The sequence below is a fragment of the Pseudonaja textilis genome, chromosome Z, assembly GCF_049901715.1.
Source record: "Pseudonaja textilis isolate UNSWEBS1 chromosome Z, rPseTex1.2, whole genome shotgun sequence".
Lineage (NCBI taxonomy): Eukaryota > Metazoa > Chordata > Lepidosauria > Squamata > Elapidae > Pseudonaja > Pseudonaja textilis.
The window spans coordinates 60,776,658-61,065,015 of NC_142008.1; the positions used below are offsets into that span (position 1 = coordinate 60,776,658).

Here is a 288,358-nt window from a genome sequence, read left to right on the forward strand (position 1 = left end):
ATAACATCACCATTAGATGGACTTGTATCTGGCTGTCAAACCATACTAAATGAGTAGTCCTTAATCCCTACATCCATGTGGAGTAGGCCCTAGGTTCCTAAGGCCCAGTACTCTTCAATATCTTCATAAACAACATACATGAGGGAATAGAAGGAGAATTTACCAAATTTGTGGATGATACTAAGCTGGCAAGAATAGCCAACATCCTAGATGATGGACTTAAGATCCAGATGGATCTTGATAGACTTGAACATTGGGTCCTATCTAACAAAATGAAATTCAATGTAGAGAAAAGTAAAGTCTTACACTTAGGCAAGAAAAACAAAAGTACACATATAGACTGGGTGAAACTAGGCTTAATCCCTGTGAGGGGGATTTGGAATCTTATTGGACTCCAGCAAAATATGAGCCAGCCATGTGCTGTGGCAGCCAAAAAAGCCAATGCAATCCTAATAAATTGCATTAACAGAGGGAATCAGTATTTAGTATTTTTTAATATTTATTTGATTTGTCAATCGCTTACAAGATACAAGTATAAGAATAAATATAGTTTTGAATACATGAGATAGATACTTATGAGAAAAATAAAAAACAATAAGACAGGGACGGTAGGCATGAGGGTGCGCTTATGCACACCCCCTACATGCCTCTTAGAAAGTGAGTGAGGTCAATAGTAGACAGTCTAAGGTTAAAGTTTTTGGGGTTTGGGGAAGAAACTACAGAGTCAGGTAGAGTATTCCAAACATTGACCACTCTGTTGCTGAAATTGTATTTTCTCAAGTCAAGTTTGGTGTGTTTAACCTGGAGTTTGAATCTATTGTGTGCTCTTGTATTGTTATGATTAAAGCTGAAGTATTCATTTGCAGGTAGGACATTGCAATGTATGATTTTATATACTATATTTAGGTCAGCATAGTTCTAGGTTTTCTAGGTCTAGAGTTTCAAGTCTGGTGGCATAAGATATTCTGCAATGAGTAGAGGAGCGGAGAACTCTTCTTGTGAAATATTTCTGGACTTTTTCAATTGTGTTAATATCAGATACATGATATGGGTTCCAGACTGATGAGCTATATTCAAGTATAGGTCTAGCAAATGTTTTATATGCTCTAGTTAGTGGTGTGATATTACCAGAGAAGAAGCTACGCAGGATTAGATTAATAACTCTTAATGTCTTTTTGGCTATGAAGTAACAGTGGTCTCTAACACTCAGATCATTAGAGATGAGTATTCCAAAGTCCTTGACAAAGTTTGGATTCTCAACAAGGTCTTGACTATTTAGCTTGTATTTTATTTTCTGATTTTTTCTGTCAATATGTAAGACAGAGCATTTATTTGTTGAGATTTGAAGTTGCCATTTGATTGACCATTCTGATACATAGTCAAGGTCTTTTTGGAGGGTAGTAGAATTGTCTGTGGTGTTGAATAGCTTTACATTGTCAGCGAAGAAAACGCAGTTGCTCTTAATATGATCACAGAGGTCATTTATGTACAGTATGAAGAGAATTGGTCCTAGAACACTGCCTTGGGGGACACCACTGTTGACAGGTACAGCATTTGATAGGATGCTCCCAATTTTGACCATTTGTTGTCTGTTTGACAGGAATGCTTCTATCCAGTTATGCAGGTGTCCAGAGATACCATAAGATTTTAGTTTTAGGAGTAGTTTGTTATGTACCACTGAATCAAAGGCTTTACAGAAGTCTATGTAGATTGCGTCTATGCTTTGCCCTGATCAAGTTGTGTAGTCCATATGTTTTTGCAGTGTAAGAGTTGCAGATTACGGGATAGTTTTTTTCTGAAACCAAATTGTTTATTAGAGAGTAGGTTGTTTGTCTCTAAGTGGAGGATAATTGATTGGTTAACAATTGATTCCATGACTTTACAGGTGACGCAGCATAAGGAGATTGGTCTGTAATTTTCAAGTAGGCTGGGGTCTCCCTTTTTGAATATGGGGATGACCATGGCTTGTGACCATAGTTTTGGCAAGGAGCTGGTCCTGAAAGATTTTTCAAAGATTATGCTTAGAGGTTCTGCTATAGCAATGCATAGCTTTTTTAAGAAATAGACACATATTCCATCCGGTCCAATAGATAGAGATGGTTTTAGATTCCGCAGTGCTTTTTCAACAATGTTTTCTGTAAAATCAATATGTATTAGATCATTATAGTTGTCTGTCAATCAATCAATCAATCAAGATCAAATGTAATACTAATACTAATAAAGCCTTAGTAAGACCACACCTCGAATACTGCATCCCGTTTTGGTCATCACATTATAAAAAGATATTGAGACTCTAGTTGCATAGAAGAGCAACAAAGATGATAAGGCGATTGGAAGCTAAAACATATGAAGAACAATTATAGGAACTGGGTATGACTAGTCTAGTGAAGAGAAGGACCAGGGTATACATAATAGCAGTGTTTCAATATTTGAGGGGCTGTCACAGAGAGAAGGAGGTCAACCTGTTTTCCAAAGCACCTGAAAGCAAGAAAAGGAATAATGGATGGAACTGATCAAGGAGAGATTCAACCTAGAAATAAGGAGAAATTTTCTGACAATGCGAACAATCAACCAATGGATCAATCTGCTTTCAGAAGTTGTAGGAGCTCCATCACTGGAGGATTTCAAGAAGAGACTGGACTGCCATCTGTCAGAAATGATGTAGGGTCTCCTGCTTGGGCAGCGGGGTGTGAGTGTGTTGGACTAGATGACCTACAAGATCCTTTCCAATTCTGTTATCTATTTTTTTTATCTGATTTCTGAACAATCTCTCCTCCAATATTTTCAGCTTTCAGGATTTTCCATCAATTATTTAAATCCCAAGGGAAGACCTGCAAATCCTTCCTTGGAGTTTTTTCAGTCATGATGCTACTGTCACTACTAAAGGTTTCTTATCCTGAAGGGGAGGGTTAGTATGTATGCATGCATGCATCTGTGTATATAGCTGATAAAGCCTATCCTTTCTTCATTGAGAAAATGTAGTGATTTTATTGGCCTAACAACACTTTTCCATTATTAATTAAGCCATAGCTGCTTATACCATCCAATTATCTGAGTTCATACCTACTATACACAAATAAACCCTTAATTTGAATTGTTAGAATATAACATTTAAATGTGGCTCATGGTGTCACACAAACACAACCATAGCAGTGACCTCAGTTTTACTAATACAACATGATAAGGAGACAGCTATTAAGAGTCTTTCCACAATTTATTACATCACTGCCTCCATGGCAAAAAAATGTCTGCGGACCTTGCTCCTATTTTGCCACAGCAACAGCCAGATGATGCTATAAACGGCTACTTTAAAAATTCTCAATGACTGACCAGGATATGAAATCAACTCTGATTTGTAAACTACAGCTAACCATAGCAGTAATCTGGCATAAAGGGATGTTCAGGGTTACATCTTATTCTTCCTGGAAAAATGAGAGAACAGCTATCCACTACCTCACTGGAAGTGTGATCCAGAAACAGAAATATTTGGATTTTAGACTTTGAGGCTTTGCTACAGTTCTTCGTCAGATTAAACTCCTTTCCACTACTAAAAACACGTGCTTCGTTCCAAGGCGCCGAAGAGCTTTGCCTCCCGCCCTTAGCCTCTCTGTGTGTTATGTCCACGCTTTCTACTCAGCTCGCTCCCTTTCAGGGCTGGGGCGGGGGCGGGGGGAGCGGTGTGTCGGCTTCTCCGCGTAACATCTACCGGGCTGGGAAGGAAAAGGGAGGGACGAAAGGAGCAAACAGTAGCAGTGTCCGCGTCGACCGTCCTTGATTAATTTGATGCCGGCGAACAATCCATAACTTGTAAGCAGGAGCTTTGAGAACCGGAGGAGGAGGAGGAGGCATAAAACACGAAGGCGATAGAAAAAGGCTGTAGGATTTATTAGTTGTTAAGTAGAAAATCCACGCCTGCATCTTGGAGTCCGAGGAAACACGCTGGCTCCGGAGGGATGGTGAAGCGAAAACACGCGAACTAAAGGGAGAGCTTTTTGATAGCTAGTCATAGCCGCTGTCTTTCCTGTCAGAGGCGAAATGATTCCTCCGGGTAACGCGACTGAAGTCAGCCTTGAGAGGGTGGAGAACGAAAATGACATTCAGCCCCCCTCTCCTGCCTCTACCACCAGCCAGGAATCAAAGGTATTTCCAGCGTCGGGTGTGTGCATCATATATCCATACAGATACACATTCACGCAAACGTTCATATATAGACGGGCTTTTGGTCAATAGCCCAACTATCAACCCGAGCCACTTATATTCAAACACATTTCAACTCACATACAGATGTTTATCTCCAGCGGAGTACCCAATTTTTCATCTTTTCCTATTGGAATCTTCGAGATGGCTCTAGAGGGGTTGCGTGATTGGTTTGGGTTTTTGAATTGTTACTGAAAGTGAATGTGTTTCAAAGGATTCTTTAGTGGGAAAGTTTTCAAGTATTTATTCCTGGAGGAATGGGGGGCATTTGTTTTTGGTTTTTTTTTAAAAAAACATTACTATATTTGGGGCTTTAGTAACTTAAATTAATAAATTATTCACTACTGTATTGAATAGACTGTGATTTATTTATTATAGACAAGTTCGCTACTCTCTTAAATGCTTTGCAAGAATTTTGTAGTTTAACCAGTAAGCAGATCAGCTGTTAAAGGTAAGCCATAGATCTTAGTTTGTGCCAGGATAGCTATCCTGTAACCAATAGGATTCCGTCCCTGTTTCCCCACCATTTTCTAAAACAATTGTTATTGGCCTGGTTAGCCCAACCTGCATGATACCAGCCAAGGTTTTGTTTCCAACATTTCAAAACTTAAAGTGATTTCCTATCTGCCACTGTGCAATTGGCAAACCATACAGAGGTGCAGTATGTTAAATTGCTCTCTATGGTGCAGTGGTCACCAGCAGTTTTTCATTCAGTTGTTGTTTTCTGAAAAGTCTCAGGTAGTCTCAAGTTTCTTTGGAAAGGATCAGTGGTTGTCAATCTGTGGTCCCCTGGGGGCCTTGATGTCATCACAGGGGATCACAAAGGCTTGAAGAAAAGTTTTAAATCTTAAGTTAGTTCTTGGGGGTCCATGGCCATGGTTCATGGCCAAAAAGGTATTTAAAGAAAACATTGAGAACCACTGGATTAGATTAAATCTGGAGCAGAATTCTGTAAAGGGACTGAAGCGGATTAAAGAAGTAATGAAACATTTCTTTTAATCTGGGCCTATTGTGAAAGGCTAGGGCACTCAGCCATTTGTTCACCAAATACATCAACTAAAGAGACTTTTTTTCAGACTACAATTCAACTCAAATCTGGCATATATTTCAATAGCTTAAAATATATGACACTGATTTAAATTGTGTTAGCACTGTTTGTCAGTGAGAATAATACTACATAAAGTATATACATAGACTCAATTTAGAGTCCAGGTAAGGTATTCTAAAAAGGCATTCTAAAAAGGGTCAGGGTTAAACTAACCTCAGGACAGGATGGGACATTCAAAGGTTGAAAACAGTACCAGGAAGACAACCAGAATGTTCTTACACAAAATGCTTTTCAAGGGACTTGCATTCCTTCAATTGCAAATACAGCTCCCATAGCTTCCAGTTAGATGTCAACTCCAGGAATTCAATCCATCAAAAGAGGCATTGAGACTTCAGTAAAATATCATTACTTGGTGAGAAAGAGGACAGACACTGCTGTAATTTTCCTTTCCATTGATCAATATAATTCCAGCAAATGTGTCAAATATAGAAACCAACCAACAAGCTAGTGCTCTGAATTGTATCATATAATCAATGAAACTGTTCCATGCTGTAATGAGAAGTTAAATGAAAGAACAACTGTGTGGCCTTGTATCTATGAGTGCTGTGGGATACAGGGAAGACTACAGTAACTGATACATATATTACTTTGGCCTGTGGGAGAAATAATTGGGGCATCTTGAATTTATAACAGGATTGCAGTCTAATCACAGGAAATATCAATTGTTTCAGCAGTTCTGAGTGAGTTTGATGCTATTTGAAGTATTTCTTTTTGATAAAGGTGGATATAAATTCTTCTTGGGAAACACCTTTGGCAGTTTGGAAATATTCTGTTAAATTTTCACATAAAAATGGCCGTATTTCAAACTATAAAGTATGAAATGATAACATTTTAAATCTAAATTACTCTTCAATTTTGAAATTCCAATTCTCATATTTTGGAGCACTCTTCAATGTTTTGTGTTGATCATTATATTTAGTTAACTAAATTCAAATGTTGGTATAAATAGTCAAATTATGCTAGTTTAAAAATGATACAGAATATTTAGTGTATTTTTCAAATGAGGAATAAAAGAGTATAGCTTTCCCTTTTTCCCCAGACATTATATCCTACCTAATTGGTTTAGTGGGAAGTCACTCTTCTTCTGAAAAATTAACAGTCTAAATTTTATTTTGGTTTTTCTTGGTTTTTAAGAAACAATTTATAAGTTCAAAGTTTAGTGCACATACATTAGCAAAGTTTATGCATTTTCTAAAAAATAAAAATCATGGTTGCCCCCAAATTGGAAGCTTTTAGGAACCTGTAAGACAAAAGGATTAAAGGAATTAGAAAAGGTAATGAGGAAAGTATCCTTTTTCTATCTTGAAGTTTGATTTCTGCTTCAGTGAGCGCCATGCTATGTTATGAGACTTGTAGTTTGGCCAGAAACTTGAGTAAAAGTACACATATTAAAAGACATTATAAAATGTTTCTTATAACCTTGCTTTTTGGATAAATAATTGGAGGAAGAATGGGGCTTTTTAATCTAACCATTGCTTTCTTGTCTTCTCCTTACTTATCAGTGCAACAGGTGCCTTAATTAAAGTGCTGCATTTCTTTTGGGCAACTCTAAATTATCTTGGGGACTGTCTTAAAGTCAAAAAGCAATGTGTAGCAAATTTCCCAGTGCTGTACTGTGTAAACATAATTCAAGGGTGACTATTTCTGAAGTTTACTCTTAAGACCTCAGTAACTACTTCTGTAGCTGCTTTTCTATCCTTGCCTTAACCAAAGGCAGATGTGTAGTCATCAAAGCACTGTTTTACTGATGCAAGCTAAAGCTGCTATTTTTATAACCCTTTCTATCCTATGGTCTTTAAAAAAGAAAACACAGATAGTGTTTTCTAAACAAACTGGATATTTTGCCCTTTTCAAAACCATATTCTACAAAATCAGTGAAGGCTTATTATAAAATAAATAAGTCTTATAATTTAAGTAGGGTTTGAAGTGCAGAAATTTGACCCTTGTTTCTATTTTGTTTGAAATTGGTTTCAAATTATGGTTTAATGGGTAGTTGCAGTCGGACATGCTGCTGTCCCATTTAGGCCATATTTCTTCTGCATAATTTGGCAAATATATGTTGCTGAATCCAATGTTCTATGATGTCCTTAGACATTTAGAATTGGAAAGAAAAGAAAACCAGGACAAATGTAAATTCCTTAGTTCAAACGGAACATTTGACAAGTTTATAAGCTAAGTTAGAAAAGCCATCATACAGCTCCTTTGGCAGTGACTGAAATCCTAAACATTAATTTGAAAAGTTCATTGGAATCAAGGCATGCTCTTTCAAATATGAAATATTACAAGAAAGTCAAGTTTATTAGAAGGTTCTCCTTTCTCATGAAAAAGCAAATCAACTGATTTCAGTACTTAATTGGCCCATCTTTTACAGCAGACAATTCTTCCTAGTAAATAATCATTTGTTTAAAGTTTCCCTTGCTTTTATATCTTGTTAAATTTCACAAATGTTCTTTCTATTTCCATTTGATCTTCACTAAATTCTTTGAGGTGTGTTGGGCTGACAGGAGTGATGGTTCAATAATTTCATGACCAAGTAGGGACAAGTTCCTCAAGATCCATGCTTTCTAAAAGATGAGAGCTTTGGAGGCACCACATGTGTCCCTCCAGCAAAAAAAAATTCTGCCCATGTCTCCTCAGATTGTTCCGCTGAAATTCAGTTGCAAAACAATGGTAGCTGGGTGGTTTTCTTATTTATATTGGGAGGCAATTGGAGTACATGGATTACACCTTTACTAAGTGTTAAATGGGCGCAGATGAAGAAAGAGCAGGACTCAGGAGTGTGAGAAACTCTTTATTTACAAACCGGAATCAAAAAGCAAACAAACACCGCCAGCGCTGACTTTTTATAGCCAGTGCTGTCCGATACTTCAGCCACTGATGGGGACTCAATCTTCCTGCCAGCAGCTGAAACCAGTAAGTGGAGTCTGATATCAGACTCCACTTTGCATCAGACTCCACTTTGCATATGATGTAACCCATGTAAATGTAGTGTCATGCATATTTAACACCCCGCCCCTCTTAGTTCAGGCTGACCAATCACCACATACGCGACAGACGTAGTCCTTCAGGTAGGAGGGGCTTCTGTGGGTACAATTAGGCCTGCGCAGTTCAGTTGTTCCTGAGGTGGCAGCCTGATTGGCAGGTCTGCTGGTGCTCCAGACTCTGCCTTTGGAAGTACCCCAAAAGTTTCTGGAAGTGTGTCAGTTTCTGTTGAGCTAGATGCCTCAGAAGTACTATGCTGGGCTCCTCCTCCCACAGCTAAGTCCTCGCTGTCCTATTCGGGGACAGCATATATATGATAATATATGTCTTTGTGGGGTTTCTAATTCCCGGGGTTTTGTTGTTGTTGGAAGTGTGCTGTGTTGTTCGGCTTCATGTGGGGGTTGAACTATGCGGCCCCGCAGTTGGTCTATGTGCCTGTTCCATGTTTTTCCCACTTCTACCTCCAGTCTGTATGATCTGGCTCTGGTACTTTAGATTATTTTTGCCGGGACCCAGGTTTCCCCTCCTATGTAGTTGCATGCATACCCTGTGTCTCCCGGTATGAATGTTCTGCCACTTCCCTGTGGAGTCTAGAGGGGTGTTGTTTGTATAATTTGGATGGATTCTGTCCAGGGTGGACCTTAATTTTCTGTTCATAAGCATTTCTGCTGGGCTTCTGTTTGTTGCTGTACTTGGTGTTGGGTTAGCAACAATTTGTTGATTTTTTCTTGCCAATCACCGGGGCCTAATTTTTTAAGAATTTCTTTGATTGTTCTGACCATTCTCTCCTCTTGCCTGTTCAACCACTGGATGAGCCAGTGCCAATAGGGCATGTCAGATCCCCAGATGGGCAAGGAAGCTTTCAAATTGCTGTGCTGTGAATTGTGGGCCATTGTCAGAAACCAGCACATTGGGTAGCCTGTGAGTGGTGAATATTTACCACAAAGCTCTGATCGTTGCCTTGGTTGTTGTGGATTTCATGATAACCACCTCGAACCATTTAGAGTATGCGTTGGCCATGATTAGGAAAGTTTGTCCCTGGCAGGGTCCTGAAAAGTCTATGTGTATGCAACCCCATGGTGCTGAGGGCTTTTCCCACTTGAGGGGGGGAGCTGAGGGAGGTGCTGGTCAGGATTCCTGACATGATGAGCATGTCTCAGGTCTCAATGTCTCTGTCTATCCCTGGCCACCAGATGTAACTCCTCACAAGGCCCTTCATTTTTACTACCCCGGGGTGCCCTTCATATAGCAATCCCAAAATTCTTTCCCTTAATGGTTGTGGTACCACCACCCTGTCTCCCCATAATAAACACCCCCTTAATGCTGATAGCTCTAGCTGTCTGTCATTGAAAGGCTTGAATTCCTCCCCTTCCATCTTGTTCGGCCAACCTCGCCATACCCAGTTCAAAACTCGTGCCAATGTTTTATCCTTCGCAGTGAGTCTCACGATGTCCGCTGCCATCAATAAACCTGGCTTGAAACATTCTACAAGATATATGGAAGATTCAGGAGCTGGGTCTTCCACTAGGTCTGGCAGGGGGCATCTGCTGAGTGTGTTAGCATGTGGAATGTTCTTTCCTGGTCTGTGTAGAAGGCTGTAGTTATATGCTGCCAGGAAAACTGTCCATCCTAGGTGATAAGATGTTGGGTGTGGGTTTGTTTCTGGAGAGAATGCCAAGTAGTGGCTTGTGGTCAGTGACCAACTCGAAGTGTCTGTTGTAGAGGTATTCATGAAAACGTTTTACTCCAGCTACGGCGGCGAGGGCTTCTTTGTCTTTTTGGCCATAGGTCCTCTCAGCTTTTGACAATGTCTTAGAATAATAGGCTATGGGGGCTTCCTTTCCATTCGGTTTTCTATGGCTCAGTACTGCCCCAATACCATAAGGTGATGCATCGCAGGTCAGCCGTAGTGGCAGGGTCTTGCTATATTGCATCAGTACTGTGTCAGATGTTAAAATGTCTTTTATTTTGGAGAATGCGGCGTCCTCGGGGGGGGCACTTCCAGGTATTATTTTTATCCAACAGTCTATGGATTGGCTCCGCTATGGTCGCCTTTTCTGGTAAGAATATGTTATAGAAGTTTAATCAGCCCAAGAAAGCTTGGAGTTTTATTTTATGGGGTGGGGGCTTTAATTGCTTTCAGCTTGCTGTTCGTGGGTTGGATGCCTGACCCATCAATTTGGAAACCCAAGAACTCTATGCTCGGTACGGCAATGTAGCATTTGTCCCTTTTTAACTTAAGCTGTGCTTCTTGGAATCTTTCTAATACTGTTCGGACCCTTTCCATTAGTTGGGGCTTTTTCTTTGGCCAAGATTATTACATTGTCGAACTAAGGAACAACTCCTGACAGACCTTGTAGCAGCCTTTCCATTACACTTTGGAAAAGGCCAGGGACTATGCTAACTCCAAATTGCAACCAGTTGCACTTGAATGCGCCCTTGTGGGTTATGATCGTTTGCGCTTCAGCGGTGGCTGCATCCACAGGCAATTATCGATATGCCTGTGCTAGGTCCAACTTAGCAAAAATCTTGCCCTGGCCCAATGAATGTAGTAGGTGCTGGACTACTGGTACTGGATATGTGCTCTGTTGTAGAGTAAGGTTTAGGGTATTCTTGTAGTCCCCACAGATTCTGACTAACCCATTGGGCTTTATAGGGGTCATTATAGCGGGTCTCCCACCTCGCATGGTCTACCGGCTCAAGGATCCCTTGAACCACCAGCTTTTTAAATTGCTCTTAAACCTTGGGCCGCAGAGCAAAAGGGACCTTCTGGGACTTCAGACAGACAGGGGCTATGTTGGGGTTGAGGTTAAAACTGATTGGGGTCTCCTTATATTTGCCCAGTTCGCTGTTGAAAACGTCCCAGAATTCCCTCGCCAACACATCTAGGCTAGGTCATTTCCCCTGCTTACTCTGGTCATTGCTGTCATGTGGATTCTGGTGAGGCTAATTTGCAGCGGCATGAACCATTCTCTCCCTAGGAGGCTGGGAAGGTCTCGGTCCACAATAGTTAGCGGTAGGGATCCCTGGAAATCTCTGTATTCCACGAGGCAGATTTTCTTTCCCAACACTGGTATTTTGTAGCCTTGGTAGTCTTTTAGTATTATCCGTTGTGGCTGGAGCTGGTTTCAGCAGATATGGGGGTTGATCTTCTGGAGAGCTGTCCAGGAGATCATTGATATATAAGACCCAGAGTCCATTCCATCGACCATAGGGTCCCATCAATCCTCACTTCGGTGAGGAATTTGTTGGATTCCCATACAGGCATGTGTGTAGCCCCCAATTGTATGGTGGGTTTCTTCTTCCCGTCCGCCATCTTGTTTTTTGAATTTCACGCCAAATGTCTTTTGATCCTTGTGTTGTCTGGTTGGGGAGTATGCTCTGTGGCTTGTTTGTCCATTGGTTGGCTGGCTCTGCAAGCTTCTGCGATGTGGCCTTTCCTCTCGCATCGTCTGCAGATCACTTCTCTAAAATGGCAGATGGACTGGGGATGGTTCCCTCTGCAGCTTCTGCAAGGCTTGGTTCCTTTGGCAGTTCCTGGTTTGCTGGGTTTTACCCGGTGGACATCTTCCTTCTCACTGTTGCTGCTTTCAGAGCAGGATGGACTTCGCGGTGCCCCCCTCTCAGCATGGGTGGTGTGGACCTTGCTGCTGCCCTTGACTCAGGCTGCCAAGCAGTCAGAGGCTTTCGTGGCTTTTGCTTTTTCCAAATCCTCCTTGAACGGGATGTCCTCCCTTGTGAACAGTTTCTTCTGCAGGGTTAAATCCTTTAGGCCGAGGACTAGCCGATCCCAGATCATTTCTTCGGTGTTTGAGAACTTGCAATTCTTTGATAGTTTCCTAAGTGCCACCATGAAACTACTTATGCTTTCTCCTTCCTTTTGGCTCTAGATGTAGAAGTCACTCCAGTTTTCCAGGTACAATGGGGTACAGTCGAAATGCCCTTTCAGTGCTTGTTGCAGTTCATCCCAGGAGACGTTCACCAGCTCATCTGCAACAAGGGCTTCAGTTAGTTCATAGAGTTCCGAATTGCAATAGGTTAAAAAGTAAGCCTTCTTCTTTACATTGGATGCTGTCTGCATCCCATTCACCTCCAGATTTAGGTTGAATCTTCCCATGTACAAGGACCACTTCTCTTTGGTTGGCTCGAATGGGAATGATAGGGGTCGGTGGGCCATGTTGATTCGCTGTCGGTCTGAATGGTCGAGTTCACAATTCAACTGGAAAATGGCCCGGTGCCCCACGAGGCCTTTTGTCTTCCTCAGAATCACACCTTCATCACCAGTGTTAAATGGGCGCAGATGAGGAAGGAGCAGGACTCAGGAGTGTGAGAAACTCTTTATTTACAAACCGGAATCAAAAAGCAAATGAACGCAGCCAGTGCCAGCTTTTTATAGCCAGCACTGTCCGACACTTCAGCCACTGACAGGGACTCAATCTTTCCGCCAGTGGCTGAAACCAGTAAGTGGAATCTGACATCAGACTCCACTTTGCATATGATGTAACTCATGTAAATGTAGTGTCATGCGTATTTAACACTAAGTTTAACAAAATCTTTATTTATTTTATTTGTTTAAGAGGCAAAAAACATGGTTCAGAAAATATCTGCCTATCCAGCTAAAGAGCCAGTTGGGACATCAGTATACTAAAACTTTTCATGCTTGAATCACTTCTGGCTCTTGATGGATGGTTTAAATTTCTAGCATGCCAAAACCTAGTTTGTCAGTGAGAAACCTAGATTCATCTGTTCCTCTCTGACTTTACAATTTGGTCCCCATAGATATATTCAGACATGCAGCCATTAATCAGGCTGAACTGGTGTAGAAAGTTAGCACCCACCCCTCTTAGAAGAATGAAGTATTTTGAGAAATATTTGAAAAGGCAGAATATTATATTTTCCTAAAGAAGAGAAACATATTTCTAAAGACAGAAACTCAGAGCGTGAGCTCCCTGACCCCAAGCAGATACAAAGTTAGGCCAGCCTTTAGAAATGCAAGTTTGGTAATCCATTACTCCCAGCAGCAAGGTCTGAACAAAGGTAGAATTAACCCTCAGCTCCTTCATTACATTAGCACACTTCAACCAAATTTGACTTCAAGATAAACATGAACCCACGTGGCCCATGGGAGTCTGACTATAGTGAATAGAATATACTTCTTGAATAGGAAGCTCTAGGGCAGGGGTCGCCAACCTTTTGGACCTCAGTGACCACCAAACTCATAATTTTAAATCCCAGGAACCATTAACTGGTTCTGTGGGCATGGCCTAATTTGTGGGTGTGGCTTGGTAGTTATGTAACTGGCTGGGCATGGCTTGTATGTAAATATTATAAATATTTATATAAATATTGAATTTTTATATAAAAAAGAGCAACTTTTACCCCAAATCAGACAGGCAGGCAGATTGAGTTGCCCCAAATCAGACAGGCAGGCAGGCAGATTGAGTTGCTCACAGAGTCACAGATTCATTCAGAGATCTATCTATCTGCCATCAACTAGCTCAGTCTGTCACATAAAATTTGCTTGCAAACAAACTCACAAGACATCCACTAACTGACTGCTTTGAAAATACCTTTCAAATGTGTTTTCAATTGTAGGATTGAAAATATTTGCTTGACTGTATGCTTTAATGTTCAAAAAGAATAATCTTTATCAGTATAAGCAGAGATGTATTCTTTAAACTTTAATGCATTTTGAAAAAATCATTATAGTAAACTGAATACCACTGTAAAACAATTTAATGGAGAGTAAAGTAAGATTTTAAACAGGCAAGAAAAAATGTATAGAATAAATGGTGCCTGGCTCAACTGGAAATAACTATGAGATGGAAACTTATCAAACAGATCCAACCTAGAAATAAAAAGAAATTTCCTGACAGTGAGAACAATTAATCAGATAAATGGGATGTCTTCAGAAATTGTGGGTATACCATCACTGGAGGTTTTTAAGAAGAAATTTGTTTTCTTGTTAAAAGAGGACTGGCTGGGAGGGGAGGGGTGAGGGGAAGGCAGGCCCTTCATGTGAGTGACATCAAGTTGGCCATGCCCACCCAGTCACATGACCACCAAGCCACACCCAGCCAGTCACGTGACCACCAAGCCATGCCGTCCAGTCACATGACCACCAAGCCACACCACCCAGTCACGTGACTGACAAGCCATGCCCACCCAGTCATGTGACCGACAAGCCATGCCCACCCAGTCACATGACCACCAAGCCACCTTGCCCAACCTTCCTCCCACAGCTGGCAGCAGAGGGGAAGGCCAGCCCCCTCATCTCCAGCAATGCCCTGTATGCTGAGTTCCGATTTGGGGCTCGCCATACCTGGAGTGTGGCAGTGGTGATGGTGGCATGCTCTAGTTGTTTTCATTGGCGAGAGAGACTGCAGGAAGGCTCTTGCCGAGAAGGCAAGTGGTGGTGGCGCATCCTGGAACTTCCCAGCAGTGAGGAGTTTTCTGGGGCGGCTTTGGTGGCAGCAGCTGTAGTGGCAAAAAGCAAAAGGTAAATAGGGAGAGGCGAGCAGTGGGGGTAGTAGTGCATCTTGGAACTGTGCCGGTGGTGGGGAATTTCCTTTGGCAGCTTTGGCAACAGCCTTTGCTGCAAAAGGCAAGAGGAGGGGGGCAGAAGGTGAGCAGTGGTGGTGGTGGTGGCGGCGACTTTTCTTGGGCAGCTTTGGCAGCAGCAGCAGCAGCACAGCATACCAGGGTGGCAATGGTGGGGTGTTCCCTCAGGGGGGTGGTCCCCCAGCCGGATGGTGGTCCCCTGGCCATGCCCCCGTGGTTTCTTCCCTTTATTCATTCCCTTCTCTCCCAGCCATCATAGCCATGGCCCTGCGGCTTCTTCATGGCCATCTATGGCCTTGCGGTGGGAGGCCAGCTAGCTAGCTAGTCACAGCAAAGCAAGCCAGGCAAGCCCAGGGATGAGGGGGACAGCGCTGCAGCCTAGGCTAGCCTGGGAGTCGACTGGACTGGGGCTTGCTTGTAGGCTCAATCACCCAGGGAGATCAGGGCCGCGGTGGAAAGCAGACAGCAATGGCAGGCGAAGGCAGGTTAGCAATGGTGGGCAAGATGAGGAATGACTGGGCGGGATGGGGCAAGTGGATGAGCAGGAAGGGGCGGGGCCAGCCAGGGGGCGTGATTTACCAGTTGTCTGAACTATGCAGAATCATAACAACCAGTTCTACTGAACCAGTCCAAATTGGTAGAATTCCACCCCTGCTTCTAGTGATGTATTTTGAATGACTTTCAGGTGATTGCACATCATAACACTTTGTATAGTGACTTTTTTTTTTTTAAAAAAGAACTCCCTCTTTCATTGAAGTCACTGGAAATGGAAATTATTAACACCAGTTCCAAGATTGGTATGAAATTGGGCATGCTATAGGGATATAACCAGGCAGGGAAGAAATATGGAATATATCAAAGGTATGTGCCACAATTACTTCCCTGTAGTTGGTTTTTCTTCCTAGGCTGGCAGCACTTAACCCAGCCTCTCATAATTGGTAACAAGTCACTCAGTTCCATTCAGCAGAAAGATCCTCCATATAAGTTTATTGAAAATAGTATTCTGAGGAAAGACAAATGGTTAAACATTTCAAAATTTTCAAAATTATACAATAATACATTCTATATTTGAAGTGTGCAGTTTTTATCCAAATTGATGCCCCCAGATATATTAAGATTTCCCATATAATAAGGCTAAATCTGAAATTATGATCTGAAAGCATCAAGGCAGAGAAAACCTGTAGGAAGTCTTTCATTAGAAATTTATATTCTGTTTCTAGTAAACCCCATTTTTTAAAATAAAGTTGTATGATACAGTTTCTTCATTTTGTATTAATGCTTCAATTTTATAACCACAATATACCGGTTGTATCAACATTATGTTCAACCATTTAACTTTTCTTTATACAATACCATATTTATTTTTCTTATTCCTATAGTTATAACCGGAGTTTCTATATGTATATATTTTTAACTATTGTTATACTCATATTGTTTTTAATACTTTGATTGTCTTTCATTGTAGTTTTCTAATCTTTGCATCTCTTATCTAAACAATTGTACCGTATGTCCCAAACAGAATAATAATCTGATTTTCCTTTATCTTTAATTTCCATCGTCAACCTGTACATTTCAGCACAATCAAGTATTTTCCTTATTACCATTTCTAACTTAATGCCTTTGGAAATAACTGTGTTTTGCTTTTCCCATCCCAAATGAATGCATGCCTCCCCAGTTGTTAGTCATGTCCTTCTATTGCTAAAATCCTTTTGTCCTTTAAATATATCCACTCCTTAATCTATGTAAGGACTGAGGCTTGATAATATAGCTCCTAGGCTGGTAGTCCAAATCCACTGTTACTTTTACTGTTCTGTAACATTTTCAATTTGATCTGTGGCTTTTCCCATAACCAGATAAATTTCGCTATTAATCTATTTAAATCTTTAAATAATTTTCTACTTAATTTTATTGGGACCACTTGAAAAAAAAAAAAAATTTTCAGTAGGATGTTCATTTTAGCTATTCTTCCAATTAGTAAGAGTTGTAACTTTTTCCACTTGTCCAAATCTATCTTTATTTGCTGCATTAATTTGATCGGTGCATCTTGGGGATAGCCAAATTCCCAAATATTTAATCTTTTTAGTCACCTGCATATCCATCTTCTCCATTAATTCATTTTTCTGTTTATCGGGTTTTTGTCATTATCTTAGTCTTATCTTTATTTATTTCAAGTCCTGCCACCACACCAAAGTCTTCTATCTTTTTAACTAATTAGGGTTCTGTTTCTAATGGTTCTTCCAAAATAAATACCAAATCATCAGCAAATGCTTGGACTTTATATTGCTCCTTTTTAATTTTCTTTTATTTCCTGGTCTTGTCTAAGTTGAACTTTTAGCGTTAATATAAATAATAGAGGGGATAGGGGGCATCCTTGTCTCTCACCTTTATTTATATTGAAGTTTCCTGTTGTTTCCCCATTTATTATCACCTTCGCCATCTGGTTGCAATATATTGCTTAGATCATCTTTATAAATGTTTTCACCAAAATCCCTATTTTTTAATCATTGTATCATGAATTGCCAGCTCATATGAACGCTTTTTGTGCGTCTAAGAAAACCAGTGCTAATTGTTTTTTGGGGTGTGCTTCATAGCATTCCAGGACGTTCATAATGATTCTCATATTGTTTTTCAGTTGCCTTTTAGGAAGGAAACCATTTTGATCAGGGTGTATAAATTCATTTAGAAATCTTTTAAATCTTTCTGCGGTTATAGAGGCAAGGATTTTGTCATCAACAGTTAGTAATGAAATTGGACTATTTCCTTTTTCTCTTCATTTCGATGGTACAGAGCTCTTTCTCATCCTGTAATTGTTGTATGATTTTCTTTTCTTTTTCCTTTTTTAAACTGATATTTATTTATTTATTTAATTATATTGCCGCCTATTTGCCATTGGCGACTTGAGGAGGCTTACACAATTTAAAACCATATTTCAAACAACAACAAAAAACAACTAACAAACAGAATCAAATAAATGAGTAAAGTACAATAGAACAAAATTTGGGAAAACAAAAAATAAAACAAAAAACAAAAAATCAAAAGCCAACTCCCACCCACCCCCGCCCTGACGACAGCAGATCACACTAGCTCTGTTGAGGTAATACCCCTTTTGGATAGGACAATATATACAACCTTACATTCTAAGTCCATACTCCTCACAGAAGCCTTATGCTTTATAGAGCCTTGGGCCTTTGTAAAATGATCTGCTGTATTGTTTTCTGACATACAGTATTCTAGCTTAATCATTTTACTTTGCATACATTGTCACATTTAAATATCTTAAATCTGTGTGTTTCATTCTTGTCTTAACAGCAATATTTGAAGCCATCTGTATTGCTGATTGGTTATCTTCATAAACTACAATAGAATCTGTTACATTAATTCCCATTTCAATTAGTAATTGTTTATACAAAACTAAATCTGTACATAATAAAGACAAACATGAGAATTCAGCCTCCATTGTTGACAAACGTAGATGTTTCTGTCTAATAGACCTCCATCCAATCAATGCTTTTCCCAATAATACTACAGTACCTGATATAGATTTTCGTGTATTTATGTCTGTAGCAAAACTTGCATCAGCATATACAGTTAAACTCAGTTCATCTTTAGGCTCCAAATAAAATGCATAATGCATTGTTTGTTTTAGATATCTTGACACACATTTAGCAGCTTGCCAGTGCCTGTCAGTTGGCTCAGTGTTAAATCTTACTAATCGATAAACACGGTATGTGATATCTGGCCTTGACCAATTACTGAGATAAGATAAACTACCAATCAAGGACCGATAAATGTTCTTATCAAAAATAGGACCTTGAACATCACTGTGGCTAAACTCCTGGCTCATCGGTCTTTTAGCTGGTTTACAAAGTTCCATTTTAAAACTTTTTAGCAATTGGTTAATTTTATCTACCTGTGAGATTTTGTATTCTCCCCTAGTTCTATCTATCTTTAAACCAAGATATTGTTTAATTTCTACTGACTGTTTTATTTTAAATTTCTTCTCTAACAGTGAGATTATTCTAGTAGCTTCTTGTTTGGTTTTGGTGATTAATGCTATGTCATCAGTAAACAATAACAATAATGACACTATGCCATCACCTTCTCTTTTAAACAAACATGGATCAGCCATGCCAGCTACAAAGCCTATCTTAGTTAATTCTTTAACTATACACAGGTTCCACTCATATCCAGATTGCTTCAAACCATAAAGACTCTTTTTCAATTTCCAGCAATCATTATTATCAGTATTATCATTTTTTATACCTAAAGGTTCCTTTAAATATATAGTGTGTTGCAACGGTCAATGCAGATATGCCGTCTCTACATCCAAATGATTTACAATGTATTTCTCCTTAGCTGCCCACACTAATGCTGCCCTTGATGAGGTAGCCTTCAGACTAGGTGCAAACATCTCATTGTAGTCGTTTGCTGTCTGATTGAACCCTTGTGCTACTAATCTGGCTTTATGGGTAACAGTCCCATCCACACCTGTCTTGAGTTTATAAATCCATTTACATCCTATGGCATGTTTACCTGGTGGTAACTTAACATTTTCATATACTTCCCCTTTTTTTAATGATTCCAGTTCCTTATCCATAGCTTCCTGCAAATCAGCCTGATCCTTAGCAGGATACAGTTTTAGTTCACTAGAATTACTTGGAACTGTATTCACCTGGCATACAACACTAGCCTGATATCTATCAGGTGGCCGTGTTACTCAGGTTGAACATCTTGGTAATACAGGGCTGGTGGACTTTCCTGTGCCACCTGCTCCTGTTCTTCTACCTCTTCCCGTGCCTGTTCCACTACTTCCTCCTGTGCTTCCTCTTTAATGGCTATTTGTGGTTTACTTATTTTATCTTTAGAGACTATTTGGGTGTCAATAATAATATCATTGCTGGATTCCTGTTCCAGTTTATCCCACCCAATGTGCTTGAAAATTTTTGCACTAGCACTACAATAAACATGAGCTGTGTCTTGATCCCAGAATCTAAACAATCTATGGTTAGCTTCGTAACCCACAAAAAATAATTTCTTAGCTCTATGTTGCCCTTTCAGTCTTACTTGTGAGGGAATATGCACCCATGCTGGAGCTCCAAATGTATGTAGGTAACTTAAATTTGGCTTTCTGCCATGCCAACGAGTGAATGGCAATTCTCCAGTTGTTGTGTTAACTACATTGTTTAACACATGGTTGCTACACATTATGGCCTCACCCCACAGTGTTTCAGGTAAACCTGAGTCAGATAACATAGTACAAGCCATGGCTTGTAATGTTTGCCCTCTCCGTTCTACAAGCAAGTTATGTTGTGGTCTGTAAGGTGCAGAACGTTTATGCTCAACACCAGCCAATTTCAACATAGTTTGGAATCTTTTGTTAACAAACTCAGTCCCATTATCAGTAACTAAAGTAATTACTTTACTTTTCATTTTTCTCTCTGCAAACCTTAGTCAGTTAAAGAAATGTTGGAATGTTTCTGTTTTGTTTTTCAAAAGATAGCAGAAGCCGTACTGTGAGTAATGGTCCATAATACTCAAAATATAGCAGGCACCTCCTAAACTTGATTTCTTAGGACTTGTCAGCAAACACAACCTCTAAAGGTTGTTTGGTCTTAAACCCATTAAGTCTGTTTGCAGGAATAACCTTGCTCTTCTCCTGGCTACAAGCATTACAGTTTAAATACTTGCTACAGGGTTTCAATTTTACTCCCTCTGACAATTCAACAGTTTGTTTAAGCATTTTGAAATTAATGTGCCCTAGACGTCTATGCAGTAAATGTATACATTCATCATGTGGCTTAACATTGTTATAAACTAAGTTAGCCATCTTCAACTTGCCATCAAGTATCACATACAAATCATTATCTAAAGCAGCAATAACCCTTTTACCCTCTTTCTCTATTATACAGTTATCTCCCCTCAAGGTTACTACATAACCAAGATTAACTAAAGCCCTTACTGATAACAAATCAAATTTCAGTTTAGGTACATATAACAGTTAAATGTTTGTTTATACAAGAACAATATACAGTACCTTGACCTGATGCTTTAATGTTCCATCCATTTGCCAATGATACATGTTGTTTACTCGTGGACATCTTTATAAACCTTTTTCTATCTTTAGTAATGCACTGCGATGCTCCACTATTAACAACCCGCAAATCATGGTTTGCAGTTGAATTGCTAGACATAGATAAACTAACATTCTTCTTGGCCTTCTGGTGATAACCAGTATTCTGTTGTTTTCCTTTTTTACAGAATCTAGCTATATGTCCCTTAGCACCACAAGAAAAACATTTCCTAATAGTATAGGCAGTTGAAGATAAATCCTCTTCTTGTGGTTGTTTCTTCCTCAGTTGATCTCTATCCAGCCATCTTCTTGCTTCTTCTAACAACCTTCCAGTTATGTCAGTCAATGTCAGTTTATCTCTGGGCAGTACTTCCACTGAAGATACATAGTCATCATAACTTTCATCCAATGAGGAAAGAATGATGTAAACTTGATGCAGCTCTGAAAATATCAGTTCCTTTTCATGTAGCTCTTGAAAACTTCTTTCCATGAAATTCAAATGAGCTAACATATCTCCACCTTTCAGAAGACGTGCTCTAAAAAGTTTACGTGTAAGATGTATGTGTGCACCTACACTGTCACGAACATAAATCCTCTTCAAATTCTCCCAACACCTAGCAGCAGACTCTTCTCCACGAATATGGACTAGCTGCTGGTCACTCAGTGTTAATCCAATTATACAAAGAGCTCATACATTGTTCTGTTTAAAGTAAGCAAGCTTCTTGGCATCGTCCTCATTTTCTGGATCCCAAGCATTTACATCTGGTGGGTCTTGAACTACATTCCATAAACCTTTTTACGCAGAAGTATACTGCACTTCATAGACCAGGAAACATACTTTGTTCCATCCAACCGGGTTATCAGTGATAGACTTGTTGAAGTGTCTTGTGCCATCTTTACCAGGATATTAATCCAAAATTAAACAGTAAACAGCTATCTGTATACAGTACTGTGTATTCACACCAACTCTCAGTTATCTGAGCCTGGTATGGCCTGGGCCCATAACCAGTGTTGAGGTAATTCCCCATTAGGAGAATGAGCGCATACAGGGAGACGTAGTGAGAGAAGTGTTTGAAGAATACACACACAGCGCACAGATATACTATACAGTAAATGTTGGTTTTTACTTCCCAAAACTTTTAAGCAAAGTTCAAACACAGTCCAAAGTCATTCACTGGTAAGATCAGGAATAATCCAATAACAAAGTCCAGTGTCAAAAACAGTTCAGTATCAGACTTACATCAAATCCATGAATAACAGTGAAGTAGAAGGAACGGCAATACTCTCCAACAGAAGGAAACAGAGACTCACTGAGACTAAGACTAAGCAACCCAGGTTTCTTACTCCATCTTTTGGCCGTTTGAGAAACCACACCCAATTACAGTTTTGCATTTTCTTAAAGATACAGTATTAAAGTGTCTATCCTGGTTTATATATTTCCAACCCAAATAGCTGTTAGTTGACTTATATTCCTAACAGGCTCCATCCCTCTCTGGGTTCCCCAGGCCCTCTGGCAAAACCAGATCTTCAGTGCCTTTTGGAATAGTATTAGTGAGGGGGCCATTCTAATCTCTGTGGGAATGATGTTCCAAAGAGATGGAGCACCATGGAGAAGGCCCTTCTTCTGAGTCCCACCAGGTGTATTTTCCTCAGGTGTAGGACCCACAACATTCCCTGCCTCCTCGCTCTAATGTGTTGGGTGGATGTGAATGGCAAGAGATGTTTCCTTAGATAACCATATTATATGCTAGCCATCTACCTGGTTTGTTTACCTATTCAAAAAAGTTTTGTTTTGCCATTTTGATTTTTTGTGCCATTTTGTCTTGTATTATTAAGTTCAATCTGTGTTTTATTAGATCCCTTTTCTCCTTTATTTTGTGACTTTTAGGGTCTTTTTGCAAATCTAATTCTAATTTGTGGAGCTCGTTCTGTAATATGTTTGGCTGTTGTTTCTTTTTCTTATTTCTCTTTGCCATGTATGTTACTGTTAGTTCTTGGATGTATGCTTTTACCATGTCCCACACATTTTGCAGTGATGTTTCTTCTTTTTTGTTTTCTTTGAAAAATAATTTCATTTCTTTTTCCACCATTTGTATATATTCCTTATCTTTTAAAATGTTTTGATTCATTGTCCATGTCTGGTTCTTCTTTTGTCCCCCTCCATACCAGTTTTATAGGATTATGATCAGTCCATGTATTTGTTATTATGTTGATCTCTTGAATATCTACTCTCATTTCCGCAGTCATCCAGACCATTTTGATTCTTGACCATGAGTGGTGGGAGTTGGAGTAGAATGTATGTTGGTTTGCTTTTAAATTTAATTTTCTCCACTTATCTCATAGCTCCAATTCCTGTGCCATCTCAAAAATGTATTTGGTAGTGTTCTCCATTTCCCCCCTTCTTTTACTGCTTCTGTAGTCTTTTTTTAACATCAACAATTGCATTGAAGTCCCCTACTAAACACAATTTTTCATATAATCTTCCATAAAAATCTTCTTGTTCGTTGGTAGGGTGTATATTGCAATTTGGAGCACTTGCTTCTGATTTATTGATATTTCTACCATTAATATCCTTTCTTCTTCATCTGTATATATTTGTTTTGCTTTTTTGATATACAATGCTATTCCTCTTTTCTTTTGGCATGCCAGAGGTATGTATAGCTTCCCCATTTTAGGGTATTCTAGTAGATTACCATATTGTTTCTTGATATGGACTTCTTGGAAACAGGTTATATCTGAATTCAGTCTTTGTAATCTTATCAGCATTTGTTTTCTTTTTATAGGAGAGTTCAATTCATTAATATTAATTGATATTAATTGATTTCCTCTTTCATTTTTCTAGTTATATGTAGGTCTCGCTGTTCTAGTTGTTCTTGTCTCTCTGGATTTTTATTCGTGCCCCTTCTCGCTCCACCTGGTTGTTTCTACCCTCATTCTTTCTTCTTGTTCTGTCTCTTTTTCTTCTACTTGGTGTTCATCTTGGCTTTCACTTTCCATTTCCTACCTACTCCCCATCTCTTCATCTGTTGTAAAGTGGTGTTCAAAGAATTCATGCATTTCTCTTACATATCAATCCTAAATTTCTTGTCTTGCCATGATATCAAGATTCCTTCCAGTATCAGCCATCTTAACATCACACTGTGCATTGTCAAAGATCGATATTTTCTCCTCTGTTCTCTAACCTCCTGGGTACTTGTTTTAGGATTTGAATTTCTCTCCCTTTGTACTTCATGGGTTCATATCTCGACCTTCTATATACTTCATCTCTCAGTGTCTTTTTGGTGAACCTCACAGGTACTTCTCTTGGCAGTTTGTGCCTTCTTGCATAATTTGTGTGAATTCTGAACACTTCATCAAGATCTTGTATAGTGTGTTTGCTTTTCTATACTATTGGGCTCAGTAGGTCATTCATTACTGTAACCAAGTCTTCCTCTTTATTTTCCACTATGTTCTGAAATCTCAGGTAGAAAGATGCTTTTTCCATTTCCAGAAAGAGCATTATGTCTCCTAAGTCCTTGTTGGCCAAGGTTAATTTTTGTTCCATTTCTTCCATCTTCTTTTGTTTGTTTCATTCTTATCTCTATAGTTTGTATTCTCTGTTCATTCTTAATTATTGTTTGTTGAACATTCCCTATTTTCTCATCCATCCTTCAAATTTTATTTTTTATTTATTTATTTTGATTTGTCAATCGCTTACAAGATAATAGGTATAAGTATATACATAGTTATGAATACATGAAATGGCTACATATAAGAAAAATAACAGAAACATTAGGACAGGGACGGTAGGCACATTGGTGCGCTTATGCATGCTCCCTACAGACCTCTTAGGAAAGGGGTGAGGTCAATAGTAGAGAGTCTAAGGTTAATGTTTTGGGGGTTTGGGGAAGAAACCACAGAGTCAGTTAGAGTATTCCAGACATTGACCACTCTGTTGCTGAAGTAGTATTTCCTGCAATCAAGTTTGGTGAGGTTAACCTTGAGTTTGTATCTAATGTGTGCTCTTGTATTGTTATGGTTGAAGCTGAAATATTCATTGACAGGTAAGTCATTGCAATGTATGATTTTATATACCATACTTAGATCAGACTGAAGACAGCATAATTCAAGGTTTTCTAGGTCTAGAATTTCAAGTCTGGTGACATAAGGTATTCTACAACGAGTAGTGCAGTGGAGAATTCTTCTTGTGAAATATTTCTGGACTTTCTCAACTGTGCTAATACATAATGTGGGTTCCAGACTGATGAGCTGTATTGGAGAATTGGTCTAGCAAATGTTTTGTATGCTCTAATTAGTAGTGTGATATTACCAGTGAAAAAGCTACATAGGATTAGATTAACAACTCTTAATGCCTTTTTGGCTATGTAGTTACAGCGGGCTCTAGCACTTAGATCATTAGAGATGAGTATTCCAAGGTCCTTTACGGAGCTTGGATCATCAACAAGGTCTTGACTATTTAGCTTGTATTTTATTTTCTGATTTTATTTTTCTGATTTTATTTTATGATTCTGTAAAGTCGATGTCTCCTTTCATATCCCCCATCTTGTTCTTCATCTCCTCATGGTTTCTGCATATATTTTCTTGGGTCTTTGTCATAGTTTCTTGTATCATAAGCAGCATCACCTGCATGTTCTGCATAGAAACTGCCTTCTCCACCCCCAATATGCTTTCTATCAATCTCTGGCTAGTCAGGGGTGATGTTTTAGGTGTTGGTGTCGATGATGCTTTCTTTCCAATTTTTGTGATAGCTGATGTGCTTGTCATCTTCCAAAATCAAAGGGTATTTTTCCAAAATATTTTAAAATACTTAATTATTCCCTTCTTAATTTCCATATTTCCCCTACAGTCTCTCTTCAACCCCTTGTCCATCCCCCCATGTCACATAAGCAATATATAATGTCTGTCCCATATATCTATACAGTTAACAATAACAATAATATATGGATGATTTGAAGCTGTTTGGTAAAACAAAAAGTGAACTGAATTCACTAATTGAAAGCACAAAAGAATTTAGCCAGGATATTGGCATGCATTTTGGAATTGACAAATGTGCAACAATGGCAATCAAAGCAGGCAAGGTCATAGAAGATGATAGAATAGAACTTGAAAATGAAGAAATGATAAAGGCAATGAAACCAGAAAAAGGCTATAAGTACTTAGGGATTTTAGAAGCCTCTGATTTAATGCATAATAAAGTCAAGGAATCAACTTCAGTGTCAAGCCTGAAATTGTCATAAGTGTGGCCATTTTAGTTTGTCTCAATATATATATATTTTCCTATTTTCCCTGTGGTAGTCATGCGGGGGGGAGGGGGGGAGTTGCAGGCTTGACACATTCCTAAGGTGGAAGGAGTGGAAATAAAGAGAGCGTTATGGCTAGGTGATCTTCTTTTCCATGGGAAATGAATGGTCCAGGCTTGGGGCCCTGGAGGTGGAGATTTATGACATCAAGCAACATTGTATTACTTCTGTTGGAGAATGTGACTTTTCAGGGCTGTTTCTAACTTCTAATATTGTGGGGTAATTCTGGGTTGGGTCAGATCCAGAATTACCATGGACTTTGCCAATTTGATGTTTTCCTAAATAAAAGAAATCTTTTTGAACATGGACTTTGTTATTTTTCTTTTAACCTGGATTTCATTACTTGGAAACCTGATATTATGCCGGATCTCACAAAAACCATAATCCCAGAGAGGGGTTGTTATTCAGGGTCTTGAGCCCTGGCTGCTTATTTGGCATTTTGGGTAACAGTAAAGACTCAGGGAAGATGGAAGAAGGACGGAACCTGGGGGCACTGGAACGTGAGTGCAAACTCTGCGGGGGCCTTGTGTTAAGTTGTCGGCTGAGCAGCAAGCCTCCCAAAGAGTTCCCCAGGAAACCATCAGAGCAATGGCGGTCGTGGAGGACATTGCCTGCCATCTGAGGGCCCGCCTGAAATTTCTGACTGAGTGGTCTGGAAGCACAAGTGTTGTGACTGAGAAGGCTTGAGCCTGCTGTGAGCTTTGAGTCTGATGTGTCAGAAGACACAAGTTTGAGTGATGAGGAGGGTTTGGCATTGGAATTTGAGCCTGCTTTAATGGGAGATGCAGACATGAGCCAGGAGGATGAGGAAGTGTCCGAATCATCATCCTCTCCAGAACCTTCCACGTCAATTATGCCTCAGGTGTCAGCAGCTGATTCACAAAACGTGCCAGAGTCTTTGAGTGATGATCAAACTGACGAATGTTGAGTTGATGCAAGAACTAGACGTAGGCTGAGACGTCAAGCACAAATTGAAAGGAAATGTCAAATCAGAGACTAATTAGAAAGACTGACATATCCCTTCAAGGAATATAAGGAGGCCTGTTAGCTAACGATCTTTGTTCGGATCAAACTTCGTTAATTATGTTCGCAGTTTGGAAGAAACCTTCTATTTGCTTTTTGGCTCTGATTTATCGTGTGGCTTATTATCTGGGTTTGTAGACAGCTTCTGGGAAAGCTGCCAACGACGACTACAAAGGAAAGTTAACTCTGTTGTTCCTGATATTGTCTGTTCATGTTTATTCCTTTGGGACATTTTGGACTCTCACCTTGTGGCTACAGGTGAGACAGAACACACAAGTATCCAGCAGATGTAAAGAGACCTGCTTGGCCAAGCAACCCTTCCTGACCCACTAATCGATCAGCCATTAATGGCAGCCAGGGAGTCTCGAGCCATGATCTTAGAGTGGAGAGCTGCAACGGGACCCATAGGATCAAGGGGAGACCACAATGAACTGGCTGAATGGCAATACCAAATGGTGGTGTGCAGCCAAACTTTCAAGGATCTACCCTACCAGCTGGAACAGCTTGTGATTGGATGTGAGGGAAGGGGCTGGCAAAGGAGGCAAAATCACCCCCACCCATCCCCCGTAGAGATCATGAAACCAGAGCTTCCAGCCCGTAACTTTCGGCTTAACCCAGCTATTGGGAGAATATTCTCCTCTCAGAAGAGGGCGATCTACTGCTGCAGGAGACCTTCCATCAATGTATCATTTGCCTCTGAAAATGGAACGTGGAGGGATGAGTAGGGGGGAGCCCACAAAGAATCCATTGAGGAACGAGCCCTCCCCCCACCTCATTTACCTCCAGCTGACCAAATCGTCCCGAGATGGGCATTTTATCCAGGCAGAGGATGGGTTTGGAAAGAAACTCAATGGAGGCCAGCTCAGGCTGCAGCCCCCCAAGTACATTTGCAAGAATTTGCAAGATTTTAAAGTCCAAATTGAGTGGTGGAAATATCATAAAAGCAATAAATACGTGGGCTATATCTGTGATTCGATACTCTGCAGGAATAATTGACTGGACCCAGATGGAGCCGGACAATTTGGACAGAAAAACAAGGAAGCTTATGACTATGAATCATGCCTTGTGCCCTAAAAGTGATGTTGATCGATTATATTTACCAAGAGCAGAGTGTGGTTGAGGTCTCCTACAAGTAAAGCAGACTGTAGAAGAAGAAAGATACAGAAAAGTGAAGAGCCAATGATTAAGGAAGGAGGCCTTTTGAAGACAACCAAGTCAAAAGCTGAATACAATACCTGAAAAGTATTGAAAGCAAAGCTTACTTGGAACTGGCTAAAATCAGGAATACTGAAAAAAGAAACTGAAGGCTTTTCTCAGCTGTTCGGCTGACATTAGGGCTGTTAAGAGACCACTCACATTCAAAAGTTAGTGAATTGTTTATTTGCCTCTTGTGCCAAAAGAGCGGGTAACAATGAGCAAAATATATTAAAGTTAGCTCTGGCTTATGTTGCAATCTAGAGCTGTATTTATACATGTCATTCATGTCATAATTACCTAATAATTATAGCTATCTTCCTGCCGCTGCTGCCTAATATCTACTAATAACTACTCCCAATCCCTTATTGTTGTTCCCATACACCCTAGTCACAAATCCACCTCAACCCGTTCCAGCCCCACCACCTAACTATATCACCCCACACATGCCCCCTGAATTCTTCTAGCCATTCTGATCTTTAGCCATGAATCTCCGATCTGGCACAGCTCCCTCCCAGTGCGCTGACGTCATCTCTCCACATGTTAGGAAGTCATCAGAACAATCATAGGATCTGGGTATTGGGAACAGTCAAGTCTGCTCCTCGAAGTAAGGGAGATGCAATTACAGCCACCTCGAACTTCAGTTGTCATGATTTCATACCGTTCATCGTTGGAGTTGTGACGGCTTTATTCTGGCTGCTCAAGAACAGGCCTTAGCCACAAATTGCATGAAGGCAAAGATTCAGCACATCACCACCAACAGCAAATGCCACCTCTGTAATGGGAAAGATGAAACAGTTCACCATTAAATCAATGGGTGCAACAAAATTTCACAAACTGACTGTCTAGAATGCCATAACCAAGTTGCTAAAATCATTCACTGGAAATTGTGACAAAAGTTTGGATTTGAGTATAGTAACAACTACTGGGAACTTCAGGTTGAAAAGGTTCTGGAGAATGAAAAAGTCAAAATCTTGTGGGACTTAAGAATTCAGACTAACAGGCACTTTGCCTACAACACACCTGACATAACAATAGTTGAAAAGAAAGGGGTTTGGTTCATTGACATTGCAATATCTGGTGATGCACAAATTGAAGACAGGCAGGAAGAAAAAAAATACTGGAACTGAAAGTACTGGAACTTACAAATTGAAATTGAGTGACTTTGGAAAAAGAAATCATGTGTTATCCCAATTGTAATTGGAGCCCTTGGAGCAATACCTAAAGGGCTACCTTGCTATTTGGAAATTCTGAATTTATCAGACTTGAATACCCTGATTCTACAAAAAAACCACCCTACTTGGAACAGTTTATATCCTCTGGCACTATCTTAACAGTTCCTAGGTCCTTGGTGAGGACTCGAACTGTTGAGCTACCAACCAGCCCCAAAGACTGTGAATCTCACCAAAGTTTAACCACCATCATAATAATAATAAACAATTGCTACTAAATATTTGATAATCAATAATGGTTACAATTTCAACCAGTCCTTAGATTATTCAAAATGCCTTTCATATAAATATTTTCACAATTCTTCTCTTTCAATGGTCTAGCTTATGATCCACAATGGGTTTATCCCTTTGTTTAAATTCTTTGAGTCTTAAGGTTATGCAGTTTGTAGTTCATAAAGTCTCCATATCTCCACAAATTTCCACATGATATCCCAAGTGATACTCAATTAACTATAAAAGTCTCAGATCTATCCAGGTGTTTCCTCTTCTCTAACATCTACTATATGTCCCAAATGTCCTTCCTTAATTTCTTATGTCTTATTGCATCCCTGATTCCAACAAAACCTTCTTGTCCCTAGTGCCCTTGCACTTTTCAACACTAATCAAAAGCTTTCCCCACATTCTAATTTCAGTCACTATCGGCATGAGTAGAAAAATAGGTTGAAATGTTTCTTAAGAGTTCTTATCAATTGCTTTGTCTGGATTTCCTCTTATCAATTTTCTTTTTCTCTTTTTCTAAATCTCTTGTGTTCTTCTCTGGAACTGTCAGAGGCTCCAGCCACTTAGTTGCCACTGTTCTCCTAGGGCATAAATCCTGCCCCAATCTTTCTGAGTCCCACTTTTCCACTTCTATGTTAAATCACAGTAAATCCTAAATAAAGCCTTAGAAATACAGTGTCCTCACCCAGTATACTTGTGTTGCTTCTTAATTCTATCTTTCTGGTTTGTGCCTGGCTTTCACAGTTTCAGATCTGCCATGTTGGCTGACTTCTCTCTCGCTGGTGTTGAGGAGTTCCCCTTTATCAGACAGGGGATCACACTTCCCCTTGCTGTCTTCAGGGCATCCCCTCTGTCCTGCAATCCTCTCCGGATTCGTGCTGCACATTTAGGATCACCAGGTGAGAAAAATCTAACCGGGCTAACAGCTCCCCTTTCTCCTGCTCTGTTTGTTGTGATGTCACCAGAAGGAAGTCTAAAGAGCATTTATTGATGAAAGGAAGATGAATGTACATTGAGACATGGGATTAAAGAGTAGAAGGAGATTCTGTAAAATATTTTGTTGTTATTGAACATGTTACATTTAGGTGCTTATAGCAATAGCACTTAGCTATATATTATAGACAGTAAACATATTTTGATTACATTTCCTGATATAAAAGCCTGATTTTCATCTAGAGTCTTGTTAAAGCTAATTATTTTTAAATCATTGTTTGTTTGTTAAATAAAGTCACACCATTATATTTCCTGATTAATGAAATTCATGCACTCTGAGTCTCCATTGGTATAAGTTACCAGCTCCTGAATATTTTAAAAGGCAGAGAATGGCATATGGGCAGTTTATTCAGTCTAATGAATAAACAACATACAATGTGCAGTTGGGAGGGAACATGAGAACAACTCTTTTAAATCCCCAGAGAGGATTTGACACTCATCTGCAGCTCTAAAACTATTCCCATATTTCAGCATAAAATGGTAAGTAATGTGAATAAACAAGATTTGTTATATTGAAGAAGATAATTAGCAAGTCTTATACAAATGGTGTGAGCATTTTGAATAACAATCTTCATAGATCATAGTTGTGATTAGCCTGCTTTTAAACTTTCAGATTTAGATATATTATTGTCTTTCTTTTTCCCATCCTTGCTTTTTCCTTGATAGCTTTTCAGTTCTATTTTATGAATAGAGGGTTAGTAAATTGGAACTGGTATGAGTAACTTGAAGTAATTTATTCTGATTCAAATCACTAATATTATACCATCCAAATTAGGATAAGGTATTAACTGCTTGTCTGAGTATAAATACTACTACTATGTAGTAATTATCATGTAAAACAAAAAAATTGCTTTGGAGTATGGGGTGCGCCAACATAACAATTGATGACAACTTCTTAAAACAGTTGTTCTTTTTCTAGGCTTGCACAATTGCCCTCCACAGCTGCTGTGTGATCTCAAAATAGGATGCATTTGATTTAAGAAGTTACTATTGAGTATCTTATAGCAGCAAGGCAATTCTAAAATCTCTACTAATGACCATTTCCTTATTTTCCTTCATACAGTGAAAGCTTATTGCAATTGTTTTTAGATTAATTATTACAATAATGGCAAGTAAAGCATGGCATATTGTCAGATTTGCAAGTTCGGCAATAACTATCAATAAGTTGCAGTTGACTACTGTTGTGTTATATTATTGTGGTCCAATGTCCGCGTTCTTTTTAATTTATTAAACTTAATTTCTTCAATTGCCATTGGGTTTCAATATATAGATAGTCTGCTTTTTTCTTATTCTACATTAAAAAAACGATCAAAATCCTCCAATAATAGTACTCTTTTAAAATAAAAAGATACGTTTTGGAACGCATTACAGTTATCTACCTGTTTGAGCTTAAAGTTGGCAGAAAACATAACTAGGTAATTTTAAGTGGTGAACTTTAATTTGGAAATAGTACAGTCAATGTGTCAAACATTAAACATTGCTGTTCACTCACATTAACAAAAGGTTTGTTGTGCTGGTTGCAGACAACTTAGGGAGAGCAGACAAGGATTCGTACCTATTCGTACCTATTTCCTGTATTCTTACACATGTTTATACTTATACATATTATCTTGTAAATAAATAAAATAAAAATAAATAAAGGAGAACAGTTGTAGTACTCTACTTCTTCCTTTGCAATGGATCAGTGATTTGGAGAAATTAATGAACAAAGAAATGGGCCCATATCTTGGAACTACGTAAGGTGTGATAGGAAAGCCCACCAGAAACTTTATCTCCAGTATGTTTTTAATACTTTTCATGATTTATATATTAATTAATTAGCTAAGTTTTAAAGTCTGTTGATTTCATGCCACCATGTGCTACTTTGCAGGCAATATTTTAGGGGAGAACTTTTTGTAATGCTAACAACCCTGTATATATATTATCAGATCAAGAATAATTTTATTAAAATCATTTGGATAGTAATTTACCTGCACTTACAAGTTAATTCAAAAATACTTCTAATCTGAGGCTTCCGGTTTGAGCTTCTTCAGCAACAGACCGAAACCTCGTCTCTGCGAGGCTTCGATCCATGCTCGCCGCTGGAGCGCCCTGAGCTGGCTGGCTTCAGGGCTAAGCCACCCCGTAGAGGTGGTGAAGAAGGGGGAGACTGCCTGCAGGGTTGAGGAGAGCCGCATCTCTCCTCCCCAGCTGGCCATTACTCCCTTTCCCGAAGGCGGATGCAGCGGTGGTCAGAAATGGCCACCACAAAGAAGAACTCAACCAGAAAAAAATGTGCAGGAGGAAGATAAGAGGAGAAAGTTTTGGTTGACCGGGTCAAACAGCAAAATCAACAAATAAGGTACCCTGGAATTGAAACTATTAAAAAACAATAACATTGTTCCCTAAGAAGATTTTTAAGCTGCGAAGGAGAGAGAAAAGGGAAAAGATTTAGTTTTTTTTCTCCTTTTCCTATACTGACAGCTAAGAGACCTAAGTAAGAAATTGGAAAAAAATCCACTTTGACATCAATAGGCATTTAATGCTGAAAATAAAAAGTCAAAGGGATTATAAAAATTTCTGTATAATTAAAAGCTTTTGAAAACAGGAAAGAAGAAGAAGAATAAAAGGAAGAATAAAAGAGGAAGAATAAAAGGGCAGGATCTGGAAGGGAGGAGACAGCCTGGAATTAAAAAAGAACTTATAGCAAAATCTCAACAAGACTTCCAAAAGATACATTCTAACTGAAATATCACAACAAAAGCCCCAGGAAGAGAAAGTGGAAAAAGAAATAAGAAGATACAACTCGGGACTATCTGGATTATTTGATGATTTCTGGATTCTTGGTTATTGTTTTGAATGACTAAAATCAATTGGGTGGTTGTTTAAAACTGTTTAAAATGGCTCCACTTTTAGAAGAACTGAAAATGGAACTTAAAAAGTACAAAGAAGATGCACAAGAAGGGAGAGGTTCTTTTGGCTTCGTATTTCAGTCTTTAGAAATGGAGATTTGGAATTATGAGAAACAACAAGAAATGCCTGCAGAACAAGAAGATTGCGACAAAGAAGAAGCCATCTTTAATGAACAAGTAATCTTAGATGGGGTGGGGGAAAGGGGGAAAGAGAATGGAAAGTTTAAGATTGGGAAAAACAAAAAAAAACAAGAGTGAAAAATAAGATTGGGAAAAACAAAAAAAACAAGAGTGAAAAATAAGTATAAAATCAGAAAGCAACAGAAGAGGAAAATGCAGAAGAGAGAATTAGAACTAGAGAGACAAGGGGGTAAAAAGGGGAGGGAGAAGATGAGAGGGAAGAAAGAAAGGAAAAGAAATCATAAAGGACAGAAACAAAATACAGAGAAACAGGGCCTATTTAGAAATAATGGGTGAAAATTTAATGGAAAAAGGGATTCTGCAAAGGTACATAGGATAGTATGGTTATATTAGAAATGAAATAATTTTAGAAAATATGAAACAATGTATGATTAAAATGTCTGATAAAATAGATATCATAATTCAGTGGAATGCTTGTCAATAAATAAATGTAATAAAAGGTATATTTAATGATTTACAAAACATATGTGAAGAGAAATAAGGGAAAAATTAATTATGGAGATTATATGTGTCTTTAAGGAAGTATGATTTTTAATTGAAAAGAAGTGTTAAAGATGTTAAGATTTTAATGATTATTAATAATAGAACTGAATTGGAATGGAATTAAGGTTTATAATTACATATATTTATAATCTTTTTTTAAAAAAGAATATAGTGTGTATTATAAGAATGTACCAAGCAGAATTCGATTAGAAGTTATGTATTATGTATTATATTGAAGGTCATAACCTTAAGGTATATATTGAAGTTTAAATAAGAGTTGAATGGATGTAATTAAAGATGTAAAGGTGTCATACTCCAATTAGTAACTACAGGAGAAAATTTATTTAATGAGAAAAAATAATATGAAATTGAAACAGAACAGACAAAAGTATAAATATAATGATTTGAATTGAGATGAGATAATCAAAATAAAATTGAGAAAATTAAAAGAGGGGAAAAACTATATAGAAAATGTAGAATAGTATAAGATATGGAATTGAACACAAAAAGGAGCATGAAATTGAGTTTTGTGTCTGTATAAAGAACTTCAACCCGGGACCATGCTATTTTCAAAAAAGATGTTTTACTTGTATTTTGTATGTGTGAAAACCCAAATAAAACTTCATTAAAAAAAAGAAAAGAAATGAACTTCACAAGAAAAGATTCTTACTACACCAAACCAACAGAGACCTCCTCACACTCTATCTCAAACTCAGCAACAAAATCCACCCAGCACTCTGGGACAAATCCAAACAACTAGCCTTCTGGAGAGCCTAGAGAAATGCCAGAAACCCAACCCTCCCCCACAACAATAGATGAAACAAACAGTACACAACATATCAGACAGAACCCTCACCATAGCAGAAACCAATGTCCTTTCCAAAGGATTCAACTTTGCAGTCGCCCCCAAACACATCCCCACTGAAAACATTATATGCGGAGTTGAAGCTAGCCTAACCAAAATCAACCCAGATGCAGCCAACAAAATCAGATTTGAAGTCACCAATGTCCTCTACTCCAGCAACCCACCCAGAAGCAACCTACACAGAGAAGAACAAAAAGCACTCACCAACCTGAGGAAAGACAGCAACATAGTCATTCTCCCAGTAGACAAAGGCAACACCACAGTCATAATGAACACATTGGACTACCACTCCAAACTATCCAACCTACTCCAAGACCCTGCTTACAAACCTCTGAATACTGATTCCACCACCTACCTAGAAAAAAACCACCAAATCCAAAATAAAAGCGTCTCCCATCAGTGAAGAGATCCAGCAGAGAATCTTCCCCAGAGAAAAATCATCCAGATGTCCTAAGCTCTATGGCCTCCCCAAGATACACAAAGAAGGAATACCACTCAGACCCATAGTCAGCTCCATAGGCCCACCTCTACAGAATCTTGCCAAATTTCTTGCCAAACAACTCCAGCCCTACACAGAATCCATCCCCTCACATGTACAAAACTCCTTCCACTTCATAGGAACAATAAAGAAACAAAACCTACAACCTAGCGACCTACTTGTGAGCTTTGATGTCATATCCCTCTTCACCCAAGTACCCATCAAAGAAGCCTTGACAGCCATCCAAAACAAATACAAGCCCCCCAAACACATCCTAGATCTGACCAACCACTGCCTAACCAACACATACTTCATCCACAATGGACAAAGATACAAACAAATAGAAGAAGCACCCATGGAATCACCTCTCTCACCCGTCATCTCTAACCTATACATGGAACACTTTGAAACCAACACTCTAGACAAATCCGAACACAAACCCAAACTCTGGCTCAGATAAGGACACTTTCATAATTTGGCCACACGGGAAAGAAAAACTGGACAACTTCCTCACACATCTTAACAACCTACACCCCAAAATACAATTCCCCATGGAAACAGAAACCAACAACCAACTTCTCTTCCTGGACATCCTAATTTACAAAAAACCCAATGGCTCCCTAGGACACACCATCTACCGGAAAAAAACACACACCAACCGCTACCTAAATGCACAATCCCATCACCACCCTGCACAGGTCAACTCTGTAGCCACGACCATCATCTCCAGAACCAAATGCCTAGCTGACAAAGACCACCTGAGAACAGAACTACACACCCACACTAACGTATTAATTTCCAATGGATTCCAAAGAAACACAATTACCAACCTAATCCAAAGAGAGATACCCAAAAAAAACCAACACAGAGAACAAGACAATGGTATTGCATTCCTCCCCCACATCAAAGGCACCATGGACAAATCAGCAAAATTCTGCACAAACACAATATCAGGACAGCCTTTGGCACTGACCAAAAAATAGCCAACATCTCAGAAACCCCAAAGAGAAGATCCAGCTAGAAAACCAAGGAGTTTATGAAATACCATGCAACAATTGCCCAGCCACATACATTGGACAAACCAACAGGAGAATAAATGCATGCATCGCAGAACACAAAAATGCACTCAGAAAAGAAGAAAATACTTCTTCCCTCTTCCAGCACCTTAAGGCCACAGGACATGAAATTAATTTTGAAGGAACCAGATTAATATCCAACACTGAACACTCCAGCAAGAGAATAATCAGGGAAGCCATCGAAATAGAGAAACACCCCCATAACATGAATAAACAGGACAATATCTCCCACCTACCAGACATCTGGAAACTAGTCCTCACCAATAAACAAGTCCCAGCCACGAAAACCAACACCAGACCCAAAACAACACGGGACACCACCGCCAATCCCCCTCATCAGACCCAGGCCCAAACCCATCCTATAAACGAAGGACAACCACTGTCCAGAAACCAGACCATGGCTGCTTCACCAGCTGTCACACCCCCTGACCCCAAAACCAAACAAGCTGACACACACCAACACAGAGCTAGACCCCAAACTCGAAGCCAGACCAAAACCCAGAATGCTATATCACAGCCAACTCAGGATATCACATCAGAAAACTCAGGAAATTATTCCACAGGAACTCAAGAAGTTGCAATGCAGCAAATGACCCAGGAAATCACAGCACAAGACCAAGGATACCACAACAATAAAACTCACAAGGTCATCACAGAACCCATGACCCAAGCCGTTACAACACAGGAAGCTAATGGAAAAGAGATCAACACGCAAACGATCCAGGAGATTACAATGCAGGACCCAGGATACCACAACAAAAGAACTTGCAAGGCCATCACACAACCCATTACCCAAGCCATTAAAACATGGGAGGCTAATGGAAAAAAAGATCACTACAAAACAAACGACCCAGGAGATTACAGCACAAGATCCAGGATATATCCACAACAAAACTCACAAGGCCATCACACAGCCCATTATACCAACATCAACTCCATCAACCAATCAAGAGACAGCAGTGCGCCAAACAGCCCAGCACACCAGCCCCCCCACCAGTATTTTTATAGAGAGACAGCAGCTCCGATCACACACTCCTTGCACTGGCACGAAGCCGAAAGCACCAGCCTGAGGATGACGAATGGGACCTCGCTGAAATGTTGCCAAGATACTCTTAATCTTACATGGAAAAAGACCCGAATACACCTAGACCTACATACCTGTACCCGTGAAAATCTACAAAAACAAAACCCCAGCTACAGAATTATCAGAGAAGCCAGAGATTGAAAAAAGACCTGAAAGCATGAATAGAACAAATGACTCCACCAGACTGTCAATTATCTGGAAGCCTGCACTCTCAAACAAAAAAATCTCCACACCACAAGCCAGGCAAACACCTGGGCACAAAGAGACTCCCCCTGATACCTCCAGCTCAAACACACCCCAGCCAGGCACCCAGATGAAACCTAGCTTCCTAATAAATGATAGCCATCCATATACTCAGAGCCAAGCTGCACTAAAAGCCTCCAATACAGGAACACAATGTTGCCAGCCAACCAAGACAAAAAAAGCCACAAAACAGACAGAAGATATTAGAAACACCAATCAAGCAGAACACAGCAAACTCCAAGACCAAGAAACACAGACCAAGACTCCCAACCAATCAGGATGAAGAAAAAACCATTCTGGCACAGCATAGGCTAGCACCAAATTTAAAATAGAAACAGCTGTGAAAGTCTGACTCACAGACAAACACTATACAGAAGCCTGATGATGGCAGATGAGATTCTGCTGAAATGTTGCTACAACTTTAAAAGCACAACAATAATGACATGGGAAAATACCCGAACAAAGCTGAATACCATACTTATATGATGAATGTTCGTTGGATCTCTTTGTTCATGTGGCTGGTTATAATTTTCTTCTTGATTATTTTTTCCAGATATGTGGTTGTAGTAATGGATAGAAAAGACTAGGAAACAAAATTGACAGACTTACTCCAAGACTCCACATCCAAACCCATAAACACAGACCCAACCACATATCTGGAAAAAATAACAAAGAAGAAAATTATAACCAGCCACATAAGCAAAGAGATCCAACAGACAATCATCCCAAGAGAAAAATCTTCCAGATGCCCCAAACTATACGGCCTCCCCAAAATACGCAAAGAAGGTATACCTCTCAGACCCATAGTCAGCTCCAGAGGAGCACCACTACAAAACCTAGCCAAATACCTAGCAAAGCAGCTACAGCCCCATGCTGAAGCAGCAGCTTCATATGTACAAAACTCATACCACCTCTTGGAAATGATCAAAGATCTACACATGGAACAAGAAGATCTGCTTGTAAGTTTCGACGTGGTTTCACTATTCACTCAAGTCCCAATAAAAGAAACTCTTGAAATAATCAAAAATAAATACCAACCACCCAAACACCTCATGGAACTAACTGAACACTGCTTAACCAACACATATTTCATATACAAAGGACAAAGATACAAGCAATTTGAAGGAGCTGCTATGGGATCACTACTGTCACCCATCATTGCAAACCTGTTCATGGAAGAATTTGAATCTAGAGCCCTGGCCAATGCCACCCACAAACCCAAACTATGGTTAAGATATATCGATGACACATTTCTTATTTGGCCCCATGGAAAAGAAAACCTAAACAATGTCCTAACACACCTAAACAGCACACACCCCAAAATCAAATTCACCATGGAAATGGAAACAACTACCATTCCTAGATGTACTAATCTACAAAAAAACCAGATGGCACACTAGGACACACCATATAGCAGAAGAAAACACACACCAACCCCTACCTCAATGCCCAATCTCACCACCACCCAGCACAGATAAACTCCATGGCCAAAACACTAATTGCCAGAACCAAATGCGTGACAGACAAGACGCACATAAAGACTGAACTATGCACCCTGACTAAAGTACTGACAGCCAGCGGCTTCCACAAAAGCAAAATCATTGGCTTAATCCACAAAAACACACTGCGACATAATGGAGACCTAGAAGATGAACAGACCTATGGAACAGCTGTCCTGAGTTACATAAGAGGTACTACAGAAAAAATCAGTAAAATACTAAACAGTCATCACATCAAGACTGCCTTCAAAACAGACAGAAAAATAGCAGCCATCCTAAGAAACCCCAAAGATAAAATTGACCTGGAAAACCAAGGCATATATGAAGTCCCCTGTGCATCATGCCCTGCCACATACATTGGACAGACCAATAGAAGAATAAGTACCCACCTGGATGAACACAAAAATGCAATAATAAAGCTGGAACACACTTCCTCACTAGTCCAACACATGAAAGCAACAGGTCATAGCATCGACTTCAATGGCACCAAAACCCTAGCCACTATAGAAAACCCCGGCTACAAAATTATCAGAGAAGCCATAGAGATTGAAAAAAGACCTGAAAGCATGAATAGAAGAGATGACTCCACCAGACTGTCAATTATCTGGAAGCCTGCACTCTCAAACAAAAAAAATTTCCACACCACACGCCAGGCAAACACCTGTGCACAAACAGACTCCCCCTGATACCTCCAGCTCAAACACACCCCGACCAGGAACCCAGATGAAACCTAGCTTCCTAATAAATGATAGCCATCCATTTACTTGGAACCAAGCCACACTAAAAGCCTCCAATACAGCAAACACAATGTTGCCAGCCAATCAAGACAAAAAACAGACAGAAGATATTAGAAACACCAGTCAAGCAGAACACAGCAAACTCCAAGACCAAGAAACACAGACCAAGACTCCCAACCAATCAGAATGAAGAAAAAACCATTCTGGCACAGCAGTAGGCTAGCACCAAATTTAAAACAGAAATGGCAGACGAACACAATACAGAAGCCTGATGATGGCAGATGAGATTCTGCTGAAATGTTGCTACAACTTTAAAAGCACAACTATAATGACGTGGGAAAATACCGGAACAAAGCTGAATACCATACATATGTGTGTGTGTGTGTGTTTTCGTAGATTTTCACAGGTACAGGTATGTAGGTCTAGGAGTGTTTGGGTCTTTTCCCGTGTAAGATTAAGAGTATCTTGGTGACATTTCGGAGATTAAGATTAAGATACTCTTTTATATATATATAAAATTTAATATAAAAATTATACACACAAACACAAATGCTTATTTAATTATAACAAAAACATAAATGCTTAATGATAACAAAATAAAATGTTCCGAGCTGGAAGCCTCCCCACACCTGCACCTTCCAAAGAGACAGAAGAGCCTTTCAGATGCCAGGTGGAGGATTGAGAGAGCTTAAATCTGAAACTGAGGAAAAGCTGGAGGGAGGAGGTGGCTCTTCCATCCTCACCTGGAGACAAGCAAGTAAAGATTTCCCTGGGGGCACTTCACTTGCTTTATCACTTCACTGCTAAACTCAGCCACAGCCAGTGATTATTTGGGGGTGGGGGAGAGAGAGAAAGCATCTCTCACATTACCTGGGGAGGAAAGGAGACGAAATAAAGCTCAATATTTCACTGAGACCTACAAAACACCAGTCTACCAGTTCCAGGAGTTCTTCTAAATCATCAAACGCTCCCACTTGCAGTTCCATGCCTCTCGGCTCAGGTCCCTGAGATGCCTGCTCCCACACATGGCAACGGTGGCAACAACAGTCCCCTCCCCCAGCACCCGCTGTCAGCTCTCCCTATTAGTTCTCTAGCTTTGAATTGCTCCCAGCTCTCTCTCTTTCCTCTCCCCTGCCCACGTGCAGGCAGGAAAGGAAATGGAGTTGGAGCCGTGTGCAGCTGTCCGCTTTTCCAGCCCTTGTTGCCTCTCCCAACATCAGGCAAAGCTGCCGCAGTGCTAGCATCCTGAGTTGCTTGCTTCTCCACTACTGCCTCCTTCTCCTCCTCCAACACCTCGTTTTCTGGGTAGGGCAATTCTTAACTAACCATGCATGCTAAGGCAACTCAGCACACTACTGCTGCAGTGGCTTTGCCTGCATTTCGGAGGCTTCGATGTTGGGAGAGACAACAAGGGCTGGAAAAGCGGAGAGTTGTACACAGCTCTGTCTCCCTTTCCTTTCCTGCCTGCACATGGGCATGTGCGGGGGGAAAGAGAAAGAGCCTGGAGCAATTAAAAGCTAGAGAACCAATGGGGAAGAGCTGACAGCGGGTGCTGGACTGTTGTTGCTGCCTCCATGTGTGGGAGCTGGTTGGCGCATGCATCTCAGGGACCTGACTCCCAGGTCCCTCAAAGAGCCGGGAGGTGAAAGAACTGCGCGGCCCAGATTAATTGCTTTTGGGGGCCATTTATTCTGGGGCCTGCCAAAAAATTTCCATGGCCCATCAGTGGGCCGCAGCCCACTGGTTGGCAACCGCTGATCTAAGTCACTTGAGAGGATCTGCTGAGACCTCTCTCAGAAAGGCTTATCTTTCTGTGGATGGATTCAGTGTTGACTGCTCCTAGCACAGCACACCCCTCAAATCTGTCTTTTGAGAACAGGTACTGCAACCTCAAAAATTGATCTCTAGCCCTCTCCTGCCACTCTGGGACCAGCTATGTGTTCTTCTGGTAGAATTGATCTCTTGAAATCTTACCCCCAGTGTTTTCCCCTGTATTGAGCAGTATGACGGGTGGGTGGTCTCATTTTCCCAACAAAATCCAGGCCTTCAACCTCATGGGGAAGTTGGTAATATTCTGAACTTTGACTAGTTAGACCCCAGCCTAGTTGAAAATTACAGACCAATCTCCTTATCCTGCATTACCTGTAAAGTCATGGAATCAATTATTAATCAATCCATCATCCTCCACTTAGAGACAAACAACCTACTCATTAATAAACAATTTGGTTTCAGAAAACTATCCTGTAATCTGCAACTCTTACACTGCAAAAACATATGGACTACACAACTCGATCAGGGCAAAGCAATAGATGCAATCTACATAGACTTCTGTAAAGCCTTTGATTCAGTGGTACACGACAAACTACTCCTAAAACTAAAATCTTACAGTATCTCTAGACACCTGCATAACTGGATAGAAGCATTCCTGTCAAACAGACAACTAATGGTCAAAATTGGGAGCGTCCTATCAAATTCTGTACCTGTCAACAGTGGTGTCCCCCAAGGCAGTGTTCTAGGACCAACTCTCTTCATACTCTACATAAATGACCTCTGTGATCATATCAAGAGCAACTGCGTTCTCTTCGCTGATGATGTAAAGCTATTCAACACCACAGACAATACTGCTACCCTTCAAAAAGACCTTGACTATGTATCAGAATGGTCAATCAAATGGCAACTTCAAATCTCAACAAATAAATGCTTTGTCTTACATATTGGCAAAAAAAATATCAGAAAATAAAATACAAGCTGAATAGTCAAGACCTTGTTGAGGATCCAAACTTGACAATGACCTTGGAATACTCATCTCAAATGATCTGAGTGCTAGAGCCCACTGTAACTACATAGCCAAAAAGGCATTAAGAGTTGTTAACCTAATCCTACGTAGCTTTTTCTCTGGTAATATCATACTACTAACTAGAGCATACAAAACATTTGCTAGACCAATACTTGAATACAGTTTATCAGTCTGGAATCCACATTAAGTATCTGATATTAACATAGTTGAGAAAGTCCAGAAATATTTCACAAGAAGAGTTCTCCACTCCTCTACTCGTTGCAGAATACCTTATGCCACCAGACTTGAAATTCTAGACCTAGAAAACCTAGAACTATGCCGCCTTCGGTCCATACATCATACATTGCAATGTCCTACCTGTCAATGAATACTTCAGCTTCAACCATAACAATACAAGAGCACACAATAGATACAAACAACTTCAGCAACAGAGTGGTCAATGTCTGGAATACTCTACCTGATTCTGTGGTTTCTTCCCCTAACCCCAAAAACTTTAATCTTAGACTGTCTACTATTGACCTCACCCCTTTCCTAAGAGGTCTGTAGGGGGTGTGCATAAGTACACCAACGTGCCTACTGTCCCTGTCCTATTATTTCTTTTATTTTTCTTATATGTACCCATTTCATGTATTCATAACTATGTATATACTTATACCTATTATCTTGTAAGCTATTGACAAATCAAAATAAATAAAATAAATATAATAAAGAAAGCAAATATACTTATTATTCAAAGCCACATCAATCATGATCTAGAATAGATATGATTTGGATGAATAGAGAATTAGAAAATAATATGAAAGCTATAGAAATAATGATTAACATTGGGGCAGACCATAACTCCTTACAGATAATTTGGAAAGTCCAAAAAAAGAAAAACAGAATATCCAGATATTGAAAGAAAAAGATTATACACAATTAATTAAAAAGGAAATGGAATTTGTTCTTGGAGAAAATAAAAACCAAGATACAACCTTACAGAATCTATGGGACACCGCAAAAGCCTATATAAGAGGAACAACAATAGCATACATAGCCAGAAGAAATAAAGAGAAACTTACTAAACTTACTAAATCAAGAGGAATATGCAAAAAAAAAAAAAAATAGGCAAAAAAAAATTGAACAAGCAAATAAGTCAGGAAAATGGCTGACTTATAAATTTAAGAAAGAAAGGAAAAAATTCAATTCAACAACTAGAACCCCCAAAACCAAATGAAAGAAAAAAAATTATAGAAAAATACTATGAAACTCTATATAGTATATAGTCTATATAGTATATAGACCAAATAGAGAGGGAAAGGACACAGCAATACCTTAAAGCAGGGGTGTCCAACCTTTCACCTTCCTGGGCCACATTAGAAGATGAAAATTTGGTTTGGGCGCACATAAAATAAAATAACAGTAACAATACCCGATCATCCCAAAAAACCATAGAAAACATAGTTAACATATTAAATTTATTTGGAAATAAAGTTAGTGAGATGTTTTTATTATTTATTATTAATTATTTATTATTAATTAATTATTTTTTATCACGGTTTTTTTATCACGGTTTTTTTATCACAGTTTTTTTATCACAGTTTATTTTCCGGCCAAATTTTGCGGGGGGGGTGGGGAGAAAGCTCGCCTGCCTCACGCCTACCTCTCCTCCTGCAAATAGCCCAGCTGGATGAGGCAGGACTGGAAGGCAGAAGCAGCAGCAGCAGCAGCGGGGCAGAAGCCTTCCCCCGCCGCTGCTTCTGCCCCCGCCGCCGCCACCGCTTCTGCCCCGCCGCCAATGGTGCTTCTGCCCCCGCCGCCGCTTCTTCCCCCGCCACTGCTGCTGCTTCTGCCGCCGCCGCCGCTGCCCCCGCCACCACTTCTGCCCCGCCACCGCCACCGCTTCTGCCCCTGCTGCCACTGCTGCTTCTGCCCCGCTGCCGCCACCGCTTCTGCCCGCCACGTCGTTTCTTCCCCGCCACCACTGCTGCTTCTGCCCCCACCTCGCTGCCCCCACCGCTTCTGCTGCTGCCGCTTTTCCCCCGCCACCGCTGCTGCTTCTGCCTGCCGCTGCCCCCGCCCTTCTGCCCCACCACCACTGCTGCTTCTGCCCCGCCGCCGCTGCCCCCACCACCGCTTCTGCCCCCGCCACCACCCGCCGCGCTTCTTCCCCACCACCACGCCGCTTCTGCCCCCACCGCGCAGGGCAGCGGCGGGTGCAGAAGCAGCAGCGGTGGCGGAGAAGAAGCGGTGGTGGCGGGGCAGAGGCGGGGGTGGTGGCAGGAGAAGAAGCGGCGGCGGGGGCAGCAACAGCGGTGGGGGCAGAAGCAGCAGCAGTGGCAGGGCAGAAAGTGGCGGGGGTGGCGGCGGGGCAGAAGCAGCAGGGTGGCAGCGGGCAGAAGCGGCGGCGGCGAGGGGCAGCAGCGGCGGCGGGGGCAGAAGCAGCAGCGGTGGCAGGGGCAGAAGCGGCAGCGGTAACAGCAGGAGGTGGCGCTCTGATGGCGCCCGCCTTTTCTCTTGCTCCTTGGCCTGGCGCTCGCCTAGCTCCGCCTCGCGCCTGCCTCTCCTCCTCCTTCTCGCTGGCTGTGGCACGATGGTTGGGGTGGGCACTGGGCCGCATTACGAGGCGACCTGGGCCGCATGTGGCCCGTGGGCCGCGGGTTGGACAAGCCTGCCTTAAAGAGAAAAGTTTGCCACCAATTACAGAAGAGAACAAGGAATTGCTAGATAAGAAAAGAACACAGACAGAATTGGAAAAAGCAATCCACAAACAGAAAATCAATAAAGCCCAGGCCCAGATGGGATTCCAGGGGATTTTTATAAGGCTGTGCGTGAAACCATGGAACCATTATTGTAAGAGGTATACAATGAAGCATTACTAAAAGTAAAATTACCAAAATCATGGGGACAAACCTACATAACACGAATACCGAAAGAAGGTACCGACCACTCTCAAGTTCAGAATTATAGGCCAATCTCACTGCTAGATGCTGATTATAAAATATTGATGATAATAATTGCAGAAAGAATGAAAAAAGTCTTGAATGAAATAATACACTCAGATCAAGCTGAATACACACACACACACACACACACACACACACACATATTTAACATAAAAATTTATATTAAATATATTAGCTTTTTTTAAAATTCATATTAATGGTCCTTGGGTTTTTAAAGTATTTGTTTGGTGGTCTCTGAGGTTCAAAAGGTTGGTGACTCCTGGTCTAAGATAAATGACATGCTGATATATAATTGTATAAATAGCATATTGGTTAGAATAGGCTCTGAAAGTATATAGAGTTTTCTGATTGATGTTAACTTCTTTTACCCAGCTTGTATTACTATTTTATGGCATCTGAAAGCTCATATTTAAATAAATAAACAAGCAAGATTGGCTATATTGCAGGTTTGTGATTGTTATTGAAAATATCTCGGCTGTTTTAAAATTCTAGTTATTTGAAATTGCCAGAACACTAAATATCAATGGAAAAATATGCTATTGTTAATTTTTTTCAGCTCCAGAAATTGAAACAATCACTTTCTTTCAAGACCAACAGTTTGAGGAGTAAAAGTGCAGACAACTTTTTTCAACAAACAAATTGTGGCACGAAGTTGCAAGTAGATTTGCTATCAGAAATCACCTCTAAAATGGGGCAGCTCCCTAATTTGGAAAATCAAAACTCCACTCCAACCAAAACCCATCTCCAGCCAGAAGACAAGACTCACATTTTTGAGGAACACATTTTCAAAAAACCTACTTTCTGTGATGTTTGCAACCATATGATTGTTGGTAAGAAAAATTTTACATTTTATTTTTTGTTTTTAGTATTACAAAGTAACCTTTTAGGGAAGGGAGTTAAGTATTCAAACAATTTTTTTGCATTTGTTTAATATATTCAAATTACATGAAAAAAATCTGTATCTTTTTATATTTTTGTATATAAAAAATATCTTCTGAGAATCACTGTCTATGAGAAACTAATCATAACTACTACATAGGTAGTCCTCAACTTATGACCACAATTGAGCTCAAAATTTATGTTGCTAAGTAAGGCATTTGTTAAGTGAGTTTTGCCCCATTTTACAACCTTCGTTGCCACAGTTGTTAAGTGAATCACTCCAGTTGTTAATATAGTAGTATGGTTGTTAAGTGAATCTGGCTTCCTCATTTACTTTGCTTCTCATAAGGTCTCAAAAAGGAGATCACATGAACTCAGGACACTGCAAAAATCATAATATGAGTCAGTTGCCAAGTGTCTGAATTTTGATCAGAATAACTGTGGGGATGCTGCAATGGTCATAAGTATTAAAAATGGTCATAAGTCACTTTTTTCAGTGATGTTGTAACTTTGAAGGTCACTGAATGAACTGTTGTAAGTTGAGGATTATCTATATTTAGAAATTCTAAGAACCAACTTTCTAGAATCTAGAGTTAACTTTCCAGGTTTTGGTATGTCAGCAGCAAAGGAGATATAGTCATGATGAGGAAAACATGCTTAAATACTTGCCAGCAAGAAGCTAAGAAAGAGATATATGGTCCAGCATACTAATTAAGAACAACATTATCGGTAGAAAGTTTGTGTTCTTCTTTCTCCAATATATTGCATTTTACATTTTGGGTTTAATTTTAAAAAATACAGTTAGTCTTTATTTCTCATACTACAACATGGAAAGCAATGACAGATGTGCAACTAGATATTGTAAGTACTTCATCCGCCTTTATGTGTTCAGAACTCAAATCTTCCTTCAGATCGGGGTGGGATTCTACCAGTTCTGACCGGTTCTACAGAACCCCTTTAGTTTAGTTGTTTAGTTTGGTTTGGTTTGGTTTGGTTTAGTTTCCTGTCACTGCTTTTAGCACCGGCATAGGATACAGGCTCTGCCTATAATAAAGACTGTGAAATCTTGACCAGAAGATGCTTCCCAACAACCGCAGGATTGTTTTGAGAACACAAATTGGGACATCTTTTACCACCCTGACCTAGAGGAGCACACTGCAACTGTTCTGTGCTATATCAAACATTGCACAGATACTATCACTGTGGATAAATGTATCGGGATCTATCCCAGTCAGAAACCCTGGATGACTAAAGAAGTCCAGTGCCTCTTGCATGACAGGACCAAGGCCTTTAGGTCCTGTGATGGGGCAAGATACAGTGTTGCCAGAGCTAATCTGAAGAAAGGTATTTGGAAGGCCAAGACTGATTATAAGAGGAAGCTTGAGGATAATTTTTATAGCAATAACATGAGGCACTGCAACAGAACAGTTGCGGTGTGCTCCTCTGCTGAAGGAGATGCTTCATTGGCAGAGGAACTGAATCATTTCTTTGCTCGCTTTGAAGTGGAGACATCAGATAAAATACAACCACAGCCAATTGTAATCCCCACCTCACTGTGGAGGAACAGGAGGTGAGGAGCATTCTGAGGGCTTGTGGACCCTAGAAAAGCTGCCAGTCCTGACAGTATCTCTGGCCAAGTGCTTAAAGTCTGTGCTGATCAGTTGGCTGGAGTCTTTACCAGGATCTTCAATCAGTCTTTATCCCAGTCCCCTGTTCCATCTTGTTTGAAGGCTTCCACCATTGTTCCACTGCCAAAGAAGTTCCCTATCAATTACCTCAATGATTACAGACCAGTGGCACTCACTCCTATCATCATGAAGTGCTTTGAGAAATTGGTCTGCCAGCACATTATTTCTGGTCTTCTGCATACATTTGATAAACATCAGTTTGCATACAGAAGAAATAAATCTACAGAGGACGCTATAGTCATCACTCTTCACACTCCTCTGTTTCATCTAGAACGGGGGGGAGGGGCGCTATGTGAGGATGCTTTTTGTAGATTTTAGTTCTGTATTTAACACAATTCTTCCACATAGACCTTCTGGACCTTGGACTTTCTTATTCAATCTGCCTTTGGTTTATGGATTTCCTGTCTGGCTGCTCACAGAGGGTCAGATTAGATAATCATAACCTCTTCAGCCCTTATTCTTAACACTGGTACACCACAGGGTTGTGTGTTGAGTCCCTTACTCTATACTCTCTATGTGCATAATTGCATTCCCATTCATGCTAGTAATACTATTACTAAATTTGCAGACGATACAACCCCAGGGGGGATGAGTCTGCCTACCAAGATGAGGTGGACCGGTTGCTTTCGTGGTGTGGAGACAATAATTTGGTCCTCAACACCAATAAGACCAAGGAGCTTATAGTGGCCTATAGAAGGAAGAGATCAGACATCCAGCCCCTGCTTATCAATGGAGCAAGTGGAGCAAGTGGCCAGTTTCTGGGGTGTTACCATAAAAGAGGATCTGACCTGGGTGCTCACGTTGCAGCATTGGTCAAAAGGGCCCAGCAGAGATTATGCTACCTGAGACTTTTCAGAAAACACCAACTGAATGAAAAACTCCTGGTGACCTTCTACTGCTGTACCATAGAGAGTATCTTAACTTACTGCACCTCTGTATGGTTTGCCAATTGCACAGTGGCAGATAGGAAAGCACTCCAGAGGATTGCTCAGAAGATCATTGGTTGCCCTCTCCCCTTTTTGGAAGAACTTTATAGCTCCCTCTGCCTTAAAAAAGTTCAAAACATCCTCAAAGATCCATCTCATTCTGGAAACCCTTCTTTTGAACTATTACCATCTAGCAGACAGTACAGAATAATAAAAACAAGAACAAATAGGCTGAAAAACAGCTTCTATCCCAGGGCAGTAGCTCTTTTGAATTCTACTGAATAGTACAGTGTTGGTGCGATGTCAGGTTTTTTTTGTTCAATATGTGGAGTGTAAAGGATGTGTGTTTGTATTTATTTTCATGGTCATGATCTGCACTGAAGATGATCTTTGATTTCATTGTATGAGGTGCAATGCCAGTAAACTGAACTAGCTAGAAAGATTGACATTCAAACGTGAGTTTACATACCCTTTCTGAGTTTTGATCTAAAACTGGTTTTTGGTGAAGTTTAATTCTGACTTTGGTGATGTTTAATCCTGTGTTTATTGATGGGATAATTTTCCTTATTCAGCTTTGTTTGGAAGGAAAAAGGCTAATCTCTGTTCCTGAAAAGAAACTGGGTTGAGAAATCTGGCTAGTTCCTGTGTCTATTTGTTCTGGCAATTGGTTTAACAAGCAATAGCTACTGTTGTGATTTAATTATTTGTATTGTGTTTGTATTTTTTCCTGCCTCAAGGTTCCTTTTTCTATCTGGGGAGGGGGTCTTCCTTCATTGCTTTAGTTGTATCTGGCACTCTTCTTTTGGGGTGTACTTTCAAGAGGCCGGATGCAAGCTTGACACTTTTTAAACTATTTTAATTCCTCAAGGTGCTTTGGCACCCTGCTGGATTTGTATCTCTGGCTTGCAGGTATTTTTAATCTAATGACTGGTATTTAGGGCAGCTTTTTGCAAGCAAAGAAGCTTTTTGTATTTTTGTATAGGTAATCCTTGACTTACAACAGTTCATTTAGTGACCATTCAAAGTTACAATGGCACTGAAAAAAGTGACATGTTCATTTTTCACACTTATGACCATTGTAGCATCCCCACTGTAAAGAGAAGTCAGGCGAGGAGAAGCAACCCTTGATATGACTGACTTTGAGTTGGCCACAGCCACTAACTAAACCACACCCACAGCACCCGTTGTTAAAAAAATTGAATCCCACCGATGCTTCAGATCTTATTTTACTTTCTGTCTCTTATCAACTATTCACTATTCTGAGTTAGACAGCCTTTGCTCTGCTTTATCATGACTCTTTCCTCCTTGGGAACATATGTTGGAGGCTAAGGAGAGAGCTATACCACATAGTCTTGGTGATTACTACTTTTAAATCCTAAAAGATACCATGGATGCACGGGGCAATTCATGGACTTGAAGATCAAAGCCATGTTACACACATCACATAACAATCAATCAAACAAACAAACCTTTATTCGGTTATAGATAACAAGTAGAATACTGAAAATCAGTTAATTAAAATTTTTAAAAAGAAATGTGTATTTGTATGTATGTATGTACGTAGTTTCTTAGGATTTGGCTCTGTGTGCTGTGCGATGCCAGTTATTGTAGATTGTACATTATACTTTGCACCTTAGCATGCCTTATAAATCCAGCCAGTGGTCTTTTGTTCATTACTAGACAACCAATGTTCCACGGGGTCAGTCATTTAGAGATATTTCTTAACCAGATTTCTGAATGCTTTCAACAATGACAGAACATCTAACGTATTGACTTCACAGGAAAAGTTGGAATACATTCGAAGATGTAAAATAGCCCATGTTGAACTGTATGGCACAGGAAAGATTTTAAGGCATTTTGTATTATATCAATTATGTCATAAACTGTTTTATGATAATTTTATGTCATAAAATGTTTTACATTTGACCAGATTTCAATTCCACAGGAGACAGAGGTCCTAGATTTGGACAAATTCTGTAAAATAGCCCATTTTATGTACTTTGATTCAAAAATTGTTGCCCTATGGCGCTCTATTTCACCCAGTTAAATGTTATGATGAGAAATGTAGTAGTATCTAGAAGTCTTCTAAACCAGTAGTTGTCAACTGATGGTCCACGGCCCATTGGTGAGACACTAGAAAATTTTGATGGGCCACAGAGAAATATAACCCCCGGAGCATCCCCCAAAGCAATTAATCCAGGCTGCGCAGAAACACAAGGCTGCACTGCCTACATGGCCTGCGGGAACCCTCCCTGCCCACTCACTCCTTACCTGGCAAACTTGCTTGCTAAATTGCTATTTTCCTTTTTCCAAACATCAGCTGTTCTGCTGTGCCGGGAGATTTAGATTAGCCAGAAAGCAGGAAATGGTTGGATTTCTTGATTTTTAGCTAGTCTTTAGATCTTCGGCTCTGCTTTTAAGCACTGCCGAACCTCCCTTAGGACTGAAGTTTCTATTATTCAGTGCAGACTCATGGCAAGCAAATTTTATGTGATAGACTCAGGTAGCTGATGTCAGATAGATAGATCACTGAATGATTCTATGAGCAACTCAATCTGCCTGCCTGCTTTACCTGATTTTGGGTAAAAGTTGCTCTTTTTTAATAAAAAATTCAATATTTACATACATGGTGTGTTGTGAGTTAATTTTATGAGTTTGCTTTCAAGCAAATTTTATGTGACAGACTGAGCTAGCCAATGGCAAATAGATAGATCTCTGAATGAATCTGTGATTCTGTAAGCAACTCAATTTGCTTGCCTGCTTTGCCAGATTTTGGGTAAAAGTTGCTCTTTTTTATATAAAAAAATCAATATTTATATAAATCTTTATAATATTTATATACAAGCCATGCCCAGCCAGTCACATGACCACCAAGCCACACCCACAAATTAGGCCATGCCCACAGAACCGGTTAGTGGTTCCTGGGATTTAAAATTATGAGTATAGTGGTCCCTGAGGTCCAAAAGGTTGGCGACCCCTGATCTAAACAAAGTGAAAAGATTCCATCTGCTTCATAAGCTTTCTGCATTTTCTTTATCCAGTCTATATAAGGTAACCTGCATGCTTGCCTCGCAATTTGATTACCTTGCGCTTAAAGACAATCTCTTTTTTCCAATATTCATAGGTCTTTAAGAATATGAACTATAGTACATTAAATCAGCTATCACTGCTGTCTAGTAGCAAGCCAGCTATAACCAACTGATTTTTGTTTTTATTAATAAAGTATTTACTACTTTAGTTTCACAATTAACTATGATACCCAATCATCCTTTCAATGTGTTTTCATTTGTGAGTCTGAGTATGTATGTGCTCTTATATGCACACAAAATTGTGACCTTATGTCTTCTCTCATTTAGTATCTAAACAATAGTATATACATACAAATTAAAGTAGGACTTTTGCAGACTGCTACTTAGCCATGCCAAAGTAGAGTACTTTGCATTGCACTGTGGGAAAGTATTTGCTCTCATTATTAATAGTATTATTATTATTTCTAACAACATAATCATGAATTGTTTCAAAACTATGTCCCCAGGAGCTTAGTTCTAATTTTATTCTTGTTTCAAGTGTGTCTGTATGCAGTAATATATTCAACTATATCCACTAGGGCTGTGACTGTGAACCTATGGCACATGTGCTACAATTGGTATGCAGAGCTATTTCTCCGGGCACACAGGGCCATCGCCCATTGCTCTTCTGGGTTCCTGCACCCCAGCCAGCTGGACTTCACATGCACTTGTGCACCAAAAACCAGAAGAGAAGCCACCTGGTGTGCATGCGCATGCCAGGAAGATGATCTTGTTTCCAATGCACTCATGTGTGTCAGCCACTTGGTCTTCTGGTTTCTGGTGCATATGTGGGCGCAAAGACCAGTAACAGGAAGAATATCAGGCACGCATGCCCAAAGACACAGAGAGGGGCAGAGCTATGGGTCATCACAGGCCAGCTGGGGCTTCCCTCCCTCTCTGCCTGAGTGTAATTCTTGTGTGGTTCCAGCCCACAGTGCATCCGTACTCTGGAGCACCAGGCCAGCTTGGGCACCTCAGCAGAGCAGGCCACCCCATATGCAGCCCCCGCTTCCCACCACTATTGCCAAGGAGGCACGACCACTTCTGTCCCCAGCATTCCTCCCACCCAGCTCAGCTCCTGTGCCTCCCCAGAAGAGCAGCCGTAGCAGCTGCCACCATGGCTGCTGCTGCTGCTGCTGCAAGGGAAAGGCAGGAGTGACTGGCCAGCCACCGCAGCCACTCCCACACCCTCGGTGGTGTCTCCATTCAGGCATCTCGTCTCCCCGCTGGCAGCTCTTTCTCTAGCATCCTGCCTGGAAGCAGCAGTGCAACAGCCACCACCACCGGAGGCGAGGGGACAGTGGGTGAGGAGAGGAAGACCAGGGCTTCCCTCCCTTCTTGTATGGCCCCAGCCATCCAAGGGCAGCTCTGCTCCCTTGCTCTTTTTGGTTCCAGTGCGCTGGCCAGCTCGGGCATAGGGCAACTGTCCACCCAACCAGCAATTGCTGCCCCGTGTGCCCGAGGCAGCCAGGCACTCTGAAACACAGATGTGCATCAGTGCCATGAGCTGGAGGGTTGGGGCTGTGTAAGAAGCCCACTTGCAGGGAAAGAAGACCTGGCCTGCCCATCTGTGCTTCTGCTGCCCTCAGGTGGGATGCTGGAGGAGGAGCTGCCAGCAGGGAGGTGAGCTGCCTGAATGGAGATGCTGCCATGGGCGTGGGAGTGGCTGTAGTGGCTGGCCATTCACTCCTGCCCTTCCCTTTGTGGTGGTGGCAGCAGTGGCAGCTGCTGCAGCTGCTCTTCTGGGGAGGCAGAGGAGCTGAGCTGGGTGGGAGGAATACCGGGACAGAAGTGGTTGCACCTGCATCAGTTTTATATTAATGCATGTTTTTTGGCCCAGACAGACGAATTTGGTTGTTATTTTATTTAATTCAGTAAAAAATAGTTTTCCTAATTTTATCATCTGAAAGAGATACATCAATTTTGGTAGGGTATTCATTTTCAACACTGCAATTCTGCCTAATATTGATAGTTGTAGTTTCCCCCATAGTTCTAAATCCCTCCTAATTTGTTCAATTAATTTGGTATAATTGTCTTCTTTAATTGACGAACACCTAGTAGATAGCCATATTCCCAAATATTTTTTTCCACTCTGTAGTCCCATTTTATTTTGTAATTCTATTTTCTGTTTTGAGTGCAGTTTTTAATTATCATTTTAGTTTTGTTTTTATTTATTTTCAATCCTGCAACTTCCCCGAATGTTTCTATTTCTTGAAGTAGTGTTTGTCTATTTTTCATTGGTTCTTCCACTATGAATACAAGGTCATCTGCAAATGCTTGGACGCTGTATTCTTGGTTCCTAATTTTAATCCCTTTTATTCTTGAGTCTCATCTGACTGTGGCAAGCAACACTTCTAAGGATAAAATAAACAGCAGGGGTAATAATGGGCACCCTTGTCTTACTCCTTTGCCTATTTCAAACTCATCTGTACAATCTCTGTTCAGTAGCACTCTTACTGTTTGCGTAGAATATATGGCTTGTAGTGTTTTACTATGTTAGTACCAAAAATCATTCTTATTATTTGCTGTAGCATAAACTTTCAATTAGGATTGTGGAAGGCCTTTTGTGCGTCCAAAAAAAATAAAGCTGCTTGCTTTTTGGGGTATGCTTCATAATACTCGATTGTATTTAACACTATTCTGATGTTGTTGCTAATTTATCTGTTTGGCAGAAAGCCATTCTGGTCCGAATGTATAATCCCACTTAAAATTGGTTTCATTCTTTCTGCCAAAATCATCATAAATATTTTATAATCTGTGTTTAATAGGGAAATTGGTCTATAATTTGAAATCATTTGTTGATTGGTACCATCTTTTGGAATTATGGTGACATGCCTCAGACCAGGACTTTGACAGTCTAGCTTCCAGTGGCACCTCATTATATACCTCTAATAGTATTGATTCAAATACTTCATACATGTTTTTAATATAATTCACTAGGAAAACCATCTGGGCCTGGTGTTTAGTTATTTTTCTGCTTTTGTACTGCCTTTTTCAACTCTGCTGGGGTTATTTCTCTATTTAATATTACCTTTTGTTCTTCCAAAATTGAACCCGACCATTCTCCTCTAAGTATTTTATTATATTTTCCTCTATAACTTCCTCTTGTTTATACAATCCCCCAAAATAGCTTTGCGCAATCTGTTTTTTCCCCCTTCATCTGACAGCATATATTCTCTTCTTTGTCCTTCAATTGCTGAATTAATCTTTTTTCTTTTTCTACTTTTAACTTATGAGCTAGCCATCTACCTGGCTTGTTTGCTGACTCAAAAAAGTTTTGTCTTATAAATTTTAAATTTCGTGCTCTTTCCTCTAAGAATGTCAAGTTTAATTTATGTCTAGCCATCATTATTTCTTTTTTCATCATATTTTTGGGGTCTTTTTGGAGTCCATTTTCTAATTCTTTTATCTTCTTCTGCAATTCATTTTGTTGTTTCTGTTCTGTAGTATTTTTTCTAATTGTGTAGGCTATTGATATTCCTCTCATGTAAGCTTTTGTGGTGTCCCACAGATTCTGTAAATTTGTATGTTCTTTTAAATTTATCTTTAAAAAACTTTCCAATTCATTTTTTATTCTCTGATTATATTCTTTTTCTTTCAAAATTTGCAAATTTAATATCCATCTCATCTTTCTTTTCCTCTGCCCTTTCCAAATCATTTTAATGGATTGTGGTCTGCCCATATATTGGGCATTATTTCTACTTTATATATGTCTTTTCCAAATGTCCTGTTTGCCCACACCATGTCGATTCTCGACCCAGATTTATGTGGACTTGAGTAAAATATATAGCCTTTATCATCTGGATTTCTTTTTTGCCATATATCTTCCAAATTGGTTTCTTTTATTAAATCAAAAAATGGTTTTGGTAAGCATTTCTTTTTTCCCTCCTAATTTGTTCCTTATTGATATAATCGTTTTCAATATCTACAATGACATTGAAATCCCCAACTAAGCATATATTTTTCTGTTCCATCTCAACTATTTTCTCATATAGCTTTTTATAAAACTCTCTGATTCACATTTGGGCATATATAGTATTTATTTTTGAAATATATTCAATTGTACAATCAAAATTCTTCCCTGTTCTTCTGCATATATTTGTTTTGCATATATCCCTTTCCTAATGTACATAATTACCCCTCTCTTTTTTTGATCTGCTAATGCTACATATAATTCGCCTAATTTGGGATATTCCAGACATTTACTGTGGTTTTTTTGAATGTGTACTTCTTGTAGACATATGACACCAACATTTTGTTTCAATAATTTCACCAATGTTTGCTTTCTCTTAGCCAGGGAGTTCAGTCCATTAATATTTATTGAAATTAATTTAATTTCTTCTTCCATCATATTAATTATAGGTCTGTTTTAGTCTTCTATTAACTCTTGCCTCTCTCTGTGGTCTTGTTCTTAGTCCTTCTCTTCTTGGCTGTTCTCTCTCTTCCTTGTCTCTTTCTTCCTGTTCTTCTTCTAGCGTCTCCTGTCATTGATCTTCTTGCTGGTCTTCTTGGTTCTTGCTCTCCTGTTCTTCTTTACTACTCGCTTCTTCCTCCATTCCTGCCAGTTGTTCGTATAATTCCTGCACCTTATCGAGGGTGTCAATTCTTATTCTCCTCTCCTGCCAGATAACCAACATACCTTCTGGCACCAACCATCTGAACCAGATGTTTTGATGTTAATAATGATGTTAGGAATTTATATTCTTTTCTTAGGTCTCTCACTTGCCTTGGGATCTGCTTTAAGGTCACGATTTCTTTGTCCTTGTAGATCATCTGCTAATCTTTCATCATCTTATATATAATGTCTCTCACGTTTTTTCTTGCAAATCTTATGTGGACCTCCCTTTGTTTCACCTTGCATAATTTGTATGGATCCTGTAGATCTCGTCCAATTCTTTTATGATCTCTTGTTGGTCCTGTTCCAATGCTTCTGCTATCAATTGCACCATTATGGTTCCCAGGTCTTCATCTTTCATTTCTTGTATATTCTGAAATTGCAGGTAAAATGCTGCACGCTCCGTCTCTAAATGGATTAGTGAATCTTTCAGGTCTCTGTTCATAGAGCTATCACTTTCCTGTACATTGCTTCCACTTTCTTTTCTGTTTGCTCCACCTTTGCTTCTATACTTTTTATTTTTTGTTCGTTCTTTTTCATTGTTTGCTGGATCATTTCTATTTTTCCATCTTGTTTTTGAATGTTGCCTTTCATCTCTTCCATTTCCATCTTCAAGTCGATGTGATTTGTCAACATTGTCTCCTGTACCTTAAGCATCATTTCTTGGATGGATAGCAGTGCTTCTTACATTACTTGCATGTTAGCAGGGTTACTTGTCTTGTCTGTAGTCAACATCCCCTCAATTGTTTTTTGTCCCACTGGGGATGCAATAGATGCTGATGAACCTGAAATTTCTTTCTTTCCTTTTAAGGTCGTTGTAATACTCATCATGTTCTTTATCTTATTGTATACATCTTCCCACTTTACCACCCACAATTTACTTCTATCCACTTTATCGCTTCTATTCAATACTTCTATATGATAATACACCTATTCTTTATCTAGAGTTGTTAATAATAGTTATCAGTTTAAATTACTAACATTTTACTATATATTACTGGTTTACAATATATTGTTATATTTTATGAGAGAGAAAGAATTAACCTACTAATACAAAGCTTACAATAAGGAGAAGCAAGCAGAAAAACTATTAAATCAAGAAAAAAGGAAAATAAGAGAAAAAAACATATAAAGGAAAATTAATATCTCATCTCAATACTTTTAGTTTTTAGTTTTTGTTCTTACTTTGCTAATATCCAGTAGTACTGTTTTTATATAAATACAAATTGCAAAATTCCTAAATATCTATCAATTTATCTAAATCACTAATAACTTATTTGTTATAACAAAAAGTTTATAAAACTCTTAAATTCCACCAATATTTTACTTAATTCATTAATCACACTAATTCATCCAGCTAATCAAATTAACAGTTCATTAGTCATCTAAAATCTCAATTATACAATTCATTCATTTTCAGGGCTAATTCCCAATATTAATTAAACTTTTACTTTATGTCTTGCATTGTTTACTTTCAGTTTTCTGCCCAAACTGTTATATATTCCACACTTAAATAGTAAGCAAATAATTAAACTAAATCTTCAATTCATTTACAATCTAGCAGTAACAGTTATTAATCAAACTCTTTCTCTTTCTTCCTCCAATTTTGCAGTTTTTATTCATGCATCGTTTGCCTTGTCATGAGCTGTCTTTACTGTCCTTTGAAGTCGCCTCCTTTCTTAGTCCAGATCTCTTACTGTGTCTCTTTCCTCTGATCTCTCCCACACCTATAACATCCACTGCAAGTCCAATCTTCACAAAAATTCAGTCCTCCAATCCAGTACTCCAATCCTGTTCAAACACTGTTAGGTAATCAAATCCCACCAGCTCTGATGTCTTGTCTTTAAGCCTTATACTCTCTATCAGATTTCCATCCCATCTCTGAGACTCAATTCTGCCAATCAGTTTTTAAGATCTCTCCTTTGTCTGTCTCTCTGCTGTTGTCTGATTGCGTTCAATAATTGCTTTGATGTTGTTGTTGCTGTTGATGTTGCTATTGTATCTTCCTCATTCAGTGTGATTGCTGTGGCTTCTGTCTGCCAATGATATGGCCGATCACTCACACGCTGGAGTTTCCTTATGGTGTAGCCAGCAGTCTCCCTCCACCTGATTACACCTCGGGCTCCCTCACACTTTGACCAATCCCTCCAAGATTTGTGTGCTCCTCGGGAGGCTTTTAGATGTGCAGATTGGGGACGAGAGAATGGAGAGCTCTCTTCTCTCCCCACAATAGCCTAGAAGTCACTAATTCACATCAGCATTCTTTTCCTTATTGACTTGCCTGTCTCTGTTCATAACCTTTTGGGTCCACTTTGAATCTTGAAAACCAGTGTGCAGCAACTGCTGCACAGTGTGCAGTACTTTTATGGATTTTCATGAGTGCCTGAGAAACAGGTTGCTGATTTAATTAGATTTTGATGTGATTTAGCAGGGATCTTTAACTGAGATCCAGTTTAATTAGGAACTGCTCAAAAGTTCATCCAATACTAATATAATTCTAAGGCTTTCCCATAGACAAGAATTGCCCAGGGAAAATGATATGTAGTCCTAGATTTTTTGTAGTGTTCTAATATGGCATCATCATCATTTCACTAGGCCAAGCTATTTAGAAACTTCAGACCAAGCATAAAATGAATTGCACTAACATGGTTATGTGGTTTTTTACAAGTGCCACTAACAAATCAAATTGCAGCCATAAAGAGTAGAAATAGTACCCTGGCACAACAGCTACAAGTAAAAAAAATATTTAAATTCATGGTAGTTTATCCTACACACCACATGTCAATGGTGCAAACCTGGTCAGAGCCTACACATATCATAGTTACTGAAAAGTCCAATTGATAAGCCAGCTCCCCATCTAGGCACTCAGTGTATTTAGGTCACCCAACATAATATACTATTTGATTGGCCCCAAACTCTCTTTAATCAATAAGCCAGGCTTGTTGTCATCCTCATATTGCAGAGGGATCACAAATACTGTCCAGGTTATAATTTATCTGAGGGTACTTCATGGCCTTCTTGCAGAAATGACATTTGAATTGGGGCCTCTCATTCCTGGCCTTTATGTAATACCATACCAGCAACAACTTACAGTCTTAAGATGTATCCATAGGCACTTAGGAAATGTCATTAGTCAGAACACTGGTAAGAAACAAAACTATATATAGCAGGGTTTTGGTGTTCTGCTTTTCCTCAATGAAACTACACTAAAATGTGGCAGTATTTAAAACACTCAAAGTCAATGTGACTAAGATTAACTGAGGTAAATTGCTATTTTTTATGTGCTTTAACACATTTAGTATTTAACTTCTTCTATAAATTGCTATAAATATCTTGAATTAATATTTGAATATTGGTTCAAACATAGAAATAAATAATTTCCTCTGCTCCTCTTGGGAAAATCATGATAGCAATTGAATTTCCTGAATTACCTCCACGTTGTATAATTTTCCTTCTAGATCTAATAATCCTGTTGTGTTGAATTAATATGACTTCTATTCCATTTGATAAGGACACTGCTTGTATCATTCATTGTATTGGACTTTTCAGCTTTACTGCAACTTTCATTTAGAGTTTCATAAAAACAATAATTATAAACTGATGTCCTATTCTTCAAAGTTGAGAAAGGTAGGAAACTAAACAAAAGATACATCAGAGATTTGATTTCATTAAGCACAAGATTACAGAAAAAAAGTAGCTTGCCATCCTGTCTCATTCCAAAAACAGGGAAGAGAAATTTTGGAGCTTCCTACATCACTCCAAAAGCTTTGAGGTGTTGTTGCAGGTTTTCATTAAAGTAATACAATATTCTATGATATAAACTTTCCCTGAGGTATGGACTGCAGAATTCATAGTAGTATTTGAGTCATAATTATATATTGGCTACTTCAGTCAAGTATCTCTGTCAAGTTCTTTTTAAAGAAATTTTTTTCATGTCTGAGTATGAATAGACTGATTTGGTTGCATTATCTTTCAAAACCACCATTAGACTAATTTTTGCAATACCACATGAGTCCAGAGCGGTAGAGCAGCAGTGAGGAGGTTTTATGGCTCCTGGTATTTTCTTGTCTCTGGGAAACAGATATATATAGATATATACAGATGTGGATCTTTGGTTGTTCGGATTTTCTCCCGCGTAAGATTCGAAGTATCTAGGCAACGTTTCGATGAAGTCTCATTCATCATCTTCAGGCTTCTGTCTTCAGCTCTGTGCTTCTCTGAGTGATGTGAGATTTCAGCTGCTTCTTCCTTTTAACTGCTAGTGGGGTGTGACTTGATTGGGTGGGGGCTTGGCTGTGTTCTGATTGGGTGGGGCGTGTTCTCATTGGTAGGGGTTTGGCTGTGTTCTGATTGGTTGGGGGTTGGTCGTGTTCTGATTGGCTGGAGGCGTGTTCTGTTCAGGTGGGGGCTTGGTTGTGCTCAGGTTAGTCTTAGTTGCTGGGGGATTTGAGTTGGTGAGCTGTGATCTTGCTGTTTGGCTTCGAGTTCGTGGTCGTGCTGCATCTTCATAGTGGGTGTCGGTTTGCTTCATGTATGGCTCGGAGGGGTTTGAAGTGGGTAGTGATGCAGCTGCAGTGCGGCTTCTGGTCCGTGGTCGTGTCTCATCTTCTGAGTGGGTGTGAGTCTGTTTTCTACATGGAAGTGCGGTGGTGGCATCTTGTGTGGCTCTCATGGGTGTGGGTCTGGTGTCATTCTTCATGTTAGGTACTCGTCTGTTCATGAGGGCGGGTTTCCAAATGGCTGGAAGGCGGGAGGTGTCATCTCGTTTGTTCATGCTGTGTGGGCGTTTTTCTATCTCTATGGCTTCTCTGATTATTCTGCTGTTGAAGTGTTCGGTTTTGGCGATGGTTCTGGTATTTTTAAAGTCAATCTCATGTCCTGTGGTTTTGAGGTGTTGGACCAGGGAAGAGGTCGTTTCTTCTTTTTTGATTGAGTTCTTATGTTCTTCAATGCGTGCACTTATTCTTCTGTTAGTTTGTCCAATGTATGTGGTGGGGCAGGCAGTGCAGGGGATTTCGTATACTCCTTGGTTTTCTAATTCAATTTTGTCTTTGGGGTTTCTTAGGATGGTGGATATTTTTCTGTTTGTGCAGAATGCTGTTTTAATGTTGTGTTTTTGGGGGACACTCATCTCCAGAACAAAATGCTTAGCCGATGAACAACACCAAAAAACTGAACTACACACTCTCACCAATGTACTAACAGCCAATGGATTCCAAAGAAAGAAGATTACCCACCTAATCCAAAAAGAAACCCCAACCAAAATCCAAGACAGAGAACAAGAAAACGCCAAAGCCCTCCTCTCATATATAAAAGGCACTACAGACAAAATCAGCAAGATCCTCCAAAAACACAACATTAAAACAGCATTCTGCATGTGGCTCTGGAGCCGTGGGTTGCTGACACCTGTACTAGAGGAAAAAATAAGAAATCTAGAGGAAGTTCTAGCCAAACTCCAACCAACGCAAGAAAGCTAGGCTTAAATTAAACAAAATAATGAACAGATAACTTCCAGAGGATTTGACCTTGCTAATAAACCCTTGGAGGAAGACAACTGGAGGCATGTCGCACATAGAAGAAAACACAACAATCAAAGAAAGAACCAGCACACATCTAACAAACTCCTGCTGCCCAATCTAACCCAATCAGAAGCAGCCACATTAAAACTGAGTAACAATTTTTCTCCCTAGTTGAAAATACTCAGACTCACAAACTTCCACTCAACGAAAGCATGACAACACTTAGAAAAGAAACAACATCCAATATCCCTAAAAAGTCACATCAACAAACTCATCTGGAATAAAAAGAAAAGCACCCAAGACTGCACCTCCTAAAAAAGGAAGACAAGTGTTGGTGATAGGAAATTCTATTCTCAAAGAAACAGAACCTGCCATCTGCAGACAGGACATACAGTCTAGGGAGGTATGCTGGAGCAAAAATCAAGGTTGTGGCTGAGAACCTAACCAAAATAATTAGGCCCACAGATTACTACCCCTTTCTATTGCAACATGTAGGGACGAATGACACAAAAAAGGACTTGAAAACAATATTGAATGATTATGAGCAGCTAGGCAGGAAGGTCAAGGATTACAGCTCACAAATAGTTTTTTTCTTTTTTTTTTAATAATGCTTTATTGAGTTTTTTTCCATTTATACATAATACCAATAGTTATTAAACAGCACTGTGACATTATATATATATGTATGTGTCCTATCAAAACTTACAATACACAATACTTTCATTCCCTCTTATCTATTATATACATTATTTACATTTTCTATTCTTATATCTATTATCAATCCAAATAAACCATGTTTCCCATACTGCATTGTATTCTGTGTCTGCTTTCCATTTTAATTCCATAGTTAATTTATCCATTTCCACACACTCTATTTTTTTTTTATTATTAAGCCTTCAAGTGGTATGGAGTTTTTCTTCCAATAGTTTTTTCATCTGTATTGCCAATGAGAGAACAATGAATTCTAGAAGTGAGCCACTGACTAAAGGTTGGTGTCACCAAAAAAACTTTGGATTCCTGGACCATGGTCTGTACTATTTCCATGGTGGGCTTTTGGCAAAGGATGGGCTGCATCTCACAAAGACTGGGAAGAATGTTTTCAGAAAACAACTGGCTCAACTTATCAGGAAGGCTTTAACTAAAATTGAGGGGGGAGGGTGACCAATCTCCAGAACGTAATTCTGAGCCAAAACCCCTAGAAAGAAAGACAAATAATGAAGTAAGGAGGGATGGGAAGGAAGAAAAACTCAAATACCAAATAGGAGACATAGGATGCTGTTACGGAATTCATTTAATAGCTGACCAGCTGTTGTAAGACTTCTCCTTGTGTTCTGTCTCCATTCTGGTTCTCCATGCAGAGTAATGAAGACTGATTGCTTGCCTGATATGTGCCTTTCATGTATATGTATGTATATAGCAATCTTGTATATAAACAATGTTAAAAGACAAAGCCTCTGTGTGCTGTGTTTTGCTCCTGGGTTGTCGCACAATAGTAGTCACGCTGAAAACTCTGACAGGTTATGGGCCCAGTACAGAGAGAAGGCCAGAGTGACTGGCAAGCCTAGAGAGAAGAAAAACCCAGTGGGAGCTTGCACCAGAGCCAGAGGGGTTGTGCAATGTGATTTAATCATGGTTAGTGGCTTGTGAAGGAATACAGGCAACATGGCCTCTGTTGGCATAATGGGAGGAAGTTTCTTGGTGTCTCAGCTGAATGAGACAAACTGCCTCTTCTGGAATGTGAAAATGGAGATGTACCTGCAAAGGGAGGAGTTGTGGACGATCGTTACCAATCCACTGGCAGGCCTGGATGATGGGGACCAGAGAAAAACAAAAAGGCATTAGCCAGTATAATTCTGGCTTTAGAGGACAGTCAGCTGAGGGATCGCCAGTCTGCAAAAGAGTGCTGGGAGGCATTGTGCAGTGTGTGCATGAGAGAAACTGTGGGCAGTAAAGTGTTGCTGACAAGGAGACTGTATAAGGCTCAGCTGAAGCCAGGGGAGAGTATGTCCACATATCTGCAGAATATGAGAAGGACATTCCTTGAGTTAGAAGAAAGAGGAATGACATTTATTGAAGCACACAAGATGTATGTGGTGCTCAGTTCGTGGGACATTTTTGTGATATTTCAGTTTTGTGGGACATTCTTGAGTCCACGCAAGAGTGGGATTTAACCAATGCATATTTTACTAGTCAATTGTTAGATGAGGAACATAAATGGCTGGAGAGGAGACCAGGAAAGGGAAGAGAGAACGCTCAGCGCAGACCAGTACCTACAAAAGTCCAGGATGCTGGCAGAACAGCTGAAAGAGTGAAGAGATGCTACACGTGTGGTTCTACTGAGCATATCTGGAGACACTGCCCTGAGAGGAAAAACAGGAATGGCGAAACAAGGGTGCAGGACTACTCAATACATGTGGAGTGATTCTCCAGCATCATTTTCCCTGGCAGGGTCAACAACTGAAGACACCAGGAATATTTGGTTGTTGGACAGTGGGGCAAGCCAGCATATTTCTAACAATCCACAAGTGTTTCCTGCCTTGAAAACAGCAATGCAAACATGGCTTAGCCTGGCTAATGGTCAAAGAGCTACTGTAAAAGGGGAAGGTAACATTTATGTACTAGAGATAAGAGAAACGTTGTACAATGTCCTATATGTACCTGCATTAGATCATAATCTATTGAGTACATTCAGGTTAGACAGTCAGGGTTATGAAATATTTGTCATACTCCATTAGGAAAAATGGAAAGATATGTGCATGAGCGGTTAAGAAGGGTAGACTGTATGTTGTAGGAAGGCAGGAAAATAGTTGTGCACATGCACTTATGAATGCTCCACACATGACAATTGTGTACATCTGTTATATAGGAGATTGGGGCATGCAAGTTTTTTCTTTTATAAATTTTATTGGTTTTTAAAAACAAACATAAACAAACAAAACAAAAACATCAAGCTATCTTCCATAGGTGTACATACAGTGCGCCGGTTGGTTTACAAATTGTTTTGTGCTTCCATTTCATAGTCTTCAATTACAATTACATTGCATATGATCTCATATTGTCAATCAAAAATTAAATACATTAGTATCATTATTAATCAATCATTTGATTATATTTTTATTCATTCATGTTTTACAGGATAGTCATAGTTTACTTAGTTTATTTTATAACAGTTCATATTATCATCCCAAATCTATCCTAAAATCATTTTGTAGATATAATAAGAAAAAAGTACATCTTTATATATTTATTATTTTCTAAAAGTCTATGTATTTCATTAGTGTATTTTATTGTCTAACCATTGATAGAAAATATCCCAAATTTTATAAAATTGTTCATCCTCTTGTTCTCTAATTTCAAATGTCAATCTACTCATTTCAGCACATTCCAATATTTTCTTAATGATTTCCTCCTGTGATGGTATTTTCTCATTTTTCCAGTTTTTAGCAAATACAATCCTAGCCGCTGTTAATACATTTACAATCAGGTATTTCAAGTCTTTACTATATATTTCAGGTAAAATTCCCAATAAAAATATCTCTGGTTTCAAGTCTATATGTTTTTTGTCATTTTTTCCAACCACATGTGGATTTTAGTCCAGTATTTTTTAGCATCCGCACAAGTCCACCACATATGGTAATATGAGCCAGGTGTCTGATGATATTTCCAACATTTTTCGGATTTATTCTTGAACATTCTTGCTATTCTTGTTGGGGGAAAATGCCACCTGTAAAACATCTTATACAAATTTTCTGTATACGCAGTTGACATTGTCATTTTAGATGAGACCAATTGTGATGAGACCACAATTTTTGCCATTTCTCTAAATCGATCCCATATCCAAAATTCTTCCCCCAAGCAATCATAGTTTCTTTAACTTGTTCTTCTTCCAGTTTAATTTCTAATAAATATCCATATAATTTTTAATCACCTTTTCATCAGTACCTGTTAAAATCTTATCTAAGTCAGTCGGTTTATCATAGAAACCTTCTGTTTTAGAATCTTTATCATACCTTGAATGTATTTGCGCATATGAAAACCAATTCATCTTTATACCTTGTTCCTCTAGATTTTGTATAGATTTGAGTTCACCCTTTTCATTCAATATTTCCCCATATCTAACTGTTTGTTCCTTTTTATATATTATAGAATAAGAAAATGCTTCAATAGTCGATAACCAGACTGGAATTTTCAAATAACATTGTCTTTTAATCTTCTCCCAGTTTAACCACAGAGACTCCGTATATAATGTCTTCTAAAATACCCCTGTGTTTTAGTTCCTTTATATCATAAAAAAGCATGCCACCCCAACAACAAATCATGTTCTTCTAATGTCAACAATCTAGTATTTTTTAGTGTTATCCATTCCTTAACCCACATCAGATTTGTAGCTTGGTAGTACAACTCCCAATTAGGCAAACCAAATCCTCCTCTAATTCTAGCATCTTGCAAAAGTTTTAACTTTATTCCCGCTTTCTTACCTTGCCATATATATTTCAACACAATTTTATTTAAATCTTCAAAGTAGTCTTTTCCAAGCCTAATTGGAATTGTTTGAAACAAATATAAGATTCTGGGTAATATATTCATCTTGATTGTTGAAATTCTCCCTATTAGTGACAGTTGTAAATTTTCCCATTTCGCCAAATCTAACGCTATCTGCTGTTTAAGTTTGATATAATTATTCTCTTTTAATGTACTACATCTTGCTGTCAAATATATCCCCAAGTACTTAATCTTATTCGTGACCTGAATTTTCAATAGGTCTGCCAGTTCTTCCTTTTGTCTTAATAGCATATTCTTTGTCAAGATCTTTGTCTTATCTTTATTTATTTTCAAACCAGCCACCTTTCCATATGTCTCTATCTTTTCTATCAATTTTGATGCTGTTTCTAAAGGGTCTTCTAAGGTGAAAACCAGATCATCTGGAAATGCTTGCAGCTTAAATTCTTCCTTTTTGATTTTCATTCCTTTTATATTCTTTTCATCTCTAATATTTCTGTTTAGCACTTCCAAAGTTAACACACACAATAAAGGTGATAGTGGGCACCCTTGTCTTGTTCCTTTTCTTATATTAATAGAGTCTGTCAGTTCTCCCTCTATCATTACCTTTGCCGTTTGCTTATAGTATATAGCTTTTATTGCTTGAATAAGTTTTCTATCAAAACCCATCTGTTCCAACAGTAATAACATGAATCACCAATTCACATTATCAAATGCCTTCTGTGCATCTAAAAATATCAGAGCCATTTGTTTTTCAGGATGTGCCTCATAGTATTCCAAGGTGTCCAAGATTACTCTCATATTATCTTTAATTTGTCTCTTTGGCAGAAATCCATTTTGATCAGGATGGATAAAATTATTTAAATATTTTTTAAGTCTTTCTGACAATATTTAAGCAAAGATTTTATAATCTGCATTTAGTAGAGAAATGGGTCTATAGTTTTTAATTTGTAATGGATTGGCCTCCTCTTTTGGAATAAGTGTAATATAGGCTTCTGACCATGATTTAGGTATCTTCTTCTTTAACATAACTTCATTCATAACTTCTAGCAATGGAAGATTCAATGATTCTTGTAATGTTTTATAAAATTTTGCCGGAAGTCCATCTGGGCCTGGTGCCTTTCCACTATTTTGCTTCTTGAGTGCTTCAGTTAACTCCAACATTGTTATATTGCTTTCTAAATTGTTTCAGTCTCTTTAGGTATCTGAGGTAAATTAGCATTCTGTCAGTACTGTTTAACTCTTTCCTCATCAATATTCTCTTGCATATATAATTTCCCATAGAAATCTCGAATGATTTCCTTCTTCTCTTTGCTACCATGGCAAACTTGGCCTTGGTCATCTATTAATTGCAATATTTTCCTTAATTCTTTCTCCTTTCTCAATTTGTATGGTAACCATCTACCTGGTTTGTCTGCGTCTTCAAAGTAGCTCTGTTTAGCACCTCTAATTTTCTGTGCTAATTCTTCTTTTTCTATTTGACCCATTTTTTGTTTAATTATATCCATTTTTAACTTGATGTCCTTTTTCTGTGGCATTTTCTGTAGCTCTTTTTCAAGCCTTTTATGTTCATCCTCTAAGGCCTTAGAGGCTAGTCTTTTCATAGTATTCCTTTTCCTTGTATAGTCTATTATCAAGCCTCTAACATATGCCTTCATTGTATACCATACATTCTGAATTGATGTATCTTCTTTTTTGTTTTCTCTAAAGAAAAAAGCCAATTCTTTCTCCATCTACTGTGTGAAGTCTTTTTCCTTTAAAATATTATTATTTAACATCCATCTAGATCTTCTTTTTTGTCCTTTCCATTTAATTGTCATTGGATTGTGATCTGCCCAAGTACTTGTTTCAATATTTATTTCTTGAATGTTAGTTATTAATTCTGTTGACATTCATATCATATCTATTCTGGACCATGATAAGTGTCCATTTGAATAGAAGGTGTATTGTTTAGTTTTAGCATTTCTTTCTCTCCATGTATCTTTTAAGTTTATTTCATCTACCATTTTAAAAAAAGATTTAGGGAGAGTCTGTTTTGCTTTATTATTTTCTGTGCTGTATAGTCCAATTTATTGTCTACAATTCCATTAAAATCTCCCATCATAACTATATTTAGCATAGTCCAGTTCGATTATTTTCATATGTAATTTTTTGTAGAATTCTTCTTGTTTGTCATTCAGAGCATAGATTGCAATCAGGAGTGTTTTCGTATTATTGTCCATTATTTCTACCATTAGTATTCTTCTGTCATCATCAATATAAATCAATTTTGCTGGGGTGGTCTCTTTAATATATAAAACCACTCCTCTTTTCTTACATTGTGTCAAGGAAGTAAATATTTTCCCTAATTTTGGCTGTACCAGCAATTGTTCATATTGTTTTTTAATATGTACTTCTTGTAGACAAATTATATCAAATTTTAATTTCTCTAATTTATGGAAGGTTTTCCTTCTTTTAACGGCTGAGTTAAGTCCATTTATATTGATTGTAATCATTTTTTTCTCTTCTATGGTTATATTTTGTAGTTAGGTTTAGCAGCTCTCGTAGATCTTAGTTCACGTTGTTCTTTGGCTTCCATCTTTCCACCTACTGCGCCTTCTTTTTCAATCGCCATTTGGCAGTCCTCTTGGAATTCAATTAATGAGATCTCTTTTTCTGCCTCTTCCTCTTTCCTTCCAAAAAGTTCTGTATAAAATAATTCCGCTTTCTCAATTGAGTCAATTCTGTGTCTCTGTTCTTGCCATGTGAACATTAAACCTTCTGGAATCAGCCATCTATAATTCACCTCTTTTTTAAGTAGCATTTTAGTCAGGAATTGGTATTCTCTTCTCATCTCTCTCACTCTTCTGGGTATTTCTTTCAAGACCACAATCTCCTTGTCTTTGTATTTCAATGTTTTCTCTTTTGCCACTTGCAATATTTACGTTTTAATGGCTTTCTTTGTAAATCTAATGTGAACTTCTCTTGGTAAGCTATTTCTCATCGCATATCTTGTGAAAACTCGATAAACCTCATCTATTCCATCCATCATCTTCTCTTGAGTTATTTCCAAAGCTTCAGCCAGTATTTCTATCATTATCTCAGCTAAGTTTTGTCCTTTTTTCTTCCTCTACGTTTTGGAATCTAAGATAGAATTCTGATCTATCCATCTCCCATCTCAACATACCACTTTTATCTTGTTCAACTACCGTTAATCTATTATCAATATCTCCAATCTTCTTGTCTCTTTGTTTCATCTTCTTCAATTTTTTGGAATCTCTCATCATACTTCAACATCATTTGTTGGATGTTCTCCACTTTTTCATCGGTTTTCCCTGTTCTTTGTTCAATGTTCTCTGTTCTTTGTTCAGTGTTCCCTGTTCCTTGTTCTTTGTTCAATGTTCTCTATTCTCTTTTCAATATTCTCTGATCTTGCTTGAATATTTTGAATTCCTTGCATAATCATCTGCAGAGACACTTTTTCTTGTTCTTTTTCTTGCTTTAACATTGTCTGTATTGAACGTTGTCCTCCAGATGGTGGAGAGGAAGAAGTAGAAGTTCAAGAACCAGGAGCTGTAAATTTCCTACTCATTTTAAGCAATTCAAAATCTTCAAGTACTTCTAAACCTTAATCCAATTGTGAAGTAACCAATTATAGTTCAAAATAAAAATAGTAGAAAAAAGAAGCCCAATAATGATAATTTTAAAAAAAAGAAAAAAGAAGGGAGGACAAAATTTCTTCAGGTTCTTGTATACCTTAATCCAATCAATAGTTAGATGAAAAAAAGGCTTAAGAAAAAAAGAAAAAAAGGAAAAGGAAAAATTCTTCAGGTTCTTCAACACCTTAGTCCAATTGAAAGGTCTCAAATAGAAAAAAGTACATAAGAATAAACCAGAAAGGTAGATGAAAAAACAAAAATATCAGGAAAGCGGGGGGGAAAGGCTTTTAAGGCTTTCCCTTTAAAATAAAAAGCAAATGTAGAGATTGGACTTCCAAAGAAAAAAAGAAAAACAAAGACAAGCTCCAACAAAGCCAAAAACCCATATAGTTATTACAAAAAAAATGATAAAAAGAAATACAATAAAGCTGGTGAGGAGGGATAGCACAACTTAGAAAAAGTTAAAAAGGGCACACTGCACTTTGCTTAATTATCCAAGGCTCTTATTATAGCTCTCTTCTCCAAAGACTTATCACCTTTTTCCCCCTAAGTTTCAACACCAGACTCCAGCTGTTGATAGAAACCCAGAAGAGCACCTGCAATAATACTCTCCCATGCTCTTCCCTCTATCTTATCAAATAGCAATGTTCTTGAAAGAGTCTCAGTTCTTTCTTTCTCAGCTTTGACTGGTCACAGGGAAATAGAATATTTTCAAGCCTCTAGTTGGCAGTGTTACAAAGTTTCTTTGCTCTCACTTTCCCCCTCCTTTTCTAAGCAGGATATAATAAGAATTAATAAAAAAAAAGAAAAAGAAAATTAAAAAATGAAATAACTAAAGGGAGCCTCTAGCCTAAAATATCACAAAATCAAAAAGGAGAAGAAAAAAATAGATATAAATGAAAAAACCAGTCCAGTTTCAAAATACAAGATCATATATAGAAAATCCAGCAATGAGAAAAAAAAAACATTACTTTGACATTCCTGTTTAAAATCGCCGCTTAATCACTTCTGTCAAAACTTTTACAGATTCTTTCTTTTCCTTAGGGTGTCCTTTCAGATCTTAGAATTAAAAAAAAGTTCTCACCAAACCGGCACACTCTCTCTTTCTGTTCTCTTTCCTTTCGGAGCTGTCCCAACTTCAGCAGCTTTAATGGCTGCCTCTTTGCCGCTGGCAAGAAAAGCTTCTCCTGGATCTACCAGGGACTTTGTGCTATCCCTGAGATCAACAGGATGCACTCTTCACTTTCACCATCTCTTCGGGATGGTTTAGATCCAATAGGACCATCCAGGAGCAAAGATATCGGCAGCGATCTCAGACCTCCAAGATCGCATGCCGTATCATCGCGACGCCAGCTCCACTCTCGGGCATGCAAGTTTTGATATACTGAAGAAGATGCCAGGCCTAGTTGAGGGGCTTAAGTTAAAGAAATGCAATGTATATTTAGATTGCGCTGTTTATAAATATTCAAAATCCAGGGTGTATCCTGTAAGTAAGAAAAAAGCAAGGAATACAAACAGAGTATTGCAGTTAGTTCATGCTGGCTTCATTGGCCCTATGGCACCCTCTTTAGGAGGAGCTAGATAGTAGATGACTACAGTAGGGAATGGGTAACACTTGTAGAGAGAAGGTATGGTCATAAGGTATGTCAACTGCAAACAGACAGGGAAACAGAGTTTATGTCTAATAAGTTCCAAAAATGGTTAAGCAGTTTATGCATAAGGCAGAGGTCTCTAAACTTGGCAACTTTAAGACTTGTGGACATCAACTCCCAGAATTCCTCAGCCAGCTGACTGGGGAATTCTGGGAGTTGAAGTTTACAAGTCTCAAAGTTGCCAAGTTTGGAGAACCCTGGCATAAGGCATAGACGAACAAATCCATATTCGCTGGCTGAAAATGGAGTGACTGAAAGAAGGAATGGTGTAATACAGACCATGAAGGACACATTGCTTACTGATGTAGCATGAGTAAAATATACTGGAGGGAAGCCACGAAGACAGCAAATTACATAATTAATAGTATATGGAATGTGGCAATAAAGGAAATGCCGTATTTCATTTTGAATGGAAGGAAACCCTCCTTGGCTCATCTAAGGACATTTGGCAGTTATGCCTGGGTGCGTATTCCAAAAAACACCAGGAGAAAAGGACAAAAATAAGCCAAGAAGCTTAGGTTTGTTGGGTATGAGCCAGGATCCAAAGAGGTTTACAGATGGAACTAGAAAGGTAGTGATTTCAAGATTGCTAGTTTAGCAGAGCAGAATAATTGGGATAGGGTCCATGCTAATCATGAGGTGCTCATGCTAATGCATAGCACTAGTTTACTGGAAAGCAGCTTGATAAAGGAGAGTCAGGAAAATGGGTCAGAAGTAGATATAGAAGAGGATAGACATGCAATAAAAAATGAAAGCACAGAAACACAGGAGCAGATAATACCAAGGAGATCTGAAAGGAGTAATAAAGGTATACCTCCAGAGCAGTTCACTGCAAGTGAGATTAGAGTATACGGTGTTAGATATGAACCCAAAAATTACGAGGAGATGTTGTCATTGCCTAAGGTAGAACAAGAAAAATGGAAGGATGCCATGGACAGGAACAATGGAACTAGGACTGTGGATAAAGCTATCCAGTGACCTCACATTAAAATGCTATGTAGATAGTGACTGGGCAAATGATATACAGGATGTAAAAATCAAACAAAAGGGTTTGTAATATTGTTTGCTGACCCTGTAATTGGATGGAAATCCAGAAAATAACCTTCAGTAGCACTCTCTACTGCTGAAGCAGAATCCATTCTGAAGTGTGTTCAGAAATAACCTGGTTATGTACAATTATTAAAGGATGTGTATGTGTATGTAAAAGATGCTGTACCAGTATTTGAAGACAATGTTGCATGTATAACAATGGCCACAGGAGATCGCATTGGAAGCAGGGATAAACAAGTAGACATTAAGTACTGTAATGTTAGGGTGGCTGTAAAGGAGAAACTGATAAGATTACAGCATTGTTTTACTGACTATAATATAGCTGACATATTAACAAAGCCTGTATATGTGGACAATTATCAGGAATATGTTAAAGCATTTGGATTATCAGCTGTTCAGCTTTAAATGGGAGGAGTGTTAAGGTATTGCTTTAATAGCTAACTGGATGTTGTAAGGTTGATGCAATGAGGATGAGTCAGCAGAGTCATTGCCTCTTTAAGACTGAGGATGGGTTCCACAGGGTTTTACCACTTTAAGAAGCTCTCTATATAAGTGCAGCCATGAGAGGGCATATCTCTTCTCCTTATATTCTGTCACCATTGTGGTTCTATGTGCAGAGTAAAGAAGATTGCTTGCTTGCCTGCTATGTGCATACCACGTATATGTATGTACATAGCTGTTTTGTATACAAACCGCTGTTAAAAGACAAAGCCTCTGTGTGCTGTGTTTTGCTCATGGCTTGTCTCACAATAGTAGTCACACTGCAAACACTCTGATAGAAGCATACCCAGAGTCAGACATAAATACCCCAAGTGCCTATATACAAATGCACAAAGTTTGGGGGAACAGAGTGAACTTGAACTATTAATACATGATGATAGATATGATATAGTTGGAATAACAGAAACTTGGTGGGATGTAACCCAGACTGGAACATACTGATAGAAGGATACAAATTCTTTAAAAACAACAACAGACCCCATAAAAGAGGAAGTTGAGATGCACTGTATGTAAAGAGCCACTATATTGCTATAGAAATGTATGAAACCAAAGATGAAAAACTCTTGAATGCATATGGGTTTATATAAAAGAAAAACAGAATGACATGGCCATAAATGTACACTATAGGCCACCCTATAGGCCAATTAAGCAGAAAAAGTAGATATCCTTTTTGCTAACCAATTAACAAATATATGCAGGGACCACTTAGGGGTGGGATTCAATTTTTTTAACAACCGGTTTTGTGGACATTGCTTAATTTGTGGGCGTGGCTTGGTGGTCACATGACTGGCTAGGTGTGGCTAGGTGGTCATGTGGCTAGGTCATGTGACTGAGTAGGTGTGGCTAGGTTGTCATGTGACTGGGTGGGCATGGCTAGGTTGTCATCTGACTGGGTAGGCATAGCTATGTCATGTGACCGGGTGGGTGTGGCCAAATTAGCAATCCATTTTGCCAATTTAGCAGTCCATTAAACAATTTAGCAGTCCCCTTTTCTATTATTTTTAATACTGCATGAAATTTTTGTTTTAGTTTTTTTTTTATTAGGGAGGAAGAGGTTGGCAATGCCTGGGGAAGGAAAGGCATGCTTTTCACAGATCTCATGGCTATATATAAAGGGCCAGCTAATGTCATTGGTGTTGGGAGATTCATTGGTGAGGTAATAGTGATTGGATGTGCAATGTTCACTGGTGCAGTAATTGGAGTTGGTAAATTGTCAAGGGTGCTGTTAATGGAGAACTCATTGGGCTAGAGATGTTAACCATGCTCAAAACATTGGCTGGACTTCTCATTTCATTGCAGCAGCCACAATGCAAGGAGTTGCTCTTTTGATACTAAGTGAATTTTGCCCCAGGTTAACAACCTTTCTTGCTACAGTTGTTAAGTAAGTCACTGCAGTTGTTAAGTTAATAACACAGTTGTTAAGTGAATATGTTAGAAGGTTGCAAAAGTTGATCACATGATCCCAAGACACTGTAACTGTCATAAATATGAACCAGTTGACAAGCATCTGAATTTTGACCATGAGGATGCTGCAATGACTGTAAGTTGAAAAGCAGTCATTTCAGTGCCATTGTAACTTTGAATGGTCACTAAATGAACTGTTGTAAATTGAGGACTATTAAGGACTAGTTAATCCTGCTAATTTCAAGGGGTCTACTAGATTTGGCTTGCTTCTGAGCATGTAATTTCCAGAATAAAGTTATTGGCCTCATGAAATGGAAGGTAGGAACAGAGGATAGAAGGAAAGGTTGTTAAATTGAGGACTACCTGTATGGACTTCAACGTCCAGAATTCCCCAGCCTTCTTTTTGCTGGATATCCCATATCCAGTGTCAAGATGAAGAGATGAGACACATTTTATTAATAAAAATTAAATTTTGAATTATTTGCTTTATATGATCACAATCTTAAAACCAGGCCTACAGATGTAGATATAGGTAGATTTCATGTAAGAAAAGCTAGAATATTTGCTAGCTGCTAACAAATCTCCCTGATCCTAACACATATACTGGCTAAATAACAAGTTTCACAAAACACAGTAGGAATAAATTGACATAGACTACAGGTAGTCCTCGACTTGCAACCATTCATTTAGTGACCATTCAAAGTTAGAACAACACTGAAAAAATGATTTATGATCATCTTTCACACTTATGTCCATTGCAACATCCCCATGGTCATGTGATCAAAATTCAGACATTTGGAAACTGGCATGTATTTATGACAGTTGCAATGTTTGGGGGTCATGTAATCAACTTCTGTTATTCTTGTGGCAAGAAAGTCAATGGGGAAGCCAGATTCACCTGTGTTACTGTGTTACTAACTTAACTGCAGTGATTCACTTAATCATTATAGTCATAAAATGGAGCAAAACTCAATTAACAATTGTCTTGCTTAGCAACAGAAGCTTTGGACTCAGTTGTGGTGTAAGTCAAGGACTACCACTACAGTAGGGGTGGGATTCAGTATTTTTAACAACCAGTTTGTGGGCATGGTTTAGTTAGTAGGTGTGGCTTGGTGGTCATGTGACTGGGTGGGCGTGGCCAACTCATCATCACTCATGTCAAGGGGTGCTTCTCCTCGCCTGGCCTCTCATAACAGTGGGGATGCTGCAACAGTCATAAGTGTGAAAAATGGTCATAAGTCACTTTTTTCAGTGCCATTGTAACTTTGAATGGTCACTAAATGAACTGTTGTAAGTCAAGGATTACCCGTACAAAAATACAAAAAGCTTCTTTGCTTGCAAAAAGCTGCCCTAAATACCAATGATTAGATTAAAAATACCTGCAAGCCAGAGTTACAAATCAGGCAGGGTGCCAGAGCACCTTGAAGAATGAAAATAGTTAAAATGCAGTGATAATTATCAAACAGCCATCTTTTGCTCATAAAGTGAAACCCTTTAGCGGAGAGGTCATTTAAGCTCTCCAGAAAAAGCACACCCAGGAAAAGCAATCCTTATATCCATTTTCACCACTTAAAGATACCAGCTGGTCTCACTCATCTCACAAGATATCCCAAGGAAATCATCCAGATTTAAGGAAAGATCACATGCCCCCCAGAAAGGCAGTAAAAAAAATCAGTGCCAAGCTTGTATCCTGCCTCTAGGAAGTATACCCCCAAAGGAGAGGGCCCGATAGTACTGAAGCAGTGAGGAAGACCCCCTTCCCAGATAGAAAAAGAAACCATGAGGCAAGAAAAAATTCAAGCACAATGCAAATAATTAAATCACAACAGTAGCTGTTGCTTGTTGAAGCTGAATAGAGAAAATTATACCATCACAGGATTAAATGTCTCCAAGCGCAGAATTAACCTTCACCCCAAACCAGTTTTAGACCAAATCTCAGAAAGGGAATGTTAACTCACATTTGAATGTCAATCTTTCTGTCTAACCAAGAAGCCTTGCTGAATGTAACTCATCTTGGTTCCCTGTCATTAAAAGCTCTGCTTCATTGTTCAATTATTTCTTCAAAGTGCTGATTGTCCAGGGAAGTATTTCCTCCCAACAGCAGTGTAAAAATCTTAAAACAAACCTTCCCCTTTAAGAAAGCCAAGCCTCAGAAGCTCCGGAGACAGGAAGTCTAGGCGTATTGGCAAGAATGTAACAAGGGTGGAAAAAACAAAAGGAAATTGCTTCTAACTACTGGTTCTCCGAACTGTTTAGAAAGTTAACAAGAGGTTCTATAGAACTGGACAGAACTGGTAGAATCCCACCCCTGCTCTACAGTAGGAATTCTTTACACCCATTTCAGGTTAACAGGTAATATAAAAAGACATTAAACTTTAATCTCATTTCATCTGACTGATGAAGTAGCTAAACTGTTGAGGGATATTGTTAGCTTGAAAGGGAGCTACCAGATTTCTGATTTTTTGGTTACCAGAGACTAACAGGGTCTTTTCCAACAACTACAGAATGAATACACTCTAAGTCAAGGGTCTTCAAACTTGGCAAGTTTAAGACTTGTGGACTTCAACTCCCAGAATTTCTGAGCTAAGATGACTGGAGGAGGAATTCTGGGAGTTAAAGTTCACAAGTCTTAAAGCTGTCAAGTTTGAAGACCCTTGCTCTAAGTTCTTACTCTTACATCAAAACTTTCTAAAATGCACACAGATGAAAAACTCTATAGAGTTTCAAATGCAGTACTTAAGATAAAGGGAACTTCATTAATGAAGTTAAAAACCCACACACCCATCCATCCAAACATCAATGCAAAACCACAGTTCACCCTGTCTGAAAAGGACTCTCCAAAAGAAACAGACTTGTAGGCAGTGAATCAGATGAAAATCCCAGGGAGGATAAGCCAAAGGGCAAAGGGGGAGGAGGAGAAGGAGGCAGGGAGCAGATCAATCCACAAACCTGTAAATCCCAAAGCTAGTGCCCCTTAAAGGAGAAGACCCCTAGAAAGCACATACATACACCAGCCCTTTCACGCCAGCATAGCTAAAGACATGCCAAGCAGCACGGGGGGAGAATGATGTGACCTTTCGTAGATGAGCCAAGCCAAATTGGCTCTACTGAGCCTGGAGAGGACTCCTGCTGAGAAGCTAGGATATGCGGTTTGTGGGCATGCACACTTTAGAAACCCCATCCCACCCTCAGGTGTTTCAAATTGCGATGGGGCTGGGTTTTTTTGCTGCCAATGGAGAGACCCGATCAAAGCTGCTGCTGAGCCCAATGTACATAGCAGAGACGGTGGGGTTACTTTGGCCAGGCAAATTAACCCATTCCATCACATGCTACCAGAGTGGATTCCTGGGTGCTGCGCTACAATGTAGAAATGTGAAATAGGGCAGACAGCAGCCTCCTCTTTACCTCACGCCAGCTGCTCCGTTGCCTGTTTCACCATTGCAGCACTGCATCATGGAGTTTCCCCCACCCACCACCACCCAGATGCCCTCGCTTTTCCCAAGGATTGCTTTGCCTACCTGATTTGAGGCTCCTTCACATTTCTTGCCATCGTGTGCAGGAAAGAAACATTGTATTGGGCTAAAAAAACATGCACTTGGTTCCAACTTTGCACAATCTTTTTCTTTCATGAGAAGTTGTAATTAATTGATTGAACTTTTTTTTTAGACCCACACAAACTTTTCTTTCCCTGCACATGATGGCAAGAAATGTGAAGGAGCCTCAAATCAGGTAGGCAAAGAAATCATTGGGGAATTTGTTCTCCTGGCCAGCTTGCCCATGCAGCTTTCTGGCCAGGGGGAGAAGGCGAACGTTCTCCCAGCCAGTGCGGCCATGGCCATGTGGCTTCTCAGCTGGCATTCAGAGGCAAGCAGTAAGATCCAGTAAATGAGGGAAGCATTGGGAACAGTGGGAAGCTCTGGGAAGGGGCAGGATTTAGGAAGCAGCAGGAAGTGGCACTGGAGGCCAGGAATCATGGGGGGGGGGGAGCAGCAGCTAGCTAGCTAGGTCACAAGCACCACATGCGATGGAGCCATGGCACTGGCAGTGAAGCAAGCCAGGCAAACTCAGGGATGGTGGCGGGAGACATCATAGCAGCCTAGGCCAGCCCAGGAATCAATTTGACTGGAGCGTGCAGCAGCGGCCTAGGCTGGCCCAGGAGTCAACTTGACTGGAGCTTTCTTGCAGGCTCACTCATCCAGGGAGATCAGGGTTATGGCAGAAGTCAGGCAGCAATGGCGGGTGAAGGCAGGTTAGCAATGGCAGATGAGATGTGGAATGACTGGATGGTGTGGGGTGACTGAGTGGGCAGAGCAAGCTGTGCAGGGAAGGCTGGAGCCAGCCAGTGGTGCAATTTGCTGGTTCTCCAAACTATGCAGAATCGTAACAACTGGTTCTATAGAACTGGTCCAAACCAATAGAATCCCACCCTTGGAACCATACTACAATAGTTATGGGGGACTTCAATTACCCTGAAATCAATTGAAAGACTAATTCTGCACCAAATGAAAAATCAGAGAAGTTCCTAACTAAGCTTTTTGTTCGTTAGTACAAAAAACTGGAAAGAGGGACACACAAGTAAGGCTGATTATCAGCAAATAGCCAAAACATGCAAAATCGAAGTCAGGAAAGCAAAGGCTCAGAATGAACGAAGACTTGCAATAAAAGTTAGAGATAATTTTAAAAAAAAGTTTCTTCCAACATAAATAAGAAAAAAAATCAAGAAAGTTAGTCCACTAAAGAGAGAAGATGACAAGGAAGTAACAGGCAACAGAGAGAAAGTAGGGCTTAACTCATTTTATTTTATTTATTTTTATTTATTTATTTGATTTGTCAATTGCTTACAAGATAACAGGTATAAGTAAAAACATAGTTTTGAATACATGAAATAGATACGTATAAGAAAAATAAAAAGAAACAATAGGACAGGGACAGAAGGCACGATTGGTGTGCTTATGCACGCCCCCTACAGACCTCTTAGGAAAGGGGTGAGGTCAATAGTAGACAGTCTAAGGTTAAAGTTTTGGGGGTTAGGGGAAGAAACCACAGAGTCAGGTAGAGTATTCCAGACATTGACCATTCTGTTGCTGAAGTCGTCTTTCCTTTGTTGTGATTAACCTTGATTTTGTATCTATTGTTTGCTCTTGTATTGTTATGGTTGAAGTTGAAGTATTCATTGACAGGTAGGACATTGCAGTGTATGATTTTATATACTATACTTAGATCGGACTGAAGGAGGCGTCATTCTAGGTTTTCTAGGTCTAGAATTTCGAGTCTGGTGGCATAAGGTATTCTGCAATGAGTAGAGGAGCAGAGAACTCTTCCTGTGAAATATTTCTGGACTTTCTCAACTGTGTTAATATCAGATCCAGACTGATGAGCTGTATTCAAGTATAGGTCTAGCAAATGTTTTGTATGCTCTAGTTAGTAGTGTGATATTATTAATTACCAACATTCATTATGTAACTGTCTACCTATCACATTAACTAGCTATTGTAATTGATTACTGCACTATTGCCATTGACCATGCTAGCCAAAAAATCCAAACCAAAAGAAAAGAAAAATATCTCTACCAATGACCTCCCAGACTCCTGCACATGTTTCAGATGTCTTGAAACCATCAATGAAAGTGAAATTTACATCAAATGCCACCTATGTGATAATCTAGCCCACCCTGCCTGCTTAAACGCAAACAAAAGCCTAGCTGATATGGTTAAAAATTCAGATACATTCTTTTATCTATGTCCATCATGTTCTCCTAAGCTAAACAAACTGAGTACCCTACCTGACAGAGTTGAAAGCATAGAATCACTCATTCACTCAATAGAAGAATGCTTCACAACACATTTTGAAACAACTATACAAGCAACCCTAATCTCATTTGGAAAAAAAAAAAATACAGCACAGATAAGTGAGTACCTATCAGCTCAAAATCAAATCCCACAACAACCACAACAACTACCTCAACTACAATCACAACTACAACCAAAAATAACTACCAAACCACAGCCACAAACAATTACTATCCCTTCAAATAATTCCACAAATAATATCTCCTTACTCATCAGAGACACCATGGAACGTGAATAGAAACATCCAAATGCCATATTATTTGGTCTCGAAGACACCAACAAATCAGATGACATCACCAAAGTTCGTGATATCATAAGCAACTCAAATACAACAAACATCTCTCCTGAAGATATCATTGAAATAACCAGAGATGGCCCTGGATGCAAATACAATGATGGTTCTGTGCCCCCGGTGGCAGGACAGGGCGAACGGAGGTGAAGACGACTTTGAACACCTTTTCTGGTGCCAGGAGCAATCCCCCAGGGATACACGAACCCCGGAGAGGTTCGTGTCAACGTGGAGAACCTCGAGCGGCAGAGTGGGGAAGGCAACCCCCGAACAGCGAAGAGGGAAGCTCCCGAGCCCGGCGCAGAAGAGTAAGCTGTCATTCTATGGCGGCTTCAAGTCCGGTCTGCCACTTGGGTGAATAAGCAAAGCAGTGACAGCCTGCGAGGTCGAGAGTAACAGGAACAGAGAAACGGTTTATAACTTGGAACCTTTGAAGACTGAAGATAGCAGAATGACAGAAGAATGACAGCATAAATTCTTCTCTCCTGGTTGTGATTAGCACCTTTCAGAAGTCGGGCGGAAAGCGGCCAGAAAAGCAGCTGGGAAAATGAAAGGACTATAATGGAGAGCGGAAAAGCCTAAGCACAAAAGTGAAAGCGCAGATTTTACCCTGTGAAAGGGAAGCTCTGGGGAAAGAGGGAGATTGTTAAAACCAGGAGATCGGAGGTCTGGAATTGGTGAGGGGCTTCATCTGATTTTTGGACCTTTCTTTTTGACTTTACTTGAGAAAAGGGAGGCGACGGAGGTGAAAAATACTGGCATTGATCGAGTCTGATGAATCCTCAGATCTGAGCACAACACGACTATCACATCTATTTAATATTGTGGAGAAGACAAAATGAGCATTATATTGGACTTTGGAAGATTTGTATGTTGATTTAAAAGTTGGAAAGCAAAGAAAGAAGAAGAAGCAAGAGGAAGAAGGCAGGGACAAACAGAAGGCTGGGAAAGACGGTTTTGGGACTGCAGATTAGTCAGCACATTACACCATTTGCTGATTGGAATGCTGAAAAGAATCCTCTAGCTGGAAGATGGACTTTTAACTCACCCAACTTGCTTCCTTTATTACGTGGTACTACTTAATATTACTAGTTTGGCACTACTTTCTCCTTAAGATGACTTCCTTGCTTTTTGTTTGTTGATTCTCTGAAGCTGTGGTAATCTCTCTCCTACCCTTTCTCTTATTGTTTTGCCCCCTGCCTCCCTATTGTATCTCCTAAATAGTTTACATAATTCTACTTATTTTGGGGGGGGGAGAGAAAGAGGGGGGTATACTATTATTATAGAGTTAAGAGATTACTGTTGTAAGTATTAATAGTAAAGAGGGATAAACTCTGTTGATATAAACTATTTATAAATTATTTAGACTACTTAAGACATTTAAGATTAATTCCTTAAAGTGTTAATCGATGTACTATTGCTGACCAATTTTCTTATTACATAGACTAGAATACTGTAGTAGATATCTATTTATGATATAGGGGAAAAGACTGTGGAGTGAGATATTAAATTGAAATACGAGAATAGACTTTCAAATACAAGACCCAAACACTGAATGGTGATTTGGGATAATATATCTAAAATTGTGCATCAACAAAAACAAATACTTAGAGAGATGACATCCACGACAACTATGGCCTTAAAAACAGGAAGGAAGGCTACCCCGACCCTATCGACTACATTGACACCCACCCCACCAACAACTCAAAAAACTATTGAGGAGTCCTTAACAGGGGGAAAGCAGCCTAATGTCCCCAACATTAATATACAAACTTTCTTATTATCCTTGCAGGAAGCTATATCTAAAATGCAAGAAATGATGATTAAAAATCACAATGAAACTAGAGCAGATATAAGCGAATTTAAAGATGAGATGGGGAAACTGAAGGCTGAAATGAAAGCAGATATATCGAAGGTGGGGGGGTAAGATAGGGTCTCTACAGCAGGCCATGGAGAAAAATGAAGTGAAAATAAAAGATATAGAGAGTAGAACAACACGCATGGAGACTAACTTTGAAAGGATGGATGAGGAATTTAAAAATGTACTTAGAGAAACGGAAGACTCACTGGTTCACCTCGAGATGGACAAAGCAATGGCGTATTTAAGGTTCCAGAATGTGGCTGAAGCAAAAAATGAAGAATTGGAACATTTGATGGCAGAAATATTGGCTGAATGGTTAGGAAAAGAAAAAGATGACCTAATTAAAGAGTTTGATGAGGTATATAGGGTTAGCACAAGCTACACCAGACGCAACAACTGCCCAAGAGAAATCCATATCCGCTTCTCTAGGAGATGGCTGAGAGATTTAATTTTGAAAATGTCTAGGGAGGAAACGATATCATATAAAGGCAGAGAAATTATGATTTTAAAACAAATTCCAAAGAAAGTGAGGACGATAAGACAAGATTATAAATTTCTAGCTAATGATTTAAATAAAAAAGGAATCCAATTTAAATGGTTAATCCCGGAAGGGATGTTAATTACGTGGAAAGAGAGGAAAATCAAAATAGAATCGATAGAACAGGCCCAAGACTTTTATCAACAGCTCACGGATACGGATGGTCAATCCACTAAAGAAGAACTTAAAAGGAGACCACAGGAGGACCGATATCATCACAGAACCCAAAAGGAATGACTTTCTCCAATTTCAGGAAGTGATAAACCACAACCTGGGAGAGAAGAGCAAATCCCACAACAACAACAAGAAGAGAATCAAATCATTACTAGGCAAAAATCTAAGCAGACGTAGATAAATGGTGGAGGGGAAGAAGTTGCTCTCCATCAATATAAATGGATTAAATTCAATATCAAAAAGAAAAAGGATATTTTCAAAACTTATTCGACATAACACAGATATAATATGTCTTCAAGAAACACATATTTCAAAAAATGATGAAAGACATCTAATTTGTCCAAAATTAGGGAAACTTTTTACGGCACCGGCCGATAAACACAAGAAAAAAGGAATTGCAATTTACGTAAAACAAGATGTAAAGGCAGAATTAACCTGGTCAGATCCCGAAGGAAAAACTCTGGTTATACAAGTTTGGATAAACCACATCACATTTTTACTTGTAGCAATCTATGCCCCAAATGAAGACCAAGGGAAAAATTTTAAACACCTCCACCAAAAAATTGTAGGCTTCGAAAAAAGGAACATTTGCTTGATTGGCGATTTTAACTCCATTGCAGACTACCAAAAAGACCATAGTAATATGGGAAAAAACAAGAAGGGGAAAAGGGAACTTTCTGAGGCATGTAAGGAAATGATGAAAGAGTTAAATTTAAAAGATTTATGGAGGGAACAGAACCTGGAAGAGAAACAATTTACATACTATTCCAATCCACATAAGACTTGGACTAGAATAGATATGGCTTGGATGGATTTGGATTTGGCTAATGAAATAAAAGAAATTAAAATCCTACCAAATGAATGGGCTGACCACAACCCAATACAGCTAATTTGGAGAGACAGGAGAGGAATAAAAAAAAGATGGACACTAAATATCCAAATAGTAAACGAAGAAGAGTATATCAATAAGCTGAAAGAGGAGCTAAACTATTTCCTAAAAGATAATAATAATGAAACAACTTCAAAACAGAATATTTGGGATACTATGAAAGCAATTATAAGAGGTACAATTTCCTATAATGCTATGAGAAACAAGAGAACTTATGCCCGACAAAACGTATTACAACAACAAATCAAAGACTTAGAAATACAATTACAAAAAACCCCTAAGATCCAAGGAATACAAAACCAGTTAATATTAGCCAAACATAAGCTGAATTTAATTGAACAAGATAAAATAGAAGTTAGTTTGAGAAGGTCCAAACAAAATTATTTTGAACACGCTAATAAACCAGGAAGATGGCTATCTTATAAACTTAAAAAAGAAAAAGAAAAGAGACTGATACACCAACTAATAGATGAGAAAGGCATACCACAACATGAGATTGAGAAGAAAAAAGATATTATATTAAACTATTTTCAAAGATTATATAAAAAAGAAGAAATCAATGAAGACAAAATAAGAACTTATCTGGAGAATACGAATGATAAAACAATAGGGGAAGGAGAGAAAGAATTATTAAATAAGGATATTACATGGTCTGAGTTGAAATCTGCAACGGAGAACTCTTTTCCAACAGTGACCACAACATCATTGACTTTTGTCTCACCATACGACCACACAAAAATCATCACAATGATGGAATCCCCAATTATAACTTCAAAAAAGGCAACTATGATCTTATAAACAACGATCTCTCATCCCTTGATAGGCAATTTCTATTCTCTGGATGCAATACTGTAGAAGACCATTACAACATATTTTTACTTGAAGTCAAAAGAGTTATCAAACTATAGGTACCATTAACAACTCCCAAAACCAGAAAAAAACAAATTGCCCATAACAATAAGAAAGCTTCAATCCAAAAAGAAGTCACTTTGGCGGAAAAACAAATCTGGTCACATTGCCAACTTCAAAAGCCAATCCAAAATTTATGCCACCGGATTAAAACTGAATGCACCAATTATCAGATTAAACAAGAAGAAAACCTTCTATGCACCAATTCCACCCATGCTTTCTACAATTTTGTAAGCAACAAACTAAAAGACTTAAGGTCCATCCCACCCCTGAAAGGACCTAATGGTAAAGACTGCAACGACAACACTATTAAAGCCAACCTCTTTAACACATTCTTTGGCTCAGTATTTGTAAACAGCAATGGATCATGCCCAGCATTTCCTAGTCAAACCATAGACAGCTACAATGACTAATACATATCGATTTTACAGAAGACAATGTTGAAAAAGCACTACACAATCTAAAACCATCTCTGTCTATTGGATTGGACTGAATATGTGCCTACTTCTTAAACAAGCTATCTACTGCCATAGCTGAACCTCTAAGCATAATCTTTGAAAAATCTTTCAGTTTTCCTTGCCAAAACTATGGTCACAAGCCATGGTCATCCCCATCTTCAAAAAGAGAGACCCCAGCCTAGTTGAAAATTATAGACCAATCTCTTTATGCTGCGTCACCTGCAAAGTCATGGAATCAATTATTAACCATCCTCCACTTAGAAACAAACAACTTACTCTCTAATAAACAATTTGGTTTCAGGAAAAAACTATCATATAATCTGCAACTCTTACACTACAAAAACATATGGACGACACAAATCAACCAGGGCAAAGCAATAGACACAATTTATAGACTTCTGTAAAGCCTTTGATTCAGTGGTACACGACAAATTACTCCTAAAACTAAAATCTTATGGTATCTCTGGACAACTGCATAACTGGATAGAAGCATTCCTGTCAAACAGACAACAAATGGTCAAAATAGGGATCAATCAAATTCTGTAACTGTCAAAAGTGGTGTCCTCCAAGGCAGTGTTCTAGAACCAACCCTCTTCATATAGAAGTGGACTATTAAGAAGTTTCACAAATAAACCCAAATATTGTATCTCTCTCTGTCTCTTTTGTTCTCCAATATTGCTTTTAGTTGCTCAATAAGTCCCAGAGTATGAAGTCCCTGAAACAGCCAAAAATTACCTAGATTGTTCAAGAGAGTTTGAGGCCAGACAGACATACAATAATGAGAAAATTCTTCCTTTGATCCCGATATCTAATCCTCCTAAAATCTCAAAATTAGCCAAAATACAACCCACCAGCATATTTTTAAGCAGCAACTTTTGGCAACTCTGCCACCCCGCAACTAGAGGCCTTTTTGCTACCAGTTTCCCATTTTTAAGTCAGATCTTAGGTGGATTCCTCTTATCCCCTGGGATGTCTCCTGTCCAGTCTTTGCCTTTTTTTCGTGTTTACTTAGGGCTGGATCTCAGGCAGATCACAGGTGGATACGTAAGAACATTACGAGATAAAGAAGATTCTTGATTCCAGTTTGCATAGAGGACAATTACAATATTTAATTCAGTGGAAGGGGTACCCTTTCTCTGAAGCCACTTGGGTAAAAAGTTGGGATGCAAAAGCAGATAGTGTTCCAACCTGGTTTCACAAAATCACAAAACACACTCCTTGTCCCAACAAAACCCCTTTTTATTAGGCTAATGTGAATTCCTATCATTCACATTGTCACTGGAGTTTGGAAGGGAGTGACCAGACTTGGCGGGAGTTCAGAATGAAGGTGGATTGGAGAATGTGACTTGAGGGTCATCAGAAAGGGTGTTGGAAGTGAGTTTAATTTGGCAGGGGGAAATGTGGGATTTCAGATTTGGGTTTTCCCAGATGTGCCAATATGGCTTTCTAATAAATTCTTACTTGGATGGACTTTGTCTTTGAGTGCTGAATTGAGATGGAGAGTTTGGTTGGAATGCTGACATCAAGCCATTCTCTGAAATGAATCCCAACATGACAAACTCTTTATATTTCTGTTATTGAATTACCTTTGTTACCTCTGGGGATATTTGGAGCAGTTTTAGAGAGAGCTTTGCCATTATAGATGCACAGTGGGTTCTAAAAAGAATCTGCAGACTGAAATGAAATGTCTTCTAAACATGGATTTTTTTTCCTAAGTGCACAATATGAAATGCACATTTTGCTAAATATCATATTAGTTTCTCCAAAGGGAAGCAAATTATTCTCTGGTGAATCCTGTAACTCTGATTATGTTATACCATAACTCATCTTTTAAAAAGAAGGGGGGAAATCATGAATTTTAGCAAAAATAAAAAATATTATGTATTCTATTTTGCTGCTTTTTAGCAGTCTGAACTAAAATCATAGGCCAATGCAAAGCTGAAGTTATGTCCCTATTTTTATATTTGGTAACATGATTATTCAGAAGTTGGAGCGTAATTTATATTAGACGAAAGGAAAAGTTAACAATATTTTTTTTCTCCCTCTGAGTAAAAATCTACAAAAATGTCAGTGGTGCAAACCAACATAGATTTACAGAAATTCCTATCTAAAGTCTATTGGGATTAATTTCTACTGAATGAACACAGTGGGTCCATAGAAATATCTGGATATCTGGGTTTATAAAGAGATATGTTAAAAGTTGTGAAGAATTTTGTGGGAAGGGACAAAGAAAAAAATGACAAGAAATCAAATTCCAAGACTTTAGCTGAAAGGATTTAAAGATCAAGGTTATTAAAAGTAAAGGAAGGAATATAAAGTTGGTTTATCTGATCAAAGCTAAAATAAATATGTTGTTATCTCTTGTAACCCTTAATAGATTTTTGCTGGCCAGGACTGAATTATGAGGCTTTAAACATTTGCATATATGAGATGAGATATGGGGAAAAAAGAGATCACAAATTCCAGAGGTTAAGGACACAGAATTATTTATTTTAAGCAAGATGCCACAACTTCTTACACATTATCATGTACATCCCCTGAACCTAACATGATAATGAACTCGAAATAAGGCTTGGATAATTTTTCATTACTTTTCTTAAATTGTTTCAGGAAATAGAAATCATGGTAATCTTGCACATAAGATAATCACATGGTGGGGTGTAGAACTGAAATTGTTGGTTTTTCTTTCATGGGTCAGTGGACACAGATAATCCAAATTTGTATTTTACTTTAGATTATGAGGCATCCTGACTGCTTTGGGAATAGAATGCCAGCATATGGTTGTTGGAGACAATATGCTAATTCTGTAAACCACTTAGAGAAGGCTGTAAAGCACTGTGAAACAGTATATAAGTTTAAGTGCTACTGCTATTTAAATCAATGTCATAATATTAGTAGGGTTAATATTACCATTAATATTAATGGTAATAATTCTGCCCCTCAGAATTGCCTTTTTACTGCTAGATTTTTCAAATTGACATAAGTTATTCAGTCAACCATTTATACATATGGCTCAATGGCAGAATGAATACCCAATCACTGGTATCCCTACTTTAATGTGATCTTGTAGATTAGAAAAGTCTTGTGTCTGAAATCCTGGTGTCCAGCTGCCAGTCAGAATAGGCACTATTAGGACAGAAAGGCAGTAGCCTAATCTGATCAGAATTATATGTGTAGGATGTTTGTTGCATAAAAATCAATAGGAAATGCAGGTGGGGATTACACTAAAATGTATGGCAGGAAGTTGAGAAAGTCTTCATCTTCCTATTAGATTGAGTGAGAAAATAGTAATCCACAAGAGTTACTGTTCTAGAACAGATTTCATTTATTTCAGCCAGTTTGTCTTTTTAAATGATGAGGATTTGGAGCTGATATTCTCCCCTTAACTAACCAGGTCCTATTGCTAGATCCTTACCAATGCTACAAGATATATGGCAAAAATAGTTCAAGCAAGCATTTCTGTAAATATCTTTATTGTGAGAGTGGAGCCTAGATCTGCATTTTTTATTCTATTGTGTTCTATTCATGCAAAGTCTTTGCTTAATATGCATTTGTTTAGTAACCACTCTGTTATGACGGGTTAAACAAAGAGATTGATAACCAATAGTATTGACTGCTGCAGTACCCCATAGTCACATGAACAAACTTGGGCTCACTCACTGCCATTTGGTCCTATCTATCTGATCCTGCTTGCCAATGTGCCCACTACACCATATGCTAGTACTATACCACCTGGAACCTTATTTCTCACTGCATTCTTTTGCATATCAGTAAAGCCATGGGATCTCTCACAGGCCATCTCTAGTCACACTTAAGCATGAAAAGCCAGCTGATTATCTTTGAGTCAATCATTCTGTCTCATTCCAGCTTATCTCAGAGTTTTTGTTGTGGGGAAAAATAGGAGGAGGAAGAAGCATTAAATATGTTTACCATCTCGAATTATTCATAAAAATAATAAAGATTGGGTTAAAATCTTTTTTAAAAAATTAAATAATCATTTACATATATGTAATTCTGTTTTCTCATATGTCTGCGATACAATTATTTGCAGTTAAAATAAGTTTTTCCAGACTCACTTTATCATATGAAAAAATGAAACAGATTCCACTCACTTAGAACAAGCATTAAAGTTTTTTGGGAAGGGAAGTTGAATCTCATTTGAATGTATATCCAATGTCATTTGATGAGCATATGGAAACTATTGATTGTATCTGTGCCTTTGACAGGGACAAATGCTAAACATGGATTACGCTGTAAGGCATGCAAACTGAGCATTCACCACAAATGTGCAGAGAGCACTGGACAGCAACGGTGCATGGGAAAATTGGTAAGCCAATATAATTATTGAATAAACCTGCAAATAAGGCTCAGTAAGAGATGTTGGTCCAACGGATCCCTCCAAACTTCTTGATTTAGCTGAGTTAAAGAAATATACTTGCATTACTACAAGGTTATAGAAATCATTCCCTGTCTCTTTATGTTTGTGTAGCAGGTGCCTATAGGCAAAGATAATACTGTGTGTTTTTATTTTGTACATTCTTCTTTCTACAAGGACTGTATTGCTGATTTCTACAATCTTCTGGTCCTTCTTACTGTGCCTTTGCCTATTTCCATCCTTTCCTTAGTTTACAAGCAATGGCAAGACTGAATAAGTGAAGCAGTATGCTGTTCTTGTCTTATACTCTGATTTTCGATAGTTTGCAGATTTCCAAATCCATAAATTTGTCAAAACACAAGTAAGTGGGTAATAATAGGGCCACCTAAATTCTGGACTGTGCTCTAAGTTCAAGCAGAAAAGCAAATTTGGTTTCCTGGTTTCTTTCTGAATCAGAACAAAAGTCCTATTAGTTCCTGTCCAGGAAGGCTCCATCTCAGACTTACCTTGCAATACTTTAATGTGCAGATGCCATTGGTATTAGTTTAATGGTTCTATTCAAATATTTATTTTGCAATGTAAACCTGTAGTTATGTACATTTTGATAATTAAGAATTTCTGAGTCTTTCTGAATTTCTAAAAAATTCTGAATTACCATATTTTTTGCACTATAAGACACTCTGGATTATAAGACGCATATTAGCTTTAGAGGAGGAAAACAAGCAAAAAAAACCTGCCTCCCAGCATCCATCCAATACACATTATCGCAGCCCCAGCATGTGACTCATCAGGGCTCCACTCCATTGCACCCACCATCAGTCAATTGAGCTGAGCTGCTGCCGCTGCTGGGGAGCACTGGAACTTTCTCTGCCAAGTGGCTGATTGGCAGTTGAATCGACCTCTTGGAATACCATGATCAGCCGTTCTAGGCGGTGGGGATCACCACTGCCACTGCTGGCCATTCTCCGCCACCTGTTCGCTGCCTGCTCATTCGCAGCTGCCCATTCTCTACCTGCCCATTCACTGCGGCCTGCTTGCTGCCGGCCCATTTGCCACAGCCTGTTTGCCGCCAATTGCTATGACCCATTTGCCAATTGCTATGACTCATTCACTGCCGCCTATCAGTGGTGAATGGATGGCAGCAAACAGGCAGCAGTGAATGGGCAGAGACAAAAGGGCGGGCAGCAAACAGGCAGGTGGAAGGTTCCAGTATTCCCCAGAGGTGGTACACCAACTCGCCTTGGCCCGCTGCAATAGTCACACTATAAGTCGCACAGACATTTCCACCCACTTTTGGGGGAGGAAGTGTGTCTTAGAGTGTGAAAAGTATGGTATTTTTTCTCAGAGTTACTTAATAAATCCAAAGAGCATTTTCACGACTGGGGGGAAAGTGCAGCTGCTGTTAGAGCAAGTGCTAAGTGAATGAGCTCTGAAATGCCTTTTTGCCTTCAAATTTAAATGTGTGCATCTATTGCCTCTAGTTCTCCTAGTATCATATCTTCATTTCCTTTCTCTTTCTTTCTAGCCCAAAGGTTTCCATCGTTACTACAGCAGTCCCCTTCTCATTCAGGAGCAGTTTGGCTGCATCAAAGAAGTAATGCCAATTGGTAAACTCTGATTAATTTTCTGATTTTTATAAGTTTCTGTGCTATGAACCTTGATGTTCAGTGGCCGATATAAACCTTTATATGTTTTCATTGATGACATTCATTTTCCTTCCTGGAGTTGTCCAAATCTTGTTGAGGAGGAAAATTTCAACAAAGGAAAAAACACACAAATGTTCCAAAAAGTTCATAAACCTGAAAATTCCCATGCCAAGGCACAAAGTTTGAGGACTGTTAACAGCATAAACATGATATGATTTCAAGGTTTTTTCTTTAAAAGTCACAGGAATGAGATTCTAATGAGGAATGGAGGTTTTACAGTCAGACCATAATTAAATATAATTGCATTTGATTAGTTAGTTTAGACAGCTGAAAGTAAATAAATAAGTAGCAGGAGATGAATTGCCCATATCTAACAAAAATAAAAGCATTTAGGCAACTACAATGTACCCAAGTAGCTACCTGGATGAATTATAATGTAAATTATAATGTAAATGTAAAGCCCAGGCAGCAAAAATCTCAGACAAACCAGCAACTAAAACTGAGAAGTCCGAGTGCATTCACTCAGCATGGGGGACAACCAGCAAATATCAGGGAGAGGGGGAGCTTAGCAAACTCTCTGAAGACAAGGAAGAAATACATAGAGTAAAACCAGATAGAAGATCAGGGCCCCAAGGGACAAGCCAGAGACCCCTGTGTTGTGCAGGCTGCAAAGGAAACCACCCCTGGGAGGTTTGCAAATTCAGGGATGCAATCTGCCACCGATGTGAGAAAAGGGGGCATACTGCTGAAGCATGCAGAGCAAATCTGCCAGCATACCCCAATCAGAGACAAGCAGGTTTCCCTAATCAGCCACATGGTCCACAACAAAGGGGATTCCAGAGACCACCCAATTCAAACTACAGGCGGGAAGATAATAGAATGGAGAGGGACAGAGACTATGAGCACACAATAGTGGGGCATTCTGACCCCCATACATCAAAGAAATTCAACATCACAGTGATAATAGAAGAAAAACCTTGTAATATGAAAATTGACTCTGGATCCTTTATATCTATGGTGTCCTGGACAACTATAAAGGAAGAAATCCCTGGCATAACTTGAGAACAACTAAAACCACAACATTTAATACTAAAAGTCTACCAAGGAAACACAATTCCCATATTAGGAAGAGGAATTTTTCCAGTAAAATTCAGAAACTTCACTGGTGAATTGACTTTAACTATCTTGGACAAAGAAGTACCAAGCCTCCTCGGGATAGAGTGGTTTAGAGCCATAGGAGTGGAGGTGACCACCCAGACCATGCAAGCAGAGGAGTACAATCAAATGAAAGAGGACCTACAGACTGAATTCAAGGATGTTTTCGATGGAAGCCTAGGCAAGTACAGTATATGGGGACCCCTACTTCTTTCAACCTTGATCCAAAAGTTTCCCCTGTCAGAATAAAACCAAGGCCTTTTGCCCTGAGACCCAAGGTGGATGAACAATTAGTTAAATAGCCCAGGGAGTCCTAGAGCCAGTTGATCATGCTAAGTGGAAGACCCCTATAATCACCCCAGTTAAACCAGATGGGTCCATTAGGATCTGTGCTGAGTATAAAATTTCCATAAATACTGCATTGCAACAGAGCGCATACCCAGTGTCAGTAGTACAACATCTGTTGCATTCAATAGGAAAAGGGAAATATTTTTGCCAAATTAGACTTGGCTCAAGCCTATCAGCAGTTACCTGTGGATGAAGAAACAGCAGAAGCTCAGACCATTGTAACCCACAGAGGTGCTCTCAAATGCAAAAACTGCAATTTGGGTCAGCATAGCCCCAGGACTATTTCAAAGCTTAATGGAATGCCTACTACAGGGCATTGTGGGGGTGGTACCTTATTTTGATGATGTCCTCGTGGCAGCAGAGAACAAAGAACAACTTAAACAACTTAAAATCAAAAAAAGAGAAATTCCACATAGCACTATCAAGTGTTGAATTTCTGGGATATCTAATTGATGAGTCAGGTATACACTCCACAGATAGTAAAATAAAAGCAATTAAGGAAGCTCCCACTCTGGGGAGGGGTGGTGAGGCAAGGATGAACAGAGGTGTAGAAGTCTGCTCATGGTTCTCACCTCTTCTTGCTGTTGGTGCGATCCCTCGGGGTGCACAAATCCCAGAGAGAAGTGTGCTGGTGTGGGGAAACTCGAGCTGCAGTGAGGGGAAGACAACTCCCATTGCAGCGAAGCGAAACCCTCCAGAGCACAACGAGCAAGAGACCACTGTTTTGTTAATGGCGGCCCTGAAGTCCGGTCTGCCACCGATGAAAGGAAGCAAGTGAGTGACAGATTATGGTGGTCAATGGTGAAAGGTGCGGGCGAGGAAGTTTGCGATAGTGATAGAGTTCTGAGTGCTGTGGATCCACAGAAAGTTGCTGAAAGAATCTGATCGGAGCCCTAAAAGAAGGCGACTAAGGAACGGAGGTGAGGTGGGTGAAAATGAAAGAGCTTGACAGATAGAAAATAAGGACAGTAACAAATAAAGCAAAGAAGACTGGGAGGTTGGCAAGGTTTGCTACATTGTTATTAATGGAAGGAAATTTAGCCGTTGGAAGGTCTAGGGGACTTGGATTACTTTCTTTTTGAAAGACTGCATTAAATTCGAGACGAGAAGATCGGAGCAAGTGAAATAAGCGGAGATAATGCAGTGCAAAAGGAGATACCTAGAAACTTTTCAGAAACTTTGAAAAATCCTTTGGCCGCTGATCCAATGGTGCATCAGTCCAACTGAATAGTCTGCCTCAATTGAAGAAATATAGAAAAACTGAATTTAAGAACCCCTAGACGAAAAGAGAACTGGATATAACTGAGTGAGCTGAGATTTTGAAAGGACATTGTTATTACTCAGCAATTTTCTATTTCTGGCTATTTGGATTACAAGCATGTAACTTCAGAGATTGAAAGTTGAACAGTTACTTTAAGATTCTTTCCCCTTTCTCTATTTTTCCAATCATTTTCTGGTGTTTTGATTAGTTAACGCTTCTCTCTCAATTTTTTTTACAGTGTTATTTAAGTATATACGTGTGTGTGTGTGTGTGTGTGTGTTTTCTTAAGTTTTCGCAGGTACTTACATGTATGGTATTCAGCTTTGTTCGGGTATTTTCCCACATCATTATAGTTATGCTTTTAAAGTTGTAGCAACGTTTCGGCAGAATCTCATCTGCCATCATCAGGCTTCTGTATTGTGTTCGTCTGTGAGTCAGACTTTCACAGCCGTTTCTGTTTTAAATTTGGGGCTAGCCTACTGCTGTGTCAGAATGGTCTTTTCTTCATCCTGATTGGTTGGGAGTCTTGGTCTGTGTTTATTGGTCTTGGAGTTTACTGTGTTCTGCTTGATTGGTGTTTCTAATATCTTCTGTCTGTTTTGTGGCTTTTTTTGTCTTGATTGGCTGGAAACATTGTGTTTCCTGTACTGGAGGCTTTTAGTGCGGCTTGGCTCTGAATAAATGGACAGCTATCATTTATTAGGAAGCTAGGTTTCATCTGGGTGCCTGGTTGGGGTGTGTTTGAGCTGGAGGTATCAGGGGGAGTCTGTTTGTGCACAGGTGTTTACCTGGCTTGTGGTGTGGAGATTTTTTTGTTTTAGAGTGCAGTCTTCCAAATAATTGACAGTCTGGTGGAATCATCTCTTCTATTCAAGCTTTCAGGTCTTTTTTCAATCTCTATGGCTTCTCAGATAATTCTGTGGCTGGGGTTTTCTATAGTGGCTAGGGTTTTGGTGCCATGAAGTCGGTGCTATGACCTGTTGCTTTCATGTGTTGGACTAGTGAGGAAGTGTGTTCCAGCTTTTTTACTGCATTTTTGTGTTCATCCAGGTGGGTACTTATTCTTCTATTGGTCTGTCCAATGTATATGGCAGGGCATGATGCACAGGGGACTTCATATATGCCTTGGTTTTCCAGGTCAATTTTATCTTTGGGGTTTCTTAGGATGGCTGCTATTTTTCTGTCTGTTTTGAAGGCAGACTTGATGTGATGCCTGTGTAGTATCTTACTGATTTTGTCTGTAGTACCTCTTATGTAGGGCAGGACAGCTGTTCCATAGGTCTGTTCATCTTCTAGGTCTCCATTATGTCTCAGTGTGTTTTTGTGGATCAAGCCGGTGATTTTGCTTTTGTGGAAGCCGTTAGCTGTCAGTACTTTAGTCAGGGTGCATAGTTCAGTCTTTATGTGTGTCTTGTGTGCCAGGCATTTGGTTCTGGTGATTAGTGTTTTGGCCACGGAGTTGCTGGGTGGTGGTGGGATTGGGCGTTGAGGTAGCAGTTGGTGTGTGTTTTCTTCTGGTATATGGTGTGTCCTAGTGTGCCATCTGTTTTTTTGTAGATTAATACATCTAGGAATGGTAGTTCTTTGTTTGTTTCCATTTCCATGGTGAATTTGATTTTGGGAGCCCCTATGGGATCACCACTGTCACCCGTCATTGCAAACCTGTTCATGGAAGAATTCGAATCCAGAGCCCTAGCTAATGCCACCCACAAACACAAACTATGGTTAAGATACATCGATGACACATTTGTGATTTGGCCCCATGGAAAAGAAAACCTAAACAATTTCTTAATACACCTAAACAGCACACACTGATTTTGTCTGTAGTACTTCTTATGTAGGGCAGGACAGCTCAAGATGAACAGACCTATGGAACAGCTGTACTGCCCTACATAATAGGTACTACAGACAAAATCAGTAAGATACTACACAGGCATCACATCAAGACTGCCTTCAAAACAGGCAGTACAAAAGCTGGAACACACTTCCTCACTAGTCCAACACATGAAAGCCACAGGTCATAGCATCGACTTCAAAGCATGAATAGAAGAGATGACTCCACCAGACTGTCAATTATCTGGAATCCTGCACTCTAAAACAAAAAAGTCTCCACACCACAAGCCAGGCAAACACCTGTGCACAAACAGACTCCCCCTGATACCTCCAGCTCAAACATACCCCAACCAGGCACCCAGATGAAACCTAGCTTCCTAATAAATGAGAGCCATTCATATACTCAGAGCCAAGCCACACTAAAAACCTTCAATACAGGAAACACAATGTTTCCAGCCAATCAAGACAAAAAAAAACCCCACAAAACAGACAGAAGATATTAGAAACACCAATCAAGCAGAACACAGCAAACTCCAAGACCAATAAACACAGACCAAGGCTCCCAACCAATCAGGATGAAGAAAAAACCATTCTGGCACAGCAGTAGGCTAGCCCCAAATTTAAAACAGAAACGGCTGTGAAAGTCTGACTCACAGACGAACACAATACAGAAGCCTGATGATGGCAGATGAGATTCTGCCGAAACGTTGCTACAACTTTAAAAGCATAACTATAATGATGTGGGAAAATACCCGAACAAAGCTGAATACCATACATATAAATACCCGCGAAAACTTAAGAATATATACATATATATTTGTTTTCTGAGGTTTTTGCGGGTATTTGTATGTGAATGTTTGGTTATTTGGGTTTTCTCCCACGTAAAACTGGAAGTATTTTGGCGATGTTTCGAGGAAATCTCATTCGTCATTTTCAGGCTTTTGTCTTCAGCTTTGTGCTTCTTGGAGTAATGTGAGCTTGCAGCTGTTTTTTCAATCAGATCACAGTCAGGCCCCCAACCAATGAGAACACACCCCCACCCAATCAGAACACAGCCAAGCCCCCACCCAGGTAAGCCGCACTCCCACTGGCAGTTAAAAGAAAAAACAGCTGCAAGCTCACATTACTCCAAGAAGCACAAAGCGGAAGACACAAGCCTGAAGAGGACGAATGAGATTTCGTCGAAACGTCGCCAAAATACTTCCATTTTTACATGGGAAAAAACCCAAATAACCAAAGATCCATATATATATGTGTGTGTGTGTGTGTGTGTGTGTGTGTGTGTGTGTGTATATATATATATATATATATATATATATATATATATGTTTTCTGAGGTTCTCGCGGGTATTTATATGTGGATCTTTGGTTGTTCGGGTTTTCTCCCGCGTAAGATTCGAAGTATCTAGGCAACGTTTCGATGAAGTCTCATTCATCATCTTCAGGCTTCTGTCTCCGGCTCTGTGCTTTTCAGAGTAATGTGAGATTGCAGCTGCTTCCTCCTTTTAACTGCCAGTGGGGGTGGGACTTGAAAAATACGACCACAAACCCAAACTCTGGCTCAGATACGTAGATGACACCTTCATAATCTGGCCACACGGGAAAGAAAAACTGAACAACTTCCTCACACACCTCAACAGCCTACACCCCAAAATACAATTCACCATGGAAACAGAAGCCAACAACCAACTTCCCTTCCTAGATGTCTTGGTATACAAAAGATCCAATGGCTCCCTAGGACACACCATCTACCAGAAGAAAACACACACTAACCGCTATCTACATGCACTCTCACACCACCACCCAGCACAGATCAATTCCGTAGCCAAGACACTCATCTCCAGAACAAAATGCTTAGCCGATGAACAACACCAAAAAACCGAACTGCACACTCTCACCAACGTACTTACAGCCAATGGATTCCAAAGAAAGAAGATTACCCACCTAATCCAAAAAGAAACCCCAACCAAAATCCAAGACAGAGAACAAGAAAACGGCAAAGCCCTCCTCCCATATATAAAAGGCACTACAGACAAAATTAGCAAGATCCTCCAAAAACAGAACATCAAAACAGCATTCTGCACAAACAGAAAAATATCCACCATCCTAAGAAACCCCAAAGACAAAATCGAATTAGAAAACCAAGGAGTATACGAAATCCCCTGCACTGCCTGCCCTACCACATACATTGGACAAACTAACAGAAGAATAAGTGCACGCATTGAAGAACATAAGAACTCAATCAAAAAGAAGAAACGACCTCTTCCCTGGTCCAACACCTCAAAGCCACAGGACATGAAATTGATTTTAAAAATACCAGAACTATCGCCAAAACCGAACACTTCAACAGCAGAATAATCAGAGAAGCCATAGAGATAGAAAAAACGCCCACACAGCATGAACAAACGAGACGACACCTCCCGCCTTCCAGCCATTTGGAAACCCACCCTCATGAACAGACAAGTACCTAACATGAAGAAGGACACCAGACCCACACCCATGAGAGCCACACAAGATGCCACCACCACACTTCCATGTAGAAAACAGACTCCCACCCACCCAGAAGATGAGACATGACCCTGGACCAGAAGCTTCACTGCAGCTGCATCACTACCCACTTTAAACCCCTCCGAGCCATACATGAAGCAAACCGACACCCACTATGAAGATGCAGCAGGACCACGAACTAGAAGCCAAACAGCAAGATCACAACTCACCAGCTCAAATCCCCAGCAACTAAGACTAACCTGAGCACAACCAAGCCCCCACCTAAACAGAACACGCTCCAACCAATCAGAACATGGCTAACCCCCAACCAATCAGAACACAGCCAAACCCCCTACCAATGAGAACACACACCCACCCAATCAGAACACAGCCAAGCCCCCACTGAATCAAGTCCCACCCCACTGGCAGTTAAAAGGAGGAAGCAGCTGCAATCTCACATTACTCTGAGAAGCACAGAGCCGGAGACAGAAGCCTGAAGATGATGAATGAGACTTCATCGAAACGTTGCCTAGATACTTCGAATCTTACGCGGAGAAAACCCGAACAACCAAAGATCCATATATATATATATATATATATATATATATATATATATATATATATATATATATATATATATATATATATATATATTCATTCGCACAAGGATTAATTGTACAGATGGCAGAAAATAAGGTTGAAAATAGGGTCCCACAAATTGTCGAAGATGAAGCTGTTTTTAATTGTTTTCTGATTTTTCTTTCTACTTTTCTTTCTTTGTTTCTTTTTCCTTTCTCACATTTATGTACGTGTTGTTTATCTATTTTAATTGTAAAATTAATAAAGTCTATTTTAAAAAAAAGGAAGCTCCCACTCCAACAAACAAAACCAAATTGCAAGCTTTCCTGGGCTTTTTAAACTTTAACAGTATTTTTCTATCACAGAAAGCGACAGTTGCTGAACCACTTCACAGACTTCTTGATAAAAAAGCAGAATGGACTTGAGGCCACAGAGAAGCAACTGCATTTGAAACCATAAAAGGACTCCTAACTTCTAACAGTGTTCTAGTACAGTATAATGAAACATTACCTCTTTCACTAATATGTGATGCATCCCCCTTTGGGGTAGGGGCCATTCTCAGCCATTAATTCCCAAATGGGAGAGAAGCACCCATTGCTTTCTACTCAAAGACTTTATCCAAAGCTGAATGGAATTACAGCCAGCTAGATAAGGTTACACTAGCTACAGTAGTAGGCATTAAACATTTTCACGAATATCTTTATGGAGACAATTTGAACTAGTCACAGACCACAAACCACTCCTAGACATCATAGCAGGAAACAAACCAACACCAAACATATTATCCCCCAGAATTACAAGATGGACTGTTTTCTTAGCTGTATATAACTATCGCTTTATACATCGACTGGGCAAGACCATAACCATCTATCACAAAAGCGTATGAAAGCCAGTCATTGCAGTTGCAGGTAACATAACGGCACATTCAACCAGGAGTGCAGCCACATCAGCAGCATGGAATCAGTAGGATTACCCTCACTCACCTTAAGGTGGTCTTCCTAATAGCACCCAACTAGGAAGGTGAGGCTCTCACTCCTGGAGCACTATCATCCTATAAAGCCACGACCTGCACCAGAAATCACCTTTAAAGCTGTTGCCTGTGCCAGAAACCGTGAGCAAACCGGAGCCCCAAAAACGCTGGATTCCGAAGCCCTGGAGCCCAAATCACGCCGGCGGAGCTCCTGCTAGCTTGAGCGATTAGACAATTATCGGCCTCCTTCAGAGAGCCTTCCCAAAAACAAACCATAGCCCAAAAAAACACTGAATTCCTGAGCCCTCCCCTCCTTTCCCAGAGAAGCAGAACTCCTTCCCTCGAGCCCTATTAACTACACCAATGGAGCTCAAGCTAGCCGGAGCTCTTGAACCTGATCACTTGGAGCCAGCAGAGCACAAACAATGCACCTTCATTTAAATCCCCCACACAGCTGATTGGAGTACCTTCCACGTCAGACAATGTGTCTCCACTCAAATCCCCCACAGAGTTTCCCCGGAGCCACAGCGGATAGCTGGCAGGAAGAAAGAAAGAGGGAGGAGAGAGAGACCAAGACTTGAGAAGGATAAAACTAGTGGAGAGTCTGAGAGAAATATAAATGGAGATATTGAACTAAGTGGAGATTCTGAGCTGGCTGGAAGACCTGAGAAGCAGAACAAAACTAGCCTCTACCTCACCAGGAAACAATCAATTAGATGTCATTAAATCAATGGTGATATTCTACCAGTTTACAAAACTTTAACTTTCATTCCTACATTTAAATTACCCAGCTGATTAGACATTTAAATCCCCACTCAGCTGATTGGACAAGCTCCATTTAAATCCCTACCCAAATCTCATCCATTCAAAACTCCTAAGTTGGAGAGTTCATTCAAATCTTCTCCATTCAATTATCTCAAGCAGCTGATTGTAACATCTCCATGATCTAATGAAACGTAATTGATTAAAGTGTCTTCCACGGAACACTAACAAAGCTCCTTCAAGCAACACTGCCTCTTTAAAAAAAAATAAAAAACCAAACAATGTGGCTTTAAGGAAAAACCAAGGAACCTTTCACTATTAACCTCCAATACTTCACTACCTCCATTGTTTCATTACCTCAAGACCTATTATTGATAGATAATGCTTTGTCTAAAATAATTGATTCATCATTTAATAGTATAATAATTAATTGTTAAATGACCGCTAATTACTGATTTATTGATTGATAGTTATTTAATACTGTATAATTGATTACCTAGTCGATTGATGGATTGATTTTTTTAGTAATAAGTAACCTTACTATTGATTTGTTCTCTATCTTATCAATTAACAGTAATTACCAACATTCATTAAGTAACTGTCTACCTGTCATATTAACTTAGCTATTGTAATTGTTTAATGTACTATTGTCATTGACCATGCCAGCCAAAAACTCCAAACCCTCCACCAAACATCAACAAAAGAATAATATCTCTACCAATGACTTCCCAATCACCTGCACATGCTTCAAATGTTTTGAAACCATCAATGAAAGCGAAAATAACATTAAATGCCACCTATGTGACAATCAAGCCCACCTCACCTATTTAAACTTAACCAAAAACCTAGCTGATCTCCTAAAAACATCAGATACATTTCCCTGTCTATGTCCATCATGTTTACCTAAGCTAAACAGATTAAGTCCCCCGTCTGATAGAGCTGAAAACATAGAATCATCCATTCACTCAATAGAAGAACGTTTAGTAACATGTTTTAAAACTATACAAGCAAGACTAATCTCTCTTGGAAAAAAAATACAGCACAGATAAGCGAACACCTAACAGCTCAAAATCAAATCTCAATTCAACAACCAATACCACAACTACTACCTCAACTACAATCACAACTACAACCAAAAATAACCACCAAAGCACAGCCACAAATAATCACTATCCCATCAAATACCACAAATGATATCCCCTTACTCATCAGAGACATCATGGAACATGATCAGAAACATCCAAATGCCATTTTATTTGGTCTTGAAGACACCAACGAATCAGATGATATCACCCAAGTTCTCAACCTCATGAGCAACTCCAATACAACAAACATATCTCCTGAAGGTATCATTGAAATAACCAGAGATGGCCCTGAGTTCAAATACAATGATGGCTCTGTGGCCCCAAGATTTTGTAGAGTTGTTTGCAAAAATGAATCCAGCAAACGCATATTCATTCATACAATAAGCGCCATTGCAAAAACCAATCCCAACCACAAAAAACTTCGCTCAAGACCAGACTTATTCATACTGCAAAGAATCTGCTCCCTTGAACTCTGCACACAACTCAAAATATGTTTAGACAATGGAGAGAAGGACCTATATATTGACTGATTGCATTAAAAGTAACTTATACAACCCACAACTCCGCATTCCAATCCTACATCATCAATCCACCATCACCCAAAACTAGGCACGCACGTCCCTAACTACCTCAATTCTGACTACAACTGGCCTTACATGCAAGCGACTCAATGAAAGAAGCCTTGTAAATAAAATACCTGAATTTCTCCTCTTACTAAATATGGCTAAATTCAACATCATATTTGTCTTTGAAACATGGCTCAATGCATCTCTCCCTGACTCCATTACCACAGTAAGAGACTATCATGTTTACCGATCAGATCATGAAATCCGTAGAGGAGATGGTGTTGCTATCTTCTATAAAAAGTTCCTACATCTAAAAGACATCCAAGTTACCCAGGAGCTTGCTCTTCCTGAGACCATCGTCTGTGCACTGTCTTTAAATATCACATTTCGATTCTTACTATGTTACAGAGCCCCTGATTATGACATCGAAAATGTAAACAAGCTAAATTCATTACTAACATGGGCAACCTCCTGCCCACATGCTTTTATCTTTCTTGGTGACTTCAATCTTCCTCGTATTAATTAAACCCTAAATGAATGTACAACTGAACCCATACATGCAACCTTCTACAATGCTATAACAAATCTGGGACTGGAACCAACAACACTAGACTTAACAACTGTCTCAATCTCATCTTCTGCAGCAGTTTAAATTCAATTTATGCAATACAAATAAAAGAACCCTTTTCCAAAAGTGACCACAGCATGATTGACTTTTGTCTGAACATACGTCCTCACAAAAATCATCATAATGACAGAATCTCCAATTATAACTTCGAAAAAGGCAACTATGATCTTATAAACAACGATCTCTCATCCCTTGATTGGCAATTTCTATTCTCTGGATGCAATACTGTAGAAGACCATTACAACATATTTTTACTTGAAGTCAAAAGAGTTATCAAACTATATGTACCAATAACAACTCCCAAAAAACCCCCCAAAACCCTTACCCATAAAACTTTACCCCATATGGGTAAAAAAAAATTACCCATAACAATAAGGAAGCTCCAATCCAAAAAGAAATCCCTTTTGCGGAAAAACAAATCTGGTCACGTTGCCAACTTTAAAAGCTGATACAAAAATGTATGTCACCAGATAAAGACTGAATGTACCAATTATCACATTAAGCAAGAGGAAAACCTTCTACGCACCAATTCCACCCACACTTTCTACAATTTTGTAAACAACAAACTAAAAGACTCAAGGTCCATCCCACCCCTGAAAGGACCTAATGGTAAAGACTGCAGTGATGACACCATTAAAGCCAACCTCTTTAACATATTCTTTGGCTCAGTCTTTGTAAACAGCAATGTCATGCCCAATATTTCCTAGTCAAACCACAGACAACTACAATGATCTAACACATATCGATTTTACAGAAGACAATGTTGAAAAAGCACTATGCAATCTAAAACTATCTCTATCTATTGGACCGGACTGAATATGTGCCTACTTCTTTAAAAAGCTCTCCACTGCCATAGCCGAACCTCTAAGCATAATCTTTGAAAAATCTTTCAGGACCAGCTCCTTGCCAAAACTATGATCACAAGCCACGGTCTTCAAAAAGGCAGACCCCAGCCTAGTTGAAAATTACAGACCAATCTCTTTATGTTGTATCACCTGTAAAATCATGGAATCAATTATTAACCAATCCATTATTCTCCACTTAGAGACAAACAACCTACTCTCTAATAAACAATTTAGTTTCAGAAAAAAAATATCCTGTAATCTGCAACTCCTACACTGCAAAAACATATGGACTACACAACTTGATCAGGGCAAAGCAATTGACGCTATTTACATAGACTTCTATAAAGCCTTTAATTCAGTGGTACACGGCAAAGTACTCTTAAAACTAAAATCTTATGGCATCTCTGGACACCTGCATAACTGGATAGAAGCATTCCTGTCAAACAGGCAACAAATGGTCAAAATAGGGAACACCCTATCAAATCCTGTACCTGTCAACAGTGGTGCTCCCCCAAGGCAGCGTTCTAGGACTAACTCTCTTTACACTTTACATAAATGACCTCTGTGATCATATTAAGAGCAACTGTGTTCTCTTCGCTGATGATGTAAACATCATTGACAATACTGCTACCCTTCAAAATGACCTCAACTATGTATCAGAATGATCAATCAAATGGCAACTTCAAATCTCAACAAATAAATGCTCTGTCTTACATATCGGAAAAAAAAATCCGAAAATAAAATACAAGCTGAATAATCAAGACCTTGTTGATGATCCCAACTATGTCAAGGACCTTGGAGTACTCATCTCTAATGATCTAAGTGCTAGAGCCCACGGTAACAACATAGCCAAAAAGGCATTAAAAGAGTTAATACCATCGAGAAAGTCCAGAAATATTTCACAAGAAGAGTTCTCCACTCCTCTACTCATCGCAGAATACCTTATGCCACCAGACTTGAAATTTTAGACCTAGACAACTTAGAACTATGCCGCCTTCAGTCCAATCTAAGTATAGTAAATAAAATTATCTACTGTAATGTCCTACCTGTCAATGAATGCTTCAGCTTCAATCACAACAATACAAGAGCACACAATAGATGCAAACTCAAGGTAAACCACACCAAACTTGATTGCAGGAAATACGACTTTAGCAACAGAGTGGTCAATGTCTAGAATACTCTATCTGACTCTGTGGTTTCTTCCCCAAACCCCAAAAACTTTAACCTTAGACTGTCTACTATTGACCTCACCCCTTTCCTAAGAGGTCTGTAGGGGGCATGCATAAGTGCACCAACTTGCCTGCTGTCCCTGATCTATTGTTTCTATTATATTCGTATCCATTTCATGTATTCATAACCATGCTTATACTTATACCTGCTACCTAATACTTGCTTGACAAATAAATAAAATAAATTAGACCTTCTGAACCTCTTAACTATCCTACTACACTACCTGTGGAACATTTCTCCACATCTTCTTCAATGTCATTTCCTCCGGTCCTCAGTTTCTGCTGTTACTATTGGGGGGTCAAAGAGCAGGGAAGATGATTCTCCCTACCAGAATTTCCCACTTTCCCCCAACAAGAGCACAGACTGTTTGCCTTCCTACTTATCTCCTTCACTGATTGATTTCACATATCATCAATGGAGCAACAATGGCATGAAGCAACAATGGCAGCAGTATGCAACAGATTAGCTAGCTGACCAGCCCTTTGCTATGTCATTGCTAACATGGATTAAAAGGCCAGGAATCGCAGGTCGAAAAAATATAAAATTGTTGAGAGTCGTAGAAATTACCACCAGTAATAGGCATCTTATAGGAATAGGAAGATTTTTTGGGGGAGGGGGGAATGTTGGCTACTAGATGAACTTCTGTTTTCTTCAACAATCAAAGAAGAAATGGCTATGGTGTCACAGAATTTTGCAGTGAGATGGAAAGAATTCTACTGTAGTGGTCCAATAGTAGCTCTATTAATGTTTCAGATTCCTCTCCATCCAGCATAGAATCTTTGCGTAAGTGAACTTGCTCCATTTTCTTCTAGAATCTTTTTCATCTGGTCATAAAACTGAGGGTAGTTCCAGTGTGACAACATATCTTCCATAAATAATAAGCAGTTGATAAAGCATGGAGGAGGATGTCTGGAGGCTTTGTTCTAAGACAGGGGTGACAAACACAAGGCCCACTAGCCAGATTCAGCCCATGATTTGGTTGGATCCAGCCCATGCGGCCATCCTGGAAACTATAAAGGGCCAGACTGCATCACTTTGGCCCAACCCATACCATCCTGGTATGCACATGTGCATACAGGAGGAGGCAGGCGCACACATGCACAGACCCGGCCTACCCTATCCCAGTAGGCATATGTGCACATAGGAGGAGGCAGGCACACGTGTGCACAGGCCTGGCCCACCCTATCCTTGCACGTGCACATGACACAGGAGGCATTGGGCCAGGGTTGCCTTGGCCTATCCCATCCTTGTGTAGATGCCACCAGGTTAAAGATAAGTGCTGCACCCACACCAGTGTCTCCGCCCTTTCAGGTTTGTGTGTGGAGAGGTGCCCAGCAGCAAGGGCTCCATAGCTGGCACTCCAAGAAGCAGGTATAGTGGTGGCAGCACCGGCAGCAGGTCGAGTCAGGGGGAGACACATGATGCGGACCACCAGACACACCTGCTCCATTCCATGTGGCTGGAATGAGCTAGGTGGCTGCCTGGAGCATCCAACAGGCCAGACTGCATGCCTCGCCCCTGCACCTCTGCTTGTGGCTACTGCCACCATTGTGAACCAAGGTGAGGCAGAGGGTGGGGCAGCTGTTGCCAGACACCATCAGCCCGCGTACTGTTTTTGCTTGCGGTTAGAGAGCAAGATCCTGCTGGTCATCTCCTCAGCCATCTTGGCCCCCTCGCGGGCCTTGTCCTTGGCCCACATGTGGAGAACGTTTCCCTTGCATATCTGACATACCTCTGCACAGCTGTAGGGTGCTGCCACCACCAAGGCCACCAGCAGCTCACACAGGTCAGTTAGACCCCTGCCAGCACTGCCTGGAGCACCAGGCCTTTCCAGCCCAAAGGAGGTAAAGCGGAGATCTAGAAAGGCCAAGTAGAGGTAGTAGAGCATACCCAGGCCCAGCAGGTAAAAGACAGCCACTGTGAGTGGGGAAGGCCAGATCTCCCTTGCTGCCATGGCTGCACAAGCCCAACTGGGATCGCATGCCTCCCCCCATCTCTGCAGGCCCTGGATGGCCATGGCACTGATAGGGGATATGGCTTTTCCCATTCATAGTGGCTATCTTTTGCTTGCTGGGCCTGAGCATGCTCTACCACATTTGTTTGGCTTTTTAGCTTGCCACTTCATCTCATTGGGGTTGGATGGGTCTGTTGAGTGGTGATAGCGGCAGCCCACAGTGAGGCCAAGGTGCATCGGGTGCACAAGGGGAAAAGACTCCATGTGTAGGCCAAGGGGAAGACCCACAAGGGAGCTGAGAAGAAGATGATCATCGGCAACCTGCTCTCCACCCACAAACCAAAACAGACAGTGGGATGGAATAAGCATATCCAGCAGTCCACATCACATGTCTGCCCCCACCTCTGCCTGCTGCTTGGACAGCCAGCCCAGTGGTAGCAGTGGGCTCTGTGTACCAGAAATCATTGCCCCCTCCCCCCGTGTACAAAGGGCAGTGAACTTGTGGTCTGAAGGTTTCTGGCTGCAGCTGCCCTGCCCCCTGTCTTGTCTTTCCTCATCCTTTCACAGGATGAGTTCACCACCCACTGCCCCACCCAACAGGATTCTGGATTCTCTCCCCAATCCCATCCAGCACCATAGGCACCACCTACATGAGTGACATCAAACTGCGGTGCCCGCAGGCCACACCTAGTCAGTTGCAATCACCCTGGTCATACGACTCCTCCCAGCCCCTGCAGGACAGCCACAATGCTGAACTGTCCCTTAATGAAATTGAGTTTGACACCCCTCTTCTAAGATCTAACTTTGCCAAACATTGCTTCTGTTGTTATTTTTACTGTTTATTGCACAGTCAGTCAGATATTTATACAGGATTTGGCATTTTCATTCAACATACCAAGTCCTTTCCAAGGACCTGGGATAGAAAGATGTGGATGCTTGATGGTGTTGAAGCTATTGTCTCAGGATGTTTTACTGTTCCAAGTAAAACTGCCTTTTGCAATTGACTGGTGGTGATTTTGTCAATGTTTGTGGTGTTTAAGTAGTGTTCCAGTTTTAGGATTGCACCCAAATATGCCAATTATTATTAGTACTATCTTTGTTTTCTTTTTCCATAGTTGTTCTATTTCTATTTATAGATTTAGTGTTTTATTACCTTCTCCAATTGTTTCTCTTCTCTTCTGCTGCCTCTAGGTACTGCCATGTCCACTATTCAGACTTTTTGTCTTTCTTATTGAAAATCTATGGAGTTATGTGGCAACTGCTTATCTGGTTGAATTCTAACGTTTCAGAACAACATCGTTTTCTATTACTTTGTCTAATTTATGGTTCCACAAGTTCTTGCTTGCAGGCAGGTGTTTTTCTTGTAGATATTCCAATGCAACATTGTTGCTACCTTGTCATGCTGTCATAGCAGTTGGATTGTAATTATCATGGTGCATAATATTTTTCATTGTTTATGGAAAGAACTTGTTCTGTCTTATCTTTCAAATGTACCAATGTTTTGTTTTTTTCTCCTCAGCCTGTGGCAATAAAGTTGACCCTGTGTATGAAACACTTCGCTTTGGAACTTCACTGGCCCAGAAAACCAAGAAAGGCAGTATTGGAAGTAGCTCGGACTCTCCCAAAAGAAATTCTGTAATTATATCATTTCTTTCTCTCTTCTTTAAAAACTTTCCTAATAGTATCTGGCCTTTTTTATGTCCTTTCCTCAATTTTATAATCAACATTTATATTTTTATATATTGGAAAGGAAAGAACAGTAGATCAAAGAGAAGGCTAAGAATATAAATATTAGGGATAAAGATAGAAGAAATAGTAATGAAAAATAATTAAAAGTATTGAAAATTTTGAACTAAAGGATTGTGCAAAGGCTTTATAGAAATATGGGGAAAATTGAAGAAGAAAAAGAGTTAAAAGAAAATGGTTACTGAAATATACAAGACAGCAAGTAAAACAAAAACAGACAACTCATTTAAAATTAAAGTTTAAAATCCTGAGCTCTCTGGGTGTCAAGCCTGAAGTTGACCTGGCTGCAGCTGTTTTTTTTTCTGTGAATTTTTTTCCCCTATCAGGGTTACTTTTCACATGGCTTCAGACTGACACAGCCTGTAGCTGAAGTGGGGGTAGAGATAGATGGGGTTTTATAGCCAAAACAAAATAGTTTTCTGATGAGTCAGAGACATTCCAATGGCTAGCTGGTTGGCCAAAGGAGGAGGAGAGATGTAACCAGGCAGCAAGCCAGTATTCAGACTGGACAACGTGATTTATTGTTTTAAGAAAACAGGAAACTTTTACTTTTTAATGTGGTGGGAAGTATGGGAACATTCAGAGCTGGCTTTCTACCAGTATGTGCCAAGATGATATCTCCTAATAAATCTGTCCTTAGAGAAACCAACTTGCCTCCAAGTTCTGTTTGCAATGGGTGTATTACTTGGAGCCCTGACACTGGGACTGACAGAGTGAAAAAAAATCTACAAAAATGCCCAAACTATAGACTTTTCTGAAGCAAGTTCCTTCCTATCCAGAGCCAACTCTATTTGGCCAAATCTATCTAGACTAAGCAAACAAAAATATTTCGGTGAAAAAATGGGATACCTTGTTTACAATTACAATTTCAGGAGGAAAGCAATTACAAGGTTAGGTTATTTAGGTATTTATTCTGATTGTGATAATGAGAATCTGTATTATGCAATAATAACTTCAGTTTAATTTTTGTAATGTAATCCTGCATACTATATTGGGTTTCTTTAGGACTCTTAACAATTTTTTTGCATAACGGAAGATTTACAGCAGTTAAGAGTAAAACTGGAGTAATTCTTTGAGCTTTGCTTTCCAAATATATCATACTTCTCAATTTCTTTTAGAAAAATCAAAGTATCATTGCCAAATACTGAAAAAAAAATAGCTCAATGTGAGGTTATGCAACCTAACATTCTATAGATGCCACAAACTCTCATCTTCTTTGTTCTCATCTAATTATAATATAGATGCTGAAATCCACAGCATGGCTTTGCACCTAATCTGATAACATAAGTCATAAAAGGAGGAGGAGGGGAAGGAGGAGTTATATAGTACACAATTTGCATCCAGAAACCATCAATTTCCTGCATCTCTAATTGGATAAGATTCCTGTTTTATGCATTAGTAGTAAGAGAACAGTAGTAAGATGTAGTCTTACATCTCGCATGCAATATCTGCTCTCCTATAATTACCATTATTAAAGCTGTTCCAAAGAAGTAATCCTCAAGTGATCTCTTGAGAGCTTATATCCCTATTAAAATGTGTATTTCCTGTGCTGATGTTTGAATGTGTTATAAAATTATAAAATTCAAATATGGGCTATGCATTCATCTCTGAATGTATCTCTGAATTGTTAAGAACTTTTCAGTTACAGTATACGTTCTGCCATTGTTGAATGCATTGGGATAGCTAATAAGCAAATATCTCTGAAATAATAACCTAAAAGGTCATAGTTTGTCTAGTGATCTATCAAACCCTATCATTGTCATATTTAAAAAAAACAGAAGAAATTTTTTTCCTAATGTTTTTCTCCTTTCCTTTGATTTCTGCAATTCATTCAGTGATCAGATTTTCCTAAGTGTATTTCATGCCAAATGAGTACACTATTCTCTTAAATAATAAATGATTACTCAAGCACAAAAATATTGAACATGTCAGCTTGCCTTGAAATTTTGATCAGATGGAGAGTGGGTATAAGTTTCTAATGCCAAGACATTGTGGGATTTACCTCTTGTCAAATCAGACTGTGAAATACCAGATGACACATGAAATGTGTAGTTTTTAGTACTACAGTCATTTTGAAAAACACACAAACACACACTCACATACTCATGAACTTCAGTTTATTCAAACTTAGAATTTAGTATATTTAGTATGTTATTTTTCCACATAGTTTCAGGTTGTTTATGGCAGTAATATTTTTTCATTCTTCTTCTTCCTTTCTCCACACAATAATGTTGTGCAATAGTTAAAATTAAAAAATAATTGGTGATCCAATTGCACCCACTATGGTTCATCAATAATATTTATTTGTTGGTTGGTTGGTTGGTTGGTTGGTTGGTTGGTTGGTTGGTTTATTGAATTTATATTGCCATGGCGACTCAAGGCGGCTTACAGGACGTTATTATTTTTATAAAAAAATTTCCAAGTGGGAATTGGAGGGAGGGAGGGAGGGAGGGACAAAGGAAGATTTGTGATACTCTTTGCTAGTTTCCCACAAAAAAACTTGCTGGGGATGCCAGCAAGAAGTCAGAAGTCTCTCTCATTCCCACTGCTTGTCATTCTGTAGTTCTACTCAACTGGTAGTCATTATGTTTCTCTGTTTAGGCAACAAACATCTCTGAAAGGATGACCCAGCAAGTTGTCTACTCATTCATCAAATCTAGTAGTCCTGCTATAGATACTTCGAAACCTCCTCTCAGAGGGGAGCAACAAAAGCAGACTGTAAAGAGGGTGTATGGGATCTCTAACAATGCTTTGAGTTCTAAGTGCATAGCACTTATAAGTAGTATCCTGAATAATGGGAAGCAAGCTGCCTATAATCTTCTCCCTGTCCTTATCACTCTCTGCATGGATCTCCTACTGTGTCTCCCCCCAGATGAGATCCGCTTATATTTTTTCATAGCCATTTGTTTAAAAAAAACTCTCAGAGGAAAGTCAGGCGTTATGAAATAAAATCTGGAATGGGTAAGAACCATATTGTGCAAATGAAGAAATGGATCGTGTTATTTCATAGTCAATTGCATTCATACTTACTTGGAGCAGAATAGACTAAATTCTTTATTAAGCTACTTGATCCCAAATAGGGATTTAGTAAATATGATACAAATATAATGGTGTCTGTATCCATCATCAGGATTCAGTACAGCAACCAAAAGCATATTGAATTCTAACCAGGGGTGGCTTCACATTTTTTTAGCATGACTGCGTGGGTGGGCATGGCCAATTCAATGCCACTCCCACCCAGTCACATGACCCCTCCAGCCATGACTACCCAGGATTTTTTTGTTCCTGGTGTTTTCTGTGGGAAATGGGTCACCCTCTTTCTCTCTGTCCCCCTCCCTCCCTCCCTCCTTCTCATTTCTGTTTTTCTTTCTTTTTCCACCCCCTCTCCCTCTCTTCTTTCTTTTTCTTTCTTCCTTTCTTTTCCCCTTCTCTCTCATTTATTTCCTCCTCTCTCATTCTCTCCTTCCAGCTTTCTCATTTCTCTCCCCATCCCCTTCTCTCTCTCATTTGTTTCTTTTTCCTCTTTCTCATTCTCTGCCTCCAACATTTTCCCATTTTTCTTTCTTTTTTCTTTTTTCTCTTTCATTTCTCTCTTTCTCTGCCTCTTTGTTTTTTCTTTTTGTTCTCCCTCTTTCTTTCTCTTCCTTCTCTCATTTGTTTTCCTCTCTTTTCCCCCTCTCATTCTCTCCCCTCAGCTCTCATTTCTGTGTCCCTCTCCCCTTCTCTCTCTCTCTCCCCTCTTCTCTCTCTCTCTCTCTCATTTGTTTCTCACTTTCCTCTCTTTCATTGTCTCTCTCCATCATTTTTTTCATTTCTCTCTCTTGTCTGAGCTAACACGAAGGGGACTGTGGCTAGCGCTGAACTGCCAGCAAAGTACGTGGAATCACAAAAAGCTGCCAGTCATGGGCACCTTCGTGTCAGCTCAGGAAGAAGGAGCAGCTGCTACTTCTGCCAAATGCAATGAAGGAAGAGCTCTGGCTCTCCTGCGCAGTGCGGCCAGCGACTGACATGAGTGCACAGTGGCGGCAATGGGAGGAGGAATCATTGTTGCCGCCACTGTGATCCCAGCCCAGGAGGGTATCCTCTGTGTGTGTGTGTGTGCGCGCGCGTGCATGCATGCATGAAAGAGAGAGAGATGAGAGAGAAAAGGGGAGAATTCCCTTTTCTCTCTCTCATCTTTCTCCCCTCCCCTTTGTGCGGCAGGAAGCGAAGGCTGCCTTACACACAAACATGGCACCAAGGTAGATGCAGGGCTGCTTCACTCCTGCACTAAGCCTCCAGTGACCGTGGCGGGGCCAGCCAGGAGTGGCATTTGGGGGCTCACTGAACCCCCAGATTCTTAGCTAGGGGATCGCTTGAGCCCCTGCAAGCCCCCAGCAGCCCACCCCTGATTCTAACAGTGCATCTTTTCACTTTCAGTTAAGTAATTGTAGAAACATCAGCATTGCATACAAGGAAATACAATGTCTTCCTCTTGTTTGAATAGCTATGCTTATTAGGGAATTATATGAGTTGACCCTTAGTATGTTGAGTGTATAGTATATTTGGGAAGGCTGATCTAACCTACTTCACATGGAAGCTCTAAAAAAACTTAGCCTTTTTCTTTTCTGGTCTAAATAAGAAAATATGTTTGCTCTCCATTTAACATCTAGGAAACCAAATTATCCTCCATATTGCTTCCATTGAGGATTTAAATTGCCTCTGGATAATATAGAAAAGCAGCACTGAAGCTCCATTCTAATTCCCATATTCTCACTACCATCATCAACCTGTTTGCAATGTTTGATCTCAGTTTTCTTCACCTTGTTACTAATTTTCACTATGTTGCCTTTTTGTCTATTACAGACATCAGATTTGGCAGAAGTTCCAGAAGAAAGAGGCAGCCTTGGAAATATGTTTGACCTAAATAGGCAGCGCAGCAATAGCGGTGAGTGCAAGCTATCATATAGCTAAAACACAGATTATCTCAGAGTCTTGAAATAGAAATCCTATTCTGGGATTAATGTCAGAAGCTGCAAACAGATATTGGGGAGGCAGCTACTATTTGCTCCCTACTACTTCCCACAGTTTTTAATAAGTATGTTGTGTTTCTTGGTACGCTGCCAGCAAATCATAAAAATTTCACAGCATATTTAACATTTAAGTTTTCCATATTTAAAAAGATCTGTGAGAAATGCACAATTTTACATAGTGCAGGAAGGATGTTGATGGAGTTATCTGTGTTTCCCAACAAACCTCACCAGAATAGGAACAGTATGATCATTACTTGATCTAGTCAGAAGATCAGCATAAAAAAAAAAATTCCAAAACTCCTCCAAAACATTCCTCTTGGCAGTTAGAAAATTTCTCATGCTGCCTGAAAAACTATTATAACAACACACCTTTTGTGTTGTGCTCCCAAGGATTCTGATACAGAGCACAAAAACATTAATTAAGGATATCAAGTGTATTGAAGGGTACATGTGAAGATACTTGGCCAGTTAGCAATACAGCCAGGAAATGGGACTCTTAACACATTCAGCACATAGGCATGGGACATAGCCACTTTTTCAGGATCTTATGAAAGACTAACAAGGTTGAGGCCAGATTAATCTCTGAAGGGAGGATGTTCCATAGAGTAGGACTCCTGTGAAAAAGCTCATCTTTTGATACGTGTCAGCTGTCACTCTGGCTGCATGCTCATTCTACTTGATCTGGTTTATTTATTTGTTTGTCAAGCATGTATTAGGTAACAAATATAAGCATAAACATAATTATTAATACATGAAATGGATGAAAATAAAAGGGAACATTAGGCATGTTGGGAACATTAGGATGGTAGGCATGTTGGTGCGCTTATGCATGCCTCTTACAGACCTTTTAGGAATGGTGTGAGGTCAATAGTAGACAATCTAAGGTTAAAGTTTTGGGGGTTTGGGGAAGAAACCACAAACAGATAGTGTACTCCAGGCATTGGCCACTCTGTTGCTGAAGTCGTATTTCCTGCAATCAAGTTGGTATGATTTACCTTGAGTTTGTATCTATTGTGTGCTCGTGTATTGTTGTGGTTGAAGCTGAAGTAGGCATTGATGGGTAGGACATTGCAATGGATAATTTTATGTACTACATTTAGGTCAGACAAAAGATGGCATAGTTTTAAGTTGTCTAAGCCTAAAATGTGGTGGCATAAGGTATTCTGTTGCAAGTAGAAGAATGGAGGACTGTTCTTGTGAAATATCTCTGGACTCTCTCGATTGTATTAATGTCCGATATGCAATGCGGATTCCAGACAGATGAGCTGTATTCAAGAATTGATCTAGCAAATGTTTTGTATGCTCTAGTTAGTATACAATATCACCAGAGAAAAAACTATGCAGGATTAGGTTAACAACTCTTAATGCCTTTTTAGCTATGTTGCTACAGTGGGCTCTGGCACTTAGATAATTAGAGGTGAGTACTCCAAGGTCCTTGAATGTCGTTGGTTGGACAGGTTGCCTTGGAAAAAGGCAGTCTCTCAATTACCATGGTCCCAAACAATGAAGGGTTTTAAAGGTAACTAGCAGCACCTTGAATTGCACCAAGAATACAGCAATAACCAATGCAGCTCATGCAGGGGGTGGTGTTATGTGTACCATTTATCATTACTAGATAGTATCATTGCTATCTATACAGCCACATTCCACACCATCTGAAATTTCTGAATGGTCTTCAAAGATAGCCTCATGTACAACATGTTACAGTACTCTAACCTAGAGGTTACAAGGCAGGGCTTCTCAGTCCAGGTATCGGTGCAATTGACACATGACCCAAAGATGTGCAAAGACTCTCCTAGCTACAGCTCCCAGCTGCTTTTTGAATGGGAGCCACAAGTCCAAGAGAACCCCCAGATAGTGCACTAGGTCTGTCTGGAGCAGTGAAATTCCATCCAGGACCAAAGATGAAAGAGCCTTGTCTCCAGGGGGCCCAAATTCCCACATCAATTCCATCTTGCTAAGATTGAGCATCCATCCAGTCCCAGACACTGGGATCAGTATCAGTCAAATGGTCTAGTGTGGAGATACAAACCTGGGAGGCATCTGTGTACTGATTGTATCACACCCCAAACTGACAAATCACCTCACCCAGAAGCCTCATGTTAAATAGAAGGGGAGAAAGAATTGAACCCTGAGATACCCCATAAAGTAGAGGAGTCTCTACTTCTATCAACACTGACTGTTTCCAGAGAAAGGAAGAGAGCACAATGCAGTATCATCCACCCCCAATTTTCAGAATAAACCCAGAATTAGAGATGGGCGGCACTGTATTGTGTTGGCTCTCCTCCTTTCTCCAGAGCCAGTTGCAGTCAGTATTGATGAGAGGGAGGGAGTGCCAGTTTGTGGCCCTCCTTTGTTGCCATGCAAGGTGTGATAGATTATTAAAAATCAAGTACATACATTTTATAAGGCAGTTTTTAGGCTTTGTCCTATGCTAATATGGAATATGGCATTGTTGCCAAGGACCAAGCTTTTATAGAACTTAAGGAAGAGATAGAATGATCCCCATGAGATAGAGTTATCCACCTCAGATTCCCAGGAAAGTACCATTGTCTGGTGACAATTGATACTTGGTAACAATTGATATTCATGTGAGCATTATCAGTTCCAGAAAAACAGTTAAATTTCTAAAAACAGAATTGTTGAATATTGATGGTAATTAATATATTAGAAGTCATATGTCAGAAAGAAAAGTGAGAAATATACATAACAGAACAAAATATTTGAATATAAAATCTTTGTACTTTCTTTACATTTTTCCCTTACATTTCCCTTCAGTTAAAGAATAAGTGGGACTATTTAAAAAGTGAAGTTTTTAATACCAATAATGGAATTAATGATCGTGGCTTTCAACTCTAACTTTAAAAATATTCACAGATGGAAATAGAAGTATAGGACATTGGTGGTTTAACCCTTAGGAAAGGCATCATAGTAGGAGTGAAAGTTATAAATCCTTGCAAGCAAAGACAAAATGAAGTGAAAACATAGTAGTAGTACAATTGGTGATGTTCTTAGGCAGGTAAGCCTAAAATCCTAAAATATATTTTTCTCTCTGATTACAGTATTTACATATTCAATAAACGATATGTCAGATTTTGGAGAAGAACCAAAGAACATTAACTCGGCACTACAGGTGACTTTTTGAATATAATATAATTTGCAGAATAAGCTTCCTGCTCCCCAAATATCCTTTTTTTTAAATAAAACTTGGAATTTAGAATAGATAAAAATAGAATAGAAAAAAATGGATAGAAAAAAAGCTGAATTGAAAAAAATTGAATAAGAAAAATAGAATAGAATAGAAACTTGTCACTTTAAAAGTACACTAATCAGGTACCTCCAGTTGAACTTCCTCAAAGCAGACCTTTGCCACGATCATCTGTGGCTTTGGTCCAAGCTTCTTCGTCGGAGAGTCCCGATCGTCCAGATTTGGGGCAGAAGTCACCTCGTAGGGGTGGTGGAAGAAAGGGGAGACCGCCGGCCAGGTAGAGGAGAGCAGTTGATCCCCTCCCTGGCTTGGCAAACACTCCCTCCCAAAGACATCTGAAGCCATGGTCTAATATGGCCACCCTGAAAGGGAAAAGACTGCTGGAATAAGTTTGTGCAGGAGGAGAGATGAAAAAGAGGACAGCATAGAAACCAGGAGAATATTGATATAAGGTACGCTGGTTTTGAAATCTTTTTAAATCGTTATGAAAGTGGATTTAAGTGGCAGACAAAGAAATTAAGAAAAAATTCTGACAGATGAAGTGGCTTTATACTGAAAAGAAAGAAGCCGGAAGAAAAAACTTGTCTTTGAAATAATTAAATATACAACCCTGACACCAAACAGGTTTATTAAAGCTCGACTGGGCTGTGTCAAGGTGGAAAATAAAATTTGAAAATTAATGTTTGGACTTACTGATACCGGAACTTTAAAATCTTTGAACGAGTGAAGGAGGGGAAAAAGGAGAAGAATTGACTTCAAAAACAGCAAAGAGTGCCATCTAATGGAGAAGGGAATTGTTTATAAATATCACTTTCTATTTTAAAACTTTGATCCATTAGATTTACGCTGGAAAATCTTTATAAACATTGTTTAAAGATGGCAGGAATATTATTGGACCTTAAACTGGAACTTAAAAATATGAAAGACATGCTACAAAAAGAAGGTAAATCATTTAGTTTCGCATTGCAATTTTTGGAAATGGAGGTTTCAAAATACCAAGAACAACATCAAGAAGAGGAATCAATGCAAGAAGTAGCCATCTTAAATGAACACTTGAACCAATGGAAACTTAAGCAAAGGAGAAATAGAAATAGAATTAATAATAGGAGGTTCAACATCATAATTAAAAAGGGGTTTATTCTAAAAACTAAACAAAAGAAAAGGAAACAGCAGGAAAGGAAACTTCAGGGGGGAGAAATGGAAAAGAAGGGAGATAGAAATTGGAGTAATAAAAAAAGGCAAGAATGAAACAGGATTTGGAAAGAAAGGAATAATGGCAAGCACATAACAATGAAATGAAATTATTTAATCAAAAGGCACAGAGATAATGGCTGATTGAAAATTATAAAGAAGAGGGTTCTGCAAGAGTATAAGGACTAGTTTAAACAAATAAATGATAATATTGTTTAGAAAATAAAGAAATATAGATTATTAAAAGGGGAGATAGGGACTGATATTGTTTTGTTACCACTGTGATTGCTTGCTTTTTTTCTATTTATGAGATGATATTAAGAATTAATAAGCAACAACATAAGAAATGATAAATAGTGGAATATAGAGTACTAAGATGGGAGACGGGGATTGATACTGTCTTGCTATTGTAGTGATTGTTTGCTTCTTCTCCCTTTATGTTGTGAAATTAAGAGAGGTAATCAGAATAAAGATATCAATAATACTAAGTGAATTAATAAGTTGTGGCAAACAGAATAGGAGTAAAGTTAAAGGGGAAACAATATTAGTTCTTATGAAATGATGGATTAGTCTATATATATATATATATATATATATATATATATATATATATATATATATATATATATATATATATATATATATTTGTTTTCTGAGGTTCTGCATGGAGTATTTGTATGTGGATCTTTGGTTGTTCGGTTTCTCGCGTAAGATTGGTATCTAGGCAACGCTTTGATGAAGTCTCATTCATCATCTTCAGGCTTCTGTCTCGGCTTGTGCTTCTCAGAGTAATGTAGATTGCAGCTGCTTCTCCTTTAACTGCCAGTGGGGTGGACTTGATTGGGTGGGGCTTGGCTGTGTTCTGATTGGGTGGGTGTGTGTTCTCATAAACCCCCTACCAATGAGAACACACCCCCACCCAATCAGAACACAGCCAAGCCCCCACCCAATCAAGTCCCACCCCACTGGCAGTTAAAAGGAGGAAGCAGCTGCAATCTCACATTACTCTGAGAAGCACAGAGCCGAGACAGAAGCCTGAAGATGATGAATGAGACTTCATCAAACGTTGCCTAGATACTTCGAATCTTACGCTGGAGAAAACCCAACAACCAAAGATCCATATATATATATATATATATATATATATATATATATATATATATATTTGTTTTCTTAAGTTTTCATGGTATTTACATGTATGGTATTCAGCTTTGTTTGTATTTTCCACATCAGTGTAGTTGTGCTTTAAAGTTGTAGCAATGTTTGGCAGAATCTCATCTGCCATCATCAAGGCTTCTGTATTCTGTATACAGACGGACACAATACAGAAGCCTGATGATGGCAGATGAGATTCTGCCGAAACGTTGCTACAACTTTAAAAGCACAACTACAATGACGTGGGAAAATACCCAAACAAAGCTGAATACCATATGTGTGTGTGTGTGTGTGCGCACGCACGCGCGTATGTATGTATGTATGTTCTGTCTCACCTGTAGCCACAAGGTGAGAGTCCAAATTTCCAAAGGAAAATACACAAACAGACAGGAACAGGAACGACAGAGTTAACTTCCTTTGGCTGAATCTGTCTTTGGCAGTTTTCCCAGAAGCTGCCTACCAAGTCTGATAACGAGCAGAACCATAAATCAGAGGCAAGCGCTACACAGAATAATTTGTCTGAACTGATAACTTAAATAAACAAGTTGACCCGAACAGGGATTCAGAGCTAACACGCCTCCTTATATTCCCTGAGGGGCGTGTCAGTCTCTTTTCTCAGTCTCTGATTTGACATTTCCTTTTACGTTGTATGTCACGTTTCTGCCTGCATCTTTGCCTTGCATCAAACCAGCATTTCTCGGCTTGATCTTCAGCCAATGACTCTGGCACGCTCTCCTGATTATCTGCTAACACCTGAGGCACAATCAGGGAGGAAGATTCTGGGGAAGAAGATGACTCCGAAACTTCCAGCAAAGCAGGCTCAAATCTTAGAGCCAAGTCCTCCTCTTCCTCCTGACTCCCGTCTGTGTCACTCAACAAAGCAGGCTCAAACCTTAATGCCAGATCTTCCTCATCACTCGAGCCTATGTCTTCTGACAGAGCAGGTTCAAATCTCCAAGTCACAACATATATAAAGGGAACTTGCAGACCCAGATTTAAAAGAGATATGTGTAATGTAGTAACTATTAGAAAATTATTATTGTGTCTTTTTCTTCTTTTTTAAAGTGTTAAAAAAGTTAAATTATGGGAATCTAAGGGGGGATCAATTATGTGATATGTTTAACCACAGGGATAGCACCTTGTAATTGGCAAATAGGAGTGTTGTATTATTGTTGTTACTTTTTCTTATTATTATTGTTACTAAGTTGACAATGTGTGAATTGCTGGAATGATGAATTAATAGATGAGTAAATTGGAGACCTGACACAATAAGAAGTTAAAATATAATAAATATGAAGATATATATAATAATGTATTAAGGATTTAAAGAAATAGATCAAGCAATGTATTGGAAAAAATATAAAAAAAGATGGGAAAAGCTTGAAGATTAAAATTAAAGAAAATATATAAAGTAAGTTTAAGAAAACATGATAGTCCTATTTGGCTGGACTCACACATTGTGCAAAGCTCTTTTGAATTATATTCACAGTTCAAACCCCAAAAAGCTCAAGAACATTTTAGCTGAGCAGCTTATGTGACTCCAGCCTAGTTCTTTTTCAAAATTGTTGGGTAGACATTGTGAGCAATGCTGTAATCTTATCAGTTTCTCCTTTACAGCCTCCCTAACTTTACAGTACTTAATGTCTACTTGTTTATCCCTGCTTCCAATTTCTTTGTTGCCTCGGCTGTCCCAGCTTTGTGGCAGCCATGATGACTCTCTCTTCTCATTGTGGGAGAGGGAAGAAGCCCTGAGTCCAGCAGGAGAGTTGCTGATCTCTGCAACCTGCAGGGTGTCCCTCTTTTGTTCACCATCCCTACAGGGTGGCTTTAGTTCCTTTCAGAGCCCTCCAACAAGAATAACTCAGTGTGGGAGTGCGAAGACCCACTCCTTACATCCAATAGCGCTGAAACATCAACCAGAGTGGTCCTTAATGGAACTACATCTACATGGAGGGAATTAAGCAGTGGAGTACCACATGGTTCAATCTTAGGCCCAGTACTCTTCCATATCTTCATAAACGACTTAGATGAAAGAATAGAAGGGGAACTTACCAAATTTGCAGATGATACTAAGCTGGCAGGAATAGTTAACACCCTAGAACAGAGGTCAGCAACCCATGGCTCTGATGGATCTTGATAGACTTGAACACTGGGCCCTATCTAACAAAATAAAATTCAATGTAAAGAAATGTACAGTCAAGAAAAACAAAAGTACATATATACATGGGTGAAACCAGGCTTTAAACAGTAACTGTGAGAGGAATCTACTGCATCCAGTTTTGGTCACCACACTATAAAAAAAGACTCTAGAAAAAGTGCAGAGAAGATCAACCAGATGATGAGGAGACTGGAGACTAAAACATATGAAAAACGGTTACAAGAACTGGACATGGCTAGTCTAGTGAAGAGAAGGACCAGGGAAGACATGATAGCAGTGTTCCAATGTTTGATGGGCTGCCACAGAACAGCTTGCTTTTGGAATTTGTGGAAGGTTGATCACTGGAAGCTTTCAAGAGCCATTTGTCAGAAATGGTGTAGGATCATCTGCTTAGGTGGGGGGTTGGACTAGATGACATACAAGGTCCCTTCCAACTCTGTTAATCTAATCTAATCTTTTATTAGCCCTGTCCAGCAGGAGCCTGCTGCTGGCCCACTTCTTCTGCAGCCACTTGATGCCACTTGCACACATTGTCCTCGGCATTGTCCTCGGCCTTCTGTAGCCAAGAAACAGGCTCCAGATTGACACATCCGGTGGCCCCTGGCCTCATTTCGCTGTCAGTCCTTCCGGAAAGGCCTCTGCAGCCAAGAAGTGAAGTCCAGATTGATGCTTACATTGTCCCAGTGTCCATTTTGCCATCAGAGACCTTCAAGAAAGGCCTCTGCAGCTGATAGCAAAGCTCCAAATCAATCCTGAAAGCCTCTGACAGTGAGCAGTCCCATGCGTGTCAATCTGGAGCCTGTTTCTCAGCTGCAGAGGCCTTTCCTGAAGACCTCTGACAGCAAAATGGAGGCTGGAGGTGATGCACGCAAGCAGTGATAGACAGCCACAGAGGAAGTGGGCCAGCAAGACAAGTATCAGGATGTGAAAGGCCTGGCTGCAACTGTTCAAAGGTAAATAGTATGGCAACTCTACCCCCCCATCCCCACCTTAGCTTAATTTTTATGCGCCTTACCCCACCCCATGCACCCTAGTGGCATTTGATCACAAGGCAAGGAGGTATTGAGAAATGTTTCCTCTTTTGCATTTGAGCATCCAAGAAGGGACAAAAAAGAAAGAAAAAGAAGGAAAGAGGGGAAGGAAGAAGGAAGAAAGGAAAATGAAGAGAGAAGCATAAAGAAGAAAAGTGAAAAAGGGGAGGGGAGGGAGGGAGGAGATTATAATGAGAGGGAGTCAGATTCTGAGGGAAGTCCTGCCTTAGCACTTGGCCACCAACAGCCCTGCTGTCCTTTTGCCATTCCCTTGTCCCCTCTTCCTGACCTTTCCTCATGGTCTCTCATCCTATTGCTGAGGATGCTTTGGTTACAAAGCCGGGTCTCCTCACATGTAGAGGAAGTGGGCTGCCCTCTGACCCACACACTTTGCCCTTCTGCATATGCCCTAGGAGAGTGAGAAGAGCAACAGCAGCCTTGAGGAGGAGGTAAGCGCAGCTGGGTACCCCTCAGGGAAGCAGGACTGGGCTGTAGGGCCCTGGGAACTTGAGGGCCAGATTGGGTGCTTGTCCTCTGCTGCCCAGGGCTCTGGGCAGCCTGCGCTGCTGTCTGGGGGTCCTCTGCGTAGTCTGAGAAGGACAGTGAAGTGCCGCTGAAGAACAAAGTTTTGGCACTCACCCTGGTCTTGCCTTCCTCTGCTGGAGAAAGGGATTCCCCAGACCTGCCTGGGCCACCACTGGCACCCCCCGACACAAGCAATGTCAAGCTGCCCACACAATGCCATGGCTACTCCAGCTCCCCAAGGTCAACCACAACCCTGATGTGGCCCTCAATGACATCAGGTTTGACACTCCTGATATATAGTTTCTATAGCTCCATCCTGGATCTCTGAATCACAGGATTATATTAAGGTAAATTATAATAAATCAGCTAAATATAGCTAGAATGATTGTGGTTATGAGAAAACCTGCCTAAGAATTTCCAGTTCTGTAAAGCTTTCAGGCAAATAGGTATACAATTTCATTGCAAAACTTGTTCATTAATTTGGGATAGAATGGGGGGAAATGGCCAGAACAATGCCAAAATACATATCCCAATCACTTTATCTTAAAGCTTACCTTTTAACCAGCCAAATTAGTGGCAAAATCTTTTTATTGCAGTCTTACAATGGAGAAAGTTGAAGCTTCCTGCTTTTGTAAAGATGGGTTTGTCTGTGTCTGTTCATTATTTTAATACCTTCTATTAAACTCTGCATCAGTAAGAACAAAGATCTTATTTTTACCTATTGGCATATGTCAAATGCAGCATTCATTACAACTTAGATGATACTTCTTTATTTGGATTTTTATAATAAAATAGTGTAGATAATAGTTCCACATTTAATTAAAGATATAGCCAAATAAATTATATCAATTTGTAAACTGAATGGTTTAAAACATTCACATAAGTAGAGATGGGGAAGGGTACAGTATATAGTTTTCAGTAAACTGTCTAGTTTTCCCTTTCTGTATAGCATGCAGAAAAATTGTTCCATTTTTTTATTGCCCAGATTTGTACATATACATTTCTTTACTGATAAATGCATTTATTAAGGAAAGTATTCAGGAAAATACATATTTTAGAAAAAGTATATATTTGACACAGGTCTGGAAATAAATATGAATTTTCATTTTTAAATCATTACTTATGCAGAGAAGTAATATGGACAGAAATAGACATAAATACATATTTGATGTGGATTGGTTCCAGTTCCAATGGTTGAATGAGAATAACCATAAAAAGCCTTTTCTCCCTCTCTTAATATAAGCTTACTGAGATCAAAAAAGCTTGAGAGAAAATAGAATTGTGTATAAAGCCAAGATCCTGAAAAAAAAAATCTAGATTCTGTATTTAGTCAAAAGCAATTTCTTTCCAAATTCCCCATTTATCTTCCTATATAACTCTTTTGTATATGTTGTGAGCATTGGACTTTTTCCCTTCAACTGAAAAGAATGAACTTCTGAACATTAGGTGTTTCAAAAGGAATCCTTTATTGAAAGAGGTTTTATCTCAACATTAGGCAAAGCAGAATCTAAGATACCCCCAGGCATACAGTCATAAAAAAGGAAGTTAAAACCCCTCCCCTCATTCAGATGTGGATTTAGTCAAACAAAGAACCAACAAGTTAATTCCCCCCTCCCCTTCTCTAGGAACGTGTTTTGTAGAGTTCCCAGGAATTTCTTCCAGGGCTGGAATTTTTATGGTCCCTTCTCATTCTGTTTCTCTTCCAGAGGTGACAAGCTTCTGGACATCTGGCTCCACTCCTCCGGATGTATATCATGTGCAAGTTATATGGAATCAATATAGGATTTAATATATTCAGGTTACATCAAAAAGGATTACTTGTACCAACTTCCCTCCACTTCTTCTTCCATTGAAGAATGGCAGATACATGGATCTGACATATGTCTTGTTTGTTGGATTTGGGATTGTACAAATCTGTTGTACTATTTATAATACTTAGTAGCTTCTCAGAGTTTGCTTCTCCAGCTTTTTAAATTTTATTTAAAAATAAATTTAGACCCTGTCAGATACATTTCACCATTTATGTTCTACAGTGAGTTAAGAACAAAGAATCAAAGTCAGACCAAAATGTAGCCATTGGTCATGGGTACTCAACAAACCAAATATATTTCAAAATACCACCATGTCTAAGGAAAAGTATCTATGATTTCCAATATGATATTTTTACAAAACTGGTAGTAATCTATTTTCCTTCTCTTTGTCCCCCCACCCCCTTTCAAGGGATCTCTTAATAAAGATTCAATACAGATGAATATATATGTGGCCTTGTACAAATTTCTACCACAGGAGCATGAAGATTTGGAAATGAGGTAATCTAGTATAAACTGTATATTTCATTTAGTTGTGATTGGTTTGCTTTGCTAATTTTATTGAAATCAAAACCAATAGTTTTAATCCCATCAACATTGTATCACCTAAACATTACAGATAATTTTGTATTATTCTACAATGCAATTTGATGATTGAATATATGACAGAATGTACTGATGCTTTTGTATATTAAAAGAGACATGTAAACTAATTGCAGTGTTTCTATTTTTTTAATCATAGGCCCGGAGATAGAATTATACTACTAGAGGATTCAAATGAAGATTGGTGGAAGGTACAATCAAAATAGCTTCAACAATGTTAAAATGGAAAAAGTGAATATTGTATTATATTTTTTGGTCAATTCATTAGTACAAATTCATTTGTAACCCAATTGTTGTAGAACTATATTTTTTTCCAGCATAGTTCTTTGATTAGCTACTCTTTTTCATAATGAGAAAATGAAGAAACCTTCCTTCTGTTTCAGACTGAAATCCAAGAGAGAGAGCAGGAGAATGCAAGCAACCCATCAAATTATCTGGTTATTTACATTAGAAATAGTCACCAATTATAGAACCAATAAGGTGTTCTTCAAAAGTATTATAGTTTCCACTATCCTCAACCAGCATGCAAACCACCTGCTGAAAATTGATGAAGGAAATTGTAGTCTGCCACATTTGGGGAGCCAATGTTGGGGAAGATGGGTTATAATATCTGACCAAGGCTAGAATGTTTAAACTTCAAATTCCTTTGAACTTTAAGGAAACTCAGTGAGTAATTGTAGACTCTGCGGGAGTTATTTTACACAGCTAGCCATCTTAGTAGTTGAAGGAAAAACAGAACATTTCACCTTGAAGAAATGACAGAAAAATAACAAACTTTAATACTATGCAATAGTTGTCTTCTCACCATATCCTATTCACAGGGGAAAATAGAAGATCGAATTGGTTTTTTTCCTGCTAATTTTGTTCAAAGATTACAAGATGAAAAAGTTTTCAAATGTATCAGAACATTTATTGGATGCAAGGAACAAGGACAGATAACTCTAAAAGAGAACCAAGTAAGTAAACTTAGAACTTTTTTCTCTGTTTTAATTTTTTAAGGACCTATCTTCCTTTTAAAAAAACAATCCCATGAAATTCCATGGTTCATTACTCCAAAAACAAATTATTAAGATTTGATATTCAAACCAATGGGTAACAAACAATTAATACAAAGCTGGTCCAGGAAAGGGCAAAGTTTGCTCATGCTTACTGAAAAAGAGATTATTAATACATGTCCCAATGCATATAACAGAAAAAATGATATTTTTATTAACATTTTATTATAACAAGGGATTACTATGGAATCATGCTTGTATCAGAATTAATAGGAATAAATTGTAAAATCAAAAACCCTTGTCTACAACAGAGAGTACATTAGTTATTGGCTTACCCCAATAATCAAGCTAGAGCAATTATGTTCTCTTACAATCCTGTAAGAGAACACAGAAATGGATAGTCATAGGCATTTGCAATGGAAGCAAGTGGGAAATTTCTACCAATTATAAGTATATTTTGTGACAGTACAAATGGCTATGAAAGGACAGGGAGGGCTAAAATTCAGTGGCAAACTGAGCTTATAAAAAATGAAGAGTGAAAAAAAAAATCTGCCTTACACCAGACTAGGCCTTTTGTCATTTACTTTAATCATAGATACATACAGGGGTGGGATTCTATCAGTCCGGACTGGTTCTATAGAACCGGTTGTTATGATTCTATGCAGTTCAGAGAACCGGAAAATCATGGCCCTGGCTGGCCCCGCCCTTCTCCACCCGCCCCACCCCTCCCAATCAGTCCTAAATCGTGCATGTGCAACATTGCACACATGCCCAACATCGCTGGCTGTGTTCTTCCCCGCCCAGTCACTCCTTAAGGTATTTCTTTTTCTTTTTTCCCTCCTTACGATGAGCTGTTCCTATGACCAGCTGTACCGGGATTCCCTCACTTACTTACTGCTTCACCCAGGAGGCTTCCCTGAGGCCCAAGAAGGCAAAAATGGAGGGGGGCACAGCAAAAACCCACCCCCTCCATTTTTTGCCTTCCAGGGCCCCAGGAAGCTTCCTGGGAGCAAAAACACCCCACCGGAGGCACCCACCCAATCACATGGCCACACCCACCTAGCCACACCCACAGAATCGGTTGTTACAAAATTTGAATCCCACCCCTGGATACATACATGTTAATCTGATCTGATCTCTGATACACCATCGTTTTAGCCATTGTCTATACACTGCAGGATGAAGGACTCTTCCGCAGGTTTCCAACTATATGGTCCTGAGCTTTCTTTTGCCAATTGGGCCTTCATACATGCATACATACATACATACATGCATTTCACAAGACAGCAAACAAAAATAGAAGCACAATGTAGAATGCATAACTTGGATCCTGCTGCTCAAAATAAAACACAAAAAATACATCCAAGAAGTGTTTCCATTAATCCTAACCCAGGCCAAGAAAACAGCCAAATCTTCAAGGCTTTCTGAATGTCGACAGGGTGGGAGCCACACAAATTTCAGGAAGGATCTCACTCCAGAGAGCAAGCATCACAGCACAGAAATGTTAATATTGCTGCCTGCCCTTCCAACTCCCCACAGTCCACTTGCAATTTTGTTCCTCCTTTCCAGGCCAAAGCCTCATTCACCAATTACCTCACTCACCCTACACATCATGATATTATGTGCATCTAAATTTCCAATAGCAAGTTACACTATTTTTTTCTTGATAAGGATGTTTTAAAAATTAGTGAACCCTTCTCAGGCCTACATTTTGACATAAATTCATTGCATATGCTGGATAACTCAGGAATATACAAACAGTAATATGCTTGTCATGGGAACTAAATATGTTTTTAATGCATCATGTTTTATCAACAGGACCATTCTATAATGTTATTCAGAAGGGCAGAGATATTTTTAGTGCCCTTATGTATGCCTTTCTTCGAGCCTCCAGGAGGAGGAAAACAGCCTCCCCGGGCTCTTGAAGGCTCTCTGGAGGCCGGAAACAGGCCCGTTTACAGCCTTCCGGAACTTCCAGGAGGCCTATTTTTCCCCTCCCTGCATTTTTTGCCCTCCCGGCCCTTGCACTTACCTGCAATCCAAAACAGGCCACGCAGGGACTCCTGGGAGGGGAGGGGTGGGATGGGCAGGGCCAGCCAGGGATGGGATTTGCCGGTCTGCCAAACTGACCATAAAATTAACAACCAGTTCACTTGAAATGGTGCAAACCGGTAGCAGCCCACCCTTGGAATAATTCATTTGTTTTCATAAATGTTTGTAGTGCACAGGATTTCAGAAGCTGGAAATGCTCATCTGAGAAGCTTTTCCTTTGGTGTACACACTTTTTTGTTGACATACTGTCACTTCTGGTCACATAGGCTTTTCTAATAGTTGAGCATTACAAAACCCAACAAAATAAGTTTGCCAGAGACAACAGTGGAATGTTGGATGATAGATTGGGCAAATCTGCCTGGAGAAAGAAGCAGCTAACAGAAGTTTTTGGGTTTTTTTAAGACAATAGGACTGAAGAGGATTCCAAGTTTAGAGAACAGGCAAGAAACAATCAGCTTTCTTTTTAAAGAAAGGAGGACAAGGGAAAAGAAAATAATGTGAATTAAACTAGCACTTTTCTAAGTAAGGACAATAAGGCACTAAATAAAATAGTCAGCTTTGTAAATAACAAATTATATAGGGAATGGGTACTATAACTATTATACCTTCAACTCATTCTTGAGTCCTGGTGACTCTATAGACAAATCCTGCAGTTTTCTTGGCAGCATTTAATAATTACCCTTACTGCTTTCTTTTAGACTGAGAGAAAGGGATTGGTCCAAAGTCATCCAGCTGACTGTGCCAATTGCAGAACTAGCCTCAGAAACTTCTGGTTTCTTGACAAATGCCTTTAGCCACTGTACCAAGGGTGTCAGACTTGATTTCATTGAGGGCTGCATCTGGGTTGTGTTTGCTTCTGGGGGGTCAGTGTGGGCGTGGCCAGCTCAATAACACTTATGTCAGGGGTGCCTGTTGTGGCCTGAAAACGGGCTCTCGAGCTCCATTTTTGGCTGTGACGTCCTCCTGCAACCCCCTGCCAGTGAAAACGGAGTTCAGGAAGGCCACAGCCATCCCAAGCTCCGTTTTCACTGGCAGAACACACTGTGGGCCAATCCTTCACTGCTTCTAGGGCAGCCCCGCAAGCTAGATCTAAGCATCCCATGGGCAGATCCAGCCCCTGGGCTTGAGTTTGACACCCCTGCACTATACTAAATTGACTGTCATGCAAGAGATAGTTGACATTATGGGCATAGTAATTTAGATTTGCAGTGTAGATCTTATAAGATCTGTCTATAATTTTCATGTTAGTTAAATTTGCTTACACACACACACACACACACACATGTATGTATGTATGTATGTATGTATGTATGTATGTATGTATGTAGATAATTTTTATTGTTATTTTTACTTTTATTCATAAACAAATTTTGAATACAGCATTTTGTCCAGATATGTTATTTACAAAAAAAGAGAAACATAACTAATATGTAAAAATATTATCCATGTACTAATAAAAATACTAATAATATAATAAATTATATCTAAATTAACAACTCTAGTAATAATACATTTTCCATACAATACAGTTCCCATTCTATGTATTTAACTCATTCATATTTTTAATATTTATAGCAATTATAGTTCTATATCTTCCCTGTTTTTAATAAGACTGTTCATCATTTTTCTTTCTTTAACTTCTGCCCCTTGTTTAAGCCACTCATAAAATCTATTCCATATCAAATAGTACTTTGAGTCTTCTTTTTCTTTTCTTTTTAAAGTTAAACTATCCATTTCAGCACATTCTAGGATCTTTCTGGTTACCTTCTCATTTGATGGAATATTTCCATTTTTCCAAAAATTTGCATAGCTAATCCTTGCTGCTGTTAGTATCTGTGAAACTAGATATGCAGTTCCTTTTTCATAACCCTCTGGGATTATGCCTAACAAATATATTTCTGGTTTCCAATCTATCTTCTGTTTGATTATTTTTTTCTAGCCAACTCTCTATTTCCTCCCAATATTATTTGGCTTTGGTACAGGTCCACACATGTGATAATATGTCCCAGGATTATGATTAATTTCCAACATTTTGCAGACAAATTACTGAACATTTTTGCCAATCTTGCCGGTGGTAGGTGCCATCTATAAAACATTTTATATACATTTTCTTTATATTCCGATGCCATCATCAATTTATAGTTCTTATCCCATAGTTTTTGCAACTTTTCCAATTCTATATTATAACCAAAAAAAATTGCCCAAACAATCATAGTTTCCTTGACTTGCTCCTCCTCCATTTTATACATCAATAAATAATTATATGCTTTTTATCAATTTTTCATCTGTCCCCCATTAGTATCTTATCTAGTGTTGTTGATTCATTATTTAGATCCCATTTATTATCATCCTTCTCATATCTTCTTTGTATTTGAAGATATGGCCACCAGTCTAAATCCAGCCCCTGACTTGTAACTGTTGTCTAGTTTTTAATTCACCATCTTTACTTAAAATAACTTTATAGGATACAATTTTTTCAAAGTTGATAAGATTTGGATAGATGAATGCTTCCATGATGGAGAGCCAGACTGGAATTTTCATTTAATGTTTTAATTTGATTTTTTCCCATACATTGAGCAATGCGTTTCTTACATAGTGCCCTTGAAAATATCTATGTACTGTACTCTTGCCATACCATAGTAAAGCATGCCAACCTAGTTGCAGATCATATCCCTCAAGCAATAATAATCTTCTATATTTCAAATTTACCCAATCTTTTATCCATGTCAAAGCTGATGCCTGATAACAGAGTTCCCAGTCTGGGAATCCAACCTCCAACCCCATTGTTTTTATCTTCCTGCAACATTTTAAATTTTATTCTGGCTTTTTTCCCTTGCCATAATTCTATTCAAATCATCAAAAAATTTCCTCTCTACTTTTATCGGTATTATTTGAAATAGGAAGAGTAATTTTGGCAATATATTCATTTTCATGGCAGCTATTCTCCCTATCATCGATAATTGGATGTTCTTCCATCTTTCTAAGTCTAATTTAATTTACTGCATTAGTTTTATGTAATTGTCCTCTTTTATCATTGCAGACCTTGCTGTTAAACAGATGCCTAAATATCTAACCTTTACTATTTGCAATCCTATTTTCTCTATCAATTCCATTTTTTGTTTTTCCATAAGATTTTTAACTATTACCTTGGTTTTTTTCCTTATTTATTTTCATCCCTGCCACCTCTCCATATTTCTCAATTTCCCCTATCAGTTTTGGACCCGATTCTATTGGTTCTTCCAGAATAAAAACTAAGTCACCAACACCACCAAACTTGAGATTCTAGGCTTAAACAACCTGGAACTACTCCGGCTAAGATTGGACTTAAGCATAGTACATAAAATTATCTGTAACAATGTCTTACTAGTTAATGAATATTTCAACTTTAACTACAACAACACAAGAGCACACAACAGATATAAGCTTAATGTAAACCACTCCAAACTTGATTGCAGGAAGTACAATTTCAGCAACAGAGTGGTCAATGTCTGGAACTCATTACCTGCTTCTGTTGTCACATGCTCAAACCTCCACCCCTTTACCCTCAAACTAACCTCTATTGAACTCTCCCCATTCCTAAGAGTTCTGTAAGGGGCATGCATAAGTGCACAATCATGCCTACCGTCCCTGTCCTATTGTTCCGAATTATTATGTTTATTCTTATTTCTATTATATTGTAAGCGTTTGACAAACTAAATAAAAATAAATAAATAAATAAATAAAGTCATCCACAAAGGCTTGCAATTTGTATTTTTCTTTTTTAATTTCCATTCCTTTTATTTTTTGGGTCCTGTCTAATATTTCTGGTTAATACTCCTAAGGTTAGAATAAATAATAAAGGAGATAACAGACAGCTTTGTCTTATTCGCTTTCTTTATATTGAAACTTTCTGTCGCATCCCCATTCACCATCCCTTGGCTTTCTGGTGTGTATAAATTGCCTTTATCATCTGGGTAAATTTTTCGCCAAAATCCATACATTTTAGTTGTTGCAGCATAAATTGCCAATTATATTAGCAAACACTTTCTGAGCATCCACAAAGATTAAGGCTAGCTGTTTTACATTATGCTTTTCATAATACTCCAGAGCAGTGGTAGTCAACCTGGTCCCTACCACCCACTCGTGGGCATTCCAGCTTTCATGGTGGGTGGTAGGGGTTTTGTCCCCTACTTTATAAATCACCATTACTGTGGAACTGGTAGGCGGTTAGAGAAAATTTTACTACTAACAGAGATACAAAAGTGGATGGTAGGTATAAAAAGGTTGACTACCCCTGCTCTAGAGTAACCAGAATTATTCTAACATTATTTATAATTTGTCTTTTAGGCAAGAACCCATTCTGGTCCACATGTATAAATTCACTTAAAAATATTTTAACTCTTTATGTGATCACTGAGGCAAATATTTTATAATCTGCATTTAGCAATGAAATTGGTCTATAATTCTTTATTTGTGTTGGATCTGAATCTTCTTTTGGTGTCAAAGTGATGTAGGCCTCTGTCCATGTATCTGGTATTTTGGTTTCTAAAAGAGCTTCGTTATATATCTCTAGCATTGGTAGGCTCAAAGTTTCTTGCAGTTCTTTGTATATTTCTACTGGAAGACCATCTGGGCCTGGGATTTTATTTTATTTTATTTGTCTTTTTATCACTTCTGTTAGTTCTGCCATTGATATTCTTTCATTCAGCATCTTCATCTTTTCTGGAATCTTTGGTGCATTAGCTTTTTCCAAATGGCTTATTATTTTTTCTGCTGGCATTTTTTCGTGGTCATATAGCTTCTTATAGAAATCTTATATTATATCTTCTTCTCCGTTGAGCATTGCAGCATACCCCCCTCGTCCTGCAGGTTACCTATATGGTTTCTTTCTTTTTCTTTCTTTAATCTATATCTATATTTGTCTCTGGATTCATTGTTCTCCAAGTATCTTGTAGCAATAGTTCCTCAATCATTTTAGAAAGATTTCTAGGTAGAGTTCTTCTTTTTACAATTTTTTTACTACTTTTATAGTCCAATTTTGTGTTGACTATTGTGTTAAAATCTCCCATAATACAAATGTTTTCATATTCTGTGTGAAGTATTTTTTTGTGAAGTTTTTCTTTTAAAGAATTCCTCTTGTCCTTCATTTGGTGCATATATAGCAACCAAGAGTGTCTGTTTTTGGTTTAAGGTCATCTCCCGCATCAAGATTCTCCCTTCTTCATCTTTATAAATTTGTTTAGAATTCATTGTCTCTCTCACATATATTACCACGCCTCTTTTTTTTCTGCTGTGATTATGAGTAAAATAATTCCCCAGTTTATAATGTTGCTGGTTTATATGTGCTTCTTGGAGTAATATTATATCCAATTTTAATCTTTGTAGCTTCAAAAATATATTTTTCCTTTTGGGAGAGGAATTGAGCCCAGTTATATTAACTGACATCATCTTTACTTTGTCCTGCATCATTTTATTTATATCTAGGTTTTATACTCCTAGTTGCTCTCATTTCTCTCAGTTCTTTCGCTATTGCTCCTTCTTGTTCTGGATGTTCTTTTTTCTCATTTTCACTCTCCACTTGTTGTACATGTTTTCCTTGTGATGTTGAAATTTCTTGTCTCTTATGTGCTATATCTCCTCTCTTTTCCTGTTCCTTTTCAGTGTTGAAGTAATTAAAAGTCTATTGTTTTGTCAAGTGAGTATTCTATGCCTTTTTTCTTGCCAAGTGACCAGTATCCCTTCAGGTATTAACCATCTATAGTTTATGTCGTTTTTACTCAACTCTGTCGTCAATAAGAAGTATTGTTTTCTATGTTCTCTTACTCTTCTTGGGATCTGTTTTAGCACAACTAATTGTTTCCTGCCAAGTAGCCTGATCCTTAGCAGGATACAGTTTCAGTTCATTATAGTTAGCAGGAACTATATTTACTTGGCATACTATACTAGCCTGATATCTATCTGGTGGTTGTGTTACATAGGTTGAACGTCTAGGTAACTCAGGGCTTGCTGGTGGACTCTCCTGTTCCACCTGCTCCTGTTCGTCTACCTCATCCTGTGCCTGTTCTTCCTCTTTAATGGCTATTGATAGTTTAACTATCTCATCATTAGGGACTACTTGGGTGTCGATAACAACATCATTGTTGGATTCCTGTTCTAGTTTATTCCACCTAATGTGCTCAAGAAATTTAGCACTAGCGCTACAGTAAATATTAGCTGTGCTTGGAGCTGAAAATCTAAACCAGTGGTTCCCAAAGTGGGCGGTATTTCCCTCTGGGGGGCGGTGGGATGCCTTAGGGGGTTGCTAAGTGGCAAGGGGGGCAGCAGGGGGTGCTAAGAGGTGGCAGGGGGCGTTCAAGGCCCTTCAGGGTCACCCCATTGACTGTTGCACTGCTCTGGAGCTGGTGCCTCAAATGAGGCAGCTCTGCTGCTCCGCATTGTAATGGGCTCCAGGAGGAGGAGGAGAGGATGGAGTAAAGTGCACTAACTTTGAGTGTGCTGCATAGGTACTGCAAGAGCAGCGAACAGCCATGGAGCCAGCTGTGGTGGGACCTGGAGGGTGTGCACGAGAGGAAAAGGAGGGGAGAGGGAGGGAGGAAGCCTCCACCAGGGCTTGCGCTCATTCCTCAGACAACCTGGATTTCCAAAAACTTGCCAAGAAGAAAGAAAAGAAGCTTCTCACTCTCTCAGAAAGTTCTGCATGCTCTACTCGGGGCTCTTTGCTATCCTTTTTTCTTCCTTCCTTTTGGAAATCCCGGCTAGCTGAGGAACAAGCAGAAGCCGCAGTGGAGGCTTCCCTCCTCCCACTCTTCCTCCTCTCGTTCTTCAGCCAGCCCAGATTTCCAAAAGGAAGAAAGAAAAGGGGACAGTGAAGAGCCCCAAGGAGAGCACGCAGGGCTTTCCGAGTGAATGAGAAGAGACACAGACAGGGAGCGAGAGCGAGCGAGATACACATACACACAGAGAGAAATACAAAGGGAGGGAGAGAGATTCAGCTCAATTCAGCTCTGTCTGCTCCCCTCTCTCTGTCTTTGCCCAGTTTTGCAAGGATTCAGCAGCGATCTAAGGCAGCAACCTTGTAGCACTGTGAGGTAACAGCCTGACTGTCACTCCCTTTGGAATGCAAGGTTTATTTTTGTATCTTTCCAGAGACAGAAAGAACATAGCCAAATTTCCTTACAGTTATTCCCTGGGTGTGGGAGTTGGGAAGCGGGGTGGGGAGTAGGGGAGAAGGAGGGAGGTAGAGGCATAGAGAGAGAGAGAGAGTTAAAGGAGAGAGAGAGAAGGAGAGGGAGAGAGAAAGAGAGAGGAGGAGGAAAGGAGGGAGATGGAGATAGAGGGAGAAAGATAGAGATGGGAGAGGGAGGGAGGAGAGAGAACCCATAGAAAACACAGAAAACCACAAAACCTGGGGGGTCATGTGACTCAGTGGGAATGACATTGAGTTGCCATGCCCACCCATGTCTGGGGGCTCCTGGTGTTTCGTTTTCTGTGGGAAACAGGTCCAAATGGCTCTTTGAGTGTTTAAGGTTGCAGACCCCTGGCCTAGGGGAGGCAGAGGAAGGGGAGCTTTGACCACAAGCCCAATATCCAGGATCCTGCTCAGCGAAGCCCGCCCTTCTTTGTAGTTGCCGTGCCTGACAGCAAGTTCACAGGGTGACCCTCCTGCCAGGGATCAGCCTCCCAAGCTGCCCCCCTCTCAAGGCATTCATGTCATAGAGGGTGGTGCTGTTCCCTCCTTCCTGGAGCAGGGCAAGGTTGAGGAAGTCCAGGGCAGGCAGCTTTGCTCTACTTTCGCAATGTGCTGCCTCTACGTTTGGTGCGCTGGCTCCGCAGGCTCACCCCATTGAGCCCCTTGTACCTCTCTGGTGTAACAATCAGTGGGGTGAGCCTGCAGTGCCAGCACCTCGAATGCCCCCTGCTGCCTTTTAGCACCCCCAAGGGGGCTGGCAGAGGGGTGCTAAAAGGCAGCAGGGGGGCATTCGAGGTGCCGGCACTACAGGCTCACCCCATTGACTGTTGCACCACTCCAGAGCCGGCATCTCAAATGCAGTGATGGCAGCTTTACTTTACACTCCCAAAGTGCCGCCGTTGTCATGTTCTGTCTGTCTATCCATCCATACATCCATCCAAAAGGTCTGTCTGTCTGCCTTCCTACTTATCTGCCTGCCTGCCTGTCTTTCTGTCTGCTTACCTGCCTACCAATATCTATCTACCTACCTACCAATATATATCTACCTGCCTACTTATCTACCTATCTACCTATCCATCCATCCATCCAAAAGGTCTGTCTGTCTTCCTGCCTGCTTGCCTGCCTGCCTACTTACCTATCTACCAATATATCTATCTACCTATCTATCTATCTACCTACCTACCTATCCATCCATCCAAAAGGTCTGTCTTCCAGCCTGCCTGCCTGCCTACCTATCTATCAATATATCTACCTACCTACCTACCTCTCTCTGTGTGTGTGTCTCTCTCTATCCATCCATCCATCCATTCATCCATCCATCCATCCATGTTCGAAGCGCTTGCCCAGCAGGCACATTGGGAAAGTAGAGCAAAGCCAGTCTGGGAGGGAGGGAGGGAGGGAGGGAGGGAGAGAGAGAGAGAGAGAGAGAGAGAGAGCTGATGTATCAGATTGAAATGAGGCCTAGTTTAGACTGAGGCCCTTTTCCACATTGAAACATCTTTGCCAGCATATTGAAACATCTTTGGCTTCTATTAAAGGTTTTGTGGACAAAACATGGTCAAGACTATCAGGAAGCTCTCACATTTTGTTGAGGCTTTAAACAGGATGCATTGGACCAGATCTCCACCCTAAAAAATTACTTTTCTCCAATGTTTTAAAGTGCCAATTCTGAAGAAGGCAAAATCAAAATGTACTGATAAATTACAAGGAAAACACACACACTCTCTCTCTCTCTTCTAACCCTGCTGGAGCAGGTGATTGGACTAGAATAGATATCTCATTATCTTTCTCCTCCCTCCCTCCCTCCTTCTTTATTTATTTTTCTTTCTGTCCCTTCCTTCCATCCACCCTTTCTTCATCTGTCCCTTTTTCTTTCTTTTCCTATTCTCTTTCTTTTCTTCCTTCTCTTTTTCTCTCTCTCTTTCTTTTTTCTCTCTCTCTCTCTCTTTCCCTCTCTCAGGCTCACCCCATTGACTTGGTGCACTGCTTTGCTCGGACTTGCTTGGGCAGGTCCTTCCAGTGCAGTGAGCTCAATGGGGTGGACCCGCGGGACTGGCACCTAAAACTCATCAAGGATGAATTTGTAGCACAAAGGGGGCGGTGGACTGAAAAAGTTTGGGAACCACTGACCTAAACGATCTATGGTTGACCTTGTAACCTACGAAAAATAATTTCCTAGCTCTATGTTGCCCTTTAAGTCTTACTTGTGATGGAATATGCACCCATGCTGGAGCTCCAAATGTATGTAGATAACTTAAATTTGATTTTCTGCCATGCCAACAAATGAATAGCAATTCACCAGTTGTTGTGTTCACCACATTTTTAACCCATGGTTGCTACACATTATGGCTTCACCCCACAGTGTTTCAGGCAAATCTGAATCAGATAACATAGTGCCAGCCATGGCTTGTAACGTTTACCCCCTTCATTCTATAAACAAGTTATGTTGTGGCCTGTAAGGGGCAGAACGCTTATGTTCGATACCAGCTAATTTTAACATCGTTTGGAATCTATTAATAATAAACTCAGTCCCGTTATCAGTTACTAATGTAATTATCCTATGTCTCATTTTCCTTTCAGCAAATCTTAGCCAGTTAAAGAAATGTTGGAACATTTCTATTTTGTTTTTCATTAGGTAGCAGAAACCGTACTGTAATTATCCATTATACTCAAAACATAGCAGGCACCTCCCAAACTGGGTTTCTTAGGACCAATTATGTCAGCAAACACAACCTCTTCTTTGGTCTTAAATCCATTCAGTCTGTTTGCTGGAGTAACCTTGCTTTTCTCCTGGTTACATGCATTACAATTTAAGTACTTACTACAGGGTTTAAATTTTATTCCCTCTGACAATTCGACAGTTTGTTTCAGCATTTTGAAATTAATGTGCCCCAGATGTCTATGCAGTAAATGTATGCATTCGTCATGTGGCTTAACATTGTTATAAACCGAGTTAGCCATCTGCAACTGGTCATCATGTATAACATATAAATCATTCTCTAAAGTAGCAATAACATTTTTACCCTCTTTCTCTATTATACAGTTATCTCCCCTAAAGGTTACTACATAACCAATGTTAACTAAAGCCCTTACTGATAACAAATTAAATTTCAGTTTAGGTACATATAACATAGATAAATGCTCATTTACACATGAACAATATGCAGTACCTTCACCAGATGCTTTCATCTTCCATCCATTTGCCAATGATACATGTTTCTTACTCGTAGACATCTTTACAAACCTCTATTTCTAGTAATGCACTGCGATGTTCCACTATCAACTACCTACAAATCATGGTTTACAGTTGAATTGATAGACATAGCTAAATTAACATTCTTCTTAGCCTTCTGGTGATTACCAGTATTCTGTCATTTGCTCTTCTTACAGAATCTATCTATGTGTCCCCTAGCTCCACAAGAAAAACATTTCCTAACAGTATAGGCAGTTGAAAACAAATCCTCTTCTTGTAGTTGTTTCTCTCTCAGTTGGTCTATAGCCAGACTTCTTCTTGCCTCTTCTAATAATCGTCTGGTTATGTCAGTTAATGTCAGTTCATTTCTGGTCAGGACTTCCAGTGAAGATACATAATCATAACTTTCATCCAATGCAGAAAGAATGATGTAAACTTGATGCAGCTCTGAAAAAATCAGTTCCTTTTCATGTAGCTCTTGAAAACTTATTTTCATGAAGTTCAAATGAGCTAACATATCTCCACCTTTCAGAAGACGTGCTCTAAAAAGTTTACGTGTAAGATGTATGTGTGCACCTACACTGTTACGAATGTAAATCCTCTTCAGATTCTCCCAACACCTAGCAGCAGACTCTTCTCCATGAATATGGACTAGCTGCTGGTCACTCAGTGTTAGTCCAATTATACAAAGAGCTCATTCGTTGTTCCATTTGAAGTCAACTAACTTTTTGGCATCATTCTCATCATTTGGATCCTAAGCATTTACATTCGGTGGATCCTGAACTTCAGCCCATAACCCTTCCCTACGCAGAAGTAGACTGCACTTCATAGACCAGGAAACATAGTTTGTTCCATCCAACCGAGTTATCAGTGATAGATTTGTTGAAGTGTCTTGTGCCATCTTTATCAGGGCAGTAACCCACAATTAAACAGTAAACAGCTGTCTGTATATTGTACTGCATATTCACACTAACTCTCAGTTATCTGAGCTTGGTATGAACTGGGCCCATAACCAGTGTTGAGGTATTCCACATTAGGAGAATGAGTGCACTCAGGGAAACGTAGTGAGAGTGGTGTTGAATAACACACAAGCAGCATATAGATACACTGAATAGTAAAATGTAGGTTTACTTCCAGTAAATGGGTAAACCAAGTCCAAATCATACACTGTTAAAGCAGGTAGTATTCAATACAATCAGTCCAGGGATAATCCAAAAACGAAGTCCAGTATCATAAACAAAGTTCAGTAAACGGAGTTTGCTAACAGTTTGCAAGACTCACAGCAATCCAAGCAGAATGACGATCAGGCAAAAGGCAATAGGGAAATGCAAAAAGAGAATAAACCAGGTTTCTGCTCTATTTTATGGCCGTTGGGGGAACCTCAGCCAATCACAATTTCAGCATTCTCTTAAAGATACAAACAGTATTAGATAATTATCCTGGTTTATATATTGCCAACCCAGCTGTTAGGTGACTATCATTCCTAACAGTTTCTCCTGGATCCATCTACATGAACTGCCATTCACAGGCACCCTTCCTTATTGTCACCCTTACAAGATGACGTTTGCCCCCTCAGGAGAACTCTAGACCAGTAGAAAGCTGAATCTCACAGAGCTCCACAAGAACAGCTGTCACTCAACAAACCCAGAAACGGAAGTCCATATATACATGGCTGGGTGTTGTTATCTCTGAAACTGAGTCCAGTTGATTTCCCTTTCTTTATTATGCTTTGAAAAATTAGATTTATTATTTTTAAGTTCCATTGGATACAGCAAGATGCAGATTTCTGAAAATAGATGACATTTAAGAATTTTTTTTTTTATTCTTCATGTACTTTGTGCATGTTGTCGGGAAAATAACTCTGATTGGCTAAACAAAAAAGCAGAAGAAACTATTTTAAAAGCATACTTTTGGAAGAAAGTTGTCATTGTTGTGCGTGTGTCACCCAAAGATGAAGACTATGTTCTTCATAATTGCATGTTAGGGATACATTGTATGAGATATGTTAGGGATGTAGCTTTTGTTTAATTTTTACCTGCATGTAAAATGGACATGTCCAGCTGAAGTTATGATGTTTATTCATAACTTACCTTTGGACTCATAGGAATTTAGGATTAGATTAATACATAAGCCAGCAAAGGGAATATTATATACCTAGCTCTTGAGAAAAACTTAACAACAATCTCAGGCTATCAAGAGGAATCCAGTGCTTTAATTAAACATATAAGTTCCATGAAGTTAAAGTTATGCAAACTATATATAATTTTACAGGTAAGATTGCAACTAATTAAAACTAAGTAAACAGTAATTTGCTTGTTTTTAATAGCTTTTATCACAGAAATGGCTTATCACTAAGAAAAGTGGCTAATAAATATGATGAATAAATAAAACAATATATAGCACACGGGTGTCAAACTCGCAGTGTCATAGGCTCTCGTGATGTTTCATGAGTTTTTCCCTTTGTGGAGCTGAAGTGGACATGGCCTGTGCATGATGCATTCGACCTGTGGGCCGCCAGTTTGACATCCCTAATAGCACCTGAACTGAACATTTATATTTAGAAAATAGTAGTTTCTATCTTCATACCATTTGCAAACATGAAAGAAATCTAAAAAGAGGGCTGCAAAATTGGGTAGCCTGGTTCAGGTCAGTCTATTTACAGCATGTTGTCTCATCTATGCAGTAGCCATTTGGGTTCCATAATAAAAAGGAGTGTTTGAGTGTGAGAAATGTTTAACTGTTCTCTCCATTGTTTATCTTCAGATCTGCATAACTTCAGAAAAGGAACAAGACGGATTTATCAAAGTATGCAGTGGAAAGAAAAAGGGCTTTGTCCCAATAGATGTCTTAGAAGACATCTGAAATTTGCCCGGTCAGCAAATGCAGTACAGTAGCAAAGCTTCACCAGCAAGACCTGTTTGCTTCATTTTGCACTGTGTCTACCCAAACAAGCTGTCCTGGAGATTACTAGGGCAATCAGAAGACAACTACAAAGACCAACCACTATCAAGCATTTAGTTGCTTTGAAGCAACAAACAGTTGATCAATAACGAAGTGTATTAATAGAGAAAGAACCAAATAAAGGTGGTGTAAACCTTAAGGGAGGGGTGGGCTGCTTTTCTAAAAAGACAAGTTAAAAAATTAAACTTGATGGTGGGTTTTGTTTTATTTTGTTTCATTTTTTTCCTGAGCAAAGCTACTAATTATTACCCTTTGGCAACAGGCAATTGACCTGTAAGGCTGTTTTTCTCTTGTTCAGGTGTCTTAAGAAAACTGATAGGAACTTTTAGTCAATGTTGTTTGATATGTGTCTCACTAGGAAAGGTTCAGACTTTTTCTCTGAACTGTGATTTGATGGTTGAAATAAGTGATATGAATCTGACCTTTAAAATATTGTTCCCCATTTTAGGGAATTAGGATAACATTTGGTTCTGACTTTTAATTTTTTTTATTAAAAGGCAGTTTAAGTGAAACATGTAGTCATCAGTTTGGGAAACAAGCTGCTACCCAGTTTAAGCTTTCTGTGGGTTTCTTTTTTGTTGTTCTTAGTTGCAAAGTCATGTCTAACCCATCACAACCCCATGGACAATGTTCCTCCAGGTCTTCCTGCTCTCAACTATCCCCTGGAGTCCATTTAATCTCATGCTGGCTGCTTCAGTAGCTCCAACCAGCCACCTAATTCTCTGCCATTGTCAGATCCCTAAAAGTGATACTACCATTCAGTTGGGAGAAGGGGTGGGGGGCTTGAATTCAATTTATTACTATTGCCTGTGACAATTGCTATTTTATAACTTGTATCCTGGCGCCAAGGCACCCTGAGATTTTCTCACCTCTTGGGGAATGTAGTAGGCGGGAGGGCCCTGTGGGTTGTTTCATTTTGAAAGCCAGCAGAGATGGCCATGGGATTGCCTGCTTATCTATTTCTCAGAGCGGCTGGTACAATAACATCTTCACACCTGTGAATTGGCTGAATCCACATCTGGCTAAAAAGAGGCATCTCTACTGCTTTAATTCTACTTGTCTTGCCTAAGGTTATTCAGACGTTGCTTTGAATGTATTGCTGTCACTTTTGCTTATTAAAAGGTTTCTTTTGAAATACTCTTTTGAAGAGTCTTCACTTTTTTAAGTTAGGAGAAGCAATATTTAGAGAAAGCAATGTCTGAAAAATGGTCAACCCAAAGAAGCAATTTTTGCTCTACCAAGGAAACCCTGCAAACCATGTCCAAGCAAAGCAGGGAGCAAGGAGAAGCCAAATGCGGGGAGGGGAGACATCAACCATCACCCAGCCAGATGCCTGCTTCCTGTACCCCATCGGAGAGGATGAGGTGACCCTGGAAAACACTCCACTGGTTGATTGGCATCAGGAAGAAAGACAGCTGGGATGGGAGAACCGGAGGAATCACCCTCACCCACTGTAACTGAAAGCTGGGGTGGAAATTGGAGCTAGAAGCCTTCTCTGACCAGGAGGAACTAACAGAAGCACTGCTGAGGAAGGATCATCTGGAGAGACATATAACCCAGTTTGTTCTGTTGCCAGTAAAGAGAATCATTTGATCTGATTAAGTCTTTAATTTTTTGGAATGCTGTTTCTTCTTGGTGGCCCCATTTCCAGATGGCTTTTTTATTGAGGAGTCTATGCAGTGGTTCTGTTACTGTTGCCTTCTGTGGCAGAAAGACATGATAAAAATTAATGAGACCCAAAAAAGCCTGTAAATCCATTTTGTTTATGGGTCTGGGGGCTTCCTTAATCGCTCGTATTTTTTGTGTGGGGTGGATTCCTGCTTCATCAATAAGGTATCCCAGGAACTCGACCTGGTTTGTGGCAAGTTGGCATTTTTCTTTTTTGACCTTGAGTCCTGCTTCTCTAAATTTTGTCAGAACTGCCCTTAAACGGTCTTTTAGTTGTTTTTTGTTTTCAGCAGATATTAATACATCATTGAAATATGGCACCACCCCTTTTAATCCTTGTAGAAGGCGTTCCATTAGGCTCTGGAAAACACCAGGGGCCACGCTTACGCCGAATTGTAATCTATTGCATTTAAATGCTCCTCTGTGCGTTACAATGGTTTGTGCCTCGGCTGTTTCAGGATCAACAGGTAATTGTTGATATGCCTGTGCCAGGTTGAGTTTTGCAAAAATCCTGCCTCTTCCCAATGAATGCAACAGGTGTTGGACTACTGGAACGGGGTATGCGCTCTGTTGCAATGCGTGATTCAGGGTGGCCTTATAGTCAACACAGATGCACACGGACCCATCAGGTTTTATAGGGGTCACAATTGGGTTCTCCCATCTGGCGTGGTCAGTTGGCTCTAGTACCCCCTGAGCAATTAGTTTGTTTAGTTGTTCATCAATTTTAAGTCTTAGTGCAAATGGTACCCATCTGGCTTTAAGCCTAACTGGAGCTACGTTTGGGTTTAAGTTAAACGATATAGGGGTCCCACGGTACTTGCCCAAGGTCCTGTTGAACATGTCATGGAATTCTTCTATCAGGTCTTTTTCCCAGTCAGTCATGGTGGTGGTTTTGATTCCTGTCACCTCGATCCCGGTTTGAACCATTCCAACCCAAGCAGGCTGGGGCAATCTCTGTCAATGATGGTTAATGGCAGGATCCTGGTGTGCCTTTTAAAATTTACTTTGAAGTGTATTAGTCCTACTACCGGTATTTTGTTACCCTGGTAGTCCTTGATGATCAGGCTTTGCTTCTCAAGTTCTCTGCATTGTATATCGGGAATTAAGCTTTTTATTGTGTTCCATGACACCATTGATAAATACGAACCGGAGTCTACTTCCATCTCGCACGGCTCGCCTTCAATCAGGACGTTGATTTGAACCTTCTTAGTGTTTGTTGTTCTGGCCGTCCCAATTGTGATAGTTTAGTGCCTTTCTTCCTTTTCATCTTTCCGTTGACTTTTTTCGTTATGGTTCCAACGGCTTCCGGTTGTCCTTTCTTTGTTTCTGGGGGGGATACTGCCTTGTCCCCTTGAACTATAGCTCTTTTTGTTTCGGCATACCCTTGTGATGTGCCTCCGTTTCTCACAATGCCGGCATGTGGCATCCAGGAATCGACACTCAGATCTCAGGTGGTTTCCGCCGCAACCCGCACACTGGAACTCGGATCTTCTGGTTCGTCTCTCACTCCGGTTCCTTTCTGAGTAGAGTCTGTTCACCTCCTCGTCTTCGTCATCTGAATCAGTTGATGATTCTATGTCCTCATGGTGAGAGGTCGTGGCAGTGTGCTTTTGGGTTCCCTCTGTCTTCTTCTCTTTGTTCATGCCTGGGCTGCCCATTGTATTCATCTGCTTCATTTTTGCTGCAGATCTCTTTGCGGCTTCAGCAGCAGTTGCTTCAGTAATGGCTTCGTTCACGGTGATGTTGGTCGGTTTAGTAGTTTGCTCTGCAAGGTTGCGTCTCTTAGTCTATTGCAACTATGCGATCCCTCATGGCTTCGTCCATGTTGAGGAATTCGCATCCCCCCCCCAATGTGTCTTAAGGTTGCTACGAAGTCTCCAATGCTCTTGCCTTCTAGTTGGTCGTGCTTGTAAAACTCGTGTCTTCTAATCAGGTTGGGTACGGCCGGTGCATAATGGTTCCTCAACATCCGATTCAGGTCTGGCCATGCCATCTGTTTAACTTGCTAATGCCTTGGCCATTTTAAAAACAGTCGGACCGCAATGCTTTAGGAATACGGCTCTCTTCCTTTGGTCAGTGATTCCTTGCAGCTCGTTGCTTTCTAAAAACATCAGGAATCTGTCAATGTACGACTCCCAGTCTTCTTCGGCTGGATTGAATGGTGCAGGTGGCAAATTGTTGCCGGCCATCTCGTTGGTCCTTCGGCTGTCATTGCCACGTGCTTACGGTCTTTGTCTCTTTAATCCCACCTTCGTCGCCAGTGTTCTGTCGCCAGTAAAGAAACTTGCAGACTGGAGTTGACTTCAGCTTTTTAATAATAAACAGTAACTTTAACTGCAGTTGAACCACAGCAGCCCTTTTTATAGTGGCTGCTCCACGGCTCGCAACCAATGACATTTAGTTAAACTTCCCGCTGCTATAGGTGGCCAATCAGATACTAACGTTACTAACCAATCCTATTGTTGCTTCTGCTAACCAATAAGAACATCGCCCTAGAAGTCTCTATTTAAATACACTACACAGTTGGTGATGGAAACTTTGGAAAATTTCAACATCCAAGAGGAGCCAGAATGGCAGCAAAGGGGTGCTGAAATGGCAGCAGCCATGGATGATATCAGGAGGATCACAATTCTTCCAGCACCCACCAATCAAGTGGATGGCGCAGCAGCAGCAGCTGGAGGCTCAGAAAACCCTCCCCCTGGGTGGTGCACACAACTAGGGCTCATTCCCAACCAGCCCCAAACCCCGCAACTGGAAAGAAAAACTCCCCTCTTGGGGTGACATTTGATAGAGATCTGCAACAATTGGGATTCTTTGTGATACAGGTGCTCATGTACATGCAGGAGTATGGATGGGATTTCCAGACCCAAGGATCCTGAGTGCGAGTTGTTACCCCAGCCCTGGAGGGAGCCGCTGCCAGGTGGATGGTGACCCTACATAATGCCAACACACCAAAACTGTGGAACTTTGGCCATTTTATGATGGCCCTGCGACAGCGATTCAAGGCCCCCCTCACAGATCACAAATCACATGATCACATTAAAATCATAAAGTAGGGATGGCAGCCAGTGACAGAGTATACTGGAGAATTCCGAGACCTCGCATGTCATATAAACTGGCCAGATGATTTTCTGGTAAGCTGCTTCAAGGATGGGCTGAGTGATGACCTCTATAATGCCTGCGTGGCCCGAGGTGCACCGAATCATCTACATGAGTGGTATCTCACTGTGAAGAAACTCACACCTACTGCTTCAATGACTCCATCCAGCCACCTCATTCTCTGTCATCCCCATCTTCTTTTGTCCTCAACTGCTCCCAGCATTAGGCTCTTCTCCAGTGAGTCCTTCCTTATCATTAGGTGGCCAAAATATTTGAGTTTCATCTTCAGGCCTTCTAAAGAATAGTCAGGGTTGATCTCATTTAGGACTGATCAGTTTGATCACCTTGCAGTCCAAAGGTTTCTTTTAAATAGGTTAAATTGGTGAGCATGTATACCTACAAATATGTTGCAGTTCATAGAAGTAAATTCTGATTATGCAACTGATGAATAACATTTTCCCCAGAGAAGCCCATTAAATGTCATTGCCAAAAGAAGAACATTGCTTGTAGCAAGAAATTTAGTTGCAAACATATTAAATAAATTTTCTATTTTTAAATATTATGTGTGTGTATGTGAATGTGAACATTTGAGGATACATGCATATACATACAACAATGAGCTTGTTTCTTTGGATAGTCAGTTCCCTTCAGAATGAAAAAAAGCATATATCCACAGATTAAAAATATATAGGCTGAAAGAAAAATAGATTATCCAGGACATTTTGAAAAATGAGTACACATTCAAACAGCGAAGTTTGATAATTCACCTGAAAGCACAAAACAGCTACAATGCAACACCAAGTCATATATGTGTATAAAACTTCTATTAAGTGTAACAGAAATAACTGCCTTGGGATAACAGCCACTGACAGAAGCCAGAATTTTGGCTGTTTCACATTCTGTTTTAACACCCAATACAAGCAACATCCTTTAGATTCCAGTTGAAGTTTCTTTTTCTTTTTTGCAAGTGAATGAGAGATTGTCCTTGAGGCTGAATAAAACCTATTTGCATAGCACTTAAGGAGAATCCAGTATGATCACTCTTGAGAAATTCTAAACCCCTTGTTAATTTATGGTTTCTTTGTTTGATTTTAAAATGTACTAGAATCTTTTGAAACCTGCGCTAACCATGCTAGGATACATTTGTTACATTTGTTAGAAAGATAAGAATAAGTAGTGTCTTGTTTTTATTAATACTGATCTGAGATCCTTATGACCCAAAAGAAAATCACAGCTTGGTTTGTGGTTCAATATCTGACTGGCTCTTGATGTGCATTTGCTACCATAGAAGATGTTGTGTGTGTGAACATCATGAATGCTTTGAAGATTTTATCGTTTACTCATTTGAAAAGACCCTTTTCCAGAATTGTGGAATGGTATTACATGGTACTGATAGCCATTCAATTTTGTTATGCTTGTTCATTAAATAAAGCCACCCCAAAGGCAAAATTTTAATAAATGATCCTTTTAATGCTAGAAACATTTATTAAATCGTCCTCATTTGAAAGCATTTTATTTTATTCTATTTTTTGAAAAGGGAAGCCAGACAGTTTACCAGTTACTAAACATTTGCCTGTGGCAAAGTAGCAGTACAGAAGAGATGCTATTAATATAACCTGCTTTATTTCATTGTTTAATTTCAAACCACTAACCAGAATTAGGGGATTCCTCAAATGATTACATTGTATTTTGGTATGCAAAGACTAGATAATATTATGCAATCATTTGTACATTCTATTGTTCATTTCAATGCAATATACTGTCATTCTGTCCTATTTTAACTGCTTCTCTTAGTTCAATTTCTCTTTCATTCCTGCCTCATTGGATAAATATTAATATTAGTTTCAATTTACAATAGCCTTTAATCATTATCATTTCTTTTGATACTAAGCAATAAAGTGATTTTTAAAAGACTCTTCAGTTGTTTCATACTGATTCATGGTTTTGTCACAAGCAAATGACTTTCATTTTTTTCTCATTGATGGTAAAATCAGAAATGAATGGGCACACACCCTTTCCTATAGCTGATCAAAGACTTTAATATCCATACAGTATTCATATTTAATGTTGGACACTGTTTTAAGCCACTGCACAAAACAACTTTTTGTTAAATGTTCATTATATTTAGACATTGCATTCACATACATCTTAAACATCTCTATTCAACAATATCTTAGTTATATATTACTCTGTGGACAGGAAAATACACCTAGAAATAAATGTACAGATTATTCATTAGGATCATCACTAATACACCACTGTCCTCAAGGCAATGCCAACTTTTAGCAATCAGGGCAGACAGACCTCCAGGATATCTGGCCCTTCAAATCTCCAAAAAGCATGCTTATTTCCACTAAGGTCAAGTCCATCCTTCCTGCTGGTTGTTCTTTTTTTTGTTTCCTTTGGCCTTTCTTAGCACTATGGATTTCTTAAAGAAATTGGTGTTTGCATAATGTGTTCAAAAGACAGACATAGCCCATTAAATAAGCAGTGATTGTTTTTTTTTTATTTTTTTATTTTATTTTGTAGGAATACATATTGACTACCAATTAAAATTATGTTTAAAGATCTCAAATAAGGCATCTTATATAATCATTACAAAAAGAAGAAATATTTTATAATAAATATTAAAACTATTTCAGTCACTGATGTTGACTTTACTAATTCATTTACTAAATTTCTTCAAAGACTACATTGAATTGAGATTTATTTCTAATGCAAAAAAGGGAAAGAAAGAAAATACAAAACACAAATATCTAAATTGCATCATGTATAAGACCCTGCGAATGTAGTGAATTTAAGAACTCTTCTTTCTGTTAGCCTCGACTCTTCTTTAAAATTATCTTTGCCGAAGAGACAACATGTTCATATTTAATTATTTTACTCTTTTCTTCAATAGCCTTGGTCCTGGCTTCTTCTGCTAACCGAAACAGGAACAACAAGAAGTTCAAATGTACCAGTAAGTCGGTATTGCCGCCCAAACGCAGCTGGGGCTTGTGCTTCTTCACCAGGTTCTTCAGAGTGCTTCGTGGCACGGTGCGCTTCATGGCAGCGGTGCCGTAACCTTTCCTCGGGACTAATGTCGGAGTCAGCGAATATCCGGAGAATGGCTCACCCCAAAAAACACTCCCCAAACGAATCGAACGCGCTTGCGCCGTAGAAGTTCAAATCTGCCGCCGTGCGCCATTACATCACAGGAGCGGCTGATGCATCAACCCGCCTACTTTCTCCTTGGAGCGATTGGTAAATAAGCAGTGATTGTTGTTAGACTAATTTATTTAATATAATGAAATGAGGATTTTCCAATCATGTAAATGATATTGTAGCAGAAGTCCCATTATAGCTGACTGTTAGGCAAGGGAGTTGAAAGCCATAATATCTAACATGCAAATATTTCTCTTGTCAACTTTTTTGATAACATAACCAAATCAAAGAATAAATTACTTTTGGGCTAATCTGGTTATTCACATATTTTAAAAATGCCACCTCTTTATTAAAACATTACATTCACCCAACAAAAGAACCTGCAAAAGTTTAGAAATCCATCCTTTTATCAGTCATGTTATGAATACATATTGGAAATCTTTCTTACATTTATAATTGAATTCACTGCTACAATTATTGTAGCACAAATTAGCACATTAACACCTACTCCATTTGCCATCATAAATTATGCAAGCACTAGGCACATAATAATTGTTTCCAGTGAAATATATTCTTGGTTAATATGCTATGCTTAAATGTAAAATATAAATCATCTATAAATTGCTGCTGATCAGTTTAAAATCCAGTGATACACAGCACTAAATACATTCTCCTTTGGAACAGATCAAAGGCAAGAATATTGTAGAAGTCAAATGAGATTGAATGAAAAAAATTTGAGTTATGTAACTTGAATTTATATCTATTCTAAAAAGTTACATTGTATTTTGTAGGACTGCAGCCCTATCAATACAGTTATAAATATTTAAGATCTATGGAGCTTATGATCTGGTAAGAAGATTTAGGATTACAGCCACATATTTTTAAGATAATCAGATATTCCAATCATATATGATCAGCAACAATTCTGGGCCCAAGCCAGTAGTGGTATGCAGCCAGTTCACACCAGTTCACGTGAACTGGAAGCAAAGATTTGGCATGGTTTGTTGAACTGGTAGTAACTTCTGGCTGGCCACGCCTCCGACCCAGTTGCCCGGTTGCCACTTGCTCATTTGCCCTGGCCGCCCAATGCTCGCTCACCCCACCCACCTGATGCTTGCCCCACCCAGTCACTCCTGACCTCCTATGTGGCACGCCGGGGACCATGTGGTGCCTGTGCCCCAACTGAGCAGCCCTGATCTGACTGTTCACAGGTAAGCCTGCGAGATGTGCTACCCCCCCCCACCATTCCCTGACATTGCTGAGACTCTCCCACTGCCCACGCTTGGCTGGCTGACTGAGCTACCATGCGGCGCTCTCCCAATCACATGGTGCAAGAAACCTGCTCGGGCGGGGAAGGAAGGAAAGCCCCCACCCACCCATTCGGGTTGGCAGCTCTGCTCCCCTTGCTCTTCAAGGTTTCAGCATGCTGTCCAGCTTGGACATGGGGCAGTTGACCTCCCAGCCAGCAAACGCTGCCCTTCCTGCTGCTCCTGCCACTGCTGGAGGTGAGAGGGTGGCGGCGGTTCACACGCACAGCCCTGCCTCCCCAAAAGAGTAGCAGCAGCAGGCACAGGGCAAGAAACAGGATTGAGAATTGCTGCCACTCTTTCACCCCCTAGCGGCAGCAGGAGCAGTTTGTGAGAGAGACAGAAGGAAGGAAGGAAGGAAGGAAGGAAGGAAGGAAGGAAGGAAGGAAGGAAGGAAGGAAGGAAGGAAGGAAGGAAGGAAAAGAAAGAAAGAGGGAGAAAGAAAGAAAAAGAAAGAAAGAAAGAAAGAAAGAAAGAAAGAGAGAAAAATAAGAAGGGAGAGAGTGTGTGGTGTGTGTGTGTGTGTGAGAGAGAGAGAGAGAAGAAAAGAAAGAGCAGAAAAGAACAAGAAAGAAAGAGGAAGGGAGAGAAAGAAAAAAAGCAAGCAAGAAAGAAAAAGAAACAAAGAAAAAGAAAGAGGAAGGAAGGGAGGGAGGGAGGGAGGAAGGAAGGAAGGAAAGAAAGAAAGAAAGAAAAAAGAAAGAAAGAAAGAAAGAAAGAAAGAAAGAAAGAAAGAAAGAAAGAAAGAAAGAAAGAAAGAAAGAGAGAAATAGGGAAAGAGAAGAAAACTGTACCATTATTTTTAATTGTTCCATTATTTATCATATATTAATATTTTACACTGTCCCTACATCTAGTGTGATTTTACTGCCTTTCCTTGCCCATGTATTTTTCAGGGTTTACAATATATGCATACAATATCTATAGTCCAGAGCATAAATACATGCATGTTTAAGAGTTGAAAGGGACTTCGGAGATGTTCTAGTCCAAACCCCTGTTCAGGAAGGAAAACTGAAGATGCCAAACTCTGAGTAGAGGTCCTGGGAAAGGTGTCAGAATAACAAAATAACACTTAGAAGGGACCTTGGGGGAAAACCCAAGTCAGAGAAATGGCTGTTCAGTCTTTTTTTAAAAAATTTTTATTGGTTTTTAAAAACAAACATAAACAAACAAAACATAAAAACATCAAGCTATTTTCCATATGTGTACATACAGTGTGCCAGTTAGTTTACAAATTGTTTTGTGCTTCCATTTCATAGTCTTCAATTACAATTACATTGAATATAATCTCATATTTTCAATCAAAAATTAAATACCTTAGTATCATTATTAATCAATCATTTGACTATACTTTTATTCATTCATGTTTTACAAGATAATCATAGTTTACTTAGTTTATTTTATAACAGTTCATATTATCACCCCAAATCTGTCCTAAAATCATTTTGTAGATATAATAAGAAAGAAGTACATCTTTATATATTTATTATTTTCCAAAAATCTACATATTTTATTACTGTATTTTATTATCTAATCATTGAAAGAAAAGATCCCAAATTTTATAAAATTCTTTATCCTCTTGTTCTCTAATTTCAAATGTCAATCTACTCATTTCAGCACATTCCAATATTTTCTTAATGATTTCCTCCTGTGATGGTATTTTCTCATTTTTCCAGTTTTTAGCAAATACAATCCTAGCCGCTGTTAATACATTTACAATCAGGTATTTCAAGTATTTATTATATATTTCAGGTAAAATTCCCAATAAAAATATCTCTGGTTTCAAGTTTATATGCTTTTTGTCATTTTTTCCAACCACATGCGGATTTTAGTCCAGTATATTTTAGCATCCGCACAAGTCCACCACATATGGTTAGATGAGCCAGGTGTCTGATGACATTTCCAACATTTTTCAGATTTATTCTTGAACATTCTTGCTATTCTTGTCAGGAGAAAATGCCACCTGTAAAACATCTTATACAAGTTTTCTTTATATGCTGTTGACATTGTCATTTTATAATTTTGAGACCACAATTTTTGCCATTTCTCTAAATCGATCCCATATCCAAAATTCTTCCCCCAAGCAATCAGTTTCTTTAACTTGTTCTTCTTCTAATTTAATTTCTAATAAATATCCATAGTTTTTTAATCACCTTTTCATCAAAATCTTATCTAAATCAGTCAATTTATCATAGAAACCTTCCATTTTAGAATCTTTATCATACCTTGAAAGTATTTGTACATATGAAAACCAATTCATCTTTATACCTTGTTCCTCTAGATTTTGTATAGATCTGAGTTCACCCTTTTCATTCAATATTTCCCTATATCTAACTGTTTGTTCCTTTTTATATATTATAGGATAAGAAAATGCTTCAATAGTCGATAACCAGACTGGAATTTTCAAATACCTGTCTTTAAAAGACAAATAATTGTCTTTTAATCTTCTCCCAGTTTAACCACAGAGACTCCCATATATAATGACTCCTAAAATACCCCTGTGTTTTAGTTCCTTTATACCATAAAAAAGCATGCCACCCCAACAACAAATCATGTCCTTCTAATGTCAACAATCTAGTATTTCTTAGTGTTATCCATTCCTTAACCCACATCAGATTTGTAGCTTGATAGTACAACTCCCAATTAGGCAAACCAAATCCTCCTCTAATTCTAGCATCTTGCAAATTTTTAACTTTATTCTCGCTTTCTTACCTTGCCATATATATTTCAACACAATTTTATTTAGATCTTCAAAGTAATCTTTTCCAAGCCTAATTGGAATTGTTTGAAATCTTGATTGTTGAAATTCTCCCTATCAGTGACAATTGTAAATTCTCCCATTTCACCAGATCTAGCATTATCTGCTGTTTAAGTTTAATATAATTATTCTCTTTTAATGTACTACATCTTGCTGTCAAATATATTCCCAAGTACTTGATCTTATTTGTGACCTGAATTTTCAATAAGTCTGCAAGTCCTTCCTTTTGTCTTAATAGCATATTCTTTGTCAAGATCTTTGTCTTATCTTTATTTATTTTCAAACCAGCCACCTTTCCATATGTCTCTATTTTTTTCTTTCAATTTTGATGCTGTTTCTAAAGGGTCTCCTAAGATGAAAACCAGATCATCTGCAAATGCTTGCAGCTTAAATTCTTCCTTTTTGATTTTCATTCCTTTTATATTCTTTTCATCTCTAATATTTCTGTTTAGCACTTCCAAAGTTAACACAAACAACAAAGGTGATAGTGGGCACCCTTGTCTTGTTCCTTTTCTTATAATGATAGAGTCTGTCAGTTCTCCCTCTAGCATTACCTTTGCCGTTTGCTTATAGCATATAGCTTCTATTGCTTGAATAAATTTTCTACCAAAACCCATCTGTTCCAACAGTAATAACATCAATTGCCAATTCACATTATCAAATGCCTTCTGTGCATCTAGAAATATCAGAGCCATTTGTTTTTCAAGATGTGCCTCATAATATTCCAAGGTGTCCAAGATTACTCTCATATTATCTTTAATTTGTCTCTTTGGCAGAAATCCATTTTGATCAGGATGAATAAAATTATTTAAATATTTTTTAGGTCTTTCTGACAATATTGAAGCAAAAATTTTATAATCTGCATTTAGTAGAGAAATGGGTCTATAGTTCTTAATTTGTAATGGATTGGCCTCCTCTTTTGGAATAAGTGTAATATAGGCTTCTGACCATGATTTAGGTTCTTCTTCTTTAACATAACTTCATTCATAACTTCTAGCAATGGAAGATTCAACAATTCTTGTAATGCTTTATAAAATTCTGCCAGAAATCCATCAGGGCCTGGTGCCTTTCCATTATTTTGCTTCTTGAGTGCTTCAGTTAACTCCATCATCGTTATATTGCTTTCTAACATTGTTTCAATCTCTGTAGGTATCGGGGGTAACTTAGCATTCTGTAGGTACTGTTTAACTCTTTCCTCATCAATATTCTCTTGCATATATAATTTCCCATAGAAGTCTCGAATGATTTCCTTCTTCTCTTTACTACCATAGTAAACTTGGCCTTGGTCATCTATTAATTGCAATATTTTCCTTGATTATTTCTCCTTTCTCAATTTGTATGCTAACCATCTACCTGGTTTGTTTGCATCTTCAAAGTAGTTCTGTTTAGCACCTCTAATTTTCTGTGCTAATTCTTCTTTTTCTATTTGACCCATTTTATGTTTAATTATATCCATTTTTAGCTTGATATCCTTTTTCTGTGGCATTTTCTGTAGCTCTTTTTCAAGTCTTTTATGTTCATCCTCTAGAGGCTAGTCTTTTCATAATATTCCTTTTCCTTGTATAGTCTATTATCAAGCCTCTATCATATGCCTTCATTGTATCCCATACATTCTGAATTGATGTATCTTCTTTTTTGTTTTCTCTAAAGAAAAAAGCCAATTCTTTCTCCACCCACTGTGTGAAGTCTTTGTTCTTTAAAATAGTATTATTTAACGTCCATCTAGATCGTCTTTTTTGTCCTTTCCATTTAATTGTCATTGGATTGTGATCTGCCCAAGTACTTGTTTCAATATTTATTTCTTGAATATTAGTTATTAATTCTGTTGACATCCATATCATATCTATTCTGGACCATGATAAGTGTCTATTTGAATATTAGGTGTATTGTTTAGTTTTAGCATTTCTTTCTCTCCATGTATCTTTTAAGTTTATTTCACCTACCATTTTAAAAAAGATTTAGGGAGAGTCTTTCTGTTTTGCTTTATTGTTTTCTGTGCTGTATAGTCCAATTTATTGTCTACAATTCCATTAAAATCTCCCATCATAACTATATTAGCATAGTCCAGTTCGATTATTTTCATATGTAATTTTTTGTAGAATTCTTCTTCTTTGTCATTCGGAGCATAGATTGCAATCAGGAGTGTTTTCATATAATTGTCCATTATTTCCACCATTAGTATTCTTCCGTCATCATTGGTATAAATCAATCTTGCTGGGATGGTCTCTTTAATATATAAAACCACTCCTCTTTTCTTACATTGGGTCAAGGAAGTAAATATTTTCCCTAGTTTTGGCTGTACCAGCAATTGTTCATATTGTTTTTTTAATATGTACTTCTTGTAGACAAATTATATCAAATTTTAATTTCTCTAATTTATGAAAGGTTTTCCTTCTTTTAACGGCTGAGTTAAGTCCATTTATATTAATTGTAATCAGTTTTTTCTCTTCCGTGGTTATATTTTGTAGTTAGGTTTAGCAGCTCTCGTAGATCTTAGTTCACATTGTTCTTTGGCTTCCATCTTTCCACCTACTGCGCCTTCTTTTTCAATCGCCATTTGGCAGTCCTCTTGGAATTCAATTAATGAGATCTCTTTTTCTGCCTCTTCCTCTTTCCTTCCAAAAAGTTCTGTATAAAATAATTCCGCTTTCTCAATTGAGTCAATTCTGTGTCTCTGTTCTTGCCATGTGAACATTAAACCTTCTGGAATCAGCCATCTATAATTCACCTCTTTTTTAAGTAGCATTTTAGTCAGGAATTGGTATTCTCTTCTCATCTCTCTCACTCTTCTGGGTATTTCTTTCAAGACCACAATCTCCTTGTCTTTGTATTTCAATGTTTTCTCTTTTGCCACTTGCAATATTTATGTTTTAATGGCTTTCTTTGTAAATCTAATGTGAACTTCTCTTGGTAAGCTATTTCTCATCGCATATCTTGTGAAAACTCGATAAACCTCATCTATTCCATCCATCATCTTCTCTTGAGTTATTTCCAAAGCTTCAGCCAGTATTTCTATCATTATCTCAGCTAGGTTTTGTCCTTTTTCTTCCTCTACGTTTTGGAATAAGATAGAATTCTGATCTATCCATCTCCCATCTCAACATACCACTTTTATCTTGTTCAACTACCGTTAATCTATTATCAATATCTCCAATCTTCTTGTCTCTTTATCTTCTTCTTCAATTTTTTGGAATCTCTCATCATACTTCAACATCATTTGTTGGATGTTCTCCACTTTTTCATCGGTTTTCCCTGTTCTTTGTTCAATGTTCCCTGTTCTTTGTTCAGTGTTCTCTGTTCTGTGTTCAATGTTCTCTGTTCTTTGTTCGATGTTCTCTATTTCTTTTCAATATTCTCTGATTTTGCTTGAATATTTTGAATTCCTTGCATAATCATCTGCAGAGTCACTTTTTCTTTTTCTTGTTCTTTTTCTTGCTTTAACATTGTCTGTATTGAACGTTGTCCTCCAGATGGTGGAGAGGAAGAAGTAGAAGTTGAAGAACCAGGAGCTGTAAATTTCCTACTTATTTTAAGCAATTCAAAATCTTCAGGTTCTTATAAACCTTAATCCAATTGTGAAATAACCAATTGTAGTTCAAAATAAAAATAGTAGAAAAAAGAAGCCAAATAATAATGATAAAAAAAGGAAAAAAAGGGAGGACAAAAATTTTTCAGGTTCTTGTATACCTTAATCCAATCAATAGTTAGATGAAGAAAAAGGCTTGAGAAAAAGAAAAGAAAAAAAAGGAAAAGGAAAAATTCTTCAGGTTCTTCAACACCTTAATCCAATTGAAAGGTCTCAAATAGAAAAGAGTGCATAAGAATAAACCAGAAAAGTAGATGAAAAACAAAAATACCAGGAAAGGGGGAAAAAGGCTATAAAGGCTTTTCCTTTAAAATAAAAAGCAAACGTAGAGATTGGATTTCCAAAGAAAAAAAGAAAAACAAAGACAAGCTCCAACAAAGACAAAAACCAAATAGTTATTACAAGAAAAAAATGATAAAATGAAATACAATAAAGCTGGTGAGGAGGGATAGCACAACTTAGAAAAGTAAAAAGAGCACACCGCACTTTGTTTAATTATCCAAAGTTCTTATTATAGCTCTCTTCTCCAAAAACTTATCACCTTTTTCCCCCTACGTTTCAACACCAGGCTCCAGCTGTTGATAGAAACCCAGAAGAGCACCTGCAATAATACTCTCCCATGCTCTTCCCTCTATCTTATCAAATAGCAATGTCCTTGAAAAAGAGTCTCAGATCTTTCTTTCTCAGCTTTGTCTGGTCACAGGGAAATAGAATATTTTCAAGCCTCTAGTTGGCAGTGTTACAAAGTTTCTTTGCTCTCAATTTCCCCCTCCTTTTCCAAGCAAGATATAATAAGAATTAATAAAAAAAGAAAAAGATATTTTAAAAAAAGAAATAACTAAAGGGAGCCTCTAGCCTATAATATTACAAAATCAAAAAGGAGAAAAAAAATAGATGTAAATGAAAAAACCAGTCCAGTTTCAAAATACAAGATTGTGTATAGAAAATCCAGCAATGAGGGAAAAAAAAACATTACTTTGACATTCCTGTTTAAAATCGCCGTTTAATCACTTCTGTCAAAATTTTTACCGATTCTTTCTTTTCCTTAGGGTGTCCTTTCAGATCTTAGAATAAAAAAAAGTCCTCACCAAACCAGCACACTCTCTTTTTCTGTTCTCTTCCGTTTCGGAGCTGTCCCAATTTCAGCAGCTTTAATGGCTGCCTCTTTGCCACTTGCAAGAAGAGCTTCTCCTGGATCTAGCAGAGACTTTGTGGTATCCCTGAGATCGACAGGATGTGATCTTCACTTTCACTGTCTCTTCAGGATGGTCCAGGAGTAAAGATATTGGCAGCAATCTCAGATCTCCAAGATCGCATGCCCTATCATCATGACGCCAGCTCCACCCTCCGCTGTCCAGTCTTTTCTTAAAAATTTCCAGTGTTGGAGCACCCAGAACTTCTGGTGGCAAGCAGTTCCACTGGTTAATTGTTCTTACTGTCAGGAAGTTTCTCCTTAGTCTTAGCTTGCTTCTCTCTTTGTTCAGTTTCCATCCATTGCTTCTTCTTTGCCTTCTGGTGCTTTGGAAAATACATTGCCCCCCTTCTTTCTGGCAGCTCCTTAAAAGCCTGTTGCCTATCACACTCTTGGGCAAAGCATGTGAGCCATTTCTTTTCAGTAGTTCATGAAAGTCCATTTATAGTATATAGATAATAAAGTCAAAAAAGGGTGAACAACATTTTTACAGAACTATAGATAATGTTGAGGTTGAGTGTGACAAGGAATGGCTGGGAGGGAAGGGGCCAGGTGAGGCACCCCTTGACATGAGTGACATTGAGTTGGCCATGCCCACTCAGTCACATGACCACCAAGCCACACCCACCAAATAAGCCACATCCACACAACCAGTAGTAAAAAGAAATTGAATCCCACCAGTGGTCCAAGCTGATGGGATTTTGAGTCTAATAATATATTTAGAATCACAGATTCCCCACTTCAAAATGAGAAAGAGTTGCTATTTTATGATAAATCCAAAAAGTTTATAGATTGTACCACTTTGGGAGTTACTGAGTGCAATCAATCCTATGGTAAACATGTTTAATATAATTATACAGCAAGCATTTTATAATTTGATCAGTGGCAATGATTCATTATTATAAGCACTGCAGTTGTGAACTATGCTACCTTCTTTGATGAAATGTTTTCTAGCATTTCCTTGACCAAATGAATGTGTGTTACTTGTAACTGTCAGTCTTATTTCAGAACACTGTCAGAGAAAAAAAAGGAAATGCATGTGTTTTCTAGCTTTGGAAGAAAAAAAAGAGGGCAGGACAGGGCAGAAAGAGCCTCACAATAAACCCTCCTGAAAATATGAACAAGAAAATGAAACCTTTCCTGAGATTTGTAATAGAACTCGCTAATGATGCATTTATTGCATTATTCAAGAAATCTCGAGTTCCATGTCATCAGAGATTATTAAGAACTATCTTGACTCAAGTCCAGGGGTGGGATCAAATTTCTTAACAACTGGTCCTGTGGGCATGGCCTAATTTGGGGGTGTTGCTTGGTGGTCATGTGACTGGGTAGGCATGGCTTGCTGACTGGGCGTGGCTTGTGACTGGATTGTGACTGGCTGGGTGCAGCTAGGTGGTATGTGACTGGGGTGGGCATGGCTAAGTGGCCATGTGACTGGCAAACCAAATATAAATGGTCCTCGCTTAATGGCCAGTTGCTTAGCAAGTGTTTTAATTTACGACTGATGTCCCCAGAACTACTTGACCCGTTTTTGGTTTTTTGACAGCCATGCATGCACACACGTACACACACACACACACACACACACTTATGATCAGTTACAACATCCCACACAGTCTTGTGACTGAGGTTTTCTATGTTTTTTATCAGTTTCCAACAATTTATTCTGGTTTCCAGTTAAAAATGCCTATTGAGAAAAATGGACTTGTTTAACTACCAGTGTTTGCTTAATGACCACAAGGTTCGCTTAATGATCATAGTGTTTGTCTAACCCAGGAATCTGCAACCTTAAACACTCAAAAAGACATTTTCTGTTTTCTTTTAAACAGGTATCCCTCTTTCTGTGTATCTTTCTTTCTACCTCCCTCTTTCTCATCTCTCTTTCTCTCTCTCATCTATAACTGATAAGATTGGAAGCTCTTTTTTAATAATCTTATTTCTTTGCAGTTTTTTTCACACACATTTGTGCATATGTATCCAATACTCTTTCTTCCTTTCCACTCTGTATTCAAAATGGGCAACTATTGTGTGTGTGTGTGTGTGTGTGTGTGTGTGTGTGTGTGTATAACTTTTAATTTGTGCCAGTGTACTTACAGTAAAAAGATAACAATGAAAGTTATCTTATCCTATCTTCCTTGTTTCCTTCCAAACCCCATTCTTCCCCACACCCTCTTTTGTGTTGGCTTCCCAGCCAAGCACTTACCAGGTCTGATCCTGTTTAGCTTTCTAAAATCAGCCTACTGAAATAAATACCAAACTAAACTGCCCAGTAATTTACCTATCACTATGTTGCACCTGATTTCAATGTAAACAACCAATCTGCAGTATTACTAAATTTTGCTAGGCATTTGCTGCATGTTATTTTCTCTTCTTTGATAATCTAGTCTTTTAATTGACTGGTGTGACAGCAGGATGGATGATTGTGATGAGTGGAGCTCTGCAGAGCCCAACCGATTTCTACCTGCCTGGAGGCTCTTCAGAGCCAAATTCACCTCGTAAAGGTGATGAAGATAGGAAGGGCTCTCTGTAGATTGCAAGTGAACAGCAGTCCACTTTGTTAGATCTGGAAAAATCTTCCTGACAGGTGGAGAAGAAGATGGCCATTAATGGCTGAACCGGAGCTGTGACAGCCAGAATGAAGAAAGCACAGAAAGAAGTGGAAAGGGTAACAGCGTATTGGATTTGGGTAAGGATTGCCTAATTTCTACCCAGAATTAAGTTAAATTCCTCAAAAGTATTTTTAAGAAGGAGGACTCCACAAAGAAGGAGGGAATTGCCTTTTCCCTTCCAAAGGAAAGTGGCAAGTGAACTTTTTTTTTTTAATAAAAATTTTATTTTTATAACAACAAAAACAAACAAATAAAACCTTTCTGTTCATCAGTGTGTCAGTTGGGCAAACATTTCTTTGTGCACATAATAACATTATCATACATATTTTACTTATATATGTTTATAATCATTCTTAACATTATATTTATTGACTTTCAATAATCTATTTCACATTCATTTTCTTACTCTGTCTAACTCATTCAATTATCAGTAATAGATATTATACCATACTTACATATTTCAATTTCTTATTCTTCTATCTAGTCATTCATAATATAAATTCCAAATTTTATAATAATCTTTTTCCTCTTGTTCTCTAATTGACATTGTCAATCTTCTCATTTCTGCACATTCCATTATTTTCTTAATTATTTCCTTATCCATCAGAATTTTCTCATTTTTCCAATTTTGTGCAAATACAATCCTGGCTGCTGTTAATACATTGATAATCACATAGGTTAACTCTTTGTTATAACCCTCAGGCAAAATTCCCAATAAAAATGTCTCTCGTTTTAAATCTATAGGTTGTTTTATCATTTTCTCCAGCCACATATGTATTCTATTCCAATACTTTTTAGTTTCTGTGTATGTCCACCAAATATGGTAGTATGATCCTGGTGACTTCTGACATTTCCAGCACTTCACCAACTTATCTTTAAACATCTTGGCAATTCTCGATGGGGGAAAGTGCCATCTGTAAAATATCTTATACAAATTCTCTTTATAAGCTGTTGACATAGTTAATTTATAGCTTCTAGACCATAGTGTCTGCCATTTATCCAAGTCTATTCCATATCCAAAGTTTTTCCCCCATGCAATCATTGATTCTTTAACTTGTTCTTCCTCTAATTTCACTCCTAATAAGTAACTATATATTTTTTTTAATCAACTTCTTTTCAGTGCCTGTTAGGTTTTTATACAATTCAGTCAATTCCTTTAAAACCCACCCACCTTAATATCTTTCTCATACCTTGTATGTATTTGCAAATACGAATACCAATTCATTTTTATCCCTTGTAACTCTAATTCTTGCTTTGTTCTGAGTTCACCTTTTTTTCATTTAAAATTTCTTCATATCTAATAATGTGTTCCTTTTTAAAAAGCTGTGGATATGTAAAAGCTTCTAATGTTGATAACCAGGCTGGTATTTTCATATAGTGATAATCTCTTATTTTTTCCCATACTGTTAATAAAGCATACCTAATGTAGTGTCTCCTAAAATATCCATGTACCTTTCTATATACCATAAAAATGCATGCCAGACTAATTGTGAATCATGCCCTTCTAATGTCAACAATCTGGCATTTTCAATATAATCCATTCCTTCATCCACATCAATATTGTTGCTGATAGTATAGTTCCCAAACTGGGTAATCCAAAAAACCCTCTCACCCTTGTATCCTGCAGTAGTTTGATCTTGATTCTTGTCTTTTTCCCCTGCCAAATGAATTTCAACATCATTTTATTTAAATCTTCAAAGTATTTTTTTCAATCTTATTGGAATCGTCTGGAATAAGTATAATATTTTTGGCAATATGTTCATTTTAATTATTGCTATTCTACCTATTAAAGATAGTTGTAGATTTTTTCATTTTTCCAAGTCTATCGCAATCTGTTGTAGTAATCTCTCGTAATTATCTTCTTTAAGTGTTCCACATCTAGCTGTCATTTGTATCCCTAAATATTACAAAAATATTACAAAAATATTTTTTTGTAATTTGAATATTTAATTTATCCATTAATCTTTTCTTTTGTTTTTCTGCAATGTTTTTCACTAAGATTTTTTTTCTTTATTTATTTTCATTCCTGCTACTTCACCAAATTCCTCTATTTCTCTAATCAACTTAGGGCCTGTTTCCAATGGTTCTTCCAATATAAAAACCAAATCATCTGCAAAAACTTGTAATTTATATTCTTCCTTTTTTATTTTCATTCCCTTTATTTCTTCATTTTTCCTTATGTTTCTGTTCAAAACTTCCAAAGTCAATACAAACAATAATGGGGATAACAGACAGCCTTGTCTGGTTCCTTTTTGAATGTTGTTGTAATGTTGAGGCAGTCGAGTTGTTTGATCATGAACAACTGAATCATGATGATCTTTATTGGAGTCTAGTCTTGCATTTATACACATTTTTAGTTATCCTCCATCACTGGTTAACTTTGGTTACTGCTTAACTTTTGTTACTGTTTAGCACAGTAATCCATACAATTAATTATCTCTAGTTAAAGTCTAACATATGTTTATATCCTCTCTCTAATCCTCCTTTAGCTTAGTGACTTTGTTTACCTGAGTTGTATTTGCTTCGAAACATTCTTTTTTTTTTTTGAACAAATTTTATTAATTTTTAAAGACATACAAAACATAAAACATAAGAACATGAAACCTCTTTTCTGAAAGTTATTTGTAAATTTTAACAAAACAAGTAAAACATTTTATACACCATTGACACGTCTCCTTATAAACACATACATATCCTTTCAAGTTTCTCATTATTTCTCCCTTTACTTTTATTCAATTATATTTCTTTTCTATATTTATCTATTTTGTATCTTTTTTTTCACTATACTTATTTTTTCTTCTGACTTGCTTTATTCTCTTCTATCTTTTATTCTCAATTGTCCTCTTCTAACATTCCTCCAAGGTTTTATTAACTCAATCAAATATAAACACACAAAAACACAAAACATAGAAACATTAAAAAAAATCTTTTCCGAAAGTTGCTTAGTCCCGGGTTACAACTCTTCGTACAGACACAAATTCAAATTCATATTCATTTTGTATACCATTCCATATCTTATTACCATTTTCAATTTTCTATATAGCTGCTCATCTCTTTTAAATTTTCTTAATTTTATTTTATTTATCTCATCTCAATTCAAATCATAATATTTATTATTCTTTGTCTGTTCTGTTTCCAGCTATCCATTTATCTTTCTTCTTTAAACAAAACTTATCCTGTACACTAATTGGAGTATGATGCCTTTATCTCTTTCCCCTACATTTATAATACTTAATATAAAATACATTGGGATTCTGTTTGGTACATCCTAAAATTATACAATATTATCAATGCCAATACAAATCTATTCATTAATATTAATATTCATTTATATCTTAAACACTTAACACATTACTTTTCAGTTAAATATCATACTTTTATGGGAACACCTATTTTCCATAGTTATTTCCCCCCCCCGCATCACATATTTTAATCATTGTTTTGTTAAAATGTTCCCCCTTCTCCTACTCCAATTCTCCCATTTATTTCATTGCTTTCTTTTTCTTGACAAAAATTTCACTAAGTTACACTAAATATTTTATCACATTTTAAATTACATATTATTTCCAATTTTCTAAGATTATTTCTAAGTACAAATATAAAAATACAATCTTATGTACCTTTCCAGAATCCCTTTTTCAATAAAGTTTACCCATTATCTCTAAAAAAACTTTTGTTTCTTTGCATCTTGCTCCCCACCATTGAGGCTTCTCATCCCCTTTTTTCTCCCTTGCTTATTCTTCTCCTTGCCCTCTTTATCCCCTTGTCTCTCCTCCTCCCTTTTGTTCTTCTGCTTTCCTCCTTTCTGTTGTTTTCTAACATAGTATCCACTTTTCACCTTATTCTTCTCTTTTTTGGTTGTTTTTCCAAGTCTTAAAATCCCCTTTTCCTTTTCCTCTTTCTCCTTTTCTTCCCCAACTAAAGTCACTTGTTCATCAAAAATGGCTTCTTCTTTATCCCAGTCATCCTGTTGCGCAGTCTGCTTTTCATAAGTACAAACCACCATTTCTAAAAATTGAAAGAGAGTGCCAAGAGAATCCTTCCCTTCTTGTTCTTCTTTTTTGTATTTTTGGTATTCAAATTTCAATTCATCCACAAGTGATGCCATTGTAGAGAGAAAAAGTTTTTCCAAACAACCACCCAAGTGCTTTTAATCAAAGGTTCCAAAATCACCAAGCAATCCAAATAAGCTGTTTCTTTTACGTACTTTCTCCTTCTTTTTTTTTAAATTTTTTTAATTAATTTTCAAAAAAAAAAAACAGTACACAAACAAAACATAAGACATAAGAACATAAGACATCTTTTCCAACAACTACTTAACAAAACAAATAAGACATCTCATTTAAGTACAATATAATTCTAAATTATCACATTTCCACACATAACTTAATAAGCATCTTATATATTCAACTTCATATCTTATTACTGTTTTCCACCTTCTTACTGTTTCTTCCTTTATTTCTATTCAGTTTTATTCATTCATATATTTCATCTTACTATTCATTGTTACTATTTCATATGTTCTTATCCAATATTACTCCTCAATAAGCAAATATAGACTAACAAACACATAACATAAAGAATATAAAACTTCTTTTTAGAAAGCGGCTTAACCCCGGGTTATAACTTTTGGTACAGACTTAAATTAGATTCATGCTCAGCTTATATACTATTTCATATCCTGTTAAAGATTCTACATTTTACAGATATCTTCTCCCCTCTTTTCACTCTCTTAATTCTACTTTATTTATTTAATCTCAATTTAAATCATTTCACTTGTATTTTTTGTCCGTTCTTTTTCAATCATCCATTTATCTTTCTCTTAAACACAATCTTGTCCCTGTGGTAACTGGTTGAAGTATGACACCTTTCTATTTTCCCCCCAAATTCAACGCTTAAAATTAAACATTATTTCTATTCTGATTTTGCTTAGTACATTCTAAATAACATTTTAGAATAAAAAACAAACAAACATAATATTCTTATAGATATTAAAAATAGTATTCCCTAACAAATTAGTTAAATACACATCAATTACACAGTCCCTACAATATTTTATTGACACATATTTCAAATAAATATAAAATGCAGTCTTGTGTACCTTTGCAGAATCTCTATTAAGATTTTATTTTACCCTTTATCTCTGAAAAAAAGTTGCTTATAAACAAAACAAACAACATCTTGTTTAAAGTCCTTATAACTTCCCTTCGCTTTGTCTCTTCCTTCCTTGTCAAATCTAGCCTTTTTACCCCCCTCTCAATCTCCCACTTCTTCACTTTCTCTTTCTGGGGTTAGTGTTTAGTCACAAAGTTCCATTTAAAATATATCTTTTAGAAGTCTTATTAATGTTTAATAACTCTTTAAAATTCTAGGCAATCTTCTCCTTATTTTCAAATTCTGCTCCAATTTTTTTTTCCTCTCCCTTCCCACTCACAGCAAAAAAGTTTTTTTTTTAAATGTTCAGAAATCCTTATCCCTTCAGCATTTAATTACCTCCAATGCAGGTTTTCTAATTTCGCTCATAGTTCCATCCGCTGTCACGTTAGGAAGGAGAGTGAAAAGAAATAAAAAAAATATTTCCCTTTTAGAACTCCATTCGCCGCTTGTAACTCTCTCTGGAAACAATTTATCTTTAGCAACTTTCAAATTCCAGGGTACTTTCTCTTGCTTTATCCCGGTCAAAAACCACTTTCGTGACTCTTCCGACTTTCTTCCTCCTGCACAATCTTGTCCAGCTGCAGGTTTCTTTGTGGCGGCCATTACTGACCGCCGCTCCCTGCCTTGGGAAAAGGGGGTTTTGCCAGCTGGGGAGGGGGTCTGCGACACCCCCAAACCCCTATCCAGATCCCCTCTGTCTTCAGCTGCCTCTACAGGGGAGCTATATCCTCCAAATCCAAATGGATCGGGGGCACCTTGGCAGCGAGCGCAGCAGGGATCACGTGGTATCGTGAATTCTTGCCACTGCCGAAGCCTTGCAAACTGGAAGTCCATTTGCTTGGAAACATTCTTTATCTGAGGTTTGCCATCTGAGATTGGAACATTCCTGCAATTACAACTCTACATATCCCCGTTTTTTATTTTAAATGGAGGATTCAAAGATTTATGAATGTATCGCAATTGTAGAGGATTAAGAGAGGGGGAAGCAGGATGAAACAATGCAAATAAATTTGGAATACATTGAATAAAACAACAGGTTGCAATTAGTACAATAATAATAATTATAGCATAAAAGAAAAAACTGTCTGAGCCAAGACCAATCAGGGAGCCAATTGGTTAGCCACTCAAAAGGTGAGTAATGAGCATGGATATTATTTTGAATGTATGATTGTAAATTGGCAAGCTCATCCTCAATAGTTTTATTCAAAGAATGAAAATGCACAGCACATCCATGGTGTCCAACTAACGTACAGAACGCTCCCTGACGGGCTAAAAGATAGTCTATGGCAAAATGCTGCTGTAAGACATCTTGATTTAAGTCTTCTATTTCATGCTGCAAATCACGAATAATAGCAGCGGTAGCATTGATGGATTTTTCAAGTCTGCAGGTGAGAGCAAGAATAGATCGTCTGTTTTCTTGAGCAATTATGCCAGGATAAGAGCCTAGAGTAAGGACTCCTGTAACGGCCCCTGCTAATGCACGGCCAAATGTAGAACCAGAAGACAATTGTGTGTCAATAATGACTTCATCATTACATGTAGGCCCCAGAGAGGAACACCGCTGTCGAGTTGATGGGAGCATACCTATTTGAACAGGTAGAGTAAAATAACCTATAACCTGATAATTCTGAGGATGAACATTAGTAGCATATTTATCAAAAAGAACCACATATTAGGATCCTTACACTGCCAACCAGCGCATATCGATCCTGTATTAGATTGATCAGAGGCATTAAAAATAGGAAAATTGTCAGGAGACCTATCAGGAGCTATATTAATTCCATGCAAAGAAGAATTAAAGGTACCTGACAACCAATAGTAGTCAGAACAATAACTATAATTCCCTAGCTTTTTTAATATGTGCTGAGCAGCATCATAATCAGACCAATTATGAAGCCAAGTGTGTTTAGCGTGACAACAGAACCACAGACCCCTTGTAAATTGACTAACTTTCAAGTAATGCCAACAGACAGAATTCAATTGCATAGGGGGTGTAGAAAATAGCCAGGAGTGTGAAATAGATTGTAGTTGTGAGACAATAAATGTAGAAGACATGATCAAGTTAGGGGTAAAAGAAATTTGACCAAATGCCATTGGGGGCTTATAGTATAAAGTAATATTTGTGCCATGGGTCATAAACATGTATTGGGCATGACGAACTCACAAATTAGGGTTAAGACGAACCACAGAAGTGTCATTTTGAGCAGAAACACCATTAAACATAAACAAGAAAATACAAAGTAAAATGGTAACAGAGTTAGCAGTAATAACAGCAAAAACAGCAGCAACAATATTTTCAGGAGTCTGAGGTAATGAGGTCTGTTGCAGTTGTTGTTGAGCTTGATATGTAGTAGATTTAACCTGGCCCCAAGTGATGGGTTGCGGGCTAGTTGACCTTGGAAGACACTTCCATGTTCAGATGAAGATTGAAATCCGGAATCGGGTTGTTAAGGCCCTGATGCCATGCCATAATACAGACTAACACAGCACGCCGGAACCCACACTGCTTGTCAAGTAGAAGGATCTTTCACGGCGGCGGCATAACCATGACCCCAGGTGATCAGCAGTGTAGGGCCTTTCCAGGTTGGATCTGGAGCTTGGCAATACTTTACCAAAGGCCTTGCTAAAGATTCAGTAGTTTGAAAATGCAAATTAACAGGTGAGTCTGCAAGAGAATCTAAAAAGGTTAAATAATTCCAAGTATATAATGCTATAGCAATGAGATTTTGAATCTTTTGCAGATGGTAAGGGCCAGACTCAGTTTGTAATTGTTTCTGAAGCAATGCCTTAAAAGTACGATGAGCTCGCTCAACTGTATATGCTCCTCCCCCTCCTAAAGCAGCAGCTTGAGCATGTCTCATATATTCACTCTCCCAAACCACATATTGCATGGATGTTAAAATCATGTGAAATATTTGCTTCCAGTCTTCAGGGATCATTGTATAACCATTTTTTATTCCTTCTACAAGTCCTCTTGTAAAATTACCACTAATCCCATAGTCTGTAACTGCCTTTTTTAACTCTCTTAAGATCTGATAAGGCAGACCCTCCCATTCTTGCAGTTCAAGCTGTGGCCCCTGACCAGGACGATATTGTATTGGACAAACAGACAGTAATTCTGCAAGTTCTGTTCCTGAGACAGAGGCATCCCTTTTACAAGTCTCTACCATTTTCTGAAAAGAAGACTGAACAATAGAGTCAGGAGGCTTTTGCCCTGTATCTGTAGGAGCTGAGGGAATTGAAGACATATATTCAGGTGAAGAAGGGGGACAAATGACAGCATTAGTATAACGTGAAGGTGGAGGTGTTAAAAGAGAAAGTTCATTGTAACCAAATTTTTCAAATGCATGCCTACATAAATGCCATACCTGCAAAACTTCTATTTTTGCTCGAGGTTCAGTATGCAATGTTTTCCCAATATGTTCCCAATCAGTTAATTTTAAAGACCCCTTTTCTGGGTACCATAGGCACTGAGCTGCAATCTCCTGGACCAGCCTTAAGAGATTTCTCTGTGGTACCTCGGTATTATTTTTCTTCAACAAATAGTCTAATTCACCTACATGCTTCCTTTGTTCCTCAGAAAGCAAAGACCCCATACTTACAGAAACCAAAAGGTTGAAGAAACCACAAAGGGTTGAAGGTGCACCAAATCCTTGCTAGACGAAGTAAGAGGGTCCCTGTTCATGCGCCACTTGTTGTAATGTCGAGGCAGTTGAGTTGTTTGATCATGAACAACTGAATCATGATGATCTTTATTGGAGTCTAGTCTTGCATTTATACACATTTTTAGTTATCCTCCATCACTGGTTAACTTTGGTTACTGCTTAACTTTCGTTACTGTTTAACACAGTAATCCATACAATTAATTATCTCTAGTTAAAGTCTAACATATGTTTATATCCTCTCTCTAATCCTCCTTTAGATTAGTGACTTTGTTTACCTGAGTTGTATTTGCTTGGAAACATTCTTTATCTGAGGTTTGCCATCCGAGATTGGAACATTCCTGCAATCACAACTCTACAGAATGTTAAAGTTTTCTGTCAATTCTTCATTTATCATTACTCTTGCTGTTTGCTTGCTATATATTGCCTCTAGTGCTTTAGTAAACTTATCTCTAAAACTCATCTCCTCCGATTGTATCGACATAAATTGCCAATTCACATTATCAAATGGTTTCTGTGCATCTAAAAACACTAATGCCATTTGTTTCTCTGAGTGAGTTTCATAGTATTCCAGAGTATTCAATATTATCCTCATATTATTTTTTTATTTTTCTCTTGGGTAGAAATCCATTTTGATCTGAATGTATAAAATGATTTAAATATTTTTTTAGTCTTTCTGCCATTATTGAAGCAAATATTTTATAATTGGCATTTAGCAGAGATATTGGTCTATAATTTTTTATTTGTTGTGGGTCAGTCTCTTCTTTTGGTATAAGTGTAACATATGCCTCTGTCCATGAATCTGGTACTTTATTTTTTGTTAGAACCTCATTCAATACTTCCAACATTGTAGTAGAGATTACTTTCTGTATTGTCTTATAAAATTCAGCTGGTAGCTGGTAGCTTTCCCAGTATTTTGTCTATTTATTGCTTCTGTCAATTCCATCATTGTTATTTTCTCATCTAACATAGTCTTTATTTCATCAGGTATTCTCGGTAATTCTGCTCTTGATCATATAGTTTCTCATAGTATCTCTGTACTATTTTTTTCTCTTCATTTTTATAACATAACATGCCTATTAATTGTGGTATTCTTTTTTATTCTTTTTCTTTCTTCAGTTTATATGCTAGCCATCTACCTAGTTTATTTGCATTTTCAAAATAATTCTGTTTAGCCTCTCTAATCTTTTACGCCAGTTCTTCTTTTTCCATTAGTCCAATTTTGTGTTTAATCATATCCATTTGGTTTTTGATATTTTTGTACTGTGGATATCTTTGTAAATCCTTCTCCAATTTCTTATGTTCTTGTTCTAGAATTTGTTGTGTTTGTCTCTTTTTAATGTTCTTTCTTCTTTTTTTTCTTAAATAGATTTTATTAAATTTACAATTTAAAAACATATCGACAATACATTTACAAAGTAGAAAGAAAGACGGGTAGGGGAAGAAGGAAAACACCTGCCTAGCACACGGATAAAGGCTGGTTGGGGGAAGAGAAAGGATATAGAGGAGAGAAGGGAAGGGAAGGGGAGGGGAATAGGGTGAAACACAATTAAAAGCGAATGATATCTTTTTGTGACAGTCTGTAAGGATCATTTCTCTTCATCATATCCAATCTACTTCACTTTTCCGTTATGTTTAGGTTACTTTTTATCATTTACATAATTTGTCTCTGTGTAAGCCAATTATACCATGAGTCCCAGTTGTCGTAAAATGTTGAGGACTCTTTGTTTTTTTAATGCTATCGTTAATTTATCCATTTCGGCACACTCACAAATTTTCTGAATAACCATTTGCTCTGAAGGTGTATGAGATAATTTCCAACATTGAGCAAAGGCTAATCTAGCTGCGGTTAGAATATGGATTATTACATATTTGGTCTTTTTGGATAAATATCTATCAGAGATCCCTAACAGGAAGAACTCTGGTTTATAGTCTATTTGTTCTTTAGTTATCTCCTCCAACCATTTTCTAATTTTTGCCAAAATTTTTGGGTAGTTTTACAAGACCACCACGTGTGGAAAAATGTTCCTTCAGTGCTTTTGCATTTCCAACACCCTGAGCTCATGTTAGGGTTCATCTTTGCCAACCTCGAAGGGGTAAAGTGCCATCTATATAACATTTTATACATATTTTTCTTTGTACGCCGATTTCATAATCTTGATGTTTCTATTCCAGATCTTTTCCCATTCTGTTAATGTAATGCTTCTTCCAATATTCCTACTCACGTTATCATGTTCCCTTTCACTATCTCTTGCTCTAATTCTACCTCCAATAAATATTTATAAAATTTGGAGATATTCTTTTATTTGATCCTAATAAGATTTTATCTAAATATTGTAATTTGCTATAGATTCCAAACTCTTTGATATCTTGTTTGTATCTGCTATGGATTTGTATATATAACCACTGGTCAATTTTAAATCCCTGTTCCTGTAAGTCCTGTCGAGTTCTTAATTTTCCTAAAGGGTCTAATAAATCTTTATATTTAGTCGTTTTTGTTATATCAAATTGTTGGGATGAACCATTGCCTCCATTGTTGAAAGCCAAATCGGAATTTTTGAATAATGTTTTTTGCATATTTTTTTCCAATTAGTTAATAATGAATCTCTAATAAGGTGTCTATGAAAATACAGCTGTTTAGTTTTCCCCACATCCCATAGAAATGCGTGCCATCCTCTCTGAAGATCGTGCCCTTCCAAAGCTAAAATTCTTTTATTGAGTAAATTGACCCAGTCTTTTAACCATAATAAGTTGGCTGCCCAATAATATAATTCCCAGTTTGGGAGCGCTAGCCCACCTCTACTTTTTGCATCTTGTAAAGCCTTAATATTGATTCTAGCTTTTTTCCCTTGCCAAATAAATTTAGAGTTACCTTATTTATATCTTCAAAAAAAAATTTGGTAATTTAATTGGGATTGTCTGGAATAAGTAAAGGAGTTTTGGTAAGATGTTCATTTTGATCGTGGCAATCCTGCCCAGTAGAGAAAGCTGCAACTTATTCCAAGATTCTAGGTCTTTCTTAATTTGCTGTAATAGTTTATCATAATTATTCTCTTTGAGCGATTTACTATGTGGTGTTAACCATATGCCTAAATATTTGACCTTTTTTGTTGCCTGTATCCCCATGGTTTTTTCTAATTTCTAATTTGTTGTGTTTGTCTCTTTTTAATGTTCCTTCTTCTTGTATAGGTTATAATCACGCCTCTGGTATACACTTTCATAGTGTCCTATACATTTTGCAATGAGGTTTCTCCTGATTTATTTTCTTTAAAGAAGAAAACCAATTCTTTTTACAGATTATTAATAAATTCTTTTTCTTTCAAAATTGAATTATTCAAAGTCCATCTTAGTCTTTTCTTCTGTCCCTTCCATTTAATCCTTATTGGGTTGTGATCAGCCCATATGTTTGTATCAATATTTACTTCCTGAATATTAGGTATTAAATTGGTTGACATCCAAATCATATCTATTCTTGACCATGATGTCTATTTGAGTAAAATGTAAATTGTCTATTTTTGCTATTCAATTCTGTCCATATATCTTTAATACTCAGCTCCTCCACCATCCTAAAAAAAGATTTGGGTAATATTTTTCTATTTTTCTTGTTTGTTTTCTGTGTTTTATAGTCCAGTTCTATATTTACAGTTGTACTAAAGTCTCCAAAGATGCATATCTTATCATATTCCAGTTCAATTATTTTATTGTGTAACTTCTTATAAAATTGGTCTTGCTGATTATTGGGAGCATAAATTGCAATTAAAAGTAGCTGTCCGTTTACTCAAAGCCAAGCTGCACTAAAAGCCTCCAATACAGGAAACACAATGTTGCAAGCCAATCAAGACAAAAAAATGCTACAAAACAGACAGAAGATATTAGAAACACCAATCAAGCAGAACACAGCAAACTCCAAGACCAATAAACACAGATCAAGGCTCCCAACCAATCAGGATGAAGAAAAAAACATTCTAACACAGCAGTAGGCTAGCACCAAATTTAAAACAGAAACAGTTGTGAAAGCCTGACTCACAGACAAACACAATACACAAGCTTGATGATGGCAGATAAGATTCTGCTGAAACGTTGCTACAACTTTAAAAGCACAACTATAATGACGTGGGAAAATACCTGAACAGAGCTGAATACCATACATATAAATACCCGTGAAAACTTAAGAATATATATATATATTCACTACTATGATTATAACCTATTTTCTTTTGCCCTTTGTTGTTTACTCGCTCTTTGTTCCATCCATTCGTACCAGTAGTTCCAGCTGTCATAATAGATTGATGTATCTTTTCCTTTTAATGCCAAAGTTAATCTGTCCATCTCTGCACAGTTTGCTATTTTTTGAATAATCATTTCCTCTGATGGAATATGAGGTTGCTTCCAACATTGTGCAAAGGCCAGTCTGGCCGCTGTCAAAATATGTATTGTTGTGTACTTCACTTTTTGAGAGTTGTTTATTAAAAATCCCTAATAAAAAGAATTCTGGTTTAAATTCAATCTGTTCTATTGTCATTTCCTCCAACCATTTTCTAATTTTCTGTCAATATTTTTGAGCCTCTATGCAAGACCACCACATATGGAAGAAAGTTCCCTCCCTTCCCTCCCTATTAATTTTTAATCCTGCAACTACTCCAAATTGTTCTAATTTGTTCATCAGTTTTTGTCCTCTTTCAATTGGCTCTTCGACAAAAAAAATCATGTCATCTTCAAACGCTTGCAGCTTATATTCTTCTTTCTTAAATTTTAATCATTTTATGTCTCAGTTTTGTCTAATATATGTTAGTAATGTTTCCAATGATAACATGAAGAGCAGGGTTGAGAGTGGGCACCCCTGTCTGACTCCTTTCTCTATTTTAATTGGGCGGATATATTCCCCATTTATTGTGATGTTCGCCTGTTGTGTATCATAAATAGTAGTTATAATATTTTCGAATTTGGTGTCTAAGTTCATATTATAAATTCTTTGGATTAAAAATTGCGAATTCAGATTATCGAAGGTCTTCTGTGCATCTAAAACCATAAGGACTATTTGTTTTTCGGGGTGGGCTTCATAAAATTCCAGGACATCTAGTACTATTCTTAAATTATTCCTGATTTGTCTGTTCGGGGGAAATCCATTTTGGTCTTGATGAATAAAATCATTCAAAATTCTTTTTAATCTGTTTGTAACAATAGGAGCGAATATTTTATAATCCATATTTAACAAGGAAATTGGCCTGTAGTTTTGTATATATCAGGGGTCCAAATCTTCCTTCAGGATCAACGAAATCAATGCGCCCCTCCATGAGTCCGGCATTCTGGCTGCCAATAAGACATTGTTAAAAACTTCCACCATAAGGGGTCCTATTAGTTCACCTATTGCCTTATATAATTCCCCTGGGATCCCATCTGGTCCTGGAGATTTACTATTTTTCTGGTTCTCTATTGCTGTTTTCAATTCAGCCCAAGTAATATCTTTGTTTAATAATTATTTCATCTCTTCCCCAATTACTTTATCTTTCATTTTATCTAAATAGCTTCTTATCCTATCCTCATTGACTTTTTCCTTTTTATATAAGTCTTCAAAGTACTTGTGAGAAATTTCTTTTTTCTGTTCTATCCCCTGTTGTGTATCTCCGATTCCATCTATTAATTGGTAAATCAATCTTTTTTCTTTCCCTTTTTTAAGTTTATAGGACAACCATCTCCCTGGCTTATTAGTGTGCTCAAAATAAGTTTGTCTAGTTGAATTCAAATTTATAATAATTCTTTCTTGTTCAATTCAATTCAATTTGTGTTTAGTTATTCTCATCTGATTTTGCAATCTTGAATCTTTTGGGGTATTTTGTAATTGAATTTCTAATTCTTTAATTTTTTGTTGTAGTTTATTTTGCTGGGCGTGTTTTTCTCTATTCCTCTTGGCATTATAAGAGATTGTTATACCTCTTATTACTACCTTCATTGTGTCCCAAATATTTTGTTTTGTAATTACTCCATTGTTATTTTTTTTAAAGAAATAATTTAATTCCTCCTTAGGTTTGTTCATATATTATTTTTCTCTAATTAACTGTGTATTTAGTGTCCACCTTTTCCTGGGTTTTTTTCTACCTTTCCAAATTATCTGAATTGGATTGTGGTCTGCCCATTCATTGGGTAAAATTTCAATTTCTTTTATTTCATTTGCTATTTTCCCATTCATCCATGCCATGTCAATTCATGTCCATATTTGGTGAGGATTTGAATAAAATGTAAACTGTTTTTTCTCAGGGTTTAACCTTCTCCATATATCAATCAAATTTAACTCCCTCATCATTTCCATACATGCTCTCTCTTTTTTCCTGTTCCTCCCCCCAATACTGTGGTCTTTTTGATAATCAGCAATAGCATTAAAATCCCCGATGATACAAATATTTCTTTTTTCCATTCCTACTGTTTTTTCATGCAAATACTTAAAAAACTCTTTTTGCTCTCCATTTGGGGCATAGATTACCACTAAAAGGATTGGGATAGCATTAATCCAGATCTGCAAAACCAGAGTTCTTCCATCAGGGTCCGACCATATTAGCTCTACTTTCATATCCTCTTTCACCTACACTGCAATCCCTTTCTTTTTCCCAGCATCTGCTGGTGCAATAAATAGCTTCCCTAATTTCAGGCATTCTAAATATTTTTCATCAGATTTCTTTATATGAATTTCTTGTAGACATACTGTGTCAGTGTTTTGCTTAATTAGTTTACCTATTGTCCTTTCCCTTTTTATCATAGAGTTTAAACCATTTATGTTAATTGACAATATTTTCCTTTCTTCTTCCATTATTTAGTTTTGTTTCGGTCTTTGTCTTGTAACTACTCTGGTTTCTCTTTGTGTCTGAGAGTGTATCCTATCTTCTTCTCTCTCCTAGTGTGATTGACTGTTTCCTTGATTTCCTAAGACTCCATATCTATTCTTATGTTGGTCTTGGTCTTCTTGGGAGTTTGATACCAATTCATCCTTACTGTTCTGCTCTTCCAGGCCTACCATCTGTTCATAAAATTCCTGGGCCTTTTCCATAGAATCTACACTGCTCAAAGAAATAAAGGGAACACAAAAATAAGACATCCTAGATCTGAATGAATGAAATATTCTTATTAAATACTTTGTTCATTACATAGTTGAATGTGCTGACAACAGAATCACACAAAAATTATCAATGTAAATCAAAGTTAGCAACCCATGGAGGTCTGGATTTGGAGTTACACTCAAAATTAATGTGGAAAAAAACACTACAGGCTGATCCAACTTTGATGTAATGTCCCTAAAACAAGTCAAAATGAGGCTCAGTAGTATGTGTGACTTCCACTTGCCTGTATGACCTCCCTACAATGCCTGGGCATGTTCCTGATGAGGTGGCAGATGGTCTCCTGAGGGATCTCCTCCCACACCTGTACTAAAGCATCCCCCAACTCCTGGACAGTCTGTGGTGCAATGTGGCATTGGTGGATGGAGCGAGACATGATGTCCCAGATGTGCTCAATTGGATTCAGGTCTGGGGAATGGGCATCAATGCCTTTGTCTTGCAGGAACTGCTGACACACTCCAGCCACATGAGGTCTAGCATTGTTGTGCATTAGGAGGAACCCAGGGCCAATTGCACCAGCAGATGGTCTCACAAGGAGTGTGAGGATCTCATCTCAGTACTTAATGGCAGTCAGGCTACCTCTGGCAAGCACATGGAGGGCTGTGTGGCCCCCTAAAGATATGCCATCCCAAACTATTACTGACCCACTGCCAAACCGGTTGTGCTGGAGGATGTTGCAGGCGGCAGAATGTTCTCCACGGCATCTCCAGACCCTGTCACGTCTGTCACATGTGCTCAGTGTGAACCTGCTTTCATCTGTGAAGAGCACAGGGTGCCAGTGGCGACTTTACCAATCTTGGTGTTCTCTGGCAAATGCCAAACGTCCTGCACGGTGTTGGGCTGTAAGCACAATCCCCACCTGTGGATGTTGGGCCCTTATACCACCCTCATGGAGTCTGTTCCTGACCGTTTGAGCAGCCACATGCACATTTGTGGCCTGCTGGAGGTCATTTTGCAGGGCTCTGGCAGTGCTCCTCCTGTCCCTCCTTGCACAAAGGCGAAGGTAGCAGTCCTGATGCTGGATTGTTGCCCTCCTCCATGTCTCCTGATGTACTGGCCCGTCTCCTGGTAGCGCCTCCATGCTCTGGACACTAGACTGACAGACACAGCAACCTTCTTGCCACAGCTCGCATTGATGTGCCATTCTGGATGAGCTGCACTACCAGAGCCATTTGTGTGGGTTGTAGACTCCGTCTCATGCTACCACTAGAGTGAAAGCACCGCCAGCATTCAAAAGTGACCAAACCATCAGCCAGAAAGCATAGGAACTGAGAAGTGGTCTGTGATCACCACCTGCAGAGCCACTCCTTTATTGGGGATGTCTTGCTAACTGTTTATGCTTTCCACCTGTTGTCTATTCCATTTGCACAACAGCATGTGAAATTGATTGTCAATCAGCGTTGCTACCTAAGTGGACAGTTTGATTTAGTGTGACTGACTTGGAGTTACATTGTGTTGTTTAAGTGTTCTCTTTATTTTTTTGAGCAGTGTATTTTAATTTTCCTTTCCTCCCATGAAACTAACATCCCCTCTGGAATTAGCCATTTAATACGATTCCTTTTTGATTTAAGTGGGCCACTAAAAAATTATAGTCTCGTCTTTGATCTCTTACTCTTCTCGGTATTTGTTTGAGTACCAAGACTTCTTTGCCTTTATACCTAATTGATTCTTCTCTTGGTATCTTATATATAATGTCCCAGATATTCCTTTTCGTGAATCATATATGGACTTCTCTTGGCGTCTCGTGTAATTTGTACTAACTCTGTAGACTCCATCAAATTTTCTCAAGATGTCATCTTTGTCCTTTTCCAATAGTTCTACCAATATTTCTGCCATTACTTCTTCCAAGTCTTCTTCTCTTGATTCCACTATATTCTGGAATCACAAGTGTGCAGCAGCTTGGTCCATCTCTAAATAGATCAAGCAATCCTCCATTTCCTTGATCACATTCTTTAGTTGTTCATCTACCCTTTCCAGTTTCCTTTCAGTTCATTCTGTTCTTTTCTCTACCTCTTTTATTGTTGCTTCATTTTTCTCCAAAGCCTGCTGTATTATTCCAACTTTTTCTTCTACTTTGGAAATATCTGCCTTCATTTCTGCTTTTAGTTTCCCCATCTCTTCATTTAGTCCATTTATATCTGCTCTCATCTCATTGTGGTTTTTCATCATTGTTTCTTGCAGCTTCGACATTGATTCTTGTAGAGTAAGCAGAATCGCTTGGACATTAACATTCAAGGAGGCGGTTTGTTTCTCCAATGGTATTGTCTCTTCAATTGTCTTTTGTGCCATGGGTGAAGGTATTGCCGACATAGTTGTTAGCGTCGAGGTGGCCTTTCTTCCGGTTTTCAGAGTTGTAGTTGTAGTCGTTGTAGATGTCATTTCTTTTAAAATTTGTTTTTGTTGTTGTAATATAATGGTTATGTTGCCCCAAATTAACATAAAATGGTAACAGTCAATAGTATATATTAACATTGATCAATAATTCAATTAATTAATTAATTTATCCCTCTCTTCAGTATCTAAGCTCTGTATATATTTAGTAGGATGGTGTTTCTTATAAGCAGCAATATTAACCCAGTATATTTTCAAATCTGAATTCTATATCACATATATAATTTATATATGGCCTAACCTTTGTTATTACCGTGTTTCTCACAAAATAAGGCCGGGCCTTATTTTTTTTTTTGACCCCTGAAAAAATGGCTAGGCTGTCTTTTCGGGGTGATTTAATTTCCTCCCCCACCTAGAGTGGCCCATACGCACATACCTCACTGTGAGGCCGCTTCTATCAGCCGACGAAAGCTCCTCGAAGGCAGAGTCCCCAGCTGCTTCAGGGCATGGTGTGGCTGCCCATGTCCCCTCGCTTTTAGGCAGTCTCTTTCGGGTGATGGAAGCTCCCCAAATGCAGTCACCAGCAACTTTGATCAGCCGATAGAAGCAGCCTCGGGGCGAGCACACACACACACACACACACACACTCCCCTCACCACGAGGCCGCTTCTTTCGGCAGATAAAAGCTCCCTTGAAGGCAGAGTCCCTAGCCGCTTCAGGGTGAGGCGGGGCTGCCCATGTCCCCTCGCCTTTAGGCAGTCTCTTTTGGGTGATGGAAGCTCCCCAAATGCAGTCACCAGCGACTTCGATCAGCCAATAGAAGCAGCCCCAGGGCAAGCGCGTGCACACACACTCCCTTTGCCGTGAGGCCGCTTCTTTTGGCAGACGAAAGCTCCCTTAAAGGCAGAATGCATCACAATTGCAGTAAACAATTTCCCTCTGCCTTGTGTGTGTGTGTGTGTGTGTGTGTGTGTGTGTATACTTGAGAAATACTATATAGGAATCAAAAAAATTGAGAGAGAAGCATTGACTGATCAGAGAGAGATAAAAAGAGAGAGATAAAAAAAGTTAGAAAGAGAGAGAAAAGAAAAAGAATCTTAAAGTAGCTGTGCCATTTTCATTCACTGGAATTACACATTTGCGATCTAGATACCGGAAATAGAAAAGTGCTGAGTAATAACAATGTCCTCTCAAAATCTCCACTCACTCAATTATGTCCAGTTCTCTTTTCATCTTTTCTTGGGGATCTTAAATTCAGATCTCCTATATTTCTATATTTCTTCAGTTAAGGCAAACTATTCAGTTGGACCAATACACCCTCGGATCAGCGATCAAAGGCTTTTTCAGAGCTTCCAAAAGTATCTCCTTTTATACCGCACTATCTCAGTTTATTTCACTTACTCCAATCTTCTCATCTCAAATCTAATGCAGTCTTTCCCACAGAAAGTGATCCAAGTCCCCCAGACTTTCCAGCAGCTAGAATCCCTTCGATTAATAACAATGTAGCAAGTCTCACCAACCTCCCAGTCTTCTTTGCTTCTTTTGTTACTGTCCTTATTTTCTATCTGTCCAGCCCTTTCACTTTCACCCGCCTCACTTCCGCTCCTTAGCCACTTCCTTTTAGGGCTCCGATCAGATTCCTTCAACAATTTTCTGTGGATCCACAGCGTTAAAAAAAAAAAACTTCCTTACTCGCACCTTTCACCTTTGGTCACCACAATCTGTCTCTCACTTGCTTCCTTTCGTCAGTGGCAGACCGGACTTCGGGACTGCCATTAACAACATGGAAGTCTCTTGCTCGTCAGGTTCTGAGGGGTTTCTCTTCACTGCAATGGGAGTTGCCTTCCCCTCACTACAGTTCAAGTTTCCCCACACCAGCACATTTCTCTCCGGGATTCGTGCACCCCGAGAGATCTCACCAACAGCAAGAAGAGGCAAGAAGAATCATGAGCAGACCTCTATACCTCTGTTCGTCCCCGCCTCACCACCAGAAGCCCTAGCCAGCATTCTGTTCTTTTTTCAACTTCTTTGATTGTACATTCATTTTTTTTCCAGTGCTTGCTGAATTGAGCCTACTTTCTCATCCAGTTTATGTATTTTGGTTTTCATTTCACTTTTCAATTTCCCCATTTATTCCTTCATGTCATTTATTTCTGTTTTCATTTCACCATGGTTTTCATCATCATTTCCTGGAGCTTGATCATCAATTCTTGTATTTTAATAGTGTAGTTTGTATATTTCAATCGTTTTTTTGTGTCAAAGGTGAAGCTGCTGCTGTTGAAATTGATGGAATTGGAGTTGTCTTTTTTCCAGTCTTCAACATCGCTGTGGTAATGCTCATAATTTCTTTTAATATTTCACTCTGCTTTTCTAAAATATTATATATGTTGTCCCAAATCAGCATTTGCTAGTTCAATTCTTATTATGTTTATGCTTTGTGTACAATTCTCTAAGTTTCACTCTGTCTAGATTCCTATTAGCTCAATCATAATTTTAGAATTCTTCTTCTACTATGCCTTGTTATAGGCTCAATTAATCATCAATATTACTTACAATGCAACTAGGAACTGTCTTTCAATTAAATAAACTTAACGTATATATTTCTAACAACAAAATTTAGTAATATTATATAGTTGGATATTATAACTCTTATATATCACACTATTATAGGATACCTATCAAATCTATACTATCATAAATTGATACAGTCTTAAATTAATACCAGGTATCATAAAATATTAATACTATAAAATATAATAAAGTCTTATGAAATATGTAAATTATATAAAATGTATATTATATTTACTCAGACTATAAGTTAATCTAGATGTTCTATTTCAAATTTTTCCCAAATTCATTAACAAGTTCCCCCCATTTAATATTTTAGAATATGAAATATATAAATATATAAATGTGTATATAAAATATAAATGTAATATGATCTAATGTAAATAATTACCTGCTAATTCTCCAATCTTAAATTGCTAATTTTACAGATCTCTAGGTTTGATGAATCATAAATTTTTATAAATACAAACTTATTTCATTAATTAAGATTTAATCAATCAAAAATCATTTCAACATTTCATCAGATATTTTCACCCCTCAAGAGTACTTTCCTCAGTGCAGTTGTCTTTTCTCAAAAGCAAAAATTGTATAATAATTGTATAACTGTGTAATAATTGTTCTCCTTTTCAGGGTCCGATTGCCTCTATTACATCAGCCACTTCCTCTTCCATTCCGCTCTGTCACTGTCAAATACAAACTGTCTAGAAAATAATGTCTGTTCCATAAAAGTTCAACTTTTTCTTCTGGGTCTAAGTGTCTTTTAAAGATTTTAAATCTTTTTTCCCCTTCTCTATTCATTCCGATTCAGCAGACTGCACTCTCTTGAGCAAATCTTCCACTCCTTGTTACGGCTCACACTATCGCACACTCACCACTCTTTTTGGAGCTCCAACCCACTTTCTTCCTCTCTCACCCTCCACAATTTACAAACCTTCTTTAGAGCAATCCCTGTTCATAGCTCACAATCCTCACACAGCCAAATTCGATCAATACCACAGTTGGTTATTCTAAACTTCTGCTTCCTTCTTTCAGCTGGGCTGTCGTGACTTTGGCACCACCATTCAGACATGGCAGCTGCTTACATGTTGAGCTCAGAGGGTTTCTCTTTGTCACAGGAGCGGTTGCCCTCTGCTGCATTGTTCCTCGAGTATCCCCACTCTATCACAATCTCTTCAGGATCTGTGTACCCCTTGGGGGGTCTCTCAACACTAAAAGATTTGGAGAATGGAACCTGTTCTTCTTCGCCTCTCACCATCATGACATCACCATCGGAAGTCCCAAATTGGACATGTTTTAAGTGCTAAGAGAGATGTAATGTTATCTCATGAACTACGAAATAGTTCTGGTTTTAGAGAATATTCTGATCATTTGAAAAAAATATCTCTGAACCTAAGAACAAAATCTGTTTTAAACTTTTTTTTATACCAAGATCTATTAAATCATTAGGAAACAGTAAAAACACTTTAACTAACTTTCAAATTGAACACTACTATAAGGGAGCTAGCTATTGTACTGACAATAGCTGAACTCTACAGTTTGTCCTCAATTTATGACAATTGAGCCCAAAATTTATGATGCTGTGAGAAATTTAAGTAAGTTTTGCCTCATTTTACAATTTTTCTTGCCACATTTGTTAAATGAATCACTGTAGTTAAGTTAGTAACACAATTGTGAAGTGAATCTGGTTTCCCCATTGACTTTGCTTGTCAAAAGTTAGCAAAAGAGGATCACATGACCCTAGAACACTGCAACGGTCAATAAATGTGAGTCAGCTTCTAAATGTAAATCATGTACCTGTGAGGATGCTGCAACAGTCATAAGAGTATAAAATCCCTGCCCCCCATTTCAGCTCCAGAGTAATGGGATTAATACATGGCCTTCAGGGCATGATGTGATTAGCCCTCTATCCATCTCACCAAATGGGAAGATTGCATTACCCAGCAAGATTCAACCAATCCTGGGACTCAAGACAACCTATAAAGTTATCCCTGCATGGCACCATGGGAGTCTGACAACCAATCGGAATACATTTCTTTCACAGGAAGCAAGTTCAAAGCTCAAGAGAGGATATAAATATATCTCACTCTTCACTCCATGTGATCAGCTACCCAGGACTTCAAACCCATGTGGTCCTGTTCACCATCAAACCATCCTTCCAAGCAGACTCCATGTTTCCAGTGTCTTTCTCCCCACTTGGAATTTAACCCAGAGGGACATTTCTTTCAACAATTTATAAAACTAATTACCATTACTAAAATACAGAAATAGTAAAAAAAAAATTAATATTTAATTACAATTTTAAGCTATTTCCTCTCTGTACATTTTGTCAGCATTCCAATTAAACTCTCCATACCATTCAAACTCCAACACAAAGACCATCAAAGTAAGAATTTATTAGAGAAGTCATGTTGGCACATCTGGGGAAAACCTGAATCTGAATTCCTGCATTTTCCCCCTCTTGTACTAAAACTCATACCCTGCCCCATTTAGTGACTCCCTGGTCACATTAGCCAATCCACTTCATGTCTCAACTGCTGCCAAATTCCAGTCTTGAATCTGAATCAAGATGGATCCCGGGCTGACAGGCTGCCTCCCCTCAAGCGATGATAATGTCTTGAAATGAGACAAGTGACAGGAGGTTAGAAACTAACTAACCACCTCTTCCCCCTTGGGGGACCCTTTGGCATATTGGAAAATTTCTTGTGGAACTGTTTTACCAATCTATCTGCCGTTGCATCCCAACTCTTCACCCAAGTGGCATCAGACAAAGGGTACCCCTTCCAATACATTAGGTATTGTAATCAACCCCTATGTAACCTAGAGTCTAAGGTTTTCTTTATCTCATAATGCATTTCACCCTGTACTACTATTGGTTTGGGAGTGGGCTGATCTCTTGGCCTTATTTGTGAGCTAACAGCCAGCTTCAATAAACTACTATGAAATACCGGATGCACTTTCCTTAACAAACAAAGGAGATTTAGTTGCATCGTTACCAGATTTATCACTTTCACTGTTGGAAATGGCTCCACAAATTTTGGACCTAGTTTCTTTGTACACAACCTTAATCTAGGATATTTAGTGGGCAAGTAGACCCACTTTAAAGGGGGCTTGGGGGAATCAGTGGTTGTCCACCTGACGCTTGTATTTCTCAGCTGCTTGGGCGAGGACTCACTTGGTATTATCCAATCCCTTTTTTAATGAGTCCTTCTACTCAGCTAGGGACATTGAGGTTGGAGGTTCTCTAGGTAACTCAGGCATAGGCACAAAGTCCATTCCACTGGTGACTTGGAAAGGAGTTAAGCCGGTGCTACTGTGAACTGTGTTATTGTACACTACTTTTGTGAAAGGTAGCAGATCAGCCCAATTATCTTGCTGGTAAGTCTACATAACATCTCAGGTATTGCTCCACTATGGTGTTTGTTCGTTCCATGGCCCCATTCATGCTCAGATGAAAAGCAGAGTTCAATCCCTGAAAGGACCCCATGGATCATGGAACTCCCAGAATTTCACGGTAAACTGGACTCCCCTATCAGAAATAATCCTGCGGGACATTCCATGCAATCTATAAATGTGCTTGATGAACATTTTCATGATTTTCTTAGCTGACAGTAATCCAGAGCAAGCAGTGAAATGTGCTTGCTTAGAAAACATTTCAACCACTGTTCAAATGATGGTGTCTCCACCACTCTCTGGGAGTTCAACTATAAACTCCATAGCTGTCTCTTCCCAGGGATGGCTGGGGTCAGCTATCGGTTGGAGCAGACAAGGGGGCTTCCATGGTCACATTTTCATGGCAGCGCACATGGAACAGCTTTTTACATCTGCCTTCATCTTTGGTCGCCAAAACTGCCTCCTTGCTAAGTGAGGGTCTTTAGGGATCCAAAGTGACCAGCCAGAGGAACTTCCGGGTGATGTTGCATTGTGGCAGTACAGGAGAAATTAGCTCTGCTCTCTTGCACTGGGTTTTTCACTTCTGGACAGCCGTTTGTGGCAGCGCTTGGTCTCAGAGGGATCGGCAAAGTGAGGAGAAACTCTCAGAGTCAGTTTGGGAAATTGCGATCCTGAACCGACAAGGAGGAGAGCCCAAAGTCTGACATGAAAGAAGCCTGCTCCCTGTGAGTTGACCCGGAGCTGCGACAAGCTATTGAAGTAGGAAGTGGTGAGATGATAGTGAACTGGTTTTTCTGGCAAGTTACTAATACTGGAAACGTTTTTGGATTATAACTGAAAGTCATGAGTGAACAATTGCTGGTATCAAGGGAAACAAGATGTAAGGGGTGAAGGTGAAGATTGGTGGCAGCAATTTAATTTTGCATCCCCAATGCCAGGAGCACAGTGAATCTGACAGCTTGACAGTTCACTGAGATAAATAGCGAAGCGTGGAGACAGAATCGAAAGGATACTATCCAACATTATCTGAAGAAACTCTTTAGTTCTTTAACTATTAGACTGAGATTGCTGGTACCAGCTGGATTGAGGCTGACCAGAAAGAAACTTAACAAAACTTAACAGCCCTTAAATGAAGGGTGACTGCAATTATTGGAGGTTGTCATTTTGAACATCGACTTCCAGTATTATGTGTCATTGTGTTTGGAATACATAGAATAACATTTAGAAGTAAACTTGATATAAGAGAACTTGTTAAAATCTGATTCAAAATTTAATTTTAATATTTTCTATATTTATTTATTATATATTTATACATATTTATTATACTTATTAACATTTAATATTTATTTAATATTTAAACCTATTTAACTATTTATTATTAGATACCTTTAAGATTTACTACTTTTCTCTTTGTACTATTTCATTGGGTTTTTTTTGTTTCTTCTTTGAATTGGAACTCCTTGAACTATATACTTGAATTTGATTATATATCTTTCTTCTATTGTTTGATAAAAATTTAGGGTTGATAAACTGTATATTGAAATTAACATAATCTGTTTGACAACGTATTGATAATTTATTAATAATTTAGTGACATCTTTAAATCTTGTAACTGAAAACTGATTACTTTTTTCCTCTTTTTTTGAAATATTAATTACTTGATCATTTAATGAATTGATACTAATTATTAACTTTAGTAGTGATAGAAAATTAGCATAACTAGTTCAATAACAAAAGAAAACCTCAATTAACCTAAAACAATTAAAAACTCTTAACTATTTACATAGTTAATGCTAATTTGGCATAACATATATAAAATTGTAGATGAGCAATATAAGATTTAGAGATATGACTAGTATAACAACCACCAAGACTGGAAAGAAACCAACACCAATGGTGGCATTATCTAGTCCCACACCACCTACTCAATGGACGATTGAAAGGATGCTGGCACCTGAGAAATCGAATACTATACCTAGTGCCCAGTCAGTACAGGTGTCCTAACTAGTGATACAAGGAATGATTATGATTCTGCAAGAATCAATCTCGAACGATCATATTGAAAGCAGAGCCAATAGAGATATGATGAAAGTTGAACTGAAGACCGATATAGAGGAAATGAAGACTGAGACCAGGAACTTGGATGAAAAAAAATGGGATTGATTCAAGAATCAATTAAAAAGAATGAAGAAAGGATAAAAATAATAGAACAATGATCTGACCAAGCTGAGGAAAAATTAAAATATATGGGCCAAAAAATTATTGGTTATAATAAGGAGACAGAAGAAGCCTTGATTCATCTTGAGATGGACAGAGCTTTTTATTATCTAAGATTCCAGAACATGGAAAAATAGAAAGAAGAAGATCTAACGTTAGCGATGGCAGAGCTTTTAGCGGAACTCTTACAAAGAGATAAGTCCAAAATGATAAATGAAATAGATGACATTTATAGAGTCTACACAAGCTACGCAAGGTGACACAAATTACCTAGGGAGGTCCATATCAGATTTTCTAGGAGAAAGGTCAAGGATATAATTTATAAGATCTCAAAAGAGGAAACAATGAAATACAAAGGGAGAGAAATAATCGTCCTTAAACACAATCTACATAGACTTCTGTAAAGCCTTTGATTCAGTGGTACATGACAAACTACTCCTAAAACTAAAATCTTACGGTATCTCTGGACACCTGCATTACTGGATAGAAGCATTCCTGTCAAACAGACAACAAATGGTCAAAATTGGGAGCGTCCTATCAAATTCTGTACCTGTCAACAGTGGTGTCCCCCAAGGCAATGTTTTAGGACCAACTCTTTTCATACTCTACATAAATGACATCTGTGATCATATCAAGAGCAACTGCGTTCTCTTCGCTGATGATGTAAAGCTATTCAACACCACAGACAATACTGCTCCCCTTCAAAAAGACCTTGACTATGTATCAGAATGGTCAAACAAATGGCAACTTCAAATCTCAACAAATAAATGCTCTGTCCTGCATATTGGCAAAAAAAAATCAGAAAATATAATACAGGCTGAATAGTCAAGACCTTGTTGATGATCCAAACTCTGTCAAGGACCTTGGAGTACTCATATCTAATGGCCTAAGTGCTAGAGCCCACTGTAACTACATAGCCAAAGAGGCATTAAGAGTTGTTACCCTAATCTTACGTAGCTTTTTCTCTGGTAATATTACACTAATAACTAGAGCATACAAAACATTTGCTAGACCAATACTTGAATACAGCTCATCAGTCTGGAACCCACATTACGTATCTGATATAACACAGTTGAGAAAGTCCAGAAATATTTCACAAGAAGAGTTCTCCACTCCTCTACTCGTTGCAGAATACCTTATGCCACCAGAATCAAAATTGTAGACCTAGAAAACCTAGAATTACAGCACCTTCATTCCAATCTAAGTATAGTATATAAAATCATACATTGCAATGTACTACCTGTCAATGAATACTTCAGCTTCAACCATAACAACACAAGAGCAAACAATAGATACAAATTCAAGATTAATCATACCAAACTTGATTGCAGGAAATACGACTTCAGCAACAGAGTGGTCAATGTCTGGAATACTCTACCTGACTTTGGTTTTTTCCCCCAAACCCCCAAAACTTTAACCTTAGACTGTCTACTATTGACCTCACCCCTTTCCTAAGAGGTCTGTAGAGGGCATGCATAAGCACACCAACGTGCCTACCATCCCTGTCCTATTGTTTCTTTTATATATTTTTTATTTTTCTTATATGTATCCATGTATTCATAACTAGGTTTTTTTACTTATACTTATTATCTTGTAAGCAGTTGACATATATAAATAAATAAATAAATAAATAAGATCCCAAGAAGAGTGAGGGAACACAGGAAGGACTATCGCTTTCCTACCAATTATTTAAACAAAAAACATATCTCTTTCAAATGGATTACACCAGGAGGCATTTTGACAACATGGAAAGAGAAAAGAGTGAAAATCGATAATCTACAGAAAGCACAAGATTTTTCTGAACAAATTGGTGGGTTGAAAGATGAATTCAATAGCAGAGATGAGCTTGAGGCTTCAAGCCAAAAAGAAATACAGGAAAAACTCAAGGTGAAAGAGAAAAACCAAAACGAAGAAACAAGGGGAGAACCAGCTGTTATAGAAGAATCAGGGATTAAAACCAGATGTCAGATGGCAACTAAATCCAATGAAAACCAGAGGCTAGAACAAGAAACAATGGTAAAAGGATTGAAACTAATACTGATTAATATTAATGGGTTAAACAATCTATCCAAAAGGAAAAGAATATTTTCTAAATTAGAAAAACAGAAATTTGATATCGTATGTCTTCAGGAGGTCCATATTAGATTACGAGATCTGATAAATTTACAAAATAAAAAATTGGGGAAACTATATTCATCACTATCAGAGGAAAAAAAGAAAGGAGTAGTATTATACATTAAAGAAGAAATAAATTCGAAACTGATTTACAACGATATGACAGGGAGAATACTAATGGTAGAAGTGATTATACAAAATAAAAATATTCTATTAGTAGGGATTTACGTCCCCAATAAAAATCAGAATGAGTTTTATAAAATACAATATGAGAAAATAATAGAACTAGGAAATTTGAATATTTGTATAATTGTTGATTGCTGACAATAAACAGGATTATGCCAGTGACCAAAAACAGGAGAAAAATCAGAATACATTACCTAAAAATTTTTTTTGAGATGGCTGAAGAATTAGACCTAGTAGATGCTTGGAGAAAACTGAACCCGAGGATGACACAATTCTCTTTTTACTCCAATCCACATAAATCCTGGTCAAGACTGGACATGGCATGGATGAATAGTGATTTACTCAGGGATATTCAGAACATAGAAATACTACCTAACATTTGGGCAGATCATTACCCTCTGCAGATAATCTGGAAAGAGCATATTTTTAAGAGGAATAGGTGAACACTTAATCCACAAATATTAAAAGAAAAAGAATATATCCAAAAAATTTGGGAAGAACTAGGTGTGTTTTTTAAATTCAATAAGAAACAAGATACGTCACTGCAAATTCTCTGTGATACAATGAAGGCATACCTAAGGGGAATATCGATAGCCTATTTGGCTAATAAAAGTAAAGAAAAGTGGAAGAAACAGAATAACTTAATAATAAGAATAAAAAGATAGACTAACAATAACCCCGGGAGATGAGCAAACTAGAGATGAATTGGCATGACGTAAACATGAAATCAATATCTTAGAGCAGGAAGATTTAGTCAAGAAATTACAATATATAAAACAAAACCATTTTGAGTATGCAAATAAACTAGGGAGATGGCTAGCCTACAAGTTGAAAAAAGAAAACCAAAAAAGAATCATATATCAATTGGAAGATAATAATGGGATACTAGAAACAGACTTGGAAAAAAAGAAAATAATTATAAGAGTATTTTGAAAACTTATACAATCAAAATATAGTAGACTCAAATAAAATAGAAGAATACTTGAAGGAAGGGATATTTCATTTGTTACCGATAGACAAGAAGGAGATACTGAATAAGGAGATAACTTAAGTGAACTGAAAGATTAAAAGACAAAAAAGTAATAAAACCCCAGGATCAGTATATAAAGACATAGGAGAGCCCCTAGAAAACCTGCTCTTAGAGATTTGCAATGAGGTATTATTAGAGGCGAAAATACCGGAATCATGGAATCATGGAATCATGGAAGGAGACCTATATTATACTAATCCCTAAAGAGCATACAGATGCCAATCAAATAAAAAATTACAGACCAATATCACTTCTGAAAACAGATTATAAAATTTTTATGAATGTGATGGCAGAAAGAGTGAAGAAAATTCTTAACAATAGAATTCACTGAGGCCAAAACGGATTTCTCCCCACGAGACAAATCAGATATAATACAAGGACTATAACTGATATATTAGAGTATTATGAATTCTATCCAGGAAGTCAACATGCCCTGATCTTCCTGGATGCGCAAAAGGCTTTTGATAACCTCAGTTGGGATTTTATGAAAAAGCAGATTAACTTGATGGAATTTGGGGATAACTTCATAAAAATGCTAAATTCAATTTATTCCACATAAAAGACTAGGGTAAATGGCGATTTTACTAACTCATTTGAGATAAAGAAAGGGGTTGGGCAGGGATGCCCACTGTCACCTCTGCTTTTTATAACAGTACTAGAAACCCTACTGGATAGAATTAGATTAAACAAAGAAATTAAGGAACAAAGATTAAAAGGCAAGAATACAAATTACAGGCATTTGCATATGACATGGTATTTATTACAGAAGACCCAATTGACTCAGAACCAATATTACTAAGAGAAATAGATAAATTTTGCAAATTAGCAGGGTTGAAAATTAACAAAGAAAAGACTAAAATGTTAGTTAAAAATCTAACAGAAAACAGACAAAAAGAATTAGAAGAAATAATGGGATTACAAATTATTAATAAGATCAAATATTTAGGCACTTGGTTAAGATCCAAAACCTTAACACTGAAGGAAGATAGTTATACAAAATTGCTACAACAAATTGGTAGAGATCTGGAAAATTGGAATAAAATGCACATTTCATTACAAGGCAGAATTGCCACTATCAAGATGAATGTCCTACTTAAATTATTATATTTATTTCAAAGGATCCCTATACAATTAGATAGAAAATTCTTTAAAGATTTGGATAAGGTCACTATGAAATTTATTTGGGCTGGTAGAAAAGCAAGAATTAAAAAGATAATAAAGATTATTTACAAGATAATAAAAACAGAGGTGGCTTTGGACTTCTGCCTGGGAGACCTATTATAGAGCGGCGTCATTAGTTTGGATAAAAGACTGGATTAAATTGGAAAATAAAAGAGTTTTAATATTAGAAGGTCATGACCTACAAATAGGCATGCCTTTTTGTGGAATCCGAATTTTAAAAGCTACATATATTTCCAGAGGCATACTCTTCGAAAATCTATGATAAAAACTTGGTCAGGTATTAGGAATAACCACTATACTAAAATCCCAACATGGTTATCAACAATGGAGGTAATTTTCCATCCCAATACAACGTACATTAGTAAAAACTTAAATACTACCAAATATTAAATAAGGAAGGAAACTTAAATCGATTTATGAATTAGAAGCCCAAGGACTATCTATTGATCAGTGGTCTTATCTTCAAACAGCTGTGAGATATGACAGAGATGCAAAAGAATTTGGATTTGAAATAAAAAATACACAATTAGATAAAATCCTCCTGAGCCAAGAAAAAAAATATGATATCCAAATTATATAATTATTTTATAGAATTTGATCTAGCCAAGGAAATTGTGAAAGGACTGATGATAGCCTGGGAAATTTTTTTTGGTTATAATATAAATTTAGATGATTGGGAGGAGATTTGGCATACGAACTTTACATTAACAAAATTAGTATCCTATAAAGAAAATTTATACAAAATGTTATATAGATGGCATCTGGCACCCTCTAGACTAGCAAAAATGTACCCAACAGTAAATCAAACCTGTTGGAAATGTAAGAGAAATAATGGTACCTTCTTCCATCTCTGGTGGAAATGTCCAGAAATTAAGAAATTTTGGATTAGGATTAAAGTATGGATAGAAGAGATAATCCAGGATAGATTGGAGTGGGATTGTCCTTTAGCCACAGGTCAGTGGGGAGCACAGTCTTCATCTCTGCAGTGATCTGGTCTCCCACATGATCATCCCAACTCCTGGTTAGGCTTCTGGTGTTAACTTGAGCAGCTTGCTGAGGTTGGGGTACGACTGCATGTACTACCTCCTGCTGTCAGCTGTTAAACTGAGGTTTTCTTAATGGAGCATCAGCCAATGTATTCTTTTCACCTGGGATGTGCTTCAGCTCAAAGTTAAAACTTTTAAAATATGCTGCCCAGCGGACTTGCTTAGGAGACAGTTTGCTCAGAGTCTTCAGTGCCTCTAGGTTTTTGTGATCAGTCCAGACTTTGAAAGACTTTGCTGTCCTCCAAGAGAAGATGGCCCATCTGACCGTGAAGACTTGTTTCTCCCATATGTCCCATCACCATTTGGTATTGGTAAGCTTTTTGGAAACATAAGTGCAGGGTTGCAATTGGCCCAGGGAGTTTTCTTGCAGTAGCACTGTGGCAACAGTGACATCGCTGGCATCTGCTTGCACTACAAATGGCCACTCAGGGTCAGGGTGTTGCAGGATTGGTTCTTTAGAGAACAGTCCCTTCAGCTCTTCAAAAGCTCACTGAAATTCAAGTGTCCAGTTCAGAGGTTGTTTGGGTTTGGGCTTAGGGTCACACACACACCCATTTTTAATAGTTCTATAAGTAGCAGGGCTATTTCAGCGAACACGGGAATGAATTGCTGATAAAAGTTTGCAACCCCAGGAAACTTTGAAGTTGTTTATGGGTGTAGGGAAGCTGCCAATCCAGTATGGCTTTAACTTTGGCTGGGTCCATTTCAATTCCTTTGTTTGACACTCAGGAGCCCAGGTAGTCTGGGGATGTCTTGTGGAATTCACACTTTGACAGCTTGGCATAAAACTTAGCATCTAGGAGTTTTTTCAATACTTGTCACACTAGTTTGACATGTCCTTCCATTGTCTCACTGAAGATGAGAATATTGACCAAGTTAACTAGAACTCCCTTCTATAGGAGCTCATGTATCACCTCATCAATGAGTTGCATAAACACAGCATGGCTTCTGGTAGCCCAAAACACATGGCTCTGAACTGAAAGCTGCCTAATGGGCAATTGAAAGCAGTTTCCCACTTGTCACCCTCTTTTATTCGCACACAGTAATAGACTTCTCAAAGGTCTAGCTTTGTAAACACTTTTCCCCTCACAAAATGGTTGAGAAGGTCCTTCATGAGGGGGAAGGGGATAGGTATTCTATATGCAAACTGCATTTATCCCATGAAAATCAACATAAAGCCTCACACACACACACCATCATTCTTCTCTTTAAACAATATGGGGGCTCCAACCCTAGATTTTGCAGGTTGGAGGCAGAGGGTGAATACAAAGGAGAAAGACAGTTTGAATGGCTTCCATTGCATTTCAAATTCCAAGAGGGTTGGTAGGAGGAGCTGCTGGCTGTTTGTGAAGAGGCAGAGGGCGAGTACAAAGGAGAAAGGCAGTTTGGGGACTTCCAGTTGAGTATCTTTGGCGATGGACCAAAATCCATGATCGTGCACGGTTTCAATTTGTGCTCGCCACTGGAGTGCCCCAAGCCAGGTGGATTTGGGGCAAAAGCCACCCCATAGAGGTGGTAAAGAGGGGGGAGACTGCCAGCAGGGTCAAGGAGAGCCACATCTCTCCTTCTCAGCTGGCCATTATTCCCTTTCCCAAAGGTGGTTGCAGCAGTGGTCAGAAATAGCCACCTCAAAGAAGAACTCGACCAGAAAAGATTGTGCAGGAGGAAGATAAGAAGAGAAAGTTTTGATTGACTGGGTTGAACTGAAAAAGCAACAATATAAGGTACCCTGGAATTTGAACTATAAAGAATAACTGTTCCCAAAGAAGATTTTTGAAGCAGCAAAGGAGAGATGGAAGGGGAAAGATTTGGGTTTTTTTTCTTTCCTTCCCAATATTGACAGCTAAGAGACTTAAGCAAGAAATTGATAAAAAATTCACTTTGACATTAATAGGCATTTAAGTTGAAAATAAAATGTCAAAGTGATAAGAAAGATTTTTGGATATTTAAAAAAAATTTAAAGAAGGAAAGGAGAGAAAAGGAAAAAATAAAAGGGTGGAAAAATGGAGGAGACCACCTGGAAGTAAAAGGAATTAACAGTGAAACTTTTAACAAAATTCCTAAAAGATACATTCTAACTGAAACTTTGTAACAAGATAAATAGAACCCCAGGAAGAGAAAGTGGAAAAAAGAAGCAAGAAGAAACAGCTTTGGATTATTTGGAGATTTTTGGATTTTTGGTTATTGGACTTAAAGGACTAAAATCAATTGGGTGATTGTTTAAAAGTGTTTAAAATGGCATCACTCTTGGAAGAACTGAAAATGGAACTTAAAAAACAGAAAGAAGATGCACAAGAAGGAAGAGGCTTTTTTGGCTTCGTATTTCAATTGTTAGAAATGGAGATCTTGAACTATGAGAAACAACAAGAAATGCATCTAGAACAAGAAGGGCAACAAAGAAGAAGCCATCTTAAATGACCAAGTAATTCTATGTGGGGGGGAAAAAGGAAAGGGGGGAAAGAGAGTGAAAAATTTAAGATTTGAAAAAACAACCAAACAAAGAGAACAGTTTGAAAAGCAATTACAATATTAGGAAGAAATAGAAGAGAGGATTACAGAAGAGAGAATTAGAATTAGAGAGACAAGGGGTCAAAAAGGGGAGGGAGAAGAAGAGGGGGAAGAAGGAAAGGAAAACAAGTTATAAAGGACAGAAACAGGATATAGAGAAACAGGGAAAACGTACAAGGATTAAAGGTATAAGCCTATTTAGAAGACATAGAGACAATGGGTGAAAATTTAATTGAAAGAGAGGATTCTGCAAGGGTACATAAGATAGCATTGTTATATTAGAAATAGAAATGAATATAGAAACAAGTGTGATTAAAGTAATAGATAAAATACTTATTGCAATCTAATGGAATGTTTGTTAATAAATAAATGAAATAAAGAAATTAGGAAAGGATGGGAACATTTTAATTGTTATTAATAATTTATAAAAATTTAAGTGAAGAGAAATATGAAAGAAATATGAAAAAAAATATGGAAATATTATAAGTATTCCTAAGGAAGTATGATATTTAACTGAAAAGAAACGTTAAATATGTTAATTAATATTAATATTAATGGAAGATTGTAACTAACATTAATGGTTGAGCTGAATTGGAATAGAATAAGTATTTTATGTACGATTGTTATATATATAATTTTTCTTTAAGAACTTAGTGTGTATTTTAAGAATGTACCAAGCAGAATTTGATTGGCAAAATTTATGTGTTATAAAATAGAGGTTAGATATTGAATGTTATAATTGTAAAGGTATAAATTGAAGTTTAAATAAGATTTAAATGGACAAAAACTAAAAGATACAAAGGTGTCATACTCCAATCAGTAACTTCAGGGGAAAATTTGTTTAAAGAGAAAAGAAAACATGAAATTGAAACAGGACAGACAAAAATAAAAGTATAATGATTTGAAAGATATTGAAACTTAGAAAAAGATACATAATTGAATTTAGAAAGGATTGAGATGACTAAAAACAAGGTTGAGAAAACTTAGAGAAGGGAAAAATCACTGAGAAAATGCTAATATAGTAATAAGATATGGAATAAAATACAAAGATGAATATGAAATTGAGAGTTTGTGTCTGTAGGGATAACCCAGGATCATGCTATTCTCAAAAAAAGATATTTTATTTGTATTGTGTTTTGTGAAAACCCAAATAAAAAATTATACCAAAAAAAAGGAGAAAGGCAGTTTGAATTACTTCCAGTGCATTTCAAATTCCAAGAAGTTGGTGGGAGGAGCTGTTGGCTGTTTGTGAAGATGCAGAGGGTGAGTACAAAGGAGAAAGATAGAATCATATAACTATATACCAAAAATACCAATAATACATTTAGGGTTAGTGCGCTTGAGATTGTGATTTTATTTTATTTCAAAATGACTGGCTTAATTCAGTGTAATACTTGCTTTGCAGCTGTCTTTCACAGTACTCTTCAAATTTGGATACTGTCCTCTTTGTAAAAAAATTACCTGTCTACATGGACAGATTACCTATCTAGAATCACTAATTTGTGCGCTCCAAGCAGAAATTAGGTGCCCAATCCAGCCATCTATTGAGCTGCCATGCTACCACAAAGATCCTGCAGAAAAAGGGCAGTATGGACAACCATGGTATCTGGCAGAGTGAGAGCTGTGGACCATAAACACTAAGCTTTTGCTGTGTCCCAGCCTGACAGATACAGTGCCCTTGCTGACCTTAATAGGGACACTAAACTGACAGGTCAAGGTAGCTGTGATAATGATAACTCAAGTAATCCGGGGATTATGATCCTAGAAGAAGAACTTACTTTGGAAAGAAGAAAGTGTGAATCAGGTATTATGCCCCAGTCACACAAGAAGAGTGGGGCATCCAAAAAGAGAAGCCACCTTCTGGTTGGGGACTCAATTATAAGGGATGTAAATTTAGGAAAGGATACTGAGGTTTTGAAAGAGGTCAGGTGACTACCAGGTGCTACTGCCAACAGACACAAGAGGTGTATTCTTAAGACAGTCAAGAATGCAAGCAAGGACTGTGATGTTGATGCTATTATACATCTTGGTACAAATGATCTGTCCCAGAAGGATGGACTTTCTGTTCAGAAAGACTTCCAGAGTTTGGGATATGAACTTAGTAATATGGGCTTATCTTTTCAGAGGTTCTACCAGTATACAAGGAACAAAAAGGGAAAGGGCAGCGTGTAGCAGAGTTTAATGTGTGGCTAAAGGAGTGATATAAAAGGGAAGGCTTTGGTTTTATTAGTCATGATGTCTGCAGCTGGTCCAATGAAAAATTGTACAAAAAGATGATTTGCATTCATCAAAGAAAGGGACTAAGTTACTTGGCATTAAATTAACAGATTTCCTGGATAAACATTTAAACTGAACAGCAGAGACAGAAAATTAATGGATACAGAACATTTCTGTCCCCAGCAACCTAAAATTAATAAGGATACCATGCATGCAAAATAGATGTTTGTGCAGGTAATCAACCTTGCTGTCAACAAAAACCAAGCGTTTAATAGTGAGTGCAATACCATGTGCATTAATCAAACAGGTGGCCAGAAAGTAGGGGCAGGCAGGCACAACACAGGTTATATAGACAGTAAACACAGTGTCAGACATAAAGATCTCAAGTGCCTATATACAAATGCACAAAGTCTGGGGAACAAACAGGGTGAATTTGAACTACGAATACATGAAGGTAGATATGATATAGTTGGAATAAAAGAAACTTGGTAGGATGAAACCCATGATTGGAACATACTGGTAGAAGGATACAAACTATTTAAAAAAACAGATTCCATAAAAGAGGAGGTGGAGTTGTACTGTATTTAAAGGACCACTATATTGTTACAGAAATGCATGAAACCAAAGATGAAAACCTCCTAGAATGCATATGGGTCAATATAAAAGAAAAAAAGAATGACATGGCCATAGGTGTATATTATAGGCCACCCAATCAAGAAGAAAAAATAGATGTCCTTTTTGCCAACAACAAACATATGCAGGAAACACACAACAATAGTAATGGGAGACTTCAATTATCCTGATATCAATTGGAAAACTAATTCTGCACCAAATGAGAAATCAAATAAGTTCCTAACCAACCTAGCTGACAACTTTGTTGTCCAAAAGGAAGAGGGTGAAACTAGTGGGGCAGCCATACTGGATTTAATTCTTACAAACTGAGAAGAAGCAATAGAGGGAGTTGAAACTGCAGGAACCTTGGATGAGAGTGACCATGGCATACTAGAATTCAACATAACACAGACACAAGCAATAGAACATAATGACACCAGAGTCTTGGATTTTAAAAGAGCTGATTTTAATAAACTCAGAGAGAACTTGGGAAAGATTCCATGGATGAAAATCCTAAAGGGGAAAACAACTCAAGAATCTTGGGAACCTCTGAAAAGTACGATCATAGAAGCCCAGACCAGCACAATACCACTGAGAAAGAAAAACAAGAAATCCAACATGAAACCAGCATGGTTGCACAAAGATCTCTCTGGCAAATTGAAAGAAAAAAAGGACAAGTACAAAAAATGGAAAGAAGGACATACAACTAAGACAGAATATCAGTAGATAGCCAGAATCTGCAAAGACAAAGTCAGGATAGTAAAGGCTCAGAATGAACAAAGACTTGCACCAAAAGTCAAAGATAATAAAAAAGTTTTTTTTCAACATATAAATAACGAGAAAAAAATCAAGGAAACAGTCAGTCCACTAAAGAGAGAAGACGGCAAGGAAGTAACAGGCAACAGAGAGAAAGCAGAACTGCTTAACTCATTCTTTGCATCCATCTTCATGCAAAAAGAAACTGTAGTTCAACCCACTAAAAACATAACTGTAAAAGACAGACCAGAAATAAAAGTTAAAATAAGCAAAAAGAAATAGTAAGAGACACCTGCCTGATCTTGATGAATACAAATTACTGGGGCCTGATGGATTATATCCCAGAGTTTTTAAGGAGCTGGCAGAGGTCATCTCAGAACCACTGCACCATATCTTTCCAAAATCCTGGAGCACCAGAGAACTACCAGAGGACTGGAAAAGAGCTGATGTGGTTCTCATCTTCAAAGAAGGAAGAAAAAAAAGACCCAAGAAACTATAGACCATTCAGTCTAACATCAATACCCGGGAAGATACTGGAAAAGATAATAAAAAAATAGATTTGCCAACATCTAGAAACAAGTAAAGTAATAACTAGAAGTCAGCATGGGTTTGTTAAGAACAAAACCAATGCCAAACCAATCTTATTTCACACTTCAACATAGTGACTAAATTAGTAGGCCAGCAAAATACTGTGGACATAAGATATTTAGATTTCAGCAAGGCATTTGATAAAGTAGACCACAACCTACTTCTTAGTAAGCTAGAAAAAAGTGGAATAGATAGCACCACCACTAGATGGACTCACAACTGGCTGGCAAACCGTACTCAATGAGTAGTCCTTAATGGGTCTAAGTCTACATGGAGGGAAGAAAGCAGTGGGGGGCCACAAGGTTCCGTCTTAGGCCCAGTACACTTCAATATCTTCATTAATGACTTAGATGAGGGAATAGAAGGGGAACTTATCAAATTTGCAGATGATACTAAGCTGGCAGGAATAGCTAACACCCAAGAAGATGGATCTTAACAGACTAGAACACTGGGCCATATCTAACAAAATCAAATTCAATGTAGAGAAAAGTAAAGTCCTACACTTAGGCAAGAAAAACCAAAAGTACACATCTAGACTGGGTAAAACCAGGCTCAATAGCAGTAACTGTGAGAGGAATCTTGGAGTCTTAGTGGACAACCAACTAAATATGAGCCAGCAGTGTGCAGCAGCAGCCAAAAAAGCTAATGCAATCCTGTTGCATTAACAGAGGGATACAATCAAGATCAAGGGAGGTACTAATACCACTCTATAAAGCCTTAGTAAGACCACACCTAGAGTATTGCATCCAGTTTTGTTCACGGCATTACAAAAAAGATGTTGAGACTCTAGAAAAAGTACAGAGAAGAGTAACCAGGATGATTAGGGGACTGGAGACTAAACGTAAGAAGAACGGTTACAGGAACTGCGCTTGGGTAGTCTAGTAAAGAGAAGGACCAGGGGAGATATGATAGCAGTCTTCCAATATTTGAGGGGCTGCCACAGAGAGGAAGGGGTCAAGCTATTTTCTAAAGCACCTGTAGGCCAGACAAGGAATAATGGATGGAAACTGAGATTTAACCTGGAAATAAGGAGAAACTTTCTATCAGTGAGAACAATCAACCAATGGAACACCTTGCCCTCAGAAGTTGTGGGAGCGCCATCACTTGAGACTTTCAAGAAGAGATTGGACTGCCATCTGTCAGAAATGGTGTAGGGTCTCCCACTTGGGCGTGGGGGTTGGACTAGATGACCTGCAAGGTTCCTTCCAATTCTGATTATCTGTTATCTGTTATCTTGCTAAGTTGGCATCAATGTATTTCCTCAATTCATCAATCTCTTTAGGGGTTATTGAGTACATTTTTCGCTTTGGTAGTTTTGCCCCAGGATGAATTCTATCATGCAATCAGTGGGTCGGTGGGAGGAAGTATATTGTACTCATCTTCACTAAAGACTTCTGCTAAGTCCTGGCAGTCCTTGGGTATCTGTGGGCAAATGAGTGCTACCTCTGTCATGGAGGCCACTCCCTTCTTCTGATTTCAATTACTGGGTCCCAAAAATGGCCAGTTCACAGATTGCTGGTGGGATGGCAAGGGGCCTAAGCCTATCCTTAATTTACAATAGCCTTCTCCCCATGTAATGAGGGGGGCCCATTTGTCTAGCCAAGCCAAGCCAAGCCAAGGATGAGGGCTTCGGTCATTTTTGGGATGACCACAAATTGTATCAATTCCCAGTGCCGCCCCATCTCCAGTCTTACAGATACAGTGACTAAAGTCACTGACTCTCCCACAATAAGTGAACTACCTACTTGTTCAAAATGAATAGGATGTTTCAGGGCTATCATTTTTATATCTAAATTTTGCACGGTTTGGGAGCTGATTAAGCACCAGATGCAACTGGTGTCTATTATGGCCTCCAGCTCTCCATGGGCTCCTGTCCAGGGCATGACTATATGAGACTTTATGGCAAAAGAAAGAATGGCTTCACTTACCATTGGGTCCTCATCACCACTCCTCCTGAAGTCAATAACCTCTGAAGCCAGAGTTTCTCCCTCCTCGGATTGCAAGGGGGGACCTCTACGGCTTGCTGAGCAAATTTCCTTTTGTCTGGTGGCTTTCGGGGAGTTCTCTTCTACTTGGCTGCTGTTGGCGTTCTCACCTGGGGAATAGGTGCTGGCACGAGGCATTCTGAGGCTCAGTGATCTTTCTGGCCACATTTGAAGCCCAGTTGGCCTGCATCCAAACAGCCACTTAGGGGACTTCTCTGTTGGTCAATCTCTGGTGGGGGTGAATTTCTAAGTCCATGGTCACCGCCATCTGGTACCAATCTTGGATCTGGTTGGCCATCCCCCTGTAGGTGCCTGCTTGCCTAAGGACCTGATCCAGGGCTTCCTTAAAGTAGGGGACAAAGAGCCTGTCAGGCCAGCCACGTAGTTTTCCAGCCACTCTTCTAAACTCCCACACAGACTCCTTGGGAGGTTGAGCCTGCTGCTTCAGTCCTTTGATTTCTGCTTCAGCTTCCTCTCGGGTAGCCATGTCTTCAAATCAGGCCCTTAGAGACTGCACGAACTCATCCACATCTTTCAACTCAAGGGCTCCTTCATCATGGAGTTGAGCAATTCATTTTGCTGCTTCTCCTTCTCTCATATTGTCTGCAATGACTGAGATCATGTCCTGGTCTGATTGGTTTTATGCCACATATTGATCAATGTGTGCTCAGATTCAGTTTAGGAAATAGGACAGTTTTCCTGGGGTGCCATCAAAAGTAGACAGGAACTGCAGTGGGGATGGTGCTGGGGGGGGCAGCTGCAGCCAGTGGAATCAGTAGTGGGCTGGGAGCTGGTATCCACTGGTACTTGATCCACCCCTGACCTGGGTAAAATGCTCACCCAGGTGGAATCTGGTCAGCGGCAGTTATCCAGGAGGTGCTGGTAGGGATTGACAGGTAGGCCTGAGTAGACCTCTCATTCCTCCCCTGGTGCCTGGGCTCGAGTGGGTGAAGGGTCCGGGTGTCATCCTGCCATGGCAGCCAGCTGGGCTGCTGCTCCAATGAATGGGGTCCGAAGTGAGAGGTTGAGCCTTGGTCTGGCCAGTGCCAAATGAAATGAAGCAGAAGCTCCACTTTGGACTGCCTTGCTCCCTGATCCTGGAAAATAGAATGTTGGCTGGGTTAGGATCCAACCAGACTGGATTGGGTGTGGGGATGTTTGAATTGTGGGTTCCACATTCAGCTGATTGAACTTCTTGGGTAGCCCGGCAAGTGATTGGCTCCATGACAATGGTTGGAGCCTCCATTCCCTAGATTTGCTAATCTCCAGGGATTTTGGTGGTCTCCACTCGAAGGCGGACACTTGCTCAGGTTGTCCTGATATTCTTGGAGGTGCAGTTAGGGTCATCACAGGCTCCAAGCTAACTGCAGAGCTGGTCCAGCTGGTGGGGTCTGCCATAGGGCTGGCTCCTTGGATCTGGTGCCCTTCCAGAGTTCGGCCCCCACTGCCTCTGCTTTGGCTACTGCCACAGCTGTCTGATTCTGTGAAAGAATGTGCTACACCCTTCACTGCCTCTCCCATCTCAATAGCTGTCTATTCTCACTGTGACAGCCCCATCTGATGGATCTGGGGCTGACACATTTATTATTATATATGACCCAATTAACATTGTAAAAGTATTAAGTGACAGGTTTAAAATTCTGCCACAAGAATTAATTACATTCTAAACAATAGAGAGTATATAAAGTTGCAATAAACAGCAATGATATCAAGCAGAATTTAGCTATTCTCCTAGAAATCATATGTACTGTAAGTGTCTGCTAACAGAAGATTAATGTCAGTATCTGTTTTATTATGTCTGAGGGTCAAAAACTATGTAATTAAATCTTTATACCAATTTAATAAAAGAGTAGCAAAGAAGGACCTGTGCTATCAATTTAATTTCTTCGAAAGGATATGGGCACAGATAAACAGATAATATTCAATATTGTTGAGGTATTCTTTATTTTAGAAACATTCCTGAGACCATCGTCTATGAACTGTCCTTAAATCACATTTCGTTCTATGTAACAGGAACCTCTGATTATGATGATCGAACATGCAAACAAGCCAAATACACTACTAATATGGGCAGCATCCCGCCCACTTGCTTTTTATCTTTCTTGATGACTTCAATTTCACTCATATATTAACCGGACCCTCAACGAATGTACAACTGAACCCACACACGCAACCTTCAATGCAGTAATAAAACTGGGACTAGAACAACTAGTAACAAACAACACTAGACTTAAAACTGCCTCGATTCATCTTCTGCAATATTTGAATTGAATTACAGAAGAAATTAAAGAACCCTTCCAGCGTGATCATTAATTACGATATAGGACTTTGTCTCAACACGCCCACACAAAAACCACCGGAATCCCCAATTATAACCCTTTAAAAGGCACTTAAACAACAATCTCTCATTCTCATCAGCAATTTATTCATCGACAATGAAGACCATTACAGGTGATTTTACTGAAGTCAAAAGAGATTAACAAACTGAAAACAATGAACAACCCAAAACCGAAAAACAACACCATACCATAAGAAACAACCAAATGAGAAAACAAATCATTAACCTGCGTTTAAATTTATGCCACCAGATAAAACTGAATGACGATAAGGTTGAGACAAAACTGAATGCACCAACAAAGAAAACCTTCATGCAACCACCCACCCACACTTTCTACAATTAAACAAACCAAAGATCCAACTCCCCTGAAAGGAACTGCAGAATCACTTTAACATATCACGGAAGCAACTCACACTGGTCATATTGTATTGATCATACCTAGTATTTTAGTCGAACCAAGACAACTACATAAAGGATCAATACATATCAATTTTTACAGAAGGACTATAATCTAAACCACCTATCTATTGGACCGAATCGAATACAGGGCATACTTCTAAAAGTTATCCACTGCCATAGCCGAACCTCTACATAATTTGAAAATCTTTCAACCAGCCCTTGCCAAAACTATCACCACAAGCCATGGTCATCCCATCTTGCAGACCCCTGAAGATTCTGTTTGGGTTTTCAGCGATGGACCAAAATCAGATCATCCACTGTTTTCTGATCCATGCCCACCAAGCCCCTCAAGCTGCCTGATTCAGGGCTGAAGCCACCCGAGAGGTGGGAGAAGAAGGGGAGCTGTCAGCAGGGTTGAGATGATCTCTCTCCGCTGGTTGATCCTTTGCCACAGACATGGAATGGCCACCTCAAAGAAGAAACCATGATTGTGCAGGAGAAGTTTAAAGGAGAAGTCGAACGGATCAATATTCCAATATCATTTAAGGTATTCGAATTAATTTCAAGACCAATACTGTTCTAAAAAGATTTTGTTAGAAAGAGAAAGGGAAAGGAAATGAATTGAGTCAGAATATCAACAGTTTGATCAAGAAGAAGAGATTAGATTAAGAAATGAACCATTTTGGACATTTATATTATTTCTAGCTTAAAAGTGTCAAAGGGATAAGATTCTTGATATTTAAAAATTTTAAAAAAAGAAAGAAAAGCAGAGGGAGGTAAAAATAAATATAAGAATCAAAAAATGAGAATCAATCAAAAAAAGTCTGATAGGAATTGTTGAACCAAGAGAACGCACCTGAAAGGGAAAGTGAGAAAAGAAGGAAGAAGCTGGGATTAATACACTTTGAACTGGATGAGGATCCTAATGAAATAAAATAAAAATCAATTAAAAGGAATTTTTAAATGGAAAACACCTGTTAAAAATAATTGAAGAATAAAAAGAGGATACAGACGGAAGAGGATCTTTGGTTTACATTTTAACTTTAGAATGGGACTTGAGCCAGAAAACAGCAAGAAACTACAGAACAGGAAGTATAAAAAGAATAATCACGATCAAAGAAAAAGAAAGATAAAAATTTGAACAACCAAAAAGAGTATAACTAGAATATCAGAAGGAGGATCAGGAGAATCAGATAGAAAAGGACAAAAAGGAGAGAAGGATAAGAGGAAGAAGAGCTAAACAGATATAGAGGTACAGGAAAAAACGATAAGAATTCAATATAAACCCATTAAGAGAGACTGCATGGATAGATTACAGGAAGAAAAATTTATTGTGTAGGAATATTTGTTTGTAAAGAATAAGGGGTTTCAAGGATTTAAAAGAATGTTTAAAAAAACTGAAAAGAAGCATGGAAGATTTTATCAGTTGATAAGATGAGCTTAACAGAATGAATAACTTATCAGCTTACCATACTACTACAGTAATAATAAATACAAAATATAGATGATTAAGTGAAAGACAACTGACACAGTAATGTTTGTTAAAAGAAATAGAAATGTAAAGGACACATGACATATATTAATAATATATACATATAGATATATACATGTACTGCTTTTAAGAATTTAGTGTGTATTTTAAGGAATGTACCAGCAGAATTGATTGAAAATAGTATGTGTTATAAAATAGAGGTTAGAAATGAATGTTATAACTGTAAAGATGCACTGAATTTTTAAATAAGATTTGAAAATTCCAGTGTAGTAATTACAGAGGAAATTTGATGATGGGAAAGATAATATGAATTGTAAACAGGACAGAAGAAAGTATAAAACATTGATTAGAAAGATTTTTAAAAAATTAGAAAAGATATGAAAGAATTAAGAGAGGAATGAGACAATTTAAAATAAGGCTATAGGAAGTAAAGAAAGGGAAAAGCTATTGAAAAATTTAGTACGTTATAAGATGTGATTAGAATGTATAAAATATGTATTGAATTTATGTCTGTATGAGAAGGATAACCCGCCATGCTGTTCAAAAGATATTTTATTTGTATTTGTATCTTTTGTGAAAACTCAAATAAAACTTTTATTTTTTAAAAGGGAGACCCCAGCCTAGTTGAAAATACAGACCAATTCTTTATGCAAGTGTCACCCAAAGTCATGGAATCAATTATTAACTAACCATCATCCTCCACTTAGAGACAACAACCTACCTCTAATAAACAATTTGGTTTCAGAAAAAATCATCCTGTAATCTGCAACTCTTACACTGCAAAAACATATGGACAATACAACTTGATCAGTGCAAAGTAAGAGACGCAATTTACATAGAGACTTCTGTAAAGCTTTGATCTCAGTGGTACATGACAAACTACTCCTAAAACTAAAATTTACAGTATCTCTGACACCTGCAATAACTGGATAGAAGCATTCCCGTCAAACAGACAACAAATGGTCAAAATTGGGAGCGTCCTATCAAATTCTGTACCTGTCAATAGTGGTGTCCTCAAGGCAGTGTTCTAGGACCAACTCTTTTCATACTCTACATAAATGACCTCTGTGATCATATCAAGAGCAATCATGCTCTTCGCTGATGATGTAAAGCTATTCAACACCACAGACAATACTGCTACCCCCTCAAAAAGACCTTGACTATGTACTCAGAATGGTCAAAACAAATGGCAACTCAAATCTCAACAACAAAAATGCTCTGTCCACATATTGGCAAAAAATATCAGAAAATAAATACAGGCTTGAATAGTCAAGACCTCTGTTGATGATCCAAACTCTGTCAAGGATATCTTGGAGTACTCTACTCTAATGACCCAAGCTAGAGTCCACTGTAACTACATAGCCAAAAAGGCAAAGAGTTGTTAACCTAATCTATGTAGTTTTTCTCTGGTAATATTACACTAATAACTAGAGCAGGTGCAAACATTTGCATAGACCAATACTCGAGAATACAGCCCATCAGTCTGAACCACATTACGATATGATATTAACACAGTTGAGAAAGTCCAGAAATTTCACAAGAAGAGTCTCCTCCACCCTCTACCTTCAGAATCCTTATGCCACCAGACTCGAAATTCTAGACCTAGAAAACCTTAGAACTACGCCGCTTTCAGTCCGAGCTAAGTATATATAAAATACACACGCCCCATTGCAAATGTCCTCAACTGTCAATGAATACTTCAGCTTCAACCATAACAACACAAGAGTAAACAATAGATACAAACAAGCTTAATCCATGACCAAACTTGATTGCAGGAAATACTGTACTTCAGCAGCTAGAGTGGTCAATGTCCTGAATACTCTACCTGGACTCCTGTGTTTCTCCCCAAACCCAAAAACTTTAACCTTAGACTGTCTACTAGACCCCACCCCTTTCCTAAGAGGTCTAGTAGGGGTGCATAAAAGGCACTCAACGTGCCTACCGCCCCTGTCCTATTGTTTCTTTTTATTTTTATTTTCTTATATGTATCCATGCACGTTCATAACTATGTTTTTACTTATACCCATTATCTTGTAAGCAATTGACAAAATAAATAAATAAAATAAAATAAATAGATTTAACTGGCTATTGCCAAGTGCTTCCTAAACTGTAGATTTTGGAATATTTTAAGATCCTTTTGTAGATCTAGGTCAATTAAAAAAATCTGCTGTTTTCATAACCAAACAGATGAAAATACTGAGTGGAAAATCACAAAATCTTAAATTAGCTAAGGGGCAAGTTTAACTTGCAAAGTTAAAAATGTAAAGGATTTCAAGAAACATCAGCTGTCAACATCTTCACAGAAAATTACATTTGGTCTTTAATGAAGTCAAATGTTTAAATCTTTTATTTTTAACAAAGAAACATATCTAGAGAACTTGAAAAGAACTCGAATTGGATTGATAGTTTTAGGGACAGCCGTATTAAGATCACATATAACCATAACTCTTTTAGATGGAAAGAAAACTTTTCTGAAAACCTTTATCTGAAGTTTTCTGAAAGCTAAAATGGGTACAGTTTAAATAAAGTAAAATACAAACAATTTAAGGCTGAAGAATAAAACAAATATATGGCATCACCATTATAACTAATTGCAGGTACATTAAAAGAGTTCAAAAAGAGAGAAACATAGAAGAAATGCACAACTTCAAATTCTCTTATTTACTTGACTATATAGTACTACATTTTATCTCATGCTTCAACTTGAAATTTAGTTATAATTTCAATAATCTTTGTACATTTATTTCATTGTATAGTAGCAGTTTGGAAGACATAGTGTAATATATAAAGTTAAGTAAAGCCACAGGTGTTCCTGAGTATCAAGATCTCACATGCTTTGGGGAAGAAGAGACATTACCTGAATGGCTGCCAGTTTCCAGTGCCCAACACAATATTTCCTCAAAAGGCAACAAAACCTGTAGAATGAGTATAACTGAGTGAGTTTTTAAAGACTTTAGAAGAATTATATTTACCTGCAGCAACAAATTTCACTTTTTATATTTTACAAAGCAACAAAAATATTGTTAATACTAATTATAGTGATTTAATTTAATGGCACCATGTATACTAAAACAATTACCTGATGGAACAAACTATCATTTATGTAATTTGGGATTGTTTGTACAATCCTGTAATATGCAATCAGTCAGAAGGCAGTACTCATCCCCAAATCTATGTTTATTATCTAAACTTTTCTTATCTCATCCCAAAATGTATTTGATTTTCCATTTTTCAAGAAAGAAACACTTTTCTCCCAAGACAATACACTAATAGGAAGGAGAGCTGTCATTTAGACACATCTAAAAGACAACAGCTTTGGAAAGGGTAATCTATTTGCCAACACAGGTTGATGCTGGGCAATTCCTGCATCCAATCAGTCTCAGACACCAGAAGAAAATAGGTATATCCCTTTCGAGGAACAGAAAAGCAGGAAACATTTCTACAAATTGGTAAATGCAACGCAAGCAGTGCCAATACAGAAATAATTAAATGGGCTGATCTCCAGTATCATTTTTAAATATCTGAAATATGTTAATCCCCAGGGACAACATTATTTACAGGTGAGGTCGTATTAAGAATGAGAAAAGCAGACTGATCCTTTGTACTATTATTATTTTGTTGAAGCATAGTAGCGACTGCCGCAGCAAAACCTGAACAGCAGATACCGCTGCTTTTTAAGCAACCCGAAGGATTTAAGCTCCACATCACAGAAATCTTCGCAGTAGTTCCCTGGTCTCCAGGTGCCCATCGCCTGAGTCAAGAGGTGAAATGCAGCAGTAAGCCTCTCTGCTATGCCCTACCACCTACACACATTCCTGGAGGGAGCTATCTAAATAATACAGAATAACAGACCTAAGAAACCGAAAGAAGACAGCAGGCGATGCACCACCTGACACTTTTTCCCGATCTCTGGGACTAAGGATATAAACAGCCCAGATAAGACAGGAACAACTAGAGAAAAGAAACACAGGATTCAAGACTGATGGCTGTACAAGGAAAAGTAGGAAGATAACCTCTGTTATCTTGTGGAAAGTGCAGGTCAAGAGAACAAAATATCCCAAAGAGTACAAAGTTTTTCTGCTGCAAGGGCCAACTCACTAGAATGATGGGGGGTAGGTGAAGTTACACCCTGCTGCAGGATGCAAGGGAGGTGGCGAGAGCAGGCATGACCTTCAGTCTTGGCTTTTCTCTGCCTCACAGATGGCATTATCTTAAGCGGAACACAGTGGTGACAGTGGCAGACTGGAGGAGGAGGTGGTATCACAATGCCTTCCACCTGGGAGGCAGATTGCGGCCAGGAATGGGGTGATAGGAGGTGGCCCACTCTACTTAGCTTTGAGCTATCTTGCAATGTTGCTCCCTCTTATTGCTTTATCTCGCCCAACTCTTTGCCTAATAAGGATGATTAGTCTCACTGCGCCCTAAGCACTGGCCAAACGGTGCCCCCTCCTGTGTACACACATTGTACAAACAAAGCCATATTCTCACATTGTGGTGCCCTTTGGGCCTGTTCAAGCATGTGCTTAGTCTGCTTAATGATTGACCATTGCTACTGTGCAAGCCTATTATTATAAGTAGTTGATGTAAGCAAATTAGAAAACAGGTGATTCATTTTTAGCCACCGCCCGGCGGGCGGGCTTGGTGGATGTGGCAGGGGAATACTCGTAAAATCCCAGTCAGAGGTTAGTATTGCTGCCTCCAAACAACTAAAAATTTACCACGGTTCTCCGGTGAACTGGTCAGAACTCATGAATACCACCCTGAATTAGGGGAATGGAGCCCAGCGAATGCAACATATGACCAGTACACAAAAGCAAAGGAATGATATCATAATGCCAATTTTTCTTTGTGCCAGTCTGCCTAGCTTTAGCAACTGGACAAAGCAGATTTTAAGATTGGAGAACCAATTTGTATTTAGGAAAGGTTTGATTTTCATTTCTTAATCAGGGCATAGTTGGTGAAGCCCATTATTCTAGGACTATGAAGATATGATAGAGTGTTTGTCTATCAACAATAGGTACCATCATTCTTGTCCTACTATTCCCATTTATCTATATTCACTATTATGTATATACATACCAGTTTATACTTATATGTTTATATGTTATGTTCATATTATACTTGCTTTCCCTTACATGACGGGAGAAACGTAAACCAAAATAAACTAACTAAATAAACAACCTTATCCCTTAATGTTAAAGGCTGTTAAATGTCAGCACTTTCAGCCTCTTAGCATTTGGCTGGAATGGTTCCTATATCATCAATGTGTTAGAATAATGATGATCATGAAGATTGAGGGTAAAATATACAATGAATGGTTGCAGGGGAACTGTATATGTTCAGTCTCAACTAAGAAAATGACTAATGGGATGACAATTGGGTTGGAAGAAAAATCATCTGTCCAGCTTTCAGAGAAAGCAAAGGAACAAAATGGGAGAATATCGAAGAAGTGTTCAATTATTGATGAGCAGAATCACGCACTGTTCTGGGACAGCTGACAAATTAGTTTGATGAGTAGAAGGATCTTATATGCTTGGCTTTGTGTAGTTTTTATTATTTGATTGGCAGTGGATTAACCTGTGGAAGTCACCCTCCTAGAAGAATGAGTACGAGGAATATTGTATTTATTATGAAGAATATTAAGGAGAAATTCTGGAGATTGTGGTTGACCTTAGCTATAAGGCGGCTAATTGATAGGTGGCCAACTGGGTAGGTGGACTGGATGGGGGACATGGGGTCAGCTTGATGCCACTCCCGCTCCTGGATGCTTCTTCTTTCACACTGCTAGACCTGCCAGGGCCTAAGGCACTGACCTGATCTAGGGGGGCTTTGCGCCTGCACAGACCAGGGCGTGAGAGCTATGCTGGCCTGATCTTTCTTGCACTGCAGACCAGGCCGATCTTTCCATCTTCTACATTGGGCAGGACTACGAAGGCCCCACAGGCCAGATTCAACCACATCAGGGCTACATTTGGCCCAGGGCCTGAGTGTCAATGGGACCATTGAAGAAATAACTAGTTAGAAGAGGAAAATTGTTCAATGTTCTCAGGTTCAACAGAGTTGGGATAATGCACGGCGAGATTCATTGAAAAATAATCATTCAGCGCATGCATGCATGGCAGTTAGTTTGAAAACAGTGTTAGGAGATTCGTCCACCAATTAGTTGGGTTGGCACAGTCAGCCTTGACAGTGTATGTTTAACGGGGGGGAACAAATCAATGGTATTGATTTATACTATATTCCATTGGTTGATTATACTGCAAATTACCAAAGGGAGCTTAGAGGTCACCTGTTGCTCTCAAAACTGCAACCCTCAAACTGTTCTATGTCTCATCAGTGCCTCTTGACATTCCTGTTGCTATCAAGTTCTCTCTTGCTATTTATGCCAATAATCATACTTTTTTACGTGTTCTTACCTGAAAATGACAAAGGCAACCGTAAGAAGACTTATTGGACTATTCCTCTGATTACAAAACTGATAGGCCTAGAGTTTCCAAGTTTGGACTGTGCTATTTCTTAAAGTAAACTTTAACTTGACCTTAGTGTATCTGTGTGGTTGGGCTGATAATTATCAATTATTCATAAAGATATGTGCATATCCTTGTTACTCAAGGGTTATTCTGTATCACCACTCAAACAGCTTAAACCTTTCACCTTCAACTGGCAGCTCCAGGGAGTAAAAACAACGAGCCAGCAATCCACTTCCTGCGCGCGGGCCTATCACCTGGGCTTCAAAAAAAAGAAATTACAGGGACAGAACTAGCACAGAGGCGGTGGGGGGCACCACGCTGGGGAATGACCGGTTCACTCAAACTGGTCCATCAGTGGCGCTGAATCCCCATCCCCTAGTAGGGACAACTGATTGGCAGATAATAAATGGGAAAACAATGGTACTCCCCTTCTTGCACAAGGTAGGGATACTGATGGGCAAGCCCTGCCTTGTTTTCCCTATTTGTCCAAGTTAATAATCAGAACAATAGAAAGATGCAGTGGGCAGCCACCACTGATCCAAAACTAGTCAGCAAATTATGGCTTTGCAAAACATCAAGTCAGATTTGAAGAAAGAGAAAAACACAAACTACCTTGAAATAGTTTTGAAGAAATTAAAATGGTTACCAATTATTAATTTAAAAATACAATGTATAGTAACAATTGGACAGAGAAGGGTATTGGAAGGACAGTTTCAAGTTATTATTATCAGAATAGAAGTATAAAAGTTTAAAGTTTGACCCAACAAGTACAAATAAATACAACAGTGTAGGTTGTGGGATTTACCATAATGTGAGGGACCCCCAGCATATAGTCGGTGTATAATCCAATATTCTTTAGTTGCCTATAGTTAATATTTTCAAGATAACCATAATATTACATAGCTAGAAAGGAGCTCAGCCATGGTTGACTGATTTGTAATCTCGGGAGCACTAACCCCATCTTTTTGAGATATGTACTAGGTACTGAATTTATATACAGGAGATGGAATGGCTAAGGCAGGAGAACCAATGGGAGTTGAAGGAGGGGAGGTTAGCAAAACACAGGATCTAAATTAGATTTAAAGTTTATATATAGATATCTTATAAGACATAATTCCCTACAAGGTTTTGGTGGAAATATAATATACATTAAATAGGGTTTTATACTTTGTTTAAACACGATTTAGGGAGAGTTAATATCTTAAACATATAACTAATTCTTTTTCATTGAAGTTGACAAGTACCAACTGAAACCAAAATTACTTGTGCATGTACTGTAACTCCATAACTTTCTTGTTTAGCTAGGTAAACCATTCAATATGGTTTTCAAGGTCTCTTTTGTCTCACATTGTCCTTAAGTCCCCTCACTGGCTGGGGGGGTGGGCTGTGCCTCCCTTTCACGTCATCCACCTGCAGCCCGGGTCCAGTGCCAAGATCGATGGAGGGTAAAAAGGAAGTCCACTCCTCCAGGGCTGGGGCATGGACCCCCTTCCCACTTTGGAGCTGTGCCCTCCCAGAAGGTGAGATACAAGCTCACAAAAAGAGCTCTCTATTTTGAGAAAAACTGTTAATCAGAAAAGGTGCTACCAAATTCTAATTTTTGACAACTAGTATATGAGCCAATATGGCTTCTCTCTGGCTCCAATGTCTCCTTAATTTGACACTAAAATAGTTAGTAAAACTAGTATGGGTCATCAGTCATTACCTGTAGGTGGAATAGATTGTGTACTGGAATTAACAATTCTGTTGGTATACTTTTTTCTTTTAATTCAAGCAGTAGTGAATAGGAATTTAATTCACTAATAAGGAACAACCCCAATGTCTCTCTGCGACCAAATTGTTAGACATGACAAGAGCTTGAGATTTGGGGGGCAAATCCATATAAAAGAGTTCATCCCTCATTCTGATTCCTGTTAAATTTGCTATTCTCTCTAACCTTAGACATACAGATAATAAAAAAGATTTTTACTGTCCATGGCTCCATGAGTCAAATATACAGAAACTTAAGCAGTGGCATCTGGGCACCTTTGGTACTGACCATGCAGCCTCAACCCATGCCACCTGCTGTAAGAGTAAAGTTTATCACCCCAAAAATAAGATGTAATATAACATTTTACACTTAAATGTCATTAGGCGAGAGAACCAGTTGTTAACCACCTGAATCCCACCACTGAGAGAACCCTCTGGAGATCCCAAAATTGGTCCACCCCTCCCTCAATTTTACATTTAAAGCCTCCTGATAAGTTGAGCCAGTCTTTTCCTAAGAACATTCTTCCTAGTCTTTGTTTGAGGTGTAAGACCATCCCCGCCAGAAGCCCATCATGGAAGCCACCGGAGGGCCTTAGTGCAGGAGCAAAGTGCCCTGGCACCTGGGCCTTCTGCCACACGGCAAAAGACAGTCTTCATTTCTGCTACTTGGCTGGAGGCTCATGCCCTCAAGGAGCACAGGAAGATGACACGGCAAAACGATGGCCAGAGCCTTAGTGAAGGAGAGAGAAGCTGTCCCTGTTGCATCCTGTTAACACCCTCCTTTACAGGATGAAATTGGACACACCGAGGAATCATTAAACCAATCAAGAATTAAATGAACAGGGAATAATTATAGACTAGTGGCCATACCCTCCAGTTACAACTGATACAAAAAGATCTAGAGGGAATATGATTTGAATGACTTAACACTCATAAATCTATTATAGGCTCAGAAGAGAAATTAATATCAAAAAAATATACAATTATTTATTCAGAACTTTGATTTAAGGAAATAAAAGGGCCAATGGGATTGCTTGGCCAAAAATTTGAATACAATGCACTTAGCCCTCAACAAGACATGCAAACATGTATCCCAATTTAAATCAATTGTTGAAGATGTAAATGGCAGGGTGCAAGGTACCCCCTTTTTCCATGTATGGTGGCTTGGCCTGAAGTTAAAAAATACTGGATTAAATAAAATGAAGTTAAATTACACATGCTGGGGGGTACTCTAATGCTATATAAATAATATGGTTATATTTGAAAATACCAACTCAGGGCAACTATAAGAACATAATACACCAAGCTATATGCGTTAGGTTCACATTATAGCAAATCACAACCTACTACCCCTATTGTATTGATTACTACCTTGTTGGATCACAACTTCTGTTTAACTTTTTATGCTTCTATTCTGATAATAATAACTTAGGCCATCCTTACACTATTATGTCCTAAAGGTTCAATATCTAATTCTTACATCATCACCTGAGCTGAGACGGTTTTTTAATAATTTTTTTTTATTTTAACAAAACAAACATAGAGTTTACATACCACATAAAACATAAAGGGGGAAGTACTATCTCCTTCTTCATAGATTTACAAACAGTGCATCATTGGTTTACTACTTTTTGGTGTAACCATCTCCCAGTCACTAATATACCTTAAAATATAAAAACTCATATTATCAATCAACTTGTATAAACGTAATATCATCACTAAAAGATCATTTATCTAATTTTGTTAATTCATATTTAATGAGATAACTATAGTTTCATTTAGCTGACGCAAGAACTCGTGATCGTACCAAATCCATCTTGATAATGTTTATATAAAGATAAAATCAAGAAAAAAGGAAAAAATTTTTATGCTAAATCTGAATATTCTATTATTATGTTTTTATTATCCAATCATTGATAAAAAAGATAAAACCCAAACTTCATAACATGTTTATCTTCTTGTTCTCTTGATTTCAAATGTCAGTTTACTCATTTCAGCACAATCCAATATTTTCTTAATAATTTCTTCCTCTGACGGAGTTTTTACTCTTCCAGTTTTTAGCAACACAATCCCAGCCGCTTAAGTTAATATATTTACAATCAAATACTTCAAATTTTTATTATATATCAGTGTAAGATTCCCAATAAAAATCTCTGGTTTCAAGTCTATATGTGTCTTTGTCATTTTTTCCAACCATATGCAACAGGAATCTTAGTCCAATATTTTCTCAGGCCCCACAAGTCCACCACATATGGTAGTATGAGCCAGGTATCTGATGATATTTCCAGCACTTTTCAGATTTATTCTAAATATTCTGCAATTTGATAGGGGAAAGCTACCTGTAAACATCTTATACAAAGTTTCTTTATAAGCTGTTGACATTGTTATTTTATAATTTTGAGACCAATAACTTTTTCCCATTTCTCCAAATCAACCCATATCCAAAATTCTTCCCCAGGCAATCATCGCTTTCTTTTAACTTGTTCCTTCCTCTAATAAAATTTCCAAATAAATAACTGTATAATTTTTAATCACTTTTATCATCAGTACCCGTCAAAATCCTGTCTAAATTCAGTCATAATTTACCATAAAATCCTTCGGTTTTAGAATCTTTAATACACCTTGAGTGTACTAAGACATGAAAACCACTTCATCTTTATGCCTTTGTTCTTCAGTTTTGCATAGTTTGGGTTTACTCTTTCATCCAATATTTCCGCATCTCTGAATTGTTTGTTCCTTCCTCATATATTATAGGATAAGAAAAGGCTCATAGTTGATAAACAGATTGGGATTTAAATAACATTTTCTGCAACTTTTCTCCCAATTGAACCATAAGACTCCCTTAGTATACCGCCTTTGAAATAGTCCGTGATTAAGTTTTTGTACCAGGAAAAGTGTGCTAGCTCAGCAATAAATCATGCCTCTACTATCAACAAACTAGTCTTTCTTAATGTTATCCAATCTTTTAAACTACACTAATGCAGTAGCTTAGTAGTATAACTCCCCAATCTGGAACCTAAAACCTCCAAACGCATTAGGATAGTTTAATTTTATTCTGGCTTTCTGTTTGCCATTAAACTTCAACACAATTTATTAATTCTTCAAGTAATCTTTACCAAGCCTGATTGTATGTATTTTGAAACAAATATAGTAATTTAAAAATCACTAACTGATTGTTGAAATTCTACCTATCAAATACACCAGATTTTCCATTTCTTCAAATCAGATGTTACTTGTTGTTTGGGTTTATATGATTTCGAAGAATTGACTTGTATCCCCAAATATTTAACCCACCAGAACTGAATTTTACAACTTTTGGTTTTGATAATATTCGTCAAGATCTACAATATGATGCACTAACTGCTTCTAACAAATATATAAACCTAGGTTATGTTTGTAGTTTAAGCACCAAACTGCAATGTAATTAGATAATTACGGTGCGTTGTAAGCAGCAATATATATATAAACGCAACACCTCCTGTCTTGGTTACTGGTTGCTGGTTCTATCGCTGGTCTTCTGTTGTTCGCTGCCTGCTGTTTACCCTGTATGACTATATTACCAGCTGAACAAAGGATCTGTTTATCAGTGGTTTATATCACAGCATCTCTGCCCTGAGGCATCGGAAGGAGAAGATTTACAAGTTAAGATACACATTGTACTGACTAGTTAATGGACTAGGTTACTGATGTACGGATAATGACATATGGCTCGAATACACTGAAATCCTAAATGAATATTGAACTGACAAAGCACTCAGTGTACTAACAGTCATTACTGTTGTGCACTGCTGGGGTTTGTCCTCAAACATCAACATTTGTTATGGGCCCAGGAGGTGAGCATAAACAATCAACTGTTAGGTTATAGTAGAGAGCTGAAAGAGCGCAACACGTAAAACAAAACTATAATAGTTATACATTCTATATGTTAAAGAATTTACAAGTCTGTCCATGATATCCAGATTTGATAACTGTACTGCGTCAATGAACAGTCATTTCACCAAGATACTGTGTAGTACAGTTCCACCAGATGCACTGTCTCTAGATCCCATGAAGACGCCAAAAGATACAAGATTAAACAAAGAATGAGTAGGCTGGCATAATGTTAGGTCTGACTCTTCAAACCCGGATTCATATCCGTGAGATAAAACTGCTGGGAAAGTCTCAGGAAGAATGTCTTATGTAGGTTTCACAACCACCAGCTGTTTAGAACACATCTTGAAGAATGTTGTTCATTAAACCGTATGAAAGTTACTTTTTCAGGAATTACAAGAAAAGAGCTTATATTTAATGAGTTGTGTCAGTATACATCATACTGTCTTCTTTGGATCGCCACGACTCGTGACTGCTTTATAGCCAATAAAAGACAGTTTATCAGTAACTGAGATAACCGGCAGGCTGGGGAAGAAGCCAGAAGAAGGTTTGAACGTGACCAGCTGAGAAGACCCAAACTCAAGAACCTATCTTCAAAGCATGGAAAGAAACCAACTTAAAGTAAAGCACCGGAAGAAGAGAATTTATCTTCTCATCGCACAGTAAAAATTGCGCCCCCACAATGGCGATAATATCAAAGATCTGTAGAAAGGAAAAGCCAGAATGTGCACAAAGAACTAACTGTTTTAGCAACTGTAAAGATGTGAAGAATGATTATGGTGGTGGACAGGAGGGCATCCCACTGCATCAACAGAGAGATAAGACAAAGTTTATAAACAACAAGCTCTCAGAACATATCACTGCTAAGCGCATACAAGGGTGAAGGTATTGGCATATTGTCCATGCTTAAAAACCAGAATATAAAACATGTTGTATGTACCACAGATAAAAGCTATTTCTGTAAGAGTATTAGATAAACTAGGGTTATGTGCACTACATTTATGACAATAAATTGCATAATTGAAAAAGATAAATAAAAAGGGTAACTGCAGCTCAACAATATATTTCACATAGTAAGAAAAGAGGCACAGACTGGTATTTAACAAGTAAACCCTCATAATGAATGTATCCAATGTCAAACCATCTCAGACAGTTAAACGTACAGGAGTTATCTGAAATAAAAGTTGTTCAGGGATGAGGTTACCCAACGTCAGCGGGGACAAGAGAATGTGGGCAACAGCAATGGTTTCAAACCAAAGAACCTTAGAAGTAGTATTTGCAGACATTATAGGTTCAAAGAACCCAGTATAGGGTGCTCAGCATAATTGAGCACATCATTTGAGGCCAATACTACTAAAAGCAAAACTGAAACATATCAACATTTCTTCAACTGGTTAAATGCCGAAAGAAAGACCGTAAACAGCAACTGATAACCCCATAGATAACAATGAATTATTGTTAAATTCTCAGAACAGATTAACAGGTAGCTGGAATAGAGCATGAAATTCGGCACCATACAGACCACAACACAACGGATTTGTAGAAAGGAGAGGCCAAACACTACAGGCAATGGTTAGAACAATTAACTGGATTCTGGGGGACAATTCGATTCTTGTGGGGGAGGCTGCAAAGTTATCAACATATTGAACAACGGGGTTAACTCAACTACTGGTGAAATACCATTCACCAATGTGGGGTACGGCAGGAAGCCTGATCTGAGTTACTTGCACACATTTGGTGCACAAAGCATGGGTGCATATCCCTACACAACCAGGCGGAAGGGCAACACAGGAGGCTAAACACTGCTAATGTTGGGACAAGCCAACTATAGGGCATATAGATTTGGGAGAAAGCACATCTAAGGTGTTATGTAGTGCCAATGCCCAATTTCTAGAGTTAACGAGGGATGGGATAAGTTAGAACAGGATAACAATAAAGAAGTGATTATTGGAACCTACAGAAAACCCATTACTCATCCCTGTAACTTAAAAATAAAGCAAAGAGAGAACACAGTAAGAAATTAGCCCATAGAAGAAGAAATAGAACCATTAGCTGAGCAAAGATGAGCACTGAACAGGTAGTAATTCAAAAAGTCCTCAAACAAGCCTTGTAATTGTTGAAGAATTACACATGAATATTCAGGACCATTGAGTAGAGTACCAGGCTAACACAGTGTGCCAGGTTAATAAGTTCCTATGTACTGTGTATGATAAAAAGATCCTTCTAAAGATAAAGTTAGGGATGTGCAACAAATAAGGAATTGAGATCCTTAAAGAATATGAAAGTATATGAAAATGCGAGATTGATTTGTAGATATAAAACCCATTGGCTGCAAAATGGATTTTCAAGATAAAACTGATAAGGATGGAAATATAATCCATAAGGCAAGATTAGTAGCCTGGGTTTTTAGAGACAGCGCCATGACTATGATGAAATATTTGCACCTAGTCTCAAAAGAAGGAATATTATGGGCAGCTTTTGTGTAAGGCAAGCAAGAAATATAGTTAACCATCTGGATGTGGAACCACCATTTGCATGCTCCACTAAGACATACTGTATATATGAAAAAGCTTATTGGATTTAGAGAAAAATAATAATGATTGTTGGTTGTTAAAGAAGAGCCTATGGTCTTAAACAATCGGCTATGAATGGAACCAGTATATTAAAGGAACTGAACAATATAGGGTTTAAAGTTGGTTTAGCCGGACCCTGTCTGGTTTAAAAGGGAGACAAATGGGAAAAATATCATTATTATTATTGTTCACTGATGATATTGTTGATTACTGAGACTAATGATGGAAGTAAATAAAATAATATAGCATCATTAGGAAAGAAAATAAAATCACAATTAGGGAGGTAAAGAAATATCTAGGTTTGAATATACTGAAAACACAGAAGGTTTTTAAGATATCTCAGGAAGATAAGATATCTAAATTGTTAATAGATTATAAGATGGAACTTTGTAAGCTCGCAAAGACTCCAATGATTGTGATATTTGCAAAAGGATGCTCAGTGTCCCAAGGTTTGATAAGGCAATATATCAATCTTTGATTGGTAGTTTATCATACATTAGCAATTGGTCAAGGCCAGATATAGTCAGGTATTAATCAACTGGCACGACAGTAGCGATCCGCTCAATGCCATTGAAAATAAGAAATCTAAGATATCTTAAAGGAACATTACACCACACACTACCCAGAACCAAAAGGTGATCTCTATATTATGCTTATGCAGATGCTAGTTTTGCATCAGAAAGACACTAGAAAGTCGGATTTCAGGAACAGCCATAATGCTGGGTATCCTAATAGGTTGGAAGTCATTAAGACAACAGCATATAAGTTTGTTCATTATGGAGCAGAATTCTCTCGTTTATCGCTATGGTGTACTGAATTAATTATGTATAAACAAATGTTGAATGATATGGGTCAACTGTGGTTATCCTATAATTGTACATGAAAAGATAATCAGGCAGCAATTCCAAACGGCCACAAATATTGCAGTAAAAAACTTAGGAGCAAGCATACAGATTTAAGGTATCTAAAACGCTAGACAAGCCTGTACAGAGTAAATGAGTACAGCTGGCACGCATGCCTGGATACAATATGGCTGATAATTTGCTTTGAAAGCTCCAAGGTGCCATTACCCAGAGAGTTAGAAAAGTATGGGGTTAGATTGTAAGGTTTTATATTTATCAATTAAAAGGAGAATGTTGTATATGGATGTCAACCAACTAGGTTTGGGTGAATAAATATATAAACCTAGGTTTATGTGTTTTGTAGCTTACACCAAACTGCAATGTAATTAGATAATTACAAAAGGTTGCAAGGTAATAAGAGGCACTTTCCTGTTCTGTTACTGGTCCATATGTTGCCCTGGTCGCTGGTCTCTGCCGTCTGCTGCCTGCTTGTTTACTCCCGTATGAGACGATGCTTGTTGGCTACCAAAGGAAATAAAAAGGACTGTTTATTTGGTGAGCTGATATCCATGAATACCAGCGTTGTCTTTAGAGAAAGGTACTGAAGGAGAAGATTTACAAGGATAAGGACATTGTACTGACTAGTTAATGGACGCTAGGTTACTGGATGCATATATTGGATAATGACATATGGACTGAATGACACTGCTTAAACTCTAAAATGGAATTAAATAACTATTTAAAACTACAAACAGTGTTTTGTCTCCAGTGTGTGTATAACTCTTGGGGGGCCCAGCTCTCTCTCATTTGGCTTGCCTGGCGGTTGACTGCTGCTGTGCACTCTGCTTGGGCTGTCCCCACGCACTAACAAGATCTTGTTTCTTGTTATTTTCAAGCCCGCCATCCACCATACATCTCTATCTTTTCCAGGCTTAAAGCTGGTCTCTTCCTAGAGGATCCCCTTCCAAAATCAAAAACCAAATCATCCGCAAAGGTCGCAATTTAAATTCTCCTTCTTTAATTTTCACCTCTTTATTTGACTTATGTTTCTATTCAGCACTTCCAAAAGTCAAATAATACAAATAACAAAGTGATAATGGGCAACCTTGTCTTGTGCCTTTTCATATTACACAGAATCTGTAAATCTCCTCTATCATTTTGCCGCTTGTTTATCATATATGTTTCTATTGTTTGAATAAATTTTCTAGCAAAAGCCCATTCAAGTCTAATAACAACAAAAACATGAATTTGGTTCATATTATCAAAATGCCTTTTGGGCATCTAAAAATATCAAAGGCCATTTGTTTTCAGGAGTGCCTCGAATATTCAAAGTGTCTAGAATTACCTCATATTATCCCTCTCTAATTTCATCTCGTGAATCCATTCTGGTCAGGATGAACAAAGTTATTTAGGTATCTTTGGAGCCTTTCGCCAAGATGGAAGCAAAAATTTAGTAATCTGCATTCAGTAAAGAAATAGGGTCTATAGTTTTAATTGTGATGGATCGGCCCCTTCTTTTGGAATAAGTGTGATATAAGCTTCTGACCGTTTTGGTATTTATTTAATATGGCTTCATTCATAACTTCTAACAGTGGAGAGCTCAACGATTCTTGTAATGTTTATAGAATTCTGCAGGAGTCTGCCTGCCTGGTGGTGGGTCATTATTCTGCCTATTAAATGCTTCCAAGTTAGTCCATCATTGTTATAGCATCCTTCTAACATTTTTCAGTCTCTTCAGATATCTTAGGTAGGTTAGTACTTTGTAGATGTGTAGTTTAATTTTCCTCATCGAAATCCCTCCTGCTTATATAATTGTCCATAAAAGTCTTGGATACTGGTACTTTTTCTTATTACCATAACACATTTGGCTCAATTTCATTCCATTAACTGTACTATTTTCCTAGATTCTTTCTCCTTTTCAATTTGCGGTATGCTTAGCCATCAGGAGCTGAGGATGTTTTGGGTTTATGAATAGATTGCCTTTTCAGGATTTTAAGCAAGTACGTGACCCCGTCTCGGAAAGACTTCAGGCATCTGCTGGAGGCTATTGGGGGTTGAGGGTTTCTGCTTGTTGGGAGCTCTTTTTTCTCCACTTTCCTTTGGGGAAAAAACATAATATTCGCCTTTTATTCTCATTTTTCCTTCATTCCTCGGGGGCATCCCACAAGCAGATTAGGTCACAGAGAGAAGGGGTCCCCAAAGAAACCCAAGGAGAGACAAGTAGTAATGGATGGAAAGTTATCAAGGGACATCCAATCTAGAATTAAGGAGAAATTTCTGATTAGTGGTAACTATTAATAGGCTTACCTCCCACGGGGGTGCTTTAGCGGCCTGGAGAGCATGTCATTTGTCCTGTAGTAGCATAGGGTGTACTGCTTGAGCAAGGGTTGTTCACCACCTCCAAGGCCTCTGTAAAACATTTTGTATGCATTTTCTTTTTAAGCTGCCGATTTTGTGATCTTATTGTTTCTGTTCCAAATCCTTTCCCATTCTGTTAATGTAATACTCTGTCCGACATTCCTGCTCCAAGCTGTCATATTTCCTTTGACTATCTCTTGTTCTAGTTCTACTTCCAGTATGTATTTGTAAAATTTAGGTATGTTTTTTTTTGTTTGATCATAATAAAATTTTATCTAAGTGCTGAAGTTTGTTATAAATTCCAAAATCTTTATTATCTTTATTTATTTATTTATTTTATTTTATTTATTTGTCAATTGTTTACGAGATAAGTAAAAGTGTATACATAATTATGAATACATGAAATGAGTACATATAAGAAAAATAAAAGAAAAATAAAAGAAACAATAGGACAGGGACGGTAGGCACGTTGGTGCGCTTATGCACGCCCCTACAGACCTCTTAGGAAAGGGGTGAGGTCAATAGTAGACAGTCTAAGGTTAAAGTTTTTGGGGTTTGGGGAAGAAACTACAGAGTCGGGTAGAGTATTCCAGACATTGACCACTCTGTTGCTAAAGTCGTATTTCCTGCAGTCAAGCTTGGTGCGGTTAACCTTGAGTTTGTATCTGTTGTGTGTTCTTGTGTTGTTATGGTTGAAGCTGAAGTATTCATTGACAGGTAGGACATTGCAATGTATGATTTTATATACCATGCTTAAATCAGACCGAAGACGGCGTAATTCAAGGTTTTCTAGTTCTAGAATTTCAAGTCTGGTGGCATAAGGTATTCTACAACGAGTAGAGGAGTGGAGAACTCTTCTTGTGAAATATTTCTGGACTTTCTCAATTGTGCTAATATCAGATACGTAATGTGGGTTCCAGACTGATGAGCTGTATTCGAGTATTGGTCTAGCAAATGTTTTGTATGCTCTAGTTAGTAGTGTGATATTACCAGAGAAAAAGCTATGTAAGATTAGGTTAACAACTCTTAATGCCTTTTTGGCTATGTAGTTGCAGTGGGCACTAGCACTTATATCATTAGAGGTGAGTATTCCAAGGTCCTTTACAGAGCTTGGATCATCAACAAGATCTTGACTATTCAGCTTGTATTTTATTTTTGGATTTTTTTGCCAATATGTAAGACAGAGCATTTATTTGTTGAGATTTGAAGTTGCCATTTGTTTGACCATTCTGATACACAGTCAAGATCTTCTTGAAGGGTAGCAGTATTGTCTGTGGTATTGAACAGCTTTACATCATCAGCGAAAAGAACGTAGTTGCTCTTAATATGATCACAGAGGTCATTTATGTAGAGTATGAAGAGAGTTGGTCCTAGAACACTGCCTTGGGGGACACCACTATTGACAGGTACAGAATTTGATAGGACACTCCCAATTTTGACCAATTTGTTGTCTGTTTGACAGGAATGCTTCTATCCAGTTATGCAGTTGTCCAGAGATACCATAGGATTTTATTTTTAGTAGTAGTTTGTCATGTACCACTGAATCAAAGGCTTTACAGAAGTCTATGTAGATTGCATCTATTGTTTTGCCCTGATCAAGTTGTGTAGTCCATATGTTTTTGCAGTGTAAGAGTTGCAGATTACAGGATAGCTTTTTTCTGAAACCAAATTGTTTATTGGAGAGTAGGTTGTTTGTCTCTAAGTGGAGGATGATGGATTGGTTAATAATTGATTCCATGACTTTACAGGTGACGCAGCATAAGGAGATTGGTCTGTAATTTTCAACTAGGCAGGGGTCTCCTTTTTGAAGATGGGGATGACTGTGGCTTGTGACCATAGGTTAGGCAAGGAACTGGTCCTGAAAGATTTTTCAAAGATTATGCTTAGAGGTTCGGCTATGGCAGTGGATAACTTTTTTAAGAGATAGGCACATATTCCATCCGGTCCAATAGATAGGGATGGTTTTAGATTGCGTAGTGCTTTTTCAACATTATCTTCTGTAAAATCGATATGTATTAGATCACTGTAGTTATCTGTGGTTCGCTAGGAAATGCTGGGCATGATCCATTGCTGTTTACAAATACTGAGCCAAAAAATGTGTTAAAGATGTTGGCTTTAATGGTGTCGTGTTGCAGTCTTTACCATTAGGTCCTATCAGGGTGGGATGGACCTTGAATCTTTTAGTTTGTTGTTTACAAAATTGTAAAAAGCATTGGTGGAATTGGTGCTTAGAAGGTTTTCCTCTTGTTTAATATGATAATTGGTGCATTCGGTCTTTATTTGGTGGCATAAATTTTTGTATCGGCTTTTGAAATTGGCAACGTGACCAGATTTGTTTTTCCGCCAGAGTGATCTCTTTTTGGATTGAAGTTTCCTTATTGTTATGGGCAATCTGTTTTTTGTTTTGTTTTGGGAGTAGTTGTTGGTACATATAGTTTGATGACTCTTTTGACTTCAAGTAAAAAATATGTTGTAATGGTCTTCAACAGTATTGCATCCATTGAATAGAGATTGCCAATCAAGGGATGAGAGATCGTTGTTTATAAGATCATAGTTGCCTTTTTTGAAATTATAATTGGGGATCACATCATTGTGGTGGTTTTTGTGTGGACGTATGTTGAGACAAAAGTCAATCATATTGTGGTCACTGCTGGAAAAGGGTTCTTTAGTTTGTATTCCGTAAATTAAATTCAAACTATTGCAGAAGATGAGATCGAGGCAGTTGTTTAGTCTAGTGTTGTTGGATACTAGCTGTTCCAGTCCCAGATTTGTAACAGCATTGTAAAAGGTTGCATGTATGGTTTCAGTTGTACATTCATTTAGGGTTTATCTTGTTTATATCTGCTATAGATTTGGAGATAAACCCACTGATCAATTTTAAATCCTCGCTCTTGTAGTTCTTGTCGTGTTTTCAATTTTCCTTGTGAGTCTAATAAGTCTTTGTATTTAATCATTTTTGTGACATCCAAATTATTGGGATGAATCGTTGCCTCCGTTACCGATAGCCAAATCGGTACTTTTAAATAATGTTTTTTCCGTACTTTTTTCCAATTGGTTAATAGTGAATCTCTAATTAGGTGTCTATGAAAATATGACTGATTGGGTTTTCCCACTTCCCATAAGGTGTGCCAACCTCTCTGCAAATCATGGCCTTCTAATAATAGTGTTCTTTTGCTAAGTAAGTTCACCCAATCTTTTAACCATAATAAAGTAGCTGCCGTGTAATAGAGTTCCCAATTTGGAAGTGCTAATCCCCCTCTACTCTTCAGATCCTGTAATGCCTTTACGTTAATTCTAGCTTTCTTTCCTTGTCAAATGAATTTGAGTGTTATCTTATTTAGTTCTTCCAACAAAAAAATTATGCAATTTAATTGGGATCATCTGAAATAGGTATAAGAATTTTGGTAAAATATTCATTTTGATAGAAGCAATCCTACCCAATAGTGAAGGTTGCAACCTGCTCCATGATTCTAGATCTTTCTTTACTTGTTGCAACAATTTGTCATAATTATTCTCTTTAAGTGTCTTACATTGTGGTGTTAGCCATATTCCTAAATATTTAACTTTCTTTGTTACCTGTATTCCCATACTTACCTCTAATTCTTTTTTCTAATCTTCTGTTAAGTTTTTGGTCATTAATTTTGTTTTGTTTCTATTGATTTTAAGTCCTGCTACTGCGCTGAATTGTTCTAGTTCTTTTATTAATTTGTATCCTTATTCTATTGGTTCCTCCAAAAAGAAAACCATATCATCGGCAAACGCTTGCAATTTGTATTCTTCTGTTTTAATCTTCAATCCTTTAATATCGGGATTTTGCCTGATACGTGTTAAGAGTGTTTCTAGAGTGAACATAAAAAGAAAAGGTGAGAGAGGGCAACCCTGTCTAACTCCTTTTTCTATTTTTATTGGACCTGTGTATTCCCCATTTATTAAGATATTAGCCTGCTGTGTGTCATAAATTGTTGTTATGATATTTTTGAATTTAGTGCCTAGATTCATATTATAAATTTTTTGAATTAAGAAATGCCAATTTAAGTTGTCGAATGCCTTTTCTGCATCTAAAAACATAAGTGCGGATTGTTTTTCAGGGTGGGCTTCATGAAATTCTAAGACATCTATTACTGTTCTTAAATTATTCTTTATCTGTCTAGTTGGGAGGAATCAATTTTGGTCTTTATGTATGTATGGGTTTAAAACTTGTTTTAGTCTATTGGCTGTGATGGAGGAGAATATTTTATAATCGGTGTTTAGGAGTGAAATTGGTCTGTAGTTGTTAATATATCTGTGGTCAGCTTCCTCCTTTGGGATCAGCAAAATCAATGCTCCCCTCCACGAGTCTGGCATCTTAGCTGCCAGTAATACCTCATTAAACACTTCATCAGTGGTCCAATTAATTCCGCGATTGCTTTATATAATTCTGCTGGAATCCCATCTGGCCCTGGGGTTTATTATTACTTTGATTCTCTATTGCTGATTTCAGTTCGGACCATGTAATATCTTTATTTAATAATTCTATCCATTCATTTCCAATTGCTTTGTCTTTCATTTCCTCTAAGTAATTTCTTATTTTATCCTCATTAACTTCTTTTTTTTTTATATAACTTTTCAAAATATTTGTGAATGATGTCTTTTTCCTTTTCTATCTCATATTGTAAATTGCCCTTCTCCTCTATTAATTGGTATATCAATCTCTTTTCTTTCCCTTTTTTAAGTTTATAAGAAAACCATCTTCCTGATTTATTTGCATATTCAAAATAAATTTGTTTAGTCATTTTCAAATTTATTTCCATTTTTTCTTTTCCATTAAGTTCAATTTATGTTTGGTTGTTATTAACTGATTTTGTAGTCTTTGGTTTTTAGGGGTTTTTGTAATTGGATTTCTAATTCCTTAAATTGTTGTTGTAATTTGTTTTGTTGAGCATATTTTCTTTTATTTTTCATGGCATTATAAGATATTGTTATTCCTCTTATAACTGCCTTCAATGTATCCCAGATATTTTGTTTTGAGGTTGCATCATTATCATTTTCCTTTAGGAAATAATTTAATTCCTCTTTAAGCTTATTAATATACTCTTCTTCTCTTATTAGTTGAGTGTTTAATGTCCATCTTTTCTTTGATTTTTTTCCTGCCTTTCCAAATTATTTGAATTGGGTTGTGATCGGTCCATTCATTTGGTAAAATTTCAATTCCTTTTATTTCATTTGCAGTTTCCCCATTCATCCACGCCATATCTATTCTTGTCCATATTTTATGCGGGTTAGAGTAATATGTAAATTGTTTTTCTTCTGGGTTTAATTTTTGTCCATAAATCCACCAAATTTAGTTCTTTTCCCTTTTTTGTTCTTGCTCGCATTACTATGGTCCTTTTGGTAATCAGCAATAGAGTTAAAATCACCTATCATACAGATGTTCCTTTTTTCAAATCCTATTATTTTTTGGTGTAAATATTTTTTAAAAAAATCTTGTTCTTCATTTGGTGCATAAATTGCTACCAATAGAAATGAAATAGTATTAATCGAGATTTGTAAAACCAGAGTTCTTCCTTCCGGGTCTGACCAAATTAGATCTGCTTTTAGGTCATCTTTCACATATATTGCAATTTCTTTCTTTTTTTGTTTATCTGCTGGTGCCATAAATAAATTCCCTAGTTTAGGGCAAATTAAATATTTTTCATCAATTTTCCTAATGTAAGTTTCTTGTAAACATATTAGGTTGGCATTTTGTTTAATTAATTTGGCTATTATCCTTTTCCTTTTAGTTGTCAAATTTAAACCATTTATATTGATGGATAGGAGTTTCTTTTCTTCCTCCATTTAACTAAGTCTGTTTCGCTTTTTGTCTCATGATAATTCAGCTCTCTCCTTGTAGTTGTTGTGGGATTGGTTCTTCTCTCTCTTGATGTGGGTAATCATTCCCTTGGCTTTGGGGGAGTCCTTCTTTTTTATTTCTATGGTGATTTTGGTCTTCCTGCTAATTTCTTTTTGATTCCTCCTTAGTATTTTGGTCTTCCGTGCCTACTAACTGTTCATAAAAATCTTGTGCCCATTCCATAGAGTCTATTTTGATTTTCCTTTCTTTCCATGTTACTAACATTCCTTCTGGGATTAACTATTTGAATGGAATTCCTTTTGATTTAGATAACTAGCTAGGAATCTGTAATCTCATCTTATTTCCCTTACTTTCCTTGGGATTTGCTTGAGGATCATAATCTCTTTGCCTTTGTACATTATTGTTCCATCTCTCGACAGTCTGAGTATTATATCTTGCACACTCCTTCTTGCGAAATGGATGTGAACCTCTCTCGGACATTTATGGCATCTTGCATAGTTGGTACTGACACTATAAACTTCGTCAAATTCCTTGAGTATGTCATCTTTATCTTTTCCTAATAGTTCGGCCAGTATTTCTGCCATTAGCTGCTCCAGTTCTTCTTCCTTCGATTCCTCCAGATTCTGAAATCTCAGGTATGCAGCTGCCTTGTTCATTTCTAGGTAGACCAAGGAATCTTCCATTTCTTTGCTTACATTTTTAAATTCTTCGTCTACCCTTTCTAGATTCTTTTCTGTTTGTTCTGTCCTTGTTTCTATTTCTTTTATCATTGTTTCATTTTTTCCATAGCCTGTTGTAGTGTCCCAATCTTGTTCTCTACCTTAAGTATATTCATCTCAGCTTTTAGCTTTCCCATCTCTTCTTTTAATTCGCTGATATCAGCTCTTGTTTCATTATGATTTTTGATCATTATTTCTTGCAGTTTTGACATTGATTCTTGCAAAATTAGCAGAGTAGATTGTATATTAGCATTCGAGACATTGGATTGTTTTTATCCTGTTAGGGATTCTTCAATAGTGTTTTGAATTGTAGGGGAAGCTGTTGCCAGAGTGGTTGTTAAGGTCGGGGTAGTCTTCCTTCCCGTTTTCAGGGCCGTGGTTGTTGTCGAAGTCATTTCTTTTAGTACTTGTTTTTGTTGTTGAATTATGTTAATTATGTTGTCCCAAATTACCATTCAGTGTTATTACCCTTATGACAAAATTTCAATGTCTAATTGCTTGGACTACCTCTCTATTAAGTGGTTAGATTCAGTACTCTCAACTAGAAGTTAAGATATATAAATACGTATTATTTTTGGTCTTATGTCTTCAATCAGGTATGTAGTTTGCACAATCTATATTCCAATACTATAGAACACTATCCAACACTGTATAATATTTTCTATGATAAATTTATATAACAAATATGTATAGCAGATAATATATCAAATCAAACCAGATTTCAACTTTATAAAATAGCCTCTCCTTCGGTTTTAAACCATAACTTACAATGTAACAATCCACCAAGAACTCGAACCAGCCCTTAATCCTTCCAACAGTTTTCCATAAACTTTTTCAACACTATAACCACACTTACCTCCATCCGCCCGTCTTTCAATTCAATACTAATCAAACTTTCGCCACGCTTTTCTCTCGGCTTCCAACAGATACAGTACCACACAATAAAGGAAACCACCACGGTCTCACCTTCACGGTCTTTTCTGCACCCCTTTTCCAATCGGTTCACAAGCCGTCACTACTCCGCTTATCGCCACTGGAGTGTCTGACTTGGGAGTTTTGTTGCAGGCAGTTGGCTCTTTCACGCTGGCCTAGGGACTTTTCACTGCTGGGGTCATCAAACTCAAACTTACAATCAAACACCCTCCAGGATCTGGTATCCTCTGGGGATCGCACCAAATGCTAGGAAGAGGCACTTGAAACCACAGTTGCTTTCTCCACCTTTGCACATCCCTGTCCTGCCACTGGAAGTCTCTCAGTTATTTTCATTAATGGTCTCAGTGTAACATTCATGCATTGCCAATTTGGCGGTAAAACATCAGAGTCATTAGTATTTCTTTTGATGTGCAGGATATTAAATTTGCCAGAAGTTAAATACCAAGTCAATGACACAGCAACTATTAGGAAGTTTGACCATGAAACCTAACTGGAATAATATGGATACCCCAGTCAACATATCCCTTTGTAATCAATATAACATTTGAGCAGAATTGAAACATATCACTAGGGCGCCGAAGGAACTGTATTTATACCAACAGATTGCTATCCAATATAGGTTGATTTGCAAGCTATTTTGAAAGGATAGAGAATAAATTCAGTACTAACAGACAATGTCCAAAATATCCCAGGACAATAGGAATCTGCTAGAAAATAAAATAATATTTTCCAGCAAACATATTCTCAGAGTTGTTGAAAGACATCTTATAAAGAATAGATGTTTATAGTGAAGAACTGTTCTTACTTAGTATGAACCCGTTTAAGGGGGGAAAGTGCATGATAGAAGGCATTTGCAAGTAGAAAAATAAAATCTGAAATAATTAAACTATCTCATCTTCCACTCACTAAATGTTCCTGCTCTCAAATTTATCTCACAATTAAAACCATACAGGAGTTACATTATAATTTGTCACACATGCTGATATATGCAGCAAAGATTTGTCCCAGCAGTACTACATAACGGCATAGCTTTTCAAAGTATTTTTTTTGAGTTACATACCAGGGTCATATTTCAAAAACAGGAGGGACAATTGATGTTGTTTAATCAATGTGTATATATACATTATTAATAATCAGGTTGAGGGTGGTCCGCTGTAAGGTATGAAGTGCACCCGTTTTGGAGAACAGTCTATTACAGTCCAGAGATCACCAAGTTCCCCACTTGGCAACTCCACCATGAAGTCCATTGCAATCTCTCTTCCCATGGTCTTGTTGACTTGCCACCTTGTGCAGTCTGCAGGGGTTTTCCCTGGCTCATTGCGGTGCAGATGGTACAACCCCTCACATAACCGTCCACATCTTCTTTATGCCGGCCAGAACTTTCTGCTCGTACAAGTGTAAAGTCTTTAAGAACCCAAAGGGTCATGCCGCCTGGTATCATGGTCTTCTGGAGGACTGGTGCATGTGATTCTGATATAGAGTTTCATCCCCTTCCACACTAGGTCATCTCTTTTTGTCAAGATGTGTTGATTGTCCGAACCAGGATCTGTTAGTGGTTCGCTTATTAAGTTGTTTGCAGGTTGGTCTTGGCCAGCCAGCATTGTCGCCTGGTGGTTACTTGGGCAATTATTTGGTGGGGGATACGAGAGCCCATTACCCTCCCATTTGCATTTGGTACTGGGCATATGGGAGAAGCTGTCAGCCAGAAAGGATATGCTTTAGCACGTTGAACTGGTTGAAATATTGAGCTCAGTGGACTTGTTTGGTGCTCGTGGCGTCCTAAGAGTTCCAGATTTTTAATTTTGTAGTTAAGTCGCCCGTGGGTTAGTCTTGGTCAGTTGCAGTGTTGTCTGCGGTTACTGGGCAGCTATTTGGGTAGGGCAGAATACGGCATTTGCTAGCCTTCCTTTTGCATTTATACTGGGGCATGTGCAGGCATCAGTCAGGTGCCGAAATGAAGTCAACAGGTTGAAGTATAACGCTACTTTGTTTGGTTGATAGTCCCATCTTTTTATTCTTGAACAGACTTGGGCTGCAACCATGGCTTGGCTAGCTCGATGAACACTCTTCATAGATTTTGTCTATATTTGCACATTTCTTCCATTTCCCGGATGCAGCATACTCTTGGGCTTTGTGTTTTGCCCTGGGGATAATTTCTATGGTGCAGTCTGTCTCACTAGGAGGTAGGATCAGATTCAGTCTTGCCGAATACCTCCACGAAGTCTTGATATTCTCTTGGTATCTGTCTGCCCTGGGTTTTAAGGCTATGTTTGTTGTTCTTAAGAGCCTGAGAGGGCTCTCTCATGGGCAATGTTTCATTTACGGTGAAAAAGAGTTGAGCTCACTTTGATAACTTCTGTGCTCTGCAGCTGCCCCTGCCACCTGATGGTTGGACCCCACTCATCTAGCCAGGAGAGTCCTGTATGACTGCATCTGTCATTTTGGAGGCCACTATGAATCAATAGCCTCAGTGATGCTCAGTACTAGTTTGGTTATGAGTAGCATGAGCCTCCCAATAGGGACCCATTGACCTGTTCAATTGGATTAAGGGCCAGTCTTTTCCTCCATCTGGTGAAAAGAGGGGAGAAAGTCAGTTAGGACAGTCCTCCCTCCTCCCAATAACCCTTTGCAGAAGAGGAAGCTGCCCAGCAGCTGAAGGACACTAAATGGAATTAAACTTGAAAGCTGCTGAGTAGCCACAAGGCACCCCTGAATTTCCAAGCAATACTGCAACCTAGCAGACTATTCAGCCAAGAGGAATGAAACATGCTATCCACTACCCCCACTCCTACTGATTACAATAGAAATATTATTGCATGAAAAAGTAAACCACCCAAGTCAAAGATGTACTCCGGCGACCCCTAGGAAATGGAAGGAACTAAGGGAGTACATCAACAAGAACTTGGCTCGAGATCATCCAGCTGTACCTCATGACAGCACCAATGTTTAAAGAAAAAGATAGGAACAATGGATTTTGGGAATAGATTTTAGGGAATTAATGGTGTAAAGCCTGCAAAAAAATACATCACTGGGTCTGAAAAGATTGATATGCCAAACACTGGCAAAAAATTCACGTTGAGGATAAGAGGTATACTGCCAAGTGAGAATTGGAGATGGGATGAATGGAACAGACGATTCGCCCATTAGAGCTTAATTCACAAGAGTTGACCCAAATCTGCAGGTCATGGTTAATTCAAGAAAGTTGTATGAGCACCATACAAAGGATTCAGGTATTTAGATGACACCCTGTAGACAATGAGATGAGCAACGAATGCACCAACTGCTCAAATTACTAGCAGCAAATTGTACTAAACAGTCCAAGAATTAAACTAGCCTGACTAATGGATATATCCAGTGAGAATAAATGACCCAGGAAAAGGTAGCCATACTGAATGGCACCCCTTGAACCCACAGTCAACTTCAAAGCTTGGTCAAAATTATATTACTTAACCACCTCAGAAACTGCTCTCCCACTCACAAGCTACTAAAAAAAAACTGTGAGGAGACAAGACCCCAGCTAAACTAACCTTAAAATGGACTCTGGATTGCCAAAGACCCCAAACACCTAAAAGACTCTTTAGTAGAGAGGGGTGGAGCTGAGCCCCAGGATATGGTGGAATTCTGGGTTCCACGGGGCTAAACTCAAGAGCTTATGGTACTATGACTAAATCATTCTGAGAACAATCATGAGGGATATCAATCCCAGGATAATGCACACTTGGTTGATCCGAGATAACTTCAACCAATCAAATAAAAGTTACAGGAATCTGCTGGGACAATTGTGGAAAAAGGAAGCAAAGTGTGATGATCTAGTTGAGGTTACTGCCTGTTTAAAATAAATAGCCTGGAAAAGAAAAGGGTGAAGAGAAGATAGAATTAAAAGGGTGGTGGTGGCAAGGGCAGAGACAGTTTCCAGCACTAATAGAAGAGAAGTTTATTAACTTATAAAAAGACAAACCTTTTCTTTCTACAACTACTTTACTGGACTAACATTAATTGAGTTTACCCAAGAAAGTAACAAGGAGAGAAATTAAGAGCTATTAAATTGATTCCTTCGACTTTTTAAACTTTAAATTATTTAAATCATATTTTTTCTATTCTTTTAATTTTAAAGACCGCAGAATTCAATCATCTAAAATTAAAGGAAAAGAGAACGGTGACATTTATTGAGGGAAAATTGGAAAGAGGAAGAGGAATGAATAACAATTTCAGTTTTAATTGAATACAAAGAAGCTTAAAATGATACAATTATTTTAGAGATAGAGAGTTGCAGTAGAATTATATATAAATAGTAATGACTTAAACATCAAGAGTAACAAAGAAGAAACAGCACAGAATGGTTCTCACTGAACTGTTTTCTTTATCTTTTCCCCATCTGCTTAATATGTTAGAATGCCAATAGCATCGTTAATATAAAATAGTTGGATTTTTACAATCCCTCTTATGGATATTAATATAATTTTCTATTTCTACTTTATTTTAATCTATTTTACTATTTTTCTTTTCTTTTTTTATATTGGATTTACTTTTTAAAACTGTTTTGAATTTACTGCTCTCTTTTTCCCAGAATATTATTAAATTCAACTTTTCTTTTCCTTCTTTTGGATCTATTGGATTAACCTGATTCTCGCTTGCCTTTTTTTATGGGCCTTTATTATTATTTGAATTGAGTTCTTTATGGTATGGTTTTTTCTTCTTCTTATCCTAGTTGACTATCTCACCGGATTAAGGTATAGATGAACTTAAAAATTTTCTCTTTCTGTTTCTCCCGAGTCTAGTGGGAAGATCGCAGGACGGCAAATTAAAAGATATCTGATAAAGAAACCAGCATCTGCACCACAACCTCAGCTCATCATCAGTGGCATCCAGCCTAGAAGGTAAGACATACTTGATTAGAGATCATCCAACAAGAGAAGGCAGTGACAATGCAAGCTTTGAAATCAAAGCAATATTCCAAACCATGCTAGATCAAAATGGCAAGGATGGATGATAAAACAGGGAGATGAAAAGCAGGAAGATGGGACCTCTGTTGTGGCCAGATCTGGCAGGGAATAGACCTCCTGCTCTGAACAATGCCTGAAGTTTTGCGACTGTAGCCTGTAGGGTGAAGTCAGATCCTGAGGGACCAGCAATAGAGAGGAGAAGATTCAGAGGCATTGGGGACACGCAACTTCCTGATGCTGCAAGAAGAACCCAAAACCAGCACAAGAGGTTGACCATGATTTGAATCCAGAGACGTGGGTTGCCTGACCAACTAACGTGTGGAAAAGGAGATAAAAGGAAACTACCCGAATAGAAGAGACTTATAATGAGCAAGAGAGGATTCTGAACCAAGAGCGTAGTGGACTTGCTGCAGAATATTTATGGTGGATTGATTGATCAGCACCAGGATTGACAGGCAATAGATGGGAGGGGAGAGAAAGAAGAGGTATTGTTTTTGCCTTTATGTATTTAGGAGGGTGGAATTGAAAGAAGAGAAACAAGTTTGACTGTTTGTGATCACAGAGAGATAAAAGAGGAGGAGGAAGGAGAGAGAGGGAGAGAGAGACTACAGTGAGAACTGAGAAGGAAGTGCAGCAGAAAACAATAAAAAGAACGATGAGCTACAGACTGTGCACCTAAGAAGAACTATAGGACTTTTTGAAGAAGATTTTGGAACATACTTATATATACAATATGTATACTCATTATATGTAATATCTATATAAATATATTATAGTGATAGCGATATTAGAACAAATATTGAACATTGAACAATAGCAGCCAACATATCTGAATAAGAAGTAATAACCTGCAAATGTAATATTTCTTTAAAAAAAACTTTTGTGTAACCAAGAACTTTTATATTTTAATTGTGATAGAATGAAGGTATTTATAGTGTGATTAATCTATACTGAAAACAGGACTCAAGTATTTTTAGATCTATATTTAATGAATTACTGTATTAATTAGGAACGATTGACTATTGATTATTTATTGAATAATTGATAATTAAATATTCAAATTTATACCTATATTATATTTATACTTGTTATTGTGTTGCAAATATAAAGATATAGTAGAAGGTTATTAATTAATTGAGAAGCATAAATCAAATAACTGGAGTACTTATTATTAGTGAAGATTGAATATTGAACAATCGATAATAATACAGAACAAGATAGAGGTAACTTATTGTAAAGTTGTATTATTAGAAGACAAAAGAATATAATGAGGTATTTTCAACTGTGCCATTTGATGGTAGACTGAAACAATGTTAAAGATATCGAAAACATCATAACAAACTTAAACAGGAAAGAAGGCAACAGCAACTATATCCTCCCACTGGGGCAAAGGTCATTAGACCTGACAAAGGGTGCAGAGAATCAAGTTCCACTTGTCCTTTGCAGACGGTACAGTCAACTCTAAACTATGATGCAAGATGATGAGGATCAATAACTACAGCTTAAAAACTATATCTGAAAGTGAAATGAAGAATGATACAGCAGAGTGAAAGCTGATAACAGAAAGTAGATAATAAATTGAATAATGCAAGAGGTGATGCTTAAGAATGAACACAACGGATAACAATGAAGCCAGAACTGAACAGAGGAAAAGAAGAAGAGGAACAAACTGGAAAGTATTGTACTGTGAACTCCGGGAGTCAGTATCAATGACATTGAGAAAGGGCATTCTTCCTCAGATCCCAGATCATTATATCTATACCCCAGACAGAACTGATTGCAGAAGCTCTCCAGAAAGACAAACAAGAGATTTTGGAATGACATATGAGGTCTACAGATACACATTATGCACACAGTACAACCATCAAGAGAGGTCCACGTATTTGTCAGGGAGAGAAAAACAAGTGATCTGTTAGTAAATGGAGAGACTAGAGGATGAGCCATTAATCTATAAAGGCGACAGGACTTGAACAAATACTCAGGAGGAAGTAGAGCATAGGAGGTTTTACCAGTTTTATCATCCCAACTGATTAAAAAATAGGATCGTGTTTAGGTGACTCACCTGAAGGACTTTATTTTGGCAGGAAAAGAAGTGGCAAATTATCCACTGATAAAGCACACAGTCATGGAGAGTGCGCACTGACCTGAAGAAGAACACAAGGAAACAGGGAGGAGGTGTGAGTATAGGAGCCAGGAAGAAAACACTGAGGAAAAGGAGATGGAACAGGAAGTAAGAGAACAGAAGAGTCAAGAGGGAAGAAGAAACAACAGACCCCTGAAGAGAACTTAGTAGAGCAAGAAAAGAAACAAGAGTTGCTCTATATAACAGTAAAATGACAGAGAAATTACCCATTATCAATTAATACAGCGGTTTAAACTCATTACAAAAACAATTTGTAAAACCCCAGAAGCAAAATGCAGATGTCATATGTATGCAAGAAGTCCATATTCAAAACAACAAGATCTTAGAATCCCAAATTAGTAATATATTTGGCCTGACAAACCAAAAAAAAAAAAGAGGTATTGCAGTCTATATAAAAGATAGGCTGTCCGCAAATTCTATAACATGAGATGAAGACAGCGGATGAGAATTACTTAGATCAAAAGAGATTCTAGTAACAATACATGCTCCACAAACCACAGAAAGAATTTTATGGTAAACTTCATTAAAGACAAAATGCAACAGTGAATGTATGTATTGTAGACACTATAATGCAGTCCCTGATATAGAAAAGATTACAAAAGTAAAAGAATAAAAGAGGAGAATTTTCAACTGGTATTCAACAGAATACAGAATTGAACTTGAAAGATGTTTTGAGGGAATTAACCTTCTTGAAAGACACCACATTTTTTCCAGTCCCACAATCATGGTTTGCCAGAGACAGCGATATGGATATAGACTTGAACATTGGAAAATATAGAGAAATTACATTTGGTTGAATACCTAAAGCAATCACAATCCTATATCAAAAATCAATGGAGAGGAAAGAGGAGGACTGGAAGGTGGACTTTAATAAAAACTTGTTAAGAAATAAAGAATACATCCAAATGATAGAAAAGAATTAAAAGATTTTGAAATCAACTGAAAGAGCAGAACAGCAAATTACACAAAGGCTGCAAGGGCTCCACAATAGCAGACGCTGCAAAGAGAAAGAAAGAAAGAAAGGAAAGAAAAGAAAGAAAGAAAGAAAGAAAGAAAGAAAGAAAGAAAGAAAGAAAGAAAGAAAGAAGGAAAGGAAGAAAGGAAAATTGAAAATCAGAAGCTGGACATACAGAAAGTTATCCTCTGCAATGAGGAACTCAAGAAATGGACCTGACAGAAATATGAAATAAATTTAAATCTACAGGAAGAAATGGCCAGAAAACTTAAATTAGCAAGCAAACTATTTGGAGAACGGAATCCAGCAAGATGGCTGCTGCCAGTACAAGTTAAAGAAGGAACAGAAAAAGTTATCAATAGCAGTGTTAAGAATGAAATGGAGCTTATGCTCCCGATAGATCAAAGAATTTCAAACGATTTAACACACCGTAGCACCAGGAAGAAATCAGAGGAGGACATCATCCAATACCATCTAATGTTGAAAGATTCACGGAACAACAAACGCAAAAGAAACTAAAGGATGCATTGGGAAACAAAAACAAATAAACCCCAGGACCAGACAGAATACAATCAGAGTCTTCAAAGAATTTCTGGAGTCATTGTATAATTACCGACGTTAGTATAATGGTGCTCTAGAATGACAAAACAACACATGGATAGGAGTACACGTAACACTTATACACAAGGAACAGATGGATCCCCAGCAACAAAAAGTATAGACTGATTTCACTCCTAACATGGATTACAAGATCTGGTAGCCAATGCATATCTGAAAACTGAAAAGATATTATGAAATTATTCATTCTGGACCAGAATGCTTTTCTCCCAAATAGGGCAGATGGAAGAACAACACAAGATTGATTTGGTCATCCCAGAATACATTGAAAAACCCAAATAAAACCAATGGTGTTTATGTTCTGGATGCCCAGAAAGACAATCCAATGTGATTTCATTGAACAACTGCTCAAGATGCACCAGAAAATTTGGGACTTTAAACAATCTATACAGTATTAACTGCAAAAGTCATAGCAGCTGAGAAACCAATGGATGGTCTAGAAATAAACGAGAGGCAAGGATGCCCATAGCCCCATTACTATATATACTATCAGCAAAAAGTATTGTTGATTCAGATAAGACAAAACATATTAAAGACTATTAAAAAGAGGAGATAAACTCAAAGCCTTTTGCTGATGATATTATCATGAGGACCCAAAAGAAAAAGTTCAATAATAAGAGAAATAGAAGATTTGGAAAGGATATGTTCAAAATTAATAAAGAAAAACCAAAAATAATAATCAAAAAACTGTACCAAAGCACAAATGAAGAACTATCAAAATGAATTAAGTATGCAGACAGTCAAAAAGAAAATACTGGGATTTAAGTCACGCGAAATGTTCATTGATAAAGAAGAACTATGATAAATTGATTTCAAATTCAAAAGATCTGATAATTAGCTAAGATACAATGTCATTGTTGGGGAGGATAGCAACTGTAAAAATGAATGTTTACCTAAATTATTATTATTTTTGTTCCAAATGGTGCCAGTCAAGTTAGAAGGAATTTTGAGGATTTAAACAAAAATTTATCACAGAAAAGAAAAAGCTCGATAATAACATTGCAAGATAGCAGAAGTAGGGAAGGATTTACATCCCAGACTTTGAACTATATTATCAGGCTACGGCAATAGCTACATAGCTCAAAAGTTTGATTAATCTACATGATGTAAAAGAATATTAACAATAGAGGGTTATGACCTGCAGCTTAGTTGCACATATTTCTGGGATGGAAAAAAACAAATGTCATACTTCTATTTCCAAAGCACAGTAAAGACACTGTATTATCAGTTTGGAGAAATTAAAAAAGAACCACTATGTGAAAACACTGCTATGGTTATAGACAATGGAAGCGCTAATATACCCTAACACTTTAGACCTAAAACAAAATGATAAAATATAAAGCCTTTCCTAAACAAAGTGGGGAACTGAAAACATGAAACTAATTAAACGCAGGAATTGAAATAATAGGATGGTGGCCTTACTTTCAGGTCCAAACATGCTATGGATCAATTTGGTTTCTAGCTAACATAGTAAGAATAGACTAAAAATTGAAGTTGGGTAAAAATGACTATGTAAAGACTAATGGCTGGATTACAAAATGGAAGAGGAAATTGTTAAAGAAAATATGTTCAAGCTGCAAATCTTGGTTACCCACTGATTTGGAATAGTGGGAACATATTTAGGAAATTATAAGATAATATTGTCAGTGTCCTACAAAGAGAACTTACTATAAATGTTTTACTGTTGGCAACCCTCCAGCAAGAATAGCTAAAGTGGCCCCCAAATATGACAGCCAAAATGCTGGAGATGTAACCATGTCAGAAACATATTTGTAGGATATATCCCCAAGTTAACGGGAGATACTGGCTAAAAATTAAATCCTCGTTAGAAGAGTTAATGGAAAAGAGACCAAACTTAAATCAGAAATCTTCTTCTGTTAGTACAAGGAGTCTAATCTGACTGGGGGTAAAAAACACCACAATATTTAATTATCTATATTATAATTGTTGTTAGAATTTCTTTTGCCTAAAAATTGAAACAGGCTATATCCCTACTCAGAAACCATACACAATGAATAAGATATATGAATGCACTGAGATGGACAGATTGACTTATATTGTTAAAGGAGGAGAATACTATAAGAAATGTGGATATTTGGTATGGATGCATGATAGCACACAAAGGCATCAAATGATAATGTATGAGAAATCATAGTAATAAGGCTGATGTAAATAAATTTATATATATGTATAAATGCTTAGAATGACAAGAATGAAGATCTAAACATAGATGGATAACATAGAATAGAGGATATTAACAAATGTAAACACAGGTAGTAACATTGCAAATGTAGAAATTTGTTTTTAATTGTTGTCGTTGAAAAATAAAATACAGGTTGAATAATCAAGACCTTGTTGATGATCCAAACTCTGTCAAGGATCTTGGAGTACTCATCTCTAATGGCCTAAGTGCTAGAGCCCACTGTAACTACATAGCCAAAAAGGCATTAAGAGTTGTTAACCTAATCTTACGTAGCTTTTTCTCTGGTAATATTACACTAATAATTAGAGCATACAAAACATTTGCTAGACCAATACTTGAATACAGCTCATCAGTCTGGAACCCACATTACGTATCTGATATTAACACAGTTGAGAAAGTCCAGAAATATTTCACAAGAAGAGTTCTCCACTCCTCTACTCGTTGCAGAATACCTTATGCCACCAGAATCAAAATTGTAGACCTAGAAAACCTAGAATTACAGCGCCTTCATTCCAATCTAAGTATAGTATATACATTGCAATGTCCTACCTGTCAATGAATACTTCAGCTTCAACCATAACAACACAAGAGCAAACAATAGATACAAACTCAAGGTTAATCGCACCAAACTTGATTGCAGGAAATACGACTTCAGCAACAGAGTGGTCAATGTCTGGAATACTCTACCTGACTCTGGTTTTTTTCCCCAAACCCCCAAAACTTTAACCTTAGACTGTCTACTATTGACCTCACCCCTTTCTTAAGAGGTCTGTAGGGGGCATGCAAAAGCGCACCAATGTGCCTACCGTCCCTGTCCTATTGTTTCTTTTATTTTTTATTTTTCTTATATGTATCCATGTATTCATAACTATGTTTTTACTTATACCTATTATCTTGTAAGCAATTGACAAAAATAAATAAATAAAATAAAATAAATAGATTTAACTGGCTATTGCCAAGTGCTTCCTAAACTGTAGATTTTGGAATATTTTAAGATCCTTTTGTAGATCTAGGTCAAATTAAAAAATCTGCTGTTTCTTTTCATAACCAACAGATGAAATACTGAGTGGAAAATCACAAAAATCTTAAATTAGCTAAGGGGCAAGTTTAACTTGCAAAGTTAAAAAATGTAAAAGGATTTCAAGAACATCAGCTTAAGCCAACATCTTCAACAGAAAATTACATTTTGGTCTTTAATGAAGTCAAATGTTTAAATCTTTATTTTTAAGAAATAGAAACATATCTAGAGAACTAGAAAAGAACTCTTGGAATTTTGATTGGACAGTTGTTTTAGGGGACAGCTTTGGCTAAGATCAAGCATAGCAATCCATAACTCTTTAGATGGAAAAGAAAAACTTTTCTCTGAAAACCTTTATCTGAAGTTTTCTGAAAGCTAAAAATGTAAGTACAGTTTAAATAAAGTAAAATACAATCAAACAATTTAAGCTTGAAGAATAAAACAAATATATGGCATCACCATTATAACTAATTGCAGGTACATTAAAAGAGTTCTATGCAAGAGAGAAACATAGAGAAGAAATGCACAAACTTCAAATTCTCTTATTTACTTGACTATATAGCATACTACATTTTATCTCATGCTCTTCAACTTGAAATTAGTTATAATTTTCAATAATCTTTGTACATTTATTTCCATTGTATAGTAGCAAGTTTGGAAGACATAGTGTAATATATAGTTAAGTAAAGCCACAGGTTCCTATATCAAGATCTCTACATGCTTTGGGGAAGAAGACACATGCACGGAATGGCTGCCAGTTTCAGTGCCCAACAATATTTCCTCAAAAGGCATGGGTTTAAACCTGTAGAATGAGTATAACTAGAGGAGTTTTAAAGACTTCAGAAGAATTATATTTTTTCTACCTTAAAGCAACAAAATTTTCTACTTTTATATTTTACAAAGCAACAGTGCAATATTGTTAATACTTAATTATAGTGGATTTACCTTAAATGGCACCATGTATACTAAAACAATTACTCTGATGGAACAAACTAATATTTATGTAATTTGGGGATTGTTTTGTACAACTTGCAATATGCAATCAGCCAGAAGTAGGCAGTAGCCCATCCCCAAATCTATGTTTATTATCTAAACTTTTCTTATCTCATATCCTCCAAATGTATTTGATTTCCCATTTTCTGGGAAAGAAAGAAACACTTTTCTTTCCCAGACAATACACTAATAGGAAGGAGAGCTGTTTGCTTAGACATCTAAAAGACAACAGCTTTGGAAAGGGTAATCTATTTGCCAACACAGGTTGATGCTGGGCAATTCCTGCATCCAATCAGTCCCAGACACCAGAAGAAAATAGGTATATCCCTTTTCGAGAACAGAAAAGTTATGGGAATGAGCTCTACAAATTGGTAAAATGCAACTAAAAGCAAGCAGGTAGCAGCCAATACAGAAATAATTAAATGGGGCTGATCTTCCAGTATCATTTTTAAACATCTGAAATATGTTAATCCCTAGGATGTTGATTATTTTTTCTGGTGAGGTGAGGCTTTCCCATTAAGAATGAGAAAAGCAGACTGATCCCTTTGTACTATTATTATTTTTGTTGAAGTATAGTATGACGGTTGCTGCAGGCAAAATCCATGAACAGCAGATACCGTTGCTTTTTAAGCAACAAACCTCCCAAGGATTTAAGCTCCACATCACAGAAATCTTCGCAGTAGTTCCCTGGTCTCCAGGTGCCCATCGCCTGGAGTCAAGAGGTGAAATGCAGCAGTAAGCCTCTCTTCTGCTATGCCCTACCACCTCCACATACACATTCCTGGAGGGGAGCTATCTAAAATAATACAGAATAACAGACCTGGGTGAAAACTGAAAGAAGACAGAAGGTAGCAGGCGGCGATGCACCACCCTGACACTTTTTCCGATCTCTGGGACTAAGTGATATAAACAGCCCAGATAAGACAGGAACAACTAGAGAAAAATGCTGAAAACACAGGATTCAAGACTGATGGCTGTACAAGGGAAAAAGTAGGGAAGATAACCTCTGTTATCTTGGTGGGAAAAGTGCAGGTCAAGAGAACAAAATATCCCAAAGGAGCACAAAGTTTTTCTGCTGCAAGGGCCAACTCACTAGAATGATGGGGGTAGGTGAAGTTACACCCTGCTGCAGGATGCAAGGGAGGTGGCGCAGTAGCAGGCATGACCTTCTCAGTCTTGGCTTCTTTCTCTGCCTCGCTACAGATGCATTATCTGGCATGGAATACAGTGGTGACAGTGGCAGACTGGAGGAGGAGGTGGCATCACAATGCCTTCTCCACCTGGGAGGCAGATTGCGGCCAGGAAATTGGGGGGGGGGAGATAGGAGGTGGCCCACTCTAATTAGCTTTGAGGCTGCTTGGTCTTGCAATGTTGCCCCTCTTATTGCTTTATCTCGCCCAACTTTGCCTATTGCACAGTGGATGATTAAGTCTCACTGGTGCCCTAAGCACTGACAAATCTTGGTGCCCCCCTCCTGTGTACACATTGTACAAACAAAGCCATATTCTCAACATTGTGGTGCCCCCTTTGGGCCTGGTGCCCTAAGCATGTGCTTAGTCTGCTTAATGATTGACCATTGCTACTGTGCAAGCCTATTAGTTTATAAGAAGTTGATGTAAGCAAATTAGGCACTGGTGGGATTCACATTTTTTTTACTACCGGTTCTATGGGCGTGGCTTGGTGGATGTGGCAGGGGAATAATACTGTAAAATCCCCAGTCAGAGGTTAGTATTTGCTGGTTCTCCAAACAACTAAAAATTTCCACTACGGGTTCTCCAGAACTGGTCAGAACCTGCTGAATACCACCCCTGGAATTAGGGGAATGGAGCCTGAAGAATGCAACATATGACCAGTACATTGCAGCAAAGGAATGATATCATAATGCCAATTTTTCTTTGTGCCAGTCTTGCCTTAGCTTTAGCAACTGGACAGCAGATTTTAAGATTGAGAACCAATTTGTATTTAGGAAAGGTTTTGATTTTCATTTCTTAATCAGGGCATAGTTGGTGAAGCCCAATATTCTAGGACTATGAAGAAAGCAACATGTATAGAGTGCTTGTCTATCAACAATAGTGTGCCTACCGTCTCTGTCCTACTATTCCCATTTATTCATATTCATTTATTATGTATATACATACCAGTTTATACTTATATGTTTATATGTTATGTTCATACTTATACTTGTTTTCTCATACATGATTGAGAAACTAAACTAAATAAACTAACTAAATAAACAACCTTATTTAAATGTTGGGGCATGTTGGGGCCATTAGCACTTACCTTTTGAGCATTTGGCTGGAATGGTTCCTATATTCATCAATGTGTTAGGAATAATGATGATCATGAAATTGAGGGTAAAATATACAATGAATGGTTGCAGGAACTGTATATGTCTAGTCTAACTAAGAAAATGACTATGGATGACATAATTGTTGGAAGAAAAATCCATCTGGTTCAATTCCAAGCCAGGAGAAAGGTGCTGGAAATAAAATGGAGGATGATTGGAAAGAAGTGTTCAATTTATTGATGAGCAGAATCAACGTGTTGTTCTGGGACAGCTGACAAATTAGTTTGATGAGTAGAAGGATCTTTATATGCTTGCTTTGTGTGTTTTTATTATTTGATTGGTAGTGGATTAATCCTGTGGGAAGTCACCCCCCCCTCCTAGAAGAATGAAATATTTTGAGGAATATTAAAAAGGCAGAATATTATGAAGAATATTAAGGAGAAATTCTTGGAGACTGTGGTTGACCTTGGGGCCAAGTGGGCATGGCCAATTGGATAGGTGTGGCCAACTGGGTAGGCATTGGCAACTGGATGGACATGGTCAGCTTGATGCCACTCCCCAAGCTCTGGATGTTTCTTCTTCACACTGGGTAGACTAGGCCGAAGCTACACTGACCTGATCTTACTTCTTTGCGCTGCATAGACCAGGCTGAAGCTATGCTGGCCTGATCTTTCTTTGCACTGGGTAGACCAGGCCGATCTTTCATCTTCACATTGGGCAGACTACGATGGCCCCACAGGCCAGATTCAACCACATCATGGGCCATATTTGGCCCAGGGGCCTTGAGTTTAACACCCTGCTATTGAAGAAATAACTGTTAAAATGAGGAAAATTGTTCATGTTCCAGTTCAAACATGGATTGGGATAATGGCAATGGCGAGATTCAACAGTGTAACAACTGGTTCAGCGCATGCATGCATGCAGTTAGTTTGAAAACAGTGTTAGGAATCTGTCCACCAATTAGTTGGGTTGGCAATATATAAGCTGACAGTGTATGTTTAAGACAAAATCAATGTATTGATTTATACTATATTCCGATTGGTTGATTATATTGCAAATTACCATAACAGGGAGCTAGAGGTCATAGGTTGCTCTCTCTGACATTCTGTCTCTCTGACATCCTGTCTCTCTGACATTCTGTTGCTATCTAATGTTCTCTATTGTATTTATGCTGTGCTTATACTTTGATACCTTTGTTTACTGTAAATGACAAAGGCAACCGGTAAGAAGACTTTGTAATTGGATATTCTTTGGACTATTAAACGTATATGACCTGGACCGTTTATTGGACTGTGCTATTTCTTAAAGTAAACTTTAACTCAATTTAGTGTATCTGTGTGTTGCTGGATAATTATTCATAACTATTCTCATAAACATTTCCATGTGCATATCCTTGTTACTCAAGGGTTATTCTGTACATATCATAACAAACAGCTTTAAAACTTACCTTCAACTGCAGCTCCAGGGAGTAAAACAACTGAGGCGCAGCAATCCACTCTGCTGCGCCTATCACCTGGGCTTCAAAAAAGAAATTATAGGACAGACTAGCACAGGAGCGGGTGGGGGGGCAATTCATTGCTGGAATGACCGGTTCACTCAAACTGGTCCATAGTGGCTGAATCCCATCCCTAGTAGGGACAACTGATTGGCAGAGGATACAATAAATGGGGAACAATGGTACTTCTTGCAATAGTAGGATTACTGATGGCACCCTGCTTGTTTTCCCTATTTGTCCAGTTAATAATCAGAACAATAGAAAAGATGCAGTGGGCAGCCACCACTGATCCAAAAACTAGTCAGCAAATTATGGCTTTACAAACACTGTCAGATTTGAAGAAAGAGAAAACACAAACTATTGAAATAGCTTTGAAGGAAATAAATTGTTACCAAATTATTAATTTAAAATAAACGTGATACTAACAATTGGATATAGAGAAAGGGTGGGTTTGAAGGGTATGGTTTCAAGTTATTATTATCAGAATAGAAGCATAAAAAGTTTACAAAGTTTGACCCAACAAGTAATAAATAAATACAATATAGTAGGTTGTGATTTACCATAATGTAGACTAGCATATAGCTTGGTGTATAATATATTCTTTAGTTGCCTATAGTTAATATTTTCAAGTATAACCATAATATTACATAGCTAGAGAGCTCAGCCATGTTGACTGATTTGTGACCCCTGGACATACCAACTCCTGACTTGAGATATGTACTAGGTACTGAATTTATACAGGAGAGGAATGCTAAGGCAGGAGAACTAAATGGGAGTTGAAGGGGAGGAGTGCTTAGCAACACAGATCTAATTAGATTTTAAAGTTTATATATAATATCTTATAAGATATAATCTCCTATAAGGTTTATGAAATATAATATACATTTAAATAGGGTTTATACTTTGTTTAAACAATTTAGAGTTAATATCTTAAACATATAACCAATTCCCTTTTTCATTGGTTGACAGTACCAATGAAAAAATTACTTGTGCATGTACTGTAACTCCATAACTTTCTTGCCTAGCTGCTAGTAACCATTCAATATGGTTTTCAAGTCCTTTTTTGTCTCATTTGTCCTTAAGTCCTCACTGGCTGTGGGGCTGTGCCTCCCCTTCAGTCATCCACTGCAGCCCCGGTCCATGCCAGATCGATGGAGGGGTAAAAAGGAAGTCCACACTCCCCTCCAGGGCTGGCATGGACCCCCCCTCCCACTTTGAGCTGCGCCCTCCCAAGAAGTGAGATACAGCTCACAAAAAGATTCTGTCTTTTGAGAAAAACTGTTAATCAGAAAAGGTGCTACCAAACTCCTAATTTTTTGACACTATAGACTAATATGGCTTCCTCTGCTCCAATGTCTCCTTAATTTGACACTAAAATAGTTAGTAAAACTAGTATGGGTCATCAGCTTCATTACTGTAGTGGAATAGATTGGTACTGGACCAATAAATTTTAAGTTGGTATACTTTTCTTTTAATTCAAGCAGTAGTGAATAGGAATTTAATTCAGCCATAAGGAACAACCCAATGTCTCTGCACCAAATTGTTAAATGACAAAGCTTGAATTTGGGGCAAACTATATAAAATATATACCATCCTCATTCTGATTCTGTTAAATTTGCTATTCTCTCTAACCTTAACACAGATAATAAGATTTTTACTGTCCATGGCATGAGTCAAATATACAGAAACTTAAGCAAGGGCATCTGGGCACCTGGCACTGAATTATGTGCAGGCCCCAACCCCATGCCACCTGCTGTAAAGTAAGCTATCACCCCAAAATAAGATGTAATATACATTTTTATACTTAAAATGGTCATTAGGGCAGAGAACCAGTTGTTAAATTAATTGAATCCCACCACTGGAATTAGGTCCTGGAGATCCTAAAAATTGGTCACCCCTCCCCTCAATTTTAATTTAAAGCCCTCCTGATAAGTTGAGCCAGTCTTTTCCTAAAACATTCTTCCTAGTCTTTGTGAGGTGCAAACCATCCCTTGCCAGAAGCCCATCATGGAGGTCACCGGAGCCTTAGTGCAGGAGCAAAGTGCCCTGTACCTGCCTTCGTGCTACATTTGCGTGTAAGACAGTCTTCATTTCTGCCACTTCTGGCTGGAGCTCATGCCCTCTGTGCTTGGCCGAAGAGCACAGGGAAGATGACACGGCAAAACGATGGCCAGAGCCTTAGTGAAGGAGAGAAGCCGTGTCCTGTTGCATCCTGTTAAGACCCTCCTTTACAATGAAATTTTGGACAACCGAGGAATATTAAAAACCAATCAAGAATTAAATGAACAGGGAATAATTATAGACTAGTGGCCATACCTCCAGTTACAATCATGATACAAAAAAGATCTAGAGGAATATGGATTTGAATTGGACTTAACACAATTAGATAAACTATTGGTAGGCTCAGAAGAGAAATTACTATCAAAAATATACAATTATTTATTAAACTTTGATTTGGAAGAGGAAATAGTAAAAGGGCCAATGATTGCTTGGGCCAAAAAATTTGAATACAATGCACTTAGCCCCAACAAGACATGCAAAAATGTATCCCAATTTAAATCCTAATTGCTGGAAATGTAAACAGGTGCAAGGTACCTTTTTCCATGTATGGTGGCTTGGCCTGGAAGTTAAAAAATACTGGATTAAAATACAAAAATGGTTAAATTACACATGGCTGTACTCTAGCTATATAATATTATGGTTATATTTGAAAATACCAACTCTAGGCAACTAAAGAATATAATATACACCAAGCTATATGCTAGTCTACATTATAGCAAATCACAACCTACTATATTGTATTGATTTATTACCTTGTTGGATCAAACTCTGTTAACTTTTTATGCTTCTATTCTGATAATAATAACTTGAAGCCATCCTCTACACTATTATGTCCTAAAGGTCTTGTCCTATTCTTAACATCATCACCTGGAGCTGAGGATGGTTTTTTTAATAATTTTTTTTTATTTTAACAACAAAACAACATAGACATACCACATAAAACATAAAAATATCATCCTTCTTCATAGATTTACAAACAGTGCATCGATTGGTTTACCACTTTTTTTTTGTGCATCCATCTCCTAGTCACTAATATAATTATATTACATAAAAACTCATATTATCAATCAATAATTGTATAACCTAATATCATCACTAAAAAGATCATTTATCTATAATTTTGTTAATTCATATTTTAATGAGATAACTATAGTTTACTTAGTTTATTTTGCAATAAATCATAAGATCGTACCAAATCTATCTTGATAATGTTTTATAAAGATAATATCAAGAAAAAAAAAGGAAAAAAATTTTTTTATGCTAAATCTGAATATTCTATTATTATGTTTTATTATCTAACCATTGATAAAAAAGATAAAAAAGATCCCAAACTTCATAACTTTATCTTCTTGTTCTCTGATTTCAAATGTCAGTCTACTCATTTCAGCACAATCCAATATTTTCTTAATAATTTCTTCCTCTGACGGAGTTTTCTCACTCCTCCAGTTTTTAGCAAATACAATCCTAGCCGCTGTTAATATATTTACAATCAAGTACTTCAAATTTTTATTATATATATCAGGTAAGATTCCCAATAAAAAAATCTCTGGTTTCAAGTCTATATGTGTCTTTGTCATTTTTTCCAACCATATCTAACCGGATCTTAGTCCAATATTTTCTAGCGTCCTCACAAGTCCACCACATATGGTAGTATGAGCCAGGTATCTGATGAAATTTCCAGCACTTTTCAGATTTGTTCTTAAACATTCTTGCAATTCTTGTCAGGGGAAAATGCCACCTGTAAAACATCTTATACAAGTTTTCTTTATAAGCTGTTGACATTGTCATTTTATAATTTTGAGACCACAATTTTTCCCATTTCTCCAAATCAATCCCATATCCAAAATTCTTCCCCCAAACAATCATCGTTTCTTTAACTTGTTCCTCCTCTAATAAAATTTCCAACAAATAACTGTATAATTTTTTAATCACTTTTTCATCAGTACCTGTCAAGATCCTGTCTAAATCAGTCAATTTATCATAAAATCCCTCCGCTTTAGAATCTATAAGATACCTTGAGTGTATTTGCGCATATGAAAACTAATTCATCTTTATGCCTTGTTCTTCTAGTTTTTGCATTGTTTTAAGTTCACTCTTTTCATACAATATTTCCCCATATCTAACTGTTTGTTCCTTCTCATATATTATAGGATAAGAAAAGGCTTCAATAGTTGATAACCAGACTGGGACTTTCAAATAACATTTTCTCTTAATTTTCTCCCAATTCAACCATGAAGACTCCCTTATATAATGCCTTCTGAAATAGCCCTGCGATTTAGTTCCCTTATACCACAGAAAAGCATGCCATTCCAGTAATAAATCATGCCCTTCTAATGTCAACAATCTAGTCTTTCTTAATGTTATCCAATCTTTAACCCACATTAAATTTGCAGCTTGGTAGTATAACTCCCAATTCGGAAGGCCAAAACCTCCTCTAATTCTAGCATCTTGTAGAAGTTTTAATTTTATTCTGGCTTTCTTACCTTGCCATTAAACTTCAACACAATTTTATTTAATTCTTCAAAGTAATCTTTACCAAGCCTGATTGGTATGGTTTGAAACAAATATAAAATTCTGGGTAAAATATTCAACTTGATTGTTGAAATTCTACCTATCAATGACAATTGTAGATTTTCCCATTTCTTCAAATCAGATGCTATCTGTTGTTTAAGTTTAATATAGTTATTCTCTTTCAATGTAGTACATCTTGACGTCAAATGTATCCCCAAATATTTAACCTTATTCGTAACTTGAATTTTCAATAAATCTGCCAGTTCATCTCTTTGTTTTAATAACATATTCTTTGTCAAGATCTGTTGGGTATATGGATACACCAACTAGGTTTGGGTGAATAAATATATAAACCTAGGTTTAAGTGTTTGTAGCTTTAAGCACCAAACTGCAATGTAATTAGATAATTAAGGGTGCGGTTGCAAGCAGCAATAAGAGGCAGTGAGAGAAACGTAACACTTCCTGTTCTGGTTACTGGTCTGGTTGCTGGTTCTGGTCGCTGGTCTCTCTGCTGTCTGCTGCCTGCTGTTTACTCCTGTATGAGACGTATGCTTGTTGGCTACTGTGCTGAACAAAAGGACTGTTTACTTGGTGAGCTGATATCCTGCGAATACTCAGCGTTGTCTTCGAGAGAAAGGTATCGGAAGGAGAAGATTTACAAGCAGATAAGGACATTGTACTGACTAGTTAATGGACTAGGTTACTGGATGGATATATTGGATAATGACATATGGCCTGAATGACACTGCTTAAACTCTAAATGAATTAAATAACTATTTAAAACTACAAACAGTGTTTTTGTCTCCAGTGTGTGTATACTCTTGGGCCCAGCCTCTCTCTCATTTGGCTGCCTGGCTTGACTGCTGCTGTGCACTCTGCTTGGGGGTTTGTCCCCAAACACTAACATTTGTTATGGGCCCAGAGGTGAGCACAGTCTAACTAACCAGGTTATAGCAGAGAGAGTTTGGTGTGAGTTGCACATTACTGTAAAAACAAACTGTTTGTTAAATAGTTATATATCTGAAGAGCAATGGCACAAGTAAATTTGCCAAGTCTGTCCATGATATCCAGACTAGATGGAACAAACTATGTTTCATGGTCAATGAAATGTAGTTTACTTCTACGAAGAGAAGGTTTGTGGGACATAATAACAAACCCACCAGATGTATCTAACTTAGATCCTAATGTTGAAGAGGATGCCAAAAAGATACAAGATTATAAACAAAAGAATGAGCAGGCTTTATGCATCATAGGTCTGACTCTCTTTGACCAGCAACTGATTCATATCCGTGGAGAGGAAAATGCTGCAAACTGCTGGGAAAGTCTCAGGAAGATTTATGTTCGGGACAGTGTAGGAGCTCATGTCAATCTTACACGGAAGCTGTTTAGAACACATCTTGAGAGGAATGGAGACATGTTAACTCATTTAAACTGTATGAAAAGCATTTTTCAGGAATTACAAGAAAAAGAGCTTATATTTAATGAGTTGCAACAAGTATACATCATACTGTCTTCTTTGGATCGAAGCTATGATGATTTTGTGACTGCTTTAGAGGTATTGCCAAAAGACAGTTTATCAGTAACTGAGATAACCGGCAGGCTATTAGAAGAAGCCAGAAGAAGGTTTGAACGTGACCAGCTGAGAGAAGATAAACCTAATAAAGAAGAGAAATTATCTTCAAAGCATGAAAGAAACCAACTTAGTAAAGTAAAGCACCCGGAAGAAGAGAATTTATCTTCCACGGCATACACAATTAAAAAGTGTTTTAATTGTGGAGGCAGAGGACATTTGGCAAGATTCTGCAGAAAGGGAAAAAGCCAGAATGTAAAGAAGCCAAAGAAATCCTTTGAACTAGCCACGTTTAGCAACTGTGATGTGAAGAATGATTTATGGGTGGTGGACAGTGGAGCATCCCACTGCATCACGAGAGATAAGACAAAGTTTATAAAAATGTCAACAAGCTCTCAAAATATATCACTCGCTAACGGCTGGCACCTCAAGGCCAAGGGTGAAGGTATTGCATATTGTCCATGCTTAAACCAGAATATAAACATGTTGTATGTACCACAGTTAAAGATGAACTTACTTTCTGTAAGAGTATTAGATAAACTAGGTTATGTAATTACATTTAAGGATAATAATTGCATAATTGAAAAAGATAACAAAAGGGTAACTGCAGCTTTAAATGGAGCATTGTATGTTTTACATGATAGTAAGAAAGGGGAGGCACAGACTGTATTTAACAATATAAAGCCTCATAATGAATGTATCCATTTGTTGCATAGGCGTTTGGGGCATGTAAATTTTTAAATGCTAAAACGTACAGTAGAGTTATCTGAAGGAATAAGGTTAAAACCTTGTGATAAATATTTGCGTTGTAATGTCTGCTGTGAAGATAAGAGTAAAATATTGCCTGCAAATAGGCTAAATGGTTTCAAAACTAAAGAACCTTTAGAAGTAGTATTTGCAGACATTATAGGTCCAAAGAAACCCAGTATGGGGGTGCTCGATATATACTGAGCATTATGGACCATTACTCTAGATATGGGTTTTGCTACTTAATGAAAAGCAAAACTGAAACATATCAACATTTCTTCAACTGGTTAAAGTTTGCAGAAAGAAAGACTAAACAGCAACTGATAACCCTGGTGACAGATAATGGTACGGAATTTGTTAACAGCAAATTCCAGAATAGATTAAAGGTAGCTGGAATAGAGCACAAGAAATCTGCACCATACAGACCACAACACAACGCATTTGTAGAAAGGAGAGGCCAAACACTACAGGCAATGGTTAGAACAATGTTAACTGATTCTGGATTACCTGATTCTTTGTGGGGGGAGGCTGCAATGTGTGCTAATAACATATTGAACAACGTGGTTAACTCAACTACTGGTGAAATACCATTCACCATGTGGCATGGCAGGAAGCCTGATCTGAGTTACCTGCACACATTTGGTGCACCAGCATGGGTGCATATCCCTACACAACTCAGGCGTAAAGGGCAACACAGAGCTAAACAATTTTTTCTTCGTTGGTTACCAAGCTAACCATAGGGCATATAGATTTTGGGAGAAAGGCACATCTAAGGTGTTATGTAGTGCCAATGCCCAATTTCTAGAGCACGTAGGATGGGATAAGTTAGAACAGGATAACAATAAAGAAGTGATTATTGAATCCTATAGAAATCCCATTATATCCCTGTAACTTTAAAAATAAAGTAAAGAGAGAAATACAGGAAGAAATTGTGCCCATAGAAGAAGAAATAGAACCAATAGCTGAGCAAGATGAGGAACATGAACAGGTAGTAATTCAAAAAGTCCTCAAACAAGCCCTGTAATTCCCAGAAGAACTACATGAATATCTAGACCGCCTGATAGATACCAGGCTAACACAGTGTGCCAGGTTAATAAGGTTCCATGTACTGTGTATGAGATAAAAAAGTATCCTTCTAAAGATAAGGAAAGTTGGTATGCAGCAATAAATAAGGAATTGAGATCCTTAAAGAATATGAAAGTATATGAAAATGCGAGATTACCTGTAGATATAAAACCCATTGGCTGCAAATGGATTTTTAAGATAAAAACTGATAAGGATGGAAATATAATCCATAAGGCAAGATTAGTAGCCCAAGGTTTTAGACAAAGTGCCAATGACTATGATGAAATATTTGCACCTAGTCTAAAAGCAGCAACATTAAGGGCAGCTTTAGTGTGGGCAGCAAGCAAGAAATATATAGTTAACCATCTGGATGTGGAAACTGCTTACTTGCATGCTCCACTAAGACATACTGTATATATGAAAAAGCCTATTGGATTTAGAGGTGAAAATAATAATGATTGTTGGTTGTTAAAGAAGAGCCTCTATGGTCTTAAACAATCGGGCTATGAATGGAACCAGTATATTGTAAAGGAACTGAACAATATAGGGTTTAAAGCTGGTTTAGCCGACCCATGTCTATTTAAAAGGGAGACAAATGGGAAAATATCATTATTATTATTGTTCACTGATGATATTGCTTTGATTACTGAGACTAATGATGAAGCAAATAAAATAATAGCATCATTAGGAAAGAAAATAAAAATCAAGCAATTAGGGGAGATAAAGAAATATCTAGGTTTGAATATACTGAAAACACAGAAAGGTTTTAAGATATCTCAGGAAGATAAGATATCTAAATTGCTAATAGATTATAAGATGGAACTTTGTAAGCCTGCAAAGACTCCAATGAGTCAGGATATTTGCAAAATGGATGCTCAAAGTCCCAAGTTTGATAAGGCAATATATCAATCTTTGATTGGTAGCTTATCATACATTAGCAATTGGTCAAGGCCAGATATAGCTTATAGTATTAATCAACTGGCACGACATAGTAATGATCCGCTTCAATGCCATTGGAATGCATTGAAGAGAATCTTAAGATATCTTAAAGGAACATTACACCATACACTGTATCTAGAACCAAAAGGTGATCTCATATTGAGTGCTTATGCAGATGCTAGTTTTGCATCAGAAAGAGACACTAGAAAGTCGACTTCAGGAACAGCCATAATGCTGGGTAAGACCTTAATAGGTTGGAAGTCAATAAGACAACAGCATATAAGTTTGTCTACTATGGAGGCAGAATTCTCCTGTTTATCGCTATTATGTACTGAATTAATTATGTATAAACAAATGTTGAATGATATGGGTATAACTGTAAGCTATCCTATAATTGTACATGAAGATAATCAGGCAGCAATTCAAACGGCCACAAATATTGCAGTAAAAACTAGGAGCAAGCATACAGATTTAAGGTATCTAAACGTTAGACAATCTGTACAGAGTAAAATGATACAGCTGGAGTACTGCATGTCGGAGGACAATATAGCTGATAATTTTACTAAAGCCCAAGGTGCCATTAAGCACCTAGAGAGTTGTGAAAAGTATGGGGTTAGATTGTAAAGGTTTTATATATTTATATCACCCAAAAGGGGAGAATGTTGGGTATATGGATACACCAACTAGGTTTGGGTGAATAAATATATAAACCTAGGTTTAAGTGTTTGTAGCTTTAAGCACCAAACTGCAATGTAATTAGATAATTAAGGGTGCGGTTGCAAGCAGCAATAAGAGGCACTTCCTGTTCTGGTTACTGGTCTGGTTGCTGGTTCTGGTCGCTGGTCTCTCTGCTGTCTGCTGCCTGCTGTTTACTCCTGTATGAGACGTATGCTTGTTGGCTACTGTGCTGAACAAAAGGACTGTTTACTTGGTGAGCTGATATCCTGCGAATACTCAGCGTTGTCTTCGAGAGAAAGGTATCGGAAGGAGAAGATTTACAAGCAGATAAGGACATTGTACTGACTAGTTAATGGACTAGGTTACTGGATGGATATATTGGATAATGACATATGGACTGAATGACACTGCTTAAACTCTAAATGAATTAAATAACTATTTAAAACTACAAACAGTGTTTTTGTCTCCAGTGTGTGTATACTCTTGGGCCCAGCCTCTCTCTCATTTGGCTGCCTGGCTTGACTGCTGCTGTGCACTCTGCTTGGGGGTTTGTCCCCAAACACTAACAAGATCTTTGTTTTATCTTTGTTTATTTTCAAGCCCGCCATCTCACCATACATCTCTATCTTTTCCAGTAGCTTTAAAGCTGTTCCTAGAGGATCTTCCAAAATAAAAACCAAATCATCCGCAAAGGCTTGCAATTTAAATTCCTCCTTCTTAATTTTCATTCCTTTTATATTTGGATCTCTAATGTTTCTATTCAGCACTTCCAAAGTCAATACAAATAACAAAGGTGATAATGGGCAACCTTGTCTTGTGCCTTTTCTTATATTAATAGAATCTGTAAAATCTCCCTCTATCATTACTCTTGCCGTTTGTTTATCATATATGGCTTCTATTGCTTGAATAAATTTTCTAGCAAAGCCCATCTGTTCCAATAACAAAAACATGAATCTCCAGTTCACATTATCAAATGCCTTTTGGGCATCTAAAAATATCAAAGCCATTTGTTTTTCAGGATGCGCCTCGTAATATTCCAAAGTGTCTAGAATTACCCTCATATTATCCCTAATTTGTCTCTTTGGCAGGAATCCATTCTGGTCAGGATGAATAAAGTTATTTAGGTATCTTTTGAGCCTTTCTGCCAAGATGGAAGCAAAAAATTTATAATCTGCATTCAGTAAAGAAATAGGTCTATAGTTCTTAATTTGTGATGGATCGGCCCCTTCTTTTGGAATAAGTGTGATATAAGCTTCTGACCATGTTTTGGGTATTTTCTTATTTAACATGGCTTCATTCATAACTTCTAACAGTGGAGAGCTCAATGATTCTTGTAATGTTTTATAGAATTCTGCAGGGAGCCCGTCTGGGCCTGGTGCTTTTCCATTATTCTGCCTATTAAATGCTTCCGTTAGTTCCATCATTGTTATAGTACTTTCTAACATTTTTTCAGTCTCTTCAGATATCTTAGGTAGGTTAGCATTTTGTAGATGAAGCTTAATTCTTTCCTCATCGAAATCCTCCTGCTTATATAATTGTCCATAAAAGTCTTGGATAATTGTCTTTTTCTCCTTATTACCATAACACATTTGGCCTTGATCATCTATTAACTGTACTATTTTCCTAGATTCTTTCTCCTTTCTCAATTTGTATGCTAGCCATCAGGAGCTGAGGATGTTTTGTTTATGAATAGATTGGCTCAGATTTCTTAATGGGCACAACACCTCTATCTCGGAAGACTTCAGGCATCTGCTGGAGGCTATTGGGGGTTGATTTCTGCTTTTGTTAAGATTTTTTCTCCATTTCTCCTTTGGGAAAACATAATATTCTGCCTCTTTTAATATTCCCCATTTTTTTCATTCCTCGGTTAGCATCCCACAAGCAATTATCACAGAGAGAAGGGGGTCCCCAAAGAACCCAAGGAGAGGACAAGTAGTAATGGATGGAAAGTTATCAAGGAGACATCCAATCTAGAATTAAGGAGAAATTTCCTGATAGTGGTAACTATTAATAGCTTACCTCCAGTTGTGGGTGCTTTATTGCTGGAGATGACAGTCATTTGTCTGTAGTAGCATAGGGTGTACTGCTTGAGCAAGGGGTTGAACTACCAATACCTCCAAGGCCCCTTCTAAATCTGTTGTTGGTTACTATTACTTCCTTCCAAGTTGATAAGATTACAAAATGGCAAAGATTTATTGTGCAGGTTGTCCATCAGCTAATTCTACAAGGGACTAGAGAGAGAAAAATTGTCAAAAAAATTTGAAAAATTTTGTCAAAAATCCCTAACAGGAAGGACTCTGGTTTATATTTAATCTGTTCTTTTGTTATCTCTTCTAGCCACTTTCTAACTCTTTGCCAGTATTTCTGGGTTTCCTTACATAACCACCACATATGAAAAAAGGTTCCATCTATACTTTTACATTTCCAACATTTTGGACTCATGTTGGGGTGCATCTTCACTAACCTCGGAGGAAGGTGCCATCTGTAAAACATTTTGTAAGCATTTCCTTTATAAGCTGCGGATTTGGTGATCTTATTGTTTCTGTTCTAAATCTTTTCCCATTCTGTTAATGTGATACTCCATCCAATATTCCTACTCCAAGCTATCATGTTCCCTTTGACTGTCTCTTCTTCTAATTCTATTTCCAGTAGGTAGTTATAGAATTTAGTTATATTTTTTTTATTTGATCCTAGTAAAATTTTATCTAAGTGCTGAAGTTTGTTATTAATTCCGAAATCTTTATTATCTTGTTTATATCTACTATGAATTTGGAGATATACCCACTAATCAATCTTAAATCCCTGCTCTTGTAGTTCTTGTTGTGTTTTCAATTTTCCTTGTGCATCTAATAAGTCTTTATATTTGATCATTTTTGTAAAGTCCAAATTGTTAGGGTGAACCATTGCCTCCATTGTCGATAGCCAAATCGGTACTTTTAAATAGTGTTTTTTCCGTACTTTTTTCCAATTGGTTAATAGTGAATCTCTAATTAAGTGTCTATGAAAATATGACTGATTGGGTTTCCCCACTTCCCATAAGAAGGCGTGCCAACCTCTCTGCAAGTCATGGCCTTCTAATAATAGCGTTCTTTTGTTAAGTAAGTTCACCCAATCTTTTAACCATAATAAAGCAGCTGCCGTATAGTATAGTTCCCAATTTGGAAGTGCTAATCCCCCTCTACTCTTCAAATCCTGTAATGCCTTTATGTTTTTATTTATTTATTTTATTTATTTGTCAATTGTTTACGAGATAATAAGTAAAAGTGTATACATAATTATGAATACATGAAATGAGTACATATAAGAAAAATGAAAGAAAAATAAAAGAAACAATAGGACAGGGACGGTAGGCACGTTGGTGCGCTTATGCACGCCCCCCTACAGACCTCTTAGGAAAGGGGTGAGGTCAATAGTAGACAGTCTAAGGTTAAAGTTTTTGGGGTTTGGGGAAGAAACTACAGAGTCGGGTAGAGTATTCCACACATTGACCACTCTGTTGCTGAAGTCGTATTTCCTGCAATCAAGCTTGGTGCGGTTAACCTTGAGTTTGTATCTGTTGTGTGCTCTTGTGTTGTTATGGTTGAAGTTGAAGTATTCATTGACAGGTAGGACATTGCAATGTATGATTTTATATACCATGCTTAAATCAGACCGAAGACAGCGTAATTCAAGGTTTTCTAGTTCTAGAATTTCAAGTCTGGTGGCATAAGGTATTCTACAACGAGTAGAGGAGTGGAGAACTCTTCTTGTGAAATATTTCTGGACTTTCTCAATTGTGCTAATATCAGATACGTAATGTGGGTTCCAGACTGATGAGCTGTATTCGAGTATTGGTCTAGCAAATGTTTTGTATGCTCTAGTTAGTAGTGTGACATTACCAGAGAAAAAGCTACGTAAGATTAGGTTAACAACTCTTAATGCCTTTTGGCTATGTAGTTGCAGTGGGCACTAGCACTTAGATCATTAGAGGTGAGTATTCCAAGGTCCTTTACAGAGCTTGGATCATCAACAAGATCTTGACTATTCAGCTTGTATTTTATTTTGGATTTTTTTGCCAATATGTAAGACAGAGCATTTATTTGTTGAGATTTGAAGTTGCCATTTGTTTGACCATTCTGATACACAGTCAAGATCTTTTTGAAGGGTAGCAGTATTGTCTGTGGTATTGAACAGCTTTACATCATCAGCGAAAAAGAACGCAGTTGCTCTTAATATGATCACAGAGGTCATTTATGTAGAGTATGAAGAGAGTTGGTCCTAGAACACTGCCTTGGGGACACCACTATTGACAGGTACAGAATTTGATAGGACACTCCCAATTTTGACCATTTGTTGTCTGTTTGACAGGAATGCTTCTATCCAGTTATGCAGTTGTCCAGAGATACCATAGGATTTTATTTTTAGTAGTAGTTTGTCATGTACCACTGAATCAAAGGCTTTACAGAAGTCTATGTAGATTGCATCTATTGTTTTGCCCTGATCAAGTTGTGTAGTCCATATGTTTTTGCAGTGTAAGAGTTGCAGATTACAGGATAGTTTTTTTCTGAAACCAAATTGTTTATTGGAGAGTAGGTTGTTTGTCTCTAAGTGGAGGATGATGGATTGGTTAATAATTGATTCCATGACTTTACAGGTGACGCAGCATAAGGAGATTGGTCTGTAATTTTCAACTAGGCAAGGGTCTCCCTTTTTGAAGATAGGGATGACTGTGGCTTGTGACCATAGGTTAGGCAAGGAACTGGTCCTGAAAGATTTTTCAAAGATTATGCTTAGAGGTTTGGCTATGGCAGTGGATAACTTTTTTAAGAAAGAGGCACATATTCCATCCGGTCCAATAGATAGGGATGGTTTTAGATTGCGTAGTGCTTTTTCAACATTGTCTTCTGTAAAATCGATATGTATTAGATCACTGTAGTTATCTGTGGTTTGGCTAGGAAATGCTGGGCATGATCCATTGCTGTTTACAAATACTGAGCCAAAAAATGTGTTAAAGATGTTGGCTTTAATGGTGTCATCGTTGCAGTCTTTACCATTAGGTCCTATCAGGGGTGGGATGGACCTTGAGTCTTTTAGTTTGTTGTTTACAAAATTGTAGAAAGCATGGGTGGAACTGGTGCTTAGAAGGTTTTCCTCTTGTTTAATGTGATAATTGGTGCATTCGGTCTTTATTTGGTGGCATAAATTTTTGTATCGGCTTTTGAAATTGGCAACGTGACCAGATTTGTTTTTCCGCCAGAGTGATCTCTTTTTGGATTGAAGTTTCCTTATTGTTATGGGCAATCTGTTTTTTTGTTTTGTTTTGGGAGTAGTTGTTGGTACATATAGTTTGATGACTCTTTTGACTTCAAGTAAAAATATGTTGTAATGGTCTTCAACAGTATTGCATCCAGTGAATAGAGATTGCCAATCAAGGGATGAGAGATCGTTGTTTATAAGATCATAGTTGCCTTTTTTGAAATTATAATTGGGGATCACATCATTGTGGTGGTTTTTGTGTGAACGTATGTTGAGATAAAAGTCAATCATATTGTGGTCACTGCTGGAAAAGGGTTCTTTAGTTTGTATTCTGTAAATTAAACTATTGCAGAAGATGAGATCGAGGCAGTTGTTTAGTCTAGTGTTGTTGGATACTAGTTGTTCCAGTCCCAGATTTGTAACAGCATTGTAAAAGGTTGCATGTATGGTTTCAGTTGTACATTCATTTAGGGTCCAGTCAATATGAGGCAGATTGAAATCACCAAGAAAGATAAAAGGGTATGAGCAGGATGCTGCCCATGTTAGTAGTGTATTTAGCTTGTTTACATGTTCGATGTCATAATCAGGTGCTCTGTAACATAGTAAGAATCGAATTGTGATATTTAAGGATAGTTCACAGATAATGGTCTCAGGAAGAGCAAGCTCCTGGGTAACTTGGATATTTTTAGATGTAAGGACTTTTGTAGAAGATAGCAATACCACCTCCTCTACAATTTCACGATCTGATCGGTAAACATGATAGTCTCTTACTGTGGTAATGGAGTCGGGAGAGATGCATTGAGCCATGTTTCACAGACAAATATAATGTCGAATTTAGCCATATTTAGTAGGAGGAAAAATTCAGGTATTTTATTTACAAGGCTTCTTGCATTGAGTAGCTTGCATTTAAGGCCAGCAGTAGTTGGAATTGAGGTAGTTAGGGGCGTGCGTGCCTAGTCTTGGGTGATGGTGGATTGGTTGAGGTAGGGTTGTGGTTGAAGGTTAAAGCTGAGTTGTGGGATGTGTGACTTATTTTTGATACAGTCAGCATGGTAGTCAATGTACAGGTCCTTCTCTCCATTGTCGAGACGTTTTTTGAGTTCAGTGCGGAGTACACGGGAGCGGGCACGTTGCTGTATGGTTAGGTCAGGGCGATTTAATTCTGGATTTCTTTCCTTGCCAAATGAATTTAAGTATTATCTTATTAAGTTCTTCAAAAAAAAATTATGCAATTTAATTGGAATCGTCTGAAATAGGTATAAGAATTTTGGTAAAATATTCATTTTGATAGAAGCAATCCTGCCCAATAGTGAAAGTTGCAACCTACTCCATGATTCTAAATCTTTCTTTACTTGTTGTGACAATTTGTCATAATTATTCTCTTTGAGTGTCTTACATTGTGGTGTTAGCCATATTCCTAAATATTTAACTTTCTTTGTTACCTGTATTCCCATACTTACCTCTAATTCCTTTTTCTGGTCTTCTGTTAAGTTTTTGGTCATTAATTTTGTTTTTGTTTTTTTCTATTGATTTTAAGTCCTGCTACTGCACCGAATTGTTCTAGTTCTTTTATCAATTTATATCCTTTTTCTATTGGTTCCTCCAAAAAGAAAACCATATCATCGGCAAACCATATCATCGGCTTGCAATTTGTATTCTTCTGTTTTAATCTTCAATCCTTTGATTTGGGGATTTTGCCTAATACATGTTAAGAGTGTTTCTAAAGCGAATATAAAGAGAAGAGGTGAAAGAGGGCAACCCTGTCTAACTCCTTTTTCTATTTTTATTGGACCTGTGTGTTCCCTATTTATTAAGATATTGGCCTGCTGTGTATCATAAATTGTTGTTATGATATTTTCAAATTTAGTGCCTAAATTCATATTATAAATTTTTGGAATTAAGAAATGCCAATTTAAGTTGTCGAATGCCTTTTCTGCATCTAAAAACATAAGTGCGGATTGTTTCTCAGGGTGGGCTTCATAAAATTCTAAAACATCTATTACTGTTCTTAAATTATTCTTTATTTGTCTAGTCGGGAGGAATCCATTTTGGTCTTCATGTATGTACGGGTTTAAAACTTGTTTTAGTCTATTGGCTATAATGGAGGAGAATATTTTATAATCGGTGTTTAGGAGTGAAATTGGTCTGTAGTTGTTAATATATCTGTGGTCAGATTCCTCCTTCGGGATCAGTGAAATCAATGTTCCACTGCACGAGTCTGTCATCTTAGCTACCAGTAATACCTCATTAAACACTTCCATCATCAGTGGTCCAATTAATTCCGCGATTGCCTTGTATAATTCTGCCGGGATCCCATCTGGCCCTGAGGTTTTATTATTCCCTTGATTCTCTATTGCTGATTTCAATTTGGATCATGTAATATCTTTATTTAATAGTTCTATCCATTCATCTCCAATTACTTTGTCTTTTGTTTCCTCTAGTTAATTTCTTATTTTATCCTCATTGACTACTTTTTTATATAACTTCAAAATATTTGTGAATGATGTCTTTTTTCTTTTCTATCTCTTGTTGTAAGTCGCCCTTCTCGTCTATTAATTGGTATATCGATCTCTTTTCTATCCTTTTTTAAGTTTATAGGATAGCCATCTTCCTGGTTTATTTGCATATTCAAAATAAATTTGTTTAGTCATTTTCAAATTTATTTCCATTTTTTCTTGTTCCATTAAGTTCAATTTATGTTTGGCTGTTATTATCTGATCTTGTACTCTTTGGTTTTTAGGGGTTTTTTGTAACTGTATTTCTAATTCCTTAATTTGTTATAGTTTATTTTGTTGAGCATATTTTCTTTTATTTCTCATGGCATTATAAGAGATAGTTATTCCTCTTATAATTGCCTTCAATGTATCCCAGATATTTTGTTTCGAGGTTGCATCATTATCATTTTCCTTTAGGAAATAATTTAATTCCTCTTTAAGCTTATTAATATACAGTTCTTCTCTTATTAATTGAGTGTTTAATGTCCATCTTTTCTTTGGTTTTTTTCCTGCCTTTCCAAATTATTTGAATTGGGTTGTGATCAGCCCATTCATTTGGTAAAATTTCAATTCCTTTTATTTCATTTGCAATTTCCCCATTCATCCACACCATATCTATTCTTGTCCATATTTTATGCGGGTTAGAGTAAAATGTAAATTGTTTTTCTTCTGGGTTTAATCTTCTCCATAAATCCACCAAATTTAGTTCTTTCATCATTTCCTTACATGTCTTGGGAAACTCTCTTTTTCCTTTTTTGTTCTTGCTCCCATTACTATGGTCCTTTTGGTAATCAGCAATAGAGTTAAAATCACCTATCATACAGATGTTCCTTTTTCAAAACCTATTATTTTTTGGTGTAAATATTTAAAAAAGTTTTTCTGTTCTTCATTTGGAGCATAAATTGCTACCAATAGAAATGAAATAGTATTAATCGAGATTTGTAAAACCAGAGTTCTTCCTTCCAGGTCTGACCAAATTAGATCTGCTTTTAGGTCATCTTTCACATATATTGCAATTCCTTTCTTTTTTTGTTTATCTGCTGGTGCTGTAAATAACTTCCCTAGTTTAGGGCAAATTAAATATCTTTCATCAATTTTCCTTATGTGAGTTTCTTGTAAACATATTATGTTGGCGTTTTGTTTAATTAATTTAGCTATTATCCTTTTCCTTTTAGTTGTCGAATTTAAACCATTTATATTGATGGATAGAAGTTTCTTTTCTTCCTCCATTTAGTTAAATCTGTTTCGCTTTTTGTCTCGTGGTAATTCGGCTCTCTCCTTGTAGTTGTTGTGGGATTGGTTCTTCTCTCTCTTGATGTGGATAGTTGTTGCCTTAGCTTTGGGCGGGGGGGGTCCTTCTTTTTTATTTCTATGGCGACTTCGCTCTTCCTGCGAATTTCTTTTTGATTCCTGCTTACTATTTTGATCTTCCGTGCCTACTAACTGTTCATAAAAGTCTTGTGCCCATTCCATAGAGTCTATTTTGATTTTTCTTTCTTTCCATGTTACTAACATCCCCTCCGGGATTAACCATTTGAATGGAATTCCTTTCTGATTTAGATAACTGGCTAGGAATTTGTAATCTCATCTTATTTCCCTTATTTTTCTTGGAATTTGCTTGAGGATCATAATCTCTTTGCCCTTAAACATTATTGTTCCATCTCTCAACAGTCTGAGTATTATATCTTGCACGCTACTTCTTGCAAAATGAATGTGAACCTCTCTCGGACATTTATGGCATCTTGCATAGTTGGTACTGACCCTATAGACTTTGTCAAATTCCTTGAGTATGTCGTCTTTGTCTTTTCCTAATAGTTTGGCCAGTATTTCTGCCATTAGCTGCTCCAGTTCTTCTTCCTTAGATTCCTCCACATTCTGGAATCTCAGGTATGCAGCTGCCTTGTCCATTTCTAGGTAGACCAAAGAATCTTCCATTTCTTTGTTTACACTTTTTAATTCTTCGTCTACCCTTTCTAGATTCTTTTCCGTTCGTTCCATCCTTATCTCTATTTCTTTTATCATTGTTTCATTTTTTCCATAGCCTGTTGTGGTGTCCCAATCTTGTCCTCTACCTTAAGTATGTCCGCTTTCATCTCAGCTTTTAGCTTTCCCATCTCTTCTTTTAATTTGCTAATATCCGCTCTTGTTTCATTATGATTTTTGATCATCATTTCTTGCAGTTTTGACATTGATTCTTGCAAAGTTAACAGAGTTGATTGTATATTAGCATTCGAGACATTGGATTGTTTTTCTCCTGTTAGGGATTCTTCAATGGTTTTTTGAATTGTAGGGGAAGCTGTTGCCAGGGTGGTTGTTAAGGTCGGGGTAGTCTTCCTTCCCATTTTCAGGGCCATGGTTGTTGTAGAAGTCATTTCTTTTAGTATTTGTTTTTGCTGTTGAATTATATTATGTTGTCCCAACTTACCATTCAGTATTATTACCCTTATGATAAAATTTCAATGTCTAACTACTTGGTCTACCTATCTATTAAGTAGTTAAGTTCTGTGCTCTCAACTTGAAGTTAAAATATATAAATATATATTATTTTTGGTCTTATGTCCTCACTCAGGTATGTAATTTGCACAGTCTATATTCCAATACTATAGAACACTATCCAACACTATATAATATTCTCTATGATAAATTTATATAACAAATATGTATAACAAGTAATATATCAAATCAAACCAGATTTCAACTTTATAAGATTATAGGTTTTATAAATATATATAAATTTTTATCTAATCTTATGTCTTAGTATTAAATATTCTAAATATTCTAAGTCACCAATATTTTGATCCAAAATAGTATTATTCTTCCCCCAATAAGTTGATTATATTCACACACTAAATTGTAGTACTTTAACCTTTGCTAATTACTGTTTAACATTTAATCTTCTACTTATTAATTATAAAATTCTTAATCTTGTTACTATTTTCCCTATCCAACTGGTTGGAGTATGACAATCCTTATTGTTACTAATTATTCAAAACAATTAAATCAGTTAGCAATTAAGTCTAGCAATCAGTATACCTTTTCTAAATAAATAAATTTATATCTATTGTAAAAGGAAAGGGAAAAGGGAAAAGGAATTCCCCTTAAACTCAAAGAGTCAATAAATAGAAGAGAATATAAAAAGTTTAACAGTAATACCAAGGGAGAACCACAAAGAAATAAGGTAGAGTGGTAAAAAAATAAAATTTTAGAGTCTGGTTTAAATCCAACGTTTTTGGGATTTTGTAGTTTTCTTCAGACACACCAGAAGGAGGGAGGTGAAAAGTGCTGAGTAATAGCTGCCAGCAATCAGTCTCTTCCCAAACTTCAATTACTTTTTTTTTTTTGTCAATGCTTTTAAGTTCAATATCTTGATCTCCTTCACTTACTGCTTTAACCTCAGTCAGTTTAGGATCAAATAATGTTCTCCTCCAAATTGGTTAAAGGTCTATTGAGCAAATAGTGTCAAATAGAGTCTGTTATTTTGTTGCACTACGTTCGAAGATTCAATGTTTCACATATGGCGCTGCGTTTCCCTTTCTTCCATAGCCTCTCTCCTCTTCGGGTTTTAAACCTAGGAAATCTTACAATGTAACAATCCACTCAAGAACTCGAATCCACAAGTCTCCTAATCTTTCCAACAGTTTCTTCTTCAACTCACAGTCTTCTTTCAAACACTATAATCCACACTTTCACTTCCATCTGCCCAGTCTTTCCACCCACACTAATCAAACTTTCGCTTTTTAGCCGCTTTTCTCTCGGGCTTCCAACAGATATAACACACAATAAAAGGAAAAGAAATCACTCGCCGGTCTCACTCTTCACTGTCTTTCTGCACCTCTTTCTCCACCGATCTTACAAGCTGTCACTTACTCGCTTTGTCACATTGGAGGCAGTCTGGACTTGGGAGCCGCCATTAGCAGGCAGCTGGCTCTTTCACGCTGGGCTCAGGGGATCTTCTCTTCACTGCTGGGGGGTTGCCTTCCCCCACACTGCAACCTGAGAATCCCCTACACCGAAACGAATCTCTCCAGGATTCGGGTATCCTCTGGGGATCGCACCAAATGCAAGAAGAGGTACTCTGAAACCACAGCTGGGCTTCTCCACCTTTGCACATCCCTGTCCTGCCACTGGAAGTCTCTTAAAGTTATTTTCTATTAATGGTCTTCAGTGTAACATTCATGCATTGCCAATTTGCGGTAAAATATCAGAGTCATTAGTATTTCTTTTTGATGTTATGATATTAAATTTGCCAGAAGTTAAATACCAAGCTGTAATGACACAGCAACTATTAGGGAAGTTTTATGACTCATGAAACTTAACTGGAATACTATGGGATACTCCCAGTCAACATATCCCTTTGTAATCAATATAACATTTGAGCAGAATTGAAACATATCAATGTTAGGGCATATTGAAGGAACTGTATTTATACTAACAGATTGCTATCCAATATAGGTTGATTGGTAAGCTATTTTGAAAGGATAGAGGAATAAATCTTTGCAATACAACAGACAATGTCCAAAATATCCCAGGACAATAGGAATCTGCTTAGAAAATAAAATAATATTTTCCAGCAAACATATATTCTCAGAGTTGTTGAAAGAGACATCTTTATAAAGAATAGATGTTTATAGTGAAGAACTGTTCTTACTTTTAGTATGAAACCTGTTTAAGGGGGGAAAGTGCATGATAGAAGGCATTTGCAAGTGAGAAAATAGTAACTGAAATAATTAAACTATCTCATCTTCCACTCACTAAATGTTCCCTGCTCTCTCAAATTTATCTCACAATTAAAACCAGGAGTTACATTATAATTTGTCAGGCATGCTGATATATGCAGCAAAGATTTGTCCTGTGCAGTACTACATACGGCATAGCTTTTTTCAAAGTGGTTTTTTTTTGAGTTACATACCAGGGGTCATATTTCAAAAAATAGGAGGGGACAATTGATGTTATTTAATTCAAATGTGTATATATACACATTATTGGCTAACTGGTGGGTTGAGGGTAGTCCGCTGCAAGGTATGAAGTGCACCTGTTTGGAGAATAAGTCTATTACAGTCCAGATCACTGTGTTCCCCCCACTTTTTGGCAACTCCACTATGAAGTCCATTGCAATCTCTTCCCATGGTCTTGTTGACTCTGCTACCTTTTGTAGCAGTCTGCAGGGTTTTCCTGGTCATTTTTTCATTGCGGTGCAGATGGTACAACTCTTCACATAACTGTCCACATCTTTCTTTATGCCGGGCCACCAGAATTGCTTCCGTGCTAAGTGTAAAGTCTTTAAGAACCCAAAGTGGCCTGTCAGTTTGGCATCATGGTTCCTCTGGAGGACTGGTGCATGCAGGGATTCTGGTATATAGAGTTTCATCCCCTTCCACACTAGGTCATCTCTTTTTGTCAAGATGTGTTGATTGTCCTAGAACCAGGGATCTGCTAGTGGTTCGCTTTTGGTTAAGTTGCTTGCAGGTTGGTCTTGCCAGTCATAGCATTGTCGTCTGGTGGTTACTTGGGCAATTATTTGGGTAGGGGGGATAATGGTATCTATTACCTCCTCCCATTTGCATTTGTACTGGGGCATATGGGAGAAGCTGTCAGCCAGAAAGGATATGCTTTAGCACAAAGTTGAACTGGTTGAAATATTGAGCTCAGTGGACTTGTTTGGTAGTTTTCGTGGTGTCCTAAGAGTCTCCAGATTTTTAATTTTGTAGTTAAGTCGTCTGTGGGTTAGTCTTGTCAGTTGCAGTGTTGTTGTCTGGTGGTTACTTGGGCAGCTATTTGGGTAGGGCAGAATAATGGCATTTACAGCCTTCTCCCTTTTGCATTTATACTGGGGCATGCAAGAGAGGGCATCAGCCAGGTGTGTTTTAGCATGAAGTCGAACAGGTTGAAGTATTGGGCCCAGCGGACTTGTTTGGTTGATAGTCCCATCTTTTTTATCTTTGAACAGGACTGGGGCTGCAACTCATGGCTTGGCTAGCTCGATGAACACTCTTGCTAGATTTTTGTCTATATATTTGCACATTTCTTCCATTTCCCGGGATGTCATGGCATACATTTTGGGCTTTGGTAGTTTTGCCCTGGGGATAATTTCTATGGTGCAGTCTGTCTCACGCTGGTAGGGGAGGTAGGACTTCGCATTCAGTCTTGCCGAATACCTCCACGAAGTCTTGATATTCTCTTGGTATCTGTCTGGCCCCTGGGGTTTTGTTGGAAGTGGTTTCCAGTTGTTCTGGTGAGCCTTCTGAGAGGGTTTCCTGCGTGGGCAATGCTTCTATTTGATGGTGAAAAAAGAGTTGAGGTCACTTTGATAACTTCAGTTTGCAGCTGCCCCCTGCCACCTGATGGTTGGACCCCACTTGTCTAGCCAGGAGAGTCCCAGTATGACTGCATCTGTCATTTTGGAGGCCACTATGAATCAAATTGTTTCCTAGTGATGCTCTAGCATCACTAGTTTGGTTAAGTGAGTAGCATGAGCCCCTCCCAATAGGGACCCATTGACCTGTTCAAATTGGATTGAGTGGGCCAGTCTTTCTCCTCCATCTGGTGAAAAGAGGGGAGAGAAAGCTTAAGCTAGGGATAGGTCCTCTCCCTCCTCCCAATAACCCTAAAGAGGAAGCTGCCCAGCAGCTGAAGGACACTAAATGGAATTAAAACTTGAAAGCTGCGTTGGAGTAGCCACAAGGCACCCCCTGAATTTCCAAGTAATACTGCAACCTAGCAGACTTATTCAGCGAAGAGGAATGAAACATGCTATCCACTACCCCCACCCTACTGATTGCGCAAATAGAAATATTGCATGGTGCGAAACTACCCAAGTCAAAGATGTACTCCATGACCCCTAGGGAAATGAAGGAACTAAGGGAGTACATCAATAAGAACTTGGCTCGAGGATTCATCCAGCTGGCAAAATCTCATGTGACAGCACCAATGCTGTTTAAAGAAAAAAAAAGATAGAACAATGGGATTTTGCATAGATTTTAGGGGAATTAATGGTGGGTGGGTGTGCGCGCGCCTGTGTAAAAAATACATACCCACTGTCCTTAGTGATTGGATATGCTGGCCCATCTGGCAAAAATCTTTACCAAGTTGGATATAAGAGAGGCATACTGCCAAGTGAGAATTGGAGATGGGGATGAATGGAAAACAGCATTTATCTGCCCATTAGAAAGCTTTCAATTCAAAGTGATGCTTTTTGACCTCCAAGGAGTACCTGCAGTGGTCATGAAGCTGATCAATAGGTGCTGTATGAGCACCTATACAAAGGGATCCTTGTGTATTTAGATGACATCATCATCTTCACAGAGACAATGGAGGAGCATGTTAAATTAGTCCACCAATTGCTCAAATTACTAGCAGCAAATTGTACGCTAAATTATCCAAGTGTAAATTCCACAAAACTAGCCTGGACTACATGGGATACAGAATGTCCAGTGAGGGGGTCAAAATGGACCCAGGAAAAGGTAGCCATACTGGAATGGCAACTTCCTTGAACCCACAGTCAACTTCAAAGCTTTCTTGGGTTTGCAAATTTCTATAGTCAATTTATCCACTCCTTCGCAGAAACTGCCTTCCCAATTACCAAGCTACTAAAAACTGGGGAGGGAGGAGCAAGACCCCAGCTAAATCAACCCTTAAAATGGACTCTGGATTGCCAAAAGACCTTCAAAACACCCAAAAGACTCTTTGCAGAGAGGGTGGAGCTGACGTCCCGGTGATATGGTGGAATTCCTGGGTCTCCACGGGGAAGACGTCAAAATCCCAAGAGCCGATGGTACTAAGGACTTAAATCATTCTGGAGGAATGACAATCAAGGAGGGGACACTCTGCTAATCCCAGGGATAATGCAATACCCCTGGTTGATCCGGAGATAACCTCTCTAACCAACTGGAAGGAAAGCGGTCAATATGAACTGCTACAAGGCTGGGACAGACTCCAGGGAAAAAAGGAAAGTGTAAGTGTGGTTGATCTAGCTGAGAAGTTATTGCCTGTTTAAAATAACAGCCTCCTGGAAAAGAAAAGGGTGAAGAGAAAGATAGAATTAAAAGGGTGGGTGGTAGCAAATTCCCCCCCCCCCCCAAAGAAAGGGGCAAGGAGAGCAGTTTCCAGCACTAATAGAAAGAGGAAGCTATTAATCATGGAGTAAAAAGACAAACCTTTTCTTTCTACAACTACTTCTACTGGACTGGATTAATTGAGTTTATCGAAGAAAGTGAACAAGGAGAGAAATTGGGTTATACTATTTTTGAATTGATTCTTTTCTGACTTTTTAAAACTTTTAAATTATTTAAATTGTTATCTTTTTCTATCTTTTTTTTAATTTCAAAGACCCATAGGGAACTTTAATCATCTAAAATTAAAGGGAAACAGTATAACGGTGACATTTATTGGAGGGAAAAATTGGAAAGAGGTGAAAGAGGGGAATGGAATATTGAATTTCTAAGCTGACTTTGAATACAAAGAAGCCAAAACAAGATACAATTATTTACAGAGATAGAGAGTTGCAGTGAGAATTTATATTATAAACAGTGTAACACTTGAACACTAAGAGTAACAAAGAAGAAACAAAGAAGCAGAAATGGAGGCCCCTTTCACTGAACTGTTTTCTTTATCTTTTTCCCTCACCTGCTTAAGCTATATGTATAGAATGGCCAATAGCACTGTTAATATAAAAGACATAGTTGGATTTTTACAATCCCTTCCTAGTGGATATTATTAAGAAAATTTTCTTTTATTCTCTACTTTATTTTAATCTATTTTTATCATTTTTCTTTTTCTCTTTTTTTTAATATTGGATTTACTTTTTAAAATTGTTTCTTGGACTTGGATTATTTCCTTTTTTCCCAGAATATTATTGGGAATTAAATCTCTTTTTCTTTTTTCTCCTTCTTTTTTTTTGGATCTATTGGATTAATCAGATTTCGGTTTGCCTTTTTTTTTATGGGCTCCTTTATTATTTGAATTGAGTTCTTTTATGGTGGTTGCTTTTTTCTCTTCTTTTTCTTTATCCTAGTTGGATTGTCTCCTTAATGTGGATTAAGGTATAGATGAACTTGAAGAAAAATTTTCTCTCTTCTTGTTTCTTCCCCCTGAGTCTGGGGGAAGATTTGGTGGATTACAAATTGAAAAGATAACAATTCAAGATGAAGAAAACGGTAGCATCTGCACCAACCTCAGCCTCATCATCAGTGGCATCCAGCCTTAGAAGGCAGAGCATACTTGATTAGATCATCCAACAAGAGAAGGCAGTGACAATGCAAGCTGAAATCAAAGCAATATTCCAAACCATGCTAGATCAAATGGCAAGGATGGATGATAAAATAGGGAAGGTAGATGAAAAAGCAGGGAAGATGGGACTCTCTGTTGTGGCGTCATGCTGATCTGGAGCAGGGGAATAGACCTCCGTTCTGAATGCCTGAAGTTTTGCGATCAGTAGCCTGTAGGGGTGAAGTCAGATCCTGGAGGGACCAGCAATAGAGAGGAGAAGATTCAGAGGCATTGGGGACAGCCGCAACTTCCTGATGCTGCAAGAAGAAATCCTAAAAACCAGCACAAAAGAGGTTGATCTTCATGATTGAATCCAGAGACGTGGCTGCCTGACCAACTAACGGTGGAAAAGTGAGATAAAAGGAAACTACCTGAATAGAAGAGACTTGTTATAATGAAAGAAGAGAGGAGCTCTGAACCAAGAGTTAAAGTAGGCAGTGGACTTGTCAGTAGGAACATTTATGGTGGATTGATTGACTGTGGCACTGAGAGATTGACAGGCAATAGATGGGAGGGGAGAGAAAGAAGAGGTGGCATTGTTTTTGCCTTTATGTATTTGTGGAGGGTGGAATTGAAAGAAGAGAAACAAGTTTTGACTGTTTGTGATCACAGAGAGAGAGAGGGGGGGGGAGGGAGGGAGGGAAGGAGGGAGAGAGAGAGAGGGAGAGAGAGACTAGCAGTGGTGAGAACTGAGAAGGAAGTGCAGTGAGAAAATGAAACAAAAAGAACGATGAGCTACAGTGACTGTGCAATTTGAAAGAAGACATCTTGAGATAGGACTTTGCTGAAGAAAAAAGATTTTGGAAACATACTTATAATATACAATATGTATACCTAATATATGTAATATCTATATAAATATATTATAGTGATATAGCGATATTAGAACAAATATTGAACATTGAACAATAGCAGTTTAAATATATCTGAATAAGAAGTAATAACCTGGCAAATGTAATACTTTCTTTAAAAAAAAACTTTTTTGTGTAACCAAGAACTTTTATATTTTAATTGTGGATAGAATGAAGGTATATTTATAGTGGATTAATTCATATACTATGTTTAGGACTCTAAGTATTTTTTAAGATCTATATTTAATGAATTGATTGCATTAATTAGGAAACGTATTGACTATTGATTATTGACAATAATTGATAATTAAATATTCAAATTTATACCTATATTATATTTATACTTGTTATTGTGTTGCAAATATAAAGATATAGTAGAAGGTTATTAATTAATTGAGTAGCTATTAAATCAAATAACTGAGCAATTTCTATTAGTGAAGATTGAATATTGAACACCGATAATAATATACAGAACAAGATAGGAGGTAACTTATTGTAAAGTTGTATTATTAGATAAGACAAAAGAATATAATGAGGGGTATTTTCAACTGTGCCATTTGATGGTAGATTGGAACAGTTTGTTAAAGATACTGAAAATGACGCCGACGACAACAACTGTAAAAACAGGAAAGAAGGCAACAGCAACTATATCCTCCCCACTGGGGCAAAGGTCATTAGACCCGATGCTGGGTGCAGAGAAATCAAGCTCCACTTTAACCTTGCAGACGGTACAGTCAACTCTAACTATGATGCAAGAGATGATGGTGAGGACTCAATAATTCATAGCGAAAAATCATGAGGATCTGAAAAGTGAAATGAAGAATGATACAGCAGGAGTGAAAGCTGATATACAGAAAGTAGATAATAAAATTGGAATAATGCAAGAGGTGATGGCGAAGAATGAACATAAATTGATAACAATGGAAGCCAGAACTGAATGTGAGGAAAAGAAGTTAGAAGAGACAGAACAAAACTGGAAAGTATTGTACTGTGAACTCCGGGAGTCAGTGGTTCATTTGACATTGGAGAAAGTGGCATTCTTCCTCAGATTCCAGAATGTCATTGAAGATAGGAAAGATCTATGTACCCTTGTGACAGAACTGATTGCAGAAGCTCTCCAGAAAGACAAACAAGAGATTTGGAATGACATAGATGAGGTCTACAGAGTATACACATTATGCACACAGGCATAAACTACCAAGAGAGGTCCACGTACGGTTTGTGAGAAAAACAAGTGATCTGTTATATGGAGAGACTAGAGATGAGCCATTAATCTATAAAGGAAGCAAGGTTGTGACTCTGAAACAAATACCCAGGAGGGTTAGAGAGCATAGGGAGGACTACCAGTTTTTATCATCCCAACTGATTAAAAACAGGATCGTGTTTAGGTGACTCACCCTGGAAGGACTTTTAATATTTTGGCAGGAAAAGAAGTATAAAATTGATTCACTGGATAAAGCACATGAGTTTCATGAGTGCTATCTGGGACCTGAAGAAGAACAAGGAAACAGGGAGGAGGTAGAGAGCAGGAGCCAGGAAGAGCAAACATCAGAGGAAAAGGAGATGGAACAGGAAGTAAGAGAACAGAAGAGTCAAGAGGAAGAAGAAAACAACAGACCCCGAAGAGAACTTAGAGCAAGAAAAGAAACAAGAGTTGCTCTATATAAACAGTAAAATGGACAGAGAAATTACCCTATTATCAATTAATATAAATGGTTTAAACTCATTAATAAAAAGGAAACAGGTATTTGTAAAACCCCAGAAGCAAAATGCAGATGTCATATGTATGCAAGAAGTCCATATCTCAAAACAACAAGCAGATCTTGTAGAATCCCCCAAATTAGGTAAATTATATTTGGCCCTGACAAACCAAAAAAAAAAAAGAGGTATTGCAGTCTATATAAAAGATAGGCTAAACCCAAGGCAAATTTATAATGATGAGGATGGAAGGATGTTATTTATAGAAATTACTTTAGATCAAAAGAAGATACTTCTAGTAACAATACATGCTCCAAACACAAACCAGAAAGAATTTTATGGTAAACTTCATTGGAAGATAATAGAAATGGAACAGGTGAATGTATGTATTGTAGGACACTATAATGCAGTCCCTGACATAGAAAAAGATTACAAAAGTAGCAAAAAGAATAAAAAAGAGGAGAACACCTTCAACTGTATTCAACAGAATACAGAATTGAACTTGAAAGATGTTTTGGAGGGAATTAAATCTTCTTGAAAGACAATTCACATTTTTTTCCAGTCCCCACAATCATGGTTTAAAATAGACATGATATGGATAGACTTGAAATTAATGGAAAATATAGAGGAAATTGAGATTTTGCTGAATACCTGGGCCAATCACAATCCTATCAAAATCAAATGGAGAGGAAAGAGGAGGACTGGAAGGTGGACTTTTAATAAAAACTTGTTAAGAAATAAAGAATACATCCAATGATAGAAAAAGAATTAAAAGTATTTCTTGAAATCAACTTGAAAGAGCAGACAACAGTGCAAATTTTATGGGATACAACAAAGGCTTATGTAAAGGGCCTAACAATAGCGTACGCTGCAAAGAGAAAGAAAGAAAGAAAGAAAGAAAGAAAGAAAGAAAGAAAGAAAGAAAGAAAGAAAGAAAGAAAGAAAGAAAGAAAGAAGGAAAGGAAGAAAGGAAAAATTGAAAAACTTGGAAGCTGACATACAGAAAGATCCTTGCAATGAGGAACTCAAAAGAGAAATGGACCTGATGAAATATGAAATAAATTTAAATCTACAGGAAGAAATGGCCAGAAAACTTAAATTAGTGAAGCAAAACTATTTTGAGAACGTGAATAAACTAGCAAGATGGCTGTCATACAAGTTAAAGAAGGAACAGGAAAAAAGAACAATAGCAGTGTTAAGAAATGAAAATGGGAGCTTATGCTCCCGATAGATCAAAAGAAACTAATCGCCCAAACGATTTTACCACACTGTATACCCAGGAAGAAATCCTAGAGGAGGACATCATCCAATACCATCTAATGTTGCAAAAGATTCATTAAACAATAAAATAACCATAAAAGAAACTAAAGATGCAATTGGGAAACAAAAAAACAAATAAAACCCCAGGACCAGACAGAATACAATCAGAGTTCTATAAAGAATTTCAAGAGTCATTGGAGGAATTAATACTGGACGTGTATAATGAGGCTCTAGAATGAGCCAAAATACCGAACACATGGATAGAGGCATACGTAACACTTATACACAAGGAACAGATGGATCCCCAGCAAATAAAAAAGTATAGACTGATTTCACTCCTAAATATGGATTATAAGATTCCAGCCACGATAATGTCTGAAAAACTGAAAAAGATATTAAGTGAAATTATTCATTCTGACCAGAATGGCTTTCTCCCAAATAGGCAGATGAAGAACAACACAAGATTGATTATGGTCATCCTAGAATACTACTAGATGCACCCAAATAAACCAATGGTGCTTATGTTCTTGGATGCCCAGAAAGCGTTTGACAACTTAAACTGGCGATTTCTCATTGAACAACTGTCTAAGATGCAATTTGGTAAAAATTCTTGGGACTTTTTAAAACAATCTATACAGTATTAACTGCAAAAGTCATAGCAAATGGAGAAACCACGGATGGTCTAGAAATAAGCAAACGAGAGGCAAGGATGCCCATAGCCCCATTACTATATATACTATCAGCAAAAGTATTGTTGATTCAGATAAGACAAAATGACGATATTAAAGGACTATTAAAAAAGAGGAGTATAAACTCAAAGCCTTTGCTGATGATATGGTTTTTATCATGGAGGACCCAAAAGAAAAAAGTTCTATACTAATAAGAGAAATAGAAGATTTTGGAAAGGAGGCGGGGCTCAAAATTAATAAAGAAAAAACCAAAATAATAATCAAAAACTGTACCAAAAGACAAAATGAAGAACTATCAAATGAATTAGGTATGCAGATAGTCAAAAAAGAAAAATATCTTGGGATTTGGGTTACGGTGAAATGTTCATTGATAAAAGAAGACAACTATGATAAATTGATTTTTCAAATTCAAAAAGATCCAGATAATTAGGCTAAGATACAATTGTCATTGTTGGGGAGGATAGCAACTGTAAAAATGAATGTTTTACCCAAATTATTATTTTTGTTCCAAATGGTGCCAGTCAAGTTAGGAAGGAATTTCTTTGAGGATTTAAACAAAAAATTTACTTGACAGAAGAAAAAAGCCTGGATAAATTATAAATTACTGCAAGATAGCAGAAGCAGGGAAGGATTTGGCATCCCAGACTTTGAACTATATTATCAGGCGGCAATAGCTACATAGCTCAAAGTTTGGATTAATCTGACAGATAAAAGAATATTAACAATAGAGGGTTATGACCTGCAGCTTAGCTGGCACACATTTCTCTGGGATGGGAAAAACAAATGCCATACTTATTTCCAAAGACACCAGGTAAAAGACACTGTATTATCAGTTTGGGAGAAATTAAAAAAGAACCACTATGTGAAAATACTGCTATGGCTATCGACAATGGAAGCGCTAATATACCCTAACACTTTAGACCTAAACAAAATGATAAAATATAAAGTTCTTCTAAATGAAAGTGGGGAATTGAAAACATGAAACTAATTAAAACTGCAGGGAATTGAAATAGGATGGTGGCCTTACTTTCAGGTCCAAACATGCTATGGATCAATTTGGTTTCTGTACAACACAGCAAGAATTAGATAAAATATTAGAAGGTGTTGGGAAAAAATGATTAGTAAAAGATATAATTACCTATTGGATTACAAAATGGAAGAGGAAATTGTTAAAGAAAATATGATAACCTGGGCTAAAATCTTGGGTCACAGCATTGATTTGGAATAGTGGGAACATATTTGGCAGGTAAATTATAAGATAATATTGTCAGTGTCCTACAAAGAGAACTTATATAAAATGTTTTACTGTTGGCAACTCCCTCCAGCAAGAATAGCTAAAGTGTTCCCCAAATATGATAGCCAAATGCTGGAGATGTAACCATAGTCAGGGAACATATTTGCACATGTGGTGGATATATCCCCAAGCACGGAGATACTGGCTAAAAATTAAATCCTCGTTAGAAGAGTTAATGGAAAAGAGAATCAAACTTAAATCAGAAATCTTTCTGTTAGGCATGTTAGAGCCTAATCTGAATAAAAAACACCAATATTTAATTATCTATATTATAATTGTTGCTAGAATTTTCTTTGCCCAAAATTGGAAACAGGCTATGACCCCATCAGAAACCACAATAATTAATAAGATATATGAATGCACTGAGATGGACAGATTGACGAAGATATTGAAAAATAAAGGAGGAGAATACTATAAGAAATGGGATATTTGGTATGAATGCATAAGATAAAGACACAAAGGCATCAAATGATAATGTATGAGAAATCATAGTAATAAGGCTGATGTGTAAATAAATTTATATATGTATAAAATGCTTAGAATGATGAAGAATGAAGATCTAAATATAGAGATGGATAACATAGGAATAGAGGATATTAACAAATGTAAACACTGTTATAGTAACATTGCAAAATGTAGAAATTTGTTTTTAATTGTTGAAATGTTGAATAAACAAATTTATTAAAAAAAGAAAATGTAGGGAAGATGGAAGGGAAAGTAGACAATGTAGAAGGGAAAATAGAAAGTATTCAACAAATGATGGAGAAGAATGAAAAATGAATGGGGAAAATGGAAGAAAAAACATTGATTATAGAGTAGGGGAAATGGATTACAGATTATCAAGATCGGATCAAACTAAGGAAAATAAAATTATCATGTTGGAAATGGACACAGCTGACTATTATCTAAGATTCCAAAATGTTGAAGAGGAAAAAGATTAAAATCTGGCAGATGCAATGGCAGACCTGCTTGCAGCTGCTAGAGAGGAGATAAGGAGAAAATGATATATGATATGGATGAAATCTTCAGAGTCCAGACTCTTTATGGAATGAGGCACAAGTTGCCAAGAGAGTTCATATTAGATTTACAAAGAAGGCTATAAGAACAGAGATATTGAAGGCAGTGAGAGATGAACCATTAAAGTATTAAAAAAGGAAATAATAGTGCTGAAACAGATGCCTAGAACTGTAAGAGACTTGAGAAGAGACAAAATGCTTGATTAAAAGAGAAATTAACTTCAGATGGCTGATACCAGAAGGAATAATGGTGATTTGGGGAGAACAAAAGCATAGACTAGATACAATTGAAAAAGCAGAATTATTTTATGACCAATATCTCAGAGAATATGAAAAAGAAAAGAGAGATGGAAGCAATAAAACAATGGGAAAAAGTAGTAGAGAGGGAAGAAATACAACAAAGACAGGAGGAAAAAGAAGAGGAAGAAAGGGCCATCAGAGAAAGAGAAAAAGCTAAGGAACAAAGAGAGTTGAGAGCAAGATCAACCAGTCCATATAATAAATAAAATCATGGAAGAAGAAATTAAATTGATGATATTTTATATAAATGGACTAAATTTGGCAATTAAAAGGAAAATTCATTGGAAGTTGCTGTGTTATGGCTTTTCATGGGATGTAGTGCTTATGATGGGCTATAAGCAGATAATGGACCTGTACATTGACTACCATGCTGACTGTATCAAAAGTAAGTCACATATCCTGCAACTCAGCTTTAACCTTCAACCACAACCCTACCTCAACCAATCCACCATCACCCAAGACTAGGCACGCACGCCCCTAACTACCTCAACTCCAACTACTGCTGGCCTTAAATGCAAGCTACTCAATGCAAGAAGCCTTGTAAATAAAATACCTGAATTTCTCCTCTTACTAAATATGGCTAAATTTGACATTATATTTGTCTGTGAAACATGGCTCAATGCATCTCTCCCTGACTCCATTACCACAGTAAGAGACTATCATGTTTACCGATCAGATCGTGAAATTCGTAGAGGAGGTGGTGTTGCTATCTTCTATAAAAAGTCCTTACATCTAAAAAATATCCAAGTTACCCAGGAGCTTGCTCTTCCTGAGACCATTATCTGTGAACTATCCTTAAATATCACAGTTCGATTCTTACTATGTTACAGAGCACCTGATTATGACATCGAACATGTAAACAAGCTAAATACACTACTAACATGGGCAGCATCCTGCTCATACCCTTTTATCTTTCTTGGTGATTTCAATCTACCTCATATTGACTGGACCCTAAATGAATGTACAACTGAAACCATACATGCAACCTTCTACAATGCTGTTACAAATCTGGGACTGGAACAACTACTAACCAACAACACTAGACTAAACAACTGCCTCGATCTCATCTTCTGCAATAGTTTGAATTTAATTTACGGAATACAAACTAAAGAACCCTTCTCCAGCAGTGACCACAATATGATTGACTTTTGTCTCAACATACGTCCACACAAAAACCAAAAATTGTATTCCCCAATTATAACTTCAAAAAAGGCAACTATGATCTTATAGACAATGATCTCTTATCCCTTGATTGGCAGTCTCTATTCACTGGATGCAATACTGTTGAAGACCATTACAACATATTTTTACTTGAAATCAAAAGAGTCATCAAACTATATGTACCAACAACAACTCCCAAAACAAAACAAAAAAACAGATTACCCATAACAATAAGGAAACTTCAATCCAAAAAGAGATCACTCTGGCGGAAAAACAAATCTGGTTACATTGCCAATTTCAAAAGCCGATACAAAAATTTATGCCACCAAATAAAGACCGAATGCACCAATTATCACATTAAACAAGAGGAAAACCTTCTAAGCACCAGTTCCACCCGTGCTTTCTACAATTTTGTAAACAACAAACTAAAAGACTCAAGGTCCATCCCACCCCTGATAGGACCTAATGGTAAAGACTGCAACGATGACACCATTAAAGCCAACATCTTTAACACATTTTTCGGCTCAGTATTTGTAAACAGCAATGGATCACGCCCAGTATTTCCTAGCCGAACCACAGATAACTACAATGATCTAATACATATCGATTTTACAGAAGACAATGTTAAAAAAGCACTTCACAATCTAAAACCATCTCTATCTATTGGACCGGATGGAATATGTGCCTACTTCTTAAAAAAGCTACCCACTGCCATAGCCAAACCTCTAAGCATAATCTTTGAAAAATCTTTCAGGACCAGTTCCTTGCCTAACCTATGGTCACAAGCCATGGTCATCCCCATCTTCAAAAAGGGAGACCCTTGCCTAGTTGAAAATTACAGACCAATCTCCTTATGCTGCGTCACCTGTAAAGTCATGGAATCAATTATTAACCAATCCATCATCCTCCACTTAGAGACAAACAACCTACTCTCCAATAAACAATTTGGTTTCAGAAAAAAACTATCCTGTAATCTGCAACTCTTACACTGCAAAAACATATGGACGACACAACTCGATCAGGGCAAAGCAATAGACGCAATCTACATAGACTTCTGTAAAGCCTTTGATTCAGTGGTACATGACAAACTACTACTAAAAATAAAATCCTATGGTATCTCTGGACAACTGCATAACTGGATAGAAGCATTCCTGTCAAACAGACAACAAATGGTCAAAATTGGGAGCGTCCTATCAAATTCTGTACCTGTCAATAGTGGTGTCCCCCAAGGCAGTATTCTAGGACCAACTCTCTTCATACTCTACATAAATGACCTCTGTGATGATATTAAGAGCAACTACGTTCTTTTCGCTGATGATGTAAAGCTGTTCAATACCACAGACAATACTGCTACCCTTCAAAAAGATCTTGACTATGTATCAGAATGGTCAAACAAATGGCAACTTCAAATCTCAATAAATAAATGCTCTGTCTTACATATTGGCAAAAAAATCAGAAAATAAAATACAAGCTGAATAGTCAAGATCTTGTTGATGATCCAAGCTCTGTAAAGGACCTTGGAATACTCACCTCTAATGATCTAAGTGCTAGAGCCCACTGCAACTACATAGCCAAAAAGGCACTAAGAGTTGTTAACCTAAGCCTACGTAGCTTTTTCTCTGGTAATATCACACTACTAACCAGAGCATACAAAACATTTGCTAGACCAATACTCGAATACAGCTCATCAGTCTGGAACCCACATTACGTATCTGATATTAGCACAATTGAGAAAGTCCAGAAATATTTCACAAGAAGAGTTCTCCACTCCTCTACTCGTTGTAGAATACCTTATGCCACCAGACTTGAAATTCTAGAACTAGAAAACCTTGAATTATGCCGTCTTCGGTCTGATTTAAGCATGGTATATAAAATCATACATTGCAATGTCCTACCTGTCAATGAATACTTCAGCTTCAACCATAACAACACAAGAGCACACAATAGATACAAACTCAAGGTTAACCGCACCAAGCTTGATTGCAGGAAATACGACTTCAGTAACAGAGTGATCAATGTCTGGAATACTCTACCTGACTCTGTAGTTTCTTCCCCAAACCCCCAAAACTTTAACCTTAGACTGTCTACTATTGACCTCACCCCTTTCCTAAGAGGTCTCTAGGGGCGTGCATAAGCGCACCAACGTGCCTACCGTCCCTGTCCTATTGTTTCTTTTATTTTTCTTTTATTTTTCTTATATGTACCCATTTCATGTATTCATAACTATGTATACACTTATTATCTTGTAAACAATTGACAAATCAAATAAATAAATAAATAAATAAAATAAATACTCAGCCTTAAAATTATGTTATGTAGGTAGAAAGGCAACTAGATTTGCTGGCCTTCCTAGGTATGATTTTCAGTAGTCAGTCTCTGCTGCTTTACACTAGTAATTAAACCAAATGCCTATCTCTAAATTTAAGACAGCATTAACCCTAGAACATTTTAATGGACTAGGAACAGCCATCCTGGAAGATTTTTTTTGGGGGGGGGGACTTTACTCTTTAAAACTGTGTCCTTGTGATGAAGGGGCAGTTCATATTACATTTTTATAGATTAATCCACCAGTAGAAAATAGGTAACATCCATTTGAGGTCAAGAGTTTAGTGAGGAGGAGGAGGAGGAGGAGGAGGCGGCAATATTAAATCAGAGCCTTGGTACAAGGGACAATCCAATAGAAGTTCCTTGATGGTTCTGTCCCAGCAGAGACAAAAGTGTGGTAAGTATGAAATCTTATTAAATCAATTCACACAGAGATACAATGCTCAGTATCTTTAAAGTAGGTAATTCTTGCATGTTACTGACTTGGGAGTAATCAAATGATCAGGTCTCATGCTGCCTAGGGAATTCTGGAAATTGAAGTCCACGTGCCTTGAAGTTGCTAAGCTTGAAAAACACTCAGAAGTACAATTTCTTGTGAGCCTGGGTTATTTTCCTGCATTTTGGGAATAAGGAAATTATCCTATTGTGCCTGGTGCAGAGATGCAGCTGAAATCTAGTTAGATGCTAATTGGAAGGTTAAAGCAGCAGATACAGATAGCCTTTGACTTACAACTATTTGTTTAGCCTCCATTTAAATTACAAAAAAAAGTAACTCATATTCCTTCCCCCCGCCCTCCAGGGATGGACAGAGAGAGGTGGGATGGAGGGAAAGAGAGAGACAAGAGAGACACACAGAGAGAGGGAGGGAGGGAAAGAGAGAGACAAGACACACATACAGAGAGAGAGAGAGAGAGAGACAGACAGAGGCAGAGACAGAGACAGAGACAGGGAAGAAGGCAAGGGTGGGATTCAACCAGTGTTACTACTGGTTCGATGGTTACATTTTGTGTGCGCATGTAATAAACCTTAAGCTGTGCCGCCCGGAAGCTGATAAGCACTGTGTGCAGGTGCACAGCATTTGAAAAGCCACTATTTTACTGCCTCAGCTGTGCCGTGCAAAGCAGCTGAGGTTGAAAAAACAGGAAATAAAGGACAGGTAAGAGCCCAGGAGGGTCGGTGGGCCAAACAGCAGCAGACACAGAACCTGTTCAGTGTCTGCTGCTCTTCAGAGCTACCGGTTCTATAGAGCTGGGCAAAACCAGTAGCATCCCACCCCTGGAGGGAAAGAGAGAGACAAGAGAGAGAGAAAGATGAGAGAAAGAAAGAAAAAGGGAGAAAGAAAAAGAGATGAGAAAGAGAGAGGGAGGGAGAAAGAGACACACACAGAGATACCTGTTTAAAAGAAAATAGAAAAATGGCTCTTTGAGTCTTTAAGGTTGCAGACTCCAGGTTAGGCAAACGCCATAGTCGTTAAGTGAACCTTGTGGTCATTAAGCAAATACTGTGGTTGTTAAACGTCCATTTTCCCCAATGGGCAATTTTAACTGGAAACCAGAAGAAATTGTTGGAAACTGGCAAAAAAGATAGAAAACCTCAGTCACAAGACTGTATGGGATGTTGTAACTGGTCCTAAGTGTGTGTGTGCATGCGTGTGTGTGTGTGTGTGTGCATGCGTGCATGCCTGTGTGCATGCATGGCTGTCAAAACACCAAAAATAGGTCAAGTAGCTCTGGGGAGGTCAGTCGTAAATTAGAACACTTGTAAAGCAACTGGTCATTAAGCAAGGACCACTTATATTTGGTTTGCCAGTCACATAGCCACCTAGCCATGCCCACCC

General features: G+C 38.1%; 2 protein-coding genes across 3 annotated transcripts; one reads left to right on the top strand and one right to left on the bottom strand.

Annotated features, from left to right (window-relative positions):
- The first annotated feature begins 3,643 nt into the window (after positions 1–3,643).
- On the top strand, positions 3,644–144,250 carry STAC (SH3 and cysteine rich domain). 2 transcript variants are annotated; one of them, XM_087918088.1, is made up of 11 exons: positions 3,644–4,140; positions 46,735–47,008; positions 90,812–90,912; positions 92,486–92,567; positions 109,829–109,944; positions 114,901–114,982; positions 118,130–118,200; positions 126,556–126,644; positions 126,886–126,937; positions 127,568–127,702; positions 142,918–144,250. In XM_087918088.1, exons 1-11 carry the CDS (start codon positions 4,036–4,038, stop codon positions 143,014–143,016), a joined length of 1,206 nt encoding a protein of 401 aa, XP_087774214.1. In that variant the 5' UTR covers positions 3,644–4,035; the 3' UTR covers positions 143,017–144,250. The 2 variants fall into 2 exon arrangements, with proteins under 2 accessions (XP_087774214.1, XP_087774215.1); XM_087918089.1 differs by lacking the exon at positions 142,918–144,250 and having other exon boundaries at positions 3,700–4,140; positions 126,886–126,977; positions 127,568–127,698.
- Positions 144,251–150,413: 6,163 nt separating this feature from the next.
- LOC148124035 (centromere protein W-like) lies at positions 150,414–151,025 on the bottom strand. The gene has a single exon (XM_087915449.1). The coding sequence runs from the start codon at positions 150,927–150,929 to the stop codon at positions 150,699–150,701; it is 231 nt and encodes a 76-aa protein (XP_087771575.1). The 5' UTR covers positions 150,930–151,025; the 3' UTR covers positions 150,414–150,698.
- Positions 151,026–288,358: the final 137,333 nt, after the last annotated feature.

What these genes read in the sequence shown, in the direction of transcription:
- STAC (XM_087918088.1), top strand. Translation starts at nt 4,036, where the DNA reads ATGATTCCTCCGGGTAACGCGACTGAAGTCAGCCTTGAGAGGGTGGAG. An exon ending in CCACCAGCCAGGAATCAAAG is followed by an intron (nt 4,141 to 46,734) that starts GTATTTCCAGCG and finishes AATTTTTTTCAG; the next exon opens with CTCCAGAAATTGAAACAATC. An exon ending in AACGGTGCATGGGAAAATTG is followed by an intron (nt 90,913 to 92,485) that starts GTAAGCCAATAT and finishes CTTTCTTTCTAG; the next exon opens with CCCAAAGGTTTCCATCGTTA.
- LOC148124035 (XM_087915449.1), bottom strand. Translation starts at nt 150,929, where the DNA reads ATGAAGCGCACCGTGCCACGAAGCACTCTGAAGAACCTGGTGAAGAAG.